Raw genomic sequence first — 288,358 nt, forward strand, 5'->3', positions numbered from 1 at the left:
CAATAATCTGAACAGCCAATAGCTAGGCAGGATTTCCAGGCACAGAGGATGCTCAGAAAAAGAAGGGTGTAGATGCTAGGACACAGAGCAAGCAGCATGGGCATTACAGTGTAAAGGTAACATAGCCACATAAAAAAACAAAGATTAGAAAAAAATGGGTTAATTTAAGCTATAAGAGCTAGTTAGAAACAAGCCTGAGCTATCAGTCAAGCTTTCATAATTGATAAATCTCTTTTTTTCAGGATTTGGGAGCTGGCTGACAGGACAAAGAAAGGCACATAACAGTACACCTTTTATTGAACTATTTACTATGCAGGATGTCTCTCCTTAAGGAGATCACAAAACCATGGCATTCAAAAACCTGGGGTTTAACTCTTCAAGGAGAAGTTAGTTTACTTTCAGCAAGCTTGAGGATGTGCTTCTAGATGCAGTCAATCAGTCTCAGCTTCTGTTGGCACTGTGTAGAGCATCCATGATGGTTTTATTGTACTCTGCAATCTGCTTCATCACATTTTTAATAACTGGCTGGTAATCACTCTCTTGACTCTTGGTTGCTATGACTAATTACACAGTTAAGGAGGAACAATGTCAGTAAAAAACAGTAGTCTGTGACTCAGAAAGGAACTGAAGCAGACTGGGTATTTATCACAGTGAATGTAGACAGTACATAAAAAGTACAACTAGAATAATTTTAAGATATAATCTTATTTTAACAAAGTATAAGTTGAAACAAAAAGCCCAAATAAAACTTGTTTCAAAAAATTAACTTGCAATATAAACACTTTTGATTCCTTAACGTCAGGTTGCTCAATCTAATTCTACTCTCAGAACAATCGAGTGTTTGGAAAAACTATTCTCTGTAATGTCACACAGAATTTCAGGCAAGTCTCTTAGACTTCACTGTTTCAGAGTCATGTGGATTTATGTTGCATAAAGCTGGAATGCTGGACTTTTAAGCATCCCATGAATACCAAAATCTGCCTTTCAAACTGAGCTGTTTGAAACAGTATGACTATAGTTTCTAGAACATCTTAACTAGAAGTAAGCTGAGGTGCTTGCTGCCCCTGAGGTAAGTTCAGTAACACCTTAAAAGAGTGCCTATGATACCACTAAATAGGATTTTGTTCTGAGGACAGATGTCTTTGAATAAGTCAAAGTGAACAGGAAACAAATTCTGGAGAGACTGTTGTGATGTCACAATGTATGGCCTTAGCAACTGCTGCCTCTTAGAACATGAAAGCTAAGATATAAATACCATCAGCAGTTGAATCAACTATAACACGAATGAACTCAGAGGTCAAATTTCTTATGATCCTAACTGGTTACCACCCATTGCCGTTCACAACAGCCAAGTTTTAGTATTATAAACAACTAACACCTATATCTAAACTCTATGAGTACAAACTGTTCTAGATATGATAAAAATTAAGGCTTAAGCAGATCAAGATAACTGTCTAAAAAGACTGTAGCTTATCAAAGATAGAATCAAACATTCAAAATTTGATCATTTGACTCTATAACATATGTGCTTAACCACTATCCTATATGATGACTTCATACGATGGGTAATTTCCAAAATCAGTTTTCTAAAGATACTGTGGCTAAACAACCTCTAGCGACTACAGAGCAGAAAGTGATGCTAGTCTTTACAACCCCATATAATTAGTTCAGAGTTCCGTACATATCAAGTATTTGTAAGGACATATTAAGCCAGTTTAAAGGATACACTCTTTCATCACAAAATTATTTTGTTCGAGGTGCTGCCACTTCCTCTCCAAATTTGTAAGCTAGGAACACAAAAAATGAATGTTAACTGATTCTCATATTCAAAATTATTACACATTCCTTTGAGACGGTATAAAAAATAACAAATTTTAAATCATATCAATTCCTTGCATTCTATTAAATAAAGTAGGAGTTGCCAGAGAAGACACTTCAGTTAGATTAGATCATACAATAGCTATATTTAGGACAAAACTAAATTCTATAAAAGGTTTTACATCATTTATTTTAACTAAAAATAGTAAAAATGTCTATCATGCCAATAAGCACAAGACAGTTTATAACTTTTTGTAAAATAACTTAGAAAAATGTGACACAATGGGAATCTCTCCTTGAATTCTGGAAGTCTGAGGCCACAAAGGTAATATATATTCTAATATTGTCAAAGGTTCAGTCATATAGGAAAAACTTCCTTATTTCCAGAGCTAAGCTTCCTGTCTCATTTCCCAGGCTACGATAAGGGCAGAGCTGCAGTGTGAAGATTGTAAGAGTCTGTGAAAAGCTGGCCCTGCTACAATAATTCCTGCATCAACAGGAAACGAATGTGGATATTACATTGATGGTTGCTTCCTCAGAAGACAATTTCACTGTTACAGAGTTAAATTGTTTTTCTGATTTAATTAACCTTGTAACTCTGGGTTATGGTTTTTCTTTTTTAGGATACACACAGTTTCCCTAAGAAAAAGACTGTCTGGAAAATAAAACACTAAAATAATATTAACCTTGGGCATCTCAAAGAAGTAACAAACATTTAAAAGAATATGGTAAATGAAGAAGCAAGAAAAATGTTTCTTCTAATTCTCACATAAAGATTATTTTCAGGGTGCTCATATCTATCCTATTGTTTCCTCTAGAGAGATAAATTTGGATATCAGGATGAAATCATGGTTAACTGCGGAAAATATGTGGCCCTTGAGCTAGAACTTATTAAATCAAATCTATCTGTCATAAATAAAACCTCGAAGGTAGGATGACCCTTAGGGAAGCAGTCAGCACATTTTGGCAATAAATCTTTTTTTTTTTTTGATTTTTCGAGACAGGGTTTCTCTGTGGCTTTGGAGCCTGTCCTGGAACTAGCTGTTGTAGATCAGGCTGGCCTCGAACTCACAGAGATCCACCTGCCTCTGCCTCCCGAGTGCTGGGATTAAAAGCGTGTGCCACCACCGCCCGGCTTGGGAATAAATCTTTAATAATCTTTTACAAAGTCAAGTACCAGACATGTTCCTTTTGTTCTCATACAGCAGCTGACCTTCTAAGTGCTATACAACTGATATAAAATGACACATATCAAATGTCTTTTACATTCACATTACTGACTTGCTTTGACATTTACCATTAAAATACCAATTTTGAAAAATTTTTGTTTTATCTCTATAGCTTATTCAAATAATATATTTTATAAAATATTTATAAATATAAAACATTTTAAGAAAACAGTAATAAAAGATTTAGAGTCAAGGATTTGATTTAATTAGCCAAGATTAACAAAATACAAAAATACAGAGATTATATTTAAAATTGTGGCTTACATTATGATTTAGGGAAAAAGGAACTAAGCAATGGTGTCTGCCCAGTGCCTTAGATCATCCATGTAGTGGAAGAGGAATGCTAACAGTTGAAACAAAAAGGCAGTCCTCTTCCTACAAACCACTTCTAACACCATAACGTTTCTTGGATTTTCCTCTAGCACTCATCCCCACTCAGAAAACTTTTACAGTGTCAATTACAAATCCATCTGTAGGGTTTTAGATTATGAAGTAGAGACAGACGGATAGAGAAACCAAATAGATATTAATTAGTGATTTCTAAACTTTAATGGTTACTGCAAACTCTTATAAGATTCTATTTCTTTCCGTAGAAATGTAAAGTATCTTTTTAAACTCTATGTCCATACATTGCAATAGCTAAGAGAAACATTTTTTTTTAAGTTAAAATATTTAAAGACTGTTTTTAATGGATTTATTTTATTTTTGTAAGAATATGATGTGAGGAATTGATACAAAGAGGAAAATGTCTCCAAGTCCCAACACTCAGAGGCAGAGGCATGCGGTTCTCTGTGAGTTCAAGACCAGCCTGGTCTACAAGAGCTAGTTCCAGGACAGTTAGGACTGTTACACAGAGAAGCCCTGTCTCAAAAAACCAAACCAAACCAAACAAAAATCAAGAAATGGTCATTTCTGGGTAAGAGAGAATAACATGACCTGATTTTGTTTTTTGTACCTTGATCATACTACTACAAACATTGGGGAATTTCATGCATTTACAGTTACAGTTTTCAGTCACAGTCTGATTAGACATGGCTGTTGTTAGAACTTTCTTTGGGCTAACAACTAGCTCCCAATAAAAACATGAAGACTTATTAATTATGAATGTTTGGCCTTAGCTTATGCTTCTCCCACTAGCTCTTTTAACTTAATTTAACCTGATTCTATTCATCTACATTTTACCTCAGAACTTTTTACCTTTCTTTCATTCTGTATGTTCTACTTTCCTGCTTCCTCCGTATCTGGCTGGCTGGTGGTCCTTGGCACCTTCCTGGCATCTCTTTTCTTTCTCCTCGACCCCAGCCTAAATTCCTCCTCCTTACTTTCCTTACTTGCCCTGCCCTGAAGGCCTGCCTATACCTCCTTCCTTGCTATTGGTCATTCATCTTTTATTAAACCAATCATTAGGTAGGCAAGGTAAAACAGCAACACATCTTAATTAAACAAATGCAACACACCTTTACATAGTTAATTATTCCTCAACAGAAATAAATCCAACACATCTTTATGCAGTTAAACAAATACCCTGCAACATAAACAAATGAAACACATCTATACATAGTTAAACAAATATTCCACAACACATGACCATAACCAATCCTTTCCTGGATACTCACTTTGAATACATCACATAATGCTTCATTAGATAATTAAAAAACACTATAGATCAAGCACATGTAAACTAGTAACGTGGTGCCAGAGACAAAGTAAACCAGATGGACAGTGTACCCTCTGAAAGTCCATAATCTATAGACCTCAAACACTGTTCAGATAAGAACCATGATGATGAGTACTATGAAAAGTGTAGTTATGTCTATAGGGATATGAATCAAGAGCTTCAAGAACAGGACTGCTCTACATAGTATTATTAGAACAGTTGAAGACTAGAAATTACCTAATGTCCATTAAGAGATTGGTTCTGCAAACTTTGCTTTATCATGTAGTAGTATATTATATACGAACTGCAAACATACATAGTGTTATGCATACACACATACACACACACAAAGTAGATAGACAGATAGACAAACAGATGCCAGCTGCACTCTGAGTTTAGTGCTGCTCTCAGCCTTTATCAGAAAGGCTTCTGTTTGCACAGGGCTGCAGTTAAAGACTTACAGATGAACAAAGTGAGGAGGAGCATGAGCCCTAACAGGACATGTATATCACAAGCCTCACTCCATCCCACAAGGCTCAAGGAATATTGTGAAAAGAGTGGAAATTATGTAAATGCAGAGGTTGTGGATGAGTACTGAAAAACAGTGTTTTCTGGAAATGACACAGCAATTGACTCATGGACTCATAAAGCTGTGTGCACAAGACTGGTCCCATCAACAAGGGTTCACTGGGCCCCACCCTAGGGAATGTGGGCAGTCAGTGGGTACTGCAGGAAGGATTGCCATTGTGCTCAGTGGTGGAACAACTAAGATGCCCATGCCTCAGGGAGCTATGCGAAAAAGGAGGCGTAAAGATTTTAAGAGTCAGTAGGGATGAAAGACACCAAGGCAAGAATGCCTTCAGATACAACAGGACTGAAGCTGATATGAACTCAGAGAAACTGTGGCAGCATGCATAGGGTCTGCACAGGTCCCAAACCGGTGGAGTCTCAGCGCTGAGAGGAGAATCAGACATGAGCCTCCATTCCTGATCCAGAAGCAACTTCCAAATGTTAACTACTTGCCAAGGGAAAACTGTTGTTTTCCAAAGAAGTCTCTCTGATATATAAACCACACTTAACAGCAGGTCTGAAGTAGATAGCCCAAACCAAACAAACTCAATATTTCTGGAGAGTTTTGGATATTGATCTTTTGCATAAATACAATGGTTTCTAATTTTGTAATTTTATGGGTTGTGTGTGTGTGTGTGTTTCTCACCCATTTTCTTTGTTTTCTGTTTTCCTGTTTGTTTTATTCTGGTTGGTTTGTTTTACTTGCCTGTTCATTTTCTAAAGAGAGAGAAAGCAGGTGCAGAGTTGGGTGAGTGGGGAAGTAGGAATAAATGATCGGGGAAGAAATGAGAGGGAGCAAATCATAATCAGAATTTATTGTTTAAAAAACAATTATTTTCAATTAAAAAATAAGTTTCCCATGCTGTAGTAAATAACACCCCCAACACCCTCACAGAAGCAATCTTAAGCTCAGTTTGTATAAAAACATACCACAGTGGGACAGGGGTTGCTAGGACAAAGGGTTTCAGTGGGAAAGGAGGAAGAGAGGGTGTGTGAAAGCTCCCGAGAGACCATGTATGAAAGTATCAAAGAACAAAAGTAAATGGAAACAACAACAGAAAAGTCCCGAGCTAAACACACAGGGAATGTGTGTATATACATATGTGTCAATACATAAAAGTGTAAATATGGATGCCTTGTACAACGTGCTTTACTCATTTCAAAATGACAAGAAAATCTGTCATTGGACTTTTATGTTATTTCTAGATGTTGTGGAGTTTCAACAGAAGTTAAAAGTTTTGTTTACTTTTGATAAATTTTAAAGCAATCACCCAGAGTGGTGCAATGGCCATGCCCAAGAGAGCACATTTTGTAAAACCGGCCTTTCAAGCTCCACCAGGAGCAGAAGCCAGGAGCAAACCCAGTCCTGGGAGCCAACCCAGTCCTGGGACACTGGCTGATCAGGATTGAGCCAACGACCTGACTCAGAGTCTGCGATCTCCACCGGAACTGGAGTGGGACTAAATCAGCTACCTAGGACACAGAGAGAACAAGCTCCACCAGAAGCAGAAGACAGAAGCAAATCCAGTCCCGGGACACGGGCGGATCAGGATTGTGCCAGCGACCAGATCCAGAGTCAACGATCTCCACCAGAACAGGTACAGGGGAGTAACTGCTGAACGAGTGAGCCAAAGCCAGAGACTGCTGAGGGACCTTCAAGGGACCTAAGCCAACACCACACTAGGTCTGGGCGAGAGTCTAGAACCTTCCCAGGAACTAGGCCTGAGCCAGGACCTCTGCCAGTCTAGGCGTGAGTGAACCTGAGTCCTCTGAGGGAATAGGCAGGAACCAGAGATCTCGGTGGGGCCAGGCGTGAGTCTGGGACCTCAAAGAGAGTAGGCCTGAGCCAGGACCTCTGTGGGTTTGGGAATTGGTATGGGACATCAAAAAGAATAGGCAGGAACCCGGAACCCCTGGGGGTCTGAGCATGAGTCTGTGGGTTCAGATGCACAGGAGCCTGGTACCCCTGAGGCAGTAGACCAGAACCAGAAACCTTTCCAGGTCCAACTCCAACCCAGGAACTTCTGCAAGAGGGAACCCAGACCAGGATTTACAGATACAGGTCAAAGCCAGTAACCTAGGCCAAATTGCCCTGAGGCAAGGAACTCCACCTTGGGCAACAAATTCCACAGGAGTGGGACTGAATGAGACACCTAAGACAGAGAGGGCCTAAGGAAACAAGCTCTACCAGAAGCAGAAGCCAGGAGCAAATCCAGTCTTGGGAGCCAACCCAGTCCCAGAATACTGGTGGATCAGGACTGAGCCAGCGACCAGATCCAGAGTCAATGATCTCCACCAGAACAGGTCCAACTCCAAGCCAGGGACTTCTGCAGGAGGGGATCCAAACCAGAATTTACAGAAACGGATCAAAGCCAGCAACCTAGGCCAAAGTAGACCTGAGACAGCAAACTCCAAGGGAGCAGAGCAAAGCACAGGAGCGCTGAGCTATCTCCAGGAACATTGAGTAACCATGGGATAACTAGAACTATGACACTGACTGTACCATGAGGAACAACCATCTGAGCTTTGGATTCACTGGCACCTAGAAGATTATTCAACAGAATCTCAGACAGCCCCAACCACACCTATTAGAGGAAAAGATAAGTAGAAAAGGTAAGATCACAAGCTATACCACAAAGGGCAACACAATACCAGCAAAACCTAAAAATCCTAAAACAGCAAGACCTGAACAACGAAATATGAATGAACCAGAAGAAAATGACCTAAAAAAATAACTTCAAGAGAATGTTTGAAATTTTTAAAGATGAAATAAGAAATTCTCTTAAAGAAATTGAGGAAAAGACAAACAAAAAATTGGAAGATATCAGCAAATCACTTAAAGAAAACCAAGAAAAAGAAATCAAACATATAAAAAAAAACTATCCAGGACTTGAAAACCGAAATAGAAACAATAAAAAAAACCACAAGCCGAAGGAATCATAGAAACAGAAATCATGAGAAAAAGATCAGGAACCACAAACGCAAGCATGAACAGCAGAATTCAAGAAATGGAAGAGAGAATCTCAAGTGCTGAAGATACAATAGAGGAAATAGACTCATCAGTTAAAGAAAACATTAAATCTAATAAAAGTTTAACCCAAAATATCCATGAAATATGGGGCACCACGAAAAGGCCAAACCTTAGAATAATAGGCATAGAAGGAGGAGAAGTTCAACTCAAAGGCACAGAAAATTTATTTAACAAAATCATAGAAGAAAACTTTCCCTACCTAAAGAAAAATATGCCTATGAAGAGATAAGAAGCTTACAGAACACCAAATAGACTGGATAAAAAAAAAAAGTCCTCTTGCCACATAATAATCAAAACACTAAACATATAGAGTAAAGAAAGAATATTAAGAGCTGCAAAGGAAAAAGGCCAAGTAACATATAAAAAGGTAGACCTATCAGAATTACACCTGACTTCTCATTGGAGACAATTAAAGCCACAAGGTCACGGTCAAGTATTATGCAGACATTAAGAGACCACGGATGCCAGCCCAGACTACTATACCCAGCAAAACTGTCAATCACCATAGAAGGACAAACAAGATATTCCATGACAAAGCTAGATTTCACCAATACCTAGCCACAAACCCAGCCCTACACAAAATACTAGAAGGAAAACGCCAACCTAAGGAAGATGGCTACACCAATAAAAACACAGACAATTGATGATCTCATAATAGCAAATCCCGAAGAAGAAAAAAATGCACAAATTAAGATCACCAATGATGAAAACTAAATTAATAGGAGATAGCAACCACTTGTCATTAATATCCCTTAATGTAAATGGACTCAACTCACCTATAAAAAGGCACAGGCAAACAGACTGGATACGAAAACAGAATCCATCCTTCTTCTGCATACAAGAATGCATCTCAACCTCAAAGACAGACATCGTCTCAGAGTAGAGTTGGAAAAAATACCAATCAAATGGACCTAAGAAACAAGCGGGTGCAGCTATCCTAATATCTAACAAAATAGACTTCAAGCTAAAATCAGTCAAAAGAGACAAAGAAGGTCATTTCATATTAGTCACAGGAAAAATCCATCAAGAGGAAATCTCAATACTGAACATCTATGCCCCAAATACAAGGGCACCCTCATATGTCAAAGAAACATTTCTAAAGCTTAAATCATATATTAAGCCCCACACATTAATAGTGGGGGACTTCAACACTCCCCTCTCACCACTGGACAGGTCAATCAGACAAAAAATGAACAGAGAAATAAGAGAACTAACAGACGTTATGACTCAAATGGACTTAACAGACATCTATAGAATATTCCATCCAAACAGAAAAGAATATACCTTCTTCTCAGCACCTTATGGAACCTTCTCAAAAATTGACCACATACTCAGGAACAAAACAAACCTCAACAAATACAAAAAAATTGGAATAACCCAATGTACCTTATCAGATTGCCATGGTTTAAAACTATAAGCCAACAGCAATACTAATTCCAGAAAACCCACAAACATGGAAATTAAACAACGCTAACCTGAATCATCAATGGGTCAAGGAAGAAATAAAGGGGGAAATTAAAGACTTCCTAAAATTCAATGAAAATGACCACACAACATACCCAAATTTATGGGACACAATGAAAGCAGTGTTAAGAGGCAAATTCATAGCACTAAACGCCTACATAAAGAAGCTAGGAAAATCCCACACTAGTGAATTAACAGAACATTTGAAAACTTTAGAACAACAAGAAGCAAACTCACCTAAGAGAACTAGACAGCAGGAAATAATCAAAATGAAAGCTGAAATCAACAAAATAGAAACAAAGAAAACAATACAAAGAATCAATGAGACAAAGAGTTGGTTCTTCTAGAAAATCAACAAAATAGACAAACTTTTATCCAAATTAACCAAAGGCAGAGAGAGATTATCCAAATTAACAAAATCAGAAATGAAAAGGGAGACATAACAACAGACATGGAGGAAATATAGGGGATTATCAGGTCATATTTTGAAAACCTATACTACACAAAATTGGAAAACTTAAAAGAAATGGACAACTTTCTGGATAAATATCACTTACCAAAATTAAATCAAGACCAGATAAGCAAATTAAACAGACCTATAACTGCTGAAGAAATAGAAACAGTCATCAAAAGCCTCCCAACCAAAAAAAGCCCAGGACCAGATGGTTTCAGCTTAGAATTCTACAAGACTTTCAAAGAAGAATACCAATATTCCTCAAATTATTCCACATAATAGAAACAGAAGGAACATTGCCAAACTCTTTTTATGAGGCTACAATTAGCCTGATATTCAAACCACAGAAAGACATTACTAAGAAAGAGAATTACAGACCAATCTCACTCATGAACATTGATGCAAAAATACTAAATAAAATACTGGCAAATTGAATCCAAGAACACATCAGAACCATCATCCACCATGATCAAGTCGGCTTCATCTCACAGATGCAGGGATGGTTCAACATATTAAAATCTGTCAATGTAATCCACCATATAAACAAACTGAAAAATAAAAACCACATGATCATCTCGTTAGATGCCAAAAAAGTTTTTGACAAAATACAACATCTCTTCATGATAAAGGTCTTGGAGAGAGCAGGGATACAAGGAACATACCTAAACATAATTAAGGCAATATACAGCAAGCCAACAGCCAACATCAAACTAAATGGAGAGAAACTCACAGCGATTCCACTGAAATCAGGAACAAGACAAGGTTGTCCACTCTCTCTATAGTTATTCAATATAGCTCTTGAGGTCCTAGCTAGAGCAATAAGACACCAAAGGGAGATCAAGGGGATACAAATTAGAAAAGAAGTTAAACTCTCACTGTTTGCTGATGATATGACAGTTTACATAAATGATCCCAAAAATTCTACCAAGAAACTTCTACAACTCATAAAACACTTTCAGCAATGTAGCAGGATACAAGATGAACTCAAAAAAATCAGTAGCCCTCCTGTCCACAGATAATAAAAGGGCTGGGGAAGAAATCAGAGAATCAACACCCTTTACAATAGCCACAAATAGCATAAAATATCTCAGAGTAACTCTAACCAAACAAGTGAAAGACTTGTATGATAAGAACTTTAAATCTTTGAAGAAAGAAATTGAAGAAGACACCAGAAAGTGGAAAGATCTCCCACGCTCTTGGGTAGGCAGAATTAATATAATAAAAATGGCAATCTTACCAAAAGCAATCTACAGATTCAATGCAATGCCCATCAAAATCCCAGTAAAATTCGTCAAAGACCTCAAGAAAACGGTACTCAACTTCATATGAAAAAGCAAAAAACCCATGATAGCCAAAACAATCCTGTACAATAAAAGAATTTCTGGAGGCATCAGAATCTCTGACCTCAAACTCTACTACAGAACTACAGTACTGAAAACAGTCTGGTATTGGCATAAGAACAGACAGGAGGACCAATGGAACCAAATAGAAGACCCGGATATCAATCCACACAACTTCAAACACCTGATCTTTGATAAAGAATCAAAAAATATCAAATGGAAAAAAGAAAGCATATTTAACAAGTGGTGCTGGCATAACTGGATATCAACATGTAGAAAAATGAAAATAGACCCATATCTATCACCATGCACAAAACTCAAGTCCAAATGGAACAAAGACCTCAACATAAAGCCAGCCACACTGAACCTTATAGAAGAGAAAGTGGGAAGTACACTTGAACGTATTGGTACAGGGAACCATTTCCTAAATATAACCCCAGTAGCACAAACACTGAGAGAAACAATTAATAAATGGGACCTCCTGATACCGAAAAGCCTTCTGTAAAGCAAAGGACACAACAAAACAAAACAACAGCCTACAGAATGGGAAAGATCTTCACTAATCCCACATCAGAAAGGTCTGATCTCCAAAATATACAAAGAACTCAAGAAATTGGATACCAAAAGGATACATAATCTAATAAAAAAAAATGAGTACAGACCTAAACATAGAACTCTTAACAGAGGAATCTAAAATGGCTGAAAGACACTTAAGGAAATGTTCAACATCCTTAGTCATCAGAGAAATGGAAATCAAAACAACTCTGGGATTCCATCTTACACCTGTAAGAAGGGCCAAGATCAAAAACACTGATGACAACTTACGCTGGAGAGGTTGTGGGGAAAAGGGAACACTTCTGCATTGTTGGTGGGAATGCAAGCTGGTACAACCTCTTTGGATGTCAGTGTGGAGATTTATCAGAAAAGTAAGAAACAACCTTCCTCAAGCCCCAGTAATACCACTTTTGGGTATATATCCAAAGGATGCTCAACTGTGCCACAAGGACATGTGCTCGACTATGTTCATAGCAGCTTTGTTTGTCATAGCTAGAACCTGGAAAGAACCTAAATGCCCCTTGACCAAAGAATGGATAAGGAAAATGTGGTACATTTACACAATGAAGTACTACACAGCAGAAAAAAATAGCATCTTGAATTTTGCAGGAAAATGGATGGAGCTAGAAAACATTATTTTGAGTGAGGTAACCCAGACACAGAAAGACAGTTATCACATGTACTCACTCATAGGTGGTTTTTAAACATAAAGCAAAGAAAGCTAGCCTACAAACCACAATCCCAGAGAACTTAGACAACAATGCGGACACTAAGAGAGACTTACATAGATCTAATCTACATGGGAAGTAGAACATAGAAAAAGACAAGATCTCCTGAGTAAATTGGGAGCATGGGGATTTTGGGGGAGGATTGAAAGGGGGAGGGGGAGGTAGGTAGGGGAGCAGAGAAAAATATAGAGCTCAATAAATATCAATAAAATAAATAAAATAAACAAAACCCGGCCTTTTATACAGGCTTACTGAGAGAATAAGGTAGACATTAATTCATACTAAAGAGAGATTAGCACAAAATCTCACTGTTTCAAAGCAAAAAAAAAAAAAAATCTGGAAGGCTATAAAACAAGAACATGAACAAAAGCAGTTTGGAGTAAAAAAACACAGACTAAGAACAAGACAGACAGTGTGAAGGGAGCTGATTTCAAAGTGAGCTTTGAATGTTCTTACCTGAGCGTGTGTCTCATTTTCTTGCAGTTGTGTTTTCAGTGTCTCATAGTCTGCCGTCAGCTTTTCCATTATCTTCTTAAAGGCATTTCTATAAGTTGATAATACTGTTCTTTCTTGATGCAATTTCTAGATAGATCCAAATAGTAATACATAGAAGCTATAGCAATTGTCTAAAAAGTCAATATAGAAATCTCATTGGCTTAGAAATTTTAATGATTTTACTCTGTAAAATAAAACTAGAGTTATAATTACTTTAAGACTTATTTACAGAAATACTCTTTGAATAAGTTATGTGAATAGTAACTGCATTAATAACTCAATAATTACTTCCATATCTATCCTGACCCTAAAAGATTTACTTTAAGGCAAAGCAATGGAGAAACACTATAATCCAAATCTGGAGTTGGCAAGGGCCACAGATTGGAATGTTGTGTATTAGGGAGCAACTTACACTTTGTTTTTTACTTTTTACCTTCTTTGAAAACCTCCAAATCTCTTTAGATTATAACTATACATGTAACGAACCTCATTACTTCTTAGTTTGTATGTCAAATAATATACTGAAAGTAGTAAATCCTATAAAGTACATATAAATTAAAGTCAATCAAGGAAAAACAACTGAGGCCCTGGTTTTTGCCCCAAGTAAACCATGCATAGTAGCACAACCCTATAATCCCAGGATTTAGAGATGAGGCAGAAAGATCAGAAGGCCACCATTGACACAGAGCAAGTTTGAGGCCAACCTGAGATACTTGAGAGTCTGTCTTAGGCAGACAGACGAGGAAGGAAGGAAGGAAGGAAGGAAGGAAGGAAGGAAGGAAGGAAGGAAGGATGGATGGACACTATCTGGGTGATAATTTTCAAAGATTCTGTTGGGCATTTACCTTCTTCTTCTCTTCAGCTGATGATTTTAAAGCTGCCAGGTCACTGTATGTCTCCAGGTCAGCAGTCATTTGCTTAATTTTGTTTTTCAGAGACTGTTGTTCCTCTGTCATCTTACTTTCCAGAAGTTCCATTTTCTGTAGATCCAGCTGCAGGCGCTGACTGTCTGAAAGCATAAGAATTTAAGACAATAAGTAAAATTCTACTCCTTTTACATGACTAGCCTTAGGTTTTTAGAACATCTGGTCACAACATTTTAGTCATCTGACCAATATATAATCTTACTGCATATGTTTCTTTTAAGGGCATTTTATTTAATGTATATTCATGAGTGTTAATAATTAACTTGCAGCAAACAACAATATACCTTATTTGTGCATGGAGCATATTTAATGTACATTTTTTTCTTAAGGTATGTAATAAACTTCTTGTTTTTAAGAATACACTAGACAGCACATTAGCACTTTGAATGCAGAACATTTAAACAGTGGGATTTGGGAGAGGGAAGAGAGAGGGAAGGAAAACCACATGTTTTGCAATACAATGGAACAAATGAGAAGGTGAGTGCTCTAGAAAAAATAATGTGTAACTTAGGAGGCAAGAACACATGGCATCCCAGAACAAGAACAGAAATTCAGTATAATGGATATTAAATTCCACTTAGTAAACGAACAGTTCTTTTAAAAAGTCCCTGATTTAAAAGGGAGTTGTGACGATGGCTCAGTGGAGAAAGTGCTTACAACCTAAGAATGAGGACGAAAGTGTGGACCCCCAGACCCTCACAAACGGTGGGCAGGCATGGCAGCTGCTTCTAATCCCAACACCCAGGACACAGAGACGGGGGTCCCAGAACAAACTGACTACCTAAAGGAGCTACAATTGGCAAGTTCAGGGTCCTTTGAGAGACCTTACCTCAAAAGTGGAAAGTGATTGAGGAAGACACCTACCATCAGCTTTGAGTCTCTATATGCACACATGTGCACCCACACACATGCAAACACATATACAAACACACAAAAGTAATTTTTAAAAAAGGGTGGTTATATGACCAAATATTTTAAAGTTGGTATAATTAAGCTAGTATTCACTGAAGGTTTCATTTATCCCCTTCAGAGTTTGAAAAACACATATTATGACAAGATTTAAATATTATCATAGTTTCTATTTCAAGCTACGCACATACTTGTTATCCTGGCATCCGGAGGCTGAGGCGGGGGGCTCTGAGTTCAAGGCTAGCCTGGGCAACATAACTATCTCAGAAATCCAAAACCTTAAAAGTCTTACTTTGGATTCATATCTCTGCTAAGGTTAGAAATAGCTATAAGAATAAAATGCAGAACAAATTACTATGGCTATTTTTAGGACATAAATTTAGGACATTTAATAACATAGACAGGAAACATGCTTAGTTAACTGAAGTAAGCAGTTGCATAAATTTAATTGCAAATGTAATTTGGATACATACTCAGGAAATACATTTAAGAACTATACAAACTGAGAAAAGGAGCAAACGTTTGGTTGGTATAGAGTAAAGTTTATCTCTGTTTTGCATCAGGTCCCCATGAAAAGCTGAAAGCTTCTCCAAGGGAAGAGACAGGAAGAGGAAGCAGTGGAGTTCCTTCTGATATGCTATGAAGTTGCAGAGTTTACCAACCAGTGTGTACAGAGTAGCAAAATCTCAGGAGGAGCCACTTTGACCTGGGGAAATGTTTCTGAAATATTCTGCCATCAGCACATTTGTTTACTCCCCAGAGTTTCCTTTCTAAAAATATAAATAAAAACTAGTGTTAGCAAGATTCCTTGCCTCTATGCTGCTTCTCCACTTGTTTGTATTGCTAATCCCATAGGAACCCTTTGTGGCCTTGTCTTTCCTTTACTCAAGCACAGTCATCTCACGGTCTGAAGGGGTTCTCGTCAACCTTCTCTAGGAAGTAATGCTGCCCCTTGAGAGTAAGGGGACTCCATTAAGAGACAGAATGAGAACAAAGGAGGCTGGTGGGTTCCAGTAATAATCTTAAAGACAGAAAGGGAGGCAATTCACACAAGGGCACTATTAGCATACATTATCTCAGAACAGTTAAGAAAATTATCATAAACTTCTGGTGATTTTCAGATAAAAGAAATGTCTTAAGTGTGGGCAATGATATAAAGAAAAGAAGGGTTAAAGAAGGAAAGCTTAAATAAACCAACAAAAGAAACAGTAGATGAAATAAATTACAAAGTCAAAATTCAAATCTTACTAAAGAAATTTTCCAGTAAAAGAAAAGCTTTACTGTAGTGACGGACTGATTTTTCATCTCTATTCTTTTCCAACTGTACAACTGAAGAAAGCACAGCGACTAGTTTTTAAAAGGAAATGTAAACACAAAGCATAAAGGCACGTAAAAACACAACCCTAGTCGCTGACGTTGTTTCCTGGCATTTATTCTGCCTTTAGGACATGTTTCCCAATGGCTGCTGCCCTGAGATGACTTAAAGGAGGAAAGAGCTGTTGAACTAACACCAACCTTAGATAAGTGAGTCTATAGATGAACTAATGTAACTCTTAGTTTATAGGAAAGAATAAAGGTTTTAAAATACTCAAATCAACTTAAGAACCTAAAAGTAAGAGAGATGCATTGATGAATAAAGTAGAGCATATATGAAATTATTACTCAGCTGTCATACAATAAGGAAATTCTGTCCTATGTTACAACCTTGAGTCTGCTACACTAAGCAGAACAAGCCAGTCACAACACACTCATCATGAGTGCACTCATATGCAGCATCCTGATGAAATTTCAGTTTTACAAGATGAAGAAGTCCTGGAGCTCTACTGTAGAATCGTGTGCAAACAGTAAACACTACCAGACTATACACGCAAAACTGGTTAACGTAGATCATCAAGAAAATAAACCACAAACACTGCAGGACAAAATGTAAACTCTTGAAGACAGGACAGAAATCAGTGTAGAGGCTCCTTAAAAATTTTAGAATTAAGCAAGGCAGTGGTGCATGACTTTAATCCCAGCACTTGGGAGGCAGAAGCAGGCGGATCTTTGTCAGAGGCAGGCAGATCTCTGTGAGTTCGGGGCCAACCTGGTCTACAAGAGCTACTTCCAGAACAGGCACCAAAGCTACACAGAGAAACCCTGTCTCAAATATACATATAATAAAAACCATAGAATTACACTGAAGGACTCTGAGTCAATAATCACAGAGGTACTTGCACATTCATGTTTTTTGCTGTGCCATTTATAACAACTAAGAAACAGAACCAGCCAGTGTCCATCAATAGATGAGGAATTAAAGAAAATATGGTGCATATGTACAGTGGAATTTTAATTAGTGGAATAAGAGACAAATACCATGTTTGCTTTCATGTATGCTGAACTTAAATTTGTGTATATAAAAGTCTTAAAAAAGTATAAAGGGAACCATGAAAAGGAAGGAGGAGGTGAGGGAGACAGGAAGAAAGAGAGAAAAATGGAATGTACATGTCATGAGAGCAGAAGTGGTATTTCGAAAGGAGGAAGGGTACCAACTAAAGTGAGCTAGAAGGCATTAGAGACTCATAAAAACAAAGTACAATGACATACATGCATACATGTATGAGCACACCATTGTGACACCCATTTACTTTGTATACAAACTTAAAAAATAAAGTGAACAACAGCTAAAATGATAAATTTTGTGTATTTTTAACATGCTAAAAATACAAAGTAATTATAGATTTAGGTCAACACTAGAATGCACCTCTTCTAGCTGCATTCAAAAGAAGTAGTAAACCTACAGCAAAAAAAAAACCCTAAACAAATTTAAGTATAAAATATTCTTTAACATAGAACAACAGAACTTGTCTATTTTAGCATAATTTTTAATTAATTAGCTATAGTGGTATAATATTTGTGCTTTAATAAATAACGCTTGCCTGAAGATCAGAATGCAAAGCAACCTCACTAGTCAGTCATACAGGCCAGGAGGTGGTGGTGCACACCTTTAATCCCAGCATTAAAGAGTAATATAAGACAGGAGGCAACAGGTCTCATCTCTGTCTCAGTCTGAAGATTCATGGAGGCAGGACTGCCCATTTCGGTCTGAGGTAGAGGTAAGTGTCAGTGGCTGGCTGCTTTGCTTTTCTAATCTTCAGCTTGAACCCCAATATCTTTCTCTGGGTTTTTATTATTCGTGCTACAATTAGCATCTTATTATCATTCAATATGCTCATAGGCCCCTAATTCCCTACCTAATTCCTAGGCAACCATGCTTTCAAACATAGATTTCTTTGAATGTTAAAATAATATCATAATATAGTAACTGCATAACTCACACAGCAAGATCTGAGACAGTACTGGCTATCAAGTACATGAATATTTCTACAATAAAAAGCATAAATAGTCAATTCAGGTCAGAATAAGTTTTATTGCCAACAACATTTCAGATTTCGGGGATCCCCATATGTTTTAGGGAGGGCCGCTTGTTTGGTTCCCGGCTGCCTAGCTAGTCAGACCGGAAACAATCACACAAAAACTGTATTAATTAAATCACTGCTTGGCCCATTAGCTCTAGCTTCTTATTGGCTAACTCTTACATCTAATTTTACCCATTTCTATTAATCTGTATATCACCATAAGGTCGTGGCCTTTCAGCAAAGTTTTAGCACATCTACCTCCGGTGGTGGATCCATGGCGTCTTGTCTCTGCCTTCCTAATTTAACCCATCTCCATTAATCTGTGTATCGCTTACCGGGTAATGTTCCCAACATCTGTCTCAGGTGGAGGGTACAAGGCGTCTCCCTGACTCTGCCCTTCTTCCTCCCAAGCCAGTTTTCTTAATTCATTAAAAAATAAAATCAACACATAGACAGAGGACCTCCCACACCACCCATAAAGTATAATTATTCTATTTCTAGTATACTTAAACATTGTGTGTGCACATGACATCTACGAGGTATGCATGTGTCTGCACATACATTGTAGAGGTCAGATACTGACCATGGTTATCCTCCTCAATCACTCTCCTCCTTATTTTTGAGACATGGTTTCTCACTGAACCTGGAGCACAACAATTTGGCAAGGCTAGCCGACTTATCAATAACTCCAGAGACCTCCTTATTTTTATCACCTTAGCATTAGGATTATGGGGGGGGGGGGGTCAATAGGGATCCAAATTCTGGTTCCCCTTGCTTGTAAGCACTTTACTGACTTAGCTATCTCCCCAGCTTGGACCCTTAAATACACAAATAAGCAAAATTAAAAAAAAAATACACAAGTAAACTAACAATTAAGTCTTCATTTTCTCTAAACTCATTACCTGGCAGCGCAAATCGAGCAGACAAAAACAGCTGATTCAGTCACCACACACCACAACACTCAGAGTCTGCCAGTACAGAAACCCAAGATACCATGTGAATTTTTTTAACTTTACAGTTTGTATCTGATCTCAATCTATGTCACTTGACACATAAAGCTTTTTGATCACTTGAAATAGGTTTAATCTAAATTAAAATACTATACAACTAACAAGCCCACCATTTTATAGAATACAGGTTGAAATACCAATTTCTAGGATATACTGATTAATAAAATTAAAACTCATCTGTCATTCTTCAGTTTTTAAAATGACAACGAAATAACTATAATTAAGCATGTGATTTGCTTGCCATTTTCCTTGGTCAGTGCTGTGCTAGTGAGCACAGCTAAAACTATTCCAACATCACTGGTTCTCGACACTCCTAATTATCAAAGACTGGCCTGATGTGTGTGACCAGGATGTATTTCCACACCCTCTTCTATATAATCATCTCACTGCTTTGAAACTGTCCTTCTACCAGCATAAGAGTTCCTTGGGGAACGAGATCCACATTTTTTTTTAAACCTTTGAATACCGAGAGAGTCTCTCCCTGGCCAAACTCTAGTCAGGATCTCAGAACTCTTTTCATCTAAGCCTCACTGTAGGAACCGACTGCTTAGCCTCCTGACTTCACTGCTCACTGGAAGCTATGGCTGTGGCTAGTGCCGAGCACTGTGAGAGAACACCACACTACATATACTACACACCATTACCCTGCGAAAAGACCAAACTTCAAAATCTGAAACAGAAGTCTCAGTTCTGCATGCTGGTTTTGCAGCACTGTAAAGTCAGAGAACGTACAGACCAGGGCCTGGGATTGTAGGTCAGCAGTAGAACAGATATCTAGCACCCCACACAAAATGGTACATCAAAGCCTTCATAAGCTGGCAACTGACTGTATTCAGTAAATACTGTTAAATGAATGAGAATATGCCAATGTCCTACTAGTAAGCTACTGGGTAATGTCACATAGAATTCTCAGATTGCAATTAGATTCTTCCTTACAGGACTTTCAAAAAGAACTCAAAAAGAATGAAGATGAGTTTTGAAGTTCCAATTTGCTAGAGAAAAAATAGAAAATATAAACTCTTAACTATTGTTCTTACCTGAGGTCAAATTCCTAGCTGTTGTCTGTGACTTCTGCATTTCAGTTGATTTAAAGCTGAGGTCATCCTGCATCATTTTCAGCTCTTGGTTGGTGATGGAGGATATCTGTTTCATACGATTTATATTCTGTATATGAAGAGAAATACAGGATTTAGCTACCAAAACCACAAAGGATGAGATGCTTTGAATATTATTTTTAAATAGATATTCAATTTTGATGTTTTACAGAATGCAGTAGGATTCAGTCATGCTTTCACACAAGTTCATTCTTTTCACTTGCTTTATTAAACTGAATTAAAAATTAGCTACAAATTTTAAAGAACTAAATGCAGATTTAATACACTAAAAATACTGAAGAGGGGTCATACATTTTCCTCCTTTAGCATGATACATAGTAGATCCCTAATAAACAATTTCTGAACTTTTGTATTCATTGGGTTTATCTATAAGAAAATATTTACAATAAAAATTACAGTATAAAACATATTTCTGTTTTCTAAAATAATGTCTAGGTTTTAGAATAGTAAACTCAGATAAGTTAGCAATGGAAGGAAATCTTGAAATTTATTCTAATCACAGCTTCATGTACTGCTTAGTACCGATCATGTACCTGCCACCCTTCCCACCTTACCCTAATTAGCTAAGATTTGCTAGAGAGATAAACCGTAGGCTGGAGAAACAAGGGACTTTAAAGGAAACAGTTTAAGTGGGCAAATATACTAGTGAGCCGTCTACTTTTCTGTGCTGTTATTAACAGGTGGGAGCCTGAGACAGGCGCACAGCACTTACCCGACTGCAATGCTCTAACAGGGCGACAATGCTGGCTTCCATCTGTGCCTTCCGCTCCAATTCCTGATTCTTTGTTTCCTCAAAAGCCTCTATAAAAGCTGCCAATTGAAAACGGAATACAGACTACTGTTGGCAGATTAACACTGAATAAACTTAGGGCTGTGGAACTTCAGACTGCTCTCCACAAATTCCAAGTAAAGAGAAATTTTAAACTTAGTAACCGACTCTACATACTTTCAAATATTTAAAATCTGTTATGACTTTAATATAAGTAAAACTAGAAAGTTATACAGGCTCAAAAGAAATAGCTAATACCTCAAAAATAAGAAAAACTTCACTTTTATATATGACTTCCTTGATACAGCTATAATTATTAACATCTATAGTTAGCTGCCAATTTTATTTCTGAAATTAATATTACTAAATAAATATTACTAAATTCTAAAATATTACTATTTAATCTAAAAATACTTTTTCATTAAATGAATCAAATACTGACTTAATGATGAATTTTATCATTTATCCAGATTATTAATAAATATTCTAAGAAATTACCTATATGTCAAATCTAGAACTCATATATACTTTTGCTCTAATTTGAAGTTCTTCAATTATTACTATGCAACCTTCAAAATTAAAAATAAGTAGTTAAAACTTTACTATTAGTAAGACATAACATAAACATTGCATGCATTCTGTAGTGTATTTCCACTATAATTTTTCTACTAATTCTTTTTGGTAGCTCAATGGTATAGTATATATTTTTTAATTTTTAAAAAACATATTTTATGTATAGCAATCCAATTTGCATATTAAATCATACTATAATAGATAATGATTTGACAAGGTTTTTTTTCTCTTTGTTCAACTATTTTATCTTATTTTCCATTCAAAGATTTACACTTCGTCCCCCTCCTCCCATTCCTTTCCCGCTCCTCCACTTACCCTTCTCCCTCCCCCCGCCTCCCTCCTTAAGAGAGGGCAAGGAACCCTGCCCTGTGGGAAATCCAAGGCCCTCCCTGCTACATCCAGGCCTAGGAAGCTGTGCATCCAAATAGACTAGGGTCCCAAAAAGCCAGTACATGCAGTAGAAACTAATCCCAGTGCCTTTATTTGACAAGGATTTAAATGAAAGGAAAAAAGAAAAGAAAAATTCTAGGATACAGAACCCATCCACTCAGAACCAAATTTTATTTAAAACATCACTTTTTCTCAATGAGTCAGTGTGGCAAATGCCTTAAGTGCCTAGTACAAATGAATGGCAATCTAAGAGTTACATAAGATCATCACTCACCATCCATATTTTCTTCTCTTTTTTTAAGCTCCTTGTATTTTTGATTCATTTCACCTATAAGAAATGCAAAACAATACTAATTTTAAAATTCCAATCATTATATTCTAAACTTGAAGTATTTCTTGGGTTCTCTTTGTGCCATTAGCTGCTGAATATTCAATAGTCAATATCTAATTGAATTTTAATTTGGAGAAATATGTTTATATTTTATTACAAAGTCTTTTAAAGCAGCTAATGGTACTTTTACAATTAGGGGGGGAACAAAATCTCCCAACTGGAGCAGACTTACAGGCTTTCCATTCCAAATTTGAAGCTGTTCAGTTATACATGAACACTACTGGTGACAGAGAAGTTTGGGCAAATCTAGCCATCTATGAGCAGTTTGCAGGCATGAAAGCAGCACTTCTTACCTCACAGAGCTTAGCATCTAAAAATTTAACATGTTAAATGCTGTCATATGAAAAAAGATACTATATGCATGGACGGGCTCTGTGGGAGCCTTCTCAGCTTGGTCGATCACCTTCCTGGACCTGGGGGGAGTTGGGAGGACCTTGGTCTTAGCATAGAGTAGGGAACCCTGATGGCTCCTTGGCCTTGAGAGGGAGGGAGGGGAGGTATGGGTGGAGGGGAGGGGAGGGAAGGGGGAGAAGGAGAGGAGAAAAGGGGGAGGAGGAGGGGAGGGAGGGGGGAGGAGGAGGGGAGGAGATGGAAATTTTTAAATATAAAAAAATAAACCATGAGAGAAAAAAAAAAGAAAAAGAAAAAAGATACTATACAAATATACAACTAAGTTAATTGAGGTACTGTAGAAAATTCTCTAAATAATATTCATGTTACATTATAAGGAATGAAAAAGAAGGAGTTACTTGGTCAGATATGAAAAAGTCAATGTCAAAAAATTCGACTGTCAATGAGATCTGGACAAACTGGGGGTGTTGTGGGTAATAGGGGAGGGGATAGGTGAAATGAGAACAAGAGGGAACAGGATAGGCAAGTTGGGGAAGGGACGCAGAGAGAGAAGAATGAAAGAGATATCTCAACAGAGGGAGCCATTATGGGGTTAGGGAGAAACCTGGTGCTAGGAAAATTCCCAGGAATCCACAAGGATGACACCAGTTAAGACTCCTAGCAATAATGGATAGGGTGCCCGAACTGGGCTTCCCCTGTAATCTGATTGGTGGCTACCCTAATTGTCATGATAGAATTTCCATCCAGTAACTGATGGAAGCAGATGCTGGAATCCACAGCCAAGCACTGGGCTGAGCTCTGAGAGATCAGTTGAAGAGGGAGGAGAAATTAAACGATCAAGGGGTTAGGGGTGTCAAGATCATGAGGAAAACCCACAAAGACAGCTGACCCAAGCTTGTAGAACCTAGTGGACTCTGCACTGACAGCTGGGGATTCTGTATGGGACCAAACTAGACCCTCTCCATGCGGGTGACAACTGTGTGGCTTGGTCTATTTGTGGGTATAAGTCCCAGTCTCTGGTCTCCATCTTTGGAGGCCCCGCCCCTGTGCCTGCCAAACCTTGACCCCTCCCCTGAGGAGGGATGAGGCAGCCTCCCGTCCCCATCCCCATCCTCCACTCTCCTCCCCCCAACCTGCTCCTTGGCTTCCTGGTTCCCCTTGGGGCCACCTGGATATCCTTAAATTCAGGTCATTGACATTTGGCTTGACTGGGATTTTTGCATAGGCAGAGAGCTCACGTTAGGAAAAGTTCCTAACAGTGGGCCCAGGATTTATCCCTGGTGCATGAGCTGGCCTTTTGTAGACCATTCACTATGCCTTGATGCAGCGGGGAGAGGCTTGGTCCTGCCTCAATTTGATGTGCCAGGCTTCAATGACTCCCCACTGGGAGGCCTTACCCTTTCTGGGGATAGGATGGGAGGATGCAGTGGGGGGAGGTGTTGGCAAGCATGAGGAAGAGAGGGAGGGAAACAGTGGTTGATAAGTAAATTGAATAAAAAATAAATAAAACTGAAAAAAAATCTGACCAATACATAAATTTGGAAGTGATGATGACTATGAAAGTATAATCACAGAATCGGTTGCTAAGCTTGGCTTCTTGGGACACAGACTGTGATCTCAAGTTTGGTGCCAACAGCACAAGGAATTAAGAATGGCATGACTAACGCAGAGAATTGGAAATAGAAAAGCAACAATAAGGTGAGAGGCAGACTATGAATACATCTAAAAACCATGTCTCAGAATTTGGGCTTAACTTAGAGCAATTGTTGCAAAAACTATTTTAATTACGTGTGTGTGTGTGTGTGTGTGTGTGTGTGTGTGTGTCCACGTGTGTACATAAGTGCAGATGTCCACTAAAGCAAAAAGCCTGGAGCTGAATTTACAGATGACTGCTAACCCATCACCCTGGGCACTGGGACTGGAACTCGGGCCTTCTGCACAGCAGCACACACTCTCAACCACTGAGCCGGCTCTCCTCTACCTGCTCAAGAATTGAAGCAGGAGAGTAAAAGGAAAACTACTGAGAAGTATTTTAGCCTAGAGAACAAAAGACTGGAAGCTGGAAGGCCAGTTACATGTCTCAAAAGTCTGGGTAGAAGATCAAAGCTGCTAGAAGTATGGGGGTAATTAGGAGAGAAGTTTGTGGATTTTTATCTCGAATATCAAGAGCCAGAGTGACAAGGGAAAAAGTGGAACCAAGGGTGATTCTCAAGATTCTTCTCAGGTAACTTGAAGACAGCTGCATTAACTGCATAGGGGAACAGACTGATGAAAAAGTTGCACATACTAAGTGTAATGAATGTGAAAGTCAGGTCTAAAGGAACAAAAATCCAAAGCTGGAAAGGACATCTCTGACAGAGCAGCCAGCCTCACAAAAAGCTACGGCAGTACAGAACTGTTCTCAGAGGAAGACTGTTACAACTCCATGTTCTAGGACATCAAATAAAGAAAGGATAAATTTGAGCTTGCTTCAAACCAGTTTCTTCATACCATCGATCAGTCCCTAGCTTCCTCGAACAAAGCCTAGTGACACCAAAAGGATGGAAAGAATAGCAAGCTATTTCTATGGGGATTGCTAGTTAAAAGCTGGCATTAAAAAGGACCTTTAGGGACAAGAGCTAAAGGGCTAAAAAGGAGTGGAAGCAGAAGGATACCAGACACTAAAACTTCAACATCTATGTTCTGTATCTTAGTATATGATACAGATAAACTTCACAGATCTGACATAGCAGTTTTTCTTTTAAAAGACTGTTCTTTGTCTTCTCATGGGTTCTTCCTCCTTCCTTATTTAAACCTGAGTCTTCTCAATCGATTTTTTACATGTATATTTGTCTGTGTGCACTCATGTGTTCCACAACACATGTATGAAGGTCAGAAAATGACTTGTGGGAACTGGCTATGTCCTGTGGGATCTGGGGATCAGTCTTAGGTTGCCTCACTTCGGGGCAAGTGCCTTATCATCCGAGCCAACTCTCTAGCCTCTAAGTGACTTCTAAAACTGTACTCTATCGATGACACTTTTAGTCCTGTGATTTTAAGGACCCTTAATTTAACTGTTTCCCAATTTTCTAATTTTTTCATCTAATGTCTTACTATATTAGTATTTAGATGTCCTTTGAGGAACCTAAAACATAGTATAGGCATTAAATTTATCAGCAGTCTCCCTCAAAATCTGTACCTCTTCATTTTCTATTATTTTGATTGTCCTCAGCACCTACCATCATTTAAGTAAGGGACCTAGGAGTCCTCTCACCCACTCTACACAAACCTATCCTTCTTGTTGCCAATATACTCAATGGGAAGGTCTATCTGGCCAACATCTTGAGTTACACACCTGGCCGGTGGGATTAGATGAAACAGAGCTCCCATATATCTCAGAAGATTCCCAAGCTTCAAAACAAAAATTCCTGATCACTCTTGAGACAGAGACACTTGAGAGCATTAGTGAACTGGTCTAGGCTGTGTTTTCTCAACGGAAATTAGTATCTGGAGCTGGATAGATGTTTCAGTGGTTAAGATGCTGCTTTTCAGGAAGAACACATTTCAGGTCCTAGTATTCATTATCAGGAGGCTCACAACTACCTCCAACTCCAGCTCCAGGAGTTTCAACAATCACTTTGGACTCCCTAGGGCACTTGCACAGATGTGTACATGTGTGCATGCATAAACACACACACACACACACACACACACACACCCCTTCAAAACTGGGGCTGGGGCTGGAGAGATGGCTCCATGGTTAAAGATTCCTGGCTGCTTTTCCAGAAGATCTGTTTGATTCCAGCACCCACATGGGAGCTCAGAACTGTCTTGCTACTCCAGTTCCAGGGGATCCAATGCCCTCTAAAGGCACTGCCCCCGAATGGCGTGCAGATACACATGCAGGGAGAACACAGCCCAGACTGTCATTTAGTGTAGCACTACTATTTGGGGCTGAGGGGGGAAGGGGTTGGGGTTTGGGACCTAACAGTCTGGGCTTAGCTCACACTGGACATATCCCAGAAACCTGTTTCTGTCTGTCAGAAAGAACCATTCCCTTATCTCTCCTTGCCTCTGGTGACTAGAGCACCAGGTTCCCTACTGGCAAATACCTGTGGTATGTATCAAACAAAGCCCATGCTATCTTCCAGGCTGCTTTGGTTCCTATTAACATGTCACTGTTAACATGTTGCATATCAAAGCAACCCAGGCTCTTCTGATCCCCTAGCTCCCATGCTGTTCTGGCTTGCATGCCTGCCTCCCTGCAACTACTCTCCCTTTATTGACATGCAAGGCTTCCCCCACCCTCTCACTTCTCTCTACTCCCAACAGGTAGCCATGGCAGCTTTGGACTCCCCCCACCCCACCTCTAGCTATTCTCTACCACGTGAGAGATAGCCACGAAGCAGTTCTATTTACAATAAACCTTTCTCTTTTATGGCCATAGAGCAGTCTAGCTCAGCAGTTCACTGCTCCCTCGCCTACAACCTCAGCATCCGATCGGTTTCTTTCTGTACCCGGTTCTCTGAGGCACACCACCTCCTAGTCCTCACTTCTGTTCCTCCTGTGAAGCAGCTTCTTTATTACCATTCCGTCTCTACTACGAATGACTTTTTGCTCACTATCTTTCAAGAAAACCACTACTTCATACAGTCCATATAACCAATTTTTGTTCATGCAGACTATTGTTTTAGCGGCTTTGGGGGTGAAACCCCATTAATTTATATTGAGTTATTATTTCAGACCCCCTCTGACATTTTCACGCATTTAGTGAGTCATGACAATTTTCCTATTTCAATTTCAATTAGCTTGGATATCCTACTAAATTACATGTTTTTATACTTAGTCTCCCCTCCACCTACTTCCTTTCTGTCAATATAGCAGTAAGCAATAAATGCCGGTTTCAAAAACTTTTCAATTGCTATGAGCACATAAAAATGAAAGAACACACCTTTAATCCCAGCACTTGGGAGGCAGAGGCAGGCAGATCTCTGTGAATTCGAGGCCAGCCTGGTCTTCAAGAGCTAGTTCCAGGACAGCTAGGGCTCTTAACACAGAGAAACCCTGTCTTGAAAATAATAATAATAAATGATTTGAACTAACTAACTTTTCACTTTAGGCATCATGTTACTTGCAAAATAGTTTAAATTTTGGCAGAGATGTTTCTCTTCAGCCCTGAGCTGTTACACAGTACACTTTAAAATATATACTAGGAATTGGCAGTTTCTGAGAGGTTAAGGCAGGAGGGATTTTGCATATACTAATTACTTATGTCACCGCTGCCTCAGAGGTGGCATATATATAGCTTGCATTAGTGAGGGGCAATTCCTACAGACTACTCAAGGGTATGTAGGAAGGATCCTTGAAGCAAGAGGTCATGGCATGACTCAGGCTGACCTTCAACTGGCTTCAAGCGCTATGTAGAAATTGTAAGCGATATACCCATCCCTTGCCAGTTCCATGGTTGGCTTCAAACTCACAATCCTTTTGCCTCAATCTTCTAAATGCTGAGATTATAGGTTGTACCCCCATGAATAACTTTTACTTAGACAGCACTGTGTAGACTCAAGTCAAGACATGTTTAGTTGTGGGATAAAAAAAACTCTGCCTTATTTTTTTATTTTACCTGTATACTGCTACAAACAAAAGACTCCTAAAACAAGCCTTATGAACTATCTGTATAAGAAGTATCTTATGTAAGTTACAGACTAGACAGGGCTACACAGATACCCTATATAAAAAATGTAGTATCCTACAGGAAGTGTGTATATTTTGATTATTCAAAGCTACATATACATTATAGAATAAGTTATAAGTAATTATCTCATGTTAGGAACGTGATTCAGAGGCCCTACATACTTCATGTGCATGTCTATGATATCCACCACACTTCCATATCAGATATTTATGTCTGAGACAGATTAGTAATCACATGATATTTATCATGCTGTCTAATCCAAATCTGGGGTAATACTGGATTCTACAAACAAAGGCATACATTTTAGGAACTATGCTCAAGCACTCTTCTTGCAAAGTGTGTGAATGTGGCTGTATTTTGTTAACTGTGTATGTTAACTTGAATCTACACAGTCCCAGAAAATTAGCCCCACCTTATGGATCTTGGTAAAACTGCACACTCAGGCCTTGGCAATAGTCACAGGAGTTTGGAATTGTCATGGAGTGGGTACGTTACTTTAACAAAAACTAGGACATTTATATAACTTACATTAGTGAGAAACAATGTCCACATACTACTTCTAGCTACAGTAAATGGCTCAATCCTTTGAGAAATTATCAAAATTAAAGTAACTCTGATTTATTCTGACTAAAATTTCATTGTAGAAATTTAATCTGTGGAGTACACATGTTAATAAACATGAATGTACAGAATATCTATAGCACCACTATTTGTTTGTTTTGAGTTAGGGTCTGACTATACAGCCCTTGTTGTCCACAAACTCACTACGTAGACCAGGCTGGCTTTGATCTTGAAGTCACCTGCGTTTGCTTCACAAGTGCTGCGATTAAAGATATGCCATAATTCATTTTTGATAATGTCAACATTGACACAATGAATACTACACAACCACAACTGCGATGGCAGCTAATGATTGTCACAGTGCTTACTATGTACCAGGCGCCATCCCTAAGCCTTTAGCTCCTAATAATAAATGAAATACACATCTTCATGTGGAATGATGTACATTATATAGTTTTTGTGCTTTGAGTATGAAATATCCCCCACAAGGTCGTATGTTTGAAAATTTGGTCCCCAGCTAGCTCTTGGGGAGTTGTGGAACCTTTGGGAGGCGAAGCCGCTAGAGGAAGTAAGTGCATCGGGGCAGGCTTTGGGGGTCTTATAGCCTGGTCCTAGATCATCATGGCTCTCAACTGAGGTAAAATGTAATTTCTCTGCTTCCTGTCTGCCGGGCTAGTCCCATGCTCCCACTACCATGATGGAGTACATCCCTTCTCAAACTAATCCACGATCAACTCTTTCTTCCCAAAGTTGCTTTTCTCAGGGTATTTTTGTCACAGCCACTAGAAAGGAAACTAATGTAATAGTTAAAAATAAAAAACTAAAGCTTAAAAGAACTATATAGTTTTACTTCATTTAAAAATACATTTATAAGTTGAGAGTAAATCTAATTAAAGACTAACCATAAACAATGATTACCTCTGAAGACTTAGATGAGTTTGAAAAGACAACTTTTACTACATATGGTTTTTTATTGTTTGAATCCATTACATCAAATATGTATCATACAGATATATCACGGTCTCACTACATTGCTCAGGTTCCCCTCTGACTCCTGGCCTCAAGCTATCCTCTGGCCTGGCTTCTTTTGACCTAGCTTCTGGGAAGCTGAGCCCACAGGAGCATGTCACCACACTCAGGTTGGGCACTGTTTTGTTTAATAAGGTTTCACTTTGTACCATGTCCTTTGAACTTGAAATCTTGATTCTCCCTCACAACTGCTAGGATTATATGAGTTTGCTACAATATTATGATAAAAGAAATAATATTTTTAAGAGCAGGAAAGGGTGACTGAGGCTAACTGAAAACTCAATAAAAGTTTATAAGAATGGTCTTTTGCAATTAAACACACACACACACACCTACAAAAACATTTTAAAACCAGAAAAATAAGGCACACTCAAGGTGACTGAACTCTTAAGATTCTAAGTCAATATTCTAATTAGTGACTTCCTAGTAAAGACAGTAGTTGGATACACACTTCCGTCCTGGAACTCACTATGTAGACCAGGCTAATCTCCATCTCACAGAGATCTGCCTGCCTCCTGAGTGCTGGGACTGAAGAAGTGCATCGCCATGGTCAGCTAAATACCCACTTCTGATAATTACTCTTCTCCAAACCCTCTTATAGCTATAATAAAAAGCTGATTTTTGTTTGCTTACTTACATTTAAAGTATAAACTCCCAAGAATGGGGAAAACAGTAGATATAAAAATCTAGAAAATGGACAACTGAAAACCAATTTAGCAGACCTGAAAAACCTTCAGCCTAAGCTAGCAATGGTTAAAGCTGAAGACCACATGATTTCGAAAGACCCAGTAATCCTGCACAGAAGTGTAATTACTTGTCTTCAACACCTATTCCACAAAAGGTTTGGACATGCATTATAATGGGAACACTGTTATTATCAGAATTTATTAAATGTAAAAGTAAATAGAAAATTAGGAATATAAACTCTCAAGTATTAACTTATAATGAAAATAAAACATTTCCTAGCAAATTTTTCCCCAAAAGCAAGTGACTGTCATGAGGCCCTGGTTTCCTCCTCAGCACCAGGAGTGGGGGAGGGAAAAGGACTATGAAATGTATAAGCCCTGAGAGAAAGGCTTCTATTAATACTCTGCTTTGTCATTTTATTATAGTCTTGCTGATTGTCTTACTCAAGGAAACAATGGTTTTTCCTTACTTTCCTTTGCTCAGACAAAAGTAACACTTTAAAAATGTATTTGGGCCAGGCAGTGGTGGTGCACGCCTTTAATCCCAGCACTCAGGAGGCAGAGGCAGGTGGATCTCTGTGAGTTCAAGGCCAGCCTGGTCTACAAGACCTAGTTCCAGAACAGGCTCCAAAGCTACAGCGAAACCTTGTCTCAAAAATACAAAAAACAAAAACTTTAAAAAAAAGTATTTGGTTCACAACTGGGGAGGTTGAGTTATTAGCAAGATCACCAAGATTTTAAGGCCAGTGTGGACTACTATGTAGCAAGCACTTAATGAAAAACAAAAAAATAATTAAAGATATATTTACTTGGTGGTTTAAACTGCTGTAATCTCTTCAAGGGCCACACTTTCCTTGACCCTAACTTTACATGCTATTTTGGAGACAGGGCAAGTTTTCAAATTTTTCTGCTCTTCTTTTTGCTCACAATTTGCACTGTCAATCTGACAAAAAAAAAAAAGTAGCTAGCATAATCTACACGATCGCCTGAATGCTGATCTCCCCTGAAATTCCCTCTCCCCAATTAACTAGTCAGTCCTTTCCAATTCAGCATCACACACAATCTCAGGACACAGCCAAGTTCACTGCCAGAATAAAATATGCATGATCTAAGTCCTGTTCTTATCTAAAACATCATGAGTTCACGAGCATACTCTATTTGCACCCCTGCTCTCTGGACATCCTGCTCTTCTTAGTTCCTACCAGAATTATAGTATCGCTGGCATTCTTTAGATCATTTCTTCAAACTTTTCTAAATCCCTCCTACAAACCAATTCCAAAGGCTTAAGGATCACTTCTATTTCAGAAAGGTTTTCTTGGTGGGGTGGGGGAGGTGAGTAAAAAGGAACTTGAGACACTGTAACCCAGGTTGTCCTTTAACTCAGTATGTAGCCAAAGTTACCCTTGAACTTGCAGCAATCCTCCTTCCTCAGCCTCCTTGATACTAGACTATCAACTTGTACCAACACACCCAGCTTGGTACCAATTGTCTATGATAGTTTTGTTCCTTTTTTTAAATTTTTCACTTCTAACAGCAATATGAGAGAGAAAAGATTTGTTTTGGCTTATTTTCAGAGGTTTCCACCCATCATGGTAAGGAGGAGCAGAACAGCACACATAATGTAAGCCAGGAAGCACAGAGAAACATCTATGTTGTTTGGGTCCCCACTGTATGGGACGGGACTGTCCACATTTCAGCTGATCTTACCCCTAATAACCAGAGAAAACGCTCTCCTACCTACACTACCAATTTAAGTGCTTTGTAATTAAATCAGGTTGACAATCAAAATTAATTATCCCAGGTGAAAATGCAGACATTGACAAAAATATACCACTTTATTGTACAACATGAATCCAAAATAGGGATCCTCTGGAAAGTAATAAAATCTTTGTAGTCAAGCTTTCTCTGGAGAGAGCAAACCTATATCCTAAAATGAGAGGACCCAAAGAACAGATTCAAGTTTCACCATTAGTTCAGCGTACAATTCCTTCGCTCTTAAATTATGGATCGTTTAGGTTATCCCACAAGCATTTACTTCCCAGATACAGTGTTAATGAACTAGATTACTGACATAAGTTAAGAAGTTCCTGCCCTCGAGGGCTTACAGGCTAAGAAGGAAGACAAACATGTAAGCAGGCAACTGTAATACACAGTGTGGTCTAGTAACATGGAGGAAGGTTACTCACCTAAGCCTAGAAACTAGTTAGGGAAGGAAGTTCAGAGTTATGTTCAGTAAGAGGATACCTGCGCTAAATCTTATAGGATAAGAATTTAGAACAGAAGAACAATTAAAAAGAAAAAAATGAAATCAAACAGCTAAAGTCTAATATAGTTGAATGAATGATAATGAGAAATACAACGTAGCAGAAGGACACTGTCATTAATAGATTGCTACAGAGCTGTACAAGATGGTTCATATCTGCAATCCTTGCCTTGGGAAGCTGAGGCCAGCCTGGGGTGTACAGTGAGTTCTCAGCAAGCATAAATCCTATAAGACCTGGTTTAAAAGGGGGCAGAGCAGAGATGACTATGGGATGAGCAGGAGGCTGACAGAATCAGACTAAAGTAGAACAAATTTGACATAGAAAATTCTGTTATCTTGTGCATCAAGGTGAACCATATTTAAGCAGAAAAAGGACATTGAGCCACATTTTACATAAATGATTTTGTAGAATTATATTGTAAAAAACTGAGAAGGGGCAAGAATGGAGGTGGGGTAACCAGTGAGGAGGCTACTGCAATAGTTCAGGCAGAAAGTAATGAGGTCCTGAACTAACAAGTAACCTTCTAACAAGTCACCTTCTACAAACCCCCGAGTTGTTGCAATAACCAAGGAGGATCACAGCAGAGCAGTGGGAACAAAAATCTCTGAGACATCAATACACTTACCTGTGAATATACACACATGCATCTATGTTTATATTATACATTTGCATATACTTATATGTGCTTTTATCACTATTACACAATTAAGGATTGTTTTATTCTACATTAATAAAAATGACAAATGTTTGAAACTAAAAAGGAAAACAGAAGCAAAAAGCAAAGCATTCCATATTCCATTTATTTTACAAATTCATTTAGTAATAAATTTTACCTCCCAGATGCATCATTTTAGTAGAAAGAAAACTATATAGTTTAGGAAGGAAATTATTTAGGATGCAATCTGTAAAGTTTCTAAAATTGAAAACATCAGATTTCTCAAAATAGATCTACAAATATAAAAAGCAACAGTAAAATAACATAGACAAAATATATAAAATTTTGTGAGATAAGAATCAATTGAAGAGATCCACTGTAAGACATTAGTATAAATGTAAGCCTCCCAAGTGTTGGGATTTAAGGTGTGTGCTGCCATGTCAGGCAACAATGTAGTATATTCTTAAAGATCATGAAGAGTGGATTTTGAGTCACTCTCATTACATAATGTGTGAAGTAATACATATGTAGCTTGACTGAGCCATTAAATATACATACTTCAGAACATGCTACAAACAATAAATATATATAATCTTATTAATGAAAACAATAAGTAAATACATTTTAAACTAACAGGACCTTAGTATTAATTTATTTTATAAGCCTTTCTTTGTCACAAATGCCATTTAATACATAAACCTTAGTGAAACATTACCATTATACTCACTTCCCAGATCAGGACACTAAGGCATAGGCAAGTTGACTTACCTAAACTGCCTTTAGAAACCTTATTAAGACCATTAGTGACCACATGTAGATAGAACTATGTATTTCTAAGAACACTGTAATTTCACAAATGAAGTACTTTGAATAAGAAAATCAAACTTAGGCTTTGACAGTGGAACTAAGACTTTAGAGTCAGTAAAACTCTGGTTTAAGTCTAGTCTATTATTTACTAACAGAGAATTTAGCAAATTGCTAATTTCTCAGAGCTTTCACAGGTTTAAAATGGATTAGGATTCAAAAGTTTCTGAGTGCTCTGTCCAGGTACTGAAACAAATACCATTTCTATGATGACAAAAAGGCTAAATACGATCTTTAAAACCAAAGTAAAAACGATGTTTAAGAAGAGAATACTCTTCTCCCTCCTGTGACTGTCTACTGTCATTCAGTGGTGAATTACCCTGACGTCCCCCACTAACTGGTAAGAAGACATAGTTATCCATTGTTACTCCAAGAGCAAAATGTACTAGTTAGTAGTTAAGACATTTACTAGTTTGCAGTTAAGGGAACTGTTTAAAACAAGAGTAAGCTGGTTAGGAATCACGGCCCCCATACCTCTTCTCCCACACACATCTCCCACCACAGAATTTCTACTATTAAGGCCTCAGCTGGGGGAAATCTGGACAATCAGTGCTTGTTCCCTCATAACTGTGCCCTACCAGAAAATCAAATTTCTCTGGGCTGCTTGTGAGATTTGTTACCTGTCACCTTCTTCACTAGAAAAAGAAAAAAAATCCTTTGAAAAATTAAATACTTGCCTTACACAATCAGTAGGTTACTTAAAATTTTAGTCAATTAGAGTAATTGTTTTAATACTAATTATAATACTTGGTAAATATATTTCAGTAATTAAAGTTAGAAATAATCACAGAAATAATAAAACTTAAGAAGATACTGGGATCACAATTAACAATCTGTATAGATACATGTTAATTACAGTTTTAAACACTCAAAAATATACCACTTATATTACCTTGGTGCTCCTCTAAATCCATGTCAAGTTGCCTAATTTCTTCACTAAACTGATTTATTTTTTCCTTTATATCTGTTAACCTGTTAAAAATATTAATGAACTTTAGAAGCAATAAAAGAAAAACATAAATGAGCATTATCAAATTAAAACCTTTTCTCCCACCAGAACTACAACAAAGAAATATGAATATGAAATATGAATATGAATATGAAAGAATATGAGTATTTTTTAAATCATATGTCTAGTAAGTGGATTGTATTTTGAATATATGAAGAGCTCACTTTACTCAATACCACCAAAAATACATTCACATGAGAATGAACAAAGGGCATTAATAAGCACTTTTTCCAAGAAGATATACACATGGCCAATAGCACATGTAAAGAAACTCAACACCATGAGCCATCAAGGATTTGCAAGTGAAAGCCATAGAAAGAGTAATTCACATTCAATGGCACGGCTGTAATGAAACAACAGATAATTTAAAAAGACAGAAAAACTAAGTGATTTATAAAGTAAAACACATAAGCCAGCAATCCTGAACATTTATAATTCCTGAACATTTACCCAGAGAAGTAAAAATAAATACCCACACAGAACTAGCTCATAGATGTTCAAGTCAATATGATTTCTAATAGCCACAAAATAGAAATAAACCAAAGCCTACCAACTGATGAATAAATAGCACATATCATATGCATACAACAGAATATTAATTGGGATTAAACCACAGATGAGCCTTGAAAACGTTAGGCTAAATGAAAGCATGTAGCCACAGAGGACCAACAAGTGTATGATTATACATATCAAACATCCAGAATAGGCAAATCTATGGTGACATAGAGTAGGAAGGGTAAGGAAAGCAATGGCTAACAGCTTTGGGATTTTGTTGGGAAGACTCAAGTGGTGGTGCTGGTTGTCCACTTGTAGACATAACAAGCAGCTCTGAATTGTATGTTTTAAATATATAACTTACATAAGCTATCTCTTAAGGCTATTTTTCAAAGCAATTATACCAAGCAATGACTGAGAATTAAAAGCTGAAAATTGAAAGTTCAATAAATATTAAATCATTAGTGTGAACTACAGGAAATATGCCTATAATGCATGTACTATTAAAGTTTTAGGAGGTAATCTGAAAGATGAATGAATATAAAATGTTCTGGTTCAAAGGTACTTACTGTCTCTCCATGCTGGCTATTTCCTGATTATCTTCTTTAACCTATACAAGCATAAAAAGAAAACAGCATTTAAAGAATCACTCATTATTAGACTATATGAAAGAAACATCACTAAGAAACTATTCACATATTCTTGCCTTCTCCCTCTTAAACACTCTTACCTATTGTCCTGGCTAGTTTTATGACAGCTTAATACAAGCTAGAGTTTATCCGAGCAGAGGGAACCTAAATTGGGAAAATACCTCCACAAGATCAAGCTGTAAAGCCTGGTGTGACTGTACACACCTCTAATGCCAGCTATCAGGAGGCAGAGGGAGGTGGATATCTGTGAGTTCAAAACCAACCTGGGCTAGATAGTGAGTTCCAGGACAGTTGGGGCTACAGAGAGACCTGTCTCTAAACAAATATATAAATGAATAATTTTAAAAAAATCAAGCTGTAGGCAAGCCTATATGGCATTTTCTTAATTAGTGATTGATATGGAGGGTTCAGCCCATTATGGACAGAGACATCCATAGGCTGGTGGTTCTTGGTTCTTTAAGAATACAGATTGAGCAAGCTGTGGGGAACAAAACAGTAAGCAGCAACTGTTCATGGCCTCTGTATCATCTCATGTTTTCCTCCAGATTTCCTGCCCTGTTTTGGGTTCTTTCCCTGGCTGCTTTCAATGATGACTATGTTATGAAGCCTAAGTGAAATAAACCCTTTCTTCCCCAAGTTGCTGTTAGTAATAATGCTTCATCCTAGCTATATAACTCTAACTAGGATATTGATTTTCCATGTTCTATCAGGCTAACATATCTTCCAACAAGGGTGAGTTAACAGTAAGTATCTTGAATTCCTCAGACTTTCCTACACCCTAGGGTACAGCAACCAGATTTTGGAAACCCCAGTAAAATCAAATTTCAGAAAAACTATGAGTAACTGTTAGGCACATTTATACCATACAATGTAGTACTTGGGATACACATAATGCTGTATGTATGTATGTATGTATGAATGTATGTATGTATGTATGTTTATACACACATATGCATTTATTAAACCTAAATAAACTTAAACTCAATTTTTTTTAGACAAAATTTCTCAGTATAGCCCTGGTTGTGCTGGAACTCACTCTGTAGATCAGGCTTGCCTCAAACTCACAGAGATCTGCCTGCTTCTGCCTCCCAAGTCTAGGATTAAAATTGTTTGACACCAAGTCCCATATAAACTCAGGTTTAACTAGCAATCCAACTAAAGAGTACTGTCTCCTTTCCTGTCCCAAAACTTTTCTTTGCAAGGAATTTCTGAAGTTTTAGATTAAAATTTTTAAAATTTTATTACATTGTAATTTATTTACTATTATAAATAATACTATAGTGCAATGGAAGTCAGAGGACAGCTTGCAGAACTAGCTCTCCCTCCATCACATGGGTTCCTGGGATTAATCTCAGGCCACCAGGCTTAGCAACAAGAGCCTTAACCTGCTGAGACATCATACAAACCAGGATTTAGACTTTAAGACCATTCTAGAAAGATTGATTCTCACAGTCACTGAACTGATCTATAAGTTTCCAAAAACACACAAGTCACAAGGCACAAAAAATAAAAATAAAAATAAAAGCCCTCAGAGGAGTTCCTGGATAGATCTCTGCCCTATATGAAGGTAAAGTTCTCCAAAGGGCCTTAGACTCCGCACATCTCAGCATAAATGTTGTCACTGTGACTTACAGCTAAATTAAAGCAGCCAAAAAGTAGGGGAATGCTACAGAATACATGACACATGATTATGTCACATATAATTTCATATGACAGTTATATTCCATTCTTTTCACAAAGACACTGATACCACTGAGTCATCAGATTTGGAATACTTCTTTTCGTAGAGATAAATATAAATAATAGAACCTATTTCCAATGAGATTATCTAACCACTTAAATCACCAATAAAGAAGTATCCATGAAACAATGACTAAAATATGCACCAAAAATAAAAAATGAGTATTTACTTCAAAACCATGTTATTTAAGAAACTAAGATTTTTCGACATTTTCTTGGCTCAGTATTTCATATTGAGATGATGCTAACTATTGTTTTTTGATAATAATCACATTGGTTTTCTGCTTAATTCAAAGCTCTTAAAACAAATAAATGGCTGGGAGATGGGGTGGATGGCTTTAACACTTGGGAGGAAGAGGCAGGCAGATCTCTGTCTAAAATAAATAAATAAATAAATAAACTTTCTCCCCCTACCTGCTTAAGCAATCTCTCCCTCTCCTCCATTGGTGATCCCATGCTCTTGTCTTCTGCAATCATTTGATCGCGATGGGACTCTAACTCATAAAGTTTTTCATGTAGTAATACAGCCTCCTGTTTTACCTGGGAGTGTGCTATTTCCTGAGAATAAAAAAAAGAAAACTTCAGTTGGTCTTTTGTAGAGGCAGAAAGTTAAGATAAAGTCACGAGACTGTCTAGTCCAATATGACTGGTGTCCTCCGACAGACAATGGAGCCCAGGCTGAGAATGCCAACTGACAGCACAGGCACAACCGCAGGGAATACACTACCTTAAGGAATACTGCCAGAGACTCATGACCAGGAAGAAACTGGGACGTTGCAGAGTCTCAGAGGGAGCAGACTCTGCTGGCACACAACTCTAACCTCTATAACCACAAGAAAATAAATGTTTATAGCTTTATTAACCCAGACTGTGACCGCTTGTCACAGGAACACCTGGAAACGAATGCAGGTACAACAGCTGCTCTGTGTTTACCACAGTTCCGCTCGTGCGCGCTCTCTCTCTCTCTCTCTCTCTCTTTCTCTCTCTCTCTCTCTCTACTAAAATAAAACAGATGTTATCAAATTCTTTTAGATAAAAAGAACTAGAGTGACTGCAGCAATAACGATGAATATATTGACATTTGAACCTATTGCTTATTGAGCAATTGATCTGTGGAACTATATACTCTGCTTTTGGCCTCTGCAGGTACCAGGCATGCATGTGGTGCACATAGATTCATGCAGATAAAACACTCCTACACATAAAATAAATATTTTCTTAAAAATGTACATTTTCAATGGAGACTATTAATAACCCCTGAAAACAACTAACCTATTCATTTGCAAGGCTGTTTTAATCATAAATATTATACAATGCTCTAATCTAAAAATAATGAAGAATAGCTCTAAAGTTACGCAAACACAGTCAAGAAGATGGCATTAATGTCGGGGGGGACAGGGTCCACTACAGGTGCCATATCACAACTCCACACATGAATCCCATCTGAAGTTTTCCACAATTTAAAAAATAGACAGAATTACAGGATAGCTGTGAAGATTAAATAAACATACTGGTGATATGCACAAAGAGTTCACAAAATTGGGTAGGGAAGAAATAAATGTCAAAGTAGTTCTGTCTGAAAGGGGTAAGAAACAAACATTTTTATGCCATATATTTTTTCCAGTTTTAAAACTATATACATGCCTTTATTTTGTGAACTAAAACTTTTAAAAAAAGCAGAAACAAGGAGATAAGTGGGATAGGAATGTATGACATGAAATCCACAAAGAATCAATAAAAATTTAAAAAGAAAAAGAAAAATCTAGTGTTATACCCTCAAATGATTTGCCGCCCTCCTCTTTACATAGCTTTAGTCTCTTACAGTGTATCTAAACTGCTGTTAAATTTTTTATCTAAACTGCTGTTACATTTTTTATCTAAACTGCTGTTACATTTTTTATCTAAACTGCTGTTACATTTTTTTTTTTGCACAGTACTGTAAGGCAGTGATTTGCTTTGTATACAGTAGTTACTAAAATAAAATAATAAAAAAATAATGTATTTCTTGCCCATCTGAGACCTCTGTGGTCCGGAATGGGAAGAAAACACAGTGAACTTCTGTTAGTAAACTGCTGAGTGCACGAGTGCGGTTAACGTCGCCCTGAGTTCTCTCAGAGCTCAGTGACAGGAAAGCGCTCCGGTGCCTCATACTCACAGTTTCTAGGCTCTCCTTCTTTATGTTCAGTGAATCTAGTTGTTGCTGCAGTGTATCTAATTCCTAAGGAGAAAAAAAACAAATGTAAAGTAAAAATTTTTCTTCATTTTTTTAATAACTCACCTATGAATGTAATGTTTGTAAATATATTCAATTTCTATCTTTTTATATGGCCTACAGCTTATCAAGGTTTTACCCCATTTGGAACAGTTCTTTTCATTAGTTCTACAATCCTTCCCTCACACTAGCAACAACTTCCTCAGTCCATCACAGTTACCCTACCAGTTCTCTGATCACAGTCATCATCAGAAACCTTCAAACTCATGATGCCATCACTTAACATCAAGATTTAAAATTCTAACCTTTAGCCACATTTTCACACCTTCTGCCTACATGTTTTTAGGCTCAAGACTTACATATACATGAAATGGAGCAGAAGGAGAAAGATGGAGAGAGGGAGGGAAGGTAAGATGGAAGGAAAGACAATTGACACCGTCCAGGGTAATATTACCTGCAGCAGTTTCTCATTTGTGGTTTTCATTTCTATGTACTTGACTTGTTTTTCTGGAGACATATTTTTGATAATGCCATCTGCTGCTTGCTTTTCTTGCTCAACTTCTTCTTCTACACTTCTGATTTGTTTTTCCTTCCTGAAATCAAAAGCATGCAATGTTCCTGCTAGTGTATCGAGGATGGAGGGAAATCAAATAATTTTATTTAGAGATACTTAAAAAGAAAATCAACCTCAGTGTGTGAAAGTCCTTATCTCATAAAAAAAAAAAGTATATAAAACTTGATCCCCTTAGCACAGACTTTTCTCTTCTGTATCTCCAAATCCAATTTCTTTATTCTCCACTTAAATGTATGAATGAAAGATTATCGCACAAATCTCTCAGGCCTATGTACATATGAGGTTCACAATCTTTTGGTGATCATATTCGCCTTACAATGGTGACTTTCAGTCATCAGTCAGTCACAAACTTCTCTGATCAAGCAAGTTCTGTAGAGAAAGTTACTATGTGAATCATTTAAAGCAAGGCCACTCTGACTGAACTGGCCAACATGGAGCGCTGCACTGCGATATGAATGCTCTTTTAGGATTTATTATCTTATATGAGTGAGTGTTCTGACACATATGGGTACGTGCTCTCTGTGTATGCCTGCTGCCCGCAGAAGTCAGAAGAGGGTGTCAGATCACTGGAACTAGAGTTTGAGTCAGTGGGTGCTAGGAATCAAACACCAATCCTCAATAAGAACATTGCTCTGAACCACTAAGCCACTGTGCAACCCCACAATTTGATCTTTTTTAAAAAAAGAAAATAACAGGTTGGGAGAGACGGCTCAGGGAGTCTAAGTGCTTGCTGCACATGTGTGATGATCTTTCAGTCCGTGAAACCCAAGGCAGGGCAGACCAAATCCACAGTCTCCATGCCAACTGAGTGCTCTATGCACACGGACACACAACAACAACAAAGTTCTAAGAAAAACTTAAAAAGAAATTATACCATAAGATCAGTAACATACTTTGCCTAAATATGCTTTTACCTATTGCTTTAAATACAGTGGTGTGGTGGTTTGAAAGAAAACGGCCCCTTAAGGAAGGTGTGGCCTTGTTGGGAAGTGTGCCACTGTGGGGGCAGGCTTTGAGGTCTCTTCCTCAAGCTTCCCTCAGTGTGACAGTCAGTTGACTTCCTGTTGCCTGCAAGATGTAGGACTCTCAGTTCCAGCACCACATCTACATGCATGCTGCCATGTTCCCCACTATGATGATAAGGAACTGAACCTCTGAAAGTGTAAGTAAGCCACCCCAATTAAATATTTTCTTTATAAGATGCCATGGTCATGGTGTCTCTTCACAACAATAAAAATCCTAAGATAAATAGGTATTTAACAAGCATATTTGGTACCATAATACATTAATTTCCTGAAAAATATAACCATTGTTTAATAATAGCCACCCTAATAATGCAATAATATAATCACAAGAAATACTAGTGTACCCTGTATCTTAATTTCTACACAGTCAATTACTAATAGGTTACAGAAAGTTCCTTTTAAAAAATAGTATTTTTATTAATTCTTTGAGGATCATATAATGTATTTTGATATCCCTACACTATTCCTCCCATATCTGCCCTCTCTACTCTCACATAGCTCCTTCTCCCCAACTTCTGAGTTATCTTTCCTGCTCCCAGCCCAGTGCAGTCTGTATTGTGCAATTCTCTTAGGAGTGGAGCCTGTCCTTCTAGAGTATGGTTGACCTACTAGGGGTCATTTCGTTAAATAAAGCTGATAAAATTTGTTAGGTATGGTGGCCAATGCCTTTAATCCCCAGTCCCTAAGCAGCAGAGGCAGGCAGACCTCTGTGAGTTCAGGACCAGCCTGGTTTACATAGGGAATTCTGGGCCAGACAGGACTTCACAGTGAGAACCTGTCACAAAAAGAAGAAAGAAAAGTCGAAAGAGTAAGTTTGATCAATATAAATTTTTAGTGCCCAGATCATGAATTTCCCACTGGTTTTCAAAAATCTGATTAACCTATCATTATTTATGGTCTTCACTCATAGATAATAATTTGTACTATCTTTAATCAATTAATAGATAACTCAATTAGATCCAGATACCTTCTGCACACTCATGTCCTACAAATAGCAAAAGGACCTAAACTTAGAACATTTTTTACAAACGTCTCAGAATAACCAAATAAACTATGAAGGTAATGTAACAGACAATGGAAATTCCAATTTACTTTTGCCTCACTGTTGACCAGGCACTGATATTTTCCCTCCGACCACCAACTCCTTAAAATGTAACAATGGCATTTCTACTGCCAAAATTTAGGTGAGTACACACGAGTTCACAGAAATCTGAAGCAGAAAGTGTCATTTATTTCAACCTTTGTTTTTTTTAAATTTACCTAGACACCAACCAAGGAGCTATCTTTTTGGGAAAACTCATTCTACATTTCATTACTCAACACTGTTTCTTCCGCTGTCCACTGTAGTGAGATGAAAGCTAATATTGTATAGTATTTCTTTACAGAGGGTTAAGATTGCATCACAAGGAAGGTGCGCAGTATTTCTGGGGCATATAATGGCTGTCAGGTTTCTAGCCAGCTTGAGCTCTTTGCCCCTGCTATAACCTGGCAGTAAAGTGACAATAAAAGCAAGGTGCCATAAAAATAAGCAAACAACAATGTGGAAAGGCAGTGGAATATAAAACTCGGTGGTATGCTTGAATCTAACAAGACACAAAATAGCTTTGCGCACACTGCTTTAGAAACATGGTTCAAAATACTCTCAATATTTTAAGTCATGAAACAAAATTGTTACTATTTTGATAAAATTTTGAAACAAAATACAAAAACTAAGCAAACTGTTATTTGTTACACTGAAAAAGTCAAGGATGTTAAGAAATTCTAGTCAATCTTTTGCTAAGGAACAGCAGCTTCTTAATCAGCTGCTCACTGGGTACAAAGGTTGAGACAAAGTGAAACATGGTCATGTGACACAGGCTCTCCTGATGGCGTACAAGAACCAGAATCAATGTCTTGAGCACACCCGTCTCTGATACAAAACAGACAAAGGAAAGGTAAGATCTTATATACTTAAGGTCTGATTGTTGTTGCTGAGCTAAAGAAATTCAGTTTGTTAAATCTGCAGAGCAATTCTTGCCTTTAGTGACTAACATGATCATATTTTCACACTGTCTACTGCAGAAATAGTATAAACCTAGGAAGTGGCCAACAGCACTTTACAAATAAAGTTATAGTGATATACAAAGCTTTCATCTACTAATCAAATTTTTAAGAATTTTTTATTTTAAATGTTAATCAGCAAAGTCTAAAGTAATTTTAACCTTAACACAAATTTACAAGATTAAAAAAATTACTAGCTGAAACTTCTGAAGTTGGGTGACTATTATTAAACAGCTTTCAAAAATAATTTCCAATGTAAGTTATTTATTATTTAACTTTTAAAATTCAAAAATCACACAGTAGTTAAGAAAAGGAACAAAGATAACTGTTAACTCTTAATCTCTCACTTCAAATGTACTGTATTGTGGTATAAATATCTAAAATATTGAAGGACAAAATTACTTCTAGACTTTATTTAACAAAATCAAAATATGTACAGCATACTTTTATCTCACTGCCATAATAAGCCAAAATTCCTAAACTCGTACTGGAAACTTCCTATAAGAAGAACATGAATTCTGTAACAGCATCATCGCTTTGCATTTAGATTTGGATTTCCTGTGTAAAGGAAATACATACACCAGCTAGTGGAAATTGGTGCTCTATTTCTTCCTGATGTTATTAATTCTTTCAAAAGACAGAATTCATTTCAAAATAACCTTCAAATTTAGAAAAAACTAAAGAAACGGCCTTATTTAACTGCTCCCCCCCCCTTTTTTTTACTGTCTTCTTTTTAAATCAACATTGAAAGACATGTTTTTGTCTGGGGATTTGTGTGACATCACAATCTTAACATTCACTCTCTGTTGATCTCCCCTAGCTAAAAACACACAGATGCGTGAAGAAGCCTGCAGACAGCGCGGGTTACAACTTTAAACATAGTAACACTGCAGATATGTTGAAAGGAGAACCTTTACTATATGCTGCTTTTAATTCTGAAATTCATTAAGAAGAAAGACATTTCTAATCTTTGTAATTTTCTTTTAGTACACTATAGAAAACAATTAGTAAATGATAAATATAATATGACCCCCTAGCTCCTTCTCCCAAATGGCTCACAGCCCTACTTTGACTCCACTTTATTCTTCATACGTTTTTTATTGAGACAGGGTCTTTCCATTTACTCTTGGCTGTTCTGGAACACATATGAGGATCAGGGTGACCTCAAACTCATACAGGTTCGCCTGCCTCTGCAGAGCTGGGATTAAAAGCATGGGCCCTCATTTGCTTCTGTTCAACAGAAACTCTTCACTGATATTAGTTAATTTTTCTGTAGCCTACTTCCGTTTCTTTAACTATCCTTATCCCATATGGCTGAAAAACTAGCACTTCTCCATTACTTAGCCCTCCTCACTCATGTGTGCATACCACTGAGGATATCAGTACTAAGTTTACCGTACCACAGTGCAAGCCGCCAAAGAGGCTGCCCAAGTATTCCTAGAGATCATTAAGTACAGGTAAGCTAGCTTTCATAAATAACCTAGGCATCCCCTTTTTATAGCCAATGATGTGGAGTACATTGTAGCTTAATTCAAATTCTGGCTCTAAAAGAGTGATAAAAATGTATTTCATATAAAATTTATATTGTATAAAATCTAGGAGGCAAGTAACTTTTTCTAGCAAACATGAAGAGAGAAAAAGAAGAGAAATAAAGCTAAACATATCAACAAATTGAAAGCAATGAACGAGTGGACAAGAACATACCAGCATTGAAAAATAATAAATTCTTATCACCGAAAAGCAAACAGGCTTCAGTAACTAGAAAAGAATCTTACTCTATTTGGTTTTTTTCCTTCTTGCTTGGATGTAATAATCTTCTTTTTAAAAATCTTAAATAAGTATAACAACTGCTTAGAAAAGTACAAGTGATTAAATTTTAGAAGACCTCTAAAGATGACAGGAAATAATTATATCCTTTCAAACACATGATGACTTTGAGAAAACAGGTAGGCAGAGAATATAAAACATCATCACGAATAAACGATGAAATAGAAAATAAATACTAAGAATATTACTTTTCAATAAAGGGCAATTTCTACTTTGCGCAGCATGTCGAATACACCTATTAACTTTGGCTTCTTTTCAAAACTTGACCACAATAAAAGTTAAAGGTAAAGGGGAGTATAAAGTCACAAGAACAGAGAATGGACTAGGAAGTAACAATAATAAGATTTAGAAGTCTAAAAGTTAAGTGGTAGCTGGAAAAACAAGTTTTTCCCATGTTAACAATGGAAAAAACAGAAAAACCACATGATTTTTATTACAGGAATTTAAATTGTTCAGAAATTACCATTATCAGCTCTGGAAACAGAGGAGGAGGCATGAAGTCCTCCATACCTCTGCTCTGACACGTGATGTTCCTTCTTTATGGAAGCTAACAACTTGTTTTTTCTGTGGAGAAATTTGGATACTAGGCCCAAGCGAAAAGAGAAACAATGCTTAGATGAAGCTATATCTGATACACCAAATATTGATATTAAATCACCTTTTACCACTCTGCTCTAGAAATGATTGCTACAAAGCCTTGTATGTATAGGAAGTAATTTAGATTTTGTGAAATACAACTGGCCTGAAAGAAAGGTAATGACATTTGAGAATGTCCTCAAAAGTCCAGTACACTTACTCTACAGGAATGTCTAAAGTCTATAATGCAAACACACAGTTTTTTGTCAGGCGCTTAGTTTCACACTTTACCCCCAAGTAAAATAATAACATTCATGAAGAAAGCTTCCATAGCTGGAAAAAAATAAAACTGGGGACACAAAAGCTATTTATTTAAAAAAAACAAAGAAAAAAGAAACAATAACAAAGGCCTTTAATTCCAGTACTTGGGAGGTAGAGACAAGTAGATCTTTGTGAGTTTGAGGCCAGCTTTGTCTACAGAGCTAGTTCCAGGAGAGCCAGTACAACACATAGAAAGCCTGTCTCAACAAACAAACAAATAAAAGCACAAAGGATGAAAAATGAAGGGAGGGAGGGAGGAAGGAAGGGAGGGAGGAAAGGAGGGAGGGAGAGAGGGAGGGAGGGAGAAGAAAATATATAAATGCAGCAGGATCTACTGAAAAAAAATAAAATTAAAAAAGGTCTAGAATCTAAAGGATATATGAAAAAAACTTGAAAGATAAAGTTGAGATGGTCTCCAAAAAGTAGAGCAAACTACAATATACACAGGAAAATGAGGATCTGATGAAAAAAAATGAAGGTTATTCCAGATGGTATAATACTTAATTTAGGCAGCTCTACAATTAGTATTATCAATCAATGGAATAATTTAGCAATGAATTTTATCAGAACTGAGTGGTATAACTTCCAGATTGGAAGGGAACCAGGTATCCATCTGACTGATGAAATCAAACTTTAAAAGGCACAGAATCATGAATCTGAAAATACTGACTTTAGTGCTTTGAGGACTAGGTAGAGGCAAGGTAGACAAGATGACAAATATTGGGAAAAACATAAGTACTGAAACTTAAAAACAGTAGAACAATGGCCATCAGTATTTTGAGGAAAAATTATTTCCTACCTAGAATTCAATTTCTAGCCAAAATCTCTCAAGGTTAAAAACAGCAAAACATCCTTCCTGTGGTCATTGGAAGCAATGATGCCCCACCAAAAGAAAAAAACCAAACAAACAATAAAACAAGACAAAGAATTCTTAAAGCCAGGAATCTGTAGTAAAGACTATGGAGAATCTGTACATGAAAGTCAGACATGAACAGTGGAAGCGCCATCCACTGGTCAGTGTGTCTAGACTAAGCACAGCAACAGGCTCCAGGAAAGGCTTTTCATGTAGCTGACAAGGAAATATTTAGTACACACTACTTACTGAGAGATTTGCTATAGGACAGCATGAGAATAAATTCATGACAAAAAAAACATGAAAAAATAAACACATTTTAAAAAGCTCAGTTTAGCAAAACAAAAAAGTCTAAAATGTAAAGAATAATCATGCTACATGGCTCAGTAATCAATAATTTACATATGATCATGACATTATAAACCCTAAAAATTCATCTGGTAAAATTCATTAAGTATTTGTTAGAAATGAACAGCCAATGTACTGGAGGTTACAGTAGTGAATACTTGAGAGAAACATAGTAATTTTTATCTTCCACCACTACAAATCAATCTACAATATCAATACAACACCCCAAATTGAATTATCAAAAAGCATCAATTTAAATATATACTTAGGTTTGCACATAATTGCAAATATATATTCTCCTGGGCTTTTTATCTACATATATACTGAAAATTTTAACACAAGTATTTAAATTATTTATAAGGGTCTTTTTTTTTTCTTTTTGTTAGCTATGAAGCTAATAACACATTCTAGAAAAATACTGAGGCTCGGTGTCCACAGGGACTGTTCAGTTTTTTAAGGTTAGTTAGTATACAGGATAATGAAAGGCAATGTGATTGCTTCACATTTTCTGTATTTTACAAGAAAAAATATATGTAAAGGGAGAAAAGGAAATCAGTATGTCCTCAACCTCTAAAGTTCATCTCTTGAAATGAAATTATTCTCTTTTCTCTTAGGCTTTCAGTATGAAAATCACACACTTCGTGACCGTGTTTTGGCCACTCTCTATGCTACTATTTGACAAAAGCCAGGCCTCTGAAACAGTAAGTTTTTACAAACAATAGTAAAAGCGTAGTAAAATATATAAAAGCAAAAGACCAACAAAAGAGAAATAAAGACAATTGATGAACTATTAAAAATTAACTCTTGAGTACCAGTAAAATGTCTTCACAGCTAAAGGTGCTTGCCAAAGCATAGCAATCTGAGTTCCAGCTCCAAAACACACTATAAAAAGTAGAGCTGACTCCTGAAAACTGTCCTCTGCTTCCACATGTGCCATTACATGTATGTGCATGGACACGGGGACACACACACACACATAACCATACACACATACAAACACAAATAATAAAAATTAAATTTTACTTATCCATATACACTAAAATTCTATAACCTCTGAGCAAAAGTATTCTTTGTTTTATAAAATGAATTCTTTTTCAATGCTTAGACAACTTTTGTTATATGTTTCTTGCTTAATATTGTTTGTTGCTTATAATTTTATATTTGGTATCTGTTCCTACTGTAGTTGTATTGGGTTTGGTTCGATCTAGTTTAGACAAAAGGGAGGAGATGATGGGGAAGTTCAGCCAATCACATTCTGTTTAGGGTGTGTCCCCCTGGGGCCAAGTAAAACAGATAAAAGATCCAGGTGCATTCCCCTCAGTCTCTTTTGTTTCTGGCGCTCCTGTATCGCCGGAACCCTGGTTTTGTAAGTTCCCTGTTTATTAAAGCTGAATCTATTATATTAAACTTTTCTGGTTAATTCTAATTATCGATCGACCACCCCCATCAGCTAACCAAATGGGAATAAAAAGCTGGTTCGGGAGTTAAGAGCACACTGTTTTTGCAGAGGACCCAGTTTCAATTCCCAGAACCCACATGTTGACTCATATGTATCTGAAACTCCAGATCCAGGAGATTCAAAGAATTTTTCTGACTTCCACAGATAGCAAGCAGATACATGATGGAACACACACATACACATAAAAATAAAGAAAAAAAACTTTAAAACTAAATAGAGTCCTGTAAATTTTCATTATAAAATCAGAGATTAGTTTCAAGACAAAAAAGTCAGTTCAAATCATAGAATGGGGCAAGAGAGCTGAGGAAATGGTTTAGTGCAAGCAAGAGGATCTGAATTACATCCAACATTGACCTTTCCTCCTTCTCCTCATGTACAGGAAAGCACATACCTATACAAATACAAAATAATAATGTAAAGAAATAAGGTATAGCTTAGGGATAGAGCTTAGTGGGAGAGCTTTTGTTTAATACCCTGGAATCAATCCCAATTCTGCCAGAAAAAAATTTTAAGCAACTAAGTCAGTTGTGTTGACATATACCTGTAATCCAGAGTGTATTAGCATGAGGCAGGATGATCAGGAGTTAGCCAGCTCATGCTATATACTGGAACCCTATTGCAAACAAAACCAACATCAAAACAAACAACCCTCCATGTCAATCAACAAAACTCGTAAAATGTAAGAAATGCTCACTGATACAACTTACCACCATGCAACCGCATTATTTCAACGGCAGAGCCTAACAAGAACTATTTATTCGATGCATAGTTACTAATGTGGGAATCATGTCTTAAATTACAGCTCATTAATAATCATGATTTTATTTTTATATTGTTTTGAGACAATAATGTAAACCAGGCTGTCCTTGCTTCTACCTGTGCTTAAAAACTGTATATCACCACATCCATCATGGTTCTGTATTTGATAGAAAACAATTATTTACTTTTAAAATACCAAAATTTTGTGCTGCCATACCAATGGAAATTGCTGGGCATTGATTTATCTAATATTTCTAAGTATATGATGGTATCTCCACAAACTTCCAACTTCCCCCTATATATCTATCTTGCATGCTAACATCAAATAAAGTTTTAGTCTGTTTTAATTTTTAAAAAAACCTGTATAGCCAAGGTTGGCCTTGAACTTGTCAGTATCCTGCCTCAATCTCCCCAAGTGCAGGGATCACAGGCATGTGCCAACATTCCTGGTTAAGTAAGTCATGAAAACTGCTATTTCCCTTATAATTCTATAAGAGAAATAGAGAAATACTGTTTCTGTAATGCTTATATAGTAAACAGGTAGAAGACACCTATGGAACAAAGTACTCTCCTTGTGTGGTTGTACCATAATTCCTTAATCTTTAATATTTCATCTTCATAAAGAACTATGTTTGCTTTCTTTTTCAGATTAAAGTATAATTTTTTTCCAGAATTTTTTTATTCAATATCTCATCTTGGATATGTTTTTTTGTTTTGGGTTCTCTCTTTTTTTTTTTTTGGTATTTTTGAGACAGAGTTTCTCTCACCCTCACTACCTTGCTCATATTTCCTTTCTATCTTTCTTTCCTCCTCCTCCCTCCTCCTCCTCTTCCTCCTCCTCCTCTTCCTCCTCCTCCTCTTCCTCCTCCTCCTCCCTCCACCTACCCCGAGACAGGGTTTCTCTGTAGCTTTGGTACCTGTCCTGAAACTAGCTCTTGTAGACCAGGTTGGCCTCAAACTCACAAAGATACTCCTGCCTTTGCCTCCTGAGTACTAGAATTAAATGCGTGCACCACCAACACCCAGCTAACTTTAATCTCTTCTGTTAGAATTTTTCCTGATTAAAACATTTCTATTTTTTTTTTCTTTTCTAGGAAGTCAAATGTAATTTCACCAGAAGGAATTATTCCTTTATTCCAGAGGGTATCAGTAACAGTGTTACCATCCTTGATCTCAGTTATAACCAGATCACTCTGAATGCTTCGGACATCAGGGTGCTACAGATGTATTCTTTACTCACTGAGCTCTACTTGATGGAGAACAGCATTACTGCCATACACAATAATAGTTTCAGTAATCTCTCCAACCTAGAAATTTTAAACATCTGTGGAAATTCCATCAGTGTAATTGAACAAGGCTCATTTGTTGGCTTGAGTAAAGTAAAACAGTTATATCTTTGCCAAAACAAAATATTACAACTGAATCCCAACACATTTGTACCTCTATTGAACCTGAGAGTTCTGAATCTGCAAGGCAACTTGATAAACCACTTTGATGCCCCACAACTATTTCATCTGGAGCTGCTAACGTTGGATGGAAATCCATGGAACTGCACCTGTGGTCTACTCCAGCTGCAGAACTGGCTGAACAAGTCTAATGTGATATTAGGTAAGCAAGAAGACAATGTGACTTCGATGGCTTATGTCAGAACTGGAACAGATCAAAGAAAACAGCTGGGCTGGAAGTACTGCTCATCGGTAGACTCAGGCCTTGAACTTCATCTTTAGCTCAGTTAAAAATAAACCAATACCAAACCAAAACAAAAAATAAAAAAAAAGCAAAAATACCACCTGGAAGAAACTGCAGAATAGACATGCGCTCAGCCTACCTGGCAGAGGGTGATAATTTAAACAATAGTATATGCAAGTAGTATTAAACATGCAGAGTCATTACGTAATGATACGTGTCAGGTGTGGTAGTGTATACCTTTAATTCTAAAGTTTGGTAGGCAGAGGCAGAAAGAATTCTTTGAGTTCCAGGCAAGCCAGGATTACACAGTGAGATCCTAGCTTAAAAAAAGATTAACTTTTCTTCAAGTACTTCCTGTCTATTCTTTAGGGTACTGTACCACAAAATACACAAAAAGAGGTCCCTTTGGTTGGTTAGTTATTTGTTTTCCAGCACTAGGGCTTGAACTGAAGGTGTTGTCTGATTTTTTTAACTACACATGATACTCTGCTTGGGATCCAGATTATAACAATAATCTTAATCATGAAACTTTCTAACATACAAACTACAAAACTTCAATTAAGCTGTATGACAGGAATATGCATCAACACTCATACAAACTCACCAAGCATTCTTTTCTTATAATAAATTTTTTTGTTTCATTTATTTTATATTTTGTGTTTAAGTGTTCTGCCTAAGTGTATGTGCACCATGTGTGTACCTGGTACCTGCGAAGGTCAGAAGAGGGCACTGGATCCACCAGAACTAGAATTAAGGATGATCATGCACAACCATGTGAAAGATGGAAATTAAACACTGATTCTCTGCAAGAGTAGCAGTACTTTAACTACTGAGATACCTTTCCAGTCCTTCTTATTATCTCTCTATGAAGCCCAACTTATCAAAACTTCTATATCAACATTATGTTATGAGCCACTTCTATTGTCAATAATACATCTTAATTTATTTCTTTACCAGAAAACGAGAATGTCACCACGTGTAGCTACCCAGATGAACTAAAGCGCTACAGCATTAAGTCAGCACCCTTCACTGTTGAGTGCCACTCTAAATTTATTTCCACTATAACTGAAGATCTGTATATTAATTTTCCATCCATTGGGAATTCAACTTCTAATAGCTCTTTAAAAAACTTAACACGGAACTCAGGTAATGTACTGGTTTTGAGCACTACTATTGCTGAATGTGTCAGACTAACCACACAGCTCTCCTTGTCTTTCACTATTTTGCGCTTCTATGAACAATGTAAAAGAACAATTCATCTCAGTGAAGGTTTACAAAATACTGGAATTCCAACTGAGGCTCTACTATATATTATTCATATGAAATTGTGTATTAGTTAGCTATTTTACTAGTCAAGACACCACACTTCACAAGTATAAGTTAATGGTTTCATGTGAACTAGTAACAATACCTGGTTTTTAGTATGGGCTACTGCATAAGCATGAGAGCATATACAAGTCTGTACACAAAATTCATTTATGTGTCAAAAATACCACATGCATGTGGTCTGAAAATAATTTTATACAGTACTTTTGGGGCATCTGTGTTTTTACGGTGGCCTATCCCTTGAGGACTGTTATGAAATTTCCACCTGTGAAATCATTGTTAGTGCTCAATCAGTTAGTTTTAGATTTTGGAGCTTCTTGGGTTTTTTAACTAGGATTGCTCAACCTTTAGCCATTTTGAAAACAATGTTCTTTGACCATAGTTTTCTTAAGTGTATTAGTAATTTTAATTCAAAGAAAACTGTAAAGTATGTTCCTTTCTAACACTGTTCGACTTTTGTCAACAAAATCTCTCTCTTTCTCTTCTATTTAAGAACATGAACCTCTTGGAAAAAGTTGGGCTCTCCTTGTTGGTGTTGTCGTCACTGTACTGCTAACGTCACTCCTCATCTTTATTGCTATCAAGTGTCCAATATGGTATAATATTCTGCTTAGTTACAGTCATCATCGCCTGGAAGAGCATGAAGCAGAAACCTACGACAATGGTCTTACTAGAAACCCAAGCTCCCTTTCACAAATAACAGATACAAACTCTGAAGACATTACAGTAATATTCGAACAAATGCATTCATTTGTGGAGAATGATGATGGTTTTATTGAAGACAGATATATAGATATCAATGAGGTACAAGAAGAAAAATAATTTATCATGTTGAAAATTTGAAAAAATATTATTAGTCTACTTATAGCTTAGACAAAAAGATTCTTATTTGCAAAAAAACTATAACAAGCAGACCATCACATTAATCAGCACCTTATGTAAATATCATACAATTTTTTTGGTGTATTGCACAAGCAAGTCAAATGCAGTAACTCATACTCTGGTTAGCTAAAAGCTCGATAATTTATCTACACCACCACCACTTACTAGTGCCAGGAGTATTCAGAAAACCACAAACTGGTAAAAAAAAAAACAAAGCCTAAGAATGATTATTTACTAACTAAAATGAACAGATTCTGAAATTATACTAAAATTTTAACCAATAAAGGAATATAAAATTTAGATTTATATCATCAAAGTGAGGATCTTTGACTATAGTAATTAGTCTAATGCTCACAAATGAATCCACTACATGGAGACTATTTTTTAATGCTGCCTGAACCTAAAAAACAGTTTTCTTAAAAACTGGCAGCAATTTAAAGCATAAGCACAATGTTTAGGAATAATCCCTAATAATCACTACCAATTTTGACAGTGGTTTTTAGGAAGGGTTCCATATACAATTGCTATTTTCAACATTGCAATGGCTTCTAAACTGAGCATCACCACTACTCATGAATTTTCTTTTAAAACACACATTTCTGTATCTCTTTTGGGAGATTATTTTTCAAATCATTCTGAGCTAGAGCTGAGGAATACTTAGGTATTCCACACATATCTGTTTGTGTTTCAATAAACAGAGCAATGCTTCCCAAATTGTTTTCTAAAACACTGATTTTCCACAATGACACTGACAAGCATTTACAGAAAAAGAAAAAGGTACCTAGTCAACTTACCAAAAGAATCTGAATTTAAACAAGGTGAACTAGGATTCTTTCCTTTAGTAATGATATAGATTTTACTAAGCTGAGGTGTTCTCTGATAACTCAGAGTAAAATACTGAGTTTTGAAGACCATTTACATAGCATGTGGAAGACCCTGGGTTTTTACTCCCACATATACACATACATGTACACACACACACACACACACACACACACACACACACACAAAGAAACTTTAAAATTTACTTGACAACCAAACCCTTCCTTGGAAATATAGCTAAAAGCTCACAGCACATTAAAAGACCAAAGGACACACTCTGGAAACACTAGCCCTAAATAGCAAGGGTCTATTTAAAGCAAAATGTTTACCAATCCTCATATAATGGATTAGCTGCGAATGTAATCTGAACCACTTACCAGTTTAAAGAGTGCAATCAAAAATTAGCAAAGTCTGTGATTTACCATTCTATATGTGCGAAACTCAATGTATTTATCTGATTACTTTAGAGATAAGGTTATGACAAAACACTCAACTTTTGAACTTTACTTGTGGATGAAATATATAACATATTTCCTATGATTTTCGTCATCCACATATATAGAAGAGGACAGTGACTACAGTTGAAGATGGAGCACGGCTGGAAATGTGTTGACAAAACTTGGAATTAGATACATGGGCATACAATGCTCTGATTCTGATGTTCCAATTCCTAGTAATAAAGATATTCAAAAAATGTACATGATAACATCTTACAAAAGACTAGTAATGTAGATCGGTTATATAAACAGTGCCGACAAGATAGCTCAGCAGTTCAAAGTCCATGCACCAAAGCCTGACAATCTGAGTTCAATCCCCAGACCAACATGGTGGACAGAGAGAATCAAGTTGTCCTCTGAGCGCCACATGTAGACTATGATACAAGTGTACCAACACACATATACATACATATACACACACACACACACAATAATAAAATTAAAAAATTTTAAAGGTTATATAAATAGTACATTCAGTTGGAATGTTCACAGATGGAAAATAAAATATATTCCTTGAGCCAAATGACTTCTGTTAATACATATTTTATTATGTTTATAGTAACACATATGCCAACTGTGGTTCTTTTGGTTTGTTTGTTTGTTTGTTTTGATTTGCTTTTTTTATTGAAACAAAGTTTCTCTGTGAAACAGCTCTGCCTGTCCAGGACCTCACTCTGTAGACCAGGCTGGCCTTGAACTCATAAGAGATTCCCCTACCTCTGCCTCCCAAGTGCTGGTATTAAAGTTGTGCACTAACACGCTCAGCCCAGGTGTGGATCTTATCTGTAGTCCCAGCACTCAGGAGGCTGAGCCAGAAAGATTCTTGTGAGCTTGAGGTAGCCTACACTACAACTAAGATGTTGCTTCATAAGAATCCAACAATTAAAGCGGGGCGCTGGTGGCGCACGCTTTTAATCCCAGCACTCGGGAGGCAGAGGCAGGCGGATCTCTGTGAGTTTGAGACCAGCCTGGTCTACAAGAGCTAGCTGCAGGACAGCCTCTAAAGCTGCAGAGAAACCCTGTCTCGAAAAACCACCACCACCACCACCACCAACAACAACAACAACAAAAAGAATCCAACAATTAATTAATTAAGAGTAAATTAAGAGCCGGGCGATGGTGGCGCACGCCTTTAATCCCAGCACTCGGGAGGCAGAGGCAGGCGGATCTCTGTGAGTTCGAGACCAGCCTGGTCTACAAGAGCTAGTTCCAGGACAGGCTCTAAAGCCACAGAGAAACCCTGTCTCGAAAAACAAAAAAAAAAAAAAAAAAAAAAAAGTAAATTAAGAGAAAAGGTTAAAAATTTTATAAGGAAATAAATGACTCACAAGTTAAACCATCTACCAAAACTCATTTATGAATGTGAACTTACGCTTGTCTTTCGGTAAATATGACATCCATACTCTGTGTTTCTCGATCATTTTGAGCTTTAAGCTGTGCAAACAGTTAACATAGAAGTTAGTCATTAAAAAAGATAACCATCAAACCAAACTCTCTTTGTAAAGGTTACTCTAGCAACAAACTAAATGACATTATTGTAATAATGACAAATACAAAAATTAGAAGAAAAATGAATCTTTCATCTAACAAAGAACACCATCAGTTAACTTAGTCCTTTATATTGATATTATAAGTTCTCATCAAAATAATTCATTTTTCTTTAGTGATCTGTCCAATAATTAAAATTAAAATTAATTTATGTAAAAAAAATTTAAAAAACAAACTGTATGTTCAATAAATACTTGATTAGTCATATGCTGAATTTAGAATCAATGTAATTTTGTTCTTAAATTTTTCATGATTTCCTAAGTACTCCTAGATGACTGTTATGTACACAGACCTGAATCTGGATCCACCCCAAATTAAAAAAAAAATACTTTTCAAAGTTTCCTATATTTATTTCTAGCAATAAAATTTATTTCTAAGTTTGTAAAACTAAAAATAATTTAATTTAGTTATTTAGAATTAATTTTAAAAATTCTGGATTTTTTTAGACAGGATGATGCTGGGCATGCCATTAATCCCAGCACTTAAGAAGCAGAAGTAGGCAGATATCTGAGTTTGAGGCCAGCCTAGTCTACTGAGGGCTTCCAGGACAGCTAGGGCTGCACAGGGAAACCCTGTCTCAGGGGAAAAAAAATGCTGTTTTCACAGAATTCTTTGATCATATAAGTAAATTATAAACTAAAGAATATTATTGTATTTTACTCAAATATTTAAAATGAAAATAAGTTAAATATTAACATGAACACTGAACACAAGTTCTCATTTACCAAAATCAATAGTATAGCTATGCCTGGTATCATAGCCAGTCCTTTTTCTCCTTGCTATAAGAACTATGAGGAGGTGCTGGAGAGATGGCTCAGCAGTTAAGAGCACTTGCTGTTCTTCCAGAAGACTTCTGTTCATTTTCTAGCACCCATGTGGAGGCTCACAGCCATCTGTTATTCTAGTAGTCCCAGGCAATTTGATGCCTTCTCTGGCTTCTGAGGGCTCAGGGCACAGACATATAGGCAGATAAAACATACACGCACTTTAATTCACTCAAAAAAAAAAAAAAAAAACTATAAGAAAACTTTTAAAGATATTATTTCCAGGGCTGGAGAAATGGCTCAGAGGTTAAGAGTGCTGCCTGCTCTTCCAAAAATCCTGAATTCAATTCCCAGCAACCACATGGTGGCTCACAACCATCTGTAATGAGATCTGGCGCCCTCTTCTGGCCTGCAGACACACATACAGACAGAATACTGACAATACTGTTTACAAAATAAACAAATCTTTAAAAAAGATATTATTTCCATTGAATTTTAATTCCATTTAAAAAATTAAAACCTAAGGAAACATTTTTTAAAAAAAGAAGTTATGAACCAAAATATTATTAATATATACCCAAGCAATATAGATGGTTCTTCCCTAGCTTTATTGAGATATTAAAATATTTACTCCAACAGCAATAGGGATATTAAAAAACAATAAAAAGTGCTTAATCATAATTGTAATGCTTATGATCAGAGTTATAACCACCTCTAATGGCCATAAAAGGTTTTACCAAACTACTTCTAGATAAATGTTTTATTTTAGAGGATATGATTTATATACAATTATTACTTATATTTGTATATTTCTTACCATGTTGTAATCATTCATAACTTCTTCCATTTCAGTATTGGTATTGAGTTTATCTACCAACTAAAAGCAAAAATATAACAAAAAAAAAGCACCATTTGGTTAGCCTTAATAAATTTTAGGTAAGTTTGAATAACATAACTATTTTCATAAATAGCTAGTCATTTCAGTGTTAATACTATCAAGTGTCTTACTTTCTAAAAAAAAAAATAGCGAGCCACATTAAAAAACAATATTGAAAACCTAACATACTCTTCATTTGGCCAGTAAGTGAGAAGTGATGAATTACTGTTCCTTTAAGAACACTGAAGAGCTTTCTCTGCTTTGAAATGACCAAGTTTACAAAGGTCTGAAACAGAAAAAAGCAGCGTTGGAAATTATCTGTCACTTGAATTGTTCCCCTCCTGGAAACATTAACTGTTTTAGAAATTTATAGCAGTGAAAAGGCAAAACAACTTTCTTTCCCATAAATTTATTTTATAAAACAGAACACTAGTAAATCTAATTCTTTTTTTTTTTCTCATGGTTTATTTTTTTTTTTATTTAAAAATTTCCATCTCCTTCCCTCCTCCTCCCCCCTCCCTCCCCTCCTTCTCCCCTTTCTCTCCCCTCCTTCTCCCCCTTCCCTCCCCTCCCCTCCAATGTCCTGCTGTTACAGAGGATGTGAGTTCAGGTCCTAGCACCCACATCAAGCAGCTTTAAGTGCCCCTGTCTCCAGGGAATCAACACTATCACCTCCTTTGGGCCTCTGAGGGTAATGGTACTCATGTGCATACACATATACACATAATTAAAAGTAAAGCAAAATCTTTAAAACAATAAACAATAGAAAACAACACTTACTAAAAAAATTCTAATTAATATTGGGTCTCAAGGTGTTTTTATAGAGCATGTGCTCAGAAAATTTAAGAACTACAAAATATTCTAATTAGCAAAATTACACTGGTAAGTATTAATATTAACTAGTTATATCATAATTTACCTAATCAACATCGGAGACAAAAGCTAGTCATGCCATAATTGTTTAATGTGCCTCAGGAATTAGAAAATTCTGATGTTAGAAACTTCCTGGAGGTAGCATTACTCCAAGGACAAGGAGTTAACAGCATTGCCAAGATGATAGTCTGCACTGTGAAACATCCTCGGTGGAACTATTTTTATGAGTGTACTCTATTTTGACAGAATGCACACAAAATTGAACACTCAGATGGAGGTAATCTGTATGCTAGGTAAGAATTTAAAATGTCATGATGACAATGCTCCATAGCAAGGTAAAGGTGTTTTTAAAGCAATGGAACCATTCTTACCTAATAAATTGTAATGCTTTAAAAAATATTATTCAAACATTTGTAGGCAAGAAAAGCTTTTGTATGATTTATAAGTGTCTTTTTAAAAAATGAGGCTAGCCGGGCGGTGGTGGCGCACGCCTTTAATCCCAGCACTCGGGAGGCAGAGGCAGGCGGATCTCTTTGAGTTCGAGGCCAGCTTGGTCTACAGGAGCTAGTTCCAGGACAGGCTCCAAAGCTACAGAGAAACCCTGTCTCGAAAAACCAAAAAAAAAAAAAAAAAAGTTACCATAAAAAATGAGGCTAGCAATATGGCTCAGCAGGTAAAGCTTCTTCTACCAAGGCTGGTGGCTTGTATTTGATTATTGGGACCCATATGGTAGAAAAGAAGTAACTTACACAAGTTATCATCTGACTTCCATGAATGTGCCTGCACACACACACACACACACACACACACACACACACACACTAAATAACAAATAAATAAACAGTAGGTAAAATAAATATTTTTTATAATGCAAACAAAATTGGAAGAATTCCTATCAATCTTTTAAGCCAAGTTATTTCTAGGGAAGGAAATCAAGGAGAAATAAAAAAAGCAATTTAATTTTTATATTTTTATACTTCCAACTTTTTCACAAGAAATATAGATATATAGTTGTATATTATTTGATATTTAAAATGTATTTTTAAGTGTCAAGAGCACAAAAACAAACATAAGGAGAAATTCTCTGACAAAAGAGACAATACCATGTTGTAGTCTGCTAGTTGTCCTTGAAAGTCTTTAATTTCAACAGCTAATGTCTCTGCCCTACAAACAAAGGCAAATGCATTCATAAATACATAAGCAGATCAATATAAAGAACCTTATGGATGGTGTCATTAATAAACTATGTTCATGATACTGAATAAATACTAAATTGATATTCAGTGGGATGGATTCCTAATAAAGATTTTGCATGTCTTAATTGTAAAATTGCTCACCTCTTTTCATACGACAAATACACTGAATTTTCTTGGTTGTACATTTCTATTTCTTTCTGAAGTTTATTAATTTCAGTTGTAAGTTCACTTATTTTGCTCCTAAGTGAAAAAAAAGGAGAAGTTTAGAAATGCTTCTAACTCAGAAAAGACTACTAGTTAAATAAAATAAATTTCGTAAATGTGTAATAATATGTATGGCTTTATCAAATCCATATAAAATGATCAGTTTCAGGGGGTTGTGTCACTAAAAATTATGAGCCAATGAGAAAAAATGGCTGACACAGAGTCTCTAATCATCAAGGAAGATGAAACAGGCCAGGCGTTGTAGTACACACTTTTGATCCAACATGGAGAAGCAGGAAAAGAAATCCAAGTCTGAGGACAGCCTGGTCTGATCTATACAGGAAGCTCAAAATCAGCTGGTTTTAGAGTAAGACACAGTCTCAAAGAACTGAAGCAAAACCAAAAACCAAACAAAGGAAAAATGGAGCTACAACACTAGGACATCTGAAAAGAGAAAGTTATTAGGTGGAAAATAATTAATACGGCTTAGTAGGTAAGACCAGGGATCAGTTCCACTTGGCAACTCATAACTGATGTAACTCCAGTTCCAGGAGTTATGGAATCCAATGCCCTCTTCTGACTTCCACAGGCAAAGGGCAAACATGTGCTTTAACACATACATACATGTATAACATTCATACACATAAAATTAAAAGAATGTATTTCTTTTAAAGTTCTTCATTTTAGAGACCTTATTAAAAGGCCTGAAGCCAGACATGGGAGTGCAGAGGCAGGTTGATCTCTGTGAGTTGAGTCTAGCATGGTCTACATGAGTTCTAGGACAGCTAAGACTATATATAGTGATGCCCCAACTCAAAATAATTACAAAAAAATGTAGGAGGCTTATAAATTAGTTAAAATTAGGGCAAGCATGTATCAAATGACCAAATATATATTTACATAAAACTCAATGATTAAGTATAAATATTTCCTTTCTTAGTAAAATCAGTGATATTTTAATTATATGAGTAATACATTCAGAATAATACTAAAAAGCATAAGATCATTATCACTCCAAGAAAAGAGTGAAATTCATGATATGATTTAAATGTTCGCCTTCCTTCTAAAATTCACACTGAATCTTGCCAGGCAGTGGTGGTGCAGCCTTTATCCCAGCACTCAGGAGGCAGAGGCAGACGATCTCTGTGAGTTAGAGGCCAGCCTGGTCTACAGAGTGAGTTCCAGAACAACAGGGCTATGTAGAGAGATTTTGCCTCAACCTGCCCTCTCCACACCTTTCCCCCCCAAAAAAGAACTGATTCTTCTGGTTTGTAACTAGGCCACAAAGGCTATTTCATGGATGTTAGTTCCTACCAAAGGGCTGGTCCTGCTTTCCTTGTCCATCACAGAACTACACAAAACCATAATCTCTCAGCCTACAGCTGGAAATTTAGTTGTTGATAAATAACTTGCCTTGCAAGCACAAAAACCTGAGTCCAAACCCCAGAAGCCATGTAAAACAGCTGGGTTTGGTGGTTCATGCTTGCACTCCCAGCCCTGGGGAGACACGAACAGGAGGCTCAGAAAGGTTCAACAGTCAGCAGCCTAGCCTACTTAGCAAGCTCCAGGACAACAAAGAGATCCTGTCTCAAAAACAGGTGGATAATATCTGAAAAGTGACACCCAAGGCCACCCTCCAGCATCCACATGCACCCACACAACTGTATGAATACTAACCCACATGTGGGCACCAGGATGCACCTCCATGTACCAAATTTCAGTCTAACTATATTATCATGCAGTACAGTCGATTAACCAGAAATTATGTGGGAATATAAAATTATTCTTAGAACTCAAAAGGTAACCAATTGTTGAAATAAATACAAATAAAACTCCAAGGTCATGCATAAAAAACATTTATTTTACATACCTAAGAAGTCCAAGATAGTAAGATTTGTCTAAAATTTGCCTCTGGGGACCTAAAAAATGTTTTTAATGTGAATATTAATACTCTATTATAAAATGACCAAAATAACAAATCCAAAGCACAACCACCATTACTTGCCACAGTTCTCAGACATTCCTCATGAATGCCTCAACATATGGAGAAACACTAAAAGCTAGTATTCTAGAGCCATGACATAAAGGAGGCTGAATTTAGACAAGAATGGGACTTTTAAAAGTGAGGCTGCTAATAAATAAGAATCTGGTCTGGAGAAACGGCTCAGTGGTTAAGAGCACATACTGCTTTTTCAGAGGACCCAAGTTCAGTTACCAGCACACACATTGGGCAGCTCATAACTGCCAGTAACTCCAACTCCAGGGAATCTGACAGTCTCTTCTGGCTTGTACACTGTACTTATGTGCACAGACCCACACACAGATATACACACATATATACATAATTTTAAAAAATAATAATACAGTATTTTTTAAAAGAAACTAGATACTACAGGACAGACTAGCTGGATAGAAACTAGACCTATGGAAGCCAGAACAGAGCAACACAACGGACTTTTTATAAAATGCAATTTCATTATCATTAGATTGTATAATATAAGGGCGTGCATGTGCCATAGCACACATGTGAGGGTCAGAGACATAATAATTTTGACTCATTTTTTATTATTAATATTAAGAAAAATTTCTAAATAATCAATGGTTTTTCTACTTAGTAAGCAATATAGTATAAAAAAATTAAGTCTCCTAAAAGGAATACCATACTCCTGAAGTACAGTGGTTAGGACTGGCAAGATGGCTCAGTGGGTAAAGCCTGACAACCTGAGTTTGATCCTAGGAACCCACAGTAGGAGAACCAACTCCAGAAAGTTATCATCTGGGACTTCCATACATGCACTGGGGCACATATGTGTCTCTTCAATGCTGAGAGAGAGAGAGAGAGAGAGAGAGAGAGAGAGAGAGAGAGAGAGAGAGAGAGAGAGAGAGAGAGAGAGAGAGGAATAATAATAATAATAAAAATACAGTTCTCTCTCAGTATCTGATGGGAACTGCAACAGCCCCTGAAATCCTGGGATGCTCAAGTCTCCAATAGAGTTCTGCAGCATTTTCACAAAATGGAGCTACACTATCTCACATGACTTAAAACCATCTGGATGACTAGTTGCTGGAAACAATCTTTGTACACTGTGGATGTGTATTGCTCTTATCACTGGTCCAGAGGGAACTGACTGGCCTATAATAGGGAAGGAAGAGATTGGGTGGGAGAACCTGAGTAGGAGGATGCTGGGAAGAAGGTTGAGACTGAGGAGTCTCCAGCCAGACACAGAGGAAGTAAGACATGTAGAACAAGCAATGAGCCACATGATATTACTTAGATAAGAAAGATGGGTTAATTTAAATTGTTAGAGCTAGTTAGTAACAAGCCTAAGCTATCAGCTGAGCATTTACAATTAATATTGTTAATTAATTAATTATTATTTGGGAGCGGGCGATGGAACAGAGCTGACAGGCGGTCCCAACAAAAAATTTCACCTATAACTTAGAATGTCTTATCAATGTTATACAGTTATATCACTATTGTTATATTTATATTGTAATTTACCTTAAAATTAATTTTGCACCTCAGGAGTAGCTTTAAGCCCTCAGAAATCACTAGTCACAAGAAAAGAAAAGAAACCTAAAAATATTAATCATGGTTTGGTTTATACATCACATTGATCAAACTTCTGAAACAAGTACAGTGTAATGGTGCTAGGGATATAACTTAGTAGTATGCATTTGCCTAGCATACACAAGGTCCTAGGTTCAATCTCTGGTGCCATATCAAAAAGAACTTACAAAACAAATTTAAGCCACATGTGGCAATACCAACACTTGAGAGAGTTGAGGTAGAAAGATAGGAGGTCAAGATTATCCTCAGTTGCATAGTGAATGCAAGACCAGTAACTATTTTTGAGACTGTCTAAAAAATAAAATATATTATTATGCCTTAGAGAGAAGCATGTCAGTCTCATTTCTTTTCTTAATCATTATAATGGAGAAAAAAAGGAATTTTTTTAACACCTAATAAATGTTTTCAATGATATTAATTTTTTTACTACATGAAAAATTTTAAATTCTATGTGTGGTTGTGTGCCATGGCACCTGTGTGGAGGTGAGAGTACAGCTTGTAAGAGTTGGTTCTCTCCTGCTATCACGTCAGTCCTGGAGATCAAACTCAGATAATCAAGCCTGGGACCTTCATGTGATGAACCATCTCACATGCCCAATAAGTGCCATTCCAAGGTGAAAGCTATCAAAAAGAATTTCAAAATAATTTTATGTAGTAATGAAAACCTAATTCCCAGTCATAAACCTTTCAAATTTCTTCAGGTTGTAACAGAACTCCTTGATCAGAAAATTTAAGCTCAAAGTAGAGCAGATAGATAGATAGATGGATGGATGGATGGATGGATGGATGGATGGACGGACGGACGGACGGACGGACGGACGGACGGACAGACAGACAGATAGATGTGTGTGTGTGTGTGTGTGTGTGTGTGCGTGTACTTATACCTTTCTAGTTCACAAAGTATTTCACATATATTCTATTATTTCATAATAATTTTATAAGTCAGCCGGGCGGTGGTGGCGCACGCCTTTAATCCCAGCACTCAGGAGGCAAAAGCAGGTGGCTCTCTGAGTTCGAGGCCAGCCTGGTCTACAAGAGCTAGTTCCAGGACAGGCTCTAGAAACTACAGGGAAACCCTGTCTCGAAAAACCAAAAAAAATAATAATAATAATAATAATAATAATAATAATAATAATAATAATAATAATAATAATAATTTTATAAGTCAAAGAATAAAAATGACATGCTATATTTCTCATTTATTAAGATGTGCTGTAACAGTTTTGAAACAAAATATACTCATCTTCATAAAATAAATACCTTTCATCCCAGTTTTCATTCCGCTCAAACCTTGTTGAGTTACAGGACGATCAGCAACTTTGATCTGAGATGACAAAACTCCACCAGCCCCTAGGGGACCACCACGAGAACCTGGTCTTGCTGTTGCTGGGGGCATCTAAATGACAAGCAAGATTTTACTTTTATTAAACCAGGAAAAAACAGTACCAGCATAAGATTATCAAGGCAATTTTTCTAAAAATTGAAACTCTACACAATCTATAAGTTCCAGACCAGTTAGAACTACATACCATTAAATAATGCACATACTGAGAAACCTTATATCTAAGGTAGATCCCTGGGTTCCACACAGTACTTTTCCACCCAGATAAAGAAATGTTAACAAAAAGTTTTAAAGTATATTTCTACATAATGATGTTATAGTTGATTTTCTCCTTTGTAAAATCTGGTGCTTTAAGCATTATTATGACGAGTATATATTTTCCTTAAAATTAGGAAAAAGAAAACTTTCATTTTGAAAAAAAAAAACAGTACTATTACATGTCCTGAGGAAAGTCACAACTCTCTCTTGTCAACTATGCAGCACATAAGCATGAAAAATTATAAAAGGCAACATGAAACTCTTCGAAAATCTCTCTGCATCTTCTCTATTTTATCCTTTTTATTTTATCTCTCTCTGCCAAAGAATAACATACAGTAGATTAAATGTGGAGTAGAAATTTTAGATTATTAATTTTTTGCCATTTACTTTGTTGTTTTTATTTCTGTTAGCTAGTAGCCTTTAGCACTATCAAACAACCCAGTTCTTAGGTGACTCAGAGAATTACTTGCAAACTTACTTAGTTACATTGCCAACACCAGGACACATTCCAGAGACTATGCTGAATACAAAAACAAATGCAATTCAAATAAGAGTTCAGGGCTACCCACAGTGGTTTCTAGGAGAGACTGAGAAGTCTTTGCTGTGGAAACTTTCTAAACCATTCTTTTTTCTGCTTTATGCAAGCAGATTTTGGAAAATTACTTTAATTATCTTTCTTATTTGTGAGATGAAGTATAGAAGATAATAAAATGGAATAATGTGTGAGTATATGTATTCACTTGGAAGAATATTCAAAATCTATTTCTGAAAGGGACAAAAAACCCAACAGAATACTACCTGTTTTGAATCAGACTACAAGCTACATATGCATATGTGTTTTGTGTCTGTAAATGCACAGGAAAGTCTTTATTAGATACATACAAAACAGCTGATAATTGCCTTGAACAGAAAAAAGCTCTCAAAAAATCTGCCAGTTTATTTTACAATGAACATCACTCATTTCAAAATCATAGACATCACACAAGTAAAGTGCATGACAAATAGGAGCTGGTCAATAATGTCAGATAACTTTTTTAAGTATTTAATTAACAAGCATCAAAAGAATCAATTATTACTAGAACAAGAGAAAAAACATATATAAGATGACTTCAGAAAAAATCATCTCCATTTTAGGTTATAATGATATAACACTATTATCTGAAACTCTAGAAAAACCATAAAAGTTTAAGAAAACCTGACTTATTTATTGCCTAAAAACAAGTGCTGTCCTATACACACAGGACTCAGCATTACAGCTCCTGTACAAATAGCCTACTGTAGGAGCCTGAACACCAGCACTACGTCCTTTCTGTTACTCAAGACCAATGTAGGAATAACAGAAAGCACTGTATCAGAGAAAAGTGTTTTGCTGTTGTTTTTTGAGACCCCTATTGCTGTTGTCCCAGCCTGGCCTGGATAGGATCTTGCTATTTGTTGGGGCAGCTGGCCCAATCCCTGCTTTCAGGGGCGTGGCTGCCCCAGAGGAGTAGGATACCCTTAAATAGGATCGGGGCGCCGGAAGGAGCCCCGTTTGCTATCCCCCACGTTACCTTCTGCTCCACTGGACCCTTGGTTCTGTAAGTTCCCTTATTTCCCCTTTTATTAAAACTGATTTATTATAAAAGGACTATTTTGATTATTTCCTAACCCCTCCGACCGCCGGTACCGCCGGCAACCGCCGGTACATTTGGCGCCCAACGTGGGGCTCGAACCCACGACCCTGAGATTAAGAGTCTCATGCTCTACCGACTGAGCTAGGCGGGCTCTTCATATCTATGATTGTCTTTAATGCACCTTTCATTGAATATATGCACGTATACGTCTGTATGTGTCTTTGTAGATAATGCTTATCTTTCTTGCAACAAACGACAAATTTTTTCTTCAGTAATCTTTGCAGTTTCCAGGATGAAGACGGGGCCCCGCAACATCAACTCCAACTGGTTATTATGACGTCATGTTTTTGTAGCGCTAATATTTGGCCTGTTTTTTGGTACCAACTGCACAGAACACTTTTGAATAGTGCACATTTTTGACAACATTCTGGCCTGTTTTCCTCAAAATATTCAGAGGCTGGACACATTTTTCCTAGATGAAATGTTACCCTGGGTATTCTACCATCATTTGCTTTCACAGGACCCCCTGAGAAAAAAAGTCGCCCCATGTCAGCTGGAAGCAATCTTAGATGACGACGCCCCCCCTCCCAACAAAGTTTACCCTCAGGTTTAGGGACACTAATTGGTGGCTGGTATAGGGTTTTCGGGTTGTGGAAGGCTTTATATGGACTCAGGGGTATAAATTATGTGTATATATATTATATATATATAATATATATATATATATATATATATATATAAAAAGGGGGGAGGGATTAACTGGTGATCTGAAGGAATAATTGATTTTTGTGAGTTATTGTTTTTTGAAAAACTATATGAGTGTTGATTCTTGTATATTGATATATTGAACATTGTATGAGAGTATGATACTACCTCTGTTTGAAACAATTGTTATATTGACATTGTTTACTATATTGCAATGTACATCTCTACCTCTGATATTATTTATGTAATGACATTGTTTACCATATTGCAATGTACATTTCTACCTCAGATATTATTTATGTAATGACCCTGTTTACATTCGGAAATCATTGTCTTCATTTATTGCACAGTTGTCTATTCTATTAGTCATACAGTTACATAAGTGTTGAGAATTATATGTTGGTCATATTTATATTTAGGACAATCAGGTTTTTTAGACACATAGAGGTTGTATTTAGTATAGATAGCATAATCTTCGACCTCTTTGAAGAGCTGTAGAACATGGCCTTTAATCTAACCTAGAGTTTTGTATTTATGAGACACAATCACTCCTGGCAACAATGCTCTACTCCTGAGAGAACGTTGAGCACCAAAGACACTCCACTGGGAGTTTGTCTTCTACTTGGCAGAACTGGCCTTGGGGCAAAGAAAAGCCCATACCTCCATTACTGACTAAAGTACGAAATATCCATAAGTGGATAAAACAGAATTGTCTTATCTTGCCAAGACAGGATAGGATAGTTCTACTAAAGGTTCCTTGCCGTTGTATAATGGTATGTCAGGTTTTTTCAGGCCTCAGCCAAAGTTGGTTGCCTCAACATTGCTATCAAGACTTTGTGTGGTTGCCCAGGTAGTCAATTGTCTCTGTTTTCTGTTGCACATTTTGGAAGTTTCTCGTTTGTGCTTCCTGGTTGCTTTGGTAATATTACTTTCCTTCTCAGATCTTTGATGGGGTTGAAGATTAGATAATGGTAGCTACCTTCTACATTATTTAGACTTCCCAAAGTAGAGTGATTAGAAAAATTTTTTGTTATATGCTCCTCGCCTGATATTGTTTACTTCTTGTAATTTTATATGATCTGTTCCTGTTGTATATAGTTGTATTTGGTTTCTGAATCTGCCTTATTTAGACAAAGGGGGAGATGTTGGGGCAGCTGGCACAATCCCTGCTTTCAGGGGCGTGGCTGCCCCAGGGGAGTAGGATACCCTTAAATAGGATCGGGGCGCCGGAAGGAGCCCCGTTTGCTATCCCCCGCGTTACCTTCTGCTCCGCTGGACCCTTGGTTCTGTAAGTTCCCTTATTTCCCCTTTTATTAAAACTGATTTATTATAAAAGGACTATTTTGGTTATTTCCTAACCCCTCTGACCGGTACAGGCTGACTTGGAACTATGTAGCCAGTCTGGTTTTGAATTCATGGTTCTGCTTCAGCCTCAGAGTGCTGGGATTACAGGCATGTTACTATTCCTAGCCCACCATTTCATTTCTAGCAACGTGTAAATGTATATTACTATGCTAAATTGATATTACATTGTTTTTTAAATCGTGTATTACGAAGAACAGTTTTCTCAAGTATATTGTCATTCGTCACCATATATGCCCTGGCAATGTCTAAGCATGCATGGGAAGCCTGCTTATGGTGGTTCTCCAGTTGTTCCGATCCTAGGCAGTTCTATAATTAAAAATAATTTTAATAATAGCCAGATGTATTTTTAATAGCAGATATAATTTACTTAAGATTTCCTTATGGGACTGGAAAGATGGTTCAGTGGTCAAGAGCAATTGATGCTCTTCGAGAAAACTGCCAATTCATTTCCCAGCACTGTATCCCGAGGCTCACGACTACCTGTAACTATAGCTGGAAGAAATCGGACACCTTCTTCTGACCTCCATTGGTAACTACACTTTCATGCATGCCCACAGACACAAATGCACACATACACAATTAAAAATAAACCTTCAAAAATGTTTAGAATGCCATCCAATTTGTTCCAAATTTTTATTATTATGATAATGAAATAATCTCTGTAGTTATAATTCTTCTTAGAATGATACGTTTTTAAATTTTGTACTTTCTCAAATATGGTGGTTCTCTTACTGGCTACATTGTCTTATACCACTATTTTAATAGTTACTAAATATATTTCTCATTTTCTGAGAATATATATATATGTATATATATATATATATATATGTATATACATACATACATACTTTTTTTTGGTTTTTTGAGACAGGGTTTCTCTGTGTAACAACAGCCCTAGCTGTCCTGGAACTAGCTTTTATACACCAGGCTGGCCTCGAACTCACAGAGATCAGCCTACTTCTGCCTCCTGAGTGCTGGGATTAAAGGTATGAGCCACCACCACCTGGCTCAAAATATATTTTTACTCATACTATTCATTACTATTATGCCTTTTGTTCTTTTTATCATTCTGAAAGGTTTCGAGCCCAATTTTTAATGCTATTCTTCCCCAGTATAAAAAAAAGCCTCAAAGAATTCTACTTGAACATGTGTTTATTATAACTTTAACACAGAACAAACACATACAAATTAGTAAAGTTTGCTCTTTCATTTTAAGATCCTCAGTACTGGGCCAGGCAGTGGTGGCTCGCGCCTTTAATCCCAGCAGTTAACTGTGGATTCAAGGCCAGCCTGGTCTACAGAACGAGTTCAACAGAACAGTCAGGGCTACCCACAGAGAAACCTGCCTCTAAAAACAAACAAGATTCTGAATACTGATGTGTGTGTAGCAGCACGGTCTCTAATCCTAGCCAGCCCTAAGGAGACTGGGGCATGAAGATTCTCAAATCAAGGCTAGTCCAAGATATATTAGAAAGACTCTGTCTCAATTTTTTTAAAGTTATGAATGATCGATACAAAAAATTACCAGTTTGTTGGTTTTTTCATTTTTATGGTAATTTTAATTTTTGTAAATTAAAAATATCTTCAAGTACTTGGTTTTTCTATCATTATTAGAAAGTCCTCAGACTTTATCAAGTTTATATTAAATAATTATGTATATTTTCCTCTGCCAGTTATATAAACTCTTTAAAATATCAAGTTTATATACTATTTATAAATCTTATAAATGATGCAAGGGATAAAAATTGCTTTAAGAAGTAATTTATTAGGTTTGGGGCAAGGCCTCAAGAATATTCTATATATTTTTTGACTAATTTGAAAAGTCACATTACTAATCACATTCTTACAAATGCTTGATTCTGGTTTTAGTCTATTTTATCTCATTTGTTTCTGATTCTGAAATACTGTACAATTTTAACTATAATGGTTTTACTTTACCCTTGCCTAGTAAGTACAAGGATCTGTGTTTGATCCCAGCACCACAAAAAGTAAACTCTTATAGCTTTAAAATACGTTTACAGGTATCACTAAACGTAATTCCTTGATAATGGTTTTATTCTTCCACATTGTATTTTTACATATTTTAACATTTTTCATACAATTAATCTTGTCTACAGAATAAAGGAACAACAAAGTAAAATCTGTTATTGCACAGACTCCCAACTTACTGCAGTTGCCACCCGAACAGTCCCAGATGGGGGTCTGACTCCAGAAGGAGGCCTTCCTGTTAGCCCTATTCCACCCCGAGAAATAGGGCGAGGCGCTGAAGATTTGTGGTTACTGGCCATTGTTCACTTTAACCACTGTTTGGAAACAAAAACATAATTCATTTTTTCTTTGAGATCTTATACACCTGAACACTAGCAGCTCATTATACCCTTCTTTCAAATACTTAATTCATGATAATTTTTTTTTCTTGCAAACTGCCATTCCCAGACACTACTACAAGGCTAAGTTGGCTGTAATTTTCTTCAAAATTCTATTTAGAACTATGGGATTGGGGCTACTGAAACGGCTTACTGAGTAAAAAGCACTTGTCATGCAAGCCTGGGAACGTGAGTTCCGTCCCTGGAACCCTCATAAAGGTGGAAGAAGAGACCTGGCTACAAACTTGTCCTCTGGCCCTCCCCCATGTACAATGCCGCATGGACATCCACCACCACACTCACATCATGCACTTACACATACAATAGTAAATAATTAAAATATGTGAGTAAATGAAAAACAAATGAGATCATTTATTACAATATTCCTTCCTCAATATCCCACTCAGCAAAGGCTAGGCCCTCTAACTCTTTCTTTTTGGTGTATATAACCCTTAATCATGTTTTCATCTATTTCTATCACTCTCAGTAAGTAACTTCATTTCCTAGTAATCTGAGAAAATTAGGATATATTCCATTGCCTGTAGAGCATCCAAATCAAGCTAGTACGTCCTGCTCTCCAGTATCAATTCTGCTTTGCCTTCTTCAACCCGTCATGTGCTGCACTCCACGTCTCCCCTGAGATGCAGCAATCTTTACAATTTACTTCTTTCACCTACTGTTAAGTTCAGTTTTTCCCTAATTACCGAAACTAATGTATTTGTCCTGCATACTCCTCTAACCTGTGCAGAAAGTCTTCCTTATGCAATCAGGCTTTCCGGAGTAGCTTATTTCCACTACCTCCTAGGTTTCACTACATCATTTAAATGCCCTCTGACAACCTTACAGGGATATAAACATCACGGTTGACTGGTATGTGATCTGCAGGAAATCATCGGCATGACACTAGCCTGCTCTTGTTCTCTTCCCAGGCTCCTCCATCCTCCACTTGCCTGGGTTTGGCAGCATCCCGGAACACAATGCCATCCACAGTCTCATTTTCTTATGTCCACATTCAGGGCTTCAGCAAATAATGAGCTAAGGATTCACAACTCCTTATCTCCCTGACACAATTTCTCCACTCAGACATAGTCTAACTGTTTTCAAGGCAAACATGTATAAAGCTAATGAACATCTATCACGTCCCCCAAATCTTTCCTTCCTCTTGGTATTACCTCCTACTCAAACAAGTCAGAAACCTGGTCTTTGATTTCTCCTCTTTCTCACTGCCAATGGCCTACTGATTTCATTCCTTCCAATGCTAAACACATACTGCCCTCTAATTTCACAGTGCTGGCAGCCCATGTAGGGCCTCACTAATTCAGGTTGGTAATTTTATCGGCCTCTTAATGAATCTCCTCGCCTAACACATATCTTGCATGCTGGCTTTTCTAGGAATTCTTTCGTGACTATTCTTAACCACCTCTACCATCTTCGGGCTTACTGGGCTGTACACACACTGCCATATATCCTGCACATAACCCTGCCCCAGGACCTACCAACAGTAACTGAAAGAAGCTGCTTAAGTACTCCTTCCCTCTGAGAACAAGAGCTACCTCGTATCTTTAAGTCCTCAGCATCTGTCTCAGTGGCAGACAGAAACTACGTTGTGGTATCTCTTAATCTCCTCCAATACAAAGGCATCCCAAGTACAAACATTTACCAATTGGGGTTCAGAAAGTAGTTCTGTGATAGAGAACATAAAAATACTATCAGATCGACCAAACCTCTAGCACCAAGGAAAAAAACTGTCTTCAAAAAAATAATAAATAAATGTTTGAGAAGGTATATCTAACTTGACTCAGATATTTAAAAGAAACCAGGTATGGTGGTGCGTGCCAGTGATGGAAGGGAGAAGAGAGGAAGGGAAGAATCACTACGACTGCAAACAAAACATAGTTGAACCAAAGTTTGACTTTATTCCATGCCCCAAGCTCGGCTTTCTCTTGCTCTTCTTTGCATCACCTCACGATCTGTCATTACATTGTCAACGTCCACAGTCTTACACACTTTCAGTCCCAACTGTAATAAGAACTCATAAATCAGTTGTCTGCAAACCTATCACTCAAACCAGGCACCAATTCGGAATGTCCACCTGTTTACTGAACATTTCCATTTGGGCATCTAAATAATTATCTCTCTGTGTAGGAAAAAAAAATACACACCTACCTTAGACGCTTTCTATTCCAAGCAGCACCCTTCCCCTAACTTCCCTACGGTGTTGAACTACACAGAGACATCAACAGCATTATTTCAAATGCAATCAGAAAAGTTAAAAGTAGTACCTTTTTCAAATACAGATCCTACAGTCAAAATGCTTTCTCAAAAGAAGTAAAAACACCCAGGAATTCTGGCACAATTAATCGCTGTTTATCTCTCTCTCTTTCATATATATATATATGTTGTGTTGTGGGGTTCCATATATATATATATATATATATATATATATACTGTTTTTTTATTACTACTGCTTTACTGTAATGGAAAATGCCTGACTTACATTAGCATGTCCCCCTTATGCTAAGAGAAAAGGAAGGAGAGCCCTGGTGACACATATACCCCTATTCCTGGGGAGTTCCTACTCCTATTCACACCATCATGGGGGAGGGCAGTGTTCACAGTTTCTGATTCCACAAGGATTAAGGATACAAATTCTACCTCTAACAGTAACCACTACATAACCTTTGCTTGGGATGTGTTTTCTCGTCTCTAAAACAAAAGTGTGGCCACGAGTCATTTTGCAGAGTTGTGGAGTTCAGTTCTTACACGGAAGAGAAGTTTTTCTTTGCCATTACTACCATTATCCTCCCCTAAGCCAATCATTCTGACTTAGGGTAAGCGAAAAGTTGCTAAGTCGCTTCCCCCTGTAACCGCTGACGGCCTCCTCCTCCAAGCAGTGACTTTCCTGAGGGTAAGTGTCCTTCCCCGGGTTGGAGAGTCCACTCTTAGTCCATGCGTAGGGTGAACGTCCCAGGCCAAGCCTCCGACCCCAAGTCAGAACAGCCAAGAGCCCACGGATTCGAATTTGTTTTGTTTGGAGCGCGTCAGAGTCTCCAGAGAACGATAACCCGCGCAGGGAGAAGGCGCGAAGCTGAGATGGCTCACCTTGCCCGATGCGAATGGAGAACCCCGCAACACGAACCTCTCTCCGAGGAGACAGAGAGAGCCACACCGCTCACCTAAGCACGGCCTGGGCGCCAGGCCTCAAAGCCCTCCGCGACGCCGCGTATCCCAGCAACGGCCACCGCGCGGAAACCTCCCCTCGTGATTGGCCGGCGCTGCGCCTCTGATTGGGGGTGTTCTCGCGAGATTTGAAGACAGCCTTTCTTCCTCTCGCCCCAAAGTGGTATCTTTAAGGTATCTTCAAGCTTTCTTCTACCAGAGGTCTTTTTTTTTTTTTTTTTTTTAAACAAGATCTCACTTTTAGGGCGTTGTAGGTCTAAATTACTACATCCCAGGGTGACAAGTATCTTTTTAGAACAGAACTGTTTGTGGTGGGAATTTGTTTTTGTTTGTTTGTTTGTGTAACTAAACGTTTGACAGATTCCTTGCCTTACCCCGGCCAGCTCCCCTATAGGGAATGATAGTGACTACGTTGGCTGTGCCAGTCTTTCTTAATAGCGGGATCTGAGTTTACTGCTTGCTAGCTCCAATCTAACCCGATGCACACACCCGAAATATGAATGTAAACCGTAAGGAATACTTAAGGGTCTATTTCATCAAGGATGCCAACTCCAGCAACTCTGTCCAGGATTTAAGACTGATGCCTTTTGTTTGTTTTGTTTTTGTTGTTGTTGTTGTTTTGGTTTTTCAAGACAGGGTTTCCCTGTAGTTTCTAGAGCCTGTCCTGGAACTAGCTCTTGTAGACCAGGCTGGCCTCAAACTCAGAGATCCGCCTGCCTCTGCCTCCCGAGTGCTGGGATTAAAGGCGTGTGCCACCACCGCCCGGCCTGGTTTTTTTGTTTTTAACTTTAGATAGGGTCTCTATGTGACCCTGCCTGTCTTGATAACTCATTCTGTAGACCAAGCTGGATGTATAGATCCTCTCGCCTCTCTCAAGTGCCGCTGTTAAAGACTTGCACCACCACATACCCAGTTTAATAAACCTTAATAAACTCATTTTCAGTTTTTAGTTTAAACCCAGGTTCTGTGCCTTCCAATTAAGAACTCTGACAGATGTGACAACTGAAGTTGGCAGGACAGGTGTTCTTGACCCAATTTTAGAGAGAGTAAGTAATTTGTTTTAAATCATTTGAGTAATCAGCCGTGTTCCCTGTCCCCATATCTTTTATGTGATGAAAACAATTCAGAACATCTCACTTAGTGGCCTCTCAGTGGATTTCCTAAGGAATGCAATCCACTTTAATTGACTTTGGTCATTTTCATTTTGTCTTTTGCTTGATTGCTTTGGTGTGGTCTCCTCGATGTCTCCCTCCCACGCACTTATAGCACATGAGATCATGCCCCAAGTGGGCCCGATATCTTAAAGCCTATTGGCTGAAGGAGCTCCTACAACATGGATGCTAGGCAAGCTCTGTTCCACTGGGTTACACACCAAGAGTGTGTTACTGTCCAAGATTTTGCTGTTTCTCTGTAGGAACTTACTTAGGCTACATCAAGTAACTGAACTGGATAAAGCTTTCAGTCTCAGGATCTCAGCTTCTTAAACTGTAGATCACGAACCTCATGGGGTTTAACTGAATGTGGGAGTTCCCCCAAGTTTACAATAGTAAAAAAAAATGTCTGAACACACAGTGAACAAAAATTAAAGAACACAGAGTAACAACAAATCAGAGGTGTTTCTGGCAACATTCACCCATGCTGCATCGAATGGCTTCACTAAAGCTTTGGTTCTAAATCACATGTGCAGTCTGCACTTCTAATCCCCTCACACCACACCAACCAGTGCTGCCTGGGACACCTTGGCTCAGAGTCAAGATTATTGTTTGCTATGAACTGCAGTGTTTTTAACTATATAGTTTTCTACTGTTATAAAAACATAATTAGGGGACTTGAGAGACGGCTCAGAAGAAGTTACGAGCACTGGCTGCTCTTCCAGAGGTCCTGAGTTGAATTTCCAGCAGCCACATGGTGGTTCACAACCATCTACAATAAGATTTGATGCCTTCTTCTGGCGTGAAGGCAAACATGCAGGCAGAACACTGTATTAAAAATTATTTTAAAAAATAAAAAAATTAATTAAACTTTTGGGGTATTGAAGTAGCAAGAAACTTCTTTGCATTCCAAGAGAATCTAATATATATTATTTTCTTTGTTTTGAAAATTTCATTTAATTCCATCAACAGAAATTAGATTTGACTAGTCACAGATACTTTTGTACATTGACTAATTTTAGAAAGATTTTTGTTTGTTTGTTTGTTTGTTTGTTTGGGGGAGGGAGGATTTTTTTTTTCCGAGACAGGGTTTCCCTGTAGTTTCTAGAGCCTGTCCTGGTACTAGCTCTTGTAGACCAGGCTGGCCTCGAACTCAGAGATCCGCCTGCCTCTGCCTCCAGAGTGCTGGGATTAAAGGCGTGCGCCACCACCTCCCGGCTTGGAGGGAGGATTTTAGAACCTGAATTTTTTTTTCCATTTTCTTCTACTTAAAACTGTATCAGATCATTTCGATATAATGCTATTTAATATGTAAATTGGATTGTTATACATATGGTATGTTGGTTTTAAAAAAGTCAAAGAGAAAAAAACATAATGTCTTAATTACAGAAAATAATAGCTCAATATTTTTGTATCTTTATTCCTCAGTATGCAAGTTTCAAATTGGCATATCATTGGATTTTATTGCATTAGAATGATTGATTTAAAAAAAACTGTTTAAGATGATGACTTGAGTTTCAAAAAAAATTGCCAAATGAATTTTGGCTTGAATCAGGATAGAATTTCTAGGGGAGCCCTGAACATATTTCTATCATTTTGTATAATGTGTTTATGCAAAGTCTTATTCTTTGCATTGGTGATTATTAAATCAAAAATACTGACCCTGAAATACTGAAACTGAAGATGCTGCAGATCCTGAGTTTGGTTCCCAGCACCCTCACCCACTCACCACCATCTGGAAATCTACTCCGGGGAGCTGGCTCCCTCTTCTGGATTCCACTGGCACTGCACTCATGTGCACCTACCCACACACAAACACACACTCTTCTAGAGAGTTTGATGCCAGGCAGTCTATTGTAATGTAAGCATATTTAAAGACAGTACAATTTGGAAAGAGTTTCCGAGCAACAATCATTTCCAATCCCATGCACGATAAAGCTTAATGTGTGACTAGAAAGAAACTCCTTTGTATAGTATGTTACCGTGAAGATAGGTTCTACAGCTTAAAGGCCTAAAATCCAGTGTGTTCTCTGAATGAGATAGCATGCAGAGAACAGGTTTTAAAGTACACGTGACATCTTCCCTCAGGATGGGTTCTATTAACTGAGAGCTAAGGATAAAGGACTAGGGAGAGAGAGTACGGGATAAATATTCTGGGGGCTTTGGGTAAGGTCTGGCTCTATAGACAGCACAGGTCACCAGGTCATTAACAATATCCATTCCCAGCCTTCTAGGTAGAAAGCAGGCATTTCCTCCTTTAAGGAGACAACCCTGCATGGTTAACATTCCTGATTTCCCCAGTGATCTGTGTCCCCAACAAGGCAATCGTCATAAAGTATATACAAGTATATTTGACCGCTAAAATGATTGTCCCTGGGCTGTGAATACACCCTTGAGTGTTGATGTTGTGGTGATAAACTTAGAAGCCTGGAGTTCGCACAGATGAAATTAGGCTGAAGAAATGTGAGATTCACCAGATGAATGGGGGAGGAACTTCTTAGAGCTTTCCTGTCTGAAAGCATCACAGTGGAAATAGAGAGGAAATGAGATGAGACCATTATAGGTCGTTGATTTGTTATCTTGCAGAAACTGCAAATGCACACCTCTATAGGGGACACTAGCGCACTTGCTAGTCTGTTCTCAGGAACACACGCTTGTATTTTCTAAAGAATCAATGTGTATTACTCATTAATACTTTTTCACATCACACCCCCACTCTTCTTTACTAAATTGGGCCTACAAGCTTTTAACCATTTGATGAAACAGCTGTTTCTTTTATTAGCTCAATTTGTGTAAAAACTGACTTTTTTCTCCTCTTTTTATCTGTATTTTGTTAGTTATTACATTTTTGGAACAGAGCCTCTTGTAGCCCAGGCTGGCCGTAGACCTGCTATATAGCTTCCTACCTACAACTCCCAAGTATTGGGATTACAAACCCAATTTTATTACATATTAATACCATTGTATTACTATGCCCACTTTTGTTTCTGTCATGTTAATTAGTAAGATACCAAGATACTGAACATGATGGGGTAGATGAAAAGTTCTTCCCCAACAATATGGAAAGGTATTCAGAATATATGGTTAAAGCAAGGTGAAGACGTATTCATAGCTAACAAGTTCTTACACCTACTTAAACAATCTTTGGGAAGCATACAAGAAAGTAATAATTGTCTCCAGAAAAGAAAACTGGGTGGTTAAGATTTGAAAGTTTGCACACTATCTTTTTAAGGCTTTTTAAAGCTTTTGTATCTTAATGAAATGTATCATTATTATATTTTAATGTCAAAGAAAACAAAAACCATGATTAATTTTCATATTGGTTAAATGAATTAAGCTATTATCTGGACAATGTTTCCAAAGCATATGAAAAGATATGAGTTCCTCAATGTTAAGAAAAAAAAAAAAAGAAGAAGAAGAAGAAGAAGTTGTCAGCTTCAGGAAAGTATCTTCGTTCTTTCCGAGCACCACAAGCTTGGAAACAGCTATTATCTGATGTAGCGCAGTGTAAAGAATATATTGAATTGTATTTGCTTTGAAAGCTCTTTCATATTCTGCATTGCTGGTAAGTGCCACACAATTTATACGCTGTAGAGAGTTCAGGATGTACCCTGCTTAAGCTACTCTGCCTCATATAAAATAGTAGTTTTCAGGCTCCATTTTATAAGACAGCAGTTTGACCTTCTGACCTTCCTTTGCTTTTCTTCCCTCTCAGTGCTGGGAGAAACTTTCCGCAAAGTTACCTTCCACCTAACCAGAGCAGCCAAGAGAAACACAAAGCCAAAGCCTTTCTACTGAAAATATTAACCTGGCCTCTGGGGACGTGGCTCTGCACTCTGATCTTCAGGCAAGCTTTATTTGTTAAATTGTAAACAAAATATCACTATATTAACCTGAGAAAATTAAACTCACGTTGCACAAACAAGTCTGAAGTCTGTCAACACAGACAGCTGGATAGGCTTGTGTCACGTACCACTGTCCCTTAGAGAATCATTCACAAACTAATGTGTATTCTTTGAGTCTGTGTCCCAAACGTTGTATGTTTTCCAAACTTAGTGACTTTTTACAAAAACTGCTTATTAATATTTCCATAATTCCCAATTTCCTTTTCCTTTAGACATGAAAGGAATTGGGGATATAGTTTAGTATGTGCTTAACACACACACATGAACTGATGAACCGTGGGTTCAATTCCTAGAACGATAAACAAAAGTTTCAACACACCTACAGTCCTGAGGTATATCAACATCTATCATGCATGATCAACATGTGCCCATAGGCCACAGGATAACTATGAATGTGTCCCAATACATTTGAAGATGACAATGTCATATAGTTATATCAAAACATCAGACACTCCTGAATCTTTTAGGGGTCATGAACATTTACACTATGTGATTGCTTCTATGTATGCAATCCTTGTACTTTTGTTCATATTTAATGTTTTTGTCAGTTTATGGCAGCAAATAGAGCAGAGGCCATAGTTCCTTATACCTACATTCTATTACCACAATTTTATTCACATATATGGACACACCAAATGTCATTAGTATTTATTAAAATTTCTAGTTTTCAACTTGGCAAAATTTGTCCCAGGTTACCAGCCTTGGGCCATATTGACCCCAACTTTATATCCTTATCTTTAACATTAGGTTTTCTATAATGAATTTTGGCTTCTGTTGGTTTTGAGATAGGTCTTTCTATGCAGCCCTGACTATCCTGGCTGGAACTCCCTATGTAGATCAATCTGGCCTTAAATTCAGAAATTCATCTGCCTCTGCCTCCTGAGTCCTAAGATTAAATGTGTACACCACCATGTTCCCCTGAATTTAGGCTTTTAAAGCTACAGAGAAACCCTGTCTCGAAAAACCAAAAAAAAAAAAAAAAAAAAAAAAAAAAAAAAAAAAAAAAAAAACAACAAATAAAAATGTCACACTGAAAGCATCATACTGAGAACAAAAATTATATACCTTAAGTCTATTTTTATTTATTTAGGTCTTGTTTATTTTGTTTTTGGAAATAAGGTTTCTCTGTGTAGTCCCGGCTGTCCTGGAACTTGCTCTGTAGACCAGGCTGGCCTCAAACTCACAGAGATCAGTCTGCCTCTGCCTCCTGACTTCTGGGATTAAAGTCATGTGCCACTATGTGTTTTTTGAGAGCTATGTAGACCTGCTGGTCTCAAACTCAAGAGATTCCCTGCCTCTGCCTCCTGAGGGATGGGATAAAGCTGTGTGACACTTCATCCTGCCCTGCCTTGTCCTGCTCATTCCCTTGCTTCCTTTATTGCTGTATTTGAAGATCAAACTCAGGGTCTCATGAATCTAATGAAAAAACTCTACTATTGAGCTGCATCACTATCCCAGCGTGTATAAACTTAAATGGCTATTATGGATGTTCAACTATCTCATCTATTGTCTTTGAAAGAACTATTGATATCGTAGAGATTTCTACATGCCCTCTATCGTAGGACAGAGTTTATGAAAGAGGACAGTTAGAAGAAATCATTAGTTTTTAAACCTTTGAGTCCTTAATATAAAATGTAATAATCAGAAAAAGTCCCAAGAATTCATTCTTACTTTTTATAGGATTTAGGTTCTACTGCACACACCCATGCTACTGAAACATTAACTCGTAGATCTAGTTTGAATCCAGGAGTTCCAACATTTTGGGCTCTACCTAGGAACCACGAGGGGAAAACTTTCATCACGTGTTCTACGAACAAGACTAAGAACATGTATTTGATTCTTTAAAGTGTAAAGTCCCAGAGGAAGGTTTGGCCACTTTTTATGTTCTTTAAAGTTCTATTTTGTAACTCGAAGTTTCTCTCCTCCCTGCTAATTCCTGAATAAACACTAAGAGGTTTATATTAATTATAAAATTTTGGCTGACTGAGAAACCAAGGACAACGGCAATGAGCATGAACTCTACAGCATGGACGGGCTCACTGTGAGCCTTGTCAGTTGGGTTGCTCACCTTCCTGGACTTAGGGGGAGCTGGGAGGACCTTGGACTTAACATAGTGAAGGGAACCCTGATGGCTCTTTGTTTTGGAGAGGGGTGGAGTGGGGGTATGGGTGGAAGGGAGGGGAGGGAAGGGGGAGGAGGACAGGAGGAGATGGAAATTTTTAATAAAAAAAATGAGAAAAAAAAGTTTGGCTGATGGCTCCGGCTTATTATTAATTAGCTCTTACTTTTAAACTAACCCATTTCTAATAGCCTATATTTTCACCATGAGGCTCATGGCTTGTTACCTCACACCTTGCTTCTCTGGCCGCTACTTGTGTCTCCCTGACCGTCTTCTTTCTCCCTGTATCTGTTTAGATTTTCTGCCCAGCTATATTCTGCCCTGCCATAGGTCAAAGCATTTTCTTTATTAACCAATGGTAATAAAACATATTTACAGCATACAAAAGGGCATCTCATCACTACTTATGGGAGCTGGAGTGATGGCTCAGAACTTGCTGTGGCTGATTTTCTAGAAGACCCACATTTGATTCCCAGAACCCACATCATGGCTCACAACTGCCTATCCTCCAGTTCCAGGATATCCAGCATCCTCCTCTGACCTCCACAAGTACCAGTCATGCAAGTGGTGCACACACATGCAGCAAAACGTTCATATAAAACCATAAAACAATTTAAACTTGAAGGATTCATTGATGTGTATGAGCGCCTATACATATTTACATGTATCATGCACATGTAGTGCCTGGAGAGGGCAGAAGAGGGCACTGGATCTCTAGACCCAGAGTTATAGATGGTTGTGAGCTATGATGTGAGTGCTTGGACCTGAGACCATGTCCTCTGGAAGCCAGTGTGATGCACGATTAATAAAAGCTCAGGGATTGAAATTTGGGTTCAACCTGAAGATCAGTCTCCCAATCCTCTTCCTTCAGCCTCTTCTGGCATTTGGACTTGCTTGTTTGTTTTAGAAACACAGAAATATCAACTTCAACATTGTGGTTTGTTGAAATTGAGAACGGTAAGAAATTTAACATTGCTGAGGCAGACACATACCTACGGGGAAATGACTTTAGTAAAATAAATTAGGAAAATGTGAAAGGCCTTGTATAACATTGTACTCCTAAAAACGGAAAGTTGCTAGCTATTGGGATTACTGAACTAAGGGAATAATACTTAGATCTAGAATTTAGAAAAAGAACCTTCCTTTGATGTGTAGAACTGGTTGGGAAGAAGTAGAAAAACGAGAGAATGTTAAAATAATTTAAGCCACTAGGCAGAAATTTCTAATAGACGGCTGGAAATATTCAAAGCTTTACAATATTATTCGAGGAGAGCTTACCCAGTGAGTATAGTGGCAGAAGAAGTTTTTAAATGCCAACATTTCAGTGTTTAAACCTGAGAAACACAAAGGAATAGTGAGTTCAAGCCTAGAACAAGAGTTTTAAGGAGAGTAAGGAAAATGCACATTAGATTTGGTAACTTTAACGTTTGTGTTATGGTGGATGTCAGGCTATAATACGGAAGGCAATTTTTCTACAATGTAGATGGGACACTCTCAATGCAATGTAGAGACACCCAGAAGCACCATGGAGGTTTGGCTAAAAATAAGTAATTTTACCTGTAATCTAGCACTCAAAGATTGAGCAGGAGAACCAAGAGTTTGAGTCCAGCCCAGGCTACTGAGAGACTATATAAATTAATTAATTAAAGGCATTTTCTGCCCTATCTTAGACCTACAGAGCCAAAGCTCGGGCAAACAGTGGTCAGGTTTGGAAAGAATGGATTTGAACCAACGTTTGTTTTGTTTTTATTTGCAAAATCTGATATAGCATGGGTAAGAACATAGGGGTAGCTTAACGTGGATGAAAATGTTTAGAGTTTCCACTTGGCTTCAGATTCTGTCATTTTAAATGAAAAGGAATTTATGAAAATCACGAGATTTTCCCGACAGGCATGCAGAAACTGGGTAACAAACCGTGACGCAAGGTAAAGAAGCAATTTCACGCTACCATCAAGAGGAGTCGGGTTACTCTACCACTCCGAGTGGTCGGGCGAGCACCTAGATTTAAAACATCCCCAGGCTCAGCGCACTGGCGAGTCGCTCGCCTCGCACAGCATTGTGGGATTTGTAGTCCCGGCTTGCCCCCTTACACAAATCTTCGCTTGTTCTCTGAAATGGACCGGGTACTGGCAGGACCAGGACATCCGACGTCTAGGCAGAATTTCCGAGTCCCGCCGTTCCTTCCTCTGCCGCGATCCGGGGCGCAGAAGGGGGAGAGAACCTCGACGCGCGACGCCTCAGCAGCGCGACGCACACGCTCTGCGTCACCGCGGGCTGCGGCGGATGATGAATTCCGGTGCGCGTGTTCGGGCTGCTGTGTCACTCAGTCCTTCCGCACCGGCTGACGGGCTCTTCCGGTCTCCCGCGCCCCTTACCTGCAGGCGGGTCTCGGGCCGCAGCCTGGCGCACGCCGGCCCGAGCCTGTGGACGAGTCTCGTGCTGTGCCCGGGAGCCGGGGCTCCTGACCCACGCTGGCCATGGCGAGCGGTGCAGCTCGCTACCGGCTGAGCTGCTCGCTCCCGGGCCACGAGCTGGACGTGAGGGGCCTGGTGTGCTGCCTCTACCCGCCGGGGGCCTTTGTGTCTGTGTCCCGGGATCGCACCACCCGCCTCTGGGCCCCGGACAGGTGAGCGCTCGCCAGCCCTGCGGCCCGCGGCGGATCTCGGGCTCCCAGACACGTGGGAGGGATGAGCCTCCTTCCCTGCGCCGCACCGCTCCCTTTTCCTGCTGTCCGCCCTGCTCCCTCCTCCCGGCGGCTTCCCGAGCTTTCGCACTCCAGGCGAGCGGTCGGCGAAACCGAAGGGATTTCGGGGCATGGGTGTGGGATTCTAGGACCGTGCTGCCTGTCCTAACTTGGCCACTAGCGAGGGGCTTGACCTTGGACGTGCATCGTCAGACACCTTTAGGGGCTTCAGCTTTGGAAGATTTTTTTAGACTTCAGTATTTATTGCTCCTGTGCACCCTCCCCGGTTCGGCCATATGAAAACTGCTGGCTTGCCCCTCGCTCCGGTCGCAGGAGCTGCTTTATCGTCTTCTCTCACTTTTCAATTTTTGTAGACTGTAGTTCAATAATTGCCTTGCAGAGAGTTAGGCGTGAATTTCTCTCCTGGTTGTCCAACTTAAAGGGGAGGACAGGCTGAAATGAACCCTCTCAAATGTTAATTGTTGTGTAGAAATATGCAATTTACTGAGAAAAAAATCATCATTGCCTTAAATTCTGCCTGCACATCCCCTGCCCCCCCCCCCCGTTAACCAAAAGTTAAAAATCCAGGCCAAATCAATATCAGATGTTACGTTAAAGCACTGATTAGTCAAGAAAATCCTTAGTAAACGGATTTCAGTTTTCAGAAAGAAAAATTGAGCTTAGGTGATGAGTACCGTATATTTTATTCCCTAGGAAGAAGTGACTTCACTGACAGGGTCTCTCTGTTTACAGAACTTTCTTAGAATCTCTTGGGAGAATATGCCTCAAGAAGCAAGCCAGTGCACATATACAGAGATAGGTGGGAAGAGAAGCTTTTTTTGAGATGTGTGTGTGTGTGTGTGTGTGTGTGTGTGTGTGTGTTGACATCTATTAGATCGATTGAGCTAATCTGTGGAAGGTGGAATGGGCCAACTTCGAAGTGGAAAAGCTGAAGTTGGAAGGACACTATAGGCTTGACAGCATAACAAAAAACACAGGTCCTGGATTGGGAGAGGAAGGTTCCCTGGTGTCAGGAGGTAAACTGATGTGAGGGCAGGTCTCAGAAGCTAGCAGGAACCCTTTTCTGGGGTTTATATGTAAAACATGCAGTTTCAAGCAGGGAGTGGTTTGGTTTAATGTGATTGTTACGTTTCTGTTCGCCACAGGTAGAAAGTAGTCTAAAGGAAGAGTGTGGAAGTAGCTGTGTTTGGTGGCTTTTGCAGTGTAGCCACTGGGTGATGGGAGTAGGAATATTATAGGGCAAACTGCTGTGTTGAGTTGGATAAGGTGACCTCTGATAATCTCTTCCAGAATTAAGAGTCTGTGACATCCCAAACCACTAGGTAAAACTAATAGGCAACTTCTTATGTATTTGAGTATAATTATTGGTGAAATTTGTTCCTTTAAAATGGAGTTCTCAAACAAGCTCAATAAATAAACTTCAAAAATATTGGGGTATCATGTAACTTTCTGCTTAGTCTATATGAGACCCAGAATTCAATGCCCAACAAATAAGTAAAATTAAATCCAGTAGAAGCATATATCTAGAAGGACAAAAACATTGCAGTAAGGCGTATCTATCTAAAGAATCCCTGTTTTAGTAGTTGAATCCTGTCATTAAATCTGTACCGTCTGTAAGGCTATAGGTTGACAGAAGTGGAGTAACTGGGGCGATTATTTTTATCTGGGATCTTTAGACTGAAATAATTTTCTGTTTGAAAACTGGTTGTTCTTATTTGTTTTTGTTCTTCAAATTTTGTTTACACATTATTCGACTAACAATGTTCAAAAGCTTGCATTTTGCAGCTAAGACTATTTTCATTCCTAGCTGTTCAGGTTAGTGTCTTGGTTACTCAGTGATTAGCCTCTGCATCTCAGCAATAGTTTTCATGATGTAAGAGGAGTCTGTAGCTGGCGTACTGAAAGCTTTTGCTTCGTGGTATATTCATTGAGTTAATGGAGGGCTGGCTATACCATATTGGGAGTCAAGTAGTAAATGAAATTTGTTTTTCCCTGTCTGTTGTCAATATGCTCCTGGATCATAGTAGTTAGTGAAGAAATGAACTAAGAATGATAGAATTTAGGAGGTAGAAATAGCTGGTGTTAGGGTGGACTAAATACCTAGGTTTTAGCCCAAGTCCATTGAAGACCCAGAAGGTTCACTTGGCAGATTTGTGTACTGAGCTGGGCCAGCCAGCATACCATAATTTCACACTGCTTCAGACCTCTTTAAACATCACACTAAGTTGGATTCCACAAGTCTGTCACAGACTTCTGGGGTGAGAGAGATGAGGTTAAGTTTGTCATTATATTAAATGACCTTTTGAAAACTACCCATATTTAAAGATATGATTTAAAATTTAAGACTTTGCATTTTATTTTCTTGACCATGCTAAGTCAAAGGTGACTTTTCCGTCTGGTTAACACTGAGCACCATGGGTCCCAAGTCAAGACAGTTCTGTGGGGTTAGTTAAATTGGTATTTTTAAAACATTGGCTCCTCTAGCAGTGAAAACTTCCTCTCCTGTCATTGGTGCACAGGTGACCCTGGGTACCTTTACTGTCAGCTTGTTTAGACTGCTAGTGGTGGGTCTCTTTAGCTTTAGCTTTCTTGTTAGTCGCCTTCATCTTGCCTTACATACTCTGGGCACTTCCTCAGTGAAGTTTGTTGATAACAAAGGTGTTTCAGACTTGCAAGTTTGAAAACTGTTTTTATGTCCTGCTACTGCAGTGACACTTGAATGGTTTATGATTCTAATCCTGCAGTAATTTTCCTTCCAGATTTTACAGCATTGCTCCATTGTGTTTTTAATCGATGGCTTTAGACTGTTGAGGAGTCTGAAGCCATCCTAATATTTTTTACCTGTTATCCTCTTAAAAGGAACCTGTTTTCATCCATTTCCCTGAACCGTCAGTGGCCTCTTTAACTATGATAATCTCTGCCCAAAACTTCTCAGATTAACCTGTGGGTTTCTTTCTCCATTTTTCTGCTGTCTTTCTTATTAGGAACTTGTTATTCAGATGTTGAGCTGGCTTTCTTCATCTCTTTTCCCTCGTGTTGCTTTCTAGTGGGTTAACTGGAGTAACTTGTGTCCTGGTTGCAGCGCCTTCCCATGTCTCTATGGATGGAATGAAGATGGCTTTTTTTTTTTTTTTTTTTTTTTTTTTGGTTTTTCGAGACAGGGTTTCTCTGTAGCTTTGGAGCCTGTCCTGGAACTAGCTCTTGTAGACCAGGCTGGTCTCGAACTCACAGAGATCCGCCTGCCTCTGCCTCCCGAGTGCTGGGATTAAAGGCGTGCGCCACCACCGCCCGGCGAAGATGGCTTTTTAATACTAAAGTTATGTTCTACTTGGTGGTCTTCTTCCTCCAGATTGTTTTGTTTTCCCACCTCTCTGCTTGGTCCGGTCATTTTGTTTTATGCTGGAGGTTTTCCTTGGATATCTGTCATTCCTTATGTGATCAGATTTACAAAGCTGCTGGGCGGGGCTTGCTGTCTGAAACCTTTACCAAAGTAATACTATCTGGAGAGCTGTTTTATTTTGCTCAAAGGTCAACAGGATACTGGCCTGGCCTCTGGTGTTTTGTTTTTTTGTGATCTTGGGCTGTGATATGAATGAACGTATTCCTTACACTCCAAGAGTCAATGGCTCTTGTGTGTCTGTGCTACTCGGTGTTCTCCCCCACCCCCAAGACTTTTTTTCTAAAACAAAAGTTTCAGATTTTCTAGGGATATAGGAAGGCCACTGTCTCCCTGCTCTGCTTCTCTGTCTCTCCCTCCAGTGCTTTTAAGTATTTTTTTTCATTGATTTAAGAAGTACTTAATGCAGTGATTCTCGACCTTCCTAATGCTGTGACTCTTTAATTTGGTTCCTCATGTTGTGATGACCCCAAAACCATAAAATTATTTCATTGCTACTGTTATGAATTGTAATGCAAATACACAATACTCAGGATCCTTGTGGGGGTTGCAGCCCTCAGGTTGAGAACCACTGACTTGATGTTTAACCATGTAAAATATGATGGTAGGAATTTGGGAAGATACAAAGAAGAAAATGAGACCAAATTCTGGAACTAAGATCCTAATAGATCGCTGTAAATGACCCAAACAAACACCTCTGTTGGAAACCGCTAAAGTATTATATACATAGTTTAACATACTATAGATTTTTATGCTGAGTTTGCTGCATGGCCACAGAGAATCATGAGCTTGAGCTAAGCTTGGGCTGTGTTCCAAGACTGCTTCAAAAACAAACAGAAATAGGTTCTTAGTTGTTTTTTGAGGCATCTTTCCCACCCCAGAGACATTTAAAAACATGTTTTATCTTTAGCTTTTTCCGAGCTTATTAATAAAATTATTTAAAGTCACATTTTCAAAAACCCATTAAAGAAGATAAACTAAAATTAGCTACTATCAAATAAGTCTTTGAAGAATTTTTTTTATGGAGCAGTTTCTGACTGATTCCTAAGACTTATTACTAATCTTTCTTACAAAGCTCTGACTTCTTTGTTGCTATTTTGAGGATGCATTAAACAAATAACTCTCTTGGCCTTCTCTTTTTCTCACTCTGTAGCCCAGGCTGACCTTGAACCCTTGATCCTACTGCCTTAGCCTCTACACATCCTACACACCCTGCTGTAATTTTTAAAGAGGTGGGGGGGGCGCGGTTATGTGTCTTAGTTACTGTTTTATTGCTGTGACCAAAGCAGCTTATAAAATAAAGCCTTAAGTTGGGGGCTTGCTTACAGCTTCAGAGGGTTAGTCCGCGAATATGATGGAGGGAGCACAGCTGCAGGCAGGCAGGTATGGCACTGGAGCAGTTTCTCTGCTCACATCTGATCTGCCAGAGAGAGCAAGACTGGGCCAGGCTTGGGTTTTGAAACCTCCAAGCCCACTCTCAGTGACATAGCTCCTCTAAGAAGACCACACCTACTCCGACAAGGCCACACATCTTAATTCTTCCCAAATATTAAACTATGTGAGCCTAAGAAAACCATTCTTACTTAAAACATCATGGTATGTTTGCCCACGTTTTTGCAGATGCCCAAGGAGGATATTGACTGTCCTGTTCTATTGCTCTCTGCCTTATTTCTTGAGATAAGTTATCTATCTAAACTTGGAGCACAGTTATTTTAAATCAACTAGACTGGCTGGCAATCAGGTTCCAGGGATCCTCTTGTCTTCCCCCTTCCCTCTGGGTAGCTCTGCTGTTACAGGTGCTCACAGATATACCTGGCTGTTTACATGAGTACAGGGGATCCAAACTCAAGTCCTTATGCTTGTATGGCATGTGCTCTTACAAACCACACTATCCATCACCCAGCCTAATTTTTAATATACCAAAATACAGCAAAATTGACCCTCTTAACTATTTTTAGGTATGTAGTTTGATAGTATTTACTATATTTTTAATGTTGTACTATTTCAACACTGTCCCCTCTTTATGATTTTGTCTTGTAAAACTGAAACTACATGTATTTCAGTAGTAATTCCCCGCTTCCTCTTAACTCCTGGCAACCAGCATTCTATTTTAGATCGTCAAGATTTTAACTTTTAAGCCGGATGGTACTGATGTAAGTCTTTAATCCCAGCATTTGGGAGGCAGACGCAGGTGAGCCTCTGTGAGCTTGAGGCCAACCTGGTCTATAAGAGGTAATTCCAGGACAGGCTCCAAAGCTACAGAGAAACCCTGTCTCAAAAAACAGACAAAAAAAATGACTTTTAGGTAAGTTGTACTTCATATAAGTGGACTCTAATTCATCATTTTATAACTGGCCAATTTCATTTAGCATAATGTCTTCAAATGTTGTCCATATTGTAACACATGTCAGGATTTCTACATACAAGCAAGACTCTTGTACATCGACAGTACATACTTAGATCATGTTTTTAAGCATTCTGCCCGTCTTTTGTTTGGAGCACTCAGTCAATCTAAAGTGACAAAATTTCCTCTTAAGGCTGAATAAAATTCTGTTTTTGCATAGCGTTTTCCTTACCGATTCATCCATGGTGGGCAGTGGGTTACTCCCATAGTTTAGCTATGGTAAAGTGCTATGAATATGACGTCTTACGGAGCTTTTTGAAATTGCTTTTTTTTTCTATTGGATCATATGGTAATTCATTGTTTAGTTTTCTGAGTAGAAGAATTACCCTGTATTTCATAATGTCCTGTTCTTAGGTGGCATATACTCTTACATCTAGTTGGCCTAGTGAATAGCTCAGGTTCTCTGGGTTTTTGTTTTTAATTTGGCCTTGCTGGAGCTTGAATGGGGCCTTACCCTAGCAAAGGCTCTGCTGCTGACCTGTGCCTGAGGCCCCTGGCTTATTTTCTGTGCTGTCATTCCCGTTATTGAGTTGGATGTTGAAGTTTTGTTTTGTTTTGTTTTTTGTTTGTTTGGGGATTTTTTGAGACAGGGTTTCTCTGTTTAGCCCTGGCTGTCCTGAACTAGCTTTGTAGACCAGGTTAGCCTCTAACTCAGAGACACCGCCTGCCTTTACCTCCCCTAGTGTTGGCCCCTGGAGTATATTGAAGTCTTAACTGTGATAGTAGAACTGTGCTTTAAATTCTGTCAGCTTTCACTGTCTACATTTTGATGATCTTATTAGGTGCATAACCTTATAATTTTTAAATATTATTGCTATATTCCTCTTTGGTTTTAATTTCTTGGGACAAGATTTTGCTGTGCATCCTAGGATGGCCTAGCCTCCAGTTTGCTGGAATCACGACCATGCAGTTTTAGTAATATGTAATAATATGCTTGACATGGTACATGTTTTAACTAAAAATGATTGGTCTAATATTCATATAGTTCCCCCTTGCTTTCTTTACTGTTTACATGGAGTATCTTTTTCCATTGTAATTGTTTTTGGGGAGCTAAAGTAGGACCCTTGTGTATAGATAGCACATACTTAGATCATGTTTTTGGGCATTCTGCCCATCTGTCTTTTAATTGAGAATTTAGTCCATTGACATTTAAAGTGAGTACATTTTACTATTTTCTATATTCCTGAGAGGGTTTTTTTGTTTTGTTTTGTTTTCTCAATCCTACATCCCTTTCTTCTGTTTAGTTGATTAGGGAGTAACTGAAGCCTCTAAAAGTAAGTGTGTGTGTGTGTGCGTGTGCGTGTGTGTGTGTGCATGTGCAGTTTGTAGGAGTTGGTTCTCTTCAGCATGTGGGTCTGGGGCATTGAATTCAGGACAATCAGGCTTATGCACAAGCACCTTTACTGAACCACCTCACTGGCCTTTTTTTCTCTCTTTTGTTTCTTAAAACAAACAAACCACAGCTGGGTGGTGGTGGCCTATGCCTTTAATCCCAGCACTTGCACTCGAGAGGCAGGCGGATCTCTTGAGTTTGAGGCCAGCCTGGTCTACAAGAGCTAGTTCCAGGACATCTAGGGCTGTTACACAGAAACCCTGTCTCAAAAAAACCTAAACAAACAAAAAACAAAACTGGGGCTGGAAAGATGGCTCAGTTATTAAGAGTACTGACTGTTCTTCCAGAGGTCCTGAGTTCAATTTCCAGCAACCACATGGTAGCTCAAAACCATCTGAGTGGGATCTGATGCCCTCTTCTGGCATGCCGGCATACGTGCAGATAGAGCACTTATACCTATAAAATAAATATATAAGAAAAAAAAGCAACCAACAAAGAGGGAGGAAATAAAAAGCTAAGGTTGGTCTCAAGCTGGGATTTCTTTTGCCTCCATCTCCCAAGTGCTAAAATTATAGGTGTGTATCACTAGCCCAATTAAGGACTATTTTTCTTCTCATGACTCTGAATTTATTTCATCTGGAAAACACATATTTCTGGGAGAAGTTTGTTACTGTGAAATTTACTTTCTTTTGTCATCTGGAAATATCTTCATTTACCTCCATTTTAAACAGCAGTTTTACAGGGCATGGCCCTATTGATTGATAGGCAGGTTTTGTTTTATTTTGTTTTCTGTATGTTTTGATACTTGAATATGTTGGCTCGGTAGCACCTACCTCTAGAGTTGTTTGTACATGTGCTTGGCATGGTGGAAATTGAACGCAGAGCCTCATGCATATAAAATACCACTAAACTATTCCTCCAAAGGTTTTTTTTTGGTTTATTGTTTATTTATTTTAAATGGGGAATTTACCTAGTATCATATCTTGTGAGGGGGGGTGTATGTGTGTGTAGGCTAGAGGTTGATACTGATATTGGTGACTTCTTCAGTCACTACCCACATTTTTTGAGACGTCTCCCAATGAATCTGAAGCTGACCGGTGAGCTCTGCCTGTTTTTGCTTCTCTATTGCTAAGGTTCTAGAAATGGGTTACTGCCTGGCTCTTCAGGAATGCTGAGGATCCAGACTTAGTTTTTCTGATTGCACATCACGCATTTTATTAACTGAGCCACCTGCCTCTCTGTTCCTAAGCCTAGTGTATATATATAGCAGTCGCTTCTCTCTGCCATGTGGGTCTGAGAGATTGAACCCAGGTAGATCATCAAGCACCTTTACTTAGCTATTTTACAGGCCCAAGTCTACCATCACACTGGAGAGATTATATGTGATGAGTTGCTTCTGTCATTGTACTATGTCTCAGTATGGTTTGCCTTATCTTGAAATTATTATAGATACATGCATTCATACCTTTATGACCATTATTTGATTAAATATTCCTACCCTCTTCCTCACTTTCTGTTCTAGGACTGCTACAGTATGCATAAGGTTCACATCATTGGTTCCCATGGGCCTCTTCTGTTTACTTTTTCTTCCTTTCTTACTTAGACTTGATCACTTCTACTTTCCTGTCTTCAAACTTAGCTGCCTGTGTATTATGCTTTGGAAATTGTCTGGTACTTTTCATTTGTTCCTGTAATCTGCAGGTTCAGAATTTTTTGGACTTATCTCCTTATTGACATCTCTCTTTACTCCTCTATCATTTCCTTGTTTAGCTGTGTCTTCTCTAATGTCTTCCAGCATCTGTAAGACAATTGTTTTAAACCAGGTATGGCACATATTCCCTTGCAATTCTAGCACTTGGTATGCTGAAGCAGGAGGATTACAAATTCCAGGTCCAGTAAGGTCCTGTCTTTTGTTTGTTTGTTATCCTTTCTCTTAAGATGGTTGTTTTAGACTCTTTGACCAGTGGGTCTGCCATTGGCCTTCTGGTCTTTTTCAGGAACATCTTGTAGGGATTTAATTTGCTCCTTTGAGTGGCCAGAGTTTGCTGATGGTTTGTTGTTCAGTGTCTGTGCTGAATCCTCGCTGAGGTGTATCCTTGAGGTCTTAAATCATTTCTCACCTGTGTTTTCGCTGGACATGCACATTCACTTCCTAAGTTCCCCGTAAATGCAGTTGCTTTTGAATACCCTCGTTTTGAGGTTGTTGTTTTGTTTGTATTCTGAGACAGATCTACCCGTGTAGCCAAGACTAGCTTTGAACTAAATCCTCTGGCCTCAGCTTCTGCAAAGACGTCCCATCGCCCTGGCTACTAATAACCTGGATTTTATTGTTTGGCTCTCAAAAGGAGAAAAAGAATGCTGAAGGGACAGATGTCGGTCCTTTAAATTCTTCATAAGTCACTTCAGTTGGAGAGGCAGTTGTTTGCATCTGCAGGGAAGACAGGAAGTTTCAACAATGGCCACCTAATTCTGAATAGCAAACTGGGATCAGCTCTGATCTCTGCCATGTGGAGGGCGGGATGCTTTATGTACCCTTTGGCTTCTGCTTTTGTGTGCAGTCTGCTACAGGAACATGTAGAGGATGACCCACCATGGAGTTAGGTGACAGATTGGTAGCTGGTACTTTTCCAATTGCCAAAATTGATTTAAATTAACTTCAATAGGCCGGGTGTGTAGTATGCATGGGCTCAGGGTTTGATCCCAGCAAACTCAGTTTCCAGTCTATACCTTACCCTGGAAGTTGCAAGCCATTGGTTGACACCATAGTTCTCAAGTAGTACTACCAGGTAAATTCTGCCAGTGCTAGATTCTGCTGTCAGAGTGGGATAACAGGTTCCTGCTTCTTCCAACCTCAGCTAGAATCTTTACAGAGGTCTCTGCAGTTCTTATCCTTTTGGGAAGGGGATGGTCCATTAATTCTCCTCTTAATCTGCTAGTGTAGAAGTCATTTTCCACAAGCCTCCTAAGTTTTTACTACTTTTTTAATAGCTATATTTACACTATTAAAAGTTGCATTCTTGTTTTTTTTTTCTCCCTTCATCCTCCCTGTAATGCTTTTATTGATCTATGAACTACCATTTATATTTAAAGGACTAGTGAGTAGGCTTTGGGGAAAAAAAAAAACAGAAGTAGACCATTGTGTTGGAGTGTTCAGTTTTTGTTGGATTGTTTCAGTTTGTCTCCAGTTTGATCTTGTTATGTGTACTCGCCTAGCTGCTTTAACTGGATTGTGAGCTCTTTGCCAGAGATATAACTGTCTATGCCTCTTAGTTACTAGTTTATTGTTTTCTGCACAATATATCATACCATTGTTTCACTTACCTAAGGCAGAAATTCTAAATCATTGATGCATGTGACAAATGGGCAATCATTTGTAATCCAAGGAAGGCACTTACCAATGTTCTGTGCTCCCAGACAGTAAATTCGTTCCCTTTTTTTCCATACTGAAATGATTGACATTCTAGCTGTTTAGCTGCATCTACCATACTATACTAATGGGGAGTAAGTTTCTATACTTCATTGAGCAAATTTAGTTTACTGACTGGATTTCATTATCTTAATTTCAAGTATTTCAGTTCCCCAGAGTTATCTTAGAATAGCAATAACTAATGAGTAGAATGGTGTTGGAGAATGAGAAAAGGCCACGTAGACTATTCATCTCCTTCCTTTTCTTGTTTTTCCTCTTAATACATTCTGAGAAAACATATGATTTTTCCCAGTCTGACATAATACTCTACTCATGCAATGAAACCATTTAATGTTTTCATTTAAAATAATAGCGTTTTTGAATGGCATACACTCTTAAAGTTTAGCCTGCATGCTGATGGTAATGAATATGTTTGTGTTTTATGTCTTAGGGTAAGCCAGGAGGAGGCAAATGTATACTTATTAATGATTCTGTCTTTCCAGTCCTAACAGGGGCTTTACAGAAATGCATTGCATGAGCGGCCACTCTAATTTTGTGTCTTGTGTGTGCATCATACCCTCAAGTGATATATATCCTCATGGACTAATTGCCACTGGAGGAAATGACCACAATATATGCATTTTCTCGCTGGAAAGTCCAATGCCACTTTATACTTTAAAGGGTCACAAAGATACTGGTGAGTATAACTTAATGGTTTATTTTGTTTTTAATTTGAAGACTTTCAGTTACAATCCACCTACCTTTTTTTCTCGTTTTTGGCTATGTTTGTTAGTGGAAACCTTTTTGGATCATCTTAGTTATGTAAATTTTCTGTTATAAATTTACTTGCAGATCTAACAATTGGTATATCCAAATAGCTTTTTCCTTTTGTTACTGGGGATGAGATAGTTTTCATGTGTACTAGGAAGCTTCTAACACTGAGCTATACTTAAAGTTTATATAAATATGAAAGATAAAGTGTTGAGTTATAAAAGAAAGAGACTGTGATATTACTATGCCTCATACGTTGTTTTCTTCTACTTTTATAAAGAAGTTATTTACTTAATAAAACAAAGAGTTTTGTTTTGTCTTGTCTTGTAAGATATCTCTATTAACACATCAAAACACAGACTGAAAACGATGTGTTTAAGGATATGGTATAATTTTTGTTTATTTTTCAAGACAGGGTTTTTCTGTGTAACTGTCCTAGCTGTCCTAGAACTCACTCTGTAGACGAGGCTGGCCTCAAACTCACAGAAATCCTCCTGCCTCTGCCTCCAAGTGCTGGGATTAAATGGGATTAAAGATGTATGCTACCACCCCCCAGCATGATATAATTTTTGAAGGGAAAATACTTTGAAATATCATAGCTCTCTGTTATAAAATGATGTGTAAAGTCAGTGTGGTTATGTATACTTGTTTTTATTTTATTTCACTTTTTAAGATTTATTTTTATAGGTGGGTGTGTTGGGATATGCCTTTAATTCTAGCACTCAGGAGGCAGAAACAATCAGATCTCTCTGAATTTGAGGCCAGCCTAGTCTACAGAGTGAGTTCCAGGACAGCTAAGACTATACAGAGAAACCTGTCTTAAAAAACAAACAACAGAAATATGTATTTTTATCATTTGTCATGTATGTGTGTCTACACAGACACCTGCTTAGTGCAGGTGCTCATGTAGTCCAGAGACAAGAACTCTCCTAGAGCTGGGTAGGTGGTTGTTAGCCACCAGATACAGGTGCTGGGAGGGAGCTCAGGACCCCTGCAAGAGCATATACACTGATGGCTGAGCCATCGCTCCAGCCCTGTACTTATTTTATAAAGTGTGTATAGAAGTTTGGAACTTGATCTATGAACACTTAAACTTAATTCCTGTAAAGAATGTGAAATTGTGTATATGTAATATTTTAAATGAAGAGTGACACAAATTTAAAGTTGTTTCTGATATGAAATAAATTAAATGTATGCAAATTAGAGACTTGTTATTTTATAGTGAGTTATTAAATAAATATGTGTACACAGGAGTAAATAGCATAAAAATCCCCTCCATGAGTTTCCATAGCTTTAAGGATTATCAGTGGCTTATATTATTTAATTTTCTTCCTCTACCATGGTAGAGGAAATTTTGGTGTTTTTTTTTCTATAAGTATTTCAGTATATATCATTGCAAAGTTTTTTGTAAAGGGTTAGTTATTAAATGTTTTAGGCTTTTCAGGCAATATGACTGTTAAAACTCCTTAATTCACACAAAAGCATGAATCAGAATGTCTATTGTACATGTAGCATAGGCAGATCTTCAACTTGCTTAGCCTCTGGGGTAGCTAGGATTATAGGCTTATGCCACCAAGTTCACTGAAAAAAATCTTTATTTATGGACATTTTAAATATGTATTTCATGTTGTTTATGTTTCACCCAATGTAGTTTTAATTTCGCTATCACTTAAGAAGATAAAATTGTTTGGCTTTTGTGAGTTGTAAAAAACAAGTGGTTAATGTGCATTAATTTGCTGATTTTTTTTTCCCCACTAACAGTGATTCTGTGTGTGAGTGTATGTGGGAGTAGGGGAAATGATGAGCAGGAACAGCCTTGGCTGTTGCTCCTCGAGTGCTGCCCACCTTTCTTTTTTCTTTTTTTTCTTTTTTTTTTTTTTAAAGTTAACTTTGAGCAAGGTGTAGTGTACACCCTTTAATCCTAGCACTTGGGAGGTAGAGGCAGGTGGATCTCTGAGTTTAAGGCTAACCAAGGCTACATGAAATTATTTTAGTAGTATGTTTGGCAGATACATGCCACAACACATGTAAGAAGGTCAGAAGATTACACTTGGGAGTCAGTTCTCTTCTGCCATCTTGGGATCCAGTGATGGAACTAAGATTGTCAGGCCTATGCACAAGTATCTTCTTTCATAAAGCCATCTCTCTACCCTTACCTTTTTATAGTTTTGAGAAAAGGACTCTCAGTAGCCTGAAGCTAGCCTGGCCAGATAGCAACCTGAGGGGTTCTGCCAGTTTTCACCTCCCCAGCACTAGGATTCTTAAGTGTGGTTCCATGGTCACCTGTCAACCCTTGGCCTTTTTTTTTTTTTTTTTTTTTTTTTTTTTTTTTTTTTTTTTTTTTTGACAGGGTTTCTCTGTATATCTCTGGCTGTCCTGGAACTTGCTTTGTAGACCAGGCTGTCCTTGAACTCACAGAAATCCTCCTGCTTTCTACCCTTGAGTGCTGGGATTAAAGGTGTGCACCACCACTACCCGGCTAGCCCTTGACATTTTTATAAGGCCTTTGCATCTTGAGCTTAGGTCCTCGTGTTTGTAAGGCAGTCCCATTACCAACAGCCTTCTCCCCAGCTCCAGCTTTTTTTCTCCTAAAAGGAAGAAATAGCCATATTATCACTATCATACTTCAAACAAACAAAAATTCTTGCTATCAACTATCTAATGAATATTTACAGTTCCCAACTGACTCAACTTTTTTTTCATGCTTTGAATCCTGACCCTGACAAAGTCCATTTGCCAATTCCATCTAACACTCCTGAAGGCTGAGTAGCTCATAACTGCTTGTAATTCCAGTTCCCAGGGTATCAGTACCCTCTTCTGGTCTCTACAGGCACCTGCACACATACGACATACACTCATACAGGCATATACACATAAATGGAAATAAGAATGGAAACAAACAAGCCCTAGAACTCTTTAAGTATTGCCCTTATGGCCACAAAGCTTATAACTGACTCAAGGAGGCCTTTTCCCCAGACATTCAGGCACCAAAGCTTTTCATCTTGATCACTGTGTTCCCTCACAGCTCTTCTGAATAGAATTTTATTGACTAAGAAACTGTCACTTCACAAATTTACTTAAAAATTATAATACTTTAGAAGCTTGCCAGGTTGAACATTCGTTCACATGAAAATATACTAACTAATTACTTTTCCCCCTTAGTTTGTAGTCTTTCGTCTGGAAAATTTGGGACATTACTTAGTGGCTCATGGGACACCACTGCTAAAGTCTGGCTGAATGACAAATGCATGATGACATTACAGGTATTGTTTCTGTGTGGATATTTTAGATGATAAGTGGAGATTGAAGATTCTGCGGCATCTCAGGTTGATACCTTTGTTACTTACAGGGTCACACAGCTGCAGTATGGGCCGTAAAGATTTTACCAGAGCAGGGCTTGATGTTAACTGGATCAGCAGACAAGACTATTAAACTGTGGAAAGCTGGAAGGTGTGAGAGGACTTTTTCAGGTAATGTCAGTTAACAGCGTTTATAATACATAATATTCTTCTCACCTGCTCAATTGTTTATTGTTTTTCCTTGAAAATTTAGAAGCTGAAAAATGGTAATTTTAAAAACTCAGTATAATTGGGACATTTGGGTGATTGCTTTTGTGTATGTTGTATGTATGGAGTTAAACTAGTTCTTTGATTCAGTGAGGCATCTGTTGTCTGGTTATTTGGTTGTTTATGGACGTTCAGCTTTGGGGATTTGAACTTACTCCCTTGTACTTTAAAGCACATGCTCCCGCTGAACCACACCTTCAGCCTCTGCTGACTAATAGGAGTGTCACACTATTGGCTTATTTACTGTAGGCCATTAATATTTGGGTGAGTTTTTATTGTCTTTCCTTTTCATTTATTCATTAAAAATTAAAGTTCTGGTGGCACATTCCTTTAAGCCCAGCACTCAGAACGCAGAGCAGGTAGATCTGAGTTGGAGGTCAAGCATGGTCTACAATATCTTGAGGGTTTCAGAAATCATCTGGAGAAGATAGAAAAATATAGAATAACTTCCTATGACTGGGGATAAACAGTATTGCTAAATGGCATTATCAGACCACTTTGTACAGGAGAAAATAAAATTTCTATAACTTGAAGAATTAGGTTTCAGTACTCATAAGTTTTATGGTATTAATAAGCTGCACAGTGTTATCAACCAAATGGTGCATTTTATTGATTTGTATTCTTTTTTAAATCAGGGCATGAAGATTGTGTAAGAGGTTTGGCAATTCTGAGTGAAACAGAATTTCTTTCCTGTGCAAACGATGCGAGTATTAGAAGGTGGCAGATTACTGGCGAGTGTCTTGAAGTATACTATGGACATACAAATTATATTTATAGCATATCTGTCTTTCCAAATTGTAGAGGTAAGATTAACTTATGGTATATATTTAAATTTTTGCTATTACTTTCCATTCTTTAGAAATTCCTGTGACCACCTTTATATTAATTCAGAGTAGATGACTATATTATAAAAAGACCTTTGAGTGTCTGAGGAGAGACTTTGTGTAATTAATTGGTCCAAAGAATAGAGTGTAAAATATGAAATGAATAAAAGTATGATTTTGAAGTTGTAACAAGTTACAAAATCTAAAATTAATTTTAAATTAGTTATTACATAGAAAAACATGATCTATAAATATGCTCAGTTTTATCTAAACAAATTTTTCTTGTGTTTCCATTAATTTTAGATTTTGTGACAACAGCAGAAGACAGATCTCTGAGAATATGGAAACACGGTGAATGTGCCCAAACAATCCGACTTCCAGCTCAGTCTATATGGTGCTGCTGTGTGCTAGATAATGGTGACATTGTGGTTGGTGCGAGGTATTTATATTCTAGTCAGTCAATAACTTTTGTGTGTTTAGGTGGTTGGTTGGTACTTGAGTGTGCATAAGTAAACCATGGAAATTTCAGGTGAACTGGGTGGGCTGTTTGCACATTTTTGTTACTGAGTAAACAACAATAATAAGAACTTTTCAAGACCTGGTACTTTGTGGTATAGTATTTAAATTGTATAGTGAAAACTCCAAATTCCAAAGAAGTTAGAAGAAAAACAAGAGCTCTGTATGAGAAAACTTTCTATAAACGTTAAATTGGATTTTGAAAATTGAGTAAGAAATTAGAATTTCTGTCAAGATAACACAATTTCCATTTATGGAGTGAATGTGTGTAGATGAGGGAAATACTGGAGGATTAAGGTTGGGGGATAGCAAATGGTAGGTGCGATGGAGTTTACCTGGGGCTGAGATTCGAACTAGGTCATTTTGGTGCTTAGGATTAAAGGATTGTAGCTCTTAAGCAAGACATTGTCAGATTTAAGTGGAATCTATGAGTTATACAGATTGGGTTCAACTAGAAGTTACATTGGACAGGAAAGCAAACTAGACATGAATTGTACTAGGAATGTGTGGTTATAAAACACTGACCTCAAAATAATAATAATTCCCATTAATGAAAATAGAAAAGTGGGAGAGTTAATTTGGTTCATAAAGAAGGAAATACTTTGACTTAAGATTTGTTGAGTACTGTTTTGCCACATTGCCAGTGGATCCTAAGTAATCAGATGGAATTCTAGTATAAGAACCGAGCCTAAAGATGTACACCAAACTGTCTCTGAGTGAGGAAGTATAGAAGGACAGAAGACTAGCAATGAATCCTGTGGAAAACTCTGAGTATAGAAAGATAAGTAGGTTAAAAAGGACACTGGAGTCCAGATATCAGAGTTCAGGGAAATGGAAAAGGTTTTGGAGGGAGCTTACTTAATGTCAGTGGCCTAAGTGTGTAAGAGATTGAAGAATAGAAAGGTAGAAAAGCATTTGGATTTGTTTTTGAAAGATGGTACATGTTGTTGCTGTTAAATTTCAGTAGAAATTGTAGGGCAGACAATAAAGGAAATGAAGGGGTAATTGATAGAAGAAAAGACTGTAGCTAGACATTGAGAGCAGGAAGAAAGTGACAGCTCTGTGCAGAAGATTTAATGGCTCCTTCAATTGGTTGGAGCAGGGATTCATTTGTTGACATAATATTTCACAAAGCTTGGTAACAGTCAAAGGAAAATAAGCCAACCGAGAAAGTGAAACTGACATTAGTAGAAAGTTAAGAAATATTTTATAGCATTAATAGTTTAAACTAGCCAGCAGGATTCCCCACTTTATTAAAACTGAGAAAACAGCCGGGCGGCGGTGGTGCGCGCCTTTAATCCCAGCACTCGGGAGGCAGAGGCAGGCGGATCTCTGAGTTCGAGGCCAGCCTGGTCTACAAGAGCTAGTTCCAGGAGAGGCTCTAGAAACTACAGGGAAACCCTGTCTCGAAAAACCAAAAAAAAACTGAGAAAACATAGTCATAAGACTAGAATATGTTCTTGAGAACATAGGTTGCAGCCTACTATTTAGCCATTCAAATGGAACTATTTTTATCTGAGCATATTGAGCACCTGCTGTATGATAAACCTACGTTGGGTCTTTGAGTGTTTTATATAGGAACTGGCCCTTTTTTGTTTAGTGGGGTTTTTGTTTGCTTGCTAGCTTTGTTTTTGGATTTTTGTTTTGCGTACGCAAGTGTGCACATTTTGTTGATTTTGTTTTGTTGTTTTGATTGCTTGTTTTCAATTTTTTGTTTTGTTTTCAAGACATGGTCTTGCTGTGAAACCTTGCTGTAATTAGAAGTATATGCCACAGTGTCCAACCAGCTCTTTTTGATAGTGTACGTTGCCTATGTAATAGTAATTTTAAGAAGTAAATACTGTATTTTTAAATTTTCACAGTAAATATGTAGCATAGAATTGAATGTTGTGCTGGTCGTGATGACACTTACCTGTAATACAAGCACTTGAGAGTCTGATGTGGGAAATCATACGTTCAAGACTGGCCTTGCTGTGTATAAATACTCTGGCCTTGTTATGTATACCTGTCTCAGAAAAACCAAATGCTGGGGTAGAGCACTCAGTGGTAGAGCACTAGCCTAATGGATACAAGGTTCTGGTAGGTTTGTTTTTTTTGTTTTTTTTGTTTTTTTTTTTTGAAATTGAAAATTGTGTTTAAATGTATTTTCTCCTCTTTACCAGCAACTTCTTTACATAGCTGGATAATGTATGCTATATAGTTAGCATTCTTTACAATGCATACTGATACTTTTCATATTTATGAATACAAATAATTTTTGTTTTATTCACATGAGGGAATGATAATAAACTGTGTCAGTGACTTAAATTGGTTTACTTTTCTTGTAGTGATGGTATTATTAGAGTGTTTACAGAGGCAGAGGATCGGACAGCAAGCACTGAGGAAATCAAGGCTTTTGAGAGAGAGCTCTCTCAGGCAACTATCGATTCCAAAACTGGTGACTTAGGAGACATTAATGCGGAACAACTTCCTGGGAGGGAACATCTCAATGAACCAGGTAACTATTATAGAATAATTGTAGTTCAGGCAATGGTGGCGCACACCTTTAATCCCAGCACTTGGGAGGCAGAGGCAGGCAGATCTCTGTGAGTTGAAGGCTGGCCTGATCTACAGAGTGAGTTTCAGGACAGCCAAGGCATAATAGAGAAACTAACTCAGGGGTGAGGGGGGAAGAGAACCTCCACACTTGCCTTTTGGAATACTGAGAGTAATAACAGAAAATGTTTGATAATGTTTCATTTGTTCTCAATGCCAGATACTGACACTTAAGGATTTTTACTATCACACATAACTGATGAGAGAAGTCATATTCTTCTTGTTTGTCTTAATGTTAATTTAGAAGCATCCACTAAAAAATGTTAAAATTTGTCTAAGTGTTTTGGATTTTGCTCTGCTAATCAACCTTTGATTGTTAAAATATTTGTTTTAAGGTACTAGAGAAGGACAGACTCGTCTAATCAGAGATGGAGAAAGAGTTGAAGCCTACCAGTGGAGTGTTAGTGACGGGAGGTGGATAAAAATTGGTGATGTTGTTGGCTCATCTGGTGCTAATCAGCAAACATCTGGAAAAGTGTTATATGAAGGGAAAGTATGTCTACTTCTGCTTTCTTTTTTTTTTTAACATTTATTTATTTATTCTGTATACAATATATACCTGCAGGCCAGAAGAGGGCACCAGACCTCATTACAGATGGTTGTGAGCCACCTGTGGTTGCCGGGAATTGAACTCAGGACCTTTGGAAGAGCAGGCAATGCTCTTAACCTCTAAGCCATCTCTCCAGCCCTACTTCTGCTTTCTAATTATTATTTTAAACTACACAGAAAATTAGAAATTTTCTCTGTTAATAAAATTTTCTTTGGTATTTTGGCATTATAAAGTACATTATTGTAAAAAAAATTATCTTCTGTCTTAAAGTAGATTTAATATATACATTAAAATATATAATTAAGAGCCGGGCGGTGGTGGCGCACGCCTTTAATCCCAGCACTCGGGAGGCAGAGGCAGGCGGATCTCTGTGAGTTCGAGGCCAGCCTGGTCTACAAGAGCTAGCTCCAGGACAGGCTCTTAAAAAAAAAAAAAAAAAAAAAAAAAAAAAAAAAAGCTGCAGAGAAACCCTGTCTCGAAAAACCAAAAAAAAAAAAGAAAAAAAATATATATATAATTAAACTTTCAAATATATATCTATATAAAATCTTGCCATGTAGAGGAAGCTGCATATGACAAATTAGCCATTATCTGTCATTTAGAATTTCCCATACAAAACTGTTTCCAATCAGTTTGGATTAGGAGTTTCTTTCATCTCATGCTTAATGCCTGTCTCTGTTAAACTTGGCAATACATGAGGGACACTGTAGGTCTGTGCTTATGTGCCAATATGTCTTGGTGAGTAGGGTACCCTAACCACTAAAAATTTTGACCTTGAGATCAACCATTTGGGAACCTTCTTTTGGATCTGGAATTAATTAATAAGTAGAGATGCTCTGTCCCCGTCTCAGCCACCACCTGCCCCACTCCTAAGGAAACACTAATTTTGCAGCACATGCACACTTCGGCTCCTCATCTGCCAAATAGAAACCTTTTGCTTTTGCATTTTGGAGAATGTTTTAAAGTATAAACTGTTAGAATAAAAACACCTAATATCTGTATTATTTTATATATCTTTACCATATTTGAACAGGTGAATTATCTTTTGTGTTTTCTTTTTTCATCATAGGAATTTGATTATGTTTTTTCAATCGATGTCAATGAAGGTGGGCCATCATATAAATTGCCGTATAATGTCAGCGAGGATCCCTGGCTGGCTGCGTATAACTTCTTGCAGAAAAATAATTTGAATCCCATGTTTTTGGATCAGGTGGCTAAATTTATTATTGAAAATACAAAAGGTCAAATGTTGGGACTTGGTAATACCAGTTTTTCAGACCCGTTTACAGGTGAGTTTGGACTTGTATTAAGTCTTATGTACTAACATTAGTATTAGGGTTGGAGTGAGTGAGTGAGTGAGTGTGTGTGTGTGTGTGTGTGTGTGTGTGTGTGTGTGTGTGTCGGGGAGGAGGGTATTTGTTTCGATTTAGTGAAGATATTAATCAATATCTTATGCACGTGCAAATACATACTCTTACTACTGAGGTATAACCCAGCCTTTTTATCTTGTAATGATAAACCTCAAATTCTATTTTGATTTCAGTTATTTCTACATGAATGTGCTGGGGCTAACATTTCAAACTGGCGTTAGTTAAGAAACTACACTTAGGGGCTGGAGAGGCAGGTCAGTGGTTAAGAGCACTCACTGCTCTAGTAGAACACACAGGTTCTGGTACCTGCACCCATGTGACAGCTCACAGCTATTTGTAACTCCAGCTCCAGGGGCTCTGATGCATCAGAGGAATCAGAGGACCCTAGGCACATGCATGGTGCACAGACATGCATGCAGGTATTAAAAAATAAAACATATACATAAATTTTTTTCGCGGAATATATTCTGCCCTTTCCCCATCTCCACTCAAATCCTCCCTGCCTCTCCACTCAGTACAACTTCATGCCCTTTCTTTCTGTCTTTAGAATACAAATAGGCAAACAAAACCCACAAGAATTCACACACACACCAAAACCCATGAAAACACAAAATCGGAAACCATAATATGCAAACCAAAGACCAATAAGACCAGGAAAAAAGTACAGACAAAGCAACATAAGATAAAAAAGTCTACAAAAATACGCAAGTACAATTGAGTTTGTTTTGTATTAACCATTTACTACTAGGTGTGGGGCCTGTCCTCAAACGTGGTTAATATCCCCAGTGAGACTACATTGAAGAAAATTAATTTTTTCTTTGTGAGTGGCAGATACATTTTTAAAAGGAAAGGAATTGCTTGGAGAACCACTGAAATTTTAGTTGCTTTGCTACTGGTCTTTTTTTCCAAACGTTGGTTCTTTTATAATAAATACCGCGCTGTTTATCAGTTTTAATGTACTTGAGCTTTTCCGTTGTTCTGCATGGATAGGTGGTGGTCGCTATGTTCCAGGATCTTCAGGACCGTCCAACACAGTGCAGACAGCAGATCCTTTCACAGGTGGGATGCATTTCATTACTATAAGCTTGGTATATAACTTTTTTTTTTTTTTTTTTTTTTTTTTTTTTTTGTTTTTTCGAGACAGGGTTTCTCTGCAGCTTTTTTTTTTTTAGAGCCTGTCCTGGAACTAGCTCTTGTAGACCAGGCTGGCCTCGAACTCACAGAGATCCACCTGCCTCTGCCTCCCGAGTGCTGGGATTAAAGGCGTGCGCCACCACCGCCCGGCTGGTATATAACATTTTGTATTATATATTGGCTTTACATTTTGGAGATATGATCCAATAATAGTTCCCTTACGTGTATTTTCAATTTTGATAGATCTTTAACTTATAATTTTTCCTTTTTCCTACAGTGTGTAGATTTTCTCATGATTTTAAAGAACATGTAACCAGAACATTGTTTTCTCCAGTGGTTCTTCCAACAAGGAGAGCAGAGTAGTTAGAAATAAGAGTATTTAATTAATGTAAGATGACCATAGTACCAACCTTAGTTCTACCACATGCTTGTTGTGAGAAATTGGCAAGCTATTTAACTCCTGGGCTTTCTTTTTTATGTATGAAATGAGATAATAGGGGAGTCCTCTAACCAAGGTGTAGGGCCAATGTTATTGGCAAGACACTATCATAAGTCATGGCAAAGGGTATCAGATGGAGCTGTGCAATCAGGATGTTCTTCATGCATGTTTTGACTAAGCCTGGAAGGAGGCATTCTGCCCAGCTGTCTAGGATCAATTTTCCTAATCTGAGTTTTATTAGTGGCTTCTTAAAGTGTCATTAGAGGTTTTCAGGATTCATTTACTACCTGAGTTAGGCAAGCTAATGATTAGTTTCAGAATGCATCAATATATTTCTTTGAATGCTGTTGAATCTTGAAGTAGAGTTCATAGACAATATACCCAGTTTGGAGGCGATTCGTGACCTTTAATGGAATCCAGTGACCTTCCAAACTTCCAAACTCAGCACTCTATGGGAATATAAACCTACGACCCTTTTTCAGCCGTAGATTATTTCACTATAACTGTAGGTCAGTGTCATGGAACTCTAAATTTCTCTTAATGAGATTCCTTTCTCTAATGAATAAAGTCATCACCTAGATGCAAGTGGTTGCACCTTATGTATTGACAGCCAACTCCCAAGCTGTATGCTTTGGCAGTATGTTGTCTATTAAGGAATTCTTTTGAGTACATGATTACATTTTAAATGTTATAAGGACCTGAAGAATATATAGATGATGACTTTCTCTTTACCAGTAGTTTTAAGAACAGTGCTCTTAACCACTGAGCCACCTTTCCAGCCCCAAGAATTATTTTTTAGTGAAAGTGTAGTGGGCACTTTCTAATCAGCAACACAGCTATAAGCATTTTTCTGTAGAAGAGTGTGTGTGTGATTTTGAAGTATGATTGATGGTGATATTAGTGTAAGGAAGTGATATTTCATTTGTATCTTGATAAATAAAGCTTACCTGAAGTTCAGAGAGTAAAACAGCCCCACAGACCAGGCAGTGCTGACACACACCATTAATCCCAGTAGCCACACTAGTTTGCCATTAAAACCAGTTGGTAGTGGTGCATTCCTTTAATTCCAGCCTTTGAGATGAATATAAAATGGGAGGAAACAGCTCTCACACACCGTGTCATTCTGAGATTCCTGGAAGCAGGATCACCATTTCAGACTGAATTAAAGTGGCTGGCTGTTTTGCTTTTCTGACCTACAGGTTGAACCTCAGTTTCTGTCTCTGGGCTTTTATTAATCGTGTTACAGGAAGCAATGACTTAGGCTTTATGATCTGTACTTTGCTCACTAGGAGTATTACTGCGTTGTAGGTGCTGGTCGTTACATGCCGGGTTCTGCAGGTATGGGCACCTCCATAGCTGGAGTTGATCCATTTACAGGTAGGTACTTTAAATTTCTTTTTCTTTTGGATTTTAAAAATTTCATTGAAACTTCTTAGGCCTTAGCCTGGTTTGTTGAGTTATTACCTAGAATACATACTGCCTTCCAACTTTGATTCCCTGGTGCTGCAAAAGATTTTTGTTTTGGTTTTGTTAATTTAAGACATTGTCTCACTGAATAGTCCTGTGCCTCCCAAGTACTGGCATTAAAAGTGTCCATAAACTTATGCAACAACAAAAGACAGTTTTAATTGAAGAAATTTTAATTTGACGTCATTTTATTCCACTGAATATTACAAAATTTCAATTTGTGATAGTTTGTTTGTCCCAGGGTCTCTGTGTAACCCTGGCTATTCAGGAACTTGCTATATAGACAAGACCAGCCTAGAACTTAAAGAACTTTGCCAGCCTCTGCCTCTTGGGGGCCAGGATTGAAGGTGTACATCACCACATCTGGCTGTGTTGGACCATTTTTATTAATCATTAAATAACTGAGTTATCTAATTAACAAATATAATTTATAAAGATATAGAAAATGATGAGACTGACTCCTGTATCATTTGAAATAAACAAAGAAAGACATGAGAAAAGAGTTAACAGAGTGTTAATTAAGACAAGAATGAAGTTTTATACTTGTTATTTAACCTTTTTAAAATATTTTAGGTAGAATTTTAAGAACAAAATTAGGAAATATGATAGGCCCTTTTCTAAATCTTTACTTCCATTTTATGAGCCAGAAATTACTACATTGATAAATATAAGCAGTATCCAAAAGTTTGTGAATGGTTTGGAGGTGGCTTGCTGGATTTCTTTCATGCCTTGAAATAAAATTACATATCTCAGTAATTGTGAGAACACAGTCATCAGTTAGGAAAATCTCACTTTGAGTATGTGTTATGATTTTCATGATCTTCTCTAAATAGGAAGTAGTGCCTACCGATCAGCTGCATCTAAAACGGTGAATATTTATTTCCCCAAAAAAGAAGCTCTTACCTTTGACCAAGCAAACCCTATGCAGATATTAGGTAAGTCTGTATTAATGTTTTTATTGCATACCCAATAATAGCTAGAGATGCTCTCAAGACTTAATTTTCCTCCACTTGACATGTGCAAGGATTTGGCTTCCTAAATGAATAGAGAGAGACTTCTAGTGAGGTAGTTGTTAGCCAGCTTTGTTGACAACAGTCTGATAATTTAACCTTTATAGGTTATAAGAAGTTTTGTACAAATACAGGATAAATGGTTATCATGACTTTAATAGAAAGCACCTATATAGGGGAAATGTAAATTCCACCCTCAAGCTCATGAGGGTTTTGCAGGAGGGCGTTGTGTGAAAATAAATGAGTAACGTTGTGGCATATTTGAAAAATAAAGATAATATTTTTCTGTTATTTTAAAGCAGTTTTTTTAATATTTTCATTTTACTTGCATTGGTGTTTTGTCTGCATGTATGTGTGAGATCTTGGAGTTACAGACAGTTGTTAGGTACCATGTGGATGCTGGGAATTGAACCCGGGTCCTCTGGAAGAACAGTCAGTGCTCTTAACCACTGAGCCATCTCTCCAGCCCCTTAAAGCAGTTTTTTACTATGTAGCTTGTCAACAACTCTGGTCTATCTGCCTCACCCTTCTGAGTGTTAGGATTATAGGCATTGTACTGCCACACCCCATTTTAGAGTCTGAACTTTAAAAATAAATAAGTATCCTACACAAAATGAACTCAGTCATATTTTTGGAGGTTCTTTGTTTCATGATGTTATTTCAGGGCTTTTTTTTTTTTTACATTTTATAAGATTTTTGCATATGCATTATAGTTTCCAGATTTGTGTTTTTATGTGTTTGTGTTTGTGAGTTCCTATATGTGTTTCTTGAGGGTTATTTGTTTGTTTTGGCTCTTTCTCTTCTTTTTCCTTATTTTGTCTTGTTGTGTTTGTTTTTATTTTATCTTATTATTAGTATTTTAGATGCCTATTTGTAGCCTAAAGAGGGAGAAAGGTGTGGATTTAGATGAATGGAGAAGTAGGAAGTATCTGGGAGGAGTTGGGGGTGGGGAAGCTATATCAGAATATATGGAAAAATTCTATTTTCAAGTAAAAAACATAATGCCCTGTGGACAGCCAGTCGGTATAAGGAACTTGTTGACATATCTGAGAACTAGAGTTCAATTCTTGGGATTTGAATGGAGGAAACAGGGTAAATGCCATGTCCTCTGACCTCCAAGCCTTTTTACAATCAAGAGTTTATTGTCCACTGTTTCACTGTGGACCCTGCTTGTATATGGGGTAAAATCAAGCTTTTAAAATGATAAATAAAAATAGATTCGGGTATTTGTAACATTTGGGAGGATGAAGCAGGAGTACAAATTTAAGGCTAGCCTGAATTCTATATTGAAACTATTTGGGGAAGGAGGGCCACAGGGGAGCAGAGGGGGTGAGAGAAAGAAACATACACTGTTTACTCTGATTGCTTTTCTGTCAGTTTTTCTCCAATTAAAGTGAAAAGGGAAAATTTTGAACTATAAATTACTTTATCCCTTTGCTACAAAGCTGATGGTAAAGATTAATTGAAATAACAGCTCTACCTTGACATAAGGCAGAGATTTTTTTTCATTATTGTTCTTTATATTATTGTTACAAATAGCATTGATAGGTAATATTTTGAACTAAAAAGTATACACACACTTAAACATTTGTTAATTATACAGATCTAAGAGATTTCTTGTTTTCTACATTTCTCAAAATTTTGTTTTCATTAATTTGCAATGTTGAAATTGTAGTGCCAAATACAAGTGAGATAGGTCCAAAGTCCATTTGTGATTGTTAAGGAGTTGTAAATTTGGGGGCTGGAGAGATGGCTCAGAGGCTAAGAGCACTGACTGCTCTTCAGATTCAGTCCCCAGCACCCACAGTTATGAGGCAGTTCATAACTGTAACTCTAGTTCCAGAGGATCTGACACCCTCACACAGGCATACATGCAGACAAAGCACCAATGCACACAAAAAAATAAAATAAAACTTTTTAATTAAAAAAAAGATTTGTAAATTTGAAACTGGTGAGGTGGCTCAGCCGGTAAAAGTACAAGCTTGATGATTTAAGTTTGATCCCTGGAATCTGTGGTAAAAGGAGAGAATTTTAAGTTACTACAAATTTGGGGGAAATGGAAGATGACTTATACTTGAACATACATACATACATACATACATACATACATACATACATACATACATACATACATACATACATAAACTGTTGCTTTGAAAAACACTCAGAATGGCTCTAAGTCAGGATCTGAGGGTCTCGACTGCCTTTCCTACGCTACCCAGAGATGCTCATGGACCTCATTTGATGGGTTTTGATCATTGCTGAGAAGAGTGCTGCTGTGTAGGAGAGCACTCCTGAAAATGGCTTATGTCTTATTTGGCCAAGTTCAGATAGAGAATTTTGAAAGATTGGTTTTGGGTTCTAGGAAAGCTGAAGGAACTTAATGGAACTGCACCTGAAGACAAGAAGCTAACTGAAGATGACTTGGTACTTCTCGAAAAGATACTATCTCTAATTTGTAATAATTCTTCAGAAAAGCCAACGGCCCAGCAACTTCAGATTTTGTGGAAAGCCATCAACTGGCCTGAAGGTAAGTAGTATCTTCAAATTTTAACTAAGAACCTTTTATTTCTGCCAATATTGCTGATACTTCTCGATTAACTAAAAGTTAATGTGGATATTTCTAATTGAGATTATGAACAGTTATGCAGAAAGGCCTCGTCACATCACTATAATTCATAATCTTGTTAGTCACAGCCCATGAGATTCCGATGGTGTATGTTCGGTATTCCTTAACTAAAATTTAGGAACCAGTAATGTTTTAGAATTTGGATTCTCCAGGCTGGAGAGATGGCTCAGAGGTTAAGAACACCGCCTGCTCTTCCAAAGGTCCTGAGTTCAATTCTCATCAACCATATGGTGGCTCACAATCATCTGTAATGGGGTTTGGTGCCCTCTTCTGGTCTGCAGGCATACACACAGGCAGAATATTGTGTATATAATAAATAAATAAATATTTTTTTCAAAAAGAATTTGGATTCTCCCAGTTTGAATAAATTTCCATTGACTAACTGAACAGTCATAATGAATCAAAAATCAGAAATTCTTTTAGAATTTCTATTATTTTAGAATTAAAATGTTTGTGATTTTATATTTTATTATTTTGAATAATAATTACCTTTAGAAATTCTTTGTGACCCATTAACTACAAATTAAAAGCATCTGTTATTCTACCTTTTATGTCATAACCACTAATCCATCTCTTAAGCCCATGGTTTATTTTTCATGACATTTACTAGAGGAAAAAAGATTTTTCTTTACTACAAAATAGCCATGTTTAAGATTTAACTGTTCGCTTTGACTGCCTGTTGGGTTCTGTCACTGTACTTCCTTTGAGTGTAATAATTAAGACTTTAGTTTATTAGGGTTTTCTTGTTCTAGTGTATGTGAAGATCTTTTACATATGATTGTCCTTATGTTATGGAGCATATAATGTCATGTTGCTTTACATTCGCAGTAAAATTGTTCAGTAAATGTTCACATGGCAGCTACACAGCACTCAGTTACAAAGCTCCTACCAAAATTTAACTCTCTAGCCTGGTTACAGATATTTAAAGCTAGATTCCCTATTTCAGTCATTCATCTCATTAATGAATATTTTGCTATGTCAGACTATTAGACAGTCTAAGAGTTATATCAGTTTTGAAGCATATAGCCTAGTTTATATAAATATAAAAACATTTTTCACATTTCCTATAAATGGTCATTTTGTAGTGGGAAAATAAAGTAAAACTGAATAATAACTAAGGAATTTTCTAGATTTTTCATATGTATTAATGAGTATTTCTTTTTAATAGACATTGTCTTTCCTGCACTTGACATTCTCCGGCTATCAATTAAACATCCCAGTGTGAACGAGAATTTCTGCAGTGAAAAAGAAGGCGATCAGTTCAGCAGCCATCTCATCAGCCTCCTGAGCCCTACAGGAAAGCCTGCAAACCAGCTGCTTGCTCTTAGGACTTTTTGCAATTGCTTTGTTAGTCAGGCAGGACAAAAGCTCATGATGTCCCAGAGGGAATCACTGATGTCACAAGCAATAGAACTGAAATCAGGGAGCAATAAGAACATTCATATTGCTCTGGCTACATTGACCTTGAACTATTCTGTTTGTTTCCATAAAGACCATAACATTGAAGGGAAAGCTCAATGCTTGTCAGTAATTAGCACAATCTTGGAAGTTGTACAAGACCTAGAAGCCACTTTTAGACTGCTTGTGGCTCTTGGGACACTTATCAGTGATGATTCAAATGCTATACAATTAGCCAAGTCCTTAGGTGTTGACTCTCAAATAAAAAAGTATGCCTCCGTATCAGAGCCAGCTAAAGTAAGCGAATGCTGTAGACTTATCTTAAATATGCTGTAACAATGGGGAAGGGAAGCTGAGGTTTTCAACTGATTAATGGGGGTATTTTTTTTTCACATTTTACATGACTGATTGCAGTTGTTTAAAAGAGAGAGAGAGAAGAAAGAAAATGGAACTGTGGATTAAGTTCAGATCTTGTAAAGTTGTGTTGAGGAGAAACAAATTATAAATAAAGTTTTTGCACTGATGGTTGTGAGGTTTTCCTGTGTAATGGGGCAGATTTTCAAGGGTATAGAAACATTAAAACTATAATCAATAACAGCACAATTACAGTGGCTTTTTCTCCCTGACCTTTATTACTCAGGAGAACACAGATTTTTACTTATGTAGTCCGCCTCTACTGCTGTGAGGCCTTGTTCAGTTGGCCTCTATCTTGTGCATTAGTTTCTCCACTTACTTTCACTGTTGGGTTCTTTCATTAGCACATTTCAAGGCCCTTAGGATTTACTTGAAAAATAATTTTAACTTAGTTTGTTATAAGTTGTAAATTGAAAAAATATACAATAATTTCTTGAGCTATTTGTAAATAGAAAGTATCAACTTTCATGGTTCATTTTTAGATGAAGGAAGCAAATTGGTAAGCTGTTCTATCAATTCAGACAACTGAGGCCTTAAATGATTATGCGTTAGGATAACTAATTTTCTTTCACTATATGAGGTAATTTCATCTTTCATTCTAGTTTTGATATCTGATTATTTGGTCATTCTTCTTTACAAGTTGTATTATTTCTTTTGCCCTTCATCATTTTTCTTTTCAATTTTGATTTGATTGTATACTTGTTGATCATCTTCATTGCATCAAAAAGATTTTGGAATTCATTGACTTTCATTAGCCATTTGTGCAAGCAACATATATCAGACTTTAAGGTCAAGAATCTGTCATGTGAAATTAAGTGTTTTTAGCCCCTAAAATAGTCCAGATACTACATTATATACATTGTCATTTAATTCTCAAATCAGCTTTCTTTAAAAAGATGGTTATTATACTTCTGTTTTCAAAAGGAAAGATAATAGAATAAGTTATAATGGGAGGGGGGAAGGTAAAGGCAAGAGTACTCTATGCGTCTGCACAGAGCAATTGCCACGATGCAGCTTTCTAGACAGGAAGCCACAGGCTTGTCTCTGAATATCTTAGCAACTGAAAGGGGGAAATAGTGCCGTTTTCTTTTCCTTTTTGGTTTTGTGAGGCAGTTTCTCTATAACCCTGGCTATCCTGGCACTCTCTGTAGACCAGACTGACCTTGAACTCAGAAACCTGCCTGCTTCTTCCTCCTGAGTGCTAGGATTAAAGCCACCATGCCCAGATCAATGCCTTTTAAAAAGTATATTTGTGTTGGTGTATGTGTGTGCGTTTTGATTGTTTGTTTTGTGGTGCTAGCTCAAACCCAGGTGCATGCTGGGGAAGCTCTACCCACTGGATTACATTCCCAGCTCCAATACTTCCATTTTTATTATGGAAAAAAAGTTGGTTTTACAAGGACTTTGCTTAAAATTATGAGCAGTGTTCTCAAAATTAACAGTATGGAGAACCATAGGGTTTCCTGACTTAAATCAGGGGCAAATTTTTTCCAGTAAGGGAAAGAAAATCCTGTTTGGAATAATCCAGGGGAAGAACTCGTAGAATACCGTAAGAAGTGAGGAAATGTAAATAGGGCTGTATACCTTACTAAGTATTAAATTAGTCTCCTGTGTGTACCTAAACTCTAAACTCTTCATTGCTTGTTCATTTTATGTATTTGTGCTTTACTTTTGTCAAATTGGGATTTAAATTGTTACATCAAAATTAAATGGTAAAACGTAAATCATCCCGGTTCTGTTACAAGACACTGCTTGTTAATACATCCAATCTAGCATGCAATTTATCTTATTTGGAAAGGATGGGTGGGTACCTTTGTGAAAGGGTTGGATGTATTCTTACTTAGAACATGACTTCACTCTTGAGAATGTAAGAGGGGAAAACTGTAAATACTTTGTTTCATATCACTGTCTTTTATACCAGCTTTTATTATTTGTACAGTTCAACAAAAAAAAGATAATCTCATTTGAAGAAGCTGTTAAATAGTGGTTTAAATTTTTGTTTTCCTTTAAACTTTTTTAAAGGTCTCTTAATGTTTTCTTGAGTATAAAAGAAATAAACATTCATTTAGTAAAACATACACATATCTCATTGACTGTAATCCTACTAGACCATTTTCTATTATCTGAAACTTTCCTGTTTTTTATTATCAAGCAATGCTATTAAAGATCACACCCTTTTCTTACCCTTTTCTTAGAAATACATGATGTAAGAAATTGATGAATCAAATTAATAGGCAGTTTTAAACTGATAACTATGTCTAATAAATCGCTGCACTTTTCAATTCCAGATTAGTGGATTTCACATTGCATTTTAAACCCCATTGTCTACAAAAAACATACTTTATGTCCATTTCTTATGTTGCTGTTGTGGTTTTCTTATGACTGGCTGTGTTTGATTTACTGGTAGTATATCACTACACAGCAATACAATTATGTTTTACAAATGATAGAAGAGACAAAGCTAAACATAGATTCTTTTCAAAGATAATTCTGGGGATAAGTGGGAAGTAGGTTCCTTAGTGGTTACCACAGTGCAATTTATGAAGAAGTGTTAAGAAGCATTTGTGATGTGGCTTCTTTCCTACAGGTCTTTTAAGAAGGATCCCCCTCCTACGTGTCTTGAGAAGGAACTTAAACACTCAAGATTAAGAATGTTACCAAAGGGGTTAGAGAGATGACTCAGCGGTTGAGAGCACTGACTGCTCTTTCAGAGGACCTGGGTTCAATTCCCACATGGCAGCTCAAAACTATCTGTAACTCCAGTTCCACAGAATTTGACACCTTCACACCAATGCACCCAAAATAAAGTTAAATACATTATTTTTTTAAATAGAATGTTACCCAATGGCCTGGAGAGATGGCTCAATAGTTAAGGTAGTTCACAACCATCCATAACTCCAGTTCCAGAGGATCTAATCTCTTCTGACCTCTGTGCACCATGCAAGCATAGTGCACATACATACATGTTGGTAAATTCTGCATAAAATTAGGCACTTCTGTCCTCTGTAGGCTCAGCACTTAGGTGCACACCCATATGCAGAGCTACATAAGCATACACATAATTTAAAAGTAATAAAAATCTAATTTTAATTTTTAATGCATTTTCTGTAACATTTAAATTATTTCTGTAGCAAATTATGACCAAAATGATTATAGATAAAATAAAATGTTTTCCCATGAACTTTCTTTTGATGTGCATAAAAATTGAAAAAATTAAGTGACCCTACAAGGAATTTACCAACTATATGTGTATTTCTTGCTGGAGCTGGGTTTTCCCCCACAATCGACTACTACTAGAAACTACCTCAATTTTAAAACCCATGTTAATACACTGAAGCTACCAAGCATCATGGCAACTTGAGGCGCTGGAGTATGGATTGTTTACTGTCAGGTTAACTTGGCTGTCCTGCATTGTTACTGTTCTAAGAGTGTCTTACCATATATCGCTAAGCAAGAAAAGCTCAAAATCAAATGTTTTTGCTGAGCGGTATTATTCTCATGCCATAAAGTCAAACCACTACTGTCCCAGTAGATTCTACCATTTCTCCGTATTTGCTTTTTCTATACTTGTGAGACTGCATAAAAATAAATTGCAGATTTCACACCAAGTAAGCATTTTAATATATTCTCTGAATGCAAGCATATTTGTACATTTGACATAACTAATGTCAAAGCTAGTAAATAACTTCATGTCTGATATTTAGTCTGCATTTGAAATGACCTTATTTGCCCTAGAAATACCCAATATAATTTTTGCTTTAAAAGTATCTAATCAGGATTTATGATGTGTGTGTGTGTGTGCACGCACACACATTCTAGAATAGTCCATCTTTTAAAAATACTGTCTTTAGACAGGTGCTGATGGACATGCTTTTAACTCGAGCACTTGGGAGGCAGAAGCAGGCAGATCTTTGAGTTCAAGGCCAATCTGGTCTACAGAGTGAGTTCCAAGACAGCCAAGGCTACACAGAGAAACTAAGAAAAAAATTGTGTGTGTGTGTGTGTACTGTCTTTAGAGGCTGCTAGAATGTGAAGTACCTCACATATGAAGAAATTTCTGTAACCCTCTGTATTATATATTATTTGTTAAATTACCCCACAGCTTAATTGTTTAAAACAACGCATTATTAACAACTATCTTAACCCAGCAGTGCCTTGTGTGCTACAGTTAGACTAACTAGACAAAATGTGCCTGGTCTACAAGAGCTAGTTCCAGGACAGGCCCTAAAGCTACAGAGAAACCCTGTCTCAAAAATAAATAAAGTAACCATTGAGTACCCAGTTCTAAACAAGTTATCTATGTTACCCTGTCCAAGGCTTAGAAAATATTCACATATATAAAATTGTCTTCCAGGACAGGCTCTAGGAACTACAGGGAAACCCTGTCTCGAAAAACCAAAAAAAAAAAAAAATTGTCAATATATTTTAAAAATTTAAAAGATAGACTATGGTTGTAGTTCATCGCAAACCAGTGTGTGGGTGTTCCTCTGCAGACTTTACAGCAGGAGGGGAAATGATCCACAGGGAGACAACCAGTGCTTGACCAGGACTTCTAGATTCTAGCCCAGATCAGTTTACTTTAGCCATACTTAAGTACAACACAATTTTGGGAAAAAAAAGTATTCAGGTAACAGCATGGCCCCATGAGTACAACAAAACTTAAAACATGTTTATATTGACGTTCTTAGCAAAGTACATATGGTTTCATAAGATAGTTTCCTGTTGACTTAGAAACAATACTTAAGCTAAAGGTCTAGGGAAAAGAACTGAGTAAACACAATGCCTGTGGGAGTCAGGGCTGGCCTGGCCCTAAGATAACACAGAAGTCACTTAGGCTGCTGTAAAGCACAAGTGAAGTCTCATAAGGATGACTTTTATGGCCTAAACACAATGCTCAAGATTTAAGAGGATTGGGTATGAGATAAGTAAATTCTGGAAGATATGGAAAGAGCCTGCCTCATAGGACAGCACAGGATAAGCAGGTTGTAAAACTACTTCCTTCCTGGCATTCCAGGAAGAACAGCTGCACACCTCCTTCCACTGCAGAGGTAAGCTGTGCATTTGACTTTCCTGGCTTCTACAGTGCTTATCTGTGTGCAAAGACCTTTTTGCCCTCTTACACTAGTGTGTGCCAGACATTTATTGTCTCATATTGTGTCAGAAATCTTGGCACTGGAATCCTCTCCTCGTCTCAGAGTACAATCAAGATATCAGCAAAGGCCAGAGTCCCCACTTAAGGACTAGGGAAGCGTCAGTTTTCAAGTTCATTTGCTTGCGGCTGCATTCTTTTGGGGTCTTTGTATGGAGGAACTCAAATCCCAATTACCTGAAGGCAGGAGAAAACTGTCCTTTATTTCCCAGTATAAGATTTTGTTTCATTAAAGCAACAAAAGACACTCCTAGCAGGAATCTTTAGAATCTAATCGCAGAAATTACATCTCTGAAACAGATATTCTATTGGTTTGAAACAGGTTACATAAGGGGAATGGATAACTTAAGGCTGTGAGTACTAGGGAAAGAATTGTGTGGGGCCATACTGGCATCTGCATATGACATCTTCATTTCCTATAAACTGATAGCTGGGTTACTGATAGACTAAACTATTGGCACCAGGCAGTAGTGGCACACGCCTTTAATCCCAGCACTCAGGAGGCAGAGGCAAGCAGATCTCTGAGTTCAAGACCAGCCTGGTCTACAAGAGCTAGTTCTAGGACAGGCTCCAAAGCTACAGGAAAACACTGTCTCGAAATTTAAAAAAAAATTAAACTTTTGGCAATGTTGTATATGTTGTGTATCTGCTATTTTGGCTTGATTCTATGATATTTGAGGCATCCTTTGGGAGTAAAATAGTCTTCAGAATAAGTTATTGTATGCTTCAAAAGCTACCCTGAAAAATAGATAACTCATTATTTATCCTAGGGCCTAAACAAGGTGCTGAGGTTTTTAATTTGTCTGTGAACTACAGCAATTACTTCTGATGCCAAACACTGCAGTTCCTGACTGCCCCTGCATACCTGTTCTATGAAAAATTAGTTCAGAAATAATGGCCTCCATAAAAGAAGAAGAGTTAAGAACCTTGGCTCAGCTGGAAGGTGCACAGGACGGTACCTGTTACCTTGAACATCACATTTACAAGGTAACTGAGGTCCTGAAACATAAGAATCAACTCAAGGGTGACACCCACCTTGAGGGAGTTAAGGTCACAGGCAGCAAGTTTGACCTGCACCCCTTCTTGTCACAAAGGACAAGGAAATTGTTATGGAATATTCCTTTACACTGTGAAGAAGTGATACTGTGATTTGTTTAATAAAAAGCTCAATGACCAATAGCTAGGCAGGATTTTCAGGGCAGAGAGGCTACTGGGAAGAAGGCGGAGTCAGTAACCAGACACAGGAAGCAGGAAAGTGGCGAGGGCAGTACAGAGTAAAGGTAATAAAACCGTGAAGCGGGAAGTAAATTTTTAAAATGGGTTAATTTAAGTTATAAGAGCTCGTTAGAAACAAGCCTAAGCTAAGGCCGAACTTTCATAATTAGTAATAAGTCTCCATGTCATTATTTGGGGAGCTAACGGCCCTGAAGGAAATCACTTACCAAAGCCTGAGCAGTGACTTTGCTCCCCTCTCTTTCTCAGGCATTGGAGGGTGGAGACAGGCAAATCCTGAGAGCTCACTGGCTAGAAACACTGAGGTTCTGGTTCATTGAAAGACTCTTAATAAGGTTAAGAATGATAGAAGAGCCGGGCGGTGGTGGCGCACGCCTTTAATCCCAGCACTCGGGAGGCAGAGGCAGGCGGATCTCTGTGAGTTCGAGACCAGCCTGGTCTACAAGAGCTAGTTCCAGGACAGGCTCCAAAGCTACAGAGAAACCCTGTCTCGAAAAAACAAAAAAAAAAAAAAAAAAAAAAAAAAAAGAATGATAGAAGAAACAGGCAACATCAAGCTCTGACCTCCACAACATGTGTGTCTAGGCAACTGCACCCGTACACACGGGTGTGCGCGCGCGCGCGCGCGCGCGCACACACACACACACACACACACACACACACACACACACACACACACACAGACGAAGAAGAGGGGAAGGGATGAGGAAAAGAAGATGAAAGCAGTCATTCTAATTGGGTGACTACTCCTCATGACCCACTACTACATATCTCTCAAGGACTTTCCAGGAAGAAAACCTGACAAGTCCTTTTAAAAAATGAATTTTCAGCTTTATCAGCTCTGCTAGTTAGTTTTAATGTCAAGCTAACACAGGCTAGAGTCATTTTGGAAGGATGGAAAAATGTTCCCACCAGATGGCCTGTGGGCACCCTGTGGGCATTTTCTTGATGGGGGAGGGGCAGTGCTTGGGTGGGTGGTCCTGCATGGTCTGAGAAAGCAATAGGAATAAGCCCATGAGCAGCATTCCTCCATCTCCTTTGCTTCAACATCTGCCTCCCAGTTCCTATCTATTTGAATTCCTACCATGATTTCTCTCAGTGAGGGACTGTGTTGTCAAACTGTAAGCCGAAATAAACCCTCTCTTGTTCAAGTTGCTTTTGCGTGGTGTTTTATCACAGAAATAGAAACCTTACCTAAGACCAAGCCTTCTGACTAGACAAGATTCTTTAAGGAGAAAAAGTGCCCTCATGATCTGAACACAGTAAAAAGAGTTTGCTATATTGTGACAGACTAGGGCATCTAAAAAGGGACTGTGGAAAATCCAAATGTCAACAGGGGGAAATTAGAACATGAACAGGATTTCCTGTTTTGCATGAAAATGAAACATGCTAAAAGGTCTCACTAAAAAGCAAAGTGAACAGAAGAGACTTCCAGGATATTACTGTCAACATGTAGATCCAGCAGTCAAAAGTTGCTTCCCCCTTTGAAAGCTCCAGCAGCCAGAGAGCGACTGACTTCTAGACAGTTGAAGGATTGTGACTGTTCTATTTCTGTGTCTCATCCTATGCCTACTATGGAACTATCGGCACTACAGACCATAGGCTTCCTCGAATGACGACCTTTTATCTTTACTTGAATTGCAGCCACTCTCCTCTGTTGCTCTCTGCAGGCCTCATTGTAATGGCTGTGTTGCCTTGACTGTCTGCTTCATGCTGGAGAGAACTCTGCAAGGAAAACCAACACATAATGCTGATGCTGTTTGCTTTATAGATGGAATGCAGTTTTAACAGCACAGTATAGTGGTGTGTTATTTGTGTTTTAATAAATGAATAAAGCTTGCTTGAAGAGCAAAGGACAAAGCAGGCCCTCTGGGCAGCCATACAGAGCAGGGAGTGGTGGCACACACCTTTAATCCCAGGATTCAGGAGACAGAGGCAGACGGATCTCTGTGAGTTCAAGGCTACTTTGGGCTACCCAGGATCTATCCAGAAACAGATGCAGGTGATGGTGGTTCACATCTTTAATCCCAGTGTTTTGAATTCACACACTAATCCCAGCACTAAGTAGGTGGAGACAGGAGCGATACAGCTAGGCAGAGAGAGGAATATAGTATAGAAGGGGAAGAGACAGGAACTCAGTGGAGTGTGGAGTCTAAGGATTCTTGGAGACAGGATCTCGCCCTTTCAGTCTGAAGATTTGGTAGAGGTAAATGGTCTCTCTAGTGGCTTGGCTGCTTTGCTCTTCTCATCTTTAGGTTGAACCCCAATATCTGTCTCTAGGTTTTTATTATTCGTGCTACAGCACAGGACAGACATTTATCTCTTCAATGGAAGTCATTAAAAAAAAAACACCCAAAACCTCTCCCAGACTGTCACCAACTCAGCAAACCGAACTGACTGCCTAACCAAGGTCCTGCCAAGTGACAGAAAGTAATGTGACTAACTAATAACTATGCAGACAGTTGGCATATAATTGGAGTGGCCCGAGATTTGAGAATATTGTGGAAACAAAAACAAAACCAACAAAGCAAAAACATGGTTTCCTGACCTCTTCAGGACAACCCATTAAAGGTGGTCACCACATTTTAGACTTATTAAAAGCAGTGTTACAACCCAGTTAAAGCAATCATTTAAATTTTCTTCTAGTTGTTTAAGACTTACTATGTATCCATGTAGTCCACGTTGAGCTTGAACTCACAGTCACCTGACTAGGTCTCCAACATGCTGGGGTTACTTTACTGTGTATCATAACACTGATACAAGCTTAAACTTCTTGAATTGCACCAGCAGGCCCAGTGCAAAACACTGTTGAGAGAGCCACCGAGAAGGAATTATGAATATGAAACAATGGAGAAACATTCTTTTTGTTTGTCTGTCTATCACACTATGTAGCCCAAGCTAGCCTCAAACTTGGTGTCTCCCTGACACCTGCGCCCCTTGCCCTGCCCTCAGCGCTGCTATTGCAGGCACATGCCACTGCACTTGGGTGGGCCTTACTAGAAACTAGCTTACAGTGTGGAGCGAAGAACAGACCAATTCTGCATAGGACTTGAGCCTCCCTTCCTACAACATGTTTGTGTGTTCATTCTTTGGAACCATATAAACTGCTTTCTTATTAGCCTGGGGTATGTCTATGCTGCAGAGATATGGCCAAAATGGTAGTAGAAATCCTACCAGAAAAAAAAATAACTATTCTCTTCTGGGGATGTCCTTCTGAACACCAGTTTCCTGGAAAACATGTTTCCTGGGCCAAATAATTCGGTCTATTTGTAATGTGTGGTGAATTTTCTTAGACTTCCCTCGTACTTACTATTCTTAGTTTTATGGATTGGTGGAAGACACATGGGGTAATAAAGTCCCAGTAGCTAACAGAGATTTTTAACTTTCCATGTCCAAAGATTATTCTGTTGATTTTGCTCAACCTTTGTTCCAGTCCCATCTGGAAAACATCAAGGTTTTCCTTTGAAAAATAACAGGAAGACCCATCTGCCTAGTAGAAGGAAACGTGTGAGCCAGCTCTCCTCAAAGGAGATAGTTTCCACTTCTGTTAACATCTAAACGTTAAAAAAAAAATCCAAGTTAATTAGGGAGCTCCTAGGGACAAAGATGTTATTCTAGATCACAGCTTTCAACCTAAGGGTTGTGTTCACTGGAAGCTAAATCAAGTAAAAGGCTCCCTCCACTTCCTAGAAGAGACCTTTCATAAGGTCCCTTATACCTCATGGTATTGTTAACTTGTGCTACTAGACATTAGACACTGATGCATCCTCATCAGAGAGCCTCATTATATTGATTGATAACTCCATGTTTTTCCAACCAAAAATGTTTATTTTTAAATGTAATTTGCCTGGGAAGGTAGGCCTACATACCACAGGGCACATGTGGAAGTCAGAGGACAATTTGGTGGAGTTAGTTCTCTGCATTAAGTGGGTTCTAGACTGAACTGTTGTCAGGTTCGGCAACCTTTTCCTGAAGTGCCATCTCGCTTGCCCCTTAACTAAAAAAGGAAAAATAAATACTGTTACATAGAAATACTGTTACGTAGAAATGTATCTATTTATTTACTCCCTTTCTTAGTTACAGTGCTGGGGTTCAAGCCTGGGTCCTCGTAGATGCTCAGCAAGTACTCAATCCCTAAATTACAGTCATCATAAATATTTGTATATGCTAATGGGGCAACAAACGTGATGTTTTTACACACGCACACATTGTACTATATTTAAGTCTGGCAAAAACATGTTTTCTTCTCAAACATTTATCATTTTGTTATGGTAAAAAGTTCAAAATCTGGCTGGGCGTGGTGGCGCACGCCTTTAATCCAAGCACTCGGGAGGCAGAGGCAGGCGGATCTCTGAGTTCAAGGCCAGCCTGGTCTACAAGAGCTAGTTCCAGGACAGGCTCTAGAAACTACAGGGAAACCCTGTCTCGAAAAAACAAAAAAAAAGTTCAAAATCTTTCCTTGGATGCCAGGTTTTTGCTTCTATGTAACTATACTTTTTTTTCTATCCACTGACCAACTTTCCTCCATCCCCACCTCCCTTCTCATCATGGCCTCTGCTAACCACCCATCCTCACCTTTTGTGAGGGCAGATGTTTAAGATTCCCCATGAAGGTCATGCAGTGCTTGTACTTCTGACTCTTACGTATTCCACTTAATGCAAAGATCTCCAGTTCTACCCATCTCAACTCACTACTCTTCTACCTTTGACTTCAGGGCCTGGAAAAGAGACAGAAGGAATCATGTGCTCAGCTATTTTTAGCTCAGAGACTCCCTGTTCTTTTGAATCTGGCTCCATCCATTGGCTTATTAACTGTCTTGATGTTTTATGATCCATTTATTGTCTTTCTTTTGAGCAAAATTAATTTTAGCTTTGTCGATGCTGGGTTCAGACTCAGGGCCTTATTAAGTAGGAACTCAACCTCTGATATACACCCCAGTCCAAACAAAATGACTTTTTTCTTTTCATTCCTGTATTCTACTTTCCTTCTTTTTGTAATTTATTTATTTATTATGTATACAATATTCTGTCTGTATGCCTGCAGGCCAGAAGAGGGCACCAGACCTCATTACAGATGGCTGTGAGCCACCATGTGGTTGCTGGGAATTGAACTCAGGACCTTTGGAAGAGCAGGCAGTGATCTTAACCTCTGAACTATCTCTCCAGCCCCTCTACTTTCCTTCTTAAAGACTTATAGTTGGTCTTTTTAAAAACCCCACTGTGGAAGACAAACCCACGATTAGTTAAATATCACCATTCTAGGCAATAACATGCTAAGTAAACCCGGACATGTTGGATGTCACCATCCTCCTGCAACTGACAGTCATTTGTGATGTTTATCATGAATTTTTCCTCTTTTCCTTCCTTTATATAACCCATAAAAGACACCTGTAGATATTGCCTGCCAGATTTTCTTATCTCATGTCTAAAATGTCCTATTTTTCTGCCTGATCCTCTGTCATTAGCTGTTACACTGTATTCAGAATCAAGAGTCTGCTCCTTATGGACTTAGGAACATTTTACAAAATGTTAGTGGTTAAGACTGAGGATGCCGCTTTTATTCACATCCTAGATGTGTAAAATATTTACAAAGAACACACATTATGTAATACACACTTGTGGTGGTTTGAAAGAAAATCGCCCCTAAAGGGAGTGACACCACTAGGAAGTGTGACCTTTGTGGAGTAGGCATGGCCTTTTTGAGAAAATGTATCGCTGTTGGTGTGGGCTTTGAGGTCTGTCTCCTTTGCTCAAACTGTGCTCAATGTGGTACACAGTTCACTTCCTGTTGCCTGCAGATCAAGATGTCGAACTCGCAGCTCCTTCTCAGCATCACGCCTGTCTGTAGGCCACTAGTCATGATGATGATGATGCACTGAACCTCTGAAACTGTAAGTCACGCCGATTAAATGTGTTCATTTGTAAGAGTTGCTGTGGTCACGGTGTCTCTTCACAGCAACAGAAACTCTAAGGCTGAAATTGGTACCAGCTGGGATTATGATAGACCCGATCATTTTTTTGTTTGGAGGAATTTGGACATTGGTACTTTGGGCTAGCAAAGCAGAGGAATCCTTAATGGGCCGTACTAATTAGAGCATGAAAGACAGTGTTAACTGAGACTCATATGAACTGTTAGGGGCATGGCTCAGAGGTTTCAGAGAAGAGTAATGTTAGAGGCCTAAAGACCAGTCTTGTGATATTTTGATGAAGAATGTTTTTGCCCTTGTCTGAAAAGTTTTTCTGAGACTAACATGAAGAGTTTTGGATTAATTCAGTCAGTAGAGGAAATCTCAAAACAGTCTAATATTAACTCTGTCATGTGGTTATTAAGGTTAACTCTAATGAAGATCTCTCTCTCTCTCTTTCCCTCTCCTCCTCCCTCTCCCTCACTTTTTCTTCTTTCCTTCTCTTCTCCTTCTCCTCCTCCTTCATCTTCTTCCAGTCCTGGCTGTCCTGTAACTCACTCTATAGAACAAGCTGGCCTTGAAATCATAGAGATCTACCTGCCTCTGCCTGTCAAGTACTGGGATTAAATATTTGCACCGCCACCACCTGACTTTTAATGAAGATTTATAATGAAAAGGAGCAAACTAAGAAAGAAAAAAATGCAAAATGTATAATTTGAGGACAATAGGAGCACTAGGAAATAGAATGGAGCTAAATCCTGTGTTCAAGGAGATAAACAGATTAAGAAATGAAATAAAGGGAGTGGTGACCTTAGGGCAATTCCCACCCAACTAAGCTCCCAACTTGTGAAAGGAATTAAAGAAAAAAATTTGAGTCAGGTGTGGCAAGGCAAAGGCTGATCTCTGAGTTTGAGGCCAGCCTGGTCTACAGATCCAGTTTCAGGACAGCCAAAATTAGCCAGTGAAGGAAACTATCAAACACAGAAAGCTGGCAAAGATGTAACTGAACTAGGTGATCATGTTCTAGTTCTGAGAAGAGAAGAATTTAGCAGATTAGGCCACGTCACGTGTTTCCAATTTTAGAGTCAAGGATAGAAGAAAGAAGTTATGGAATCTCCCTCTGTGACTAAGGAAATCCACTAGGGCCAGGTGTGTGGCAGGGGTTTCCCTGTATGGAGGTTCAGAGGGGTCATTGTGTGCAGCTGTGAAGTTGAGGCCTGGATTGCCTTGGAGAGTTCAAGATGTTGAAGATGCCAGAGCCATGGATACTTGCTGAGGGGAGCCACTAACAGGGAGTGCAACTGCCCAAGAGAGAGGTGTCTTTAAGTCAACAAATCTGAAAAGAGTTGGCGACCTGAAGAATACTTTGGTGTCAGACATGGAGATGCAGAGTTGGGAGTTTGCGCAGCTGGTTTTTGGTCTTGCTTTGGTCTAGTGTTTCCTCAAGAGGCTCTCTTCCCTACATCCTTTGCCATTATTTGTTGGAAGTATGTTCTGATGATTCAGCCACACAACATGGCTGACACTTCTGGGTTCCAGGGCCACGCATGTGCAGACAAGCCCTCAGGCAGAAGTGCCTAATGGCCCTGGGAATCTTAAAGGATCCTGCATGACCCACGTGCAGCATGGTTGCATCATCTACATATGATGCAGTTGTGTGAGCCCTTGTATGCATGCATGAGCTCCATCATATGCGTTTGATGCAGCCACGTCATCCCCCTGTGCACATGCACTAGGTGGCCTTTAAAAGCTGGACATGCCATCTTCAGCTCTCTATCTTTGCACACCGACCTCACCAGGCATGTACACGCCCCCCCCCCCCCCCAATAAACTCCTAAGGAGGTTTGTTGCGTGTATGTGTTTCCTTCTCTCTTGCGCCAGGTAATCTCATATGTGATCTGCTTTTTTATTTTGTTTTTATAGAAGATTACAGATTGCATGAATCTCAGAAGAGACTTGAACTTTAGTCTTTTAAATAAGTTTGAGACTGTTATAGACTATGTGGTCTTTTGAGGTTTGTAGGGGCATTTCATTTGTATTTTTTTTTTTTTTTATTTTTCGAGACAGGGTTTCCCTGTAGTTTCTAGAGCCTGTCCTGGACCTAGCTCTTGTAGACCAGGCTGGTCTCGAACTCACAGAGATCCGCCTGCCTCTGCCTCCCGAGTGCTGGGATTAAAGGCGTGCGCCACCACCGCCCGGCTAAAGGTTTTTTTGTTTTTTTGTTTTTTTTTGTTTGTTTGTTTTGTTTTTTCGAGACAGGGTTTCCCTGTAGTTTCTAGAGCCTGTCCTGGAACTAGCTCTTGTAGACCAGGCTGGCGTCGAACTCAGAGATCCGCCTGCCTCTGCCTCCCGAGGGCTGGGATTAAAGGCGTGCGCCACCACCGCCCGGCCTCATTTGTATTTTTAATAAATAAAGCTTGTCTGATGATCAGAAAAGTAAAACAACCACACTGGCCAGCCTTACAGACAGACCAGGCAGCAATGACACACACCTTTAATCCCAGTAGCCCCCCACCAATATATCACTGTATCTGTCTCTTGGGTGTACTCACTAATGTATTTTATTTGTTTAAGATTTATTCTTATATGCATTGATGTTTTGCCTGCATGTATGTCTGTGTGAGGCTGTGAGGTTCCCTGGAATTGGAGTTACAGAGAGTAACATGTGGGTGCTGGGAAATGAACCCTGGGTCCTCTGGAAGAGCAGCTAGTGCTCTTTTTTTTTTTTTTTTTTGGTTTTTTCGAGACAGGGTTTCCCTGTAGTTTCTAGAGCCTGTCCTGGAGCTAGCTCTTGTAGACCAGGCTGGCCTCGAACTCAGAGATCCGCCTGCCTCTGCCTCCCGAGTGCTGGGATTAAAGGCGTGCGCCACCACCGCCCGGCCGCAGCTAGTGCTCTTAATCCCTGAACTATCTCTCCAGGCCCCAGTAATGTATTTTTAAACTTGCCTTGATTTATCTTTGTTCTGTGAAACTATTAAAAAAAAAGTTGGAACATGAAGTTTGGAGTAACCTAATCCTCAGGCCATGGTCACTCAAAATAGTGAGTGACCTTTAAGAGGAGGGTTGTGGCTTTTATGTCACAGTCACAACAAAATCAAATTCACAAACCTATTCAAATTCAGACTTCCCAAGTTGTGTGTTTATAGTCTAGTTCCATTTAGTCTAGATGCAGAGTAGCTTTGCCAAGAGCTGCAGGTTTGACTAGACAACTCGTCAGTAAGAGAAACAAAGTAGCCCCTCTCCCTAGGCCATTAGAGGAACTTCCACTGAGGCAGCCAGAACTCACCTCCACAGGTGGTCAGTTTCTTGACTCTAATAAATTCTTGAGCTCACATTGATAACACTGCAATACCACAGCCAGAGCCTTTCTTTTTAAACGTTTTACTCTCCCCGCCCCCACATTTCTTTAAAACTAACATGGAATCATGCCTCGAAGTTAGTATTAATGAGAAGACACGGTAACGCAAGACCGCTATTCTTGAACAAATCTTTAAAGTACACTTTAAAAAAATGCCCAAATGAGGTCGTAGTGAGAGAAAACATTTTTCCCCCCTGAAATTCTTTTTATTGTTACATCGTTGTTGGTATCACGCGTGAAACTTGGAGGCAACGGGAAAATTACTCAGGGACGTATCTGTAAGCTGAGAGACACTAAAAAGAGCTCTTGAAAACCTCGACTTTCGGATCTTCGCAGAGGTTGAAGAAAAACAAACAGCCCCATTGGCTCACACGTCACCCCCAAAACGCAAGCCCACCTCAGCATTGGTACGGCGGTCCGCCTCCGTCCTCCAGAAACGACACACCGCCCAACGCGCCGACACCGGAAGTTACGTCAAGCCTGCGCCAGCCCAGCCGGCCGCTACGGAAGCGGTGTTCCGTTGCTGCAGAGACGGCCGGCTGTCGCCGATGCTTGCGGCGCGGGTACCATGACGGGGAAGAAGTCTTCCCGGGAGAAGCGGCGCAAGCGGAGCGGGCAGGAGGCGGCCGCTGCGCTCGCGGCCCCGGACCTGGGCGGTACCGCGGGCAGCTGCGGGAGCGGCGGCTGCTGCGGGGGCGCGGGTGGTGGCGGAGGCAGCGGCGGCAGCGGCGGCGGGGCGAGTGTGGCGGGCGGCGCGGAACGGAGCGAGCGCCGAAAGCGGAGGAGCACCGACTCGTCCTCCAGCGTCTCGGGCTCCGTGCAGCAGGTGCGTGCCTCGCCTCGCGCTGTCCCCCGGAGCCGCGGCCTCTTCCGAAGAGCCGGGCTGTGGAGCCGCGCGGGCGCGCACAGGAGCTCATTGTTAGTGCCGGGCTCCCCCGGGCCGCCGGTTCGATTCTGCGTCCGGTTGAACCCGTCCCGGTGTTTTGAACGTCCAAGTTTCTTGATTTACTGCCCAGTACCCCTTCCCTATTAAACTTTCGTGGCTCTTTTCACTCGTGGTTTTGCCGTGGGATGGGAACTAGTTACAAATGCCGGTGTAAGCACTGATCGATCATACCTTACCGTTTTAACGGATTCTGATTATTTTCACATCACACATGAAAAACACAAAGAACGGAGACCCAAGTTTGGGAGTTTTACCCACAGTCACAATTGCAAGCATTTCATATTTCTTAACGTTTGAATTCAACACCTGGACCCAAAAGATGTTTTTTATGCATCATCTACCTGTCGCGAGACCACCATTTCAAACAGTAGTTTGTAACTTACTATAGCACCAAGGTTTTCTTAAAAGTTATCGAAAACAGAAGTAAAAGCAGAAACTGAAAGCCCTTCGTACTGTCACTTGCTATGCATACCTTCTATTTCTATGCTGCACCTACATAACTGGATAATAGGCCCACGTTGAACGGGGTTCCTTCCATACTTCCTATGTTTTAGGGACTCCCCAGTATCCACATACCTTTATTGATTAATATCTAGGTTTTTAGTGTTCTTGGTTTTTACATAAAATACCAAACTGGACGTTGTTCATGGATCTTGTGCAAGACTTATATAGGCATAGAGCTCTTAGAGAAGTGAAATTGCAATGTCAAAAGTATAGAGTTTTAAAAAGCGATGAATTCCCTTGCTTTGCTTCCTGGCAACATATGATATACTGACGAATTGCTTCGTGCTCACGATTCTTTGCAGATCTTCACTAGTGTATGTTATCTTCCTAACACTCCACCCTCACTGTGTAGCCTTGACTAGCCTAGAACTTGCTGTCTGGACGCTCTGGACTCAATCTTATGATGCCCTTCCTCTTGCCTTTGTCCTTGGATCGCTGGCATTACAGGTGTGTGCCACACCTTCATCTGTCTTTTCTCTTTTAGAGAGCTGTCCTCAGACTAATGGACCAAGTGAATATTACTTTTTTTTTTTTAACACAGGATCTTATTGTCTAGTCCCTACTGATCTGGATTTTGTAGAACAGACTGGCCTCAAACTCACAAGCAGGCCTGTTTTTTTTTTCTTTTATTAGGTCTTTCACTGAGAAGTCTCACTTGTGTTTATATTAACCTTTTGTGTAGCATGTAAAGGAAATGCTACAACTTTGTTTAAGGTGTTCAGGAGCCTTTGATTTCTTTGTAGCCAGAGCTGATTTCTTTTGCCTTCTGAATTTTGTGTTTTGGAAGATCTTAAAATTTATAAAATTTTTTTATACTACTTAACAACTTTCATGTTTATTTTGTGTATGTGTGTGTGTGCCACAGCTACTGTGGAGTTGGAGGACAATTTGCGGGTGTTAGTTCTCTAGAATTCATGGATTCCAAGGACTGAGCTCAGGTTGTCAGGATGGCAGCAAGCACTCCTACATGCTGAGCCACCTTGCTGACTCTTCTCATAGTTTTTTAAAGATTTTTTAAAAAGTGTGTGTGTGTGTGTGTGTGTTGTGTATGCCTCCCATTTGAGTGTGTACCACATGCATGCAGGTGCCCAGAGAGGACAGAAGAGGGCCTAAGATCTATTGGAGCTATATATAGGTGATTTTAAGACCATTGTAGGTGCTGGAAACTGAGCTTCCGTCCTTTGGAAGAGCAGCAAGCTCTCTTAACTGCTGAGCCATCTCTCCAGCCTCATACATTTTAACATTACAATTTTAAATTGGGACTTGTGGGTGCAACTGTCTATATGATTTTCTTCTACCTGGTCACACTGTTGGCTCTTAATGGCCTTCTGTAATATTTCTGTTCACACTGAACTTTTTTCTTTTTTAGTGTTATTTTCTTTGCTAGTCATTTTGTATCATCAGAACCTAATACAGTGCTGGATAGTAGCAGAGACAATGGGCATTCTCTTCCCATTTTGTTTTTAAAGTTAGATTTGCCCCTTCCTCTCTTCTTCCTTGCCTTCTGTACCAGACCCAGGGCCTTGAGTCTGATAGACAACTGCTCTAGCACCGAGCTACACACCCAGCTCTAGTGGGAACAGTTCAAATGTACCAGTAAGTATATTTGTGATAGCTTGCGAAAGGTGACTTTGGTCAGGTTAGTGAAATTTCAGCTGGTTTCATGGGTCTGTTTTTATCATGTGGCTTCCTGACATGCTGTTTATGTGATTGTATCAGTTAGTGTAATTTTGTTGTTTAAGTACTGGTAAGATAGTTGATAGTAAGTGTATGTACTGTCTTAGAATAAGCCCTGTTTGGTGTGTTGGATTTATATGTAATATGAAGTATTTTTACTTTGGGATAGATATTTTTGTTTATTTTTTTAGACAGAGTCTCTCTATGTAGCACTGGCTGTCAAGATACTACTTAGACCAGGCTGGCCTCTAACTCACAAAGATACACTTGCCTCTGGAGTGCCGGGGTAATAAATCCTAATTAGACTAGCCTATAGTTTTATTTTTTGTTGTGGATTGAGCTGGGAAATTTTTATATATTGCATAGTAGTTTATAATACTTTTCTTATGTGCCTATTAGAACTTGACCATTGGCAGGACTTTACAGGCTTAATTGGTTTTGTTTGTTTTCAGTCAGGACCTCACTATATATCCCTCACCATCCTGGAACTCATTGTGTAGGCCAGACTGGTATTGAACTCACAGAGGTCTATCTGCCTTGCCTTCTCTAGAGCTACAGTTAAAGATGGCCATCATCTTGCCTACCCTAAGAAACATTCTTATAAAAGAAATTTTAAGAGCTAGTGAGATTGCTCAGTGGTACTGCACAAGCCTTTACATCTGAGTTCCATCCTTGAAACTACTGTGGAAGGAGCAAATCTATTCTAGAAGTTGTCCTTTGACCTCCATGTGTGAGTATAATGCTCACACATCATAAACTGATAGCAGACAAAATTTTAAATTGAAAAATAAAAATTATTATAGATCTTTTGTGCTTTCCCATATGAACTTCCATCTTCACTTGTTAATAATGTGATATGGTGTAGTGTAGGGGAAGGAGGGAGGAAAGGCAATCTTAGACAAAAGATACACAAAAGTCCTGCCTCTATGAGCTGAGGGAAGGAGGTTTGTAATTTGAGTAATCTAGAGAAGGTCCTTGTGCTGGGAACACAAAAATATGAGCACCAAGGGCCAGGTGGAACATAGTATCACAAGAACAGCATGGAATCACTTAATGGTTTTAAAATAGGATGAATAAGGACTCATTCTATAAAATTCATCCTGTAACTGACGTCTCATACTGAATGTGGGGAAGCCAGCTCCATGGCTGTTAGAATCTAGGAAAGATTATGGAAGATTTTTGGAAGTCGATTTGGAAATACTGAGTAGTTATGGATGGCAGGAAGTATAAATGTCAGAAATGTCTTAAATTATTGAAACTGTTTGAATCTTTTGAATATGATTAAATCATACAACAGTTTAAAAATGATAGCTTGTGGTTGGAATAAGGTTTGGTAATTGTGGTTTGTAACATTTGCTGCTGTTTTATTTCATTATATGAATTTAAGTAGAATGACAAAGTCTTTATAGCTTTTGGATAAAAGGTCCCTGAAGAAATCTCCTAATTCTTGAAGTCTAAAATTTTAGAAAATAGTCCCCATGGAGTATATTTTCATTTGTGTTTTCTGAAATATGTTTTTCTGTTATTACAACTTCTTGTGTTAACTGCAGTGTGGAGAGTAAAATTAAGGAGTGATGAACAACTAAGTTTTCTCTTCTGATTTTAGGCATATAATGTGTAAACAAAAGGAATTTAGTGTTTAGTGAAGGATAATTCAATGACAATAGATGGTGTCATGCATAACGCTTTAGAGTATTTTAAATAGTGTCATTTAATAATTCCTATTTCTTTACTTATAGGAAACCAAGCGTCTTTTGCCTACTCTGGAGAAAGAATTATTCTTGACAGAGCACAGTGATGTTGAAGAAGGTGGACTGGATCTGACTGTCTCATTAAAACCAGTTAGTTTCTATATGTCAGACAAAAGAGAAATGCTGCAGCAGTGCTTCTGTATAATAGGGGAGAAGAAGTTACAGAAGATGCTTCCTGATGTGCTCAAGGTACTCGGCTGCTCTGTGGGCTGCACACACGTGGAGACAGAACCTTCTGTGTCGCAGTCATTTCACTGAGGGTAGTGTGTGACTGGATGCTCTGATCTAAAACAAGCTACTTGGGAGAGAGAATTTGGAGAACCTTAAATGGCCTTTTATGTTCAAGCATTTCTTTTTTTTAAAGAAAAATGTTTAGGCAAGACATTTATTGACCCCATGGAAATGATGCTATTCTTTCTCAGTAATGTACTAATTGGAGTTATAATAGTATCTTTCCAGTGCTTAAAAATAGCATGCTGCTGTGTAACCGTTGCAACATAGTTTGTAGTAGCTTGTGTTTCATCAGGTTTATAGGTATTCTCACGTATGCTTTTCTGAAAACTTTAGGGAAATATGTGGTATTCCGATTTTGTGATTATAGGAAGCCCAAGCAAATTGTAAGGACAAATATCTCATCTAGTCACTCCCTGAAGATTTGCAATGCTGTAAGAATTACCTAAGATAGAGTAGTCTGCAATTAAGGGGATTTGGAAGACTGACTTGTCAGTTTTTCCTTCTGATCAATGTGACTTTATATATTCTTTCAAATCTCTGAAATATTCATGTAAACTGACAACTTTTCAGATTTCATCCCATAAAAAATTTTATATGAATATTCTTGAGGCTTTAATTTGTTTGATTATAAGATTTGCTAATTGGATTTTTTTCTTATAATTGCAGTTTTCCAGTTTATATTGGAGCTATAGTACATAAATGCAATTTTTTTTAAATGTCATTTTCTTTAGAACTGTTCAGTAGAAGAAATTAAAAAACTATGCCAGGAACAATTAGAGCTCCTGTCTGAAAAAAAAATCTTGAAGATTCTTGAGGGTAAGAATGAATATTTCTACATTCTGAAAACTTATTAATTGGTTCTCTGCATAAATATTGAGGTTTTCTTTCTCTTGCTTGAATGTGACTTTAATTTCATTATTGAGGAATCACACAAGAATATCTTTACTTCTGTTTATTCTAAAAAATATAACTTATATATCAGAATATAATTTCTAAAAAACCCCAAATTTGGTATATAGTTTTCCCCAAACAATATGTAGATAAGGCCATGTTTGTTCTCTATAATAAAATGAAATTTTAAAAAAATGAGAAGTGCTGTAAAAAATCACCAAGAAGTTGCATTTTCTTTAGAATAATTAAGATATTTTTTGTTTTGTGGTCTTAATAACCTATAATGAAATGAACTATTGCATATTTCTCCTGTTTCAGTAAGACCCAAATGCAATATTAGAGTTGTTTGTAATTTTTTCAGTATTTTTGTCTCCCAAACTACGATCATTCTTTGATAACTTTTAGAATTTTGAAGTTTCAATTTATTTTTTTCTTTTTTTGGTTTGATTTAGACCTTTGAGAGGATTTTCTTATTTGCATCACAGAAGAAACAAGAAGCCGATATTTTCCATTTACAGAGACTGATTTTTTTTCTAACTTACTTTTTTTTAAATGTGAAGTAATAGGGTGGAGAGATTGATCAGTAGTTAAGATTGGAGTTTGGATTAGAATAACAACACCAGGTGGCTCACAACTGCCTACAACTCCCCTGTGACTCCATCCCCAGGGGATCTGATATCATCTGACTTTTGCATACATATGTACACACACACACACACACACACCCCATCACCACCGCCGCCACCACCACCACCAATAGCAAAAATGAATGTGTGATTCTGGAAATATGTGCATATATATGTATGTAGTTTCTAATTCTGTAATACATGTTTTTGTATGTTTGTGATAAAGGGAAGACAAATGAAAAAAATCAATTTTAAATATAACACTGGAGACTGGAAAAATTGTTTAGGGTTAAGCGTACTTGTTGCTCTTCTGTAGTATCTGAGTGGGGTTTCCTGCGGCCACAATGTAATTTATAACCATCTGTCATGCCACTCTGTCCTGTGTGGGCACTTGCACACATGTACCTAGTCACACAGACATATAAAAAATAGGTACAATCAATCTTAACAAATACAAGTAATAGAAAAATATTTTATAACTTCTTAAACTTGTATATCTTAAAGATAGCACTATTTTTGAATTATAAAACCATTTTATAAACATGTTTTCAGTAGCTCATTTTTTTTTATAAGGTGACAATGGTTTGGACTCTGATATGGAAGAGGAGGCAGATGATGGCTGTAAGGTGGCATCCGATTTAATCAGTCAGTAAGTTAAAACACAAACACTTTCATTTTCATTTTTAAATTTGTTATTTTTTGATGATCCCTGACTAAAAAAAAAATAATGTGTGTGTGCTTGTATGAGTGTATTGTCACATGTTGGTGGGGAGGCTAGAGGAGGGCATCAGATCTCCTGGAGCAGGAGGAAATTGGTTGTGAGCTGCCGGAAGTGGATGCTGGGAGCCCAACTTGGATCCTCTGGAAGAATAGGAAGTGCTCTTAGCTGCTGAACCATCTCTCCAGCCTCTCTTTGATGATTATGATTGTTTTTCTAAGGGTGTGTGTGTGGGGGTGTGTATGAGAACCTTTATATACATATATATGTGTATAAAAGTTTTTGAACTATTTATTTTTACATGTACATTTATTTATATGTGTACACTGTAAATATATATATATATATATATATATATAATTGGAATATTGTGATGATAAAAAGTACTTGAGATTTTGAGAACCACTGTCAGCGGGCAAAGCATGAGTAAGTGCATGAAAAAGTACTACATGTTTAAGCTGAAGTCTAGAGTTTTCCATGTTTAATAGCATATTATTGAGTAAGTATAACTCAGAGGGACAGTTTCACATTAAAAGTGTAGAGAGGGGCTGAGGAATTGGCTCAGCAGTTAAAAGCACTAGTTGCTCTTCTAGAGGACCCCAGTTCAATTCCCAGCACCCCCATTGTTCCTCATAACCATCCTTAATTTCAACTCCATGGAACCTGATGCCCACTCCTTACCTCCTTGGGCACCAGGCGTTATGTGGTGTGCTTACATGTAGGCAAAGCACTCAAAAATAAATCTAAGAAAAATAAATTTTGTTTTGTTTTGCTTTTTCAAGACAGGGTTTCTCTGTATAGCTCTGGCTGTCCTGGAATTCACTTTGTAGACCCAGGGTGGCCTTGAACTCACAGAGATCTGCCTGCCTCTGCCTCCTGAGTGCTGGGATTAAAGGCGTGCACTACCGCCACCTGGCAGATGTTTGCATTTTAAATAAGTCATTTTAGTAGCTTTTCTTTACAAACAGTGCTAACCCTTATATAATACAGAAGTGTACATTATTCAGTTTATTTAGTTTAAATATTTACCAGACCTGCTCCTTTTTAGTACCTTTAAGTTTCTTCTCCACTTCCCCTTCTTTCCCTCCTCCTCTCTCCCCTTCTGTCCTTTCCTCATTTTTCTTATAATTTTAATTCCAGGAATTGAACCCGAACCTCACACATGCTAGGGATCATTGTCCCACCAAGGTATATCCCTAGCCCTCAATTTCTTAAATTAATTATTTTTTTCTTGATGTTACTTTTGGAAACTTGAATTGAGTTTTTGCTTGATTGCTTTTATTTTCCCGTTATTCATTTCCCTCCATTTTTTAAGTATTTAATGCTTTACTGTCTCACACCTAAGCAATATTGCTACTTTTTTTTTCTTTTTAGTGTGGAAGCCATTTAGTGGTTGCTCAATTAGAATAGAAATTCGGTTCTTTTAAAATTACAACATGGGGATGAAAAGTCTTCTAGAAGACTTGGTGTCTTAATTAGGGATTTTATTGCTGTGAATAGAAAGCATGACCACAACAGCTCTTATGAAGGAAATCATGTAATTGGTGGCTCCATTATGGTTTCAGAGGTTTAGCCCATTATCGTGAGAGTACGGCAGCATTCAGGCAAATGTGGTGCTGGGTAGTAGCTGAGAGTTCTGTATCTTTCATGCAATAGGAAGTTGACTGGAACAGTGGGTGGTATCCTGAGCATAGGAAACCTCAAAGCCTGCCACCACAGTGACACACTTCCTCCAACAAGGCCACACCCACTCCAGTAAAGCCTCACCTACTAATAGTACCACTCCCTGTGAGACTGTGAGGGCCAATTACATTCACACCACGGTACCACTTGGGTTTGAATCCCAGCTTCAAGGGGTTCAACATCTTCCTCTAGCCTGCATAGTACTAGTCTTACATATAGTGGCCAGAGACACAGGCAGGGAAAACACCCATATACATTAAAAACAAAACAAAACAAAACAACCAAGAAAGTTAGAACAAGGACTAGCTATGGATTTTAGCTCAGTGGTCGAGTTCTTGCTAGACCCTGGGGTTTAGCCCCTAGAACCACAACAACAAAATTCAGTATCTAACTTTTGGATTATGATGATGAAGAAAGTTTTACATAGATACAAAGGCAGTGTCCTCAAGAACCCACTGTATGATCAGACAGGTCACGTGAACTTTTGTCATGTTCTGTCAGGTAGACAAAGCAGTTGCAAACAGAGGCTGAACATCTCTAGCCCAGAGCTCTTAAATCCAGGCTCTAGAACTTCATGATTTGTATGTTGACACTCAAAAATGGTTTAATTTCTGGTTTGAGATGTTTATTTAGTTTAGGGATCTTCATCAGGCAAATTGGTATACAGCTGTTACTAAATATAGACCCTGTGAGTCTGGAATTCTACTGATTCAGCAGTAGATAAGGGACATGTCACCTGTACTTCACACATTGTCATTGCTGTTAGTAGTGGTGCTGGTACGTGCCAGATGATTGAGTTCTTTGAAATTACTGGTTAATACTAGCTTTTACTTTTATTATTTGTTTCTTGAATGGCTTTTTTCTAGATTTATTTTCATTTGTGTGTGCATTTGTGCTTGTGTATGTATCTGTCTGCTGTGTGTGTGTGTCATATGTGTATGGGTATCTGTGGAGGTCAGGAGAGGGTGTCAAGTGCCCTAGAACTAGAGTTACAGGCTGCCTGATGTGGTTGCTGGATCCAAATCCAAGTCCTCTGGAAGAACAGTATGCACTTTTAACCACTCAGTCATCTATCTCTCTAGGATGCAAGAGCTCCAGGACTCAGTAGTTCTGACCCCATGCCTCAGCCTCTTTCTTAAGTAGCTGAGATGCCAGATTTGATTACTAAGAATGACGTAGGGCCAGTGAAATGAATCACTGGGCACGGCACTGCTATCAAGTCTGATAGCCTGAGTCCAATATTGGGGACTCGTATGTTGAAAGAGACTACTCACCCCCCAGAATTGTCTTTTAACCTCTTAGTTGCGAATGAGGACACATCTTGGAGTGTGAAGTGAAGGTGCTGGGAGAGGGAGGGGGTTTGGAGAGAACCAGCTTTAGCTCCTGCTGCTGACTTCTTTCCTCCCACTTCTTGGAGCAGAATAACCTACATCAGCAAACCTGTAGACCTAAGACAGGAAACTAAGGTTTTCAGACAGAATGAAGGCAGGGCATTTCATTTGCTGCTGCTGAGCAAAATTGGAGGCACAGAATAAAGACAGGTTTTCCTTTTCTCAAAGCTTGCAAAGGCAGCTTAAGAGGCCTTTGCTGATAGTATCCTTTTGGATTTTTCTTTGTACTTCAAGGGTCAATTGAGCTCTGTTCATCTGAGGGGAAGTGAACTACTAGGTAGATTCATGTAAACCTTTTTCCAGGCTTCAGCAGAAGAGTCAGCTTGGCATATTTGGTGCTTTAACTTCCCAAGTCCTATGACCTTCTGTTTTTCACTTTAGTGAATGCTCATTGTATGACCAGGCTGCGTGCAGAGAAAAAGACTGAAAGGAACTCAGTAACTTCTATTGAGCACCAAGTTAATAGAATACAGGAAATAAAGCTTTAACAAGATAATAGGACTGCTCGAGAAATACAGTTAGAGTACAGATGTAATTTTGGGAAGTAACGCTATTCTGTGTCTCGTAACTCAGTCGGATGAGTGATAAAAAGATTGGTCATGACTGGGAACTGAATCATTGTCCTAAACAGGCAGGATGGGCGGATAAATGCAGAATGCTACAGAAAAATGTAAAAATATGTTAACTCACAGTTTTAGGAGACCTATCATGGATCTATTGGGAAAAACAAAAAACTACATGTTTGGAGTTAAAAGTTTGCCTTAAGACCCTAGAGGGAGGAATAATGAGAGAAGATCTTGTGGGCTAAATTCGTTTGTTGAGGCCTTACTCAACAGTGATTCAGACTTAACCTCATTTAGTGATAAAAAGAGGTCCTAAAAGGACAGTGAGGTTTTTAGAATGGGTGCTGATCTAATCTGTGTTCTGATATTAAGAAGCAAGTCAATACACTGAAGACACTAGAGTAAATTGCGGGGGGGTAGAATTGAGTAGGGGAACTTCTAATTGGTGCTGCTTTCTTCCAGGGCATGGTTAGGCTGAGGGTGCCCACAGAAGTTGAGCCAAGCAGCTCTTACTGCTACCAGACTAAACAGCAGAGGAAGAGTCAACTTTACCCTTGACTCTGAGTCTTCCTGTTGTACCTCATCTTTACCAAATCTAGCAAGCGGCAAGCTGAGAATGACATCTGTTCCTAGCACCACACTGCCCAGTGTAAAGGGAACATTTGGACATGAGAGAAAAAAGCTTATGATTAGTCTAAGAACTTTCTTCACATTGCTAAGAAAAGTAACAAACTAAAAGGTCATTGAGAAAATGAGACAGCAAAGGCAAAAGGTCAAAAGTAAAGAGATAGAAAGCACCCAGAACTTTAGCCTTTCGTGAACTCTGTCTTTGTAAAGGCCATACTGTAGAGAAGATCTGAAGGAAGTAAGAGAAGAACAGTTAAGATCAGAGAGCAGGGGTACGCCCCATAGGTATATGAGCTTAAAACAAATTATAATTCACATGTGGCATTGTATATACTACCGTGAAACTATTAAATATATGCTTTTCTTGCAAAATGCAAGTAGCTCCCCACAGAATTGAAAACATGGAGATTGATGTAGGAGAAATTGGAAAGTGAAGAAGTTTTGTTGAAGAAGCACCAAAACAAGACGGATGCATTCACACCTGCACTGCTCCTTAGATGAGTCGACATATTTAGTGTGTTTACAGCAAATGAAATGCTTAATAACTGCCAACTCTTACTACACATAGACAGATATCTGTACATATAGTATCTTGAAAAAGATGAAAAGATTTTCAGTTTACCTTATGATTTCTGCATATTCTTAATATCCAAAATCTTATAAGTAGTGCGAGGGAAGCATCCTTTAAATTTTAAGCCATTTTAGCTTGTGAGTATAGGTTTACAGGTGTAAGCAAATAGAAATACTAACAGGTAGAATCCAGCAGTGTCAAGTGAGTAATTACACTGCTCATCATGTAGAATTTACTCCAGGAATTTTACTAAACAATCTAATTAGAAAATCTGTTAGCTTAATTTATACTACTAATTGAAAGAGAAATTACATTACCATATAAGTATATATAGAAAATGTAATGTTTTTGGTAATGTCCAAGCATCATTTTACTTGTATGTAAGGTGTAATCACAGTGTTTTGATCCACTATGAAATGAATACTAGGCAAGCAAATAAGCCTATCTATCACCCTGCATGGTTGGTTTTTGTGTTTTGTAACAACATCTAAAATCTAGCTCAGTAAACTTCCTGTGTATATTGCTTTAGCTGTAGTCCTCATATCTTGCATTAGCTCTCTAGACTAGGTCGTTCTGTATGACTACAGCTTTGTGCACTTTGACCTATACCCCGTTTTCTCCTTACCCTGGTAAACACTGTTTTATTCTGCTTAAATATAGTTTTTAAAGATAGTTTTTAAACTAAGCTTTTAAAGATTTGTTGTTTTTTTTTAATGAGTGTTTTGCCTACATGTATGCCTGCCCCATGTGCATGCAACACCTGAAGCAGCCAGAAGATGGTGTCAGAATTCCTGAAGCTGCCAGTTCTAGACAGTGGGTTCCGAGGTTCTTGGAACAGAACCCTAAGTCCTCTTGAAGAGCAGCAAGTGTGCTTAACTGCCGAGCCATCTTTCCAGCCTTATATTGGAATCTTTTGAGATTGCATATATGATTGATGGTGTTTCTTGCTTTTCTTGCTTGTTTTGGGGGACTTTTTTGTTTTCTTTCCCTCTTTTTTTTTTTTTTTTTTTTTTTTTGGTTTTTTCGAGACAGGGTTTCTCTGTGGCTTTGGAGCCTGTCCTGGAACTAGCTCTTGTAGACCAGGCTGGTCTCGAACTCACAGAGATCCGCCTGCCTCTGCCTCCCGAGTGCTGGGATTAAAGGCGTGTGCCACCACCGCCCGGCTCCTCTTTTATTTTTTGAGATAGGATCTCACTATGTATCCCTGGATGTCCTAGAACTCATATAGACCAGACTGGCCTCAAACTTGCAGAATTCTCACCATATAGAACTCACAGCCTGCCTCTGCCTCCTGAGTTCTGGGATTAAAGGTGTGTGCCACTAAGCCTTTTTTTTTTTTTTTTTTTTAAATGTCTAGCTTATTTCACTTACTGTTTTGGCTTCCAGGCTCATCCATGTGGTTACAAATGGTAGGATCTCATTTTAAAAAGCTGAATACATAAATACATACATGCATATGTATAAGGAATGTGTGTATGTATGTGTGTAATACAATATATTATTATATGCTACTATTTCTTTATTCATTTTTTATCATAGGACTCAGAGGTTGTTACTATATCTTGACCCTGGTGCATAAGGCTGCAATGTAAACCAAATGTGATTATATCTATGAGGTGTTGATTTCATTGTCTTTGGGTATATATAGAGTTACTTTTAAAAAAAATTGAGAGCTTTTCATACTATTCTCTAGTAGTTGTACAATTTACATTTCTACCAATTGCTTGCAAGGTTTTCTCTTTCCTCCACATCTTCACTAATACCTATTCTTATTACTTTTAAATATATATTTAAAATGTCATTACTTATTTTGTGTATGTATGTGTGTATTGTGTGTGTATGCGCACGTGGGTGTGTATTTTCTCTCCTTCTAATTGTGGGTTGTAGGAATTGCAGTCAGATAGTCAAGCCTGAAATGTGGGATTCTTAAATAAAACTAAAACCTCAGAAACAATAAAGAAACATTTGTGTGAGAATATTAGAAAAGATTGAGTAGGACTAGGGAGTTGATTCAGTAGAAAAAAAACTATCTGCGTAAGCTGACCAATGTGAACGTGATTCTTAGAACCCAATAAAGGTGGGTGGAAATTTTATATAATACCTTATTAATGATGTTTCCCAATATCAATTAAAAGTAGGCATTGTTGTGGATTATTTTGCTCAACTATTGACTATTGTGATTACTCTGATCATGGTCAAGGTAGGCTAGGATAAGCTGTCATGTTCATTTGGTTAGGTATATTAAATATAATTTAAGTTAGTAATGCTGTTATTTTGCCTTTTGTTTTTTGAGACTGTCTCAGGTAGCCTCATCTGGCTTCTTACTCTAGCTGAGGTTGGTCCTGCATTCCTGACACTTCTACCTTGTAAGTGCTGGCATTATATGTATGCACCATCATATCATCCCAGTATTTTCAGTTTATAATGGGATTATGAGCATCAGTACTTATTAGCCAAAGGTGGACTCCAGAGTAGGTGTGGAGGTGAAAATTGATGTGCTTTGAAGATGGAAGAAGTAGCCATAAATTAAGAAAAATAAATGGCCTTCTAGGGGGTGAAGAATATACAGAAACGAGCTTTCTCTTGTAGCCTCTTGAAGGCATGCAGCGATGTTTCCACCTTGGCTCTAGTTCCCTGAGGTTCTGTTTGGATTGCTGACCTGCAGAACTGTTTGGGCGTAGATTTATCTTGTTTTAATCCACTAAATACTTTGCTACAGGAGCAACAAGAAAATAATGCAACGTACTTGCTAAAACCTGGGCAGTAAGCCAAAAGTTTTATATAATTTTTTTCTGAAATGGTTTCTAAGCAGCAACATATCAAAATATGGATTTTCTTTTTTTTTTTTTAAAAAAAATATCAGGTTAAGTTTTCTGGGAAGACAAACATTGTTTGGAGTTATGTGTATGACATGTATATTTCAGTCAGCTGTGTAGTACCTTGTTTGCCTAAATGTTTAATGTAGTAAGGTATCTATAAATGAAGTTCCGATTATAGGAAAAATGCATAAAACCAGAGACTAGTTTAGGAAATGTATCAATTTCTTAGCTTCCTAGTGACTAACGAAAAGAGGAAATTAAAGTATCTTTGTTCAGTTTATGATACTACTTTTTAATTAGTTAAATTATTTAAATATTTATTGATTTGATTTGATTTGTTTTTCCTGTGTGTATATATGTACCGTGTACGTGTATGCAGTGCTCTTGGAGGTGGGAAGCGGGCATTAGGTCTCCTGGACTTGGAGCTACGGATGACTGTGAGCTATTGTTTGGTGCTTAGCTGGTCTGGGTCTTCTGCAAGAGAACTGAGCGCTCTCAACTGCTGAGCAATTTTTCAACCCCTGTTTTCAATGAATGTACAATGCCTGAGATATTGTAGTTCTAAAATGTATCTTGGTATTTTTACACTGTGAGTGAGTGTGTGAATGTGTATGTGAGTCTGTTTGTGTGTTTGAGTCAAAAGTGTTATTATGTAGCCTAACCTGACCTTGAATTGAGTCAGCTTTCTAAGTGCAGGGATCATAAGTATGTGCTATCTTGTCTGGTCAATTTCACTTCACACTTGTTTTGTATTATTATTGGCATCATTGTTATTATTTCTTACTGTCTCTGTGTGTGATGTGTGAGTGGCATGTGCATGTTCTGTAGCACGTGCGTGAAAGCCCAGAGAACTTTGTGGAGTAGGTTGTCTGTTTGCCTTTATGTGGCTTTTGGGGCTTGAACTTAGGCCATCAGGCCTACATGGCAAGTGCTTCACCTGCTGAGCCATTGCTTTATTTGTTTGTTTTTGAGAATGTGTTTGAGACAGATGAGTCTTAGGTTCCCCAAGCTGTTTATCTGGTCCCCCTTTCTCTACCTCCCAAATCCTGAGATTGTAGGTATGTTCCTCAGTACCAGACTTTTATATCCCTGTTTTAGCAAACAAATGGTTTTCAAATGTCTGAATTAAGCATCAATATTATTAAGATTAAATGTATCTTAAAGGACTGTGGAAAATTTCTTGCTAGATCTGCACAAGACCCGTGGTTCATTCCCCAGAATTGTGGGGAGAAAAGAAAATGACAACTAAAAGCCTAACATGAGAAACAGTTGTGTTTTCTTCAAATGAACAACACAGGCTTTTTTCTTTTTATTGCAGCTTTAATCAGAAAGGACATAATGTTAACAGAATTGAGAGACACAAACATCTTCAGCAGGAATCAATGGATCTATGTGTGATGTTTAATATGATCTATTAGTTTTCTTATAACATGCTAAAGAGATATGGAAGTACACATAAATGTTTATGCACAAAATGTAAGAGTTCCAAAATTATCTTTATAGTTTATGTTAGGTCATTGTGTATACAACTTTAAACACAAATTGTGTTTCTTCTCTAAGGTCAGTTGTTGAAATGCTTTTCTCTTCCCAGACTATATTCTCCTGCTGAAAGCTTATTTGATATTTGTCACTTACATTATTTTTTTTAAGGCTTTACTTTTCATTATGTATATGTGTGTTTGTGAGTTTGTACAAGTGCAGGTTCCTGCAGAGGCCAGAAGCACTGGGTTCCCTGGAGTTGAAGCTGCTGGCAGTTGTGAGCCACCCAGTGGGGGCTGGTAATAGAATCCCAGTCCTGGAAGAGCAGCAAGTGCTCTTAATCTTCTGGCCCTCTCTCCAGACTTGCCTGTTTCAAAGTGGGTTTATTTTACTTCTAAAATAACAACAAAAAAGGTATTTATGAAAAAGTTTAACACTTGGTTATTTTGAAATTCATAAAAATTTAAAGTTGATGTCCTGGTTAGGTCTTTTTCCTTCCTCCCTCCCTCCCTCCCTCCCTCCCTTTCTTTGTCAGCTTGACGGAAACTCAAGTTATCTGGGAAGAGCAACTTCAGTTGAGAAAAATATCCTCATTAGACTGCCTTATAGGCATGTCTGAGGGGCATCTTCTTGAATGGTTATTGATGTAGGAGGCCGATGCTCACAGAGGCTTGTGGGACCTGGACAGGTGGTCCTGGGTTCTATAAGAGGGGAGGCAAGCCAGTGACCAGTACCTGACTTTCCTTCATGATGGACTGTGTGCAGCTAACTGTGAGCTGAAATAAACCCTCCCTCTTCACTTGTTTTGGTGTTTTGTCAGAGCAATCGAAACTGTAGCAAGTGCTTTTAATCCTGGCCGAGGAGGCTGAAGTGGGAAGTAGTAAATTCACGGACAGCTTAGGCAACATGCAAGACCCTGTCTCCAAAAATAGATAAATAAATAAAATAAAAAATAAAAAAGGAGAAAAAAAAAAAAGAAGAATGAGATTTAAGAATTTTGAATATCTAATACCCACAGTTTCTAAATCCCTGTAAGGAAGCAAACAAGCTAAGATACACTGTATTGCAGATAGCCTAAAAACTTTACCATCTCAACTGTCCTAATTAGGAATTGTCAAAACTTATAAAATGCACAGATTAAGATAAATTGCTTAGCAAAAATAACACATAACATAATGCAGAGCCTGGGAACTAACATGGTCTCTCCACCTAGCAATTGGCTGGAAGAGGAGCTTTTTCACAGTTAAAGTTGCACCGAAGAGGAGATTAGCTGCTCTAAAGAATGTGTTTGTAATGAAATTCAAGTCTTGAATAGCATAGTAAAATAATCGGCAAGGGGATTTTTATATGTAAAGGAAAAAATACAAACACTTTAGGGAAATCATCGCAATGTTTCAGAATTGTTATTGCTAAATACCTTTTTATGAATTTTAAATGAATGTGTTTTTATTGCAGAATATGTCAGTGGAAATGAATTTGTATTTCCCTATAGGTAATGAGCTATATGGAAATAGTATTGTAGTTTTAGATGATAGGAAATTCTGAAATTCTCAAAATAAGATGTAATGAGCAATGAGGAAATAGTATCATAGTTTTAGAAGGTAGGAAATTCTGAAATTCTCAAAATAAGTTTTACTGCAGATTATGTATGAGACTCTGGGATTGTTCCAGCCATTCCTAACTTTTTTCCACAGAGGGTGTGCTTTGAATTAGCTATCAAATTCCACTTTCTAAAATTTATTTATTTATTTTTATTTTATGTGCATTGGTATTTTGCTTGCATATATGACTTGTGAGGTTGTTAGATCCCCTGGAACTGGAGTTACAGACAGTTGTGAGCTGCCTTGTGGGTGCTGGGAATTGAATCCGGGTCCTCTGAAAGAGCAACCAGTGCTCTTAACTGCTGAGCCATCTCTCCTGCCTTCAAATTCAACTTTTACTGTTAACTTTTTAATATACAGAATATGCCTAAATTTTGGAAAAAAAGTATAAATACAAAGAGACTTGGTCTTTTCAAGAATTACTTCATTTTCCATTGAGTGGCTCAGAGGTAAAGGCCTCTGTTGTCGCTTGAATTCAGTCCCTGGGACCCACAAGGTAGAGAGAGCTGAGTCCTGTAAGGTGAGTTCTGATCTCCGCATGAGCATTGTGGTAGAAGCATTAGTCCTCCCATACAGTAAAAATGACCTGAAAGGCCCCGAAGATGGTTTAGAAGGTAAAGGCCTCTGCTGCCAAGCCTGGCAGCCTGAGTTTGATCCCAGAGCCCACATGGTGGAAGTAAAACAACTGACCCCACAAGTTTCTGACCTGCCTGCACATGCCCGCCATTACATACATTGTACATATGCACACGGTGAGAGAGAGTAAGATATCGTAAAAGGCAAATTAAAAATTTGCTTATTGTCTTTTAATTCCAGCAATGAGACATTTCTTCAACACAGTATCACAGCAAATTAAACAGGACATGGTGCATTAGTTCCTTTTCTTGTTGACAAGACAGTGATGGCCAATCAGAGCAGCTTGAAAGGCATGTTATTTTGGCTCACATTTAAGAAGCTACAGTTCATTATGATGGGAAGGCATGGCAGCAGTAGTGTGAGGCAGCTGGTCACACTGCATCCACAGTCAAGCAGAGAGACGGGCTAGTGTCCTGTGCTTTTCTCTTTATTTAGTCAGGGAACCCAGCACATGGGATGGTGCTGTTTACCTTTAGCATGGGACTTCCTTCCCCACTTAAACTTTTCTGGAAATACCTTCATCTATACAACCCAGAAGTGAGTTTCCATCTTGATTCTAATTTAGTCAAGTTGACAGTGTAGATGAACTATCTACATGGAGATCCATCCTCCCTGCCTCCCTCCCTCCCTGCCTCCCTGCCTCCCTCCCTCCCTGCCTCCCTGCCTCCCTCCTTCCTTCCCTCCCTCTCTCCTTTCTTTCCTTCTTATTCTCATTCTCTTCTCTTTTTAGTTTGAGACAGGGTCTCACTGTAGCCCTGGCTAGCCCAGAATTCCCAGAGGTCCCAGAGATCTACCTGCCTCTGCCTCCTTGAGAGCTGGGTTTAAGGTGCCACCACACCCAGCTCGCTCTCTCTCTCTCTCTCTCTCTCTCTCTCTCTCTCTCTCTCTCTCTCTCTCTCTCTCTCTCTCTCCCATTTTTGGAGATCCTTAAACTTTAGTGTGGTTAGAAGTATCAGTTGACTTTATTTAGTTACTACTTTGGAGATACTGGTTATTAGTTATACTGCATTAGTTTAATGTAATAACTAGGGTTCTTTGTCTATAAACTATTCCACCTTCAAAACAGTTTTCCAAATATTTGCTACTTGAAAAGCTAGAATGGTGAGGTTTGATGACCGCTTTGCAGGGTTTAGTTTAGGAATTATTGGGATCTTTTGTCTTAAGAGCAGCAACTAGAATTGGTTTGTGCCTACTTGTCAGTTGTTAAACCCTAGCAGTGGTATGTTGTGGAACTCTGTTGTTGTTGTTGGTTGGTTTAATAAGCTCTTATACATTCAGATATTAGTCTGTTTACTTGCAAAGCTCAGTTGGCAGCCAGCCGTTAGTGGCTCTGTTAGTTTTCCGGTTGAGCGATCATAATACAGCTGCTTACTACCTTTTGTTTCTTCATAAGAATGGTGATCTCTGTTTAGTGGTTCAGCTCAGCTGTCAGTAGAGTGCTAAGAGTTTATTCCGTAAATTTCCCTTGACTATGTTTGTATAATGAATGCTGTTTAACCAAATACCAATTGCTCTCAATAGCTTTTTAACAAAATTTGAACTTGTTAGAAATGAAGTCTTTCATAACCCACTTTTATTAAACTTAAATACAATAAAGTATTTGAGTATTGTGAATACCCTTGAGCTTGATTAATAGGCAGCACAAATTTACATTACAACCAAGTATTTCTGCCAATGGATTTTTAAAGGGGGGCTAAGATAGACCTGAGATCTGGGCTTGTTGGGAATGATATATTTAGAATATTGACCTGTGGTTCAGTCAGCTACTTTCACCACTCTGGAATGTATGACATTGTTATGTTTAATTGTATTAAGTATGGAATAATTTTAGCATGTAAAAAAGACAATAGTATGATGAGTTCTTCCAAACTTACCATCCACTTTCCTCCTCTCTGGTATTTTAAACCTCCAAACTTTTTCCAGTCTGATTCCTTTGAAGCAAATTGTGACCCACTTGTTTAAAAATGGGAAGCAGATAGAAACTTTTCCATACTCTCTTAAGAATATTCCTTAACATATGTTCTAGTTAATGTTTATGTCAGCTTCACACAGACTAGAGTCCCTTGGGAAAACAGATCCTCAGTTGGGAAATGTCCCCATCTGATTGGCTTGTAGGTAAGCCTGTGAGGCACTTTCTTGATTGTGATTCATTTGGGAGGTCCTAGCCCATTATGGGTGGTGCCACCCTGAGCAGGTGGTCCTTGTATATACAAGAAAGCAGGCTGAACAAGCCGTGGTGTGCAAGTCAGTAAGCAGTGCTCCTCTGTGACTTCTACTCCTGTTCTTGCTTCCAGGTTCCTACCCTGCGTTCCTACCCTAACTTCCCTCAGTGACGGGTTATGACCCGAGAGCTGTGAGATGAAAATAACCCTTTTCCTCTCCAGGTCGCCTGTGCTAATGGTCTTTTATCACAGCAACAGATTCCCTACCTAAGATCATGGGCTGAGCTTTTCAGAGGCCATAGGTGGAGTCCTCATTTAATGGTCTGTATGGTCTGCTTACTGATGACATATGGAGAACTTTGAAAGACTTGAAGATTATTTGTTGTTTTGCTAACTATCTTAAATTTTTTTCCTGTTCTTGGAATCACTGAAATCTAATTGTTGTGCTAGGTTACCATTTTTCTTTTGTCAGTGAATTGCCTCATCTTGTTCATATACTGGGTTAGATGACTAGTAAGTATTTTACCTTTTGCCTAATCTTTCCCTATCATCTTTTAAAAATATTTTTTGAAATTAAAATACAATTACAGTGTTCTTTCCTTTCCTTCCTCCAACCCTTCCCATGCTCTGCCTCCATCTTTCTCTCAATTCATGGCCTCTGCTTTTTTAATTGTTGTTACACACACACACACACACACACACACACACACACACACACACGTTCTTTTTTTTAAATATTTATTTATTTACTTATTTATTATGTATACAATATTCTGTCTTGTGTGTCTGCCTGCAGGCCAGAAGAGGGCATCAGATCTCATTTCAGATGGTTGTGAGCTACCATGTGGTTGCTGGGAATTGAACTCAGGACCTTTGGAAGAGCAGGCAATGCTCTTAACCGCTGAGCCATCTCTCCAGCCCACACACGTTCTTAAATGTAATAAATTGGTGTGTTTTTCCCTGGGGATGGCTGTTTTTCCTGCTCCCATCATTCCTTTGTTGCCTGTGGTTCTCTGTCTAGGGTTGAGGGCTCCTGAGCTCTTCCCCACTCCCGTGTTAGCATTCTTCTTGGTGTTTATATTTAGGTCTTGTTTAGGCAGCTATGCTGATGAGATTTCTGGACTCAATCTCAGGGAACTTCCTGTTCTTCTGGGTCTTAGAATCTTCCTACTCCTTCCACTCTAGTCTAGTCTCGGAGCCATAGGTGGAGGAGCTGGGCTGTAGATTGATTAGCTGGGCTGGACACCACACAGTCACTTTTTCACTTCCTTTTCATCAGGTGTGGTTTTCTGTAATGGTTTCTGCGTGTTGCAAGGAGAAGTTCTCTTGATGAGGGGTTGAGTACTATACGTAACCTGTGGGGATGAGGATATTTAGACTGTAGTTAGGGATTAGTAAAGTGATAGTTGTAGGTACTTTTTCAAGACCCATGACTTTGCTAGTCCCAGGTAGATGGCTAGGTTTCCAGTACCAGGCATGATTTCCCTCTTATTGAACAGGGTATTAAATCCAGTTACAGAGGCAAAGTATATGTGTCATTATTGCCCCCTTAGGGAGTTAGTGCTGTGCTGTTCACTGTTTTAATCTGTAGGCATTACAGCCAGGTAAGTCTGTTGGTTGCTTCCCTCCCTCAGAAGCTTACATGATACCTTCTGGTACTATGAGAACTAATCCTCAGGAGGGGGTTTCCAGGTCTAACCAACTCAGATCTTCTGTCCTGTGTCTGAAGTGAAAGGTATATTAAGCAAAAGAGGTTTACTTACCTTTAACCTCAGGGAGGCAACCACAGGCAGCCGCAATAAGACTATGTTTGGGGATTTTCTTAGATAACCCTGAACAAGAACTCAAAAGTAGGGTTCTCCTACCTGGTTATTTATCATCATCATCATCATCATCATCATCATCATCATCATTATCATCATCATCATTAGTGTGTGAGTCTTGGAGGGAAGCATTGTCAACACAAATGGGGAAATGTTATTTAAACTATATGTACATAGGTGTACTCAGGCTTGGAGGTATTATATGTAATTTAAGTAGATAGATAATAGAATTCCTTATAACTTTTTCAGATATCCTTTCTGCTATTTCATTTTCTCTTTTCCTTTTTCTGTATTAATCTCCCTCTGCCTCCCTAATTATAGCCCTTGTTTTTCCCATTTCTCCCTTAAAATCACTTGTATCCTACTATTCCCCTCTGCTGTTCCCTCCCCATAACCATGGTTCCTTTTAACTTTACTATCACCTTTTTAAAAGTCAAAGTTTCTCTTTCAGCTTTATCTTTAGTAATCATATTTTCATTTGATTTGAAAAACAGATTGACATCAGCAGTGTGCTAAGTTGGTTGCCAGCAACCCTTCTGTAGTGACTGGTCTCTAATAGAAATATGCTTGTAGCTGTCTGCTTCCCAAGACTAACTCATGCCTGTTTATAGTATAGTTGTTACTGTTGTGCATGATAGTTAAATGTAAGTAAATATGTAAATAGAAATATGAAAAAAGTATGCAATCACTTGCTTTGAGAATACTGAAAGTTGTGGTCAGTTAGTTATGGGGAAACACTGAACAATGGGCGACACTGTATAAATATATATATAAATATCAACTTTCTTTTTGAAATAGTCTTATTCTGTTGCCCAGGTTGACCTCAAACTCAGGTTCCAGAGCCTCCTTTTTCTGCCTCCTGAGTGCTGGAATTACATATATGTGCTACCATATGTGCCTGACTTTAAACTTTGGTGGCTTTTTTTGGTTTTGTTTTTTGTTTGTTTTTAAATTGAGCTAAGACTTTTTGTTTGTTTGTTTTTATTTTAAGGAAGCACAAACTAGAAATGTGGATATTGGTTATATGAGTAGGCATATACATATAAAGTGATTGTGTGAATTTGTATTAAAGATGACAGCATATGAAAATAGGTGAACTGAAGAGGCATTTATGTGACTTACATTAATATTAGATGTTAACTTGTTTTTTGAATGCTGGTGTTACAGGTAAGAGACACTCTCTGTGTGTGTGTGTATGAATTTCTAAAATTAATTGCATTTTCTGCTTGTTTTAGCTGAAAGGGATTTTTACTGTTGGGGGCTTTCTGTGTGTTTTAAAGTCATGCTATGAATTGAACCTAAGGCCCACACATGCTAGGCAAGTACTCTACCACTGTTTAACACTCCTGGCCTAGTTTTTAATTCTTTTGTTAATATTTTTTATTGTATTAATCTTTATTAATAAAAATTAAAAACTATTTAATGCTGACTTCCTTAATAGTAAAGAATTAAAAACTATTCTTTACAAGCATGCAGAAAAGTAGACTAGTATAATAAAAATGTCTGTATTCCTGTCTCCTAGTTCTAATATTTGATATTTTCTATATTCTGTTCACCTATTTTCTTATATTTTTAATAAATTAGATATTTTCTAAGTATTTTTTCTAATTTCTAGAAAATGACACATTTTCACAAAGCCCTCATGCTTTTATTAAACGGCTATAGTTTAGGGTCGTTTTCCAGTACCTTATGACCTCCATTTCATGCTCTCATGTTCCTGCTTGTAAAGTCATTTGGAAGTGCCTACTACTTTTCTTTTCTAATTAATATTTTAATATACTGTGGAAAGGGCATTGATCCTATGTAGTATCTCTTACTGAGTGCTTCTTCATTCTTTTTTCTGACCTGTTCCTGTGTACCTTGAGTGTTGAAGAGTTGGAGATTATTGAAGTCTTTTAGTGATCTATGTCTTAGCATCCTGTGTCAGTATAAAAAGTTGAACGCGGAATGACTTAAAGTAACCCGTTCATTACCTCTTTTGTTGTGCTTTGTTTTGTTTTAGTGGAGAAGGGTCTCACTGTGAAGTCTAGACTGACCTGAAAGTCACCCTCTTCTTTCTGCTACCTCCCGGGTGTTAGAACTGCTGGGGGGTTCACTATAGCCGAGCACTGCCACACCTGGCATAGCATTTTATCTTACAGTTCTGGAGGTCAGATGTGAGCATTGCTTTTACTGGGCTAATGAGGTGGAGTCAGCAGGGCAGACATGTCCTTGACATGCAGTGGAGTCAGCAGGGTAGATATGTGACATCGGTGGAATCAGCAGGATGGATTTGCCCTTCACTTCATGACTACTAGGTGCTGCCTATTCCTTTTGGCTTGTGAACTCTCTTTTATGTTTCAAGCATGTGATGTTGCTTTCTTTTCTATCTCTGACTTTTCTTGGGTCCCCTCTTATGATAACTGCTGTGATTGGGCACGTCAGGGTAATATGTGAGAGTATTTCTCAATATCTTTAAGCACATCTACAAAGTCCCCTTTTCCATGTAAACTGCATTTATATAGGTTATGGATTTGAACATAGGCATTTATTTACCCAAATAATAACAACAACAAAGGGTGTATGTGTGTATATATGTGTTTGTTTTTATGCATATAATTTACAGTATCCAGGACTTTAAAGTCATAATAAGAACTTTTGTATTTTATCTCCTTACCTTGCTCAATCCACCTGTCCACATAATCCTTCTAAAATCAACGCTTCTCTCTCTTTCTCTCTCTCTCTCTCTCTCTCTCTCTCTCTCTCTCTCTCTCTCTCTCTCTCTCTCTCTCTCTCTCTCTCTGTTTTTTAGACAGGATCTTATTATGTAGCTTTGGTTGTCCTGGAACTCACTGTGTAGACCAAGATGGCCTTGAACTCACAGAGATCCACTTGCTTCTGCTTCCCAAGTACTGGGATCAAAGGCTATTCTCAGCCTGGTTTTTAGTTTTAACTTTTGCATTAAAATAGAACCACAAAGAACATCAGTCCTTGAAACTTAAGTTATGTTTTGTGATATAGTAATATACACACTTGCTAATATGGTAAGATGTAGCATCAGTTCTACTGACTTCATAATTTGAAGTAGAAGTTAGTATAAACTATTTTAGATGTCTGCAGCAACTACATTATTTGAGGATACCTGTGGTTTCTATTGGTGATAGAATCACAAATACAGGTAATATAGAAAGAAAATATTTAATCAGACAGTGGTGGTTCACACCTTTAATCCCAGCTCTTGAGACAGGCAGATCTCCGAGTTTGAGGCCAGCCTGATCTACAGAGTGAGTTCCAGGACAGCCAGGACTATATAGAGAAACTCTGTCTTAAGAAAAGAAAAGAAGAGGAGGAGGAGGAGGGGGGGGGAGGGGAGGGGGGGAGGAGGGGGGAGGAGGAGGGAGGAGGGAGGGAGGAGGAGGAGGAGGACCCAAAACTTAATTTCCATGATATTTTAGTGAAAATATAGATGTAATTTTTTACTATCTGTGGTAGGTAATAAAGTTACCCAAACCCTGATATTACAGTTTATCATTGTTAGCATGCCTGGGAAAAAAAAAGGGCAGTGTAGATGTGATTTAAATGTCAGGTTGCTATTCGACAATTTTCCAGTATTATCAGGCTAGGTCCTAAATGCAATCCCATATGTATTTATATGGCAGAAAGAACATCTGACACAGAACACTACCTGACAGAAGTAGAAGGAAACAACAGGTCTCAGGAGAGAGATCATGCTGTTGATTGTGGAGAGGAGGGAGAAGTGGTGAGCTTCAAGTGAAAGAAATGCAGCTCCGGATGCTTGAAAAGATGCTCAGGGAAACAGCTCTTTATACTCATTCAGTGTGTCTGTGTGTCTGTACATATGTCATGGGATGCATGTGGAAGTCAAAGAACAGTTTATGAGAGTTGGTTTTTTCCTTCTACCATGTGGGTACTGGGGATTGAACTCAGCTTCTCTCCATCACTCCTTCAATCCTGAAGCTTTCATGCCACCAAAACTAGTGCCACATCAGAGATGCCTACACGTTACCAGTTTGGCTGCCAGTTTGAGATACAGCCTTGGCCTTTTCTTTAAAGTGAGAAGACAAGGGCATGGGCATGAGTTTAAATATGCATGAAGTCTAAAGATCCCACAGCAGGGTGTACTTAGAAATACATCTTTTTGCTAACTTTTTACTCTATTCCTGTAAAGTAGCCGTTTTGATTTTTGTTTATTGAAAATTTTATTGAAAATTTTGTTTATTGAAAATTTCCACTTTTAAAATAATAAAATTTTAACTTGAGAGCATATGCTAGTTTTTCTAGTAAGAGAGAATTATTTTATTGCCTTGTGGCCAAATTCTAGGTAAAGCTGGCCATGGTAGTGCATATTGGGAGACTGAGGCAGGAGGATTCAATTGTGAGTGTGGGCCACGTAGCAGCAGTGTACTTAAAAGAAAACAAACCAATTGTGAATGATGGCTGATTTCCTACTTTGATATAGACAGAGCGCACAGCTCTGGATTATGTATTATGTGGATTATTATGTAGTGGTGTTGCCACTTGGAGGATTGTTTCTGTAAGCTGTAGAGTTCGCGTAAAGATAAAGTGGATGTTCGGGGTTTAAGGTAGCCTTATTTTAGAGAGACTTCCACCGTTTACTACCAGTCTGACATTTGGCAAACTGTTTAAACTTTCTGGCCTTAATTTTCTCATCTGAAGGATAAAATTCTACCTCATAGAACATTATGATGACCAAATGGGAAAAGGAGTGAAAGTCCTTAGAATTGCCATATGGTAAAGATAGAAAAAAATTACTGTATTATTTTGCAGTTTTATTCTAACAATAACTTACAACAGTTTTACTTTACATTGATGTATATTGGGAATTTCCTGCATTCTTTTTCTTACGAAGTCTAAATGAAGCTGTGAAATGACTTTTAATTTTTAGTTATTCTTTACTATTTTATAAAAAACAGCTCATTGCTTGTGTGTCTTTTTCCCCCCTGTTAAAAAAATTATGTTGTGGCTGAATGTGGCAGTGCATGCTCTTAATGTTTTGTCTGATAAGATGACCAGAGCCTGTTGGAGGTGCGTGGAAAGCACTGTGTTCTGCATGTGGGATGTGCTCCGTAGGCTTGTGTAGAAACACTTGGGCCCCAACTGGTGACACTGGGTTGCGAAGTTGTGGAACCTTTAGGAGGTGGGGTCAGACTAGGAAGTTGTGGAACCTTTAGGAGGTGGGGTCAGACTAGGAAGTTGTGGAACCTTTAGGAGGTGGGGTCAGACTAGGAAGTTGTGGAACCTTTGGGAGGTGGGGTCAGACTAGGAAGTTGTGGAACCTTTAGGAGGTGGGGTCAGACTAGGAAGTAGTCTTTGGGGTTGGGTTTTAGGGTTGCAGTCTGGCCCTGCTTCCTTATTCATATGCACACCCCACTCCAGTTGATACTGTGTAGTAAGTAGCTGCTTTATGTTTCTGCTACTGTAGCCATGAGTCATTTCTGCTGCCCTGCCTCCCTTGCCATGATAGACTTTATCTTCTTAAACCATGAACCAGAATAACAGCAATGAGAAAACTAACCAGCATAAGTTCTGTTTCCATATGCTTATATTAATGCATTAGAGAGTTTTCCTCTCACAGTATTCTCTGTGAGTTTGATTCTCACTTATATGGAATAAAGAACTGACTATACTTTTAGGCAGCAAAGAATAATAAAATTTCTATTTTGTTATTTGGACACAATTATGGTCACATGTACTCTATAATTTTTTTTATGTTATAACAATTAGTATTCTACCTACCATAGTTTACTCTGAAATAGCAGGTAATGTTTTCAGAAAACCTTAAGTAAAGTATTATGGAATCACTGACAATATCATGATTTATAATGTTAAGATAGAATCTCACACTTTATGGTACCTGCAGGTTCTGTTTCTTGTTGCACATTTAGATACCTTGGTTAGAGTAGGATTGAATGTTGATGTCTTTTGTGCAAGGGATGCAGTAGAGACAAAACTTGATTTATTTGTTAATTGGAAAGGCCTTTTTAAAGAACCAGTTGTTTCGATTCTTTGTATAGTGTTGGAAGGTTTCAGCTGACTGCCAGTTTTAAGGATTTGTGAGTCAGTGGTGACTAATAGAGCAGTAAGCACTCCTAATCACTGAGGCATTTCTTTAACTCCATATATGGTCTTTTGAGATTGACTTTAGTAGCATAGTATCTGGGGCTCATACATGTTTCTTCTCATTGCTGAGTACTTCTCCATCCTGTGGGTATATCTGTTTTTAATTCCCCAGTTGATATACTCTAATGGCATTTTAGTCTTCAGACCCTGAGAATATATTACTTTATATAACAAAATAAACTTTAGATTTAAGATTAAGAACTTTTTGATAGGGGACTTATCCTAGATTATCCATGTGGGCTGCTATAATCATCTGAACTTTTTTTATTTTTTTTTTTATTTTTCTTGCATAGGGGCCATGCTAATCTTCTCTGTATCATTCCAATTTTAGTATATGTGCTGCTGAAGCCAACACCATCTGAACCCTAAAAGTGAGAGAGAGACAGAGAAAGAGAGACAGGGAGAGAGGAGTAAGAAAGGTATGACATCAAAGGTCGAGGCTGTAACCACCTTCAGGGAAACAGGAATTTTGGTCCTACAGCCACAAGGAACACAGTTCTGTCCAGAACCAAAAAGAACAGAAGATGAATCCATAGCTAGCCCCCTAGATCCGTTTGTTTATATCTAGTTCAGAAAGATCCATACTGTACTGCTGACTTTCAGAATATTAATACAGTGAATTTATGCTCTTTTTTTCCCTCCTTTTTCAAGACAGGGTTTCTTTGTATAATAGTCCTGGCTGTCCTGGAACTCACATAAATCTGCTTCCCTCTGCCTCTCAAGTGCTGGGATTAAAAGCATTTGCTACCATGCCTGGCAAATTTTATGCTTTTTAAACTATCAAATTTCTCATGATTTTTTTATGGCAGTGTTAAAAAAACTAATGAAGGCATAAGGTTACTTCTCATTTTTAATGATTTTAAAGCCACTACTAACATTTGAATGCAAGCTTTTGTGTATTTTGTTTAAAGGAAGCACCTAAGATCAGGACTGCTGTGCCATTTTTGCATCCTTACTTGGCAACACTGAGAGTTCATTTGTTAGTTGCTTCGTGGTTTTAGTGCACATTTTCCTAATAACAGTGGAGTTGGATTCGAGATGCTTTTTCTGTTTGCTGTCTAAGTCTCCCTCAACTGAAGGAATTTTAATATTTTATTGTTTTCTATTATAATTATCTTAGTTGCTTTTATGTTATCATAACAAAAGCAACTTAAGGGAGAAAAATTTTATTTTGACTGTGAGTTCCAGAATGGTTACAGTTCATCATGGCATGGAACACATGGCAAACTGGAGTAAGAAGCTGGCCTCTCAAACTGCATGGGCAACTTAGAAGCAGAGAGCGATCAGGAAATGTGGCCAGCTTATAAAATTTCAAAGTGCACCCCCAGTTACATCCTCTATAACATTCTTTCTCTTAAAGGTTCCATAACCTTCCTAAACATTGTCACCAATTGGAGACCGTGTGTTCAAACACATGAGTCTATAGGGGAAATCTTATTCAAACCACAGTTATTATATATTCTAGATTAAGTTGTTTTGTTGTGAACAAGAGTCACGTGTTGTAAGTAATCCTCCTGCATCAGCTTTTCACATACCTGGGATTGTTGGTACATCAGATACATGGCTTGCAAATATTTTCTTCAGCCTGCAGTTTGGCTTTTCATTGTCTTAGTCTTTTTGGAAAAAAAAATAGTAAATTTTAATAAAATCCAACTTAGCAATTATTTTAATTTTTAGGTCATGTTTTAAAATTATTTATTTGGTGTGTATGTGTGTGTAAGTGTGTGTAAATAAGTGCAGGTGCATGAAGCACGGCACATGGGTGGAGGTTAGAGGACAAACCTGAAAAGTGTGTTCTCTTCTACTGCAGGATCCAGAGATTGAACTCAGCTTGTCAGGTCTATTGTTTGCTTATCCTAGCATAAACCAAATATTTTTCTGTATCTTCTAAAGGTTTAAGATTTAGACATCTGGGTCTGTAGCCGTTCAGAAATATTATTTGTTTATGATATAAAATATGGATCAAGATCATCTGTAAGCTGTTTAACTTACTAATAGCATTGATTCAAAGAATGTCTTTCTTCCATTAAATTTCCATTATTCTGCTTTTATACTGAGAACTGGGAAGAGAATTCAGCACTGTATATATCCTCTGTTTTACCAGTTTATCTGATTTTGCCAGATGGTTTGTCCTGTTTATCTTTTTTTTTTTTTTTGGTTTTTTTTTTGGTTTTTCGAGACAGGGTTTCTCTGTAGCTTTGGAGCCTGTCCTGGAACTAGCTCTTGTAGACCAGGCTGGTCTCGAACTCACAGAGATCCGCCTGCCTCTGCCTCCCGAGTGCTGGGATTAAAGGCGTGCGCCACCACCGCCCGGCCTGTTTATCTTTTTGTTGAGACATTTTTTTTCCTAACACTTTTTTTTTTTCCTAACACTTTTCATTTGTAGAAAAAATTGATTACTCTTCTCTTCCCTTTAGAAATATATTTTAAGGGCTGGTCATCAAGAACACTTGCTGCTCTTGCAGAGCAATGGAGTTGAGTTCCCAGCACCCATGTCAGCTGCTCTCAACTTTCTATAACTCTAGCGTCAGTGAATCTGATACCCAGTTGCTCCATGAGCAACTTCACATGTGCGGGCACACACATACATACCTACATACATGCATACACACACACACACACACACACACATTGTTTCAAGTCTTTGCTAATTCACATATGGTTGTTCTTCATTAAGTATCATAAATTTCCCCAGTCTGTTAATGTCATTTTCAAAAAACATCGAATTGTAAGAAAGGAAAGGGAACTACCTGGGGCCATGGTAACATGCAGGCCCCGAGGAGCTGCTGCCCAGGGCCATGTATGAGTCTGTGGTCCTGCTTCAGCTGGTGTTTGTGTTGATGTCTGTGGCTCATGTTACCATGGGGTGGGGGACCCGGTGAAATTCGAACCATGTACGTTGAAATCTGAGGGCCGTGCTGAGTCCATTGTGCTGCCTGCCCTTGAAGAGCTGGCCCTGAAGACCCTGGCCCAGGAAGAGCTATCTGTGTACTCGGGTAAAGGAGTAAGTCACAAAACAATCCCACACCAGTTTGGAATTATGACTAATAAAAGGGTTATTTATTTAAAGGGAAAAACTTAAAGATCACCATCCTAGACATCAGCCCTTACTACCAGGAAAAGAGTCTGGTAGCCAGAAACGGAGTCCAAAGCAAGAGAGGGAGCGCATGGCTACCACCGCTTTTTCAAGCCAAAGAGACCATGTCCAAGTGGGCTGGTATCTTAAAGGCTATTAGCTGAAGTAGTGGAAGGAGTTCCCACAGCACTGGGGAGATATGGGCCAACCTCTCACTGTGCCCTTGGGAGACCTGACCCAAGATGGCAGGGTGCAGGGGAGCTGTCTCCATCCCTCACCTGGAAGAGCTAGCCCTGCACTCTGGAGAGATGGGCTCACCCCTCACTGTGGGTTTGGGAGACCTGACCTAGGATGGCATGGGTGCAGGGGAGCTGTCGCCACACCTCGCCTGAGGGGGTTGATCCCAGCTGAGGCTTGGACTGACCAACTCAGCTACCACCCAGGCCACTTCAGTGCTTTGAGTTGACCCACTCCAGCATCTACCCCATCTGTGACCTGCTTCATCTCTCGAAGGTACTGGTCCTGTGGAACCATAGCTGCAGGATCTCCATGACTGCAACAGCAGGATATCTGAGGGAGTTTTGGTGAGGTCCAGTATGTATAGTGTACCAGAAACCAGAGGCCTTGGACCTGACCAATAACTCATTACAATGAACATTTGCAAGTAAAGTTGTTTGGACAAAAAGGCATATGTATAATACGTGACACACCACAGCCCCCAGTGCCACTAAGATGAATGAAGAGGTGATGGAGAGACAGGAGAGAAGGAGGAGTGAAATGAGGTGTTTTTTTAAATTAATACTTTTATTTTTTATTTTCTTTTGTGGGGCACTGCAAGGGTGAAGGGTAGATATGGAGGAATTGGGAAATGTGTGGGATTGGGATGTATGATGTGAAATTCCCAAAGACTCAATAAATTATGTGTTTTTGTTTTTTTTTAAAGGAGTAGTGTCATGTAAAAGGAAGTTGGATTTATGTCAGTTGAGAACTACGAATAGGGCTGCAAGTAGAGTCCTCTTATAACAAGGCCATTGATTGTAGATTAAGCTGTGTTAAAGAGAATACAGGTGGAGAAGGGGATTAGAAAAGTAAAAATGAAATTAAGCTTATTCTTGTTTTAAATAGAATCACAAAGTTCATTATAGAATTCTTAGTCTAAACTGGTGTTGTCATGTGTTTTCTCAGTTAGGTTCTCTTCTCCAGTTGTTTGCTCTAATATTCTTAGTTTTAAAGCGCTCAATACATTCAAATATCCTTTAAATATAAATTGCATTTTTTCTTTTTAGCTTTTTCTAGTTTGGCCAACTAGCATATTTTTATCATCGTAAAGTAGACTCAGACCCCTCATGAACCTAGAAAGATGAAATTATATGCATGTTATAATTTTCTTAGACTTTAAAATGTTTTTTGAATCTTGTTTTCTTTACTGTTTAGTGAAAATGTTTAAGTTGTGTTAAAGAACTAAGCCTATGTGACAATTGTAAAATCTACATCTTAGAAAAATTATCTAGTATTAGTTTTATTTGTATTTATTTTATTTTGCCTGTTTATTTTTAGACAAGTCTCCTCTGTAATTCAGGCTGGCCTGAACCTTTTGGCAGCCTCCTTGTCCCTACCTCTTTGAGTACTAGGATTACTGGCATACATCACCATGTTCTGCTTAATACTGACTTTTTAATTTTAAATCATTAAGAGCTACTTCTGATTTTAAAAAATTCTGTCTTTTCATGTTTCTGCCACAGGGTGGTGTACTGTAGCTACTTACGGAAATTCTGCTGTGTGATTTCAACAGCCTAATCAAACCTAGCTAAAAATAGAATTTTATATATATTCTCATTGGGCATGCAAATAAATTGTTTATAACAGTAGATAATCTTTAAAGAGTCTTATTTGAGAAATATTTTAGGGACTTTGATCAGTTTTTATTACATTTTTACTTAAATATTTTATTTGGAAGTAATTTTAGACTAAATACATTGTAAAAATCGGACTAGTAAAGGAGAAATCCATCAAACATTTATGTAGAGTTACTTTTTATTAACATTTTATCCCCTTACTTGCCTTTTATTTATATATACATATACTTTAAAAAATTTTTAGTTTTTGGGTATGCGTGTATGGTGTATGTGTGTTTGCACACATGTGTGGAGGTCAGAGAACAAGTATTTCCTCTCCTTTGTTTACATTTCTTCCAAAGATTGAACTCAGGTTCTAATGCTTGGATGGCAAACCCCTTTACCTGCTGAGCCATTTCTTACTACCTACGTGTGTAAGTTTGTGTCTGTGTGAACATTTGAGGCTTAAGTCAGATTATGATGTGACACATTATCCCTAAATGCTACATTGTGTTTTCAAAGGAGTATCACTTTCAGGAAATGTGACATTCATAAAAGACTTTTATCCTGTCTGTTATCAGTATTTCAATTTCTCTTTTGATTCAGTTCCCTTCAGCCGTTATTCCCCCTCTAGTCAGGTTATTTGTAATATTTAACTGACATGGCTACTTAGATTCCTTTGACTTGAAATATTTCCGTAGCCTTTTGTCTTTATTTAAAAACATTGAAATTCCCTTAAAAAAACCTTTTACATCTTTCTGTGATAGGTTTGCCTGATGATTTGTATAGGCTACACATTCTCAGCTAGACTGCAGAGATTTTTATTGGGTCATCTTTGGAGTATTATATGTCCTATATACTTTATACTATATATATGTCCTATATACTTTATACTATATATATGTCTTATATACTTTATACTATATATATGTCCTATATACTTTTTACCAGTGATACCATGTTTTGTTGGTGGTTATTTTGGTATATTAATATTAATTAACTTAATTGATACTTAAAAACATAAAAATACAAATTTTAATGGGGTGCTTTGTCATATTTTGATACAGATTCATATTTTTGTGATTTTAGATACATGCATGTGTAGAATTATGTGCGATTTGAGGACGTATAAAATGTTTCCTTCAAAGGTTGATCAGTGCTTAGAGATATCTGAGTTTACTGGCATGCTCAAGGTAGAACATTTTAACTTCATTCCTTACAAAGCTCTGTATTTTGTTCCTGAATTACCAAGAAGAATTTTTGATGCCCTCCTTGGGACTTGCCAGTCATTATTGTAAAAGAATAAAATCTGAGTAGGTGACATTAGATTGCAAAGAGTCATGGCAACTACAAATCTCATAGAAGTTATTAGTAGCAGAGCCAAAGGGATTTCTTTTAGGTAGATATAGCTATTTCTGCCTCGTCCTCCCATGTGGTAGAATTATAGATGTGCACTACCATGCCTGGTTCCAAAGACACGATTTTATAGTCTCTGTTTGCGTTTGGGTTTGTATTAGCGATTCTTAAATACAAATAAACACTTGCTTGCCAATACATTGATTGTAAAGAGTAAACTAGGCAAAGGAGTGCTTGCAGCTCCGTTTTACTCTTAGGTTACTTGAAAGACTTATGCTGCTTGTAACTGGATAAAATAGTTTTGTGACTAGCAACATTTTCTACATTATTTCTATAATGCTTCTTCCAGGATAGCAGTGAAAATTCTCAGAAGGAAATAGTTACCTGATTTGAGAGATCAATGCCTGTTTCACTTGAGTATTCACAAATAGTGTCTTGACTCTGTTGAAAAGGTGTTTGTAGCATCAGCGCTGAGATGGTACAACACTGTTCAACTCTGCTACAGGGTGTACAGGGAAAGTTTTTGCATGCTCTTATATTTAATCTATTTACTTTGAATTTATATATATAGACATATACATACATATATATATATAAATATAAAACAAACCAAGTGTATTTTCCACATACAGTAGACATCAAAGCATTTGAGGTATGAAATTAGAAGACTCTAAAGTAATTTGAATGCTAAAATGCCCATTACATTTAACTGTGAAAACTGGGAAGTTATTGGATACTGCTGTGAGTTTCGATTTCTTCCATCAACTACCCTACAGAGTTTTGGGAGAAAAAATTGCATCCATGTTCCCCTAGATTTTCTCCTTGATTTTACAAAGAAGTACATCGCATAAATTATTACTTTATAATTGTATCTTCTAACACGTGTACACGGTTTTGAGTCCCCTAGTACTAAATTATACCCTGGGGCTTGGAATCCATCCTGTCTCCCTGGTACCTAACATAATTCTAAGTAAGAACTTGGACATTAAATGATTGAATACGGTTTTTAAAGTTTTTATTTTTATTGCTTAGGCAAGACACCTGTGTAGATTCTGCTTCATCCCTGAGAGAGAACAAACAACCAGAAGGTTTGGAATCAAAACAAGGTATGGATCAAATACTTATTTTTATATAGTTTTTACCAATAATAAATTTCCAGTCTGAAAATTCACCCTGTTTTACAGAAAGGGAAATGGATATCCTATTTGTCCATTATCATGTCTTCTTAGCTCCTGGGTGACCTGAGTGTTGTGTCGTTGACTACAGATGCCACCAGAAAGGTTTTACCATCTTGAATGGTTTTTATTTTAGTGATTTCTGTTGTGTATTTTCAGTTGCAAGATGGAGGTAAGTTAGCTGGGTATCTTTGGGTTATATGTGGAACAAAGATGATAACTTAGTAGGATAACTACCCCTCCTCCCTGTGCCAAGATATTTTTCATTATTTACTTCTTCTTTAGAGAAGAATTTGCTTTCTTTAAATTGGTTTTGCCATAACCAGCTAGTAGATATAAAGTGGTAATTTTAATTCATCTAAGCCTTATAGGTTAATAGGGCTAATAATTTCAATGTTTTAAAAATTTTTTCTCTCAGCTAGGCAGTAGTGTCGCACACCTTTAATCCCAGCACTCGGGAGGCAGAGGCAGGTGGATCTCTGTGAGTTCGAGGCCAGCCTACAAGGTCTACAAGAGCTAGTTCCAGAGCAGGCTCCAAAGCTACAGAAAAACCATGTCTCGAAAAACCAAAACCAAAAATAAAAAATTCTTCTCATCTTTATTATAAAAATTTTATTGTTCTGATAAACTATAAATTGTTTTTCATATTCATTGAAATAATTACTTAAAATTTCTGTAAAACTTGATCTATAGGAACTCAATACAGACAAGCAGGTTTTTATTTCTTTTAGGTCGAAGTCCTGAAGCTTCACTTTGTTACTTATAATTGATTAACAATGTGAAAATGTATATTTTTTTAGTTTGTTATATATATTTAATATATACACAATCTACATTTTTAAAAATGCATTGGTATTTATTAATATTTCTGATGCTCTTGGGAATTGTCCAATGCCTTTTAGGAATTTTCTAGTATTACGCTCATAAATAACCAAACAAAATTATATATTTGTACTTTGACTACTGAATATCCTCACAGACAGAAACTGAGATTTGGTTCATCAGCATTTCTTTCTTTCTTTTTTTTTGGTTTTCGAGACAGGGTTTCTCTGTGGCTTTGTAGCCTGTCCTGGAACTAGCTCTTGTAGACCAGGTTGGCCTCAAACTCACAGAGATCCGCCTGCCTCTGCCTCCCGAGTGCTGGGATTAAAGGTGTGCGCCACCACCACCCGGCTCATCAGCATTTCTTTGTCATAAAAATAAAAGCTATAAACACATTGTTTTCAGTTAGTATAATTATGATCATCTAACCCTCTTTACACTTTACATATAATTAGACCACAGTGCTTTTGTATCTTTTCTTTTTATTTGTGAAATAGAATCCTACTTTGTAGCCAGGCTGGCCTTGAACTCATGATCCTCTTGCCTTTGCCTCAGGAGTGCTGTGAATAGGGATATAACCACCACACTCAGCCTGCTATTATCACTTTCCTTTGTTCCTAAAGTTCTTGTTATTGACCGAGCAGAGAGTGTGAGTATGCTATTAGATTATCTAGCAGAAAATAATATCTTATGAAGAATAGAAAAGGCGGGTTGATTCTGCTTCCAGTAGAAAAGAAGCCAGAAACTCCAGTGCACAGTTTACACCAAGGCTAATTTTCTAAGGGTAGATGTATTTTGACTCCATACTCAGACTCCTAGAGCTCTTAAGAACCCAATTGCAATATCAATAGTTTGTTTTGCTATGATTTTCCTACAATAAGTAACTGTATATATATATATATATTCTTGACAGGATCTGTTTCTCTGTGTGGCTTTGGCTGTCCTGAAACTTGCTTTGTAGACCAGGCTGGCCTCTAACTCACAAGAGATCTCCCTGCCTCTGCCTCCTGAGTGCTGGGATTAAAGGTGTTAGATTTCATATGTTATTTATTGTAGGAAAATCACAGCAAAACAGGCTATTGATATTGTAGTGGAGTTCTTAATCTGGTCTGAGCCAGAAAACCGTGGTTTATTAGGAAGTAGAAATCCTGCAGGCTCACAAAGATAGCGCCCCCCCTTTTCTAAATGAACAATTTATTTTCTATTTGTAATTTGTGAAATACTGAAAATATAATGTTATATCTGGAACTTTTCGTACATAGTTAGCCATTCTGTTCACAATAAGCTTAGTAAAAATAAAACATAGCGCCAGGCGGTGGTGGTGCATGTTTTTAATCCCAGTACTCGGCAGGCAGAGGCAGGTGGATCTCTGTCAGTTCAAGGCTAGCCTGGTCTACATAGTGAATTCTAGGACAGCCAAGGCTACACATAGAGACAAACCCTGCCAAGAAAAAAACCAAACCAAAACAAAACAAAAGAACATAATACTCCTTGGAAATGCATTGTGATTTTAATGGCTTGACCATTTAGGATTAATCATTCAAATTTGGTTTGTTCTAAAGTTCAGTAGACCAAAATATGAAGAAGCACTGAATTTTCTGTTTGTACTTTGAGGATAAATCTTATTATGATCTATTATTTTTATATGGAACAAACATGTAGTTATATTACCGTTAAGAATTTTTTTTTCAGTTTCTAAAAGGCTGAAGTATTATTTGAGTAGTTCTCTCAGGTAGGACTTGGACATTCACTCACAGTTAAGCTGGTATATCTTTGTCAAGTGCTGATAGGAAATAGTGTGTTTGAAACTAGCAGTGCTAAGGATGAATGTTGAATTCATAAAATAACCTCAACTGTACTGATGCTAATCACTAGAGATCTACTTTTACCAGGAAAATATTTAAATGCAGGTGTGATATTATTTGATTGACTGGAACTGTAGCATTAACTCTTCTGTTGGAAATCATTTCTTAAATAATGATTTTCAGCCAGAGGGTAGTTATATGAGAAATATCAGTTACAACCGTGTGTGTGGGTGTGTGTGTGTGTGTGTGTGTGTGTGTGTGTGTGTGTACATGAGTATGCACCTGTGTAAGCTTATTGGAGATCTTAAGGTTTCCTAGAATATCAGTTATTATATTGCTGAAAAGACTTAGTGCTGCTTTAAAAATAGACATGATGTATTTAAATTTAAAAAAATGGATCTTTTTGTGCTATAGATTGGAAAATGAAAATTTCTACTCAATGAATGTTTAGAAAACATTGTTAAACTTTTAAATCCATCTTTGATAGTATAATGAATTATTTTCCTACAGACTTATGAGAACTTTCAGGAATATTAAAATACAGGTCTGTATTTAAATTTTTTGTCTTGCGGCTGTGTGTAGCTTACAGATATTGTAACTTCAAAAATTAAAGTAAGATCTATGCTTGCATTACTTTAAGCTGTAATGTTAAAAAATTAAAACATTGCTTGAGAAAGTAGATATTCAGGTTATTGAGAAGAGTTAGGAGTTTTATTGTTATATTCTTTTTTTGTTTGTTTGTTTTTTAAGACAGGGTTTCCCTGTAGTTTCTAGAGCCTCTCCTGGAACTAGCTCTTGTAGACCAGGCTGGCCTCGAACTCAGAGATCCGCCTGCCTCTGCCTCCCGAGTGCTGGGATTAAAGGCGTGCGCCACCACTGCCCGGCTTATTGTTATATTCTAAAACATTTGAAAAGTTGTTAAATAAAAAAGTGATTAGTTTATTCTGCATTTCTCATAACTATAAAAGTAGAGTAGACCGAAATATCACTACACAGAGTTCTGGAGTTTATTTCCAGTTATCAGAGGTATCATTGGATTGTCTGGAGCTCTTACAATGGAAGGTGCTTGAATGAGAATTGCATAAACCACCACCTGGTGGTGCTGTTGTATAGCAAACTCAATCAATGCTTGACTGTCTGGCCCTTGAAGTTTCTTTTAAATTGTCTGGTTTTGTAAAGACTAGTGCCTACTACATTGTTTGTACTTGGGCAGAGTATTTAATGTGTTTTCTTACTTTGCTTAATGGTAGGGCAAACTATACAAACTTATTTTTCTATTATCTCTACTTTTTTTTTTTTTTTTTTTTTTTGGTTTTTCAAGACAGGGTTTCTCTGCAGCTTTTTTAGAGCCTGTCCTGGACCTAGCTCTTGTAGACCAGGCTGGCCTCGAACTCACAGAGATCCGCCTGCCTCTGCCTCCCGAGTGCTGGGATTAAAGGCGTGCGCCACCACCGCCCGGCTATCTCTATATTTTTTTGTTACGTTAGAAAAAAAAGTTTGCTTGATTTTTGTCTTTAGTCTAGTTGATGATTATTTCAAATATGTTTACAGGAATCCAAGTGCTCAAATAAATAATATAACCATATAGTACATATAATTATAGTCACTAAGGCGTTTGCTGTATTTTACTTGAAATCTTATACATTCTTTTTTTAAGTGAAATTGGAGAAATACATACATACATAAAAATATGCACATAAGATTTGTGCTGTGCTTAGGCTCAAATTTTACACTAAATCTAGTTGGCAGCTATAGCTCTAGGTTAGCTTTTGAATTCATGAGTTAATGAATACTAGACAACATTAAGGATTGCTTGGCAGTGCTAGAGAGTGTGGCTCAGTAGAAGAGCACTAGCCTAACATATGCAGGCCCCTGGCTTTGATCCCATCACTGAAAAAAAAAATGCTAATAAGAATTTCAAGAATTTGAAAGTCGGGCTTTAATAAGAATAATATGTAAGGCTGGTTTTAATAGGAACAAAATGTTTGTCAGTGGCTAAGCTAAGTGGTAAAAGCTTTTAATTTTAAAAGTGCTTTCAGCATTTCAGACTAGTGGTCACCAATAATATATGCTTATCATATTTCCAGAATTATAGGAGGAAATGACAGAATTTATATAGTAAATTAATAGTATAAGCTAATAATTTTAAAATATTTTCCTTTAATCTTGATTATATATGTACATTTGAAATGCCTATGTAATTATAATGGTATAAATATAAGAATATAAAATTTAGCTAGATGGAGGTGGTGCACGTCTTTGATCCCAGCACTCAGGTGGCAGAGTCAGGTGGATCTCCTTGAGGTTGAGGCCAGCCTGGTCTACAAGAACTAGTTCCAGGACAGGCACCAAAGATATACAGAGAAATCTTGTCTCAAAACAACAACAACAACAACAAAAATAAAACAAAAAGGAATATAAAATATATGTACTAGAGTAGGTGTTTAAAAATGTTTTCCTTTACAGACAGACTAACAGACTATAAACTGTCAAAGAATTGCAGGGACTAGAAAATGGAGAGATGCTATCAGTTGCTCTTAACCTTTCTAACGCTGTGATCCTTTAACATATTTCCTCATGTTGTGGTGACCCTCAACCATAAAATTACTTTCTTCCTTCTTCATAACTGTAACTTTGCTACTATTAAGAATTGTAATGATGTACAGGATATCAGGTATGTGACTCCTAAGGGAGTCTCGACCCACAAGTTGAGAAGCAGGTTGTCTAGTAGCTAGACAAAGGGAAGAAAGTGTCAATGAGGCAGTTTTTGTCTCAGATTAAGTTCTAGAGATCTATAGTATAGCATCATGATTATACATCAGCATATAGATTGGACTCTCCAAAATATCCGAGAAAATAGATCCTAAATGTACTATGGGTAGTGATATTGTAGCCTAATTTAATTATGTTACAATACATAGGTATGGCAAACACCATGCTGTCTGTCATGTCTCTTTTGTCTACAAGTCATACCTTAAAACTGGGAGAAATAATTGATAATGGCTTATTTTTTATTTCTAACATTTTTAAAGTTACCTAAGATATTTTGTTGTCATTTAGCAGAATAAAGCACAAAAGTTGGTGAGGTCATTTGAATTCTTAAGATGAGGGGTAGTTAGAAAAAAACCAACTGATTCTTTTTTTTTTTTTTTTTTTTGGTTTTTCGAGACAGGGTTTCCCTGTAGTTTCTAGAGCCTGTCCTGGAACTAGCTCTTGTAGACCAGGCTGGTCTCGAACTCACAGAGATCCGCCTGCCTCTGCCTCCCGAGTGCTGGGATTAAAGGCGTGCGCCACCACCGCCCGGCTAACCAACTGATTCTTGATCTTGTTGCCATTGTTGATTTAATGTTGTCCTACATTGGGAGAAACTAAAATAGGTAGATAGAGATGAAAGCAAAGGTCATGAAGGAGTGGATTTGCAGGTTCAGAGGCATCCAAGAACCAGCTGAGGTGGTGCATGCTTGGAATCCCAGTGCTGTAGGCTGAGGATGCAGGGGAGCAAGTCCCGATCAGCCTGTGCTACATAGCAGGACCCTGTCTATAAAAGGGAGTGAAAGGGTGAGTTTTGCTAAAAGGAACTTCTCAAGTATAGATGAAAACAGTTATGGAAGCCGGCTGTTTTTGGTGCACACCTTTAATCCCAGCACTCGGGAGGCAGAGGCAGGCGGATCTCTGTGAGTTCGAGGCCAGCCTGGTCTACAAGAGCTAGTTCCAGGACAGGCTACAAAGCCACAGAGAAACCCTGTCTCAAAAAACCAAAAAATAAAAAAAAAAAATAAAAGAAAAAGAAAAGAAAACAGTTATGGAAACGTACGGAAAACCAGTTACCACCAGAGGCTTTTATTTTTAGACAGGAAGAGAAGGACCATCAGCTAATGAAGCAGCATTTGTTGCCTGTACATTTTAAATATCTTTTTTGTATGTATTGCCACAGAAATCTCTGGATTGGCAAATGAACTTCTTAGAAGACCTACATGCATTTTTGGTGTGAATGTTAAAAGCCATAGGAGACTGAGAAGAAAGTTGTACAAAGACGTCTGGGAGCACAGGGTGTGTGTGCTATTTTATTTTTTTCAAGCCATGTCTAGTTCCTTTTCTTCTGAGCTCTTGTTTTTATGTTCTCAACTAGCGTTAACAAGTAAGTAGTCAGAATCATGCAGATTCTGACTGCAAACTTAATATCTTTGAAGGCTTGGCCAGGTAAAAAGAGATTGTGGTGTAGGTTCACCTGGCAAGACCTACCTAGTTAGACCCTCTTTCTTTCTACCCCCAGAAAAAAAAAAAACTGTACTTCTTTTTCATTTCTTTGAAACTTTTTTATACAGCATTGCCAGAAATGGAAACAAACAGTGTTCTTCCTACTTTAAAAAATTGTGATTGTTATTCTTACTATTTTTGTGAGGTTGGCTCTCACTATGTAGTCCTGCCCAACTGGAATTCACTGTGTAGACCAGACTAGCCTAGAACTCATAGAAATCTAATCTCCTCAGCCTCTCAGATACTAGGATCAAGGGCTTGTGCCATCATGCCCAGCCTCCCCTAAATTATTTATTATTTTTTTCTTGGTATGATATAGGTGTTGGTTATTGAGGCAGGGATCTCAGTTGAACCAGGAGCTCAGTGATTGGCTAGGTTAGTTAGCCAGCATGTTGTGAAGATTGATTGCCTTTGCCTCCTGTGTGTGACTGAGTGACCTGTGAGTGACCACGAGTGACTGCCATGTCTGACTGGCTTTTGCGTGGGATCTGATGATCCCAACTTTGGTCCTCATGCTTATTTGGTAAGCGCCTTCTTTCCAGCTCCCCCTTTCACTTTTTAATCAGCTTTTTCTATGGGTAATACTTGAATGAAATAATGAAAATTACATTCTTATAGTTAATTAGTTTTTGTATCTTTTGAAGTGTAAGAATTTTCTACATTAAAAAATTGTCAAGAATTTTGAACTCATATTGCCTTATCCTTTTAATTGGAGATAAGGTTATATATAGTTTATAGCTCAGGCTGGCCTTGAATATGGTTTTCCTACCTCAGTCTCTGAATATTGGGATGATATAAGCATGAGCCACCATGCCTGACTTGTTTCATGAAGAATGAAATTACAGAAGGGTTGACTGAGTATATTGAGAAATATTTACTTCCTTATGTCTTTAAGTTATGTCCATTTTAAGCATTTGATTTTGTGATATGTTTCCTAGGGTTCTTAAGGTAGTTATTTCTTTCAGGGGTTGCACAGCACAAGTTTCCAGCAGGTATTTGGATCCTGTTTGGTATAGTTGGTACTTAAGTCATTAAACACTTCCCATCTCAGCCTAATGAGAGGTAGGACCATGGGTGTATACCATTGCATCTGTCTTAGATATTGTTTGGTGTGTATAGGTATGTGTGTGGGTATATGGGGTCAGAGGTCAACCCTCAGGTTGTTTTTCAGGTGTCACCCTCCTTTTCCTCCTCCTCCTCTTTTTTTTTTTTTTTTTTTTTTTTTTTTAAGACAAGAGCTGTCATTTAGCATGGAGCTTGCCAGTTTGGTTGATTGACTGGCCAGAAAGCCCCCAGGGATCCACCTTTCTCTGCCTCTCTAGTGCTAGGATTACAGTTGTATGTGCTACCATAACTAGGGTTCTCTTCTTTTCTTTTCTTTTCTTTCTTTTTTTTTTAGAAAAGCATGGTTGTAGGGATAGAGCTTAGGTGCTCACACTTACATGACACTTTACCAGTGGAGCTGTCTCCCAATTCTGTGACTGTTTCTGCATGTGACTTATATTCCTTAGTTCTTCTGAGACCTTTGGATTATCAAAATAGCACATTAATTGGTAACCCAATACCAAATGGTCTCCTCTGAAAACATACATACAAGTAATATCATACAGACAAAGCAGGATGTATTTATGTAGAAGTATATGTGTATATACAAATACATAGTGAGAACATATACATATATGTGACAACCATCAGTTGATGGGGAAGCTGACCAATCCCTTGTCTGAGGGGCGTGACCCCTCCGGGGCACAAAATACCTTTAAAAGATCCGTGTTTGTTTGTTTTGCCCTCTTGGTTCCCTGCTCTTTGCTGGAACTCTGGCTCTGTAAGTTGCTCCCATTTTCTCCTTTTATTAAAGCTGAGTATTTTATATAAGGCTACTTTGATTATTTCCAGTTGCCGACCGACCATGCCCGCTTCAATCAGTGAAAAAGTTATTGAATTGTAAGTGAGCAAGGAGAGCTATGTGAGAGAGCTTGGAGGGAGGAAAGGGAAAATGATGTAATTATATCACAGTCTCAAAAAATAAACAATGTAAGTTTTAAAATGAGTTTTAAGTGTCTTTGGTTTGTATATTTAAAAATTCTGGAACTGATCTCCTCATCTAACACATTGTTGTTTAGTGCTAGGCACTAGGGCTAAAGAGATAAATGTCCCTGGTCTGGAAAGAACTTAAAAAAGGAAACAGATGTATACTCTTTCCTTGCTGTTCTTGACTTCTGTTGAGACTGATGAGCTTTGCACTGTCAGGATCTGCCCTCTATTTGTACCCAGGTTCTGTTGTCCTTGGATAGTTATCTTTTACCAAACCATTCTCTCCTCTTCTTTTGAGCTGTTGCTGGCAACTAAGTCAATGCTACTGCTCCTCCTGACTTCTAACTGCATTTGACCCATTGATGATTTTCCTATTCTCAGTCTGGCCCTCCTTCACTCCTGACTTTATAGAGTGAGTGCTTCAGGACTGAATTTTTCTATATCCCAGATATAGAAATTTTTCTATATCCCATAGGTGGTGGTCTTAAGTCGTCCCAAGACTGACAGGAAGAAAGCCTGGCTGGCTTTCAACACTCCAAGCATTCTTTCTTTCTTTTTTTTTTTTTTTTTTTTTTTGGTTTTTCAAGACAGGGTTTCTCTGCAACTTTAGAGCCTGTCCTGGAGCTAGCTCTTGTAGACCAGGCTGGTCTTGAACTCACAGAGATCCGCCTGCCTCTGCCTCCTGAGTGCTGGGATTAAAGGCGTGCGCCACCACCGCTCAGCCACTCTAGGCATTCTTGTCTGTGCCATTGGTGTTTGCTGTCTAGTTCATTATATGGGTCTTCCATATGCCAATTCTATCTGGCCTGTCTAAACTAGTTAGTTTACTCCTCCCCCCCCCCCCCCCCCCCCCCCCCCCCCCCCCCGCCTTTCCAGAGCTCACAGCCCTAATATACTTCGGCTTTACCAGGGGTTGGTGTCAGGCTTGCTGGACTGTAGTTTCAAAGAAGTTACCTTCATTTGTTAACTGGTACTGCACTGCTCAGAGTGTAAGTGAAAATCTGTCAGTTGTGACTGGGCTTCAACACTGTGATCCAAATGTCTACATATAAGACTTAAGTTCATTTACGTGAGTAACAAACTTTAGGCAAAATCAAAGTGCTCCAAATCTGTGAGGCGCCCCAGTCTACTGTTGTTGATACAGAACTGATTAGCATCTGATTCCTACCACCATTGCCTATTAAATTCTGCTAGTTAATTGTTTACAACTTGACAAATATTTAGGGATATCCACGTGCTAGTTGGACATGGTTTTTACTCTTAAGTAGCTATCTACTTTGTAGTACTTTTTATTCACATCTGATTATCCTACTTAAATAGAGTGGTTTATTAGACAGAGTTATTTATGTCTTGGTTCTTTTAAGTCTTCAGTACTAGTTCATAGACATTGGACTTAAGTCAATATTTTTGTGTAAGTAAGAATATAGATGGATATACGTGTGTGCATGTGCCATTGTGCAGGCCAGAGGGCAGCTTGTAGGTATCTGTTCTTTCCTTCCCGTGAGTACTGGGGATTAAACTAAGATCACCAGTCAGCTTTGGTGAAAAGCACCTTTACTGGTTGAATCATCTCACTGGCCCATAGTACATTATTCTTTATACAGAAGACGAAAGCAACGTACTCTAGCTTTGTAACAGTATTGGCTTATTTCACCTGCTGTTCCAGTGCCTTCTCAGAAAAGCACATTGTTTCTGAGCTTGTTTTTCCTTTCTGTCCTCACCAAGATGGTCCATCTGTTGTTTGCTTCCTTTAGTCTTTGGCTTTGTTTTCATTACGTGTGTAATAAGGCTCTCCGGTCTTCTATGTTGATGGATGATGGTCTCTTTAAAATGTGCTTATAATAGTCACTTTTCTGTAGATTACATTTCTTTTGATATTTTGTAATTTGGGCAATATTTATAGAGTTTAATATAAAGCCTTCTTATGCCCTAAACTGTCTTTCCCCATGCCTTCTCTGACTATTCTGGGAAAAAACAAAAACCAAAACAAAACCCCAAGCCCATGGGATACTTTTGCGACTTCCACCTTTGTTAAAGTGATAATTTCCTACCCCCCTCCCCCCATGGGTTCCCTCTACTTCTTTATGTATCTTGAGGAAAAGAATGACTGTAAAAGAACTGTCAATCAAAATATTCTGAGTTTTGGAGAATGATTGCTTGTTTAATGAAATACTGTGTCAGGTTTTTTAGCATACTGATAATGATTGTTTGCTTTATGATTTTATTAAAAGAACCTTTACATTTTATTACCTTTCCCCGTGCTTATATATATTTAATTAAGCAAAAGCAATGTTTTAGGCAACATGTCCATATGTGAAATAGACAGCAAAGCTGAGCACAGACTATTCCGACAGATTGTGAAGTATTAAGATGTTGCTAGCAGAGAGAATATGTGTAAAATCTGCCAATTAGTATCACTATTTGCCCAGGGGCATAGACCTAACTGCACGAGCATGGATAGCCTATGGGGCCTGTCCTTAAAGAAAACTGACCCTTAGCAGGTGATTGCCTGTAGTTCTTTAACTAGGTGTGGGACCTTATGAGCCCTTCCCCGGTTCATTCTGGGGTGTGAACTGATGTGGTCTTGTGCGTACAATCATTGTTGGTAATTCATGGGTATAACTTCCCTGCCATGCCCAGAAGATACTGTTCATAGCAGTCATCCTGGTCCTCAGCCCTTAGAATATTTCCATCTCCTCTTCCTTGATGTTCCTGGTGCATTGAGTGTAGGGCTGTGTTATAGATGTTCCACTTTAGGGATGGGTTCCCTGCAGTTATGTATACTCTGTACTTTAACCAGTTGTGGGCTTCTGTAATAGTTTCTATCTGCTGCAAAAATCTCTTGCTTTTCTTTGTTGAGACGAGCTCTCCTGTGTAGACCAGGTTGGTCTTGAACTCAAGGTCTCTCAGCCCTGTCCCCAGACTTTATGATAGGTGTTTCTCACCACCCCTTGCTTAATTTCTTTATGTGTATAAGTGTGTATTCCTGATGCCTATGGAAGTCAGAAGATGGCATATGATCCCTTGGAACTGGAGTTAAGGGTGTTTGTGAATCACTGTGCCAGTGCTGGGAACTAAACCCAGGTCCTCTGCAAGAGCAACAGTATTCTTAACAGCTGAGCCATCTCTCCAGCCTTATTCCCTTAACTTACTTTTGTAATTTTTCATTTTGCCAATGTACTAGGTTCCCTCTTATCTCACAAAAAGCTAAAAGTTCTAGTCAGTAAAAAGTAATATCTCTTTGGTTTTGGGTGTCAGTGTGTAGACCAGGCTGGCCTCAAACCCCTTAGTGTTTCAACTAAAGGCGTGTGCTACTGTGCCTGGCTTAAACGCAGTGTCTTTTAAATTTACATTTTCTTAATTAGAAATTATGTTGAAATTTTTTTCATGTATTTGTTGGTCCTTTGTGGTTTTTAATTTGTAGAAAGCCTCACCCGTTGCTTGCTACCCACACCCTCTTTTTTTAAAATTTTTATTGATTTTTTTGTGGATTTCGTATTATGCATTCAGATCCCACTCATTTCCCCATGCTCATTTGCCCTCTGCCCTTACAACCTCCCCCCTCAAAACAAAACAAAATTTAAAAGAACTGAAAACCAAAACACACACATGCATGCACGCACGCACGCTCTCCTGTAGTGTGGTTCAGAGTCACACAGTATCCTCTTTAGTCCATACATCTTTATGGGTAAGTGTTCATTGCAATGAGTCGTTGGTCTGGTTCCAGGCCTCTGGCTTCTGGTGCAGTATTGATGCTGGGCCCTCACTGGGACTCCTCTTGGGTATCCTATTACTGTCCTGTGTTGGTGGAGGTCCTTCAATTTTTCATCTGTAGGTCCAGCCCCTTCACATGCTCCAACAGTTCACAGATAAGGTGAATGTTGGGTGGGCCTGAGTGATAGCTCACCACCCGGGTGAGCTCTCCAGTACCGCCCCGCTGGCTCAGCCAGTGCAGCAGGCAGCAAGGAGTGGGGCCAGTTCCCTTGTTCTGTTGTTCTCAAGGCTTCACATCTGGCTCCCCTGCACTCACCCTGCCAGGGCCAGCTCTGCTGCCTTGCTACCCCTTGCCCTTGTTTGTCAGTGTTTCTCAGTGATACATATCTGTAACTATATATTTCTATACTTTCCCTTTTTTACAAAATTATTTTGGTAGTGTTTTCTTGAATTCTTTCCCTATCTCAGAAGTCTTAACTTTTTTTCTTTTTCATCTTTCTTTTCTTTCTTTTTTTTCTTTTTTCCTTTTTTTCCTTCCTGTCCCAGGCATCTACTCAGGGCCCTTCATGGACTAGAGCAGCCCTTGCCATTGGGATGTACCCCTAGCCCTAGGACTTAAATTGAAACAACTTTATTGTTAGCAGGATTTTCATATTTACATATTTAGCCCTTTTTTTCTTTTTGCTTAGGAAGGACTCATATTTACTTGTCTTCTCTTCAAGTAATGTCCATTTTTTGTACTATTGTTTAGGTATTTCTCTCCTGTGTGACTAGTTGCCATTTGTAGGAGTCGGACAGCTGTGTAAATGCTCACTCTCGTAGGCTTTGTCTCGTGGCTTTATGTATTAGTGCAACATCAGAAACTTTCACAGGCAGGCCAGCCTTTCATGTTACAAATAAGAGCCAACTAAATTAACAGCTAGAATATAACAAGACCTTACAAGTGCTAAGTACGCTAAAATAACTTAAAATAGCCTTTTCACTTTTATGAGTTCCACTGTGGTGTAACTCGTGATGGCATCAGTTTCTGTGTTTATTTGCTTTTATTGACCGTCCTATCGACAACACTTATGAAAAGTCAAGCTTATGACATGAAATGTTTTCCTCTTTCTTAATTTTATGAAACCTTGCAGTTTTCAAGTGAAATTTGTTGCAGATTATTGTAAAATACAAATACTGCATTTTAGCTTTGCCTATTTCATAGTAAAAGCCTTTTTTTTTATTGATACCCGTGATGTTTCTTGTGGGTGTGTGTTCTTCAGAGCATTCTCAGTGCTGGAGACTGAACCTATATAATCCTTGGCCCAGAGGTATATGTTAAACTGAATGGATAGTGGTTATTTTCTTCTCCTTGGCGGTACAATATTTAAAGTGTGTAAGGTGTTATGTTTAGTGTCAAATATTTAGTCTTTTTGCTTTTATCCTGTGCTCATATCTGTCGCTCATCAAATAATGTAAACAAATATTACTCTGTTAAATCAGAGTATTCACCTGTGTCAATGATTAATTTGAGTAATGGTTGATTAATGTTTCTTTCTAGATACTGAGTCTAGATGAATTGTTTTATTATTTAAAACTCTTTAGTGCTCATGTTCAGCGTTTGGGTTATGAACCAAACAGGTAGGACAGAAAGAGGATAGCAAGAACGTGAACAAAAGAGAAATGGTGAGAGCACACAGATGAGAGGACAGTGTAATAGGATGTGCATTGGCACAGAATTGGCTGCAGCATCAACTATAGGAGAAAAATGCTCAGGAAATCCCTGTATTCTTTATTACTTTTTACTCTCTCCCCCACCCTCCCACTTTCACGTTGTCTCCTAGCACTATATCCTAGCCAAGCTCGTAAGGTCCTTTAGTCCTTTCCTATAATCAGTTCACCCCACTCTTTATTTACATTACTTTTCTCTGAAGAGCTTTATAAGGTCTGTAATATGAGGTGTCACCCATCTTACTGGAGGAGCAGAGTTAATATAAGGAATATATCATAGACTCTGTTTCCTGTGAATAAAGTTAATTACTACAGCTCTGTAACATCAGCAACTTGGGGCTCATTTTTTTCTTGTGTTTTTTTCCCCCCTGCACTATTTTTGATTAGTCTTTTATAGTTTTAGTTAATAGTTTGAATTTTTATTCTTACTATTTTAATTGCATATTTGATATTTTAATTTAGGTTTATTTGTACTTTATTTTTCTTATTGTATTTTAATAGCCTTTGTTTATATTGTGCATATATCAAGTCTTTTTTTTAAAAAAGATCTTTAATAACGCTTGAGTAATGAAGTAGATTTAAGTACTAGTGCTTTTGTAAAGTCCCAAGTATGTAATTTGCCTACAAACCGAGTTTTGGGATTCTTACCATAATTCACACAAATGTGTCTATTATGAAAAAAGTTTGAACTTAAATTTCTAAAAACTAATTCTAAAAATTTATTAAAGTAGATATTACATTATCTGCTTAAGCTCTTTCTAGTGATGAGATTTTATTTAAAGGAATAGAAATAATTTACCTTTTAGATTGTTACTCTAAGACTCTTGTAAGTTTATGTGTAAATTTGAAGTTGGTACTTTGTGGAATTCTTGCATGATTTCAGTTGGCGCTCACTTTGCCCTGAAAATGAGCATGCACACACCCTTGCTGTGTTTACACATATGCCCAGAGTGAGAGCACAAAGGACAGAACACAACTTTAATGAGTTTGAATGAGGATTTTTAAGGTAATCACTTCTTTGAAAAGAATGTATAAGCTTTGCCTTTTCTGCTTTGTGAGACAAGAAAATTCCTCATAAGTCCCTTCTGATAAACGATGAGAGCAAATTATTTTGGAAATGTGTTCATATGTTTTCAGGTGATGATTTTAAAAAATGAGTTACTGACTGATTCTACTGAAATGATGAAACTTAAGAAATAGTAGAGAGGTTAATGGTATTGATACCTTCAATTAATGACTTCTACAAGTTACTTTCAATTTTGTGAAAAACTGCACATGTCAAATCATTTTAGGTATGTAATGCTACAGAGTTTTGGTACCTATGGTATACTTACAATGGACAGATGCAGCCTGTGAATGCCTTCAGCAATACTGTGTTGTCGAGAACTCAAGTTACTTGGATTTGATAATTTTGAATGTGAACAGAGAAGACCAAATTTCTTTAGTGATAGAATAGATATATTGTTGATAGAAAAACAAAGGTATAAAGCAGTATATCTCTTTCCATTTAAGTGTTCGAAATACACTCAAAAATATTTTCTTTGAGCTTGGGACTGAATCTCTGAACATTTTGATCCTGAATCTCTGGTGGTACTAATTTTAAAAAGCATTTTACTATGTATGTAAGCTCAGGGGAGTGACTCTTTAGCTATGGCTGGGTCTTAAATAAGCCTATATAAACAGGTTTTAAAAATTATTCAGGTGAAGTGAATGTGTGTGTAACTTTGTACTTCTTAGCTCCAGATGGGCATTTGGAAGCCAACTTCCTGCTGATGGAGTTAAAGAACATGTTATGATTTGAGTGTGCAATGTTCTGCAGACTCATGTTTTATGTTTGTTTTTATCTCAAGTTAGAATATATCTATCAAACATTCTGTAGAAGAAGAATTATTCATTTTGCTGTGATTTTTTTTTCTTGCTGTTTGGAAATTCTTCTTTGGGGAGATACAGAATGCTCTTTAGAATCTATTAAATTGTAACCATCTTACACATTCTATGTGTGGCAACAAATATGCTAGATTGACTGGTTTTTCTACTTTTTTAAAAAAATTATTTATTATATATATAATATTCTGTCTGTGTGTATACCTGCAGGCCAGAAGAGGGCTCCAGACCCCATTACAGATGCTCGTGAGCCAGCATGTGGTTGCTGGGAATTGAACTCAGGACCTTTGGAAGAGCAGGCAATGCTCTTAACCTCTGAGCCATCTCTCCAGCCCCCCTGGTTTTTCTACTTTAATTTTAGAGTTGGAACTGGTTTGTAATTATAGTGCTATAGATTAAGGTTGGTAGAGTATATGTTACAAGACAAATGAGGTAGAATTTTCTCTTTCCTGTTCATTCTGTTAACAGTTGTTTTCACTTGCCATTCAGTATTTTATAAATAAGTTTTATTCTTAAACCAAAAGTGTGAGAATTAATTTTTAAATAAAAAACATGCTTGATACTTAAAATATAAATAAATTCAGATAATAAGTGATCACTCAATGTTGTAAATGATATCTAAAGTTAGGTAATATCCAGTGCCAAGGCCAAGACAGTTACTTGAGCATCATAATCTGCATTTAGATTAAATTCTTGACATCAGAGTTTCATAACATTAAAATGCTTGTATACCAATTTCATTAATTTATTGATTCAGAACCAAGTGCTTGAATAAGTATAGGAGAGGATTTGGGATAAGTGATGTACAGAATATCTAGTTTCCTGATGACATTTTTTCTTTTTTCTAGTCTACAAAGCAAAGTGTATCTCTAGGATAGAACTGTATTTCCCCAATAATGTTCTATTTAAAAGGTTTTCAACATGAGTCCTCATTTTGTAATCTATAAACTTCATTGTGGTATAAGACATTATGACACTTTAATTAGGAAAATCGATCAAAAGGAACTGCATATGATGGGCCAAGTTTCCCAATGATCCGTGTTTCACCAAATTGGAATAATAACTGCTCTAGGATTTACATGAAATATAATTTGTTTTTCAAGTTGAAGAGTCAAGTAAGAAGTTAGTGCAATAAGAATTACAGATGAACTTGGGCCTTGGGAGTGGATGTAGGTCAGGGCAACCCCTTCATCGTAAGTAGAAGAAATGTTGACCCAGAGCTTTGGGTTACATGGTTCTCCCCCACCCCCTTCTTTTGTTTGTTTCAGGCAAAGGGGAAGATAGTGATGTACTCAGTATAAATGCAGATGCTTATGACAGCGATATAGAAGGTCCGTGCAACGAAGAAGCCGCTGCTGCTGCCACTGCCACTGCTCCAGATGCCCCAGAAAATACAGTCCAAAGTGAAGCTGCTCAGTTAGATGATCTGGAGAAAGATATTGAAAAAAGCGTGAATGAGATTCTGGGACTGGCAGAGTTCAGCCCAAAGGAACTCAAAGCGGCCACCCTGACTGTTCCTCCACCAGAAGATGTTCAGCCTTCTGCGCAGCAACTGGAACTTCTAGAACTTGAGATGAGGGCAAGAGCAATTAAGGCTCTCATGAAAGCTGGTGATGTAAAAAAGCCAGTCTAGTTTTTCTGACTTGAATTTTGTGTGTGTTTGAATGAAGCCATGTCATATAATTTTATATCTGACATTTATTTGGGGTCTCATGTGATATTTCTCCTGTAAAACTTATTAGGTAAACTCATCGTAGGCTGAAATTATATATATTTTTTACTTTTATATTATAGACTATAGATGTGTGTTTAAATTCATGGCAGATATAGTTGGAGACTATGGATATTTCTTTTAGTTCTGTCTATAAATTGATACCTTGAAAGCCAACAGGAAGGAGTTGGAATATTTTTTCCCTTTGTTTTTAAATGTTTGGGCAACAAACTCAAAAGCTTTAAGAAAGATTGACCAAGCATGTCTCTTAAGGCTACCTGTATTTTTCAATATAATATTAAATTATTGCTCCTAGATTTGTTAACAATTTAAGAATTTTAGTTTTGTGTATATATACTTTGAAGATATGTGCTGTTTGAGGATGCCTTTTGTGGATGTGAGTTTCCTAGCTAAAACTAATGAACTGTTTTGTTGTAAGACTCAAAGATCTGAAATTGCTTTAAAAGCTTTTTTAATAAAGAAAAAAACTCAATTTAAGGCTATTTTTTTAGCAATGTAAAATTAATTTGTTCGTGTTCAATTCCAGCAACAAGCCATTCTGACATATGTTTGGTGTTTGGGGGGGTACTTTGTTCACATTTTTTCCTTCAATTAAAATAAAATAAATTTTTATTTACATTCCAAGCTTTCAGGAATAGGGTAATATAATATAATACAGGGTTTCATTTGATGCCATTGTTTGAAGATCTGATGTATAGTTCCATAAATCCCAATAATAAAAGGCTGTTATTCTGGATATGAAGACTTGATACTTTTCCAAAAGCAAAATTGACTTTAAGAACCTTTGATAAGTTGATATTGTAATTAAGCTAATTTTGTATACTTTTTAATAAACAAATTAGCATCTTGCCACAATTATAGATACCTTTTTGCTTCATTACTAGTTACACTTGTTTGATACCAAAATAAATTTTGGTAGGGTCCCTTAAAATAAATGACTTTTTTCTAAAATAGAGATTTGGAACTCTTTTATATTTGCTAACAAATATTTTGGTATATTTTATTGATAAGACATGCTCTAGTGATGTAATATAGGAAGTCTCTTCACACAATTTTCAGTGATTGTCTTTGATCAGCTGACTTAATTATATGTTGATTTGGAGAGGTTTTAGGTGCACAGAAGACGTGTTTATAAACCATTGGTGTGGATTTTTTGCTTCTGAACACGTCTTTAAATAATCCTTTCATTCTCTCCCCTCCAATTTTAATGAAGCACAGAAATCTTTGTCACATGAAGTACTTCTCTTACTGAAAGCATAGGCATGGTTTCAGTTGTGTGTGCTCTTGTCAGTGCTTTAATATGAACAAGCTTTGGTTATGGTGAAATAAGTTTTTTATCCTCGCATAAATGTTAAAATAATGAAGCAGTACAGAATAACTGTTACTGCTTACTAATTATAAAACAGCAGTTTGCATTTCTCTGATTAAATATACAAGAATAGAAAAATCTCTGAGTTCTAGTTACTGCTCATAAAACTTGTGTGCCAGTTCTATTTGGTGTATTTATTACTGTAGAGGATATTTGAAGTAGAATATGTGTGAGAAATAATGAAATAGACATGTTAAAGATTATTGGATGCCTGACTTTTTATTTAAAAAAAAAAAAAAACTTGTTTTCCACATTGAAAACTGAAAACTTTCTGAAAATGATTGGCTGTAAAAAAAAAAAAAAAAGGGACTTTTGTGTTAGAAATGTGTTGTGATGGAATAAAGACCATGTAATTCTACGGCCACTACATAACCCCCAACTCAGGGACAGTCACTCAATGGCTCTAAGGAGGCTTTTGAGGATGAAGTAGACTGATAGGTGAAGATGTGAGAACTACCTCTTCGTATATGTAATTCTTTTGTAAAATGAGGAGAATTCTTGAGCTAAAATTAATAATTAAGTTAAAAGGGCCCAATTTTTCCATTTAATGTCACACAGTTTGTTTTTTTTTTTTTTTTAAAACTATTATTTATTTATTATGTTTACAATAGTCTGTCTGTGTGTATGTCTACAGGTCAGAAGAGGGCACCAGACCTCATTACAGATGGTTGTGAGCCACCATGTGGTTGCCGGAAATTGAACTCAGGACCTTTGGAAGAGCAGGCAATGCTCTTAACCACTGAGCCATCTCTCCAGCCCCCGTCACACAGTTTTAACATGACTAGGAAAATGACCCAAATGTGTTTTTTGGGGAGGGAGCCTGATTATGTCCCCTATTCTGGGGCCGTGATCTCGTTTGTTGTACAGACTGGCCCTATCTTACCCTCCTACTGCCTCCAGTGCCAGGCTGATGGTGTGTGCCACCATATCTGGCTTTAACCCAAGTCTTGAATGCTGGTGATGGGTTCTCAGCATTAATGAGCAGTTATTTTAAGTAAAGGGTCTTTTTGTAGAGTACTAGCAATTCTTTAAGATTACTAGGCTGTTTATTATTGTAAGTCTGTTCTCAGAGCTTGTTTTGAGTCAAGCATTGGATCCCAGGCCATGATCACTTATCTGAATAGGGGAGTTCTTCATAGTTTGAACACTAATACAAATTACAGTAAAATATACATTTCTATTTCCATTTTCAAGGTGGACAAACATTTGTAAATCTATAATTTGAGCAGCTTAAAGATGTTAACATTTCTCAGTTCTGTTTCTTCATAAAAATTTGGAAAAGAAGTGAGTTATTTTTTTTCCTTCGACTGCCTGTTTGTCTTACAAACTAAAGATCAGTGCTTTAAAATTTCATCTTTCACTATTTTTTTCCATTTGTCAATTTATTGCAAGATAGTATAATTAGTTACAAGTGTACACTGTAACTTGGTTATTTTAGTCAGTCAGCAAGTTGCTGCAGATTGCTTATTCAAAAGCCAAACAGCTTCAGACGCAGGTCAAGGATCTGAAGTACCTTACTGGAGAATGGATTTAAGTCACTAAATGAATCTATAATTTCAATAGCTAGCAATACAGGAGGGTTTTTGACACACAGCGCAGGTCCCATTAGTGAACGGTGCCTGGCTGTTGCAATTGAGAGAGACAGTCATGCACCAGCAGCGTTAGATGTGCGGGGCATGTGGCTGTTGCCTCCTTTCCCCACTGTGTCGAGATGCTCTGTATCACATGCTTCTCCCAGTCCACCATCGTGTCCTGTACGGGAATACGGTAGTCCAGGTAACTCTTTACCTCCTGTACTGTGTAGCCATGTACAGCCATTCCTGGTAAGTGACCTCCATGGCCATAGTGATGTTCTTCTGAGCATCAGAGGTAACCCTGCTTCTGAATCAGTGCTTGCTGTCCCTTTTCCATGAATCCCTTGGTGGTCACTTTCTTTACTTCTAGTTGAACTTTTTTTTTTTTTTTTTTTGCTTACTAAATTTATCAATAAATTCTCCAATAGAGGCACTATAATTTTTAATCACATAGACAGTTAACCCTTCTTGATATGGCAGGGAAGGTCTCTGGGTTACTTGCATTTATTTATTTTTTTTTGGATAGAAAATACAAGAATAGCCCAGTTCCCAGTATGTAGGGTCTTGTTACAGCAGTTTTAGGATAAAGGAACTGGAAGAGTTCCTCAGAAATCAGCCCCGTGTGTACTTTTTCTTCATATTCAAGAAGAGGTGGTAGGCAGGCAATACTGCTATCCCAGGTTGTCCATGTTCTTCAGACTCTATGGTGGCATGCCGGGCCCCCCAGAACAGCATGGTTAGTGAAATTGGGACCCATTCCCTGTTTTTCACTTTTTACCTTAACAAGTAGAGTTTAAAAAGATTTATTTTTTTTTTTCAGTTTTATGTTTGTGTGCTTGTGAGTGCAGCACCTATGGAGCCCTGATAAAGCAGTTGTAAGAGCTTTATGTGAATGCGGAGAACCCAATTTGGATCCTTTTCAAGAGCATTGTATACTCTTAACCGCTCAACCACCTCTCTAGCCCCAAGGCAACCTTTTGAGATGAAAAAGGTTTTTTTTTGTTGTTGTTGTTTTGTTTTCCAAGACAGGGTTTCTCTGTAACTTTGGAGCCTGTCCTGGAACTAGCTCTTGTAGATGAGGCTGGCCTTGAACTCACAGAGATCCACCTGCCTCTGCCTCCAGAGTGCTGGGATTAAAGGAGTGTGTGCACCACCACCACCCAACGAGATGAAAAAGTTTTAAATTAAAGTAGTTTTTAATTAAAAATTGATTTGTGTGTCTGGGACACACACACACACATTCAGTGGTGTTTGTGTGGAGGTCAGAGGACAACCTTCCAGGATCATTTATCTACCCTTTGGTTCTGGAATTAAATTAGGTCTTCAGCGTGCTAGCTTTCGATTTTGTCCACCGAGTCCTCTTGTTGGCCAGAGACATGGTTTTGCAATGTAGTCCATGCCTGAACTTACCATTAGCTCAGGCAGGCCTGAAACTTAGGGTAGTCCTTTTGTTGCTTCATCTTCCTAAGTACTGGAACCACAGGCAATCCTGTGGATTCCAATCACTGGATCCCTTTTTTAAATGAAGTGTTAATTATTTCTGGTAAGCACTCGAGTATATTTCATATTTAGTATTTGAGGTGCATTATTTGAGATGTAGATCCATGGATGAAGCACCTGTCACACAAAATAAGGGCTTGAGTGTGAGTCCCTGAAACATGGAAATACTGTGTGTGACATCCCACCTGTAATCCCAGTGCTTCTAAGTTGGAGACACTTGTGCACCAGAGCAAGCTGTCTACTTAGACTGTGCAGTGGTGAGTTCTGGGTTCAGACTGGGAGACCCTGCCTCAGTAAGTCAGAGAATGATGGATGGAAGGAGATTTCCACAGATAACCTCCAGCCTTGCATGTGTGAACCTGAATACACACATATGCAGACCACACACGTGGTTGAAAAGGTAGATGCCTTATGATGTAATAGGTGTGGGAATAAAGAGCAAGAGTTCAGATTCCATGCTGAGCTGCTGTGTAATCTTGTCCAAATAGCTGCAGAGTGAGGGAAACACATGGTTAGCCGTGTAAACAGCTCCTTGCAGCTACAACAGTCTGTAATTCTAATATAGTAAGACCATATGATTTACGAAACAGAGCTCTTAAGTGTTTCTTAGCCCCTCCATTCCCTTTCTCCTGCAGTTCCGAACAGAACAGCTGTGATCCTTTGTTCTCTGACTCCTTGCTATGAACTGCAGTCTAGCTGTGACTTTCCCTTTACCCAATTAATGTCTTGGTTGTCAGAATCTCTTGGTATGTATATTGCTCAGAATTATTCACTTTTGCCCATAAACTTAGGTTATTTTCAACATATTACTTATCATAAGTAATTTCAAGTTGAGGTTTTTATTTAATTGAATTTTTTTTTTCTCATATGTTCTGGTCACGGTTTTCCCTCTCACAACTCCTCCCAGATTCCCATCCAGCAAACTCCACATCCCTTCTTTCTCTCTCTTTAGAAAACAGGCAAACAAAAACAACAAAACCACATAAATAGAAAAAACCACATATACACACACATACAAAAAGAAATTCCTAAACACAAAATTGGAAACTACAATATGCAGTTTTTCCTCCCAATGTTTACAGTGAAAAAGAGCAGTTTGATATTATTTTGTCCTTTTTATAGCCAGCTATCACTACTCAGAGAAAACCACGTTCAAGTCTTTTACTGTTCTGTAGTATTTGTATCACCCAGACACCGTGATTCTTATATTACTCTGTGATATCTCTGCTCTAGGTTTTATCTGCTGGTCTACTATGGACTAGGAAGATTCAATTTTAGTTCTTATACTGCTTTTCTAGACACCATCTTCCTTCACCCTTCTCATACAGAACACCTCACTTTTTTCTGTTAAAGTTAGCATTTGGTATTTATAATAGTTTGGCTATGTAAGTACTCTATAGCTGGATGATGGGACATGTATGTGGTATTTTCTTCTTTGGTTAATTTTTGCAATTATTTTGGAATTAATATGATTGCCTTATTGCTTCATTTTCTCAGGGTTCTGTATTTATACCCCAATATTAGATTCAATTAGATCCAGAGACACAATGGATTTCCTTCCTTCCTTCCTTCGTTCCTTCCCTCCCTCTCCCTCTCTTCTTCTCTCTCTCCCTCCCCCCCTTCTTTTGCGTTTCTACTGACTCTGGATTGATTGGTTTTCCCTGCTATTGGATCTCCATTTTCTGAACAATCTGTCCTCTTTAGCTTTTGCTCCTCATTATGATGACCCTCCTACTCCGGTAGCTTCCTTTGAAAGACTGCATGAACACTATTTGGTTCATTGGTGTGACTCAATATGACTCAGTTCTACACAACCTTATCAAAACTTTATATGAGAAAGAAATGTGGGCTTGACATCATCAGAAGCACCATACCAGTGCCTTTTGGCTTACTTAAGCTCTTGAGAGTCCATTTGTCAGCTGATTTTTGATCCTTAATGCATGTTGTCTCTTTCACTTTGGAAGCTTTTCGAGTCTGATCTTTAGCCTCTGTTCTGAAATTGCCTGATGAAGTGTCAGGGTGAGGATTTTCATACATTCACTTCTGGGAAGCTTTTTAAGTATTAATTCCTGGGTAAGTGTTTCCTGTTTGTTTTGGTTTTACCTATTTTTCTGGATTATCTGATTTTAAATTCTTTTAATTGCTTTTAATTTTCATCCTTTTCCTTCCTCTTTCTAGTTTTCTTTGCCAGTATTTTTTGTGATAAAGGAAAAATAATTCTATATTTAACTTTCAAAAGATTTTGCTGTTGTTATGTTGTAAATGTTCCCTTTTTAAGGCCGACTGGTGGTGGCACATGCCTTTAATTCCAGTTCTTGGAAAGTAGAGGCAGGTGAATCTCTGTGAGTTTGAGGCCAGCCTGGTCTACAGAGCGAGTTCCAGGATAGCCAAGGCTATAAAGAGAAACCCTGTCTCGATATATATATAATGTATACTATATATAGTATACATACATATATACACACGTGTATATATATATATATATATATTCCTCTTTTAATGTGACATGAGATATTAGTGTCCGTAAGGTAGTGGCTTCAGAATGGAACATGCATTTCAGTTGGCTGGGCTGGCCAGACTGACCTTCATCCTAGTAGAGCAGCCTGTGGTCCTTCCAGGAGTGTGCCAGGACAGTCGTGTCAGGTGTACATATGGAGTCACTGTCAATACCCTTGTTTATTCCGTGCTTTTAATGGTTTAACTGTAATATGTTGGGAATGCCTTTTCTGGTCCCATGTTATTTGGTATTCTGTAGGCCTCTTGTACCTAGACAGACATCTTTCCATTTTCTTCTATGATTTTACTGATAAATTCTCTACATCTTCATTATGGTATTATTTTCTGTGCACTTACTTTGAAGGTTAGATCTTTTCATGGTGTCTCAAACTTCTATTGTGTCTCATTAGTATTTTAAAAACTGTTTACAGCTGGGCGGTGGTTGCACATGCTTTAATCCCAGCACTCAGGAGGTAAAGGCAGACAGATCTTTGTGAATTTGAGACCAGCCTGGTCTACAGAGTGAGTTCCAGGATAGCCAGAGCTACACAGAGAAACCCTGTCTTGAAAAAGCAAAACAAAACACAATTTTTTCTTAGGTTAATTTTATTTATGAGTGCTTTGCCTACATGTAAGTGCACCACATAACGCCTGGTGTCCAAGGAGGTAAGGAGTGGGCATCAGGTTCCATGGAGTTGAAATTAAGGATGGTTATGAGGAACAATGGGGGTGCTGGGAATTGAACTGGGGTCCTCTAGAGGAGCAACTAGTGCTTTTAACTGCTGAGCCAATTCCTCAGCCCCTCTCTACACTTTTAATGTGAAACTGTCCCTCTGAGTTATACTTACTCAATAATATGCTATTAAACATGAAAAACTCTAGACTTCAGCTTAAACATGTAGTACTTTTTCATGCACTTACTCATGCTTTGCCCGCTGACAGTGGTTCTCAAAATCTCAAGTACTTTTTATCATCACAATATTCCAATTATATATATTTACAATGTACACATATAAATAAATGCACATGTAAAAATAGTTCAAAAACTTTTATACACACACACACACACACACACACACACACATATGTATATAAAGGTTCTCTCTCTCACACACACACACACACCCTTAGAAAAACAATCATAATCTTCAATGATGGCTCAGCAGTTAAGAGCACTTCCTATTCTCCCAACATCCACTTTAGGCAGCTGCCCTCCTCTAGCCTCCCCCACCAACATGTGACAATACACACATACAAGCACACACACATTTTTTGTTGTTGTTGTTGAACCAATGACATTTATTGGAGTTACTGAAAGGAATATGGGATAAGGGAGTTAAATTCAATTGCTGTTGTGAGGCTTGAGCCCCACAGTGATGCAGCTTAAGAATAGCGACTGTCTGAAGCCTACTGCACATCTACATGTGGAAGAGCATCCTATTTTGGTGGCTCAGTTTGTCTTGAGTTTCTTCATTTGAGTTATGGATACTGAATATTGTCAGTTTCTGGGATTTCTATTAGGGTGTATTTCCTTGCTAAATCAGCTTCCCTTCAGGATGGATCATTTCAGTCTGCAGGAACCTGTTAGGCAGTATCACCTTTTCCAGGCATCTACACTTTGTCTTCATTATGAAGAATACTGGTTGAACCCGTAAAAATTTTAACAACAAATTTCCTACATTGTCACATTTTCAGAATTTCGCTCAGAATAACAAATTTAGAAATGAAAATGAAAGTGTTTGTGTTTTAACTTACTGACTGATTAAATCGGATGCCACCTTACAGCCATCATCTGCCTCCTCTTCCATATCAGAGTCCAAACCATTGTCACCTTATAAAAAAAAATGAGCTACTGAAAACATGTTTATAAGTCGGTTTTATCATTCTATAAAAGTGCCATCTTTAAAAGATATATAAGTTAAAAAGTTATAAAATATAAATTATCTCTGAGAGTTCGAAGCCAGTCTGGCCTTCAGAGTGAGTTCTAAGACAGGCTCCAAGGCTGTACAGAGAAACCCTGTTTTGAAAAACAACAACAACAACAACACAAACAAACAAACAAAACCTCAAGAAAACAAAAACAACAAAGAAGAAAGTTTCCGTTGGGCTTAACTGAATGACCCAGTTCCTCCACTTTGTTTCCATGTGATCCATTGTGTTGGTGTGTTGGTGAGGCTTTCCGTTCAAGCTTTCATTTAACTGACTGACTTTGGTTTCCGGTACCATTGCTTTCCTTCAGCAATTTATACCTCTTTACTGAATTCTATTTTCATATCTTGGATTGGCCTCTGCATTTCATTCAGCTTATTGTTTTTGTCTTCTTGGGAGTATGTTTATATACTCTTTGAGTTGTTTGAATTTAGTTAAAATCCCTTTGAAGTCTGTCTCTGGAAGGCCTTCCAATAATTCTCACTAGAGTTCATTACCTGTGAGTAACTTTTTGGGGGAAAGTTGTGTTTTTTTCTGTTTTATTATTTTCTTTCTCTGTGTAGCCCTGGCTGTCCTGGAGCTCACTCTGTAGACCAGGCTGGCTTTGAACTCAGAGTCGCTTGCCTCTGCCTCCCAAGAGCTGGGATTAAAGGTGTGCACCACCATGCCTGGCTTTGTGCTACTTTTGTTTCTGCTCTGGGACTTGTACATCTCAAGGAGTTTGTTAGGTGCATCTTTCTTTTTGCTGTAATGACATTTTTCTTTCATTGGGTATGCACAATGTTCACAAGGATTGAGTTGTACAAGGACTGAGCTGTTGTTTTCTCTTGTGTAGCTGGTTTAAAGGCTGCAGGTTGTCATCTTACTTTTCTTCTGCACACTCCCCCCCCCCCCCCCCCCCCCGCTCTTCTCTGCTGCCCTCTGCTGTGCTCTCCAAGTCAGTTGGCAGTTGGAGCCAAGAGCTCATGGGAAGCTGGATGTGTGAGGAAGGCCTTGGATCCAGAGCAGCAAGACCTCCCTGGAAGTGAGATTCTGAAAGAGAAGGGAAAGGTAGCCTGTGTGGTGGAAAGGAACGGGGATAGGAGACTCCACAGTAGTGAGGCACGAAATAGGTCTTGATTATAAAAGAGAAAGTGCTTCAGATTTAAAACCTACAACATAGAGATTTAAAAGGACCAATGTTTTAATGTTTTTTAAAAAATTTAAGAGACTAGAATTCATTGTCACTGTAAAAGGTAAGTGGTTTTTTATTTTTTAATTACTCTACTGTTTTAGCATATCTTCTCTGTAGAATATATTCTTATCAAAGCTAAAAAAATTGAGAAATCTTGTAATAGATTTGCCCCTTATAAACACATTTGGTGTGGGATTTTTGAATAAGGTTCCATTTCTTATATATTTAGAATCATTAGAATAGCAAATTTATATTTATACCTACCATGTTTGTTGGCCTATTATAAAATAGAAGGAAAACTAAAAATCATCCATCCCCTAAAAAAAAACTCTGCCTAAAAGAGATTCTAGAAACATCCATAAGCATGATAAAGTTTTATCTCTCCTAGTGAAAAAAGATAGCTTTTTGTAAGATTTTGCTGTTAGTAAATGTGACATAAAATATCAATGACACTAAGATACCAGATTGCAATTTGATTATGGGGACTTTTACTTATTATTATATAAACCTTTTTATTTCTACAAAAAACCTGTAGTGTATAGAGAAAGAAAAAATCATTTATTCTTTTTCCTTATTTGTAGCCAAATTTAAGAGTTAAAAATAATGTATTTTCTTGTCAAATTTCATATTTATAGTTCTTGCTATTAACATTAAAATATGTAAACTGAGTATTTATGTATTCTGCAGGCTGTAAAAAAAGTTTTTGCTGTGCACTAGTTTATCAGATTGCTGCTCTAATCAGTGGAGAAAACAAAACACCAGCTACATACTGCATGGTTACAAAATTGCGGAGGACAACTCATCCACCTTCCTTAGTGCTTGTTCAGTTAGCTGCCCTAGCCACCTTAAGATTCATCCTTCCTGCTCTGTTGGTAGGTGGGAAACCTGTCAGAATTGGGAACGCTTCTTGCCAGGATATGAATTTTAGTCTATATGGAAAAAGCCTCTCATGTTGCTTACAGGTTTCTATGTTGAGTAAATGAAACCATCTTTACCAGTTCTGGCAGAATATGCTACACCAACATTTGACAATATAAGGCCTGGGTTTTCATGATTCCACTGATGTATGAACCAATATTGATTGTTTTCAAAAGCTTGATAGTCCTTAATGAAGGATTAACATGTCATTGATAGTTATTTTGAGCCCTCAAAATTAACCTTTAATTACGTTTATTGTCGTGAAATTCAGGAACTTTTAAGTTATAATTGCTCTTAAGAGTAAATCATCAACACTGAACACATTTTATTGCTAGTTGGTTTGGAATTATTTGTGAGTGGTTGGTAGAAAATAAAATTTTGATTGGTCTGTGTATAGTTCTTATGAAACTTTGTGAACAGAACCTTTGTGTGAATAGTTAACTGCCTTAACCTGCTTTGGAGCGGCCCTTCCTGAATAACCATTTCTGTCTGCTCTTCCTCCCTCCTTTGGCTCACTTCACTAGTAAACTCCTTTTTCTACATTTTATCTTTCACCTTAATTGGTCGTTGAGGAAAAAAAAAACTTAAAAATAAAAAATCAAATCAACAACAACAATAACAACAAGCAGCCACGTGGTGGTGACGGCACTTGCCTTCAATCTTAGCACTGGGGAGGCAGAGGCAAGCGGATTGGATCGCTGTTTGAGGTCAGCGTAGTCTACAGAACTAGTTCCAGGACAGCTAGGGCTGTTAGACAGAGAAATCTGTCTTGGAAAACCAAAAGCAAAAGCAAAAGAAAAACAAACAAAATCCCACCAACAACTTTGTTTCATTCTCAGTCTGTAAATATTAAGAAAGAGTCTTAGGAGAGAACTCATTCAGGAAGAGACTCTGAGCTAGGTTTTTAAAGTGCATATTTAAAAAGCTAGGCATGATGATGCATGCCTGTTATTTCAGCGCTGGGGAGGGAAAGATAGGCAGATCCTTTAGGCTCGCTTACCAGTCAGCCTAGCTGGTTTAATGGACAGTCCCCAGACCTGAGAGATCTTGTGTTTAAAAACAAGGTGAATGACCTTAGCTTTAATATTCATGAAAACATATGTGCATTCATACTTACACCCACATACGCATCCACAAGGAACTTCATAAAAATAGTAAGAAAAATATCTATCATGAACTTTTTCTGAAAACTTGTCTTTTAATTTGTGCTTGTGTGTGTTGTTGTTGTTGTTTTGTTTTTCGAGACAGTGTTTCTCTGGGTAACAGTCCTAGATTTCCTGGAACTCACTTTGTAGACCAGACTGGCCTCGAACTCACAGAGATCCACCTGCCTCTGCCTCCCAAATGCTGGGATTCAAGGCGTGCGCCCCCACTGCCCGGCTTATCCTTTAATTTTTAGGTAGAAATTTTATACTCTTAGAACCAAAACAGTATTTTAAAAAATTTAGATATATTTATTTGTGTGTGTGTGTGTGTGTGTGTGTGTGTGTGTAGTTTCTAGTAAACTCCTTTTTCTACATTTTATCTTTCACCTTAATTGGTCGTTGAGGAAAAAAAAAAACTTAAAAATAAAAAATCAAATCAACAACAACAATAACAACAAGCAGCCACGTGGTGGTGACGGCACTTGCCTTCAATCTTAGCACTGGGGAGGCAGAGGCAAGCGGATTGGATCGCTGTTTGAGGTCAGCGTAGTCTACAGAACTAGTTCATGGGAAAACAGTTCATGGGAATGGGTTCTCTCCTTCAGCCATGTCAGCTCCAGGCTTCCATCTCGGCTTCTCAGACTTGGTGGCAGGGGGCTTTACCTGCCCAGGGACGTTTTCCTTTTTCAATGCTACATGTTAATGTGTGCGTTTATGTGTGGGTTTATGCACACGAGTGCAGTGCCTACAGAGCCCAGAAGGTGTCAGATTCTCCTGGAGCTGGAGTTACAGGCCCTTGTGAATTGCTAGATGTGGGTGTTGGGAACCGAACTCTGGTTCTCTGCAAGAGCAAGCTGTGCTCCTAACCACTGAGCCATCTCTCCAGCCTTCACTTTTGTTTTTCAGTTAGATGAGATCTAGTTTTAAATATCAATACATTTAACGTTTCTTTTTTGTGAGTAGACCAAACTCATTTTTAATATTCATTTTGAATTGCATTTTGAAGAATCTAAGTTTATTTTTTCACATAGTTACTCAAATGTGGTTCTTTTTTCTCGTCTCTTCTCCCATAAATGGGTTTCGGTTATCAAAAGTACATGAATATTCATTCATTTTGAGCTGCAAGAATTTTTTTTTTTTTAGAAAACCTTTGTTTCCTTAGTTCCTAATTTCTTTGCAATATTGTGGGTGTTGCAGCTGTCTTGTACAAAAGAGAATAATATCGAGAATCCTATCTAGATATAATTTAATGGTTGTACTGATTTTTCTGTATTTCTAAATCATAATCTGTTAATTAAATTAGTGGTATGTAAACTTTTTCACTAAATAAATTATATATTGATGTGTGTGTACACATGCAATCATATTGAGACTCATTTCACAGGGATATAAGAAATGAAACAAAAAAGGCAGACTACAATCTGGAGAGAACACATTTGCACAAACAAGAAAACCATATGGCTGGCCAGTATCCTTATGATAGCAAGATGTCCCACATATAATTAAGAAATCGCAAAATCTTAGTATTCTAAAATATATGTAAACTATGGTTGCTTATCCTTCAGGGTCAGTGAATGTTGGAGGTAGGATATGTTGGGAGACATGCAGAGGAAGTATGTACAACAGGGAAAGAAGTAAAGGCAAACAGCATTCTGCATGTATCATAGCAGGTATCGCATGATAAGTGATGTTTCTAATGATGAGTCAGTCTGCAAGAAGTAGGATTCGTGTGGGATTTTGGCAAGTAGATTTCATTGCAAAAATATTTTGTTGAAACTATTCGAGCTTCTGTTCTTGATTTACTAGGCAAATGTGACATCAACTTGAGGCAGCTGTTTGAAAACACACTATTAAATGCACTTACACGTATTTGAATTTGAATTGTGCCTTGGTTGCAATCACATTCTTTAAGTTTGCTGGAAACAATGGGGATTCTTTTTCAATAGAACAGAATGAAAGGAGTGTAACAATAGAATGAAACAATGGAATGAAAAGAAGTGAACTTGTGTACTTCGGGTGCACAGTCCCTTGCTGTCACTTAAAAGCGTGTGTTTATTATTGAAAGCTCCTAGAGGCCCACAGCTAGTGAGCTGGATTTGGTACTTAAGAGGTATAAATTAAGCAAATCATAGTGTTTCATGTCTTTAATTCCAGTATTCAGGAGGCAGAGACAGGTGAGTCTCTAAGTTCAAGGCCAGCCTAGTCTACATAGAGTTCAGAAAACAGGGCTGAGGAGATGGCTCAGTGTTTTAGAGCACTTGCTACTCTTGCAGGGGACCGAGGTTTGGTTCCCAGCACCTATGTGGTAGTTCACAATCATTCATAGCTTCAGTTCCAAGGAATCTAATGCCCTCTTTTGACCTCCATGGTCAAAAGGGTACTAGGGACATATGTGATGTACATACATGCAGACAAAACATTTGAATACATAACATAAATCTTAAAAAAAAAGCAATGCTCCCCAGACCCCACAAAACAAAAGCAAAAAAAATAAAGATATAAATTCAATGAGAAACATCATTCAGAATAACTGCCTGTTGTGTTTGGCAGATAAGTGACGTAGTTAAGAAATACTGCTTACAGCTCTCTGCTCTCCCAGATATTCTTTTCCATGGAAACAGTTGCTATTATAGGTCTGGTATTTATAATAATATGAATAAGAGTTTGTGTGTGTGTGTGCGCGCACACACACATGTGCATGTGTGTGCGTATGGTTGATTGCAGCTACATGATGAAAACCTTGTGGAGGTCTGGTCAAAGTCAAATTTTATAATGCATTTTTCATGTAACAAGTATGTGCAGAATACCTTATCTGTAAGACTTTCCTACACAACCGTTAAGAAGCCATGCTCTTCCTTAGTCATGAGCTTACTGTCTCAGGCTTTCAGTGAACATTCTATCAGTGCCTTGTTTTAAACGTGGGGTTTGTGTTATTTTGAAATGGAGGATCCCACATATGTTTTCACAGCGGTCCCTGTAAGCATTTCAGTCCAACAAGTCAAAGCAATAAATGTTGCAGATGTGTGACAACATCAGCAAAATAGTAAAGCCACAATGAACTTCAGATGTGATTTGCACGTTTTACATGTGTGTACTCTTTCTTGTAAAAGGTAGGGTTGGAGAGTGGAGAGAATTTCCGATTTTTCTGTTTAATTGCACTAACAGCGTGTGTTGACAAGTCATAAATAACAGCCACTCCGAGGGACTAAATAAATTGGTTTCCACAGGCAGCGATTCATCTTCTGCCTTTCATTGCCATCAGGCTAAGAGACAGCTTCTTTTTGTCAGCTGATAGGAAAAGTGTTTGATAGTGGAACAGCCCCATTTCTATTCTTACAATAGCTATCTCACCTTCCGTATCAGGCACATTGAAAATATTTAAATGCAGTAATTAAATCTCGGACTTGTACTTAAAACTTTGCAAATTTGTCGCCACTCGGTCTGGTACTTTTACGGAATTCTGGTGGAGTGGAAGAGGGCTGGGCCAGCAGTGCTCCTTAGTGCATTCCTCTCACTTTAATCTCCATCTTGTTGATCTTCCATTCACACATGTAAAGGTCACCCTTTAAAAGTGCAGTTCAGGGGCTGGAGAGATGGCTCAGAGGTTAAGAGCACTGCCTGCTCTTCCAAAGGTCCTGAGTTCAATTCCCAGCAACCACATGGTGGGCACAACCATCTGTAATGGGGGTCTGGTGCCCTCTTCTGGCCTGCAGGCATACAGACAGACAGGATATTGTATACATAATAAATAAATAAATTAAAAAAAGTGCAGTTCACTGACTTATCCAGAATTACGATTTGTTGTTATTGAAGTCCAGAAATCATTTTAATCTGGGAAAGATGCTTTTTTCTTCTCCCAGCCGCTGGCAACCCTGATCTTCTATTTATACTTGGGCTTGCCTACCAGGACGTACAAACAGAAGCCTGGAGTGGGCACCTGGCTTTTTAATTTTATCATTCCTCTGCTACTGTCACATGGATCAGTACTTCATTATATTTATCCCCAAATAGTCCTCCATTAGCAGCAAACTCTAGAATTTCCCTTACCGCTAATTAAGAAAGAGCTGATTACAGTGTGGTTTACTGCATTTTCTTCCTATTATGCTGTCATTTAAGAATATTTAGATTCTTATATTTGTCATTTTATTTCTCAGGCCACATTTGGAAGATGTAGGGCCATCATTTCTTCAGATATTCTTGTTGATATTTCTTCATTTTTCTTTGAGCACTCCAATTAGACAAATAGAGCAGTGATTTTAGCAAATCTCACTAATGCTCTGTTCATTTGATAAAATCATCTATCTTTATAAATTCACCAACCTAAGCTGCTGTTGACCCCATTCAATGTGTCTCTCATGTTACACATTGTCGTATTCCCTTTAAGAAAGTCCCTGTCTATTGTCTGTATCTGTATATTGTCTGGACTTGTAGGAATCAGTTCTAAACCTTTTGAATAAATGCTTTGTCCTTTTAATTCTAGCAGTTGTGCCAGTTCTGGGCTTGTTTAGGTTGTGTTGGTATGGAGAGTTTCCGGATTTCTTTGCAGACCTAACATCTTTTGCTTGAACGCCACTCATTCTGCATGTTACTTTGCTGGGTGTACTGCATTTTATTTGTGTAAGTAGTCATGGACCTTTTTATTGAGACGTAGTTATTGTAAAGAGTTTGAGGCTTTCTGTTCTTGCTGTTGATATCTGGCAGGCAGAACTGTGTCCCATTCAACCTAGGGCTAATTATTTCTTGGAACTGAGACACCCTCTGTCTGTGTGAAGCTTTAAGACTCTCTACCTGGCTGTGTGAGCAGGGACTGTGCCTGGCCATGTGGGGGCTACAGCTACTCCATCCCTTCCTTGGCCTCAGGTTGCTTCAGTGCTCAGTTGAGTGTTTGTGGGGATCCATGAGGTCACTTCAGTGCTCAGTTGCGTGTTTGTGGGAATCCATGAGGTCGCTTCAGTGCTCAGTTGCGTGTTTGTGGGGATCCATGAGGTCGCTTCAGTGCTCGGTTGCATGTTTGTAGGGATCCGTGGCAGGTCTTGTTCTCTTTTTGTGTGGCTTTTCCCTCTGCTGCACTTCCTGAGAACTCTTGTTGCCCCAGTCTTTCTGAACTTAAACTTGACTTCCTCAACTGAGGGAGTCATCTGTGCTCTATGTGGGTCCGTTTCCCCTGCTCTGTGTCCTGGACGATCTCGGAACAGTCATAGGCCATTCCTTGGGTGTTCCTTCTTCCCGGAGTCCGCCTGTGTTGCCATTGCTGCTGAATTCAGGACTGTTGCTTCAGTGCTCTCTTTGGGTTTCAGTTGTTCCTGTGGATGAGTAAATTCATTTCCTGTTACTTCATTTTGACCAGAAGTGGAGCTTCCTTCATTCTTGTTATTTTCACTGAGTGCAGAATTCTGCCTTGCCTTCCTTTGCCCCTCGTGGCACTCGGCTGCTGTTTGATCAATTGTCTTCTGGTCCTCTGTAGTCTCTAAGTCCACGGTATATAAACTATTATTTTTGTGTGTAATATGCCAATTTTTGGACTGCCACCCCTAATATTTGCTTTATTTTTTTCTTCTCATGTTCTGAGACTTCAGTTACTTATACATTAGCCTTTTTGACATTATCACAAAGATCCCTGAGGCTTTGTTGAGAGAAAAGTTTTTCTATTGTTCTGATTAATTTACTAGACTATTTTAAAATTCACTAATTCATTCCGATTTTACCTCAGTCTTGTGTTAAGCCTGTACAGTATCCTCTAAAGTCTTGTAAATTGTACATTTCAATTATGAAATCTCCATTTGACTTTTTTTGTGTGTGTGTTTTCAGTGTCTCTATTGAGACACCTGTCACTTCCCTCATCCAGACAGTACTTTACTTCACTAAGCATGGTCAAAATAGCTGTTGCCTTATCTTTAATAGTTCTAATATCCAGGTTGTTGGTTTACCCTTGGGAGTCTTTAAAAGATGACAAATTAATGTAATTTGAATAGATATATCACCACCTCTCAGTTAAGCAAAGGAATGCTGTTAGCACTCCGGAACCTCTAGGGTTTTTACATTTTATTTCTTTTTTGCATTGTTTTTTTTTAAGACTGAGAATACTTAGTATGTTTATTATTCTGTTTTATGTTTATGATTACACTAATCTTTATGGCTATGTTTACAAGGGAGATAAATTGTCCAATTCTTGAGAAAGAAGAGAAATAGTTAGGTGCTAGATGATGTTAGTCTTCACAGCTCCACAATGAAGGGCCTTCACACTGCCACCAGAGAGGCTAAAACTGACAGCCAAGCGGCGCAAGCTCTTTTTGGAGCTTTAGTGGTTGTATTTTGACGCCTACACGTGTACCTGTTTAGAACTGTGTTTCATATCACACCAGAAGAACAGTGAAAGAAAGGTGAAGATGGTTTTGATTTTTACGGCCTATGCCTGGAGTATTAGGATTACAGGTGTGTACCATGCACCCAGTTTATACACGTCTAGACCCAGCAGCTGGGGCCTAATCCTGCATGTATGCTCTCTGCCAGCGCACTACATCCTCAGCCTAAAATGTTCCTAGTATTCATAAAGCAAGAAGTTTGAAAATATTTCAAATATCCATCCATAGTATAAGAAACAATTAACTTGTGTTCTCTTCATATATTAGAACATTAATATAGCAACGAGTATTAGCAAACTGCTGCATCTCATAAGGAAAACGTCACAGCAGCAATGCTGAGTAAAATAAATCATACATGTGATGGACTGCAACAGGGACCTTTCATCAGCAGAGTGATGGTTAAATTGCTGTGCTTTCTTTGTAGATCCATCTAATAGTGCTATTTATGGGTTGTTCTGTATTATACTTCATAGAAACATCCCTATCGTATGTCTTACTCTTTTAGGAATATTATCTATTTGGTTACATTCATAGCATACTAAAATGTAATTATTTTTCTATATTCCACATTTAGGAGAATATTGGCCTTCTTCATTGAGTTCTGAGTTTAGTTTCCATGAGCCCATCCTCGGCAGTCCTAGAGGCAGTATGCATCTCTCTTGAGTTCACTTCATAGTGCAGTGATTTGGTAATATCACCTGTGTGTTGTGTAAGCGCTCCTCTAGATGCTTACATAGGACAATGATTTCAAGACTTTGCAGAAGAAGATTCAGGACTATTCTGATATTATACTTTTTTTTTTTTTTTAAAGAAATTGCCATTGCAGCTAGTGAAACATGCAGAAGCAGAATCGTTGTCCAAGAGTTGTGGACCTCATCATAAAAACACCAATTAAAAGCTGGGCACTGGTAGTGGGCACCTTTAATGCCAGCACTTGGGAGGTAGAGGGAGGCAGATCTCTGAGTCTGAGGCCAGGCTGGTCTATAGAGTGAGTTCCAGGACAGCCAGGGATACACAGAGAAACCTTGTCTCGAAAACTGAAAGAGAAAGAAAGGAAAACGTTGATTCAGTAACTTCGAGAGAAAGGCTGTGTGTAATTGCCTGTCATGGTGTAAGTAACCATCCTAAATTCTGGAGCTTCAAAAGGCAGATATTTCTTGGTGCCACAGTTTCTGTGGGTCAGAACGCGAGTCAGCTTTCCTGGCTTGTCTGGCACACCACCTCTCACGGGTTGTGAGAACTCGGGCTGTGGTCTCACCTGAGAGCTAGACTTGAAGAAACATCCTTTCATGTTCACATCATGAGTTTTGGCAGGATTCAGTTCCTTCTGGGTTGTCACGCTGTTCACCATATTGTCCCAAACTTTCGAGGCCAGAGAGTTGCACCTCTAGATGCTCAAGTCGGAAGCTTGTTGTGCTAGGATTTAAATGGCAGTGACCCTGGCTCATGGAAGCTAGTGGAATCCTTTGCTTTCTTCTTTAGTGACAAGCAGGCAGGGTCTGCATCCATTACCATTTCTGAGCAGGCCTCAGGATTGGGGCAGTCTGCTCTAATAGGGTCTTGGTATCCTTCTCCCTTAGTACTTTTCCCTAGACCTCTTCCAGTGAGGACGGCCTGCAGGTTCTGGCCTCTGCTGTGCATCACCTGCGCTCCCGGTCACTCTTGAACCCATCGGCCTACCCTTTCCTGCTCTTGTTTCCGTCTGTTACTTTTGCTGTCTCTTCACCTCAGCCTGTTCTACTATTGATGATAAAAATCAAGGAAGAAAAGACCACTGCCAGCTTTTTAATGACCCTAACATTGCAATATCAGACATCAGCACTACAGAGTGTCTTCTGATGAAAAGTGAGCCAGATAGCCTGCTTATATGGCCAGAAGAGGGGCGTGGCATGGGTTTTTCATCATTTGCATAAAAGACTATGTTTAGATCAAGTGCAGTCTGTCTCTACTTGTCTACCAAGAGAAAGGCTCCCCTCTGTGGCTGGTATGAAACAGCTTCAGGAGCTTGAGGCTTGTGATGGCAAAAATTCTGGTGCAGGTTATTTGGAGCAGTTATGGCTGGAATAGTGTCTTCCGGGGCTGGAATTGTGCTTTGTCAGCAAGAGATATTGTTGACATGCAGAGTACAAAGCAGCCAGTGCCACCAAGATGGTCCAGCTGGCTGCCGCCAAGGAGGGTCTGCTTGTCTCCCCTGCCTCCACTCTAAGCATCCAAGCACCAAGAAGGAGCTTAATGGTAGTCAGTTCATGTCAGAATGCCCAGCATAAACATCTTAGCTTATTCAAAAACAACATCAACAAACAAAAACTCAGAAAGTGTTTACAGCAGGTAACTGTCATTCAACATGGACGGTGCTTTAACAGCATTAACAGATGCCACTCTGAGCCAAGCACCCCTGGGGATTGGGTCTTTGGGAGCCATCTCAGAAGTTGTAACACTGACCTTTGTAAGCAGCCAAGGGAATAATTTGTGTAACATTGGTTTAGGGTACACGTCAGAGTTTGTCTTCAATGAAGATTTTCCTCTGTCTATTTGATTTCTAATTTAGAGGATATTACTCCAATCTTAATACGTTTGAGACAAACACACTCTTCAGGAGATCTTGAACCTTCATTTACCCTGGTTTCTTTGTGTGGTCTGTGTTGTTTTGGCCAATTATTCCTGGGTATGGGATGTGGCCTGCAGTGTGGTTGATCTACCCAGTGACACTCCATTAGAGAAAATATTTTCCTTTCCCAACAGCTATCAGTTTGCAAATAGCTTATTGGGTAGGGTTGGGGCTTTGTACCTGCTTCCTCTTCATGCTGGGGTTTTACTGATTTGAGCCTGTTGGGTCTTGTGGATTCTCTCACAGTCTCTGTATTAATATGCATATCAGCCCTGTTGTGCCTGGAAGACTGTTTCCTTAGAGTCACCCACCATCTCTGAGTCCTACAGTCCTCCCGCCTCCTCTCCTGCATGCGTCTCTGAGCCTCCAGGGAGGGTTTGGATGGAGACTTCCCACCTAGGACCGAGTGCTCCAAACTTTCCCACTCTCTGTGCATTGCCCACTGTGGATCTCTTTGTTAATTCACATCTGTTTCACAACCAAGCTCTCTTGTGGGGATTGAGTGATGCCCTGATCAGCTATAGTTGATTATTTCCACTGTGGTGCATCAGAACAGGGCAAGCTCAAGCAGGGAGTCTTGGGGGAAAAAAGCTACGTCATTTGTTTGATATAATGCATTGCATATATTAATTTATTTGTCTATACTTTATTTTAGGGATATTTAAATATTTTTAATTGAAGTTTTTTTTTTTTTAAATTTTACATACCAATCCCACTTCCCTCTTCCTCCCTTTCTCCCGTCCTCCCCCACCTCTTGCATCTCCTTCATCCCACCCCCCCATCTACTCCTCAGAGGAAGTATGCCTCCCTTTGGGAGTCAATAAAGTCTGGCATACCAACTTGAGGTAAGATCAAGCACCTCTTCCAGGTATCAAGGCTGAGCAAGGTATCCCACCCTAAGGAACGGGCTTCAAAAAACCAGTTCGTGCACCCAGGATAAGTCCTGGTACCACTGCCAACCCCCATCCCACCTCCAACACATCAGGCCATATAGCTGTCATCCACATTTAGAGGGCCTAGTTCGGTCCCATGTAGGTTCCTTAGCTGTCAGTCCAGAGTCCATGAGCTCCCCTTAGGTTGGGTCAGCTGTCTCTGTCGTTTACCTAGTCATGATCTTGACATCCCTTGCTTATATGATTGCTCCTCCCTCTCTTCAGTTGAACTCTAGGAGCTCAGCCCAATGCTTGGCTGTGGATCACTACATCTGCTTCCATCAGTTACTGGATGGAGGTTCTATCATGACAATTAGGGTAGTCACCAATCTGATTACAGGGGAAGGCCAGTTCAGGCACCCTCTCCATATTGCTAGGAGTCTTAGCTGGGGTCATCTGTGTGGATTCTTGGAAATTTCCCCAGCACCAGGTTTTCCCCTAACCCCATAATGGCTCCATTTATCAAGATGTCTCTTTCATTGCTCTCCCTTTCTGTCCCTTTCTCCCAACTCAGCCATCTCGATCCCTCATGTTCCCATTCCCCGTCCCCTTCCCTCTACCCCGCTTCCCAGTTTACCCAGGAGATCTAAGCTGTTTACCCTTCCTGGGGTCCTCTAGCACCTGGTTGACCAACCCCTATTTCTTTTAACAGTGAGTTTTGACTTAAGTTATCTGTTTTTCCTCTTAAATATTTTCTCCAAAAGAGATAGTTATGCTGTTATAAAATTTAAAAATCCCTTCTGGGACTTTTCATTGGTGATAAAATACTATGCCATCATCTTGGTTTTTTGTATTAAAGAAATAAGATTTGAAACACTTGGAATGACAACAGCTTTTGGCCTTTATTAAACAGCAAAAAATGAAAATGAACGTACAGTCTGTTTTATGGTTTAAAATAATGTTCATATGATGACTAGGTAATATAAAGGCAGATGCTAGTAAGTTCTCCCTTAAAGTATAAAAGTACAGTAAGTTCATTTAAAGTTTATTTATTTATAAATCAAATGGACAGGTAGGCCATGAATCTGCTGCCATCTTCCCATAATAAATAAATAATTGATTTAAAATAATTGAAGAATATTCAGAAATAGTTTTCTAGTTATGAAACATACTTTCTCATTTTGATTCTCATGTGCTGTTTATTTTTTCATGTAGTTCAGGCTAGCCTGGAGCATGCTATGTTGCTATGGTGGTCTTAGACTCACGAGCCTCCTGCCAAAGCCTCTCAGATGTTGGTATTAGGACACGAACACTTCTCTGATCTTGGAAACTCGGAAGTGTTAAGTCCTCGTCTTTAACAGGTGCTACTTCCTTCCATCCATGAACAGAGTCTATGACTGATCAATAATTCAGCAGTTGTTTTGGCTCTAAATGAAAGAGATACCATTCCTAAGAATTTTTTATGTATTTTTCTTTTTTTCTTTTTTTGCCAGTGAGCGAGCAAGACAAATACATAGCCATCAGTGCTGACTGGCTGGTAATTTCTGAAACATGAAAGCGTGGCTGCTCGTCAATAACAGAGTAAGGGAATCACGGAGAGTTTGGCAGAGATCAATCTCTAGATGGATGAGTGCTCTGTAAGCAAATAGCGGCTCGGCTTCCAACTTTTAAGGACGCCCTTGTCTCTAACCTAGATGCTTGGGTAGCAGTAGAGATGGCAGATTTTCTTCAAGCTAATAGGTCAGCAGCTGAGCATTTTACACGAGGACACATTGTATTTGAAGTGGGAAACATGGAGGAGCATCCTGCCCTGTTAGGAAAAACACCTTTCCATGCTATTATGGAAATTAGCTATGACTGTTCAGTGAGTTTAATTTAACAATGGTGTCTTGGGATGAGAAGTTGATATAGGTTTTGTTGATGACTTTCAAAACTCTGCTATTAAAAACATTCGGCAGCCTTGTTATTTTATTTCAGCCATATTTATAAGGTAATGTTATGTTAGTTTAATTTGTCTAAAAGCATATATACATAAAAGCATACAGGGGCTGGAGAGATGGATTAGTGGTTAAGAGAACTGGCTGTTCTCCTAGAGGACCCAAGTTCAATTCTCAGTACCCACATGGCAGCTCATAACTGTCTGTAACTCCCAGATCGGGCACGCTCACACAGACATGTACACCAATGCACACAAAATAAAAAAAAATAGATTATGTTTTTAAAAAGTATACATAGTGTGTTGTTTGATACCGTTACTGGGAACATGTGAACGAACATCTACTCACCAAGATAGGGAACTGACAACAAACCAAAGTAATGATACCACTGAAATCTAGCTTGATGAACCAATGATTTTTATTGGGGTTACTTGCAAGAATATGGGTGAGGGGTTGCTTAAAGAAGTAAAATGACTCAATGTCTATTTTATCCCCAAGAACCCACCCCAGCATGGTTGACGTCTCACAAAGACAGAAACCTGGAGCATACTTGCAGGTAGCTTGATGTGTTGGAGTGGTTCCTCCATGTAGCTCAACTGGCCTGAGTGTCTTCTAGGTAGCTTTTGTCTGGGAGTGCCTCTGAGCAGTCTGCTCTGTATATTTGCCTGTGGAATAAGAGGCTAGTGCACCTTGTCAGTTTCAGGGACTTCCTAAATCTTCAGAGTTGTTTACTTCCTGCTACTTAACAGGCTTCTTGAAGGAGGGAATTTTATGCTTTTTTATTTTATTTCTTTATATTTTTATTTCATGTGTGGTGTTTTTCCTACATGTGTATCTGTATACCACATGTGTACCTGGTCCCTGTGGAGGCCAGAAGAGTGTTATGGATGGCTGTGAGCCTGCATATGTGTTGTAGGAATAGAACCTGGATCCTCTCTTTAGAACAGTTTTAATGAGCTTTATTTTTAACATAGAATGTTTAAAACATGTTTGAACCATGATTAATAAAAACTCAGAGAGGGAAACTGTGGTTCAACTTGAAGACCAGAAAAGCAAACCAGCTAGCCATTGGCTCTTATCTTAACCTCAATCCAAAAATGGTGATCCTGCCTCCAGGAATCTCAGAATGAGACTTGAGCCTGAGAGCTGTCTCTTCCTGTTTTATAACCTTCTCTAGGGCTGAGATTAAAGGTGTGCACCACTGGGGTTAAAGGCGTGTACTGCCCGGTTTCTATGACAACTAGTGTGGTAACTGGGATTAAAGGTGTGTGTCACCACTGCCTGGTCTGTGAGGCTGACCAGTGGGGCTGTTTTACTCTCAGATCTTCAGGTAAGCTTTATTTATTAAAATGGAAATGAAATGGCACTACAATGTTAGCAGTCCTTCCTGCCCTTTCCACTTTTTTTTTTTTTTTGTAAATGCTCCACAGGGACTAAAAACTCATAGTGTTGCCTAAGACTTCCTGTTTCCTTCTCTGGAAAACTGCCAGCATTTCCAATTCTTTGAGTAAACAAGGAGATGACTCAAAAGTGAGTAAATGTGATTGAACTTTCAAATGAAATACAAACCTGAATGATTCTCTTTCTATCTCTGAAGACAAGGAAGTAGGTATCAGGATGATCTGTGAAGTGCCATTGGCTCTGACACATATAGCCCAGGTGGGAAGAAAATTTTAAATAGTTAAACTTTTGTGTCCCATGTGTGGGTGTATGTACACATGTGGAGACCCGAAGAGAACAGTTGTGTATCTTCTATTGCTTTCTGCCTTGTTGATTTGAGATGGGGTCTCTTGCTGAACCAGAAGCTTGCTGTTTTTGCTACGCTAACTGACCAAGGACTTCCTGGGATTTGTTTGTCTCAACTCTCCCATGCTGGGGTTACAGGCATGTGCAGCCACAGGCATGTTCTGCCACAGGCATGTGCAGGCACGGGCACTGGGGATTCAGAGGCATGCTTTCACAGAAGGCGCCCTTACTTACTGAGCCATCGGTCTCCCCAGACTCCTTATGCACATTTTTAAGAGCCTTCATACAGCGGTTTCCTCCTTGTAGTGCTTTTTATAGACATGTTTGTGTGTTTGGAAAACCTTTTTACATCTGGATAATTTTTATAGCTTTTTACATCTAGAAGTTTTATTGGGCATATCACTTCACAGGGGCAAAAACTGCCATGGGAAATATCAGATAACTGGGCTAGATACACTCGACAGAACTGTAAAGAGAGTCGAGTCTCTATTATAAAGTACTGCTTCTTCTTAAGCACTGTTCCTCCTGAAAGAATATGTGCTATCAATAAGAAGGTAGACATATCCACTTTTGTTATTTGTACATTTCTTGTGTTTGCTAAAGGAAATATTATTTACACTATTGTAGCTTAATAGGGCTATGTCACCATTGATGCCTCCTGAAGTAGAAGTATCTAGAAAAAAAGAAAGTTTGACACTGAAAAGGAACTAGACACTGGAATCTGACCTTTTATGCAGTAAGTTGAGTGTGCAAGGATAAAAAATATGAGCTCTTCTTTTTTTGCAAAGGGGGTAGGAGGGCACAAGGTCTTATGTAGCCCAGGCTGGCTTTGAAGTTGCTACATAGCAGAAGATGACCTTGAACTTCTGGTCCTCTTAACTTGCAAATGCTGGGATTGCAGATGTTTACCTCATGTCTGATTTAGGTACTTCTGAACACTGAACCCAGTCTTTTTTTTATTTTTTATTAAAAATTTCCACCTCCTCCCCTCCTCCCATTTCCCTCCCCCTCCCTCTCCAGTCCAAAGAGCAGTCAGGGTTCCCTGCCCAGTGGGAAGTCCAAGGTCCTCTCCCCTTCATCCAGGTCTAGGAAGGTGAGCATCCAAACAGACTAGGCTCCCACAAAGCCAGTACATACAGTAGAATCAAAACCCAGTGCCATTGTCCTTGGCTTCTCAGTCAGCCCTCATTGTCAGCCACATTCAGAGAGTCCGGTTTGATCACATGCTCCATCAGTCCCAGTCCAGCTGGCCTTGGTGAGTTCCTATTAGACCAGCCCCACCGTCTCAGTGGGTGAATGCACCCCTCGTGGTCCTGACTTCCTTCCCATGTTCTCCCTCTTTCTGCTCCTCATTAGGACCTTGGGAGCTCAGTCCAGTGCTCCAGTGTGGGTCTCTGTCTCTATCTCCATCTGTCGCCAGATGAAGGTTCTATGGTGATATGCAAGATATTCATCAGTGTGGCTTTACGACAGGGCCAGTTCAGGCGCCCTCTCCTCAGCTGTCCCAGGAATAAGCTAGGGACATGTCCTTGGGCACCTGGGAACCCCTCTAGAGTCAAATCTCTTGCCAACCCTAAAATGGCTTCCTTAATTAAGTTATATACTTCCCTGCATATCCACCCTTCCTCCATCCCAACTGTCCCGTTCCCCCAAGCTCTCCCCATCTTCCCCTTCTCACTTCTCTCTCCCCATCTCCCCTAATCCCCACTCCACCCCACCCCCAGGCTCCCAATTTTTGCCTGGCAATCTTGTCTACTTCCAATATCCAGGAGAATAACTATATGTTTTTCTTTGGTGAACCCAGTCTTTATGCACACAAGGAAACCACTTTACCAAACTAAGCCACATCTCGGCCTCCTGACTGTCCTGTGCACAACTGCATGCGTTGGGCGTGTGCAGAGACAACTGAGATACAAATTAGAATATGTGTTCCAGACCCATGTTGTGAGATCACATGATAAAAGCCTTTATTTCAAGCTCCTGATCTCTAATTCCAAATATCTCTAGCCAAAGATCCTAAGTGAATATATAACAATATGAAACATAGAAATCTTAATATTTTTGTATACAACAAGCTATATTATAATAAGCCAACCTAAAAGAGATCAGGAAAGAACCAATGTGCAGACGGCTTCTCTGAGCAAGCCAGGGAGAGGTCACAAATTTTGTTTTGTTTATTTTGAACCAAGTATTCTTTATTCTAGAAACCAGACAAATGACAGTTTGCTTCAGCTGCCTTTTAATGACCAAGTACTGCAGACTAGCATGGTTATTCTGTGTGTATGTGAGAGGAGAGAGAAATATTCAGTCTGGAAACTTCAGCTGGAGAAGAGTGGGAATCTCAAGTAGGATAATCTAGATTCAGAAAATGCTAGGAACCAAACCCGGGGAAGTGCCTTCTTTCCCTCTCAACGTGCGTCTCACCTCTCCACGTGGTTTTAATGTGCATCTTCCTGACAATTGATGGTACTTTTCATGTGATCCCTGCTCACTTGTGAATACAATATTTGATTCTGAATATTTTCCCCATTTTTAAATGGGGTGTTTGTCTTTCTGTTGCGCGGTTGCAGCTCCTGCCACAGTCTCAACCCCCGTCCTTTGTCAAACACGCTTCCTCAGCGTTTCCTCAGAGGCGGGCCGTCTCTCTCATCACTTTTCTTCATGGTGTCACTTGATGAGCTGAAGTTTTACATTTTACTGGTTTCTGTGACATAGGCACACATTCTCCTTTGCTAAAAACCTTGTACCTTTAATGTTTAGGCATAGCTCATTTATTTCTTATTTCTGTCTTGGTGATTTTCAGAGTAGATCTTCTAAAGAAGTGTAAAATAATAGCCAGTTAAAATTGCTTTTGTTTAGGAACAAGTAAGTTTAACAAGATCATGCGAATCCTATTAAATGTCTCTCTTGAGAAAATGCATGCAGGCATGGAATTATTAAAAAAGACCAGGCCGTCTCCAGAGTTCTACGCCTTCCAGCATGTGCTTTAAGCATACTCAAAGTTCTTCTGATGAGAGGGGGACCTTGCTTTGCTTTAAGCAGGAGAGGTTCTGGACTTCACATTTCTGGGTGAAGGTCAGATTAGCACAAGGAGCCCTCCCACGGGGAACCTGTGAGGGAAATATGCAGGCTGCCTCCCTCCTCGCGGCCCCACGGGTCTTCACACTTGTTTTCTTTACACTTCTAGACTGAAATAGTGTGACTGGCCACACTCCTTCAAGCTAAGATTGTAGCTTGTGTCCGCAGGAGGCATGGTGATTGATTTTAGTTGTCAACATGATCGGTTTTAAAGTCATCTGGAATCAGACGTCCAGATGTGTCTAGATGAGTGTTTCCAGAGGGGCTTATCTGAATGGGGAGACCTACCGTGAGATGCGAGCAGCATTATTCCATGAGCGGGGGCCCTGATATAAACAAAACAAGGAAGAAAGGAGAAACCAAGTTGAGCACCAGCGTTTCTTGCTCTATTTCCTGTTTCATTCAAGTATGGGGTCACAGCCGAGGACCACTTTGCCTTCCTCACAGATGGACTGCACCCTCAAATTGTGAACCTAAATTACCCCTCCACTGAGTTGCTTTTCAGCTTTTTTTGTTGGTTATTGAAGTTCTGACGATTCATCCCAGCCCAACACTAAGGTATACTTCTAGGTCTTACGTAGACTTTGTCTCAGTAGTGAGAAAGGTAACTAAGATGGGAGGTGTGGTTCCCATCTGCTACACAAGGGGAGATGCTGATGCGTAAGGAGGGCATTGGATATTCTCTTCAGCAGAGGGCAGGGCTCATTGAAACTCTCACATAATGTTTGTTCTGAAAATAGAGTTCCTGAGACTTAAGTCACTGTGGATTAACTTTTGGCAAGGCCGGAACAGAGGAAGCTTAGCAGAGCGTAAAGCCTCAGAGTGTTGGGAAGCCACACATGGTCAGAGTTCTGCATCAGGTCTCTGCATAGTGCTTCCTTGGAAATTTGCAGTGGGATTCTAAGTTTTTCACCTTTTAATGCCTGGAAATGCTGACACCATTTGGACATTTCTTCAACTTGTCTAGGCAGTACACCCAAGTAAGGTAAGAATATATTTGCCAAATCAAAGAACATGCCCATGGAAGATTAGACTGCTGCACTCAATATGTTCTCCGAACTCAGACAAACCACAGACCATTACTGGTTGTGTTTTGTGCCATTTCCACCGGTGATAGTATCCCATATTGGGATGTCTTCCCAGAAGATTTTTTTCCTTGACTTAAAAAAAGTTTCTAATATAAAGGTTATATTATCAACAAATGCTAGTTTGAAAGAACCAAATAGGATTTTGAAGATTACCCTTCTTTAACAATGCCTTAAATTTTTATCTCCTTATCCATTCCACATTGCTTTCTTTCTCAAGACATTATGGTTTATTGTGTCTCCAGCAGGTACCTTGCATGTGATTTACACAGTGAATGGCCCTGCTTTCAGAGCAAGTTAATGATATAATATCCCCATTTATATTCAGAGCAGTCAACACTCTCTAGCTCTCAGAATAATAAAAGCACCTGCATTTAATATACATGGAAGAATGGGAAGGCAAATAGCAGATAAGGCACAATCAGGTAAGTGTAATCAGATAAAATATCACAATATTATAGTATATCAGCATCTCGTAATGACTTGAATTTTGAAAGACTGACAAACAGCATGGCCTAAAGCAGCCAGGCATACTCATTCTTAGCAGCTCTTTCCAGAGCTGATTGCTCCTCTCATGTGTTTTCTGGCAGATTAAGCAGGTAGTTTCTTATTTTAACTCTTCTAGAACTACAATGTCACACAGAAAAACATCAGCAATATTCCTTTTGAGGCCGTATCAGAAACAAAAATTAAGTGACACACCTGAAAGGAAAATGTTCCATTCCCAGCGGTTATCTCAAATTGATCCAAATCAATTTTATTAAAAAGCAAATAAATATTGCAGTCTGGGGCAGAGCTTTCGTTTCTACATCAATCTTGGCCTGCATGAAATTGACATTTTCTTCTTCCTTTAAACAGCAGAGAATGGTTAGGTGACCAGAACCTGTTCTTCAAGGGCATCTTCACATTTGACCATAGCCATCGAGTAAACCTAGCTGTACACCTTAGTACCCCATGAGTCCTAATGTATCAGAACCCTGTGGATTCCAGTGTAAAGTATTGAATTTGCCAAAACCACAACTAAAAAGACCCAGTTCATAGGGTGGGATGTAGCAATTTTCTTTGGCTTTTAAGTTACTTTATGTTGGAGACCATTGATCTTTTCATGTAATTCCTTTCACCTTTCTGGGTGTTAGCAAAGCCTAGGAGTGTAGGTTGTGAGACATGGGAGAGCCCAGGTCCAGAGGGGCTGCAGCAAATGTGTGTCCAGTTGAGAGTTTGCTCTAATGTTGGTGCACTCTGGCTGCCTCCAGAACTGGGAGCATGTTTGTTCTTAATCTACTGCAATTAAAAACTATCATATGCGGAAACGAAACTGATATATCCATCAGACAAGGGCTCTGTTCACTTTCTTGTTCCTTTTCTAAGGGTGTAACTCTGAGTACTGGGAAAACTGCAAAATAAAATCCTGCAAGTCCGAACGTGGATGAGATGAAATAACTGTTCGTTGCACTTAGATCTGAGGCAGGCAAATGAAGGGAAGACTTAGCAACCTGTGACTCTGCCTCACGTGAACTACACAAACATCCCTTTTCTGACAAGGCATGTAGCAACCTGGCAGGTGGTTGGAGAAGCCATACATATAGGTGTTTACAGCCTCCACTAAGAATCCTCCGTGTACAAAGGAGCCAGTGAATCCCAGAAAGAGGGTCGCTCCATCCTGATCCTTGTATGGTAGATGATTGACACCTGAGAGGTCTGCATGTCTCTCAAGGAAAACCACAGCCCTCCCCTGTGCCCTCTCTTGCAACCCACTGCAATGCTTCACCAACCCAAAGGTTGGTCATCAGGTACTTTTCCTGTAGTAGAGATTTCCTTGTCCTGCTGAAGTCTGCTTGGTTGTGTCCACATGTGTTTGGCCTTGATTTATAGCATTCTGTTGCTTACTTCAGAGAAAACTCCACAAAACCATTAACCGCTTAGGAACATGGAGTTTGGATACTTAAATCTGTGTTCTTTGACGAGAGTCCCTCATGATTATCTCTAGAATAGCTAAATAGTCTTGCCTTTTAGAGTCTTTCCACAGTGAGTTCTCAGGTAAGGGGAAAAGTAAAGAAATACAGTTAAAAAGAGGTGATTTTATGTATTGGAACACACACACACACGCACGCGCGCACACACGCGCACACACACACACACACACACACACACACACACACACACACACTGGTAATTTCTACCTGGACCCAGTGTTTCCAGGCTGCTTAAACATTGTTCGAAGACTAAAGGAACACAGACAAGCATCAAGTAATTTTCTCCAGAATAACGTCAATGTAAAGGTTCTATATGCCGCAAAGGAGCAGTAGACTCCAAGCTACAGTGCTCAAGAGAACTTGATGACTGTTTGGGGCTCCCTTTTGTGGGTTCAGGAAGAGGAGTCAGTTGCTGGGGTGGGGTAGAAGTGGCCTTTTGGCGTCCTTTTCACATCAGACATATCCTGAATCTTATCCAGGAACTACAGGCGATGCGCTGGTCCAGCCACTGGGTTTAGGTGGACATACAGTAAGGCAAATTATGTCCTGATTATATCATCGTATGTGTGTGCATGAATTGGGTATGCATATGATGGAAGTCACATGCATCATGGGTGTGGTGGTTTGAAAGAAAATGGCCCCCCAAGGACAGCAACATTATTAGGAGGGTGTGCCTTGTTGGAGGGAAGTATGTCACTGTGGGGACAGGCTCTGAGGTCTCTTTTGCTCAAGCTTCTCTCTGTCAGTCAAGTTCCTGTTGCTTGCAAGATTTAGGACTCCCAGCTACTACCACATCTGCCAGCATGCTGCCATGCTCCCCACCATGATGATAATGAATTGAACTTCTGAAGCTGTAAGTCATCCCCCTCAATTAAATGTTTCCTTATAGGTGCTGCCATGGTCATTGTGTCTTTTCGCAGCAATGAAAACCCAAACTAAGACAATGGGAGAGGACATGTAAGGTGAACCAAGGCTTACATAACCCAAGCCTGTCAATCAAAAGCAGATCACTTGCTTGCTCCTAGCTACTAGCGGTTCCCTCTCTTGGACTCACAAAAGGAATACCCAGGCAGTGAGCAGATACTCTCACATGGCAAGCATGCTCGCATCCCACTATCTTGCAGCATGTTTGACGACTACTTAAACTTTGCTTCACAATCAAGCCCCTGCTGCTTTTCTTTCTTTTTTTTTTTTTTTGGTTTTTCGAGACAGGGTTTCTCTGTGGCTTTGGAGCCTGTCCTGGAACTAGCTCTTGTAGACCAGGCTGGTCTCAAACTCACAGAGATCCGCCTGCCTCTGCCTCCTGAGTGCTGGGATTAAAGGCGTGCGCCACCACCGCCTGGCCCTGCTGCTTTTCTTAATTTGTCTGATTCTTCAACTCTTTGAACAAGATCCCAAGAACCTGGAAATACCTTTTCAGACAGAGACCACCAGTAACAAAACTGCTCTATTTTCTTTGAGAACTCTCTTTCTCAAGGGTATGTCTGGGAGCTTTGAATATCAATTCAGTCCATGATGGAATAAGTACCAGTTGTCTGGGAGTCTTGGCAGCCATGAGTGTTTTTCATCCTTACCCATACCCACCCTGGTGCCTGCGCTTACTCATCCCTGATGGACCCACTTTAGTCTTAATAGAGGGAGATCAGTCACAAGAGAATGTTTACATCAATTTTTAAATTTTTTAAATTGTTTTTATTGAGCTCTACATTTTTCTCTTCTCCCCTCCCTGCCTTTGCACTCCCCTTCAACCCTTGCTCATGGCCCCCATGCTCCATATTAACTCAGAAGATCTTGTCTTTTTCTACTTCCCATGTGGATTAGATCTATGTATGTCTTTTTTAGGGTCCTCTGTTGTCTAGGTTCTCTGGGATTGTGAATTGTAGGCTGTTTTTTTTTTCTTTATGTTTAAAAGCCACTTATGAGTGAGTACATATTTGTTGTTCTGGGTCTGGGTTACCTCACTCAATATGACATTTTCTAGATCCATCTATTTGCCTGCAAATTTCAAGATGTCATTATTTTTTTCCCACTGTGAGGTACTCCATTGTGTAAATGTACCACATCTTTATCCATTCATTGATCAAAGGGTATTAGGTTGTTTCCAGGTTCTGGCTATGACAAAGAATGCTGCTATGAACATAGTTGAGCACATGTCCTTGTGGTATAATTGAGCATTCTTTGGGTATATACCCAAAAGTGGTATTGCTTGGTCTTGAGGTAGGTTGTTTCTTAATTTTCTGAGAAATGGCCTTACTGATTTCCAAAGTAGCTGAACCAGTTTGCACTCCCAACAGCAATGGATGAGTGCTCCCTTTACCCCACATCCTCTCCAGCATAAGCTGTTATCAGTGTTTTTGATCTTGGCCGTTCTTACAGGTATAAGATGGAATCTCAGAGTTGTTTTGATTTGCATTTCTCTGATGGCTAAGGATGTTGAGCATTTCCTTATTAAAAAGAATATTGGCAACTTTAGGGGGGTTATGGTGTCATCGGTCCCTTATATGTTCTGTATTCTTTCTGTCACAGTAATACAGGCCAGTTAGAATTTGGAATTAAATTAACACAGAGGGGTGACTTAATCTACCCAGGAAATTTTTCATTATGTTCTGATTCTGATTTCCTTTATATTACAATGAGTGTAAAAGAACTGAGTTTCAGAAGGTTTTAAATGACTAGAATAGAAAGCATAGAGGAGTTTGTGGCGAATCAGAGATTAATTATAACCCTGCTTTCTAAGCATTCTGTTTGGTGTGTTTATTTCCATATAATCCATCACTGAATGCTTTGGGGAGATGGGTTAAGATTTGCATTTTACAATTGAAATAGTGAGTCGCTTCAAGGTCAGAAGATGAAATCTAGATTATCAATTTAAACATGAATTGCACAATCCTGGAAGCTGAAAATGCCTCCCCCACTTTCCATTTTACTCCTTTGAGACTTACAGGGAAGAATCAAAAAAGCCTATTATTATTATTTGAAGTTGTCACTGTCTGAGTCCGGGCTGTGACAAGCAATGCTAACCACGTTTAAAAAACTTGTATCACTGGTCTGATTTACGGTAGGCAGCTTAGACAAAATGTGCTGGAGACCATTTCAGCTTCCTGATTGAAAACCTTTCTGTTTCTGCTTTTGTGTACATGATGGAGATAGTGCAGCCAGCATTAATTTCTGCTTACACTGGCGTGTCTCACCCTCAGGGCGTTCTCTTGCAGGCTTAGGTTGCTACAGAGAGGGTGGTTACCACGCTACCTAAGGAGTGGCCTGATTATTGGTCACCCCAGTTATGTAGAATGGACTGTTCCATTGTATAGCACGCCACGCCGCAGTTGGGTGTGAAGCGTGAGCCTTCTTAACTGAAGACTTTGGCTTTTACATAGCATATTTGGATATGTGGAGTCCTGACCCTTTCTGTTTGTTTTTGAGGCAGAGTCTCACGTGTCCAGGCTGGCCTTAAACTTGCTGCACAGCTGAGGATGACCTTGAGTACCTATCTTCCTGCTTCTAGCACTGAGTGTGAGAATTACAAGCATGCACCTCTGTGCCCAGTTTGCATAGTGCTAGCCATCAAACTTAAGGCTCCCTGCGTGCTAGACCAGCGCTCAGTCCGTGAGCACAGTCCTCCCCTGAAGTCCTGACCTTTTAGAAATGACAAGGAAAAGAGTAAACGTCTGTGAAAACACGAAGGCATGATGTCTCCCTAGAAACTGTCTGTGGTTCTTTCCTTTTAACTACAGCTTTGGGTTGAAGATTTTTGGTGACAAAAAGTTACCATTTAATTTCATTTTTAATGATATTTGAGTCCTATACCCTGAGAGAAAGGCTTGATTTTGTACACCCTGAATGTGAAGGTGGCTCTGGTTTCAGAAACCAGAGATGGTGCAATCTTCTTCTGTCAGTTTTCGCTGCTCATTTCTTGGAAGACATTGAGCTTTTGACTTCGGCTTTCTGGTGTTAAAAGCAGGAGCAGCCCCTGTGAGGTGGTGTCTTGATTTCTTTTTTTGAACATAGCTTAGATCTGTTTGGTATCAGAATATCAGAATCGGAGTTTCTAATAGTTGTTAATACCAGAAAGTTGATAATTTCCACAGCCTTGGTCTGAGGCCTGCCGTGCAGGGAGCTCACTTGTGGAGGGGCTGTGAAGGTCAACCTCGAGCTGTAGGTGTAGGTGGACTGTGTCCCAAGTAGTGGGCTCTGAATGTCGCTAGCTTTACCTGGGACGAAATCTAAACAAGTGAATTAAAAATAGAAGGAAATTGTTATTTTCATGCTATTTTTCTGTTTGTTTTCAAGATAGGGTTTCTCTGTGTAGCCCTGACCTTCTTAGAACTTACTCTGTAGACCAGACTGGCCTCAAACACAGAGGTCCGCCTGCTTCTGCCTCTTTGAGTGCCAGGATTAAAGGCATGTACCACCACTGCCCAGCAAAACCTACCTACCTTCCTTCCTTCTTTCCTTCCTTCCTTTCTTCCTTCCTCCCTCCCGCTCTCCCTCACTCTCTCTTCCTTCCTTCTTTCTTTCTTTCTTTCTTTCTTTCTTTCTTTCTTTCTTTCTTTCTTTCTTTCTTTCTTTCTTATAAAAAAGACTTATATGCATGAATGTTTTGACTGTGCCCACAGTAGTCAGAAGAAGGCAACAGATACCCTAAAACTGGTTGTGAGTCACTGTGTGGATGCGGGGACTGGAATCCAGGTCCTCTGCTTTTAACCACTGAGCCATCTCTCCAGGACCATTTTTTCCATCCTATTTTAAATAATCTCATTTAATAACTTTAGGTAGATTTCAGAAATTTTGTTATTGTATAATATGACATAATTATCTAATTACATAAAGTATTAAAATATATGTTGAATTCTTTTATACTCTATATGTGTGTGTATGAGTTGAACACATTCATTCTTCCTTCCATTCATTCCCCCTTCTAAAGAACAAGTATATTTCATTGGATATGAAAAATGGCTCAATATAAAAAATGATCAGTGGAGAAAGCCCATCTGAAAAAATAGTAACTTAGCAGACTAATGAGCATTCTGATTAACATATTCTTCACATCTATCAGTACCAAGGCTCAGTATGCCTCTGTTCCTCTCCAAATTAATAATGACAGGCACCAGGACCCGGTTAATATTTGAGTAGTCTAATAGGCACAGGACAGCATCTGCAGAAAGAATGTCAATCAGGTCCAGAGTCGCCTTCCTCTGCCTGTCCTGTTGAGCAGCAATTCTCTTCAGGGTCTTCTCCAGCCTCAGCTCTCTGAGATTGCCTGTTCCCTCTCTCTCACTTCTCAGGGCTACTGAGTTCTGTTCTCTTTGTTTCTAAGATTGCTTGAGCAAGGTCTATTCACTGGACATGTAGATTACTCACAGGCTCTGGATGGTAGTATGTGTTCTCTACCATTGGACACACAGTTGGCACCGATGCAGATGTTTGCTGACAATTCTCTTTTGTTAGCATGCGGCAAAATGACGTGAAGTCATAGGGGCTAGCTTTAGATGTGGAGAGATAGGAAGTGCTTGCATTTTCTAGTGTGTTACAAGACACAGAAAGTTTGCCTATTGTTTCATAAATGTGGGTACACCATTGGCTTGGTGACAGTAAGTGACTGGGGACGGTCGTTGTTGGCAGAGTGGCAGTGGAGCATGACAAGAGTATGATACCGGGTGTGACCCTGGCCGTAGTTCTAGGACTTACCCTTCTTAGACCACCCTCCCTTAGTGTCATTAAATAGACAAGAAGAGGTAATCTTGACATGAATTCCAGGTCATTCAGCTTTGAAACGCTTTTTTACTGATTGTCACCATGAAGAGCTCCATCCTGTTCGCCCCCATAAACCTTTTGGGCAGTCTGTGCTCTGTTTCAGTCTGAGGTCCTCTGGGTAGTTTTTCTTTTCTTTTTCCTGTTAGGATTTGCCTTGAGCTTCAGAGAATTTGAACCCAGTGTGGTATTAGTTGGTCCCATCCTTCCCGCAAGTGGCCTCGTTCACCTCTCCACTGCTCCCGTTGCTCACTTTGCCACCACTCAGAACTCCTGGCCTCTCTCCTGCCACCTGTCACCTGCAGCTGACCTACAAGAACGTTTAAAGTCCTTTGCCCCATCCTTTCTCTGTCAACGTGAAGTCTGAGGGCATTTCACTATGGGCTCACCCCACCCCCGTCCCTACTGTCACGGCGTGTGTCCGTCTTGAGTATGGTAGTAGCAGTAAGTACCGCCCGTTGAAGGTAAACTATGTGCCTGTGCAGTCGCAGGCCTTTACTTTGACCGTCTCGGAGTCCGCACTGTTCCTACAGGGTGGCTGCTTTAATTTTACAGATGAGGAAGCATCCTCAGATTGCTTAAATAACCTGTCCCGATTGTCCAAGATCAAACCTGGTGCGGTTTCCAATGTAGCAAGATAAGTGAGGTCACTGCGTGCCGGCCTCACTGCGTGCTGTCACCGCGTGCCGTCACCGCGTGTAGTCGTTCTTCCCCATTGTCTTCATGTCACCTTTCGTTTCAGAAGCAATATTGCGTCACCACGTGGTGAGCATGTCACCATTCTTACACTTGCCACTGCCCTGCTTTATCTGTTATTATTTATGGTTTTATATTATACAAACTTGAGCTCTCAGAAGAGTGTGCTTCCAGCCCTCATTCTAACATGTTGACTCTACAGGCATTTTTGTTCTTTTAGTCTTTTATATTGTCATTTTAATTACTAAGTTATTTTCATCAGATTGGTTTATCATAATTATATAAAGTTTAATTTTTGTTGCTACTGCAGAGCATTTGGAATATTTTAATTTTGTGCTGAGATAAATTATAATATTTATGTTCCTTTTGAAATAGGTGGTAATGTTGGCTTTCAGAGAAGTTTTTTTTTATTTCCAAAGATTTCCCCATGTACTTGGTCTTTGTTTCAATAATAAAATTTTGCACATATTGTTTTAACTCATCTCCCTTTATTTCTTGAGAATATAAAGAAACTTCAACTATCTTACCCATTAACTACTAAATACTGTCAACACCTACTTTTTAATGCAGAGGGCACCTTTCTAAGGTAATGCAATTCTCTGTACCTGTCCAATCGCAAATCCAAGTTTTTAATTTACATGACAATAATGGACAATTCTTCATGTTGGTTTGTGTAAATTAGGGTCCAATTGCAGCCACACATTGCATACAGTTTGTTGTTTATGTGATTAATACGTGTCATTAAAATAATACACACACTGTCTCCTTATGTACCAGGCCTTCATCTTGTGAACCTCTTGTCTCAGCCTCTGGGGTGCTGGGATTACAGGGTTTGCCAGCCACCATTTATAAACGTTTAATACCTTCAGTGGGTTAGACAGAGAATGGTCCTGTATAGTATCTCAGCATCTTAACACTGACCAGCTTCTTCAGGTGCTCTTTAAACATCCCTATCCACTGTAATTGTTGAATTGCTAGTTAAATATACTGGATTTAATATCAATATAGCTCAGTTTTAAGGAAGAATACTAGGTAAATGTATTTTCAAGTTGGGGCGAAATTTAACTCCTCTTCTGAGCACACTTTCGCCAACCCATATGCTCTTTTTTTCCCCTTAAAATTGGAGGATCTGCATACAGGCACCCCCAGAAAAGAGCAGTAATGTTTGAGGATCCACGCGACAGTGCTAAGAGGAACGTGAGTGGAGATGGCTCATTGGCAGGAGACTCAGAGAGGACAGCTGTGAGGGCTTAGTCAACAAGGCCGCTTCTCACTGGGAGCCAGATTCAAACATCTGAGTCTTTCTCTTTCATTTTATGGGGCAGGCTGTGAGTCAGAGAAGCGGAATTTAACTTTGATCTGTAAATATATTGTTTTCTCACTCCATAGCTTCTAGTTGTCCAGTTGCTGCTTTTATTGCCATGTGTGGTATAGGACAACATTGCGAGAAGAAGCTGAGAATCTGAAAATGGAGGTGGTTTAATAGTAAAACTTCCTAGTGGTCGTGCTTACAGTTACCCTTTGTTCCTAAATACTTGCCCAGTCTAAGCTTGATTGCCAACCATTTTTCTTTATTTCGCTTAAGAAATGGCTTTGCTTTGTTTTCATTATTACTGAGAGTGAAGTCTCTCTCTTCTCCCTTCTGTCTCCAGATGGCTCTTTCAACCTAAGAAGCAGTTCTTTTTCTTTTAAAATATCTGCAAGTATTTGAATTAAAACTGGTAAGTTACATCGTTTTCAGTATTTCTTCATTGACCTTATGGTACTTCTCATTGCTTTGACAATTGTGTGCAGTGGTGGCGTGGATGTGTGCAGTGGTGGCGTGGATGTGTGCAGTGGTGGCGTGGATGTGTGCCCTGGTGGCGTGGTACTACTGCAGCTGGGAGGAGAGAGCAGCATCCTGGGATTTGTTTGTGTGTGTTTCTTCCCTGGAACAGTAAAGAGAAACGTGAAATTGAATGGAGGCTGTTGCTGTAGGCTTGAGTTGATACAGAAAACTGCAGTGGTTTTAAAGATCCCTTTAAATGTTCACAATGGATATTTCTTAGACGTAGAAAACCCCAAGTTTAAAACATACTGTTTTATTAGACTGCCCAACCCTTTTGTATTTTTCTTTTGTTCTTGGTGGAACTGAAACCTCTGAGTTGTTTTTTGTTTGTTTGTTTCTATATCAAATGGACACACAGTTTCTAGTCTGTCTCAGTTTTCCCCCAATCTCTCCTTTCTGTTAAATTTAATTTAATTAATTTAATAATTTTTATAGGAATAATAAACATGTAATGTAGGAATGATTAAGCTAATTTTTTATTTGTATTTGTAACCTTTCTATCATGAACTATAGTCTCATTTTATAATGTATATATATATATACATACATATACATATACATACATAAATACACACACACACACACACACACACACACACACACACACACACACACACATATATATATATATATATATATATTTGAGACAGGGTTTCTCTGTGTAACATTTTTGGCTATCCTGGAACTCACTTTGTAGACCAGGCTGGCCTCAAACTCACAGAGATCCGCCTGCCTCTGCCTCCTAAGTGCTGGGATTAAAGGCGTGCGCCACCACTGCCCAGCATTGGTAGTGAATCTTAGTTCAACACTGTCACAATATTATTTCTGGGTAAATGCTAAAAAGCCATCCTGTTAAGGCCTTAGAATATCATGGCAAAGTATGAATCTTTGCTGTCCGTTCTAAAATGCTCATAAGAGGCCCTGCAGCATGTGACTTTTCCCTGCGTTCTTCCTCTCTCTCATATACATACACACACTGTAGTAAGTACAGAAATTCATCAAATATAAGTGAATAAATTTATCCATTCTTTCTATGATCAACCTTGAACTCTGACTCTCAGACCCAGTATATGGAAACTATATCTACGATGACTCCTAAAAGTGTGAATCTCTGACTTGAGACCTAGCGTGGGCAGAGCTCTTAGAAGAAGAAAGAATCTCTTCCGTTGTTCTATTTGCTTATTAAGATTCTGTCTTTTTCAATGCCTTTCTTATGTAGACTTCTCTGCTTTGTTTGCCATAAGCTCTCTGTAGCCTATGCTGGCTTGGACCTCACGGTTATCCAGGCTACCTTGAACTCGTGGTCCCTCCGTTCCTCTTCTTCCCAAATGGAATTGCTGGTGTAATTATACCTGCTTCATGGACTGGGTTCTTAATTTCTGGAAGTTATACCTCTGAGAAGAAACTTTATGTGGTCCAACGGACACAATTTTCTCTTTGGTTTAGCTTATCAAATACTATCGAAGTAGTCTTTTTCTGTGAATGTATGTTCTTTGTAAGCTGTGGGCTCCCAAGCAGTGCTGAGTCCACATTCATTTCTTTCTATTGAATAGCAGCTCTGGTTTTTAGGCAAATAAGAGAGTAAATTTCTCTCTATTTAGATGAAGTTAAAATATAAAGCCTTGACTATCAGACATGAATCATAATCCTGCTTAGACTAATATATTATTTGAGTATATCAAACACTACACGATTAATCTTAATCATTTCCATTCTTTTAAAATAGCAACAGTTAAAAATTACATATCTTATTATTAAAAATGGTTTGAGCTGAGATGTAATCTCCCAAATGAAGGAATAAAAATAAGAACAGGATAAAGCAGGGAACCATTTTTCTTCCTAAAAACTTGAAATAAATTGAAATCAAAAAAGTTACACATTGTTAAATAAATCAGAGGACTTTATGACAGCTCTAATATTTTATAACAGGGTTTTGACTTGATTTATGTATTTAAAATAACTAGCAAAGTATTCTTTCAATGCTAAAACATAAATTACAAATGGGAAGCCTTGATTTATGTTAATAGTGGACAGTGTATGGGATGTGGCAAGTGATCGCTGAGTTTTGCAGTATTCCCTAGATGGGGTGATGGAGGCACAGAGCACAGGAGAAAATGCCGCCTTAGCTTCCATTTGTTGACTCGTAAGTGCAGGCTGTCTTAGAAAGAGAGAGAATCTTGATAGGAACTTTCACTTCTGTTTCATATATCCAGATGTTTGTGAAACCTGCTGGAGAGGTCTCAGCAACTCCATGTCACCATGGCAGACCAGATGTGTGCAGAAGTCTGCAAGGAGAGTGTAGAACTTGGAGTAGATTGTCTTCTTAGGTAAATCTCAGATCTCTGATATTTCCCAAAAATGTGTAGGTCAAATGACCGTCCAGGCAGTGCTGCTCCGCATTTTTATACTCCAGCCCGAGGACCAGCCTTTTGTTCGGTTTGTGTTGTGCGGCCATCTTCTTGATTTCTTTGCATGACTGTCCTGTCCCCCAGCTCTCTCCTTAAATATGCCTGCCCCAGAGAGTTCTTTCTGGATCTCCGTACCTACAGAGATCACCTTACCCATTGCCCTGTTTACTCCCTGACACTTTAAAAAGAATTCTTTCTTAGTGCTCTCACATCTCATGGCTTGCCTGCACCACAAATTTCCTGTGGTGGGGGGAAAAGTCCGTGTTATTAATTGCAACAGCAGTGCCCTAATAGCAGACAGAAAAGATGCTAGAAAATTATTAGAGAAATGAACAAAAATCTGTGAGATTGCATTTGGAAAGAGTACCTGAATTTAGAAAGTGTAAGAAGCATTGCTTTAAATGAACACAGCCATACACCCAAGAGATGTCTTTTAGCCGATGCCTGACTGCATTCTCATTCAAACAAGCTCCTTGTGATGGTTCAGTAGGCAGACAGTAGGGTTCTGCACCAAGAACTCACAGCTGTAGCCCGGTCCTTCTCACAGAGGCTCTCAGTCTCCCTTTGTCTGCAGGTACAAACAGACTGACGCCCTATGGACAAAGCCACCGAAATGAGCCGGGACTGCTCTGTGTCTCCAGAGCCCTGCCTGGCCTGCCCCTTTTCCTTTTCCACCCAGGAAGTCATGTTAGCAGGTAAGCTAGCAAGGGTGAGCGTAAGGCCTTACAGGGACCACCTTAGGTAACACAAATTTATTAGTAACAAGCAAGCAATAAACCAGTTATAAATATTAGAGACTTTTTATGGCTGTGAGTTACTTGCTACAGTTAATAAAGATGGAGTGTTTTTGCTGACACAATGACGTGATTTTTTCTTTTTCTTTCTTTCTTTCTTACTTTTTTTTTTTTTTTTTTTTTTTTTTTTTTTTTTTTTTTTTTGAGACAGGGTTTCTCTGCAGCTTTAGAGCCTGTCCTGGAGCTAGCTCTTGTAGACCAGGCTGGTCTTGAACTCACAGAGATCCACCTGCCTCTGCCTCCCGAGTGCTGGGATTAAAGGCATGCGCCACCACCGCCCGGCTAATGACGTGATTTTTTGAGTGTATGTTTTAGCAATTGAACTTCTAGGAAGCATTTATTGTTTATGGAATTTTAGGGAAGAAAACAATGCATGTAGTTGAGTCTAAGTGGGAGAAGAATGCTTGGGAATAATTGCTGTAGAGCCCTTACTGATCCTTGATAGGTATTGTTTCGGAATGATAAGCATAAAGATTATTGATATTTAAAGTGAGCCAAGTCAATGCAAAGGTCACACGTCTTTCATTTATAATGCAGTTTCATTCAGTTAAAACTAATTGATTTGTTAATATTTTCTACCATGTATTTAAAATACACTTGGAAATAAATTCCAAGTTCTTGAAAGAAAGAAGAAAGCAACAGTACATTGACTTTTGAGTGTCTTTTAGTCTTATCTGGAGGACACTGGTATAGGCCAGGAAGTTCTGGGAACAAGATATATACAGGAAATAAAGCTGCGCGTATGTGCTCCATTGTTTCGTTCATACGCTGTCCATATGCCATGTAGATACAGACACACATTTACTTAATAGGCTACATTGCTAGTACACCATGAGTCCCCATATATTTTTCACTTGCTTTTCCGTGATGTTAATATCTTACATAGCCACATGCATTTACTAAACTAAGGTATTTGCACTGGTACGTCATTAAGTAAGCTAACCTTCATTTTCAGATTTAATGAACTTTTCAAATAGTGGCTATCTTTTTTTGTGTTTTGGGATCTAATAATATTATATTTAGCATATATGTATTTATAAAGGGATAAAATCTAAGGGAAGAGGCAAGGACTTTTATGAGTACTCAGGCGTCAGCACTGTTAGCATTTAGCATATTTTCTTCCTAGCCCATGTACATTAACAAACACCACACACATTTTTAGGGCAGGCTTAAAACCTATTTTTAAATATTTTTGTAACTCTTATTTTAAATATTTGTGTGACCAGATCCAATGATGGGCCCTAGGCTGGCCTAGAACTTGGGTCATCTTGTCCCAGTCTCACAGATGCTAGAATTACAAGAGTGTGCTGTTATACCTCGCCACCCACCGATTTCTGTATTCTCTTCTCTCAACTCGTGGATTCCGGGAGTGGACTTAGGTCAACAAATATATTGGCAAATATGCTTACCCATTGAGCTGTCTCACCAACTGTTTTTAATTACTTAGCAAATCACAAATATTGCCCTCTGTAGTTTTAGTTTGAGATACTTTTCTATGTCTAGTTTTTTAAAATATAGGTATTCTTTTGGTTAGCATTATTTGTTCATTGTTCATTTCCATTTTTTTCTTGCAAGTGATACTGTGATGATTTTTAGTATACTTGAGTTTTGGGTACTATCCATATTTTTACTGATCAGAAAGAAGAATGTATCATGTATCATGTGAGAACCTAGGTACTCCCCCAATTTGTTTTTTATTTTAAAATCAAGACTAATATATTTAAACTAAACTGAAAGCTGTAAGTTTGAAAGTGAGCCTGTTTCCCTGCAGGAAGGAGAGCCCTGGGAGGTCCTTCGGCCGAGGCGGCACTGCAGGAATTGTTAGCACACACCTAGGTACAGGCAGCTGCAAGCCTAGGCTTTGCAGAGGCATTCCAAGTAAACATTCCCAACATCACAGCCAGTACGCTTGGGTGTGTGACTAGGAGTGGCATTGCTTGGGCATTTCCTATGGTTGGCCAATTTTACTTTTAGGGTTTTGCAATTTCTTGGTCCCCAAATAGTAAGTTTTATTATTAGGTAGCAGACATCAACACCAGAGAAAAGGACTCTGATTGTCCCTGACATTCAGATCAGATAGTTCATCTGCTCCTAAGGCATGAGTCCTGTGGTGTCGAGGCCTCTTGAGCTGTAGTTAGAGCATATTCTTGTCACACATGAAGTAGAATCAAAGCAAGGAATCCAGATGTCTGTCCTCCCGCCCCCAGAACCAGACACCGTAGCGACTGGACATTGAGAACTCACTCTTGGAATAAAGACATTGCTCTGCCTGGGCTAGAATTGGAGAGTAGGGGCCAGGATGGCTTCTAAAGTTAAGCAGGCTTTACATACCCCGCATTCAGTACATCTAGAAACTCTTTGGTATTAGGTAACTGAGACAGCTCCTTAGTCTGAGCTTTCTTGACACCACTGGAGGTTGATCTGAATGGCTTGTGAAAATATCTGGAATTACGGTATCTGACGTACAGTGTGCACTTAGATGAAAGTTTACTCAATGAAGCATGGGTGGATGTGCTTCCCAGCTGTTTGAACATCTCATGTTTTAAATAGTTGTATGGCTATTGGTAATAGAAAATACAATAAATATCAAAGAAATGAATTAAATATCCATTTAACTCTCTTTCTCTCAGGGTTGCAGACACATAAACAGACTCTGGTTAGAATTTATTGGATGAACAGTCAGATCCTGAGATTTAGGAGTTGAAGCAGCGAGCAGTTTGATGATACAAGCTGTGGATCCCTGGGGCCTCGGAAGCAGATGGTTATGGATCTTTCATCTGGACTGTTGATGCCTTTATTCCTCATCTTTAGTGACCTGTCACCACTTGCCAGGAAGACAGGGCTGTGTCCCACAACATGGACACGGATATCACTTCTCTGATTCAGGAGAACGTCACAGGGCAAAGCGAATGTTGGGAGACTAATGTATTTTAAAGTTTTTTTGTGGGTTTTTTTTTGCATATTTTACTTGAATTATTTATGTAGTATAGAAAAACTAATTTTAGATATGACAGATGTTATTAATTTAGATAACGGTTCACCATAAAGGAGAAACATAATATTTATGTGCTGGGCTGGAGGCGGAGCTCAGTGGTGGTTTGCTTGATTAGCATGCGTGAGGTCCTGGGTTCAAGTCCACGAAAACCTCCTCCCCCTTAAATAGAAAGCAGAAAATAGTTACAGGATGAAATTTCAAAACTTCACTAAAAGTTTTTAAAGGTTTTGTTGAGGCTTGATTGACATATACGAAGTCCACATATTTGAAGTCATGGTTTGGTATATTTTGGCACTTACGACGCACATCCGGACAACTGCCACCATGATGAAGACTAGGTCTTCCACCCCTGGATGTCTCCTTGTGCTCTTGTGTTCCTCCCCTCAGCCCCTGCTGTCCCGAAGCACCGATTGCTTATGCCTCTTAGACAGACTCGCATTTTCTAGAGTTTCCTATAAATGGGATCATGCAATGCATATTCTGTGATATGGCTCTTCTTCTCAGCACAACTGCTTTGAGACTCATCCATGTTGCACTATATAACAGTGTTCTGTTTCTTTATATGAGCGACTCATACCGAATAGATTATACAGCTTGTTTATTTATTAGTTGGCAAAGAATTTACTTATTTCTCTTTGGGGATGTCCTCAATAAAAATAAGAATTTATGTACAGGTGATTTCTTGATGTGTTTTCATTTCTTTAGGGTTAACTAGAAGTAGAATTGCTAATTGCCAAGTAGCAAGTGTATTTAGCTGTCAGAGAAATGAAAAATTAAAACCATAATGACATACTTATTCAAATGGCAGGATGAAAAGATAACTAATAATTTCATATTACTATGCTCAGTTTAATAGATAGGAAAACTGAGGCTCACAAAATTAAGTAACTCAGTCAAAACAGAATTTCATGTTACAGTCATTTGAAGAAGGCTTTAAAGTCTCAGGTTGGAAAGATGGGGATTTACACATTACTTAGTTATCCCTTTTTCTGGCAGGAGGCTGCCCTGGTCACATTATGGAAGTTCTAGTGCAAAGTTTTGCTATCTACATAATCTAACATATAAAATATATGAATTTCTAACATCCAGCTTTGTCTGGATGCCTGTTGGGAAAGTATTTAAAGTATGGAAAATATATGAAAACTTTACTGGTCCAACAAAGATAGAGTTCTGTTTAAGTATGACTCCTAAAAATCAAGTTGTTGTTTTTTAAGGGTCTTACATAGCCCAGACTTGCCTCTACATTGCTTTGTAGCTGAAGCTGGCCTTGAACTCCGTTCCTTCTGGCTCCATCTCCTGAGTGCTGAGATCACAGGCATGCACCATGTCACCCAGTTTTATGTAGTTCTGGGGGTCAAACTCAGGACTTTGTGAATGCCAGGCAGACGCTTTACCATCTGGGCGGCATCCTCAGCCCTTGTCTGCGTGTTTATCTGACAGATCTCAGCCTGAGCCACTCTATTATTTCTTAGCCATTTGATCTTAGGCAAATTATTATTATTTGCTTTTTATTAAGTAAACACTTTAAGTTTCCGTTTCCTCTTTTGTAAATTAGAAATAGTAATCCTCACGGCAGTGTTTTAAGGGCTAGAGCATCTGATACATACAGTTTACTGCTATGTCCTATAATTATTAGTCTCCCATCACTGACGTTACCATGCCAATAATAATGTATGACCATCATAAGAGTAGATGTCTTAAGCTTTGTACTCACTACCAAGATCAAAACACCAATTCATCATTAGCGAAGATGAATATGAAGGACTTGTTCTCTCCTTTAGAAAATGGTAATTCCAGGACAGACTATGACAGTTTACTTCATAAGAGTGCTAAGAAGTAAAGGAAAGCCGTCCTTTAAGTGTAAACACTGAGACCTTCTTATTAAGAACTAGCTATAGCTGCTGTTGAGCCACATCCTCTGAGTTTTAGAGTTCAAGGATCAGATACACGGGGTGAGGAGGCACAGAATAGCACAGAATACAGAGAAATCAAGTCAATATGATAAAGAGCAGGACGGAGCACTGTCCCTATGCTCGGATGATTGGAACCTGCTTGCAGTTTTGTAGACTTATTTTTTTGGAACAGGCACTCAACCTTGGTAGATGTGCTTTGTCCCCCACTTGCTGTCACACCACCAGCTCTTTCCCGGGCTTCTGGGATTGTAACTAGGGCTACTGTGGTGCACTGTCTCTGTCCTGTTAGTTTCCTTGGGAATCTGAACAATGCTTTTGGTCAGTAGTTGTGGACTTCAGTGAGACCTCCTCCAAGCACTTGGATGTAAGGTTATGAAGAGAGACAGATATGCTGCTTTACTGACTGCCTTCAGCAATGCTCACTCAAGTAGTCCAGTAATAAGTTGGTCCCGCAGAGAGCCTGCGATTCTGCTGCCTGGCACCGCTATTGTTATGCAAACTTCCCAGAAGACAGGCACTGAGAACAATTGTTTCTCCATGTTGGAAAAACTGCCCTGCTTTCAAAACAACCAGGTCAGATGAATGTTATGTCTCAGCTATGAATGTATGAGTCTCTCTTACAGTACAATCTATATGGCTTTCAACTCTTCTGATTTAAGCATGACATCCCCAGCCTGACCCTTGGATGACAAAGGAGTGGAAGTTATGATGTACAGCACACATCTTGTTCCTTGAACTTGAGTGTTGACACACGGCATTTTTTGTGTAACATTGTTTGACGCTATCGTTTTGCAGCACAAATATAATTATTTACTTTTTACAATTTCACTTCAAAGTCAGTGCATAACACTTTGGAGTAGAGATACCAGGCAACTCCAAGGTTTGCAAAGTGTGTCCACAGCATACCCAGCCAGTTTTTAAAAATGTGTGGTGGTTCACACCTTTAATCCCAGCACTCAGGAAAGCAGAAGCAGGTAGATCTTTTGTGAGCTCAAGGCCAGCCTTATCTACAAAGTCAGTTCCAGGATAGCCAGCACTGTCAAAAGAGAAACCCTGCTTCAAAATAAAAAAATTAAAATGTGCTAAAATATGTCTAATAATATATACAACATTTTCACATTTAACTGGGCACTTCAGCATATTAAGTACATTAATGTTTTTATATAATCACCAATTTGCTTCACATCATAAAAACTTAAAAATCTGCACCTATTTAGCAATAATCGTCCACAGCTCCCAGAAATCACCATTCCACCTTCTCAATGTATTTGACTTCTCTGCTCTTTTTTTAAATCTCATTCAGTGGGTTTATTCAGTTCTGTTTTCTTATTTTCAGTTTCAGCTCACACTGCTAAATTAGAAATGGTATGGGGACCAGTAAAAGGAACCTATATGCATTGTTGTGGGAAGGTAAAATAGATTATGGAGAAGGTAACTAACACTAAAGATTTTTTGAAAAACATTTCAAAATCTACTATTGCAGAAGAAAGAGGAATTTAAGTGGAATTACCATATAATGGGGAAGACAATGTCCTACTGAGAAATCATATGCAACCAAATACAACACCTAGCACCAGGAATAGCTTAAATCTCCATTGAGTCTTTGGCTGAAGATATTCCACAGATCCCTCTCCAAACATTGTTGGCTATTGTCAATGCTATTAGTTACCCTCTGTAACCTGATGGTAAGACCCAGTTACTAGATCACCACATATTTATGTCATCCAACATGGGATATTGAGCTGGCTAGCTACTGACTAGCATTCACAGTGCTGAAAAGTACTATACATGTTACCAGAGAAGAAAAGTAGTCATGAACCTAGCCATAAGCCCTGTGGGCTACAGTAGTGGCCTGCCTGCAAGGTATACCTACTGGTGCAAGGTTGCACAAATGTTATAGGAATAACAGATGGTCTGAATGAGAATTGCCCTCATAGGCTCATTTGTTTGAATGCTAGGCCCCCAGTTAGTGGAACTGTTTGGGAAGGATTAGAAGGTGTGGTCTTGTTGAAGGAGGATTATACCTGGGAGTGGACGCTGAAGTTTCAAAACCTACACCAGGTCCAGTCTTTTTCTCTGTTTACCTGCAACTTGTGGATCAGATGTGAACTCTCAGCTTTGCTCCAATGCCAACCTGCTGCTTGTTCTTCACCATGATGTAAGTAATCCTCCAATTAAGTGCTTTCTTTTATAAGTTGACTTGGTCATGGTATCTCTTCAAAGTAATAGAACAGTAACTAAGAGTAATTAACAGTAACCGATTGTGTTTTAAAAATTTGCTTTAAGGCTCACTCCATGAGATGGAACCCATATTTGACACTTTAAATGAGACCAGAAACCTGAGGCTAGACAGGTCATGGACCCCAGGTTAGCTGATGGGAGAGGGGGGGAAATGCAGTTTTCTTTGATGGAATGATACTGGACATGTCAACCACACTCCATGGCAGGCCTAGTTCTCAGGAATAGTTGACCAACACAAAATACAGACTGTTGTTGCTGTTGTTATTGTTGTTGGTGTGTGTGTGTGTGTGTGTGTGTGATTTTTGGTTTTTCTTTTTAGGATAGAAAAATAACACAAAACTGGAGGATAGGCAGGTAGAAAGGACTGGGAAGTGTTGAGGGCGGGAAAAGACTATGACCAAAATATATACATGAAAAAAGCTAGAGCAGGCATGGTGGAAGTCAGTGTGAAGGTTTCTCAGGAAACTCAAGTTAGAACTACCATATAATCCAGCTATAGCACTCTAGGATATAAACCTGAGAGAGTGTGAGTTAGCATACGACATGTAACCAGGAAGCTCAGGAAGACAAACCCCACGCTTTTACTCATATGTGCAATCCACATTAAAAAAACACACAAATAATGTTTTAAAGACACGAAAGGGGAAGGGGGACTACTGCAGTTCTCATGCGGATTGCCATTTCTACCCATTTTCCTGCACCCGACATCACTTCATTCCTCTACATGGCTGAGAAAGCTCCTCTATGCATAGACGACCCATATTTTTCTTATCTATTTGTTGATGGACACCAAGGCTGATTTCTTATCTTGTCTGTTATGGATGGTGCAGCAGTAAACATGGGGTGCCACTTATCTGTGGTATGCTCATTTAACCTTAATGGGGTGTGACCGTGAGCACAACACAAAATACATGTGTAAGAATATCATAATGAAGGCATAATTTTATATAACGAATGTCCATAATAAAAGAAAAATAAGCAAGAATACACAAAAAGTTACCTAGTTCCCGACTGTGCAAGAAAATTCATGCTGCGTGTTGGGCGGATCCTGCTTTTTATCTTAACGCCATGCAAGCATTTGCATGTATGCTTTGCTTTGTTCTGATGCCACACTGATAAAGCAACCCTCTGGTTATGGTGTGCTTTTTTTTTGTTGTTGTTTTTCGAGACAGGGTTTCCCTGTAGTTTCTAGAGCCTGTCCTGGAGCTAGCTCTTGTAGACCAGGCTGGCCTCGAACTCAGAGATCCGCCTGCCTCTGCCTCCCGAGTGCTGTATGGTGTACTTTTTTAACTTACATGAAACTAGCAATTTCCAAGCCTCCATCCAACCTTGTTTATGCTACACAGTGTTGCATTGAGGTTTGAGGGGTAATACAATTCCTTAACTCCAGAGATTAAACTTTAAACCTTTTCCCATAACCACATATGTTTTGACACCATGACCAATCTGCAGGTAGATGCTGAACTAGGCCTAACCGTCCTCTGACTATGATTAGTTCATGGGCAGGTGTGATGGCTAATTTTAACAGTCACCTGGACACAACCTTGAGTCACCCAGAGTCTCACTGAAGTATTGTCCTTATCAGGTTGGCCTAGGGGCGTGTCTGGGCGGAGCTGTCTTGATTACGGTCACGCGTGTGGGAAGACCCCGCCTACTGTGGGCGGCACCATTCCCTGGATTTCTGGTTTCTAAGCGCTGGAGTGTATGAGAGTAAACAGAAAGCACTAGAAGCATGCGTGCATTCATTTCTCTCTGGTCTTGACTGGATGCGATGTGACTGTTTCAAGCTTCTGTGGCCTTGGTTTCTCTGAAGCCATAAAATGCAATATGGAATCGTGAGCTAGAATGAGCCCTTTCTTCCCTAAGTTGCTGTTTGGCAGGGCATTTAATCGCAGCGACAGAAATGAAAGCAGGACAGCCGATATTTACTTAAGTTGGTCCAATTCAGCTGAAGTTTAGGGCTCTTATTTGGTGATTAGGCAGAAGCCTGCCTCCTCTTCCTGAATTCCAGCCACAAAAGTAGGAGGGTGCCAATGTAATGGGAATGTAGAGGATAGAAATCTCTATCTTGGTAATGCTAGGTCAAGTCTTGCCTCGAGCCTCCCTACAACTGATCTTTTGAGTTCTATATATCAATTTCGTCTTTTTAAAATTATTTAAACAAACTTGAATTGGCTTTTTCCAATTGCTTGTTTTTAAGTACACCCTAACTAACCATCTGTGAAATTCTTTGTACAGGGTCATAAAACAGTGATTAAATGGAGTTTGGCTCCCCTTTTTCTCGCTCCCTTTGATACTGATTTCTCATTGTGAGAAAACACCTCCTTTTCCATCCTTGCACATTAATTTCTTTAGCTTGTTTGATGCGATAGGTTCATTTTCAGGATCCTGGAAAGCTAATCCTTATGGTTATGGGACTGCTCGGTGTTGACCTTCAGGGTGATTGTCCCATGGGGTTATGTTGGGAGATTTTTTTTTTTTGTTTTTATTGCGCTATGCATTTTTCTCCACTCCGCTCCTTTCCTTCCCTCTCCCCTTTTACCCTCTCCTAGTTTACTTAGGAGATCTTGTCTTTTTCTCCTTTCTATGTAGATCCATGTATGTCTCTCTTAGGGTCGTCTTCGTTGTCTAGGTTCTCTGGGGTTGTGGATTGTAGGCTGATTTTTCTTTGCTTTATGTCTAAAAGCCACTTATGAGGGGGTAATATTATATTTGTCTTTCTGAGTCTGGGTTACCTCACTCAGTATGGTTTTTCCTAGATCTATCCATTTACCTGTATATTTCAAGATATCATTTTTTTAAATGCTGAGTAGTATTCCATTGTGTAAATGTACCACATTTTCTTTATCCATTCTTCGGTTGAGGGGCATCTAGGTTGTTTTCAGGTTCTGGCTATTATGAATAATGCTGCTTTGAACAAAGGTGAGCACATGTCCTTGTGGTACAATTGAGCATCCTTTGGGTACATACCCATCAGCGGTATTGCTGGGTCTTGAGGTAGATTGTTTCCTAATTTTCTGAGAAATCGCCATACTGATTTCCAAAGTGGCTGTACAACTTTGCACTCCTACCAGCAATGGAGTAGTGTTCCCCTTACCCCACATCCTCTCCAGCACAAGCTGTCATCAGTGTTTTTGATCTTGGCCACTCTTATAGGTGTAAGATGAAATCTCAGAGTTGTTTTGACTTGTATTTCTCTGATGGCTAAGAATGTTGAGCACTTTTTTAGGTGTCTTTCAGCCATTTGAGATTTGTCTGTTGAGAGTTCTCTGGTTAGGTCTGTACCCCACTTTTTTTATTGGATTACTTGTTCTGTACTGCTGCTTGCCTTGACGGTACTCTCGGGATAGCCCCTTTTTCTAGTTTCATTGGCTTCTCTAAAGTAACAGTCAGTTCTAGTCACACCTGATCGCTAACACTTGGCATCTAACACTGGTCACATCATCTGGCTCAGCTTCCTTCCGCTAAAGTCTGAACCCTTTGCGTGTTGTTGTAATGAAAGCCATATTGGCTAGCACAGTGCTTAGCATATAATGGGTTGACTTTAAATGTGAGGAGCCTGTCTAATTCTGACTTTGACATCTCAGAGACTATCAGAAAATGCCATTGAAGGCTTACACTAGTCTTGCTTCTCCACTGTCTTAGTCAACTTACTTATTTACTTTACAGGATCTCACACAGTAGTTAATTTTTAGAACTAGATGGACTTAGTGGTGTTGGTCTATAGTCTCAACCACACAGGGGTTTGGGGAAGGATCACAAGTTCAAGGTCTGCCTGGACTACAGATGAGTTCTAGGATGGTCTGTCAACTTAGTGAGACTTTATCTCAAAGGAAAAAGTTAAAAGAAAAGTCTGGGGATATAGCTGGCCTAGTTGCCTAGCATGTCTTGCATCCTAGCTTGGTTCAATCCCTAGAAATGTTCTCTCTCTCTCTCTCTCTCTCTCTCTCTCTCTCTCTCTCTCTCTCTCTCTCTCTCTCTCTCTCCTTTTCATAGCGTGGAAGTCCAGTACCAGGAGCTCTGGTGAGACTCTTCCTTCTATGCTCCCACAGGGTGAAAGGTGAAGAGAAGACAAGGAAGTGGGCGTCTGTGTTTTGTTTCCTCAGGTGCAAGTTATTGAACCCACAGCCTTATAATGGAGAGCAAGTCCCTTTTATTGCTGAGCTACATTCCCAGTCCTGAGCTCATCTTTTTATCAGGGTGCTACTTCTCTGACAACTGACACACTCTTGCAAGAACCACTTTGACCCACCCACAAGGACAGACCCTCACAGCCTTCTTACCTCTTAGAGGGGCCATCTCTCCACACAGTTGCAATGGGACTCAACGTTCCAACACATGAATGCTGGGTATATGTTCAGACCATGGCAGCCACTCTCCCCATTAAACAAGGCGCTGGGTAAGAACTTTCTGGTAACGTTGTGTCTCACTGTTTTCCTCTTCATATTCCCATCAGGAAATCTATACACCAGGCCGTGTGTGGTGGTGCACATTTTTGATCCCAGCACTCAGGAGGCAGAGGCAAGCAGATCTCTGTGAGTTTGAGGCCAGCCTGGTCTACACAGTGAGCCCCAGGAAAACTAGAGCTACACAGTAAAACCCAATCTCAAAAAAAAACAAAACAAAACAAAAACCAAAAGAAATCTAAGCATCATTTCTCTTTCCTCTGCTGAGCCTGGGTAAATGGCCTGAGCACGGGTTTGAAATACCACAGTAGCAGTGTATAGTTCTCACCTGGGGTGTGTATTCAGTGTTCCTTTAAGGACTAAAGATGCTTGCAAAGCCATCGAGAGGCTGCAGTCATACAGAATACCTGAGTGCTTATCGTTTCTAATTTTATCCTCGAAGTTCCAGGCTCCTCTGATACAGGGAGAGTTATAGATTAAACTATATTCACCTGTCTTTGAGAACTGTCCATGGACACACACACCATCAATTGCTGCTAAACGAGGAACATTTTGCCCCGCCATCACCAAGATAACTTGGGATTTGAATTCACAAACATTTAAATGCTGTCACTCTAAACCTACGATGGCCTTGACTTGTATTTTCTCATTTTCAGTGATGGGACCATTTAAAAAAAAAAAACAAAAAACAAAGCATGGTGTCTGTGTGAGCTGGTTCAACAGAGTGCCCTCAAAGTCCTGAATAAATTATAGGCAGATTTATGGGTATTGCTCAGGGCCATGGTAGATTGACTGGGTTAAAAAAAATGGGATCTATTTATCCTGTAGGTCTAGCAGGTCTTAGGTATTAGGGAAAAGAGGTTCCTGAGTGAAAGCTGCATTTCTCTGATCTTACAGACTGCTTCCTGTATATAGAGAACCGTTTCCAGAGTAGAAATAATTGATTCACATCAAAGTGACACATTGTCTAATTGGTCACTCAGGAAAACGCTGTCAGCGTGAAGCAGCTAACCTTCTGCAAAATCATGGCCGTAAGACGGCTCTCAAAGTCACCCTGATACTTCAGACAGGAAGAAATCAATGCCATCCCAGATGAGTGGGGCCTGTTTACAAGCTGGGTACATTCAAGAACACTTCCTGTGGCTAGTGTTTCCCAGCGTTGATCGCATTGGCCAATACTACGCTCTCATTAGGCGATGACTGGAGATGAGACTTCACAGCGTCCGTTTAGCTTGGCCACTTCCAAGCATGTCATTGGATTTATTGCTCTGTGATTTTCCATCTTTGTCTTGTGAGCTGTGTTCATGAGGGGAAAAACGCAAAGATGGGTGAGAGACAGGTTCTGCATTCAAGAGCCGTGTTTCCTTAAATTGGGGCCAAGATGTCAGCAGGAATAGGAAGGTTTGAAAAGCAGTGACTACACTTCTTATCAGAAAGATCAAAGACCCTGGAGATTAGAAATCTGGACCGTGGACAGCAAAGGGGAAGAACCATCCTATTTCCTGCTGAAGGGAGTTGTGCGCTCTCCGTTCCTACAGTGTTGATTGTATGCCTCTCCTACCCGCCACGTGGAACTTCTCTCCCAGACCTCTCTGCCGTGGGGTTGATCCTCAGCGTGACAGCTGTCTTCATGACTCAGCATGTGCTACTCAAGCCAAGCATACAACCGCCCACACCATTTGGTCGGCGGCGAGCCTTTTGGAAGTGAGACAAAGGCAATTTAATCCTCCAGAATAGAATTTTCTTTTCCTATTTTCCATTTCCTACAGATCGCTGAAACAACTGAAATGTATATGTTGTCCTCTAATAGGTCACCTGATTGGCAATAAAAAGGGTAAGAAAAAATGAGAAAAATGTGAAGAATATTGTTTAGCCTACAGTAAACATGTAAAGCACTTAGAAGAAATTAATGTCTCTGTATTTTGACCTAATATCCATTTGAGATAAGAAAAGAGTCCTATTTTAAATTTTATTGTTATTTATAATTTTATGTGTATGAGCATTTTGTTTCATGCATATATATATATATATATACATACATACATACAATTTACATACAGTGCCTACAGAGGCCAGAAGAGGGTGTCAGATCACAAGGAACTGGAGTTATAGGAGGCTGTGGGTGCTGGGAACTGAACCTGAGTTCACTGTAGAGCAGCAAGTTCTCTTATAGGCTGAGCCATTTCCCCAGCTCCTGGGCAGAGCCTTATTTATTCTGTAGTCCTAACAGAGGTCAGAGCCTACTGGGTGCTTGGTAAATCTTAGTGAAGTATATGCATAATTGACCAGTTGATAAGAACCTTTAAAAACAGTTACTATTTTTATTATTTTAAAGATTTATTTATTTTATTTTATGTGTATAGGTGTTTTTGAGCCTTCTATATTTCATAAAGTGTTTTTCTAACTATAAAAACAATAAATGTCTATTGAAGGAGATAAGGAAATTGCAAAGAATGTGTATAAAAAGTGCAATTATCAGAGACAATAATTTTCTTCCATTTTTTGGGGGGAAGTGTATGCATTTTCACTCTGGGCATAAACACGAGCAAATCCCTTCAAATATTGTGAAAATTTAGTTAGATTATCCTGGAGCTGCTAGAGCCCTGACGGTGGGAGTATGAAAAATGTGGCATAAAGGGCATTATAAGAAATAAGAGGCCATAGATTTCCTGTGCAAAGGTGGTTAGTGATCTCATGTCAGCCCAGCCCCTTCTGCATTTCTGTCCTACTAGGAAGAATGACCTTGAAGGGATGTGTGTGTGTGTGTGTGTGTGTGTGTGTTTGTGGTGGGGTTGTATTCTGAGCAGAGAGAAAGGTCTTGGCCACAGTCCAGCTCCACTGCCCGGACACAGAAAAGAGACCTCTGATGTCTCTGGAATGATTTAACTTTATTGCCTATTGTCTCTCTCTCCAAATTGCCTTCAGGATGAATGTCCCAGCCAGAATCCATATAGAGGACACCAGCTTCCCAAGTACCTTCGCAGATACAGATGCTCTTTCTCTTTATGAAACATCCTTCAAATTGACCATTAATGGAGGCTGTGTTTTGCACCTTATGAAGAGGAAATTATACCGCATTAGAAGTTCTGCTCTCTGGCTTAGGCAGTGAATTAGATGAGGCTGGAGTGCTTTCCTACTGGGCATAGTACTCAATTTATTTTCATTCACGTTAATTTCTCTGTATCACTGAGTGCACAGGCATTAAACTGTTAAATGCAAGCAATTCCCAATTGTCCGGCACAAATAGAAATCTTTAATGAATAATAATAAAAAAGAAGCCTATGAATGAAGCCAATATGCAAAATGGGAGAACCTGGTAATCAAACTTTCTTTTTACAAGGGCTTGAAAAACTTCCTTTCTCCTCTTGAAGTTTCCTTTGAAAAGAAAGGGCTGGAGAGCTGGTTAAGTGGCTTAAGTGCTTGCTTTGTAAACACAAAGACATCAGTTCAGATCCCCAGAATCCACATAAAAACAAGGTAGAGTGCTAGCACCCAGAGGAAGGAGACAGGCGCTTCTTCCTGCAAGCTTGCTACATAACTAATCTAGCTGGAACTGATTTTCTGGGTCAGTAAAAGTCCTTGTCTCACAAATATGGTGGAGAAATGATTGAGAAAAGACATCTTAGTGTCAGCCTCTGGCACCCACACATATATGTGCATATATGCAAGCATGCAAAAGATAAAATGAAAATAAAAAAGACAAAGCAAGTATACGCAAATGGGACAAAATGGAATAGGAGTGAGTAACACAGCAATCAAGAAGTAAAAGGCTTCGTCTGGGGCTTCCATGGTGGATCTGAAAAGCCTACCTCTTCCCTTTGGCTCTAGCAATAAAGTAGTTTTGCTGCTGATAAGAAAGGAGGTTTTAGTTTATGGATCTCAGTAACAACAATCTAATGTCTCCAGCCCTTTCTGGCTTCTTAGGGGTAGAGTCACATTAGGAAAAAGGAAGAAGATTCTTCCTCATTAGTCCTTCATTCGGAAGCATCTGGTTCTGTAGGTTTGCATCCAGTGTAAACTGAGGCTTAAGCTTCTATCCCAACTAGGGGGTGGGGTGTCTAGCCACCAGTTTCAGCTCTCACTAACTTCACGTGGGGAGCGGTCAAACGAAGTTTGATCTGAGACAAGCCCAGGTGGGAGCAAGCTTTCCCCACAAGCAGTGTGTCTGAACAAAATTGCTTCTGTTTCTGTCATCACACTCCTTATCTCCAAAATGGGCAATAAATAACTGTCTGCCATGATTTCCAATATCTCGGCAGCAGATTTTTAGAACAAATAAAAATTCACATAGAAAGGAGACTGGAAGGATAGAACCAGTAGGGTGACAGGAGTTACTGTTTGTTTTGTCTATGCCTTTCAACTTTCTAAAAACAGAGAAGTATTATCTTTGTAAGAAAATTGAGATTCCCATTGTTTACATGTTTTTGTGTTCAAGCTCACGTAGATTAAAATAACCTTCGACATTTCTCCTCCTTTTCCTTTGCCCCATAAAATGTTCCCTTCCAAACAAGGAAGAGTTAAGGTTGATGCACTTTGAAAGCAAAGGACATACGGGTTCATTGGTTTCTAGTTGTTGCTGTAACAAATGATAATAAATGGTTTGCTGGCTTCAAACAACTTAAATTCGGACGTGAGGGCAATCTAGCTCCAACATCTCTTACCCCATTGATTGCCAGGGTGGATGTGGCTGCTCTGGCTGGCTAGGCCCGCATCCCCTTCCTTCCTTACTGCTCCATGTGCCCCTCCCAAACAGAGGAGGACAGGCCTTCTGTTAAGGGCATGCAATTAGCTGTGCTCCCCTGCTAAAACAATATAAATTCTTTCCGGTGCACTTCCGGAAGTCAGAAAACTTAAATTTATTTTATGGCACTCATGTAAAAATGTAGGCAATGTCTGCTCGTGTGTGGAGGCCTGAAGGAGACTCTGTTCCCTGCTGTTTGCAGCTGACGATTGCTTGGCTGTGCTCCTTCTTGCGGTTTTGAAATGCCTTGCTCCAGTGTCTCCTTCCTATCACTTCTTCGTCTTCCTTTAAGATGATACTTGTAAATCTATTGGATGGGTTCAGATATCCAACGTAGCCTACCAATTTCGATGCCAGGATCCTGAAGAAAACATTTGAAGAAGGCCTGTTGGGGGTGTGGAATGTGGCAGGCTCCTATAGCCCATCCCTCAGGAGGCTGAAGCAGAAAAATTGGTGCAATTTGGGGATTTGAGTCCAGCAAGGACAAATCAATAAGATGTTGCCTCAAAAATAAAATGAAATCGAGGCTGCGGAGTTGACTCAGTTGGTAAAGTGGTGGCTGTGCAAGCCCGAGGACCCGAGTTTGGATCCCGGCACCCACAGAAGCTGGGTGCGACAGCATGTGTCTATAAACGCTCAATGATGGGGCGTTAGAGCCGGGTGGATCTCTGGAGCCAGTCAGCCCAGCTGAATTGACGAGCGCTGGAGTCAATGGGAGACCCTCTGCCAAAACACAACGGTAGAGAGTAACTGAGGGAGACACTAGAGATTGACCTCTGGATTACACACGCAAGTGCACACACCCCAGATGCGAACACACACAAAACAAAGTAATAAAGTATAATTTGCACGGTCCATTTCCCACAGGTGATTAATGGAACTTTTGGACGAAGTGATATAACTTATTCCATTCCACGGAACCAAAATGAGAGGGGAAGGATGAAAGAAAAAGCATGCAGGGAAAATTAACAGAGTCCCTCACAGGGGAAAAGCATAGACTCTTTCCAGGATCTCTGCTCTGTTCTTGTAGACTGACTATATTGGGCCAGCTGCCTGAGAGGGAACGCAAAGTGTACGGGTTTGGTGTGGTCTCAGAAGCTGATGTAGCCTATTGAAAACATCGAAATGACTGTACCTAGCAACGAAAAGCTAGCAAAATCTCTAAAGGACCAAACTCAGTCTGAAGTTATTACATTTCCTTTGAAATGTCAGTTCCTAATGTTTAAAGGCACGGGGAAGCCTCAAGTCGTGTAGGCTGAGCTTTGCTTCAAAGGGAGCTCACATTCTCCAGTTCGGTACTAAAAGGGTGCCTAGAATAATTTTTGGAACAAAAAGCAAAAAGGTTCAAATTATTATTTTTGTTGCAAAAATGCCACATGATTGAAGTCGCATCGGGGATGGATATTATCGTATCTCATCTATTATTAATGCGGTTCTGCCTTAATATGGTCATTATAGGTGTGAGCCTTCCACCTAGAAGCTATCGTCTAAGAGAATAACAACCCGAAATAATGAGTTGCCGGTGTGATGTTTTTCTTTTGTGAAGGTTTATACCTAGGGTTGTCTTTCCCTTTTCTTATAACAACAATGCTAAACTGTGGCATTTCAGACAGAGACAGGTGTAGGTTTTATTCGTCGTATAATAGTTTCTGTTTTGTATCTTTACAGTTCAGATTTACTGCAGAGCAAAACAAGAGTATTTTAAAAACTACCATTTCCCCTTGTGATACCGATTTAGATCTAGAGAATTCAAATGTCTTTCTATAATATGTGCTGAGAGGGGGGGAAGGGTAGAGGAAAGAAAGAACAGCTACACATCCCCAGGAGTTTCGTTTTCAATACTGTCCTTTTCAGCAAGCTATTACAAATAGTTGTGTTGAGGTTTGCTCCCCAAACCCTGCTTAGTCTTCAGTACCATTGAATTCAACAGGGTACAGACAACACTAGACCGATTTATGTTTCAAGAATAAAAATGAGTTCAGAAATGAGAGAATGAAACTCAAAAATTCAAGTACCTGGCAATAGCAAAACCAGCCCTGAAAAGACCACACTTGGTCAGGTTTATCACACCCCACTGACTAGAACACAGTTTCCCTGCTCCCTCTTCTTGATGCCCCTTCCTTGAAGTTTCCATCCTCACGATGCACCGTGCCATCTGCTTGCCTGGCCTGGCCTTGAACAATCCTCTATGATCTTCCTACACAACGTCACACTTTATCTCTTGTGGACATTTAGTGTTGTTTGGTGGGCTATTGCCTTCGGGACCTCTCCTTTCCTTTGGCTTCTTCAGCCCTTGGTTTTCTGGGTCTCTGTCTTCCTGTCTCTGCATCTCTCTCTGTGTGTCTCTGTGTCTCTGTATCTCTGTGTCTCTGCGTCTCTGCATCTCTCTCTCTCTCTCTCTCTCTCTCTCTCTCTCTCTCTCTCTCTTTCTCTCTCTCTCTGTCTGTCTTTTTGACTGTCTCTGTCTGTCTGCCAGAATCTACAGCGAATTGGCTTCACACTCCTTACACTGCTGAAGATGAAGAAGAACTTCTGAGCATGTTGTCTCTATCCCTCAGGTGCTGGGATTTCACCACACCTGGTTTTGCAATGCTTAGGATCAAACCCAGGGCCTTGTTTTGCTCACTAAGTACCTTCCTTACCAATTCAACCATATCTCCAGCCCCATCATGATTCTTTTTGTTTGTTTGCTTTTTGCTTGTTTTTCCTTCTCTTCCATTTGTTGAGCTGGCTTAGGTGACACCAGCCTTGTCTCTACTAATGAGACACAGACCTGAATCTTTGCCCCCTTAGTGGTTGGCTACCCCATTTGTCAACCTGTGCTGGCCCAGTTTTGTGCAATGGTACCTCTCTCCAGCTTCCGTCCTCACCTGCCCTTGCTGTTCTACTTGGTGAAGGAATAATACTCTTCTGGAAACATCTCTAACTAACTTTATGATGCCTACACTTACCTCACTTTTCTGTGAGATTTTATTTTGTCCCTTGCCTATGACAGTATCTAATCAGTCTTTCTGCCAGTCCATACAAGACCAACTTGGTGGAACCATGATACTGTTGATAGTGGTCCTTCATGCAGTAGTTGTCCAATAATTGCTGCTTCATTATTCCTATCTGATAAACTGAAAGATTTAAACTAGATAGTTTTCATATCCAGCCTTAGCCTGAAGTTATGTCTCAAAGAAATAAAAGGACATAGTTTTCATTTGAGTTGTGCCTGAAATTTCATCATTGATAAGTCTAGCCCCAGTTCCAAATAGTGATCCCGATGTTGAGGCTTATTTTCACTCTAAAAGTTTCTTTCTGCCTCATGTACTTGACCACTGTCAAGTACCTACACTCTAAAGCCAACAACGCTTAGATTGTAAAGCAAATCTTAATGACAGATAGGACATTGGGCAACTTTCTATTGGGTGAATTATTAAAATACCACTCCAGGGTTGAAGAGTTGGCTCTGTGGATAAAGTACTTTCTGGGCAAGCATGGGGAATGGTGTTTGTGTCATTATACCCACTTAAAAGCTAACTATGTTTGTGTGCACCTGTACAAAGACAGGCAGATCCCAGGATCTCATTGGCTGGCCAATTCAGCCCAAATGGCAAGCTCAAGGTTCATTGAGAAGTACTGTCTCAAAAACCAAAGTAGACAGCAATAGAACAAGACATCTCATTGACCCTGGTTTCCAAATGAGCAAACATAGTCAAGTAAATACACACACACACTCACACACACACACACACACACACACACACACACACACACACACCATTTTTCTGTTTATAAAATATGCTGTAGTGTCAGTTCTGCTTCCAAACAGTGTATGTCTCCATAGAACCTTATTTTAATCCTAAACTGAAGAGTTTGAGAACATACTTTCATGTGCAAGTCCTTTATAGTTTTTCCTTGAAGCAATATAAGTTTTCATCTCTCCAATCTCTGATTGCAGTCAGCTGTAGGACCACACCTGCATTGCCCAGGCTAGACTTCCCAAAGTCATTGCTAGATCTGTTTATGGGAGACACAGGGCTCTGCTGTCTGATGGGTTTTGGCTAAAGAATTCCTTGTCTGCCAAGCTTTTCTCAGAACAAATTTCACATGCCAAGGAGGTTTCTACCCAATTTTCTTTCCTTCCTCACACTGGGTCTGACTATTCCAGCCTCCCCAGGCGCTCTCTCCCCTTTCTCTTGTAGTTTGTCTCATCATGAGCATTCCTCATGTCTAGTGACTAGTATTCGGGTGAGCTGGCCTAACATGCAGTCTGCTTGTTATAATAGGGAGTTTATTTCCATTCTGGAGAAAAAAAAAGGAAAACCCGATTTGGTTTTAACATTGTTAGTGGCTGACTCTCTTCCCTCTAAAATTCAAGCATCAAAACCAAAGAGACAATGTAATGGTCTTTAGAGTGTAAAGTAATTATACTTTTAGGAAGTAATTAGGTCACTAAGTCTTCTCCCTGGAAAATGGGAGTGTTATGGGTTCCTTTCCCTTGCTGTGACAAATACCATGACCAAAACTGACTCAGGGGATGGAAGGGTTTATTTGGCTTACACATTCAGGTCACATTCCATCATTGCTAGAAGTCAGAGGAGGAACTCAAGGCAAGACTGCTGCCTATTCCAGGAAACATTACCGCTAAACAGGAAACTCTGAACCAAGGAAGCCATGGAGCTGCTTGCTGCCTTGCTCTCAGGCTCATGATTAGCTAGCTTTCTTATAGCCAGGAATACATGTTTAGGGATTGTGTCATCCTCAGTGGGCTAAGCCCTTCTAAATCAATAATAATCAAGTTACCCCCCCACAGACATGTCCACAGGCCAGTCTGATATATATTCTTCTTAATAGAGTTTTTCCCGTCAATGATTCTAGGCTCTGCCAAGTTGGCAATGAAACCTAACTGATATGCAAACGAGAGCCCCTCTGCCCTCTTTCTCTTGAGGGCACAGCATCCTTCCCCTCGAGACAATGCTGTGCCAAGTCTCCATCTTAGAACAAGAGCTTTCACCCTCAGCAAACAATTAAATTCCTATTGACTGGACCTTGGATTTTCCAGTATCCAGAACCATGAAGCCTTACATGTATGCTCTTTGTAAACTACCCAGTTTCATGCAACATGAACAAAACTAGGCATCATTTATGTTTGAAGTCTGTCCTGCTTCAACCAGCTTCTACCCGACCACCTTTTCTTTAGAAAGTTTCCCCCCAAATTACAAGAAAATGCATCACATTTATGAAAAGACATAACTATTGCTTATAATCCTTCATCTCTCATATAACCATTGCTTTCTGATCTTTTCTACAATCAATATGCAATTCTTTTACTGCATCAACAAAAGTTTGTCCCGATAATGATGTAATAGATGAGCTGGCAAACATCCCAAGAGCCAGATTAGTACATTGGTCAATTCTGTTGCAGCTTGTCAACTCTGCTCTAATAGGGTGAAAGCAGCAGAGATGACCACAGAAGTGAGGTTCTGTTCTGATGAAGAAAAACTACCAGTAGCAGAGTCCCGCTTTGGTGCCATGATCGATCTATCTGTCTGTCTGCCTAGCTGTCTATCTATCTGTCTGTCTGTCTGTCTGTCTGTCTGTCTGTCTGATACAGGATCTCACTGTAGCCCAGTTTGGCCCTGAATGCTCTGTAGTGAGGATGACTTTGACCTTCTGATCATCTCGTCTTTGTCTCTAGAGTTTGAATGCCACCACTCTTGATATATATGGTGCTGGCCATTAAACCCAGGACTTCTCTCATGCTAGAAAAGCATTCTTCCAATTGAGCTGCAGTCTTAGCCTTAATTTGTGGATTAAAAAAGAAAAGACCTTGTTAAAAGATCTAATCTGGCTGGATAGCATTGGTTTATACCAACACTCAGGAGGCAGAGGCAGACAGATCTCTGTGAGTTCTAGGTAAGTCTGTTCTACAAAGTGAGTTCCAGGACGGAAAGAGCTATACAGAGAAAAGAAACCCTGTCTTGAGAAAACAAAATGAAGGGATGAATAAATAAACAAAAATAATAAAAAATAATTTAAAAAATCTAACTTGTGTCTGAATAGGGATTTTCAGACCTTACCCAGAAGGCCTGTAGAAGGGAGTCCAGGGACTTTCATGAAGTGGCACTCAGAGCAGGGGACTCTAGCAGGCTCCTGTAGAAAGCGTTTCCTTAGCTCTGTTGGGCCGGAGGGAGAAGCCATAGAATGTGTGAGAAACTCATGTTCGTGTGGAATGCTTTCTCAAGGACTGGCTGTGATGTAGAAAGCAGGAGAGTAACAAAGCTGACAGGTACGTTGTTATCTTTCGCTGCTGTCAGGCATGAGTTAAGTAGGTTGCAAACCCTTCCTAATGTGCTTTTCCCATTTAATTTTGTAGCTGCATAAACTTTCATAGCAAATAATGAGTAGGGGCTGTAGCCCAAATGTTATGGACTCTTTATGTATCAGGAGAGCCCATGGAGTACAGTTCTGCATCCTAATAGCCTGCTTCACCAGGCACTGGCTGGGCTGAGCAAGCTCATTTTGGCTAGAATAGGGATTGTGCAAAACTCAGAGGAACCCACCAGAGAGCTCCTTGGCCCCACTGCCATCCTTCCGTCTCTGTGGAAGCATTTTTCCTCAAGACTTGACAGCTGTTCCTCTTGGGCCAGAGTGAATTTGTCCCTCAGCTAGCATTCTGACTGTGCCTGTCTTGATTTGAGTGTTGAAGGATAAATTCTTACCTAGGAGTTCTGCTCCAACATCCACACCGGTACTCTGTTCATTGACTACCTGCTCTCTCGCCCATCTGCTGCCGTGGCGCCATGCCTGCTTTCTGGCAGGGTGAGCCTACGACAGAGGGCTGGCGTTTCAGTGCATCCTGTGTGAAGGGGTACCTGACAAGAGAGGGAAGAGGATGCAGGTAAGCCAGAGAGCAGGCACAAAGCGGCTTTCTCTTGCACTGGTCCTCAATCTTAGACTCCTGGACTCTGCTGTGCTACTCTAGGAATGCAGCAATTTAGAAACCTGGATGTGAGAGCTACCTTGTGTCTGGGGGATGTTGAGGGCTGGAATCCAGCTCCAGTGCTCACAGCAGCCTCCGACATCATTATGAAATGATAATAGATAGCATTGTCCCATTAATGTGTGTGTGTGTGTGTGTGTGTGTGTGTGAGAGAGAGAGAGAGAGAGGGAGAGAGAGAGAGAGAGAAAGAGAGAGAGAGAGAAAGAGAGAGAGAGAGTACTTCTGGAAGTAGGTAATGGGATTATATGTACTTAATTTTTTCATTTACTTTTTTCTGTTATCTGAAGTTTTTAGTATATACCAATAACAAAAAGGCAAAATAAGACAAAAATGATTGTAAAATACTAGGTAAAAGACTTTATTGAAGGATCTAATATCTTATTGAGAAATAGTATGTGAACCGTCTTTAAATTGCCAGGCAGTTGATGCTGGGGAAGTTGAAGCTGGAATTGCAGAGGACCAAAAGTTCTAGAAGGAGAAAAGATGCTCATGTGGCAGCTGGAGCAGAGAAATGTACAGTGTTGGTTCTGAAATGGTGGGGTATGGGGTGGGGTAGTTAAAGATGGCAACGATGTTAAAGGTGGCAACCATGTCTGTGATTCTCAAGGCCTCTTCTCTCTCAAATGATTGAGTTAAACAGAGCCCCCAAGGCTTTTGTGAAATCTTTGGAGGTTTCCCTTGCAGATAGAAAATCATTTCAAGCAGAAAGCAGGGTCTAGCTCTCACAGGAGTCAGGATGATGAACCCAGTGCTTTTGTCTGGGAGGAAACGATAGCCTTAGAAAGCACAGCTGAGGCACTCTGGCATGCATTTTCTTTATTCTGTCTCTCTGCTGTTGGCGTTATCAGTGGCTGGATAGCACCATGGTAGTGCCAGCAGCCATCAACAGTACGACAGTGCCGAAGGGGGTTTCTGGCCCTCTTGGAAAGGTTGCATTTAACCCCCCTCAAGATCTTTCAGGGTACATTATTCACTTAGGATTTTATGATTGAGGGCTTAAACTTTTGCCTGGAGTCTGATTGTATGTATGCAATAAGACATTAAAATTCTGGAGTATAATGGAAGTCCAACCCACTAGTGGCTGGCCCTGGGATCAAATCCATGTCTCCAAACTCCCACTCTAATGTGTACATGGAAGCTCCCTCCCGTAAGATCTGTCATATTTCCTCCCAGGTGGGCTGTGAGTTTTCTATGGACAGGGTTTCATCTTCTGATTCATTGTCCTGTGCCTAGGATAGGAGAAGGCACCTAGCAGCAAGGTAGTTAGGGGAGTGGAAAATGCCTATGGCATAAAGAAGTGTGCATGTAGAAGGAGCTCCATCAGGTGGTGTGGTTTCTACCCGTGAGTGGGGTGTGAAAGGCTGTTCCACTAGTTCTCTGTGTGGTTCCAAAAGGCACAAGGAATTTTAGAATAAAAAAGGTTTAGATTTTATTTTATTCTCTTTCTTTTTATTTATTCTATGTGTCTTTTACATCATGTATCTTGATCCCACTCATTTTCCCTATCTGTTCACACCTACTCTCTGCCCCTTAACAGCCAGCGACCTGGGACAGAGTGGGCCTGGTATGGTGAATTCCATGGGAGCAGGAGTGGATCCAGACCAGGGGCATTTGCAGAAACAGGACTGGGCCAGAGACCTAGGCTAGAGCAGGCCTGAGGCAGTGAGCTCCATGGGAGTGGGATTGAGCTGGTGCTCCAAACAAGAGTGGGCCTGAGACTGTGAGTACCACTGGAAGCAGGACTGGATCCAGACCAGGGACATTTGTGGAGGCAGGACAGAGCCAGCGACCTGGGCCTGAGTAGGCCTGGGATGGCGAACTCCACAGAAACAAGACTGAGACAGCAGCCTAGTATGGAGCAGGCTGAGACAGCAAACTCCATATGAGTGGGAGTTGATCCAGACCAGAGACATTTATGGAAACAGGGACTGAGCCAGCGACCTAGGCTGAAGCAGACCTGAGACAGCAAACTCCACAGGAGCAGATACTGGGGAACAACCACTGAGGGAGTGGGCTGGAACCAGAGACCTCTGCTGGTCCAGGCATGAGTCTGGGACCTTTGAGAGAGTAGACCTGAGTCAGAACCTCTGTGGGTCTGGGTGTTGGTCTGGGACCAAGGGAGTAAGCAGGAGTCAGAAACCTCTGCTGGTCTGGGCATGAGTCTGGGACCTCTGAGGGAGTAGGCCTGACCCAGATCCTCTGTGGGTCTGGGCTCACCTGGGTCTGGGACCTCCAAGGGAGTAGATCGGAGCCAGAGACATTTGTGGGAGCAAACCCAAGCCAGGGACCTTCGCAGGAGTGGATCCAGACTAAAGACATTTACAGAAACAGGTCTGAGCAGGCATACTAGGCCAGAGCAGGCCTGAGACAGCAAACTCCATGGGAGTGGAGCAAACCCCGGGAGCACTGAGTGACCCCCCAGGAACACAGAGTGACCAATGGGGTAACTGGAACCATGACACTAATTGAGCCATGAAGAGCAACCATCTGAGCGTTGGTTCCACTGGCACCTGGAAGATTAATCATCAGAGTCACAGACAGCTCCAACTATACCAATTAGAGGAAAAGATGGAAAGACAAGGTAAGAACACATGCAACACCACCAAGAACAACACGACACCAGTAAAATCTAGTGACCCTACAACAGCAAGACTTGAACAACGAAATATAGATGAACCAGAAGAAAATGACCTAAAAAATAACTTCAGGAGAATGTTTGAAGCCCTTAAAGAAGAATGAGAAATTTCCTCAAAGAAATGGAGGAAAAGACAAACAAAAAATTGGAAGACATCAACAAATTGCTTAAAGAAAACCAAGAAAAAGCAATCAAACATATAAAAGAAACTATTCAAGACTTGAAAACTAAAATAGAGACAATAAAGAAAACACAAGCCAAGGGAATTATAGAAACAGAAATCATGAGAAAATGACCAGAAAAAATTTTCCAATCAAATGGACCTAAGAAACATCTGGTGTAGTTATCTAACAAAACAGACTTCAAACTAAAATCAATCAAAAGAGACAAAGAAGGACATTTCATATTAGTCACAGGAAAATCCCATGAAGAGGAAATCTCAATACTGAACATCTAGGCCCCAAATATAATGGTGCCCTCATATGTAAAAGAAACACTTCTAAAGCTTAAATCATACATTAAACCCCACACACTAATAGTGGGAGACTTCAACACTCCACTCTCACCACTAAACAGGTCAGACAGACAAAAAAAGAAACAGAGAAATAAGGGAACTAACAGATGTTATGACTCAAATGGACTTATCAGACATCTATAGAATATTTCATCCAAACATAAAAGAATATGCCTTCTTCTCAGCACCTCATGGAACCTTTTCAAAAATTGACGACATACTTGGTAACAAAGCAAACCTCAACAGGTACAAAAAATTGGAATAACCCAGTGTATCTTATTGGTCAACCCATGGCTTAAAACTAGAATTCAACAGCAATACTAATTACAGAAATCCCACAAACACATGGAAACAATGCTGACCTAAATCATCAATGGGTCAAGGAAGAAATAGAGAGAGAAATGAAAGACTTCCTAAAATTCAATGAAAATGACAGCACAACATACCTAAATTTATGGGACACAATGAAAGCAGCATTAAGAGTTAAGTTTATAGCACTAAATGCCAACATAAAGAAGCTGGAAAAATCCTACACTAATGAATTAACAGAACATTTGAAAACTTTAGAGCAAAAAGAAGCAAACTCACCCAAGAAAACTAGATAGCAGGAAATAATCAAATTGAGAGCTGAAGTTAACAAAATAGGAACAAAGAAAACAATACAAAGAATCAATGAGACAAAAGTTGGTTCTTTGAGAAAATCAGCAAAATAGATAAACCTTTATACAAACTAACCAAAAGGCAGAGAGAAAATATCCAAGCTAACATAATCATAAAAGAAAAGGGGGACATAACAACAGACTTGGAGGAAATCCAAAGAATCATCAGGTCATATTTTGAAAACCTATACTCCACAAAATTGGAAAACTTAAAGGAAATGGACAACTTTTTAGATAAATATCACTTACCAAGATTAAATCAAGACCAGACAATCAAATTAAATAGACCTAAAACTGCTAAAAAAAAAATAGAAACAGTCATCAAAATCTTCCAACCCAAAATGCCCAGGACCAGATGGTTTCAGTGCAGAATTCTACAATATTTTCAAAGAAGAACTAATACCAATACTCCTCAAATTGTTCCATACATTAGAAACAGAAGGAACATTGCCAAATCCTTTTTATGAGGCTACAATTGCCCTGATCCCCAAACCACATAAAGACATTACTAAGAAAGAGAATTACAGATCAATCTCACTCATGAACATTGATGCAAAAATACTAAATAAAATACTGGCAAATTGAATCTAAAAACACATCAGAACCATAATCCACCATGATCAAGTTGACTTCATCCCAGAGATGCAGGGAAGGTTCAACATATGAAAATCTGTTAATATAATCCACCATATAAACAAACTGAAAAATGAAAAACCATATGATCATCTCATTAGATGCCAAAAAACTTTTGACAAAATACAACATCCCTTCATGATAAAGGTCATAGAAAGAGCAGGGATACATGGAACATACCTAAATATAATAAAGGCAATATGCAGCAAGACAACAACCAACATGAAACTAAATGGAGAGAAACTTCCAGTGATCCAATTGAAATCAGGAACAAGACAAGGTTGTCCACTCTCTCCATATCTATTCAATATAGTTCATGAGGTCCTAGCTAGTGCAATAAGACAACAAAAGGAAATCAAGGGGATACAAAGCAGAAAAGAAGTCAAACTCTCACTATTTGCTGATGATAGGATAGTTTACATAAGCGACCCTAAAAATTCTACCAAAGAACTTCTACAACTCATAAACACTTGCAGTAATGTATCAGGATACAAGATTAACTAAAAAAAATCAGTATCCCTCCTTTACACAGATGATAATGGGCTGAGAAAAAAATCAAAGAAACATCACCTTTCACAATAGCCACAAATAGCATAAAGTATCTTGGAGTAACTCTAACCAAAGAAGTGGAAGACTTGTATGACAAGAATTTTAAATCTTTGAAGAAAGAAATTGAAGAAGACACCAGAAAGTGAAAAGATCTCCCATGCTCTTGGGTAGGTAGAATTAACATAGTAAAAATGGCAATCTTACCACAAACAATTTACAGAGTCAATGCAATGCCCATCAAAATCCCAGCAAAATTCTTTACAGACCTTGAAAGAGCGGTACTAAACTTCATATGAAAAAGCAAAAAACCCAAGATAGCCAAAACAATCCTGTACAATAAAACAACTTCTGGAGGCATCACAATCCCTGGCTTCAAACTCTACTACAGAGCTACAGTACTGAAAACAGCCTGGTATTGGCATAAAAACAGACAGGAGGATCAAAGGAAATAAATCAAAGACCCAGATATTAATCCACACACATTTGGACACCTGATTTTTGACAAAGAAGCAAAAAATATCAGATGGAAAAAGAAAACATATTTAACAAATGGTCCTGTCACATCTGAATATCAACATGTAGAAGAATGAAAACAGATCCATATCTGTCACCATGCACAAAACTCAAGTCCTAATAGATCAAAGACCTCAACATAAAGCCAGCCACACTGAACCTCATAGAAGAGAAAGTGGGAAGTACACTTGAACACATTGGTACAGGAGATCACTTCCTAAATATAACCCCAGTTGCACAGACACTGAAAGAAACAATTAATAAATTGGAACTCCTGAAACTGAGAAATTTCTGTAAAGCAGAGAACATGCTCAACAAGACAAAACAACAGTGTACAGAACTGGAAAAGATCTTCACCAACCCCACATCAGACAGAGGTCTGATCTTCAAAATATACAAAGAACTCAAGAAATTGATTATCAAAATAACAAATAATCCAATAAAAAATGGAGTATGACCTAAACAGAGAACTCTCAACAGAGGAATTTAAAATGGCTGAAAGACACTTAAGGAAATGCTCAACATCCTTAATCATCAGAGAAATGTAATCAGAACAACTCTGAGATTCCATCTCATACCTGTAAGAATGGCCAAAATCAAAAACACTGATGACAACTTCTGCTGGAGAGGTTGTGGGGAAAAGGGAACTCTTCTGCATTGCTGGTGGGAATGCAAGCTGGTACAATCCCTTTGGATGTCAGTGTGGTGATTTCTCAGAAAATTAGGAAACAACCTTCCTCAAGACCAAGCAATACTACTTTTGGGTATATATCCAAAGGTTGCTTAATCGTGCTACAAGGACACTCAACTATGCTCAACTATGTTCATAGCAGCATTGTTTGTCATAGCTAGAATCTGGAAACAACCTAAATGCCCCTCACCCGAAAAGTGGATAAGGAAAATGTGGTACATTTACACAATGGAGTACTACACAGCAGAAAAAAATAATGACATCTTGAAATTTGCAGGCAAATGGATATAACTAGAAAACACCATATTGAATGAGGTAACCCAGACCCAGAAAAACAATTATCATATGTACTCACTTATATGTGGTTTTTAAACATAAAGCAAAGAATACCAGCCTACAAATCACATTCTCAGAGAACCTAGCCACCTATGAGGACCCTAAGAAAGACATACATGGATCTAATCTACATGGGAAGTAGAAGACAAGATCTCCTGAGTAAATTGGGAGCATGCGGATCATGGGAGAGGGTTGAAGGGGAGGGGATAGGAAGGGAAGGGAGCAGAGAAAAATGTAAAGCTCAATAAAGTATATTATAAAAAGAAAAAAATTGAAAATGCTAGTAATGCATCTTAGTGGTAGAGCACACAGCTTAGTGGTGACACATCAGGCTTAATTAGCAGCATCACAATGGACAAAAAATAAATATGTATCTATTGCAATTTTTATTTCATGACAGATGTACATTACACCTCATTTATTTTCCATCTGCCCTGAAAACCTGAAGCTATTGCTTTGGAAACAGAACTTGATCTCTGCTGCAACAGGTGGGAAGTAGCTCTGTAATTCTCAGACTAGCAGCCTTTCTTTGCTAATATCTTTCTAATTATTATGTAGACGTAGCATCCAACCATAATTATTATCAGCTAATTAGACCTTAAAATGTGTCTTTGATAACACCTTTGGCATTTAATTATGTAACTGGAAACGTATGAATGTCATTAAGGGGACATATGACTACAGTAAAGTGTAATTAGATCTCATTTTTGTTTCTTGATATCCTATTGATTATGATAATAGTTTTGTAGCTTTTACAACTTCTTTGGGAATGGTCACGTGAAATTGATAGTCTAAGGATTAAACACAGATTTTAATGATGTTTAAGAGGGATATTATAAAGAGGGAAATCACGAGAAGATGAAATGTAGCTGGTTGCTTCTGATGCCATTTAACAAATGCTGACAATAAAGAAATAAATGGATATTATAAATAAATAAAGGGATATTATGAAGAGAGAAATCGTGAGAAGAGGAAATGTGGCTGGTTGTTTCTGATGCCATTTAACAAAAGCTGTCAATAAAGAAATTGCTTGTTTCCAAGTTCTTTTTTTTTTTTTTAAAAAAAAAAAACCTAATAAATGAAGAACTTATAAGAAGTGATTTCCTGCTGTTAGGAAACAGAAAAATAATCACCAAACTACTCTTGTTGTTTTGAAAGAACCAAATACGTTTTCCCAAAAGTTGTGCACATTTTAATTACCCTGGAACCCATTCAGGAAATGCACAGTGAATCTTTGTGTTGAATAGGAATCCCTTTTTAGAACAATGTAGCTAGTTTTATTTCTTTGTAGGAGAACTAATGATCAGCTTCAAGGCTGCTTAATCTAGTAGGACTGGCTGATAACTCTAAAGGCTCTCCAGGACAAAGGTCTGTCCTCTTGTATCTTCAGATCATCTATAATGTCTAATCATGTGGTCCATAGGTGCTTAATGAATATTCATTGCCTGCTCAGTTAGGAGTTTGGGGAATATAAGCTTTCTCTCATGTGGACAATGAAACACACCTTGAGAAACCAAGCCACGATTCTGATCTGGGGAGTCGGCTGGGTCATTCTGTCCACAGAAGGGCTGTCGAGTAGGGAGAAAGATGGTATCACAGAAGGGAGGGATCTCTGTCAGCAAGACCAGGTGAAAAAGAGAGTTCCATAATCTTTCTTCCATTCTGAACTTATACAACTAATTTAAGATGGATAGATGAGTTGATTTATGGAGTTTTAACTCCAAGTCCTGATTTGTCATAAAAAAAATGTGAGAAATTAGCTGGAATTTGGGTCCCATCTGAAATGTAACACAGATGAACAAGCTTATTGCTCAAAGCCAGAGAGAATGGAAGACATCGTTGTGTAAAAGCAGCCAAGTGTGAGGCATCTATCACTAGCCGTAAGTTTGGGTAAACACAGTTCTCATTTTTCAGCTGAGATCCAACGAAAAGATATTAGGTTTTACTTTGATGCTGAAGCTCTGCTAGTCACAGAATGGCAACGGCCCTGATGCCACACAGCGTATGGTTACACATAGAAACTGAACACATAAACATGTTTTCTCCTTCTATTTTTTTAACAAGGTCTTTCTTATCAAATACAAACAGCTTTGATTGAGTATTTGCGTACACCAACTTACATCTGAGATGAGTGGCTCTTGTGTAAAAGGAGAGTATACAGACAATACATCCGCTTCTAAAGCTGTCCTAGTGGATGTGGGGACCACGATGCGATCTGGGGCTGGCTGAGATACCCGTAGTCCTATTGGTTCATCCAGAAGAGCTGGAGGGCTGGGGGGGGGGGGCGCTCCTCTTTCCCTCTCTGCTCTGCTCCACACAGCTTCCTGAAGCTGTGCCCTTCGTCAAAGAGAAGGGTTTCTCCTGATAGATGGAGAATATTCTTCAGTTCAGGGTATAACAGGAGCTGTACTTCTCCACCAAAACTTCAAAGCAAGTTCTCAAAAGGGCTGCGTTGGTAACCGTGCCCTCCTGTAAAACAGTGCAATTGGTATCTGCAATGCAGGGCTTTTAGGAAGAGAGAAAGCGTTTGTAAAACACGACCTGGTGTTAGTTAAACAGCACATATATTTCCTCCTTTGACTGTTTAGAAATTAAATGTGGATTTTGTTGCCCATGAAAATAGAAACCATAGCTTATTAAAAAAAAAAAACCATAAGAACAGAAGAAAAACCAAAAAGGACAAACTATGAGTCACAGAAGCTGTGACTGAGCCTTGGCCTCAGAAGGAGCTATTGCTTTGATTCTGGGGAAGAAAAAATCTTGTGTCTGGGTGAGAGACCAGAAACCTGGGTCTAGCACTTTTTTTTTTTTTTTATGGATTTAATGGTCTTGAATGGATCACTTAAAGTTAAAGTGAAACCAATCAAAGTACTTGTGAGGAGCAAAGGGACTGCCATGAGAAGAGAGGAGAGGGGGAAAGCTGTTTGAGGTGGACGAGTGCGAACTGTCATGATACATGTGTGGGAATGCCATAATTAAATGCCTTTCTTTATATGCTAGCCAAAAATTAATTTAAAAAAAGAGATTGAGCTAATCTCTTAGATTCCTTCCAGAACAGTGATAACGGAAGGGAGGACCAGCAGCATTAGGATTTGGAATCTAATATAAAGGGACGTCTCTAAATTTAAATCCCAACTCTTTGTGTCTGTTTCTCTTTGTAAAGTAGTATTAAGATCCATATCTTGACAGTTATTAAGGAAAATAGAACACCAGCATATGACGGCATCTCATGGTGTGATAATGTCCCTTCCACGTCTCCCTCACCTTCATCTCAGCCACTTTATAGACCACAGATGGCAGCTCAGGCTATTTAGCTGGAAATAGATGGGCAAGTGTTGTCTAAGAGCGAAGGCCTTCCTTCCTGTAGGCCTTACCTTCCTGGAACACTCTGATGTAGCTTACGTGTGACTTTCCTGTCGGCCTTTCTGGCTTCCAGATTCCTTCACTGACCTACTCCTGGGTTAGACAGCCATGTTCAGACACTGTCTGCAAAAGAACACATGTTACTGAAAGAACAGAGCATTCTGAAATGGGTACCTGGTGCGTGTGTGTGCGCACACACATATGCATGCTTTGTACTATTCAGATAATTTCAAATGAAGTATTTGCTTCTTGGGAGAAGCGAAACACTTAGCAGAGGGTGGAAAGAAGCTTAGCTAGGTTGGTTAAAGTCTAACCCCTCCCCACTTCCTACTTCTGGCCCACTCAAACCACTTTCAAACAGTTTCCTCGTCTCCAAAGAGGGATGAAGGAACAGTAGCCACCCCACAGCATCACTGCTGGGGTTAAGTGCGCACTGGTTGGTTTTAAGTCAACTTGACACAAGTTAGAGTCACCAGAGAGGAAGGATCCTCTGTTGAGAAAATGCCTCCATGGGATCCAACTGCAAGACATTTTCTTAACCAGCGATCAGTGTGGGAGGGCCCTGCCTTTTGTGGATGGTGCCATCCCTGGGCTGGCAGTCCTGGGTTGATAGGAAGCAGACTGAGCAGGCTATGGAGATCAAGCCAGTAAGCAACACTACTACATGGCTCCGCCATCTTACTGCCTGCTTGAGTTCCTGCCTTGATTTCCTTCAACAATGTGGAAAGCTGAATAAATCCTTTCCTCTCCCAGTTTACTTTATGGTTATAATGTTTGGTAACACCAACCTAAGACTATCTAGCTAACAACTGAGACCTAACTAAGACAAAGTGAGATGATATTTGTGACATACTTGGCACTTCATAGGCACAAAGGAAGTCCTTTTCTTTGGGGGTTTATTTTATATAGTGTCTTATTAAAGAACCCTTACTAGCTTAGAATATGCAGCTAAGCTTCTGCCTCAGCTTCCTGAGTGCTGGGATTACAGATGTGTCCTGCTAACCAAGATGAAGTATTTTAAGAAACAGAGATAAAGGGGTAATTTTAGACATAACAGATTTTTTTTTTAGATAAAGTGAGATACACAAAAAATTAGGTACATTATCTTAGCTGCTTTACCAAAGGGGAAATGGGCCCTTTGACTCCTGCAGGCTTCTCAGGGCCAGGCCTCCCTGCTCTAGTCTTTCAGAAGTGCTTAAGAACTGTTGCAATGGTGTGCAATACACTATATTTATTAAACAAATTTTATTTTGACAATTTTTTTATTTATAATATTAGTACCTGGGAAGCATGAGTAATAAAGAAATTTGCCCTGGATGATAGTTACTGACCAAGGAAGATTTCCATTATTTTCCTCTTACGGAATTGATGCCATCCCCTTGCTTTTGTGGAATCAAATGACACCGGATGGCGGTTGTGTCCACTCGGTCTGATGAAAATTAAGCACGTGTCTCTTCAAGCTGAGTATTTGAATATTTGTGTGCGTTTTCTGTGTGGATGGAAAAGTCCCAATCCAGAGACCGCTTATGAGTACTAGAGGGCATCAAAGAGACTTCACCTTTTAATACAAAGGAATCCGTTGCTAGAAACTTTTGCAGGTAATTTGGTACAACTGAACTTCATTTTTAACCTTTCGCTCTGATTGATGTGATTAGGTCACTGGAGGAAATGGCTTCAAGAGTGTGATTACAACACTTCGAGGAAATCATTTCTGTTTTCAAGTACCTGGTGCGTATTTGGGGGGGGTGGGGAGTGTTTGTCCTTTTTCATCAGAAAAAAGGCCAGGAAATGAAGAAGTATTGACTTTTAAACATTGTCCTGTGCAGAAATGAAAGATGATGAGACAGCAGGGCTTCTTCCCAGATGAATGCTGGGACAGGGCTGGCCCAGTTCAGCGTATCCAGAGAGAATTTCACCCACTTACCAGGATTTTCCTCTTCCCACATTCTGACTATTTCTGATTATACATTTCTCTTACTTCTAATTCTTCCTCTAACAAGACTAAGGCTTGGGGTCAATGCTACAACGCAAACTCAGCGCTCCCGTCAGCTATTCCTTTTCCTTTCGTTAATTGAGTCAATTTTCTTTCTCTACTTTGTATTAGCGCTCATCTCTTTAACTGGAGCCTTGGAACGGGTGACTAAGCTTAGCCTGTTGGGACTAGAGGAACTGCGGCTTTTACCCTAAAACCCTGGTGGCTGGTCCTGCTCAAATCCAGTTTTGATTAATTATACTCCAAAAAGAAAAGATATTTTCAGTGTTGCTTTTGTGCCTCAGAATGTATTCAGAGGCTCCTAAATAGTCTTCAAAACAATCTATGTAACTTGTAGGTATTATGTATCATGACACCTTATTATAGGCAATATGTGTGTGTGTGTGTGTGTGTGTGTGTGTGTTAGATAGGAATGTTTAAAGATACCACTAAGTGTAACTAGACTTGCAAATCTGAAGAATCTGAGCAATCACTCTGAACTTTTTGTGTCCTTTGTCATTTTCTTCAGAGGAACAGGCTCCTGTGCCACTTCCTCACGGTTCAAGAAGATACTTCTAGAGGGAGTAGCTTGTGGGTGACCTATCTGAGTCCAGTTGTTCACTGAACAGTGATTAACATTTAAAATGCATGTGAAATAGACTCCTAATTAAAGTCCAATAATCTAAGACTTTGAACCTTTTCACCATCTTTGGAAATAATCACAGATGCCTGCTCCTTATCATGAATAACAAAGGACTGAAACTCCCACCACCTTTCCGCCAACTGCAGAAGTGATTATCCACCACGAAGATCTGCAAATCGGGCATGCTGCAAAGTCAAATTTCTCCTCATAGCTATAACTGTATGCAAACCATCTTGATTACAGGGAGAATAAAAGGCCACAGAGCTCCCAGTCTAGGTGGATTTGCAAATATGCACCACAATCAGAAAAGGTGGGCTCTGATGTAGATGGAAGGGTCATCGAGGACTCTCAGTGGCAGCTGAGACATGACGGTAATAAGGGAAGTGATTCTCCTTTTGGTCTTTCTTCTTTAGTTTTGTTGACTCTGTGGAAGAGTAAACACGAAACAGGGAGGGGAAGAAACAGGCCTGGTAGCAGTGCTATGTACCTGTAGTCCCGATGTCAGAATTAATCAATTTATCCAAAGGAGATGAAAGGATTTTAATGTTCAGGAACTAGATGTTAGCTGTATGTCAAAGAATCAGTCACGTGTGTTTGTGTCAATGGGCATCACCCCCAACTACATTGTTAGCTCTGTCATACTAACCTATGCAGTAGCCAAATGAAGTAGGTGGCATTAATTCCCTGGTAAGGAATTTGAGAAGTTGGTATACGTGAGTTTAACATTTCACAGTTAATCTTTAACTCTAAATCTATCTTATTTGAAAATTTATGGTTTTTGTAACTTCCAAGTTGCCTCTCAAAATTATTGCCCTAGGAAGCGAACTTTTAGGAAAAAGGATTTCAGACCTCTGGTGGTATAATTTGACTAATAGTTTCTTTTTAAAAGGCTTGAATGATGTAGGTGGGTCTTCTTTCTATGTGTTGCTTTCATTGGTTAATTAATAAAGAAACTGCTTGGCCTGATAGGTCAGAATATAGGTGGGTGGAGTAGACAGAGCAGAATGCTGGCAAGAAGGGAAGTGAGTCAGATGCCATAGCTCTCATCTCCGAGATGGACGCAGGCTAGAATCTTTCCCGGTAAGCCACCACCTCGTGGTGCTACACAAATTATTAGAAATGGGTTAATCAAGATGTGAGAATTAGCCAATAAGAGGCTGAAACTAATGGGCCGGGCAGTGTTTAAATAAATACAGTTTCCATGTAATTATTTTGGGTAAAGCTAGCTGGTGGCTGGGAGCCGGACGGCCTGCAGCTCCTTCTACACAAAACATCAACAAACATTCCTAGACATCAAGACAATGTGGTTATAATGGTTGTTTGTTGGGTAAGCAGCAGTTAGCAGGGCCAGGCTACCATAGCCTGGGACATAACACAAAAGGATTCATGCCTACAACAGAACTCAAGGAAGCTCTCCAGTGTGGTTTAATCAACCTCTCAGTCTGCCTGGTAGATGCAGACTGGGGAACTTAATGTGTTGTCCTTTCCTTATTCCACATGAGGCAGGATCCTACCTTGTGATCCAGGCTGACCTGAACTCATAATCCTTCTGCCTCAGCCTTTTGACTACTGGGATTCCACTATGCCAAACTAATCTTTCTTTCTTTCTTTCTTTCTTTCTTTCTTTCTTTCTTTCTTTCTTTCTTTCTTTCTTTCTTTCTTTCTTAAGAAAACAACAACAAAAAACACAGCCAGCCAATGAATTTATCTTTACCTTCAGGAAATCATTCATTTGATGGTGACATTTAATAAATTCATGTTATTTCCTTCAATATTCTGTTTGTAAACAGAAAAGTGATTATGAACACCCTTGTGCTGTTAACTGTTCTCTAGCTCCAACATCCATAGGCTCTGGTGGCCATGGTTTAATTTTCCATTTCGATGAGATAAATGTTTTTGGTTCCCATATAAAGAGTGAGGTATGATTGTATTTGTCTTTCTGTGCTTGAGTTATTTTTCTTGACTCAGTGTTCTCCTGTTCCATCATTGTTGCAATGAATGATGGGGTTTCATATTTTCATATTCATTCCCCCTCTCTCTTAGACACACATATCTCTCCTATTTATTATTTTCAGTACTGGAAATTAATCCTAGAGCTTTCACATGCTAGATAACCACTCTACTAATAAGCTACAGCCCTAGCCCTCATTCTTGTATGCTGGATGAATAATATCTCATTGTGCATTTATGTTATATTTTAAACTAATAAGTAATCGCTCTCTCTCTCCCCCTTCTCTCTCCCCCCCTCTCTCTCTCTGTGTGTGTGTAGGTGATTATGCATGTTTAAACACTTACACTTGTGTGGAGGCCCGAGGACAACCTTGATTGTTGCTCTTCAGGATTTCTCACTGTGGTCCAGGGCTTTCCAATTTGACTGGGAAGGCTGGCTTGGTAGCCATAGAATCTGCTTGTCTCCTCCCCTCTAGGGCTGAGATTAGCTTTTCACTACCATATCATTTTATGTGGATGCTGGAGATTGAACTCAGGTTCTCATGCTTGTATGGTAAGCACATTACCACCTGGGTCATTTCTTCTGCCTCCACATTTTCTGTATTTGTTCATTCACTGATGGACACCTAGGTTGTTGCCAAGTCTATAGTGAACAATGCTGCAGTAAGCTTAAGAATGCAGATGCCATTTAGGCATAGGGATACCTTTGCATGTTTTCTTATTACAAATCAAGGCCCACTCCATCAGACACATGGGAGCATGTGTACCTGTGCACATAGACGTAAACAAACTTTAAGTCACCCGTGGCCACGCTTCTGAGCAACCTGACAAAGATTTCAAGTCCTTTTATTTCTAGCTTCCACAATAGCTATGGTTCCTTTTATAAACCATATTTTATGTAAAAATATATAGTTTCATATTTAGCTATTTTCTACATGTTTTCTTTGCTTATTTATTAATTATGTTATTATTCAGAGACAAACAAGGAAGTTTGACATCTTGCTGTGGTCTTATGACATGGGACTTAACATTATCATAATATGTTATAAGACCCAGAAAGGTGAGGGCTAGCAGGATGTACAGGATATATGAAGGGAACTACACATCATCTTTAATTCCTTCTTGTATAACTCTTCACTACTTGTTTATATCTTTTACAGAGATAGCACTTGGACTCAGAGTCTTGGTCCTGTGTGCTCCATCACTGAGCCACCATCTCAGCTCCACAGCTGCTTGCTCCCTGGTAGCCAAATTAGTACATGACCAAAGGAAACTTGGCTTTGCAAAATGGGTGATTCCAGATTGTGAATTTAGGTTTCCTGCCTCCAGTTTCTAGATCTGCTATTTGGCACCTGGTTGGTTTTAATAGAATAGGAAATGGGTCTTCGAAGAAGATCCATGTCCTTAGCCTTCAGACCTGTCAATGTTGCCTTTCAGAGGGAAAGCATCTTTTCAACAAGATTATGGATTTTGTGATGAGATAATCCTGGAGTTTTAGTGTTCCTAACTGTTACACATGTATCCATTTAGGAGGACACACTCACACACATACACGCTCCCATGCACACACGGAAGAAGGCAGTGTGAAGACCATGCAGATTTGGAGTGATGTCACTATAGATTAGTGGTTCTCAACCCATGGGACAGATGTGAGATATCCTGCATATCAGATATTTACATTTTGGTTCATAAAATTAGCACAATTACAGTTATGAAGTAGCAATGAAATAATTTCATGTTTGGGGCTCACCACAACATGAGGAGCTGTATTAAAGGGGTACAGCACTAAGAAGGGTGAGAATCACTGCTAAAGATCAAGCAGTACTGACAGCCACCAGACAATGTAGAAGACAGAACTGACTCCTTCCTAGGGCTTCTGAGGTAATTATGGTCTTATGACACATTGCTTCCAGCTTCATGATGCTTGCCTCCATAAATGTTAGAGTATAAGTTTCTGTTATCTAATATCACCAAGTTAGCGTTAACTTGGAATAGTAGCCACAAGAAACGAGTGAAATAATTTTTATTTTTTACATTTGTTCGTTTTCTTGTGAGTGGGAGGTACACATTTGCCATGGTGCACACACGAAAATCAGAGGACAGCTTACAGGAGTTGGTCCTTTCATTCTATCACATGGGTCCTGAAGACCGAACACAGGTCATTAGGGTTGGCAGCAAGCGACTTTACCTACTGAGATGTCTCACCAGCCCAGTGCAGTGATGTAGGTGTGTGTACAGCATTCACTTTAGCTCACATATGTGAAAACTAAAATAACAGTTATAGTAATATTAAATTTATACTTATATGTTTATACATATGTACATGGCTTTAAAAATCACAAGATTCCTATAAAGCAGTGTACATATTTACAGAGACTATATTCTGTTTTTCTTGGTCATTCTACACACACACACACACACACACACACACACACGAAAACAGAGGATCCTAAAGCTACAGGAAATGATGGCACTACCATAAGCTGAGAGAAACCTAGGTGTCTCCACCACTGTGTGGAAGAAGGGAACCTATTGACCGCAAACAGCTGCATGGGAGTGACATGGGAGTAAGTGGAGTCTGATCTCATTTATTTCTCTTTACTGGGGTAAATCATTAACTTGAAGCCTACTGTTAGCAGTAGCCAGCAATGCACTAATATCATTTCAGAGTTCCTGGTGCTTTCAAGGGGCATGAAGGTCACTAAGTATCTTTTCCGGACTGTAGATATTGTTGGTGGAACAGTCTGCCAAGAAGAAGTTGTTGATGCCCATACCTGACGATTTCGTTCTTGAAGTTATGGGAAGCAAATAAGCACCGGATCCATGAAGGCCATTTCCAGTGAGTCACTTTTCTGATTCCAGTTGCATTCTAATTAATATCACGGAGCGTTAGCAAACTAAGTAAGGAGCAATTATTAGCTATCAGATTCTGGAGCTGGGAGAGAAATGATAGTACATTGTGCATAATTTTTGCATCATTAAAAATTAAATTGCACAAGCGTAATGACTCAAACATCAGACTCTGACAGTATCTGCAGATGATAAACTGAGGGAAGTAAGAAAACAATTTACTATGTAATGGTGCAATATTTTCTAGTTAGACAGAATTTCTTCAAAAAAGACAAAAATATATTACATATCAAATTGTTTCTAGAGATGGCAGAAGGAGAACAGTTATTTAATGTTGTTCTGGCTCATATTCAAGCCTACACATAGAGGATGGATTGCTGTATAGAGAATTTTTATGCATTTTTTATTTTGCAGAAGGTAATTTAATGAGAAGAGCGTGGCTCTCGTTGTCAAATAGACACATGTTTAGATATTAGGTCTGTGACCTTTGTAATTGTATGAATTTGCACAAGTTTCCCAATATTACACATTTTCAATTGTGCCACATACCTTGTTTTTGAGAGTTTTTGTGCAGATTGGTGAGCGGACGTGGTTAGAGCAAGTGCCTTTGCATCTAGCACAGCACAGACAGTATAAAATGACAGTCCCCTCTCTTTCTCTGCCATGTTGAGCTAAACCGGGTACCACATGTTTCTAGGTTGAACCGCAGTAGGGACCAAAGCCTGCTTGCTGAAATCTCAGAGGAGTTCCTGAAGACTTATCTGTGAGATCTATGAATGCTAAGCCCATTAGTGACACCATCAGAGCCAGCCTCCCTAGAGGGTCTGAGAAAGGAGTTCCTGGAGTCTGTGCCTCTTGGTTTGCTTTTGTTTTGCATTTGTTTTTTTCAGCGACTGCAGGCTTTCATGGAACTAAGATGTAGCTTAGTCCAAGCCTGTAATGATACTGAGACATGTATTCGTGAGGACAAGACACTTAGGTCTGGTGCTGGTTCCAGAGCCATAGCCCTGCAATGCCAATCCCCGGCCACAGAAAATCCAAGAGACTTCTGGATTGTGTGACTTCTAAAACTGGGAATGAGATGGCTTCTATTTTTGGGTTCAGCATTTTAAATTATATGTGTATGTCTATGTTCCAGAAGAGGGTGTTGTATCCCCTGGAGCTGTAGTTACAGGCTGTTGAGAGCTGCCCAGCATAAGTGCTGGGCACCAAACTAAGGTTCTTGAGAAGAGCAACAAGCACTCTTAGTTACTGAACCATCTCTGCAGCCCCTTATTTATTTAAATGACTGTTGTGAGGAACGCGGGGCCCTTTGTTCTGTCCGGCCTGGCTAGCTTACACCCGAAATAACCACACGGAAATTGTATTAATTAAATTACTGCCTGGCTCATTATATCCCTTCTTGGTCCACTCTCACATTCTGATTTAACCCATTTCCACCAATCTGTGTGTCACCACAAGGTCATGGCTTACAGGAAAAGATTCTAACCAGCAGTAGTGGCAATCTCAGGCAGGAGTTTCACGGCATCTGCCTGTCTCTGCTTTCTTCCTCCCAGAATTCTGTTTTGTCTTCCCCACCTATCTGAGTTCTGTCCTATCAATAGGCAAAGGCAGCTTCTTTAATAACCAATGAAAGCAACACAGATACAGAAGGACCTCCTACACCAAATGACATTGTTATTAATTCTTTGAGAATACTTAAAATGTATTTTTTTTTATCATTTTTCACTCCCAAGCTCCTCCCATATCTACTTTCTCTACCCATCCAACTTTGAGTCCTTTTCTTTCTCCTAATCCTCTTCCTCTTTCTCTCTCTCTTTTCCCCACTGAGTCCAGTTTCTAGTGTCCAAACAGTCTCAATGTGGGTTTTGCTCTCGAGTGCGATCAACCTACCTGGGTTCATGCCATTAGAGTAAGATGACTATCTATTTCCTAGTAGCTATCAAATGCCGATAGCTCTTCTTGTAGTAGAAGGATTTGGTATCTACATCCTCCTCACATGCTGGAATTTTGTGTGGCCTCAGCTTTCACAAGTCTTGTCCATGTTTTTACAATCTCTGTGGGTTCATATGTGCATTTGCTCTGTTGTGTTTGGAGATCACTATTTCCTTTAAGTCATCTTCCATCTCTGGCTCTTGTGAACTTTCTACCCCTCTTTTCCTTGAAGCTACCTGAGCCTTGGGGTGGCATGCATGACTGCGTGTGAGCGTGCTTAAATGTGATATGTATGTTACCATTTAGGGTTGAGACCTGCTCAGTCTCCTATTCTCTGCATGTTGACCAGTTGTGTGAGTCTCTGTGTTAGTTGTTAGCTACTTCAGGAAGAAGGTTCTCTGATGAGGGTTGAAGATGCACTGATCTACAGGTAGAGCAATATGTTACTAAGAGTCATTTTAACACATATTCCATTGATCAGACAATAAACTTAAGTTCTCCTCTAGGGTCTACGAACTATCTAGTCACATGTTTTTGTCCCTGTTAGCAGTGCCACGAATGGGCTCCATCTCATTGTGCGGGCCTTGGATGCCATCAGAAAGTTGTGCTTGCTCTCACAGCACTCAAGCTCCTAGTATACCAGGTGGACTATCTAGCATGTATTATATTGAGATGGAAGTTTCCTGCTTGCAAATATTTTAGCATCTTAGTTTTCTGTCATTTACCGATTGCCTCTCAATCAGTATAGTTGTGTGTCATGGGACTGTGTGGTACCGAAGAACTTACATTTTTATTTATATTTTATGAGATGGAAAGAAAAAAAAGAAGAATCATACATCAAATGGATTGAAAAGAGATGAGACACAGCGGATCTGTGCCAAATGAAATAATAACAAAGATAAAGAAATTTGGCTTGAGAATGGGCATCCAAACTTCTTCCCAGCTCTGTCCTTCCTGTTTTGTCATCTGGCCAGCTTGCTTCAGCCCTTTGACCTTGGGCTTTATGTTCTGTGATGTGGTTGAGGAAAGTCATTACCTAGATGCTTTTACCCATCATGTTTGTGTCTTGAAACCATTAATGTCAACACCCAATTCTTCAAGTGTCTGGGGAAATCACTGCTGGAGGTTTAAAAGTATGTTTCTAGTACTTTGAAGAAAGAGGACTGTGGGTGGAACACCAGACCTAAAGATGATATGACCTCTTGCTAGGGATAGTGATGTAGAATATGAATAGAATGAACTGTGGAAATTTAAGCTCAGTGTGACCTAACCACAGTGGTCACACAGTCGTTCAAAGAGGAATCAGAAAAAGTGTGTCCATTTGTAACCGCTTCTGTCTGGTTCACAAACTTCATAGTAATAGATAAATAAGTAAATAGGTTTTTAAAGACAGGCTAATTCGCCGAGTATTTTACATGCACACACAGGCATGCAACTGTGAAAGCTATGATTGGATACCAATAACTTAATAGGATCATCCAGCAATAGATCACAGGAAAAACTGAAAGCAGGGTGCTTTTATACTGGGAAGGTGAGACGTGAGGATACTGCTTTCTGTCTTTGAACATCTGACATCTTTTGGTGTCTTTGAAGTTTTGTTTTTTTTATTATAATATTAATGGAGAGACTAGAACAGAAAGGGGAAGAGAGCACACATTTATTCTTTCTTGCTCAGAGTGAGAAAATTGTAGCTTTCAAAAGGCCAAAGCCCGGGAATTTGGAAAGGGTGGGAAAAAAAAAAAAGAATGGATGGTTGAGATAAATGGAGATTCCATTTCTTAAACAACCCCAAGAATATTTATCAAGGGTCGGTCTATTATGAGCCAAACCCTTCATCCCCACAAAAGAAAAGTGAATGGAAAAGATGACATGGTGTCTATATCCTATCCGACGATGTGGGTTTATAGTAACAATATGTGAAGTTTCTTTTCTAGGGAGCAAGAGAACAGGAGTGTGCAATGGGGTGATGGAGGCTTGCCTGGGAACGAGGTTGTGGAAGTGACAGCACCAGAAACCATACAGAAGAGTGTAAAAGACTCTGGAATGCTTTAAAGAAACATAATATGTGGTAAATTAATGAGGAGAGAAGTTGCTGAAAGTAAAGGGAAAGACCACGGCGAACAGGAAACGCACTGACAGGGCTAAAGGCTTTATCACAATGATTGAGCCTTACTGGGTTAGCATGTGCCAGCTTCCTCTCCAATCAGAAGTGGGGAGAACTTATAATTTTTTCATAACTTATTTTCTTATTGCTATAAGCAATTCAGATGATCGAAGATGAAAAGGGAAGGACCTCTGACTATGCTGTTACTTGGTTGAAATGATCTTATAAGTCTCTGCAACTCCGGGACATTATACTTACTTTGCACAAAGATAAATGGAAACTCAGAAATTTTAAGGACTCCTTGGCCAAGGCCATACAGCTGGTAAGTGTACTCTGATCCAAGTCTATGCGCTTTGCCGGTGAAGATGAATGAAGCAGATGCGATTTAGTCAGGAGACTGAAACCCTACCAATCAATGCTTCTTTAAAAGCGAATGTTGAAAATTATATCAGTGACATTAAAGGGTGGGGAATGGTGTATCTTGTGCTGGGAACACGTGATACCTTGGGTTTGCTCCTCAGCAACCAGGTGGGGAAACCTGTACAGACAGGTAAATTCACATCAAAGGCTCACAGAAGTAGCATCTGCCGGAAGGAACCCCTGACCTCGGGACTGAGGGACCAAAGGATTCAAAGGAAATCTAGTGCTGGCTGCGTTGGTGTCTGCGGAGTTAAAGTTGAGGAAACGCAGAGCGGAGTGAACTACTGCTACTATCGGTGGGGTTTTCTTGCCAGAGCCAAGAAATTTCACAACGGTGATTGATGCCCAAAGAAATGGAAGGCGAGGACCCAAACCCCTTTCTCCTCCTCCTGACCTCTAGTTTCCTTTAGCGCCCCCTGTTGGCCAAGCCGCTGACAAGGAAGGAAGGCTCTCGAGAAGTTCAGCCATAGGACTGCAGTAGCCAGAGAGGAAGGCGGGTCTGAAGCAGGAGCCTACCTTGATGATTACCGCAAAGAGATGGTCCGGACTGTGGTTCACCAAGCCTGTCCTCCAGCAGTTCTGAAGGGTATTGCGCCTAACAGAAGGAGTAACAGATTTTAATACTGGTTTCGGAGAAACTGACATGATCAGCCAAGTTTCACTAATCTCCGTGAATTAGTGTAAAACTTGAAATTACAAAATACATTGCAAAGAAGCATAGCTCTAGCATTTAAGTATATACAGAACTACTTTAATTGGATATTAAATAAAAATGAATATTAATTGCCCTGTGCAATGAGGTAGAAAAAAAAGGCAATTAATTGTTTAGCTACTGAACACTCTGTATGGAGACATAAGGGCAGTTCACTTAAAAGCATTGCTCAGAACATATACTTTCCCCCCATCAAATGTTTCTCTTTTCCAAAGACGAAAGAACAGAACAAAGCAAACCCTTCCCACAAGAACAACACTTGTGAAAAAGCTAAACAGAAATGAAGAAAGAAAACATGCCAAAGCCCAGAGGAAGGACAATTCCTGGTTAACTGTAAAAAATGGAGAATGTAATTGAGACAGATGACCAGATTTAGGAAAAATAAACCTCACCATTAAAATCTAATTAAATATTTGCATTTCAGCATTAAGTTTCTTCTCGAAAGTTTTATGAGCAGCAGGGTGACAGTGAAGATTATTGACTATAATTTGCCCAAGTTTTTTAAACGAAATTAGTTTTGTGCAGTATATGGAAGGGCGACTCTGCCACACTTACCCAGCGGCTGCTTTATTATTCTTTTAAAGTGAATCATTTATAACTGTTCTCTCAGGTCTTTTATCAGCCACTTATCTCCTTCAACTGGACTTGTGACGCCGAGGGATAAAATGAATTGCTGGCTAATATTGTGGGAATTAATCAGACCGCAACAGCGGGAGAGTAATGACTTACTTACAGTGAGATATTTGCATTTGGCAGAGAAATCAAAACAAAAATATAAGGACATTTAATCTTTGGTTTCACCATGAACGCTGGGACATGTTGACAGTTCAAAGAGATAAAAATAAAAACAAAAATTGTCTTTAAATTTTGGGTGATTACCTAAATCAGAAGCAAACATTCTGAAAAGGAAGGTCAAATGTATAAATGTATATATATATATATATATATATATATACACACATATATATATATATATAGGCACATATACATATATATGTGTATATACACACACATTATCCAAACCACATTGTAAAAGTAATATAAGAAATTGTTTCCTAATTTGAGCTCAGTGACTCAAAAACATGGAGAGTGTTTCCTGTGACCAAAATCCGCATCCTTCCATTTCTATATCTGCAGCTAGCATGTTAATGTTCACCAAACACACAGATTCTTTCCTCCCCAGAGAGCGTATTGTGTTGTGTAAAGCACATAGACTATAAGACACCCACATTTAAATCCCACTTCTGCTCCTTAAATGCAGTTTCCTGGTCAGGCCATATCACTTCGTGAAACATAGTTATTCTTGTGAGTAAAAGAAAGAACAGTCATTGTATCTTGAGCCTGCTGTGAAGAGTGGATACTTTAAAGGAAACATGCATGCAAGGCATTTATTTAATGAACGATAGCAATGGTTGCAGCTATATCAGAGAGAATATCAGGTTCTGCTTTCTGTGGTCCTAGAGTGTTTTCTACATAGCAAAGAACAAAGCCCATGCCCTTGGCTGCAGCTTTCCTGGTTGGAGCTGTGAGGACTCCAATTTCCAAGTCTGTGCTTGCACTAGTATAGCTGTAGCCAAGGAGAGGGAGACCTCGGGAGGATCTTCTGCATCTTGTATATTCCCCATTTCTAGAACCGTTTGCTGCCTCTTTTTGTAGACAGAGATTTGTCAGGGGCGGAAACTGTGTTTTAGTTTTTACTGTTCTTAAAAAAAAGATTTATTTTATTTATATGTGTGTGAGAGAGAGCAAGAGCAAGTGAACAAGTGAGAGAGAGAGCGAACAAGTGTGTGTGTGTGTATGTGTGTGTGTGTGTGTGAGAGAGAGAGAGAGAGAGAAAGAGAGAGAGAGAGAGAGAGAGAGAGAGAGAGAGACCGCGAGAGAGAGAGCAGGTGACTAAGAGGTCAAAATAAGGTGTCAGCTCCTATGAGGGTTGTGATATGCCTTATAGAGATGCTAGGAACTGAGCTCTGGTTTTCTGGAAGAGCAGAATGTGCTCTTAACTGCTCAGCCATCTCCCCAGTCCCTGTTTTTATTGCTGAACAATCATCTTCAAGCTGACAAATTGTAGATTGTCAGTAAAGACTAAAGAAAATGTATAACCAGGGGAAGTTTTATTAGTTTCATTTCCGTTGATGCGATAAATACTACTTCCAGAAGCTGTTTAGGAGGAGAGAGGGTTAATTTCAGCTTAAACTTCAAGATGGCAATCCATCACTGTGGGAAGTCAGGGTAGGAACTCAAAGTATAGAGAGAGGAATGCAACTTACTAACTTATGTTCATCTAGATTCCTTTCTTTCTTTTTGCTTTTTTGAGATATGGGTTCTCTGTGTAGCCCTGACTGTTCTGGAACTCACTGTGTAGACCAGGTAGACCTTGAACTCACATAGATCTGCCTGCCCCTGTCTCCCCTATGGAGTGCTGGGATTAAGAGTGCATACCACCACCACCACCACTGGGCTAACTTTCTTCTATAGTTCAGGAATACTTGCCTAGTGATGGTATTACTTACAAGGGGCTGAACTCTCCTACATTAATTTGTAACCAGTAAAATGCCTGGAGATATACTCACAGGCCAGTCTGGTGGAGGCAATTGTTCATTAAAGGATCCATCTTTTCAGAAGACTGTAGGCTGTGCCAAATTGATAGCAAAGGATTTTTTTTATATCCCAAACTCCTGGAGGATTTTGTTATTCCTTTCCCAAGAATTCTCTTCCTTGACTTTACTATTTTGCCAGTGAGCTTCTCCATTGACCTTTTGTCAGAACTCGATTCAGAAAAGAATCTAGGAATGGAAGATAGATTTTTATCTTTAAACGAACCATACAAGAAACAAAGTCCTACTGGACAGTCATCTGGTTTCTAGTCTGAAAAAAGAGCATGCTCAAAGACGGTAGTTGCCAGCCACCGGCCTGGGATCAGGAGAAGCAATGTCATGAGTTTGCTGTCTTCTTTTTCTACTTCTCTCTTATATGCTAAAGTCTTAACTCTCTTTGTCATTTTCTTGATGTTCACAGGCTTGGACTGGAGGAGTGGGAGAAGGTTGAAGGGTCAGGACCTGCTTCTCATTCTTTTCATTAACATAACTTACACAGCATTGTGGTGAAGGATGGCTCTCTTGATTCACAGAGCGACACTAAGGGCCCTGAGATGTCCCTCTTATAGTCAGATGCTGGGCAAATGTCTAGCCTACAAAGTCAGTGTCCAGCTGTATCTCAGCAAGAATCAAACTTTAAAATAAGTGTCGAGAGTGAGATATGCACAAGGAATTACCTTCACTTTCGGTGAACCGTGGGTTTAATGTGAAACTCTGATTTAATATTCTTAACGGTGTCAGGGAGGTGGGGCTCATCTATTCTCTGCCACTTCAACAAACATCTTGAGACTAGACAATTTAAAAAAAAAGCTTTAATTTTTATATCTCAGGAGGGCAGGAAGGTCAGTCTTCAGGTGTTGGCCTCTGGATGGTGGATGGGGAAGGCCTTTTCCATGCCATGTTCCTTAGCTTCTTGCAAGAGAGATTAAGAGAAATTCAACTTCCAGACTCAAGTCCTTCTATTTCTGCATTAATCTGTTTGTAAAGGTGAAACCTCCATGACCTAAATGGCTTCCATTAGGACACATCTCTGAGCAATATTGCCTTGAGGATTTGCTTGCCAACACATGCCTTTCAGGCAACACATTCAGACTGCAGCATTAGGTTATTGTTCCGATCTCCCATCATCTTTTCATATCAAACACAGAGGGCAACAGGCAAGTTTTTGTCATAGTAGAATCTGAAGAGTATATGCAAATTATTGGACATTGGTTAACCTTCTACAAAAAAGAAATTCTTGCTGATTGCAAAAATTAAATAATATAGCTAAGCCAGCTGCTCTACTCAGATCGATGAGGCATGACACACCCTTCCAGGAGCCTACAGCGAATCACAGGATAGCAAGTCTAATGACCTGTTCTGCTCACCTGAACAGTACACCAAAGCTATCTTTCCATTTTGTTAAATCTAATTCTTTATAACATTTAAGTTTTTATTTTGGAAAGCTTCAAAATCTACAATAGCATCTATCATAATATCCAACCTGTGCCATCTATTACATGTATTACATTGTCTGCTATCTAATCATGTTCTGAGTCCACTTCTGACTCCTCTTCATACTTCTCCATAAATGGGTCCTTTAAAGCAAGTGTATGTTATATGTTTCTCTGTCTCACAACCTTAAACACAGCAATCGTTGAGTTTACAGCCTCCCCCACAAATTTTAAAGGGAAACAATCCGTCCTACTGGCACCTCAGAACTCATGTTCTGTTGTCTGAATAGTCCAGTTTATTCTGTTTTGTACTGATGATAGTACTGGTCATTTCTAGATTTCTAGTTAAAAGCACCTGCTTTTTTAACTCCTCAGCAAGACAGCTGGGTCACAACTACTCACGTTTTCAATCTGATAAGCATTGCCAAGCTGTCTCTTAAGTTATCTCCCAGATGTGCTAATTTACACACTCAAGCAGTGTATGGATACATACCCAGTGAACCCAAATTTTGTTCATTTTACCGGGTTTACCAATTCGACAGGTGAGAAATATTTTAAAAATTATAGTAGGCAAGGGTGATTTAAAAAACAAAAGCATGTGAGAGTGGCGGAAATCAGAAAGAAGAGCAGCTTAAGAATGCTTCAGTGCTTGACTCGCAAGAGATTCGGGAAAAAATCATTTCCACGAACTGCACTTGTATCTAGAAGTTGAGGGGAAAAGCAGCAGAGGAGCGCTATTAATCTTCTATATGTAGGGTATATACATTACACTGTGGGATGTTTAGAGTAGAAAGTGAATGCCCCGCAGATCAAGGAAATAACCTCTTTAAGTTTCCGTGGACAATTGTAACAAAATGTTCAATCTAAAGGAATTATTGCCCATTGGAGGTCACTTCTTTAACCAAGGGGCAATACTTTTTCCAATTACTTATTTCACAGCCAGGTTGTAGACTAGGCTTTTGTTCATTTAGAGAAAAGAAACGAAATGTCATTTTAGATATTCTCCTGTCCCATTTGCCATCAGTCAGACCTATTGGGTTAGCTAACAGAATTATGTGGAACGTGGTCAATTCCCTGCCGAAAGATCAAATGGCTTCGGAGACTTAAAAGGCCAAAACAATAGTTTAAGATTTCAGAAAGTCGGGCCTTGTCCTGTATTTTACCCTCCTCCATTAGTGGCTTTGATTTACAAATGCCAAATTTTTGTTCTGTAGTTATCAAAGTAGTACATGTTTATTTATAATAATTACTCTATAAAGCACCACAGATAGTAAATTGTGAATGTCCCTTCATGTCAGCATAAGAATAATTTGGAACATATTTCTCAGGTTAGTTCAGGAAGCATTATATAAAACATCATTAATATATTTTAAAAAATAAAATTGAGGTTTTATCCTCCTGTAATTTCATTAAAAATCTCTTATTCGTACATATTGTGAATTTTCATCATGGAAGTCTGGCTATATTTCATTTTGATAGCTGCAGTACACACTACCGGAAGACATACCATGTTTAGTTGTTTCCCTATTGATTTGGGTTGCTGCTGGTTTTTCACTTCTGCAGAAAAGAAGCTTCCCGTTTTCATGTACAATATCTAATTCTGAAAGCATTTTCATAAAACAGATAACATATATGATCAATTGCTGGCTCTGGAGTAAAGTCTGTGCACTTCACCTGTTGAGAGGTAGGCTTGACTAATGCATCTTCTTTCCACCAAAGGAAGGTCCCTTGGGATCTAACCCACTTACAAGGTACTGGAATCCTAAAGTCTGTTTTATTTTGATTTTTGTTTTGGTGAATTAGACAATATCTTGGATTACACGAAACCAAGACTTCTAGAGGTCCCCGAACTCTTCCATTTCCAGTTCTGGAGTTTCTTTGTGTCTATCTATGTCGTCTTTTCTTGCCCAAGAGTCAAACTGGTCCAGGAGAGGTCTTAAAGAACCGAGCATCCAGGAGACCTATCTGCCCCACTAAAGATTTTGGGATGTTCCGTTTAAAGAATGATCACTGCTGGAGCCTGAAAGAAGCTCTTAGTGTGGTGTGCTTGCACTCTTGGAGGGCACTTTCAGCACAAATACACTACCAGATCGCATGTCTAGTGACAGCAGGAACTGTTTGTTGGATATCTACTGCATACAAGGTGTCATGTATGCTTATCTATACTTATGGCAGTATTTCCCTATCCATTTTATAGACCTAAGGTTCAGAGAGGAGAAACTTCCTCACAAAATGACTGAACAGCAAACCTAAGATTTACATGCGCTGTCTAAAGCCAAAGGCCTCATTCCTCGGTGAGACTCTTCCTCGGTAGCCACATCAGGCTTTAGTTGACCCTGATTTTTTCCCCTTTGGTTTTCAAGGAATCTCAGTATATAGTACAGACTGGTCTTGAATTTGCCATTCCCCTCCCTCAGCTGCCGGAATGGTGGGATTTTAGGCGCATGTCACCATACCCAACTTTAGGTGATTCTTAATTGGCTAATATAGTGCACTGTGGGGGATTTTGAGCATACCAGAAGATTTTTTTTTTTGTTTTTTTTTTGTTTTTCGAGACAGGGTTTCTCTGCGGCTTTGGAGCCTGTCCTGGAACTAGCTCTTGTAGACCAGGCTGGTCTCGAACTCACAGAGATCCGCCTGCCTCTGCCTCCCGAGTGCTGGGATTAAAGGCGTGCGCCACCACCGCCCGGCTCAGAAGATTTTTGAAATTATGATCCACCAAGCATTTATTTTTCCCTTTGCTCTTTGATCAAACATATACCATGCACCATATGTTTAAAATGAATGGGCTGGAGAGATGACTCCATAGTTAAGAGTGCACACTGTTCTTGCAAAGGACTCAAGTTCGGTTCTAAGGACCCACATCAGGTATTTCATAACTGCCTGGGACCTCAACGTTAGGCAACCTGATAGCCTCTTCTATACTCTGTGGGTATCAGCACTCGTGTGTATAAACCCCACACAGATACACACAAAATTAAAAAAAAAAAAACTAAAAGAAGTGTGGTTTCTCTTCCTGAGGATTTCGGGACCATGTGACGTTACAAATCAAATGCACATAAAGAGAAAGCCGGACAATGAGGGTTACATTCCGACATCTAGGGGCCTAGAGAGAAAGCACTTACTTTGCATACTAGGCAACACCTGAGTAAAGATAAAGCCCAAATCTGTCGCCCACAAAACATCCCATGATGCACTTTCAAAACCTGAGTAAGATTAAAATAGACATGTGGCTTTTGAGGAGAGAAGAACAGAGATTTAGTGTTTCAAATAGAAAAAAAAAACCCTTTATCTGATAATGTAGTTTCAATTTTTCAATGATTCAAGGAAACAAAAATCATTGGTAATTTTCTTCATCATTTCGATCTTCTGGTGCCCGTACACATTCACAGAGAGATACACATGCAACTCTATTTATACGTTTGCCTGAAATCTCTCCCGTCATTCCAAAATAAAAGGTATATTTTTGTTCTTTACCATTATTATTAAGTTTATTATTTTACATCTGACCACAGTTTACCCTCCCCCATCTCCTCCTATCCTGCCCCCCTCCTCTCTCCCAACCACTCCTCTTTTTCTACTAAGAAAGGGACAGGCCTCCCATGGGTGTCAATAAAACATGGCATAACAAGTTGAGGTAGGACTAAGCTCCTGCCGTTATATTAAGGCTGGGCAAGGCAACCCAGTATGAGGAATAGGTTCCTGGAAACTCGGCAAAACTTTAGGGACAGGCCCTGCTCCCACCACTAGGAGTCCCACAAGTAGATCAGGGTATGATGGAGGAGTATCTATGTGTTAATTTCATTGGTTAATAAAGAAACTGCCTCGGCCCTTTAATAGGACAGAAAATTAGGTAGGCAGAGTAAACAGAACAGAATGCTGGGTAGAAGGCAGTGAGGCAGACGCTTCAGGCAGTCGCCATAGGCAGTCGTCATGCCTCTCCTCTCCAAGACAGATGCAGGTTAAGATCTCTCCTTGTAAGCCACCACCTTGTGGTGCTACACGGATTACTAAATATGGGTTAATTAGCCAATACGAGGCTGAAACTAATGGGCCAGGCAGTGTTTAAAAGAATACAGTTTCTATGTAATTATTTCGGGTATAAAACTAGCTGGATGGCGGGACGCAGCCCCACCGCTTCATCTACAAGGGTACACAACTGTCACATATATGTAGAGGGCCTAGACTGGTCCATGCAGGCTCCCTAGCGGTTGGTCCAGAGTCTGTGAGCTCCTGTGAGCTCAGGTTAGTTGTTTCTGTGGGTTCCCTTGTGATGCCTTTGAACCCCCTGGCTCATACTATCCTTCCTCCCTCTCTTCAACAGGATTCCCCCATCTCAGCCCAGTACTTGGCTGAGAATCTCTGTTTCCATCAGTCACTGAATGAAGGCTCTCCTGATGGCAATTGGGGTAGTTGCCAATCTGATTACAGGAGATGGACACTTCAGGCTACCTATCCGCTATTGTTAGAAGTCTTAGCTGCAGTCATCCTTGTAGATTAGTGGGAGTTTCCCTTGCACTAGGTTTCTACCTGACCCCCAAATGCTCCTCTCCATCAAGATGTCTCTTTCATTACTCTTCCCCTCCAATCATACCCCCAACCTAATCCCTCATGTTACCATCTCCCCTGGCCCCCAATCTACCCAGAAGATCTCTTCTCTTTTCCTTTCCTAGGGAAATCCATGTGTCCCATCCCACTTTGGGCTCTCCTTGTTACATAGCTTCTTTGGGGCTGCGGATTGTAGCATGGCTATCCTTTACCTTATAGCTGATATCCACTTATGAGTAAGTACTTACCGTGTTTGTCTTTCTGGGCCTGGGTTACCTCACTCAAAATTATTTTTTTTCTAGTTCCATCCATTTGCCTTCAAATTTCCTGATGTCATTATTTTTAACAGCTGAGTAATACTCCATTATGTAAAGACCCTATTTTCTTTACGCATTCTTTGGCTGAGGGGCATCTAGGTTGTTTCCAGGTTCTGACTATTACAAATAATGTTACTATGAACACATTTGAATAATTGTCCTTGTTGAATGATTGAGCATCCTTTGGGTATATGACCAAGAGTGGCATAGTTGGGAATTGAGGTAGATTAATTTCCAATTTTCAACATGGAAACCTCCATATTGATTTCTGAAATGGTTGTATATGTTTGTACCCCCTCTAGCAGTGGGGGTGTGCTCCACTTGCTCCATATCCTCTCCAGCATAAGCTGTCATTAGTGTTTTTGATCTTAGCTATTCTCAGAGTTGTTTTGATTTGCATTTCCCTAATGGCTAAAGATGTTGAATAAATCTCTCAGGCATTTGAGATTCTTCTGATGAGGATTCTCTGTTTAGATCTGTACCCCATTTTTAAATTGGATTATTTGTGTTTTTTATGTCTAGTTTCTTGAGTTCTTTATATATTTTGGAGATCAGTCCTCTGTCAGATACAGAGTTGGTGAAGATTTTTAGGTTGCCATATAAAAGGTATTTTTAAACAAGACATTTCTTACCTTGCGTCTTTTAAAACTATATGCACCGTTTTGGTGTGTGAATTTTTCAGTGTTAATTCAGTTTCGAAAGACTTGTTGGCTGTCATCTTTTCATACTGCAAAAGTACTGAAATGGATCTCTGTATGTATGTACTGTTTTGTAATTTTGTAATTTTGTTGTATTTTTCTTCAAAAGGGATTAAAAAGATTTATATTTAATTACTTACGTTTATAATGTGTGTGTGTGTGTGTGTGTGTGTGTGCCTATGCCTACATGTGTACACATGAAGACAAGTGTCCATGGAGGCCAGAGGTGCTGGAATTTTCTTTTTTAAAATTTATTTAGTTTTTTTAATTTTATTTTACATTCCAACCATAGTTCACCTTCTCACCCCTCTTTCAGCCCCCCCTCCGCCTCTACCCTAGCCCACCTCTCATCCACTCCTCCCAACAGGAAGGGCTTCCATGGGGAGTCAACAAAGTCTGGCACATTAAGTTGGGGCAGGACCAAGGTACTCCCCGCTGCATAAAGACTGAGCATGGCATACCTCCATAGGAAATAGACTCCAATAAGCTAGTGGTAGATCCTGGTCCCACTGCCAGGGGCCCCTCAGATAGTCCAAGCTTCACCACTGTCTCCCACATACAGAGAGCCTAGTTCAGTCTCATGGAGGCTACACAGCTGTCGGTCTGGAGTTCATGAATTTCCACGAATTTAGTTCAGCTGTCTCTGTAGATGTCCGAGATGGGGGTGTTCTTAAGGTTAGTTCTGAGGTCTGTCGGAGAAAGATATAGCCATTCTGTGCCTCTCCCTTAGCATCTGGTCATTGGCTGGCACTTGGACATTTATGGGGGGGGGGTTCATCTTTTCATGGTGTTCTCCCAACATGTGTGTCAGTGTTCAAATGTCCTCTCTTCATAAGGACACCAACCCTATTGCATTGGGGGTACCACCTACTTTCATATGACAGTATCATAACTAATTACATTTGCACCAACAATATTTCCAAATAAGGCTACACTCTGAGGTGTCACATGATCACAAGGGAGGAGAGTATAATTGTGACACCATTATTTCCCCTAGAATCAGAAAATGGTTCTCAAATATTCACCATTGTTGAGAAATCTGAGAACTATTAAGAGAAGCGACTTTCCTCAGATTTCTAGGGTCCATGAAATGATTAGGTCTATGGTATGATTATGATTAGCCCCTAACTTTTGGTCTAGTACATTCTCCTCAATATTCTAAGTGCCAGTGTCGTCAACCAGGTGTACAGCAGGTATGTAATCTACCTCAGGATCCGCAGTACTGTTGCACAATACTGCCATGCATCCCTATTGCACAAAGGAGCACACAAGCAAAAGGAAAGTGGTTCAGTAAGACAACCCTTTCTGCAAAACGATGCACCAAGATACAACCTTGGCTAGCAAGAACACCGGGGCCCAAGATGGCTGTCATCTTTGATTGCTGTCGGTAGTGACTGCGTTTTACCCCATTGCTGGCAGCTCAACTTCACAACCCGAGACAATTGGCTGGTTGGCACAAAGGAGAAGTTGCAGTAAGCACGAGCCCTTGTTGGACTAGCTACCTTTGATAAAATGAAAACAAATGGAACCCCACTCCGCACCTGTTGACGGTATGGTGGGGCTTGTTTTTGTTTTCCTTGTATCTCAGTTTTTGAAACACTACATTGTGTACGCATAGCCTTGAGAAAGTGCCAGTAGGTCTTTCAAGTGTTGCTGTCCTATCCAAAGCCACAGTGGGTGCTGAAACTTTCTGTAGCAGGAGTTAAAGGTGGCTGCGGGTGCTGGAAACAGCTCTCTCTTTTTTTCACATACTCCTAACCCCTGAATAATTTCTCCGGCTCTCTCCCTGGGGGAAATTTCTAGAAAGAGAATTGCTGAATTAAGTCAGAGCATACATATTGCCGGACTGTACCAATTGCACCAACTCTTGCTATAAGAATTTCAGAAATTACTTTGAAATTAGAAGAATTCGGTACAGATCCTGGTTAGCTATGTTCTACGTCTTCAAAGGCTGTCATGTCAGGCAAATTTGGTTTCAAACCCCTAATGTCTGAAATTAACAATGCCTAATATGTAGGTGGACAGAAATAACGTTCATTTATTAGAGGCTAGGTGAGTGTTGGATATAGACCAAGAGTGTCTATATGATAGTTCCTGGATCTGTAGAAGGGCTAGAGAGCTAAGAATACAGAAAGCACACATTTTATCCTCACAATGAAGCAGGTCTGGGCCTCTGGTTTATTTGACGAATGATCATGTGGGCAGGGGCCTGAGTGCTGGCCATACGTGTCTCTGTGTGCTACATCCTTCATGGAGGCCTTTCCAACATTTGCCCCTTTATCAGCTTTGACATGTACAGGAAAACAGTCTATGTGCTTGAATGGCCAGGGTTGGGAATGCATTTTCTTTTTTACAACACAAGGCCTTTTAAAAGTTGTTGGTGATCTATAATCTGGGGCTGTTTCATGAAATCCTAGATTGCTCGCAGTCAGATAAATTGGATCTGCATAGTAACACATTAAAGGCAGGGACATCTGCACAGCTTCCCCTGTTGCTTTATAACTGGTCGCTTCCTTTAAAATCTGCATCTGTTACATAGCTCCTAAGTAAATGGTGCACATTTTGCTTAAAGACAGGACAGACTGTAAGGACTAAATTTTATTTTTTTCTGACCATTACTGCCTGTCATCAAACAGATTGTGAAAACGCACACATTTTTGAGCTGTAAGCAGGCATTTTGTATGCATTCCCACAAGAGACACATTTAATTCTCTTAAAAATGTGTGTGTACATTTATTTGTTAATATACATATCTATTCTTTTAGTTAGGAAATATTTTGTTATTCTCGGTAGGAAATTATGAATTTATATATTGTTATATGATTTAAAGAAGTGATTTATAAAACTATCCTTTTTTCCCCTTTCAAGCTTGGTGTAATCCTAATAATCATTGAGGTTGGGTGATTGGCAAATGCGAGAATGCTGTAGAATTCTCTCTGCTTGTTCAGGTTTAGAACTTGGCTAAATACAAATTAGACTGTGAAGATTATGTTTTCATGAGTGCAAATATACCCAGTGTCACAATGTTCTATCTGTGAGGGAGCTATAAAACTCCACATTAGATTGAGAAGAGCTCCTCAGTGCTCAGTCCAAAATCAAATGGCTGAGCACAGCCATTGTTCCGTTAGCCTTTGACGAGAGTCAAGTGTTCTTGTGGTCTTATGGTACAACTGCACTGTGGAGAGCCAGGGTAATTGTTTAGAACTGTAAATGTCCAACATAAGATTTTTTTTTAAATCTTAATCCGGTTCTGTTTGCCCATCTTTTGATTATTTGAGTTTTCTGTCTACAGCACACTCGTGGTTTCTTCTTCCTGTATTAAAAGATACTTAGCTTTTCAAATGATGCACGCTAAACTTAGAACATGAGAGTTACCATTCACTCTGGTTTGAGTATGATTTCTATGTAATTTCTTTGAGAAATATCTGATTTCTCTGAAAATCTGTGTTTTTGTTTTCCATAAATAGAACTGATGTGAAGAGTCAGTCCTTCCAGGACTTTGGTGAAGATTAAAATAGAGTGAATAAGGTATTCTTTACAAACTGTAAACCTGGAGGATGTTGTAATTGTGTCTTCAGAGAAGTTAGAAGATAAGGAGCACGTTGGTACCCAGAGTCCAGCATATACACGGGTCAGGATAATATCGTTCATCTGTGGGACATAGAGGGAGAGAGTTTGACAGCATTTTCCATATCAAGTAGTAGCTTTCAAAGATTAACATGCTCCTGGGAACTTGTGGAGATTTCTCACTGCAGACCAATTCCCAAGGAAGCTGATTCAGAAACTTTAGGGTGAGGGTAAGGATTTGCATTTTTTAATGAACATCCCTGATGATTCTGATGTAGGTAGCCCAAAGATTACAGCTTGAGAACATAGCTTCTAAAGTGTAAAATGTTATCTTTTTGAAAGATTTTTTTTTTTTTTAGTTTGAAAGAAGATTCTGTGGGGGGGAGGAACTATGTAATCCAAAGGAAAAAAAATCAATCAGAATGAAATTTCAAATATAGCATGTAGGAAAGAATTTTGAATTTTAACTCCCAAAGGTCCTACAAATGGCATCCTATAATCACAACTAAACTTAAATAAGGACATACTTCTAAAAAATTGTCTTCCTGCCTTATATTTATGACTCTCCAGGTGATCTTGTATCTATGTGGATGGAGTCTCAAGGGAATGTTCTGTGGAGACTTTATTTTTATTTTCTGAATTACTTTGAGTACAATTATTGTTTTGTCAGGAAACCATAGCTTTTCCTTTAGATAATTGACTTTAGAGGGGCTTGTTGCATTGTTAAATGTGATTTTTATTTAGACTTAGGCCTAAAACATTTCCTGTGGGGAATACATCTTTAGCTTTGTAATGGAAAAATAGGTTTTGATTAAAAGAAAATTGCTTTATAGTCAATTTTTTACAAGAATTGGGACAATTGCATTAGACGAGAATGCCCTGTGTGACTACTCTCCAAATGTTATTTACTTTTTTATAATATAACATTATTCAGTGTTCTCTTTATTTTCTTAAATTTGCCTTCTCCATTCAGACTGTTGCAGTCTGATTTCCTAATTAGGCAATACTTAAACCAAATAATATGAAGGATATAAAAGTGCTTTGGAAGCTATAAAAGTATAAACATGTAAGAGGTTTTTAATGCTGCAGAGTTTTGCTCCTCTTTGCACCCCACAAACCATCCCTAGATTCTTGGAGGTTTTGCATGAAGGATATTGTACAACACACACACACACACACACACACACACACACACACACACACTATCTTTAATGTAGAGAACTATGCAAAACTCCCTTTCCTACTATGTAGGATGAAGTGAGCAATACCATCGTACATTTCCCTTTGTCTTCTGCATATTTATGCGTGTGAAGTGGCACTTAAAGTCACG

The 288,358-nt window shown here is 39.0% G+C and overlaps 4 protein-coding genes, 1 long non-coding RNA gene, 2 other non-coding genes and 1 pseudogene across 8 annotated transcripts; 3 read left to right on the forward strand and 5 right to left on the reverse strand.

Annotated features, from left to right (window-relative positions):
* Positions 1–279: 279 nt before the first annotated feature.
* Ift74 (intraflagellar transport 74) lies at positions 280–75,934 on the reverse strand. Of its 2 annotated transcripts, XM_038333808.1 has the most exons (20): positions 75,798–75,934; positions 72,498–72,632; positions 66,307–66,442; positions 63,346–63,394; positions 61,413–61,511; positions 61,179–61,239; positions 59,143–59,202; positions 57,386–57,447; positions 41,470–41,608; positions 40,959–41,021; positions 39,218–39,361; positions 36,983–37,023; positions 35,802–35,881; positions 22,706–22,759; positions 21,412–21,509; positions 20,622–20,748; positions 14,187–14,350; positions 13,303–13,428; positions 1,727–1,787; positions 280–560 (listed from the first exon to the last, which is right to left on the reverse strand). In XM_038333808.1, exons 2-20 carry the CDS (start codon positions 72,615–72,617, stop codon positions 442–444), a joined length of 1,803 nt encoding a protein of 600 aa, XP_038189736.1. In that variant the 5' UTR covers positions 72,618–72,632; positions 75,798–75,934; the 3' UTR covers positions 280–441. The 2 variants fall into 2 exon arrangements, with proteins under 2 accessions (XP_038189736.1, XP_038189737.1); XM_038333809.1 differs by lacking the exon at positions 72,498–72,632 and having other exon boundaries at positions 75,798–75,909.
* On the forward strand, positions 44,479–54,634 carry Lrrc19 (leucine rich repeat containing 19). Its single transcript, XM_038333810.1, has 5 exons — positions 44,479–44,548; positions 49,194–49,280; positions 51,892–52,405; positions 53,444–53,632; positions 54,306–54,634. The coding sequence occupies exons 2-5, from the start codon at positions 49,203–49,205 to the stop codon at positions 54,632–54,634; spliced, it is 1,110 nt and encodes a 369-aa protein (XP_038189738.1). The 5' UTR covers positions 44,479–44,548; positions 49,194–49,202.
* On the reverse strand, positions 68,338–68,410 carry Trnak-cuu. Its single transcript has one exon. It is a non-coding gene; the product is annotated as a tRNA-Lys (tRNA).
* Positions 75,935–85,364: 9,430 nt separating the features above from the next.
* Plaa (phospholipase A2 activating protein) lies at positions 85,365–115,086 on the forward strand. The gene is made up of 14 exons (XM_038333586.2): positions 85,365–85,676; positions 96,798–96,991; positions 100,228–100,328; positions 100,415–100,535; positions 101,267–101,434; positions 101,759–101,894; positions 104,299–104,468; positions 104,902–105,059; positions 106,186–106,405; positions 107,477–107,545; positions 109,368–109,436; positions 110,360–110,461; positions 112,902–113,066; positions 114,334–115,086. The coding sequence occupies exons 1-14, from the start codon at positions 85,528–85,530 to the stop codon at positions 114,897–114,899; spliced, it is 2,388 nt and encodes a 795-aa protein (XP_038189514.1). The 5' UTR covers positions 85,365–85,527; the 3' UTR covers positions 114,900–115,086.
* A 6,947-nt stretch (positions 115,087–122,033) lies between these two features.
* Positions 122,034–126,028, reverse strand: LOC119817901. Its single transcript, XR_005285959.1, has 4 exons — positions 125,935–126,028; positions 125,229–125,356; positions 124,021–124,164; positions 122,034–123,084 (listed from the first exon to the last, which is right to left on the reverse strand). It is a non-coding gene; the product is annotated as an uncharacterized LOC119817901 (long non-coding RNA).
* A 5,162-nt stretch (positions 126,029–131,190) lies between these two features.
* Caap1 (caspase activity and apoptosis inhibitor 1) lies at positions 131,191–185,720 on the forward strand. Its single transcript, XM_038335286.1, has 6 exons — positions 131,191–131,448; positions 135,489–135,689; positions 136,466–136,550; positions 137,825–137,900; positions 166,765–166,838; positions 184,402–185,720. Exons 1-6 carry the CDS (start codon positions 131,191–131,193, stop codon positions 184,764–184,766), a joined length of 1,059 nt encoding a protein of 352 aa, XP_038191214.1. The 3' UTR covers positions 184,767–185,720.
* Positions 159,713–159,820, reverse strand: LOC119818075. The gene has a single exon (XR_005285994.1). It is a non-coding gene; the product is annotated as a U6 spliceosomal RNA (small nuclear RNA).
* A 2,119-nt stretch (positions 185,721–187,839) lies between the features above and the next one.
* Positions 187,840–204,683, reverse strand: LOC119817263 (annotated as a pseudogene).
* Between the last annotated feature and the right edge of the window lie 83,675 nt (positions 204,684–288,358).

This window comes from Arvicola amphibius, chromosome 6 (genome assembly GCF_903992535.2).
Source record: "Arvicola amphibius chromosome 6, mArvAmp1.2, whole genome shotgun sequence".
Taxonomy (NCBI): Eukaryota; Metazoa; Chordata; class Mammalia; order Rodentia; family Cricetidae; genus Arvicola; species Arvicola amphibius.

Excerpts from the sequence above, each read along its gene's own strand:
- Lrrc19 (XM_038333810.1), top strand. The coding sequence starts at position 49,203 with ATGAAAATCACACACTTCGTGACCGTGTTTTGGCCACTCTCTATGCTA. Across the intron at positions 52,406-53,443 it reads CAAGTCTAATGTGATATTAG|AAAACGAGAATGTCACCACG; the intron begins GTAAGCAAGAAG and ends TTTCTTTACCAG. Across the intron at positions 53,633-54,305 it reads AAACTTAACACGGAACTCAG|AACATGAACCTCTTGGAAAA; the intron begins GTAATGTACTGG and ends CTTCTATTTAAG.
- Ift74 (XM_038333808.1), bottom strand. The coding sequence starts at position 72,617 with ATGGCCAGTAACCACAAATCTTCAGCGCCTCGCCCTATTTCTCGGGGT. Across the intron at positions 63,395-66,306 it reads AATGAAAACTGGGATGAAAG|GTCCCCAGAGGCAAATTTTA; the intron begins GTATTTATTTTA and ends AACATTTTTTAG. Across the intron at positions 20,749-21,411 it reads TGTTAGAGCATTGCAGTCGG|AATATAAATCGTATGAAACA; the intron begins GTAAGTGCTGTG and ends CTTCATATACAG.
- Plaa (XM_038333586.2), top strand. The coding sequence starts at position 85,528 with ATGGCGAGCGGTGCAGCTCGCTACCGGCTGAGCTGCTCGCTCCCGGGC. Across the intron at positions 101,895-104,298 it reads GACATTGTGGTTGGTGCGAG|TGATGGTATTATTAGAGTGT; the intron begins GTATTTATATTC and ends CTTTTCTTGTAG. Across the intron at positions 104,469-104,901 it reads GGAACATCTCAATGAACCAG|GTACTAGAGAAGGACAGACT; the intron begins GTAACTATTATA and ends ATTTGTTTTAAG.
- Caap1 (XM_038335286.1), top strand. The coding sequence starts at position 131,191 with ATGACGGGGAAGAAGTCTTCCCGGGAGAAGCGGCGCAAGCGGAGCGGG. Across the intron at positions 136,551-137,824 it reads AATCTTGAAGATTCTTGAGG|GTGACAATGGTTTGGACTCT; the intron begins GTAAGAATGAAT and ends TTTTTTTATAAG. Across the intron at positions 137,901-166,764 it reads GCATCCGATTTAATCAGTCA|GCAAGACACCTGTGTAGATT; the intron begins GTAAGTTAAAAC and ends TTTATTGCTTAG.